This window comes from Labeo rohita, chromosome 7, assembly GCF_022985175.1.
Source record: "Labeo rohita strain BAU-BD-2019 chromosome 7, IGBB_LRoh.1.0, whole genome shotgun sequence".
Lineage (NCBI taxonomy): Eukaryota > Metazoa > Chordata > Actinopteri > Cypriniformes > Cyprinidae > Labeo > Labeo rohita.
Window position 1 is genome coordinate 6,967,374 of NC_066875.1, and position 222,568 is coordinate 7,189,941.

General features: G+C 36.0%; 4 protein-coding genes across 11 annotated transcripts; 2 read left to right on the top strand and 2 right to left on the bottom strand.

Annotated features, from left to right (window-relative positions):
- Positions 1-12,250: 12,250 nt before the first annotated feature.
- sbf2 (SET binding factor 2) lies at positions 12,251-181,824 on the bottom strand. Of its 6 annotated transcripts, XM_051114465.1 has the most exons (42): positions 181,660-181,824; positions 166,309-166,394; positions 133,698-133,835; positions 119,313-119,459; positions 117,220-117,330; positions 114,976-115,081; positions 106,644-106,776; positions 106,196-106,304; positions 105,971-106,084; positions 103,226-103,303; positions 102,827-102,940; positions 99,764-99,892; positions 95,382-95,480; positions 94,666-94,870; positions 90,702-90,811; positions 89,772-89,921; positions 72,017-72,085; positions 58,357-58,527; positions 57,077-57,348; positions 48,849-49,021; positions 47,773-47,846; positions 46,106-46,301; positions 43,510-43,637; positions 42,260-42,435; positions 38,700-38,827; positions 38,423-38,618; positions 38,138-38,334; positions 35,006-35,143; positions 33,892-33,975; positions 30,454-30,528; positions 27,104-27,282; positions 26,291-26,467; positions 25,787-25,888; positions 22,186-22,371; positions 20,892-21,018; positions 20,412-20,539; positions 19,170-19,394; positions 17,538-17,645; positions 16,873-17,063; positions 16,709-16,796; positions 16,493-16,624; positions 12,251-13,564 (listed from the first exon to the last, which is right to left on the bottom strand). In XM_051114465.1, exons 1-42 carry the CDS (start codon positions 181,712-181,714, stop codon positions 13,466-13,468), a joined length of 5,703 nt encoding a protein of 1,900 aa, XP_050970422.1. In that variant the 5' UTR covers positions 181,715-181,824; the 3' UTR covers positions 12,251-13,465. The 6 variants fall into 6 exon arrangements, with proteins under 6 accessions (XP_050970422.1, XP_050970423.1, XP_050970420.1 ...); XM_051114466.1 differs by lacking the exon at positions 30,454-30,528; XM_051114463.1 differs by having other exon boundaries at positions 38,423-38,827.
- Positions 181,825-184,636: 2,812 nt separating this feature from the next.
- On the top strand, positions 184,637-186,933 carry adma (adrenomedullin a). The gene is made up of 4 exons (XM_051114486.1): positions 184,637-184,746; positions 185,215-185,318; positions 185,416-185,529; positions 185,722-186,933. Exons 2-4 carry the CDS (start codon positions 185,227-185,229, stop codon positions 186,029-186,031), a joined length of 516 nt encoding a protein of 171 aa, XP_050970443.1. The 5' UTR covers positions 184,637-184,746; positions 185,215-185,226; the 3' UTR covers positions 186,032-186,933.
- Positions 186,934-188,653: 1,720 nt separating this feature from the next.
- On the top strand, positions 188,654-211,071 carry ampd3a (adenosine monophosphate deaminase 3a). Of its 3 annotated transcripts, XM_051114479.1 has the most exons (16): positions 188,654-188,715; positions 188,994-189,117; positions 199,609-199,831; positions 200,797-200,974; positions 201,061-201,226; positions 201,590-201,809; positions 201,900-202,029; positions 202,109-202,303; positions 202,397-202,528; positions 203,642-203,805; positions 203,887-204,013; positions 204,665-204,828; positions 206,382-206,502; positions 206,909-207,082; positions 209,878-209,988; positions 210,077-211,071. In XM_051114479.1, the coding sequence occupies exons 2-16, from the start codon at positions 189,057-189,059 to the stop codon at positions 210,245-210,247; spliced, it is 2,337 nt and encodes a 778-aa protein (XP_050970436.1). In that variant the 5' UTR covers positions 188,654-188,715; positions 188,994-189,056; the 3' UTR covers positions 210,248-211,071. The 3 variants fall into 3 exon arrangements, with proteins under 3 accessions (XP_050970436.1, XP_050970438.1, XP_050970437.1); XM_051114481.1 differs by lacking the exons at positions 188,654-188,715; positions 188,994-189,117 and adding an exon at positions 197,385-197,748; XM_051114480.1 differs by lacking the exons at positions 188,654-188,715; positions 188,994-189,117 and adding an exon at positions 197,760-198,639.
- Positions 211,072-213,171: 2,100 nt separating this feature from the next.
- lyve1a (lymphatic vessel endothelial hyaluronic receptor 1a) lies at positions 213,172-216,606 on the bottom strand. The gene is made up of 6 exons (XM_051114485.1): positions 216,469-216,606; positions 216,138-216,300; positions 215,908-216,047; positions 213,788-214,051; positions 213,604-213,682; positions 213,172-213,516 (listed from the first exon to the last, which is right to left on the bottom strand). The coding sequence occupies exons 1-6, from the start codon at positions 216,551-216,553 to the stop codon at positions 213,354-213,356; spliced, it is 894 nt and encodes a 297-aa protein (XP_050970442.1). The 5' UTR covers positions 216,554-216,606; the 3' UTR covers positions 213,172-213,353.
- Positions 216,607-222,568: the final 5,962 nt, after the last annotated feature.

Consider the following 222,568-nt stretch of genomic DNA (forward strand, 5'->3'; position numbering starts at 1 on the left):
AATGGCACTTTTGCTGCAGCTTCAGTTTTTCCTCTGCAGTGGAAAGATGGAGTTTGTTGATACTGATTTCATTTGAATGTAAATAACAATACAGAGTGTAATTATTCTAACTGAATGTATTGATAAAATGTAAGAATTTAACGCAAATGATGACACATACGTTTAGTGAGGTTAGGAAAATATTGCCCTTCATTAAGTTAAAAAGTATTTTAGAAATCAGTTTAAGGCAAATATCACAAATATGCTGATTAAAGTAAGACCTCATAGAGCAATGATGAGACTATTGCTTCAGAATGGATTACATTTATGCTACAAAAACAAACAAACAAACAAAAAAACACTAGTAAACAGGGACAAGTAACTTTTTTACTCTGACAAGTGAATGACTTGCCAAGGCTTAATGTCAAGCCCTTTATATATAAATTGTTTATATTATTTTAACAATACATAATAGTTTTGAACATTCAAACTAGTCCCATGCAACTTACAAAACTGTAGATTCAGGTCTAAGTTAATGAATCATGGCAATATGTTGAACTTCCTTTGAACTTTGTTGTTCCTGAAAAGAAACTGAAACTTATTCCACAAATGCTGACAAATTAGAAATTGAGACACCAGATTCCCGAAAACATGTCCGTACAGTGTAACATAAGACACGCAATAGACACTAGTCTTCACAAGTGAGTGTCAAAACAAACAGTACTGCGTTACGCTGTGTCTTTGTTTCTGGCACTGGGAGGGAAAAGAGAGCCCACGTGCAATTCCTAACGTGTAATACCTGCAGAGATTGTGGCATTAGCTGAGATCATCTGTGGGTTTTAACAAAACAAATGTTAGTCGTGACACCAAAGTCACACTCAGAACTGCAATGATGCAAATGAAAGGGAACAGTTCATTCTTAGGTCAGCGCTGGTATGGATAACAGGCCTTGACATGCCAGTTTTACTTACGCTGAGGTCATTGCCATTATAAAGGCTTTGGACAAACAACTGCAAAATACAAGCACACATTTCGATGCTTCTCAACTGGTTTTCTTGCATCAAAAATAAACTGAAATGTTCTTAAAATCAAATATATTAAAAAGGTTTTTGTAATTTTGTAAAACATGTAACCACTATAATAATAGAGAACTGGATTGCTCATGACGTCATAAAAAGTGCAGCCACCTCTCTGCCATATTGCTATTCCTAACTCAGTATCCCCAAACATTATATTGAAATAACTTTGGAAATCGTACAATTTTAATGAGAAAACATCATGTCAAGTGAGTCTCTTTGTACACTGTTACAACGGAAACATCCTAAGCATGTGAATGTTTTTTTTTTTTTTTTTTAATGTTGGGAGGTTTCCCCTGCTTATTGAAAAGTTACATTCATATTTGTTACAGTTACAGTATGATTTGTGGACAGACAAGACACTTCAGCAAATGCAAATGTCAAAGTGCTAATTCTGAAACCCAAATAGAGATTTATGCTTTGCCCACATACTTTAATTCACCTTATACAGCTATTCACTGTATATGTTGTGTTGCAATATTGTTTTTATTCATACAGTGGGCTAACTGTAAATGTTTCAACTATCTTTTTTGTTAACGTCATATATTTTGAAGTAGTTAATGATTTAAATGTTGGTTAAATTAATAATTAATTCAACAGTATACACACATAACACCTAACTCCTATGGAAACTGCAATTCTAGTACAACGGCATAGAATCTTGAAGAGTCTGAAATAAAAGACATGCATCAGAAAAGTATTCTGAAGATTCATTTCCAAGATGACGCATGGTAATCTTTGAATATTAATACAATATAGTGCAATATAGTAACAGAGGCTTGTATTGTTGTATTTATTGTATGTGGGCCATTCTACAGAATTGGTGCAAACTGCTGCCCCACAACGAAAAAACACATTTAAAAAGGATTTAAGTATTTAAATCTTAGATGCTTAATAACATCCTCATATTCAATTTTTAATATAATTTTTAGTACAGCTATGCACATTTTTAGTATTTTAGTATGTTTTAGTTGTGTTTTAGTATGTGAATTAAAATTCTGTAATGTGATGTGGTCGCTACCAAAGCATTACTGTCACTGCCGAAACATGGAATGTTTTGTCAAAAATAAAGTATTGAATTATCAGCTAAGATGCTATGTTAGTGTTTGGTTCAATGTATATTCAAACTAATAAATTCTGAACTTTGAAATCAGTATGATCAATTGGAAAGATTGGATTCTCTCATAAATCACAAATTAAATATTGTTAAAATTGTTATTGTTATTGATTTACCTCTATAAACCTTTTAATAAAATTGCAAAAAAAAAAAAAACATTTACAAGGTAGATCTAAACAAAATCTTAATAGAAAAATATAACCCTTCTTATTAAATTATATATTACTGTTTCGATAGTGACAAATTTGGGGAGAGGAAAAATATTCCAAAACTTTCTGAAAATACAGTATGAGAATTAACTGCACAATTACGAGAAATGTGTACCTTGAATATTATTCAATTTGCATACATACTGTACAAAATTTGTGGAAAAAGACATTTTTTTTTTGTAAATGTTTCCAACTTTGCACCAATTCTGTACAATGGCATATATATCAATTTCTGCTATTATCCAGATATATGTTAATGTATAACATTTTCTGCATAACTGCATACATAAAGAAATATATTTTGTGTTTGGTCAGTTACCTGTGTTGTCATTCAGCAGCAGATACACCTACAGTTTTATGCTTCCCTCCAAAAACATTTGAACTCTTGGAGGTGTGCCATAGTTGGAACTCTGGGTCGTATTGTTTTACCAAAATAGTTAATAATTTTCGCAGATGGAGGCATGTCACACAACCTGTCCATGCTGGCATCTGTCTAATTTGGCTGCTTAAAGTGACAGATGAATTTGCAGCAATATACAGTGGGTCTTATTCACTAGTAGTTGGATGGATTATTTTGTATTTGTATGGACAAGAACTTCTTATAAAAAATTCCATCTGCATGTGTAAGCACATGAGTTATTTCTTAACCTCCTAACAATCTTTTTCTTTATAGCCTTTCGTCACTCTCAGCAAACCAATGACACACCCTAAAGACATGCAGCAAGATCCTTAAGCAATGCCAGGTGTCACTGTCATACACAGTAAACTTCTTTTATACAGAGCCAGATTACACACCTCTAATTAACCAGCTGTACAAACACACACCTGTGGTGTTATCAGAGAAACCTTGCAGCTCAAGGTTACTACTTTAATGTATATGAATAACTATATTTACGATGAAATATATATGTATAAAATGTCTTACCATTATTAAAAGGCCACCCAGAATATGATTTTTTTTTTCTTCTATGCATACTTAGTGAATGAGGTCCATTGTTTGGACACCTTGGATGTCAAGAACAAAAGAAATGTCCTAAATTTTGAAGAAGCCTATTTATTTTGTCACTTTATGCACGAAACAAACTAAAACTCATTCAAGTACTTGTTCTCCAAGGGCATCAGAAAACATTGCGGCAATAGTTCCTTTAAAGGGCTTGTTTGTTTGCATGACTGGCTGTCATTCAAATGATATACCTCTAGGCCTCGTCTTACTCAATAACAGATGAATGAATCTGATAGCTTTGTCCTGGTGGTGCTTAAGTTTTCCATAAACTGTCTTTTTGTTTTTCTCCTCAGAAACGTGATGACTAATAGAAGCCATCACTGTAATTGGAAGCACACAGATAAACTGACAGACACGTGTGAAATTACCTCACATGTTGGGTTTTGAAAGCACACTTTGATTTATTTTTGTATCATGCAAAGTAGATTCATGAACAAGATTGGGTATTGTTTGAATTTTATTGATTCTGATTCCGATTTTGATTATTTCCTGCTTTTTTGCTTATTTTTCAGTTTCCGATTTGTAACAATTCCTACTATTGATTGCAATAAGGTTCCAAAAAAAAAAAAAAAGTCAAACAGGAATCGAAATGCACGTTTTTGGAAATTTGGAACTAGCCCTGAAATGGAACCGGTTCTTGATACCCAACCCTATTCATGAACATATCTTCAGGCAAATGGATGTTTTTTTTTTTGGATGTTTTCTTGATGACTTCATTGTTTAGTGCTCATCATGGTCTGGGTGGGTGGTAGATGTTACAGTCCACAGTCTTGCTGGCTAAATGATATCAACACATGGGCTTCACAGATGAATGACACTAAGTGGAATCCAAAAGTGTGTCTGCTCTAACTGCCTCTCACAGAGGGAATAGCTCTTCCACAGTATTGCAAATTAACCCCATTTTGGGACTCTATTAAGGCCCTTTCAAATGAATTTATCGTTTCCCAACTTTGGTTATTACAAGCTTTTCTAGTTTAGTTGGTGTGGCACAATCAAAGGTATGATTAAGCATTACCCAATATCCTTGATGAAGAACATAATGTTTTGTTTTTTTCTTTTTTGCTAATGCCTTTCTTGTAAGGCATGCACAGATTAAAACTAATATTATGTCATTCCTGTAACTATAGCAGTAAAGTTTATGTTGCTGCAGTGATGACGCATTTTTGTAGGCCAAAACTCAAAAAAGATTTGGCATTTTAGCATTTCCAGTTGCATCGTCCTGAAGTCAATTTTTGAATGGGTTTTTGGTAGAGTAAGGTAAATATATTAATGTTTTATTTACAACATAAAATACATCAGTAAACTTATGATTCCTTTAACCCTCTGGGTCGAAGACCGCACCGTACTGTCTTTTTTTTTCTTAATAACCGCAAAAAGGACTAAAAATACTCATACAAAAATACAATCATTTGTGCTCGTACAGATAAGAATAAGGTATCGTTTGAAACTTTTATTTGTGTATAGTCATAATAACAACAAAACAATGTGCTTTTGTGAAATAATGAAAATAAATAGGGTGCTCTCTCTGCCATCTGTCAAGTTTCATCACAGACACGTAAATAAAACAACCTGGATCTCAGTGAATTCTTGCCTCACAGACATGATAAATATATCTCTATTTCTATCTACATATCTAAGCTTGAAATGTCTAAATGCTCACATCACCTCCGTAAACAAACATAAAGAGTCAAGTTCATCTCGGCTACTTTTCGTTTCTGGCAGAAGACATGCTGTCAGAATTTACCTCAGAATTAGAGAGCGATACGATGCGCGGCTTGATACAGTGCAGCATATCATTTTGATGAGTAAGACTACTTGCGTTAGTTGTTATTGTGTTATTGTGATGTAACTTGTACACATTTAACTAGTTTTTTCCCAAACGATAATTCCTGACTACATGTATGAAATCAAGTGAAACATTTTGAAATGTCATTTTATTGCATCTAAATATCTCACAATGCCAGGATGTTTTTTAATGTTCTATAAAATATAAAACCACAAGATATAAAAATGATTCAGTGTTTACACTGAATGTTAGAGTCTAAATATGCTTGCCACAAAATGTTCAATCATGTTTCCTTGACTTTCCCTGTGTATATTTTGATTATACTGTGTTGTAAATAAAATACAAATGATCAAAGCCCCTATTATTTTACTCTTCTCACATTCTTTGTTACCTGCCTCACAAACACATTACTGACTGATGGCTCATTATGAGAGGCTCTTTGTCTCTCAGGTGTGAATCACTAAATATTCATGGTTATTGTCACTCCCTCACATATGGCCTTTCAAACACAAAACATGTCTTTCAAAAGTTAAATCAGTATATTATTTTCTGTAAATGAGTAAGCAGGGTGACATCATTTTGTAGCAAAACTAGAGTCTACTACATCCAGTTTTCCAAAAACTTGTGAACAAATGTTCTGTATGTGTTTTGTGGTATTATTTTGGTGACCTCAGTAAAAAATTGTATTTTTTCGTGAACCACGCATAAACGTTGTTTTCTCAAAAACACAAACATGTACATTCATGCTGCTCACATATGTGACCAGGGACCACAAAACCATTCATAAGGGTCAATTTTTCAAAATTGAGTTTTGTACATCATCTGAAAGATGAATAAATAAGTTTTCCATTGATGTATGGTTTGTTAGGATAGGCCGAGATACAGCTATTTGAATATCTGGAATCTGAGGGTGCAAAAAAATCTAAATATTGAGAAAATCTCTGCCTGTAAAGTTGTCCAAATGAAGTTCTTAGCAATACATAACATCCTAATGATTTTTGGCATAAAAGAAAAATGTAGAATTTTGACCAATACAATGTATTGTTGGCTATTGCTACAAATATACCTGTGCTACTTAGGACTGGTATTGTGGTAAAGGGTTACATATTATTGTAGCCCAGTTTGTCCTGAATACAGTGTAATCAGACTTCATCCATTAATATGTTTTTATAACACTGAAAAAAACACAAATATCAGGGCATGTCAAAACTTCTCCAGGGCCCCAAACCCCCTCAGACCCGGAGGGTTAAAGAAAAAAGTAAAGTAAAAAAGTAAAATTGATTTTAAAATGTAACATTTGCTGGCAAGTGGCTAAATAGGGGCAATGTGGGACAATAAATGTCATCATGCTGACCAGGTGAAGTCATTTACTTACTAGTCAGCTTTCACAGCCTCATTGTGTTATAACTGAGCTCTTGCTATCTATTCTAAATCAAATTTTCAGGAAAAATGTCTTTCAGATAAAAACAGAAAGAGTTCGTAAAAGTTGTGTTAATTTGTGAAGATAATCTTGATGAACGAAATGTGTAAAAATCACTTTTGTTGATCACAGAGTTTATTTTCTGCAATAATCCAAAACCAGTGAAAAAAAATCCTACTGGGTTTTTGTCGAGGGAACCAAGTTAAGCCTAACTTCAGGGTTGGCCTACAAAAATACATCATCACTGCAGCGCTCCCTAAGCCAGCGTTACCAAACCACATCTAGCTGCCAGCTAGTTAGACAGGGTGCTAACATGACGGCATCGAGCGTGTAGTGCGCTGTTGATTCTTTTTTGGGAACAGGAAGTGGAATGACGTGACCTATCTTTGGGACAGGTGTGTTCTGTACACCAGTGCCACCTGCATACGGCCTACATGTAATCCCCATTCTGCATGCTTTTGTCACACTTGCATTGTTCACATTGCTGATTTGTAAGCAGTCAAGCACTTCAGTGTTTAGACAAGAACATCTGCCATGTGTGGCGGCTGCCAACGAGAATGCAAAGTATGTCAGACAGTCGGATTCGCTCTCAAATTCAAGTTTAACTACGACCAGCCAGTATTAGTGCCCGGAATAAACAATGGCCACTTCCGTTAAATCTACATAAAACATCCGAGTAAACAGTTTAATGTGTAATCCTTGAAATAAAATGTTGATCTGATTTATTGAAAAGAATGGTTAATATTTATACAAGCCCGCAATTCTAAATCCGCATGGAAAGAGGTCACATTTAAACCATTTCTGAAGAAGAACGGTTATGAGTTGTCATCGAAACATCCAACAGATTCATAAGTCTCCTGTGACGACCAGTTAACCGCAATTTCTCCAGAGCATCCCATTTGTCCCATTCCAAGGATTCTGGAGGGATTCCCTCTTCCGCTGCTTCCCTCTCTAATCCTCCACTCCAGGAGGCATCTAAATTTGGAGGGAATTGTGAGAGAGCCCCAGTCCAGATGTTTTGCCAGGCCGACACCTGCTCTCAATATAAGTCAGCAGGGAACAACTAGCCCGCATCATGCACGTCCCCAACGCTCTCGCAAACCTCAGTCACATCAGCTTTTTTCTCGGAGCGGAGAGGCGCTGCAGTGTCTCGCCTCTAAGGCGCCATTACTGCAAATGAGACCACTTGGCCGTGATGGTTAGATGCGACCCGTTAGATGATTTGTAGACGTTTCATCTTACTGTTCATTAAGTGAGAGATCCTGCTGAGAACGCCGGAAGAAAGGCGAGACTTGTTGTTTCCCTGTTTTTCTTCAATGAAGGCACATATTACATATGAATTGGCTGAATCACGAAGTGTATCAAATTATACAAGCTGACATGCTGAAGGCATAGCCAACTGATGACAAACTTGGACTGTCCTGGCCTCTACAGTGACATATTTGTCTATTGAGGTCTGAAGAGAGAAGCAGTTGCCGACATTTAGCGTTCCTTTACTGTAACATCTGTTCCGTGGAACAAAAACTTTGAATTTATTTCAAAGTTAGGGATGTGCTGAATTAGTTTCGCACAGATCTTCTATTGAGTAGCGATGGTTTATTAATGATTAAAAGTGGTGTTTTTTGGAGAGCGCTGGTCTCTTCTGGGATGTCCGTTTGGCCTTATCAGTGAAACATGAGCAGAATGAATTTCTGCGCAAATTGTTCTTAAAATTATGTAATTTGTCTCATTTGATTCAATAAGAACGTAAGTATGATGCACACAGAATTTGATCTTGTTTTTTAATAAGAATTTTTTTTTACCCTCTGATGTACAGTGGAACTGACAAAAATCATAATTCTTAATTATTTACCTTGATTAGAATCACAGGTATTCATTTTGATGAATAGAATTTACTTTAAAATACTGTGTTTTTAGTGTAAAACTGTAGGGCATAAATGCTATATTCCTTATGTAGTCTTCCACATATCCAAAACAAACCAAGGAAATGTTTGTACGAATTATATAGCTTTATTGCTATACATCTTCATATTGACACAGTAGCTTGATAGCTAAGCTTCAAATTTCAAATTTGAGCACTTCATACAGAAAGCTAACCAGGAAAAGCAGAATTTTGATGTCAAATCTCTGCCACATGACACGAAATTGTTTTTCATCATTTGGCTGACTTTTGCTGACAAATAACATAAGAGAAAGACATGGAGAAAGAGTATACATTGTTTATTTACATACAGTGCCTTCTGAAAGTATTCAAACCCCTTCTTTAAACTGCTTTAAATAACATTTTTCGCACCAGTCTACGCTCCATACACCAAAATAACAGATCTGTGATAACTTTGCAAATATATTAAAATTAAAAAACTGTAATAAGTACATTGCATAAGTATTCATACCCTTAACTCAGTACTTACTTGAAGCACCTTTACAGCCTCAAATCTTTTTGGTTATGATGCGACAAGCTTTGCTCATCTGCATTTGGCAGTTATCTGCCATTTTTCGCCTCACCTCTTTACCTCTCAAGCTCTGCCAGCTTGGATAGGGGTTTCTCCAGAAATGTTTGGGTTCAATCCCAGGCTGTGGCTGGGCCATCCAAGGACATTCACAGAGTTGTGAAGCTACTCTTGTTGTGTGCTTAGAGTCACTGTCCTATTGGAAGGTGAACCTTTTGCCCAGTCTGAGGTTCTGAATGCTCTGTACTAGGTTTTCATTAAGGCTATTTCTATATTTAACTGCGTTGAGCCTTCCTTCTACTCTGACGAGTCCCTCAGTGCCCGCCGCTGAAAAACAGCCCCACAGCATGAGGCTGATACCTCCATACTTTACTTTTGGAATGGTACTGTGCAGGTAATGAGCAGTGCCTGGTTTCCTCCAAACATGATGAATTTTTTGAAGGTTCATCAGCAGTTTTGAGAGTTCTTAAGGTGCTTTGTTGCAAATTCCAAGTTGGTTTTCATGCATCTTCACTGAGGAGAGGATTGAGTTTGGCCACACTGCCATAAAGACTAGACTGGTGGAGTGTTGCAGTGATGTTTGTCCTTCTGTAAGTTTCTCCCATCTGCATATATGATCATGGAGCTTATGATGATGGAACTAGAGTGACCATCACCCTTTCGGTCACCAGTCTTTCCAGATCATACCCATTCATTTGGATTTGCCGCAGGTTAACTCCATTCAAAGTGTTGTAATATCTACAAGCGATATGAATGCTCTTAAATTTCAAGTGTTTTTAGAAAAGGGTGTGAATACTTATGCAATGGAATCATTATTTCTAGTAAATTGTTACAAGTCTGTTTTATGCTTTTAAAGCAGCTTAAAGGGGTCATCGGATGCCCATTTTCCACAAGCGGATATGATTCTTTAGGGTCTTAATGAAAAGTCTATAATATACTTTGGTTAAAAATTCTCAATGGTTTTGTAAAACAACACCTTTTTTACCTTGCCACAAACGAGCTCTGCAAAAATCATCTCATTCTGGTCGAGGCTGCTTTAAATGCAAATGAGCTCTGCTCGCCCCGCCCCTCTTTTCTCTCTGTGGAGAGACGAGCCTGTTTACTTTAGTCGCTAAACTTGCTAACTAGGAACACATTATTAGGAAAGGTGATTGCAAAGATTCATAAAAAAACCCTATACTCACTTCTGCTGTAGGTGATGCTGGATCATGAATGATTCGCGTGAACATAGACGATTATATGTAGATCGGGAGGTGCATTCCCTTTACAAACAAACGTAATCTACTGCATCTTCACCAGCTCAGATGTCGGGAGTAAATGACGACCACTATATTCATTATTACATCCAGCAACACAACACCTTAATCGCTCAATCAGAGATATTCTTGTCTAACTTACATCACTGCTCTGGCACTGAAACAAAGAGGGCGGACTGTTATAGCTGATCTGAGGTAAGACGCTCATGTCAATCAACTACCGTGGGAGCGGCCTCTGTGGGTTTTACGCCACACCGACAGGCATCTGAGAATGGCTCGATTTGAAAAAGGGAATATTATTTTTACAGATTAATTAAAAACCACTGCATGGATTTTTATAATTATAGGGTAGATTTGTACATATACTGCCAACACACATTAATGTTCAAACAGCATGTAAAAGTGAACTTCCAGCATCCGATGACCCCTTTAACATAAAGCAACATAAAAAGAATGAAGAGGATAGAATACTTTCGCAAGGCACTGTATACTGTAGACACTGTAACAATACAAAGCTTGTTGAAAACTGGCAAACTGATCTTTTAAGGTATCACTTATGGTTGTGAATGTAAAATCACAAAGAAATGGAAGTAGCGACAAATTCTTTCTTCCATATTGTGACGTACATCTGAGTGTAATGGATTGTAATGGACTAAAGTGCTTCAGTTGTTTATTGAATTTTGAGATGTGGGCATTGTGCTTAAAGCGGAGGCAGGTGAACATGAGCTTGCAGAAGCGGGTTTATGTGGACCAAATCGAGAAGTACTGGACACGTCACAACAGAAGTCTGTCATTTTATAGGACGATCCAGTTATAACATTTTGATTAAACATTACACGGTCAAAAAAGTTTTTTCATGCTGACTTCAGTGTCGCACCCTAAACACTAGTAGATATCTTTCATCAGAAGCTTTAGGTTGGACTCATGGATCTAGATGCGTATGCAACTTGCATGAGGATTATACAGCATTTCCTGGTGCTGATCTTTGCTTGATGACGATTGCTAATGAGAGCAACAGTGCTGAAATATCTGCAGAGGAGCTACATTTATGACTTCTAGTTTCAAGTCTATATATGGGGTCCTGGATGTAAAATGATTTTGACAAACTACACCAAAATTAGATTTTGGTACGTCAGGGCAAGCCAGATCAAACCCGCAGTTTAGTCAGCACATCACGTGCTGTCCTGTCTCATGGCACTTCTTGCATAACGGTGGCTGTGACAATCCACAGTACTCAAGGGGCTGATAGAGTTACTTCCACGTGTCAGTGCTGTGTGTAAGGTGGTGTTATTAAGGTAGTTAACCAAAAGCATACTGGCAGTTGGGGAGCATGTGCTGTTTTGATTGAACTGCTGCACTGCCATGACAGCTGTTGACCTGAAGAAAAAAAACAGTTTACTCTAATGGCCATTACAGAGCTTCTTATGGCAGTGCTAAGAATACAATAAGAGGAGGTTTGGCTAGTAAATGGAACAGACACTTGCCCACTATTGATGCATCTATATTGTCAGTCTGTATGAATAGACTTTGTTTCACTCCAAAATAATGGAATAGAATGCAAAACTAGAGTACAATTGAAAATGTTTATTTTAATAGTTTCACAATGCTCTTGCCACATGCAGTGTCCAAAGTATTGTATTGTTTTCTGTGGGAAAGACTGCAAAGCATACTTTCTATGCCTGTCAAGTCTGCTGTGTCATTTACAGATGGTTGTAAATGTATGCTGTTTCAAAATCGTAATGTTTATGAAACAATATAATTTTCTTCTGACACAATTTAAAACCTGATATTGCTGAAATGGTTCACGTTGCCTCGTGTCCAGTAAAAATGTTGTTTTGATTTTCACACATTACAATTCTGTGAAATGTAGCTTTTGCATTCTTAAACCTTTGAAAGCATACTTTCTAGGTCTTGTTGTTCATGCAAAATTTAGGAAATCACGTAGTCACAAAAAGTAATTCAACTTGTCTAGATTTATTTCAAATAAAAGCAAAACCCAAAATGTAACATAACCAAAAACAGTAAACAAACCAGAAACATTAGTGGCACCACAAGGTATTGTACATACAGTAACGTCATTTTAGGTTCAGTAACAGACATGTGGTCTGATATTTTTTAATGTTTCTTAAAACTTTACAGATACGCTACCAAAACAAATGGATAAAACCATAGTGTCTCGAAAAGCCATCAACATCACATGTAACCTCACAGAGAATGGAGAAATATAGTGTTCTTCCCTTCATTTCGAACAAAACGGCTTATTTATAACCATCTCAGGCAAGAAGTGCTTTTCTTGGTCCGTAAATTGTCTGTAATTAAGTATAAATATGAGTGTTTATTTCAAGTTAGACTAAAAGGTTAGAAAAACATATTTAACAGCATAGTCAGCAGAATATAAAAAGCTGGAATTGTAATATCTGTACATAAGACTCTCCATTGAACAAAAACACACAGGTGACACTTTTAATGTTTGAAAAATAATTTACAGAACAACAACTCTTGTTATGCATGAGTATAACATTCATACTGAAAAAAAAAAAGAAAACTTTTTTGCAAATATATATAAAAATACTTTGCACACTAGAGCATAATGTTGTCTGTTCCAAGCTTTTATATGCAGTTAAAACATAATGCCTTTAGCCTAGTTGTTCTAGTCATTAAAAATCTGTTTTGTACGGAGTGCATATCATTAAGTGCAAATCGTTCGCCTTTTACACATTGTGCATCTTTCTAAACAGTTGTCAGATTTTGGTGGTTGTTTTGCATTTTAACAGCAGCAACAGTATTTTTGTTTTTTATTGCAGAACACACCTCTCGTCACTACTATATTGACCCCCGAGTTTAAGATTAGTGCTATTGCTTTGTCTTAGTTGCATGTAGCAGTTTGTTCAGCGAATGTCAGTCAAGGGTAGTGCATTGCATCTTTTTCACCAGTCACCTGAACAGAAGCTCAGGATCAAGTTTTTGAGCGCAGGTAGTGGGGGATGCAGCTCCACAGACTAGCGAATAGGGCAGTGTTTTTGTACATCACTGCTCAGGTGCAGTGTTTCTCAGGAGTCTTTTGGATTTTTGACAGGCACTGAAGGTTTTACTACGGTCCTACTAATTGCACAGTGAGTCTCCCTGCAGTGAGAGGTGGTGCTGATGAGTCATGTTGAAGAAAAAGGCTTCATGCATCTGAGATGCAGCTCTGGATCTTATCAATCCAGAGCTGGGCATTCTGAGCATCTGCTGCACAGAAGTTGTACACCCGTTTAGTGGTCTTCAGCTGTGGGGACAAAGAAAAAGAGAGATTTTATGTACTTTTTTTAAGCAAGGATGCATTTAATTCATCAAAAGTTATAGTAAAAACTTATAATGATACAGTTTCAAATAAATCCTATTTATATCCAATTTATATACTTTTTAACCTCAAATGCTCATCTTGAACTCTGTGTATTCTGGCTCATGACAGTTTCTCATCTCATTTTCTTCTCCAGCTTCAAAATCGCTCTACATCACTGTTTTACCTTTTTATGTAAAGGGTGTCTGATCTTCTTTGCATGTTCACTTTGTAAACACTGGGTCGGTACTTCTGCAGCGATGTAGGATGATTTTAAAGTTGGAGGAGAAAATGAATTGGGAGTTTTTCAACATACCCTAATAGGGCTGAAACGATTCCATGAGTTAAAAAAATAATCGAGGCAAGTTATTTGCCTTGAGGCTTCGTTTAGTCCATTTATTGTAACTCCACACGGAACACTGTGTTTCCCCACGGACCATTATTACTGATGCACAAACCGATAAACGCTGGACATGTTTAAGACCGCAAATTAATGGTGATTAGTTATGATGTCCCTAAGTTAGCTATGTTTTGTGAAAGACTTTTGCATCTTTGAGCAACATGAGGTGTTTCGTTCTTGAATGAATCACCCGTTAAAGGATTCAGTTCAATTGCAATGACTCACTTACTTAACAGTGACTTGCTGCTGCCTACTGGTGGTTTTGATTTCACATTTAAACTATCTTCATTTTAAAAATACATGTACATTTCAGTATACAATGTTTTATTTAAAATAAAATATTATGCATTTGTAACCGCAAGTTAAACGCATTCATGACCCTCTGAGCTGAATTAAATAGTGTGTAAATAGGCCTACATCTAAATGCCTCAATATTCTTGAATATATATATATATTTTTTTATTGATATATTTGTATTTGCATTTTGAATGTAATTTGGCAAATAAATGCATTAATTGAGAGCTACAGCCCTATACCCTAACTGTCTTGAACCGGAATACACAGAGTTCACGCACAGCTAGACAAGATGAGCATTTGAGGTTAAAAAGTATATAAATTGTCACTGTTTTTTTTTTTTTTTTTTTTTTAGAAAATAACTGATCGTTTTGCTAGATAAGACCCTTATTTCTCAAGGGATCATTTAGAGCCCTTTGAAGCTGCATTTTGGAAGTTCAAATTCGGGGGGCACCATTGAAGTCCACTATATGCAGAGAAATCCTAAAATGTTTTCCTCAAAAAAACTATTTCTTTATGACTGAATAAAGAAAGACATGAGGGTGGATGACAAGAGGGTGAGTCAATTGTCTGTAAATTTTTGTTCTGGAAGTGAACTTCTCCTTTAAGGACAGGTTATAGGTACAACAGCCTTGTGCTATATTGTTAGTATAGTCACGGTTGAGGGAGTACAGCAAATTCCCTTTCAAACAAAGTCTGTTTACTCGCTGACCATGTTTACAACGCCTCCAGGCAGCTATTTCAGGCATCCAAGGCCATATCCTATCTATTTGAATGGGGAAATCCTTAAATCTCAAAACCTGCTTGCCATGCTTGCACATAAACAACACATTTCAAACCAGCAACAAAATCTGACATGGACTATCCCATAAATGTTGTTTCTTGTGCTCAAACAGCATTAACAAAAGCTTATAATTCAGGCTGGACCAGCCAGTGTGCATGTGTAGTCCTAAACAAGTGTTATTAGAAAGTGGGACTTATTCCACCATATTTTGTATTGCACTTCCTCCCACTTAGAGTAATATGGGTGGGCACTGTCTTGAAGTATCTTAGTCTCAGCCTCAGATGTCACGGCCACAAACCACTGGCAAAACGTCTGATGCATAAGGGCACACAAAATGGTAAAGTCTTCAGGAGTTTTGAAGTCATCACCTGATTAGTTGAATTCTACAGGAGTTTCTGAATTTTTGCCATTGTTGCAGTAAACTTGCACAACGCTCCTGAATGAATGATTTATTGGTTGCACAGTTGTCTATAACTGTTGGGACATTGACTTAACATTATGTCAGTACCGAAACAGTGTATGTTTTAGTCCATTGGCTGAGGCCGATTTTAACTAAACTCCTACATTTATGATCAGGAAACATTCATGTGTCACTCTCTCTCATAGCTACATGATGAGTAGATAGACCCCATAATTTTGAGGTAAATGTGTTCAAAAGTAGAAAAAAAAAATCTGTGTGTAACTTTAAGAAATGTCACAATTTTTCTATAATTAAAAACTTTTTGGGAATGATTCCACAGCATTTAGTTTTTATACGTGTACACCTGTTCAGAACTGTGCTAGCTAACCATGTGCTGATTAGCATCTTTGAGCTAAGTTCAAAAGTATCTAAAATTGTCACTACTGAAAGAGTCACGACCGTTTCGGTAGTGACATCTTTGTTTTTTTGGGTGTTATCCCATGTAATTGTCACTACTTTATGCAAATTTTTTGTATTTTGGTAAGTTTTAGTAGTATTTTAGTATGTGGGTTAATATTCTGTAATGTGATGTAGTTGCTACCAAAACATTGCTGTCACTACCAAAAATGTGCTGTCACAAGTGAAACATGGGATTTTTGTCAAAAATAAACTATACTGAATTATCAACTAAGATGTTATGATAGTGTTTGGTTCAGTGTATATTCAAACTAATGAATCCTTAAGTTTGAAATCAGTATGATCAACTTTTTGCTTTTTACAAAGAAAATTAGATTTAAAATACAAATCTCATAAATCACACTTGGAATATTGTTAAAATTGTAATTGTTATTCTGAAAACGTTTTAATAAAATCGAAAAAATATATATTTACAAGGAAGACAAGACCTTCTGCTGTCAATCTGAAGGTCTGGCAACATAAGACTAAAGGTCTTTGGTAAAGACCTGTAGTGTTTCAATAACTGGCTGGAATACTTACATCAAAGAAAGCCTTTTCACTGATGTGTTTGGGGGCTCCTATAGTTGGTGTGGCGATCAGGACAGATTCCACTTCAGCCAGGTCAATGAAGCCACGACAGCTTGTGTCCTCATCTGTCTCGTAATACCTCAGCTATAGAAAGAGTCAAAATGCATGACAAGTAAATGAATGAATGAACGTAAAGACCAAAATACAAACATGTAATGAAGCACTCACCTGATGTTTTGTTATGTCCAGAACAAACCACCTAGCTTTCCAAGCTTTAAGTAATGCCCCTCGCTTGTACAGGATTCCCTCAAATGATCTGTATGAAACAAAGAAATTATGACTTGTTTGCTTTGTCGACAAAGTTAGATTGATGTGTTGTTTGTCATTGTTACCTATTGTCTTCATTCTTTGGAGTAAACTGATTGTACAGCGTGGCTGCTCTGCGATTAACCCCATTGACTGCAGTGGGGCTGCTGTCCTCTCCGAGGCCGCTGTCAGGTAGATGTAACATGGAGTGTCGCTGATAGGCCTGTATGTTGGAGGTGGGGACCAAACCAGAGATGGACACTGACTGCTTGTGCAGCTATATGAGATTAAATGAACAAGAGATGTGGTCAGTATATCTGGAGAAGACAGTGTTTTTTTAGCGCTAACTAAGTGCCTCTGACTGGCCAGTGCATTCCCAAGTTCAACAGAAAAGCGTTTTATTGGTTGTAAGGCTCAACGCGGCACAAAACAGAGGTTAAAAGCAAGTAATTCCACAAAATGACACTTTTCATTCATTTTCACATTTCATTTCAATTGCGACAACCGTAATATATTGTTTATTTGTGCCACTTTGTCCTGAATCTAAGGGGTGTTTTCGTTCATTTTAGTGCCATTTTTGCCACAAGCCCTAATTTCCAACCCTGGTGTGTAAAGTCAAACAGGCCTAAAACTGTGTACACATTTACAATATACAATTTGGAAAACAAAACAGGTAAGTAAGAAAAGCCAGTTGAAGCTACATTTGTAAGCAAAGCAAATTAAAATAGGTGGAAACAGAAGCAGCACTCACATTGCCCTCTTGTTTGAGGTCTTCTTGGATGCTGTCTCGCACCTTCTCCAGCGTGGTGTGCCAGGGCTCAGACGGCTGTCCCAGTTCTCCCTCCAGCCTCTCAATTTCCTGAAAACAAACAAATCCATTTTTAAGGCCTTGCCTCTTAGTTGGGCCTTTGATCAAACCAGGAAATCTTAGGGTTCTGCTTCGGCACTTTTTAAATCCTGCTATTCACAGATGACATCAAACATCACACCTAAACATAAAGATTTTTTACTGGCATTGGTTCCACAAACAACTGTTAAAGGTGACCTATTATGCCCCTTTTTAGTAGATGTAAAATAAGTCTCTGATGTGTGTAGTTTTAGCTCAAAAATCCTACAGATAATTTTTTTAATAGCTTGTTAAAATGGCCTCTTTTAGGATATGAGCTAAAACGCACCATTTTTGTGTTTGTCCCTTTAAATGCAAAAGAGCTGGTGCTCCCAGAGAAGAGGGCGGAGCTTCAAGAGCTCATGCTCCGGCAATACCGGTGCTGTCCTTTGTAAATAAACGTTTCACTATTAGTACAAGTCATCCGATTGTACTATGCATAATAGATGCACGTGAATTAGACAGATGGGGAGCACGGCGTGATAAAAATAACGACATGGTCTTATGGTGCCAAAGCATGCTATCACAAACTTGTGATTATGAGCTCAAATAATTCAAGCGGTGGACTTGGTATTGATCCCTAAACACATAAGGGACGTTACCGATTTTTTTCAGGACATTTCCTTCAATAATGAAATTTACCACAGTGTCCTTAGCAGCTCTGATGGAGGGAGTCTATGGAGAGTCTTATGTTAGTTGGTGCATCAGAAGACACAACACTTGTAATGCCTCTTTGGCGCTGACACTGTATATATCCAGTAATGGCAGACCGCTGCTTCACACTCAGGGCTACGTTTATGATAATAGGGCTGAGACTGTCACAAATGGGTGGGACTTTTTCCCTATGATGACGTGTACATAGAGAGAATCTGAAATTGCTTGTTCTAACAGACTGTTAATGATTTATTGGAATTATAAAAAAATTAGTGGGTGGATTTTTAACTGTTCAAACACCTTTTAAAAGTGTTTTTTTGCATAATAGGCCTCCTTTAACATCTGTGTAACCCTTCTGTTGCTCAAACGGTTCTTTATAGTGAAAAAAGGGTTATTTCGAAGATTAAAATGTTCTGTACACAGGCAAAAACAGTTATTTCAAGAACTGTTCACTGAAAGATTTTTTAGGAGAGCCAAAATGGTTCTTCTGTGGCATCATTGTGGAAAAAAGCCCTGTTGGACTCTTTATTTTTAAGAGTGATGGATGAGGAGAGACAGATCGTGCTTTGAGAAGTTGAGAAACACTGAATTTTAGACAAATCGAGAAGGAAAACCATAAAAAGCATGGCAAAAATACAAGTTCATTTTTTTTTCCATCTGCGGTGCAAACAGAAAACTACTAGTCAGTCTTCTGACTGAAGCTTCCCTTCACTTGTCTGATTGTCTTTAATTTTACTGCTTCATGCAACATTTTTACTTTGATTGCAGGAGGAAAGGTTGCTTGTTGGGCTCTGAAAATGACTTGGTTAGAAACTAAAAAAAAGGACAAAGACATGGACTCACAGCCAAGAGTTTGGTGATGGCATCAGGCTGGGCACGGCTGACACTGCTGTAACATGGCCAGACGATCCTCCTCTTGGTGGTGGCGATGGTGTCTGACTCTTCCGTGCTCTGTGAGCGCACAGCCAGCATACACCAGTCATAAGAGGGGCCTGTGGACAGCGTCTCCCCTGTGTAGAACTCCCATGTCGTCAGATTGGGAATCGAAATCAGTGGTTTCAAAACGGCCTGAGGAGAAAACAAAGAAGCCATTACTTGTTGGATTTATTAGTTCTGACTTTATAAATAAATATTAGCCACTGAAGAGTCACCTTCCCTCTTTCTAAAAATCTTACCCAATGAAGGTACTGTTCTACCATTAAGCATGTTTACATGCACTCATTTTCGTCAAACAGAATGAATACAATCCAATTTTAGATTCTGAAAGGTCAGTTTATATGAATGTTGCCGGCGCTACTGGAAGCACAACTGCTATTTGTACTTTCATGTCAGATTTTTTTTTTAAAAAAGCTGATTTATTATCAAAAGAGTCTGTTTAGCAAATGTTTATTAAATATTCAGTCTCCTTTACTGCACAGTTTGTAAGATATAAATAAACATAAGCATGTTTTAAAGACTGAAAACGTATGCAAAACATAAAACGCGGATTTGAGTGTTTACTTGCGTAATTTTTTTCTCTTGACTAGATTATTTCAGGTCTAACACATTTACAGCTTGATGCTTGTTCTTTCCCAACCTTAAAATCTCACAGTCTCAAGATTACAGCGTGTGACCCTCTCTCCAGTGTTTGGTTGTAAAACAGGAATGGGGAAGAAAAAAAAACAGCCCACAGGGCCCTTTGCTCTCACTAAACTGCATAAAACATGTTTTTGTTGGGCTATGGGTGACTATCGCTGAACTGATTCACTCATTTTGAAACCATGTCAGGGGATGACTGCCAGTGAGAAGATACCCATGTTACAAACAACTTTCATTTGCACATTTGAGGACAAGGCACTTTCCCATTCTAGCTTTGTTTTTATAGACTGTCATCAGCTGATTCACATGTAACGAAACTTCTTTATAGGGTCAAAGAGACTGTTTTGCAACTGTGGGGAACTATTCTTCGCTGTGAATGCGATCTGGCAGAAGACGTCCACATGTTTGTCCACTGGTAGTCAACATAACCTCAAAAGCAGAGTGCTCTAGGGTAAAGGTCATTACAGCTGTCTGGTACCTATGCGCACACCCAGATAGACTCATTACCTCTGTCTCCGAGGGACTGTACAGGTAGTTGAAGAAGACAGGGCTCTTGCGGTGCATTCGATTGATAGACTCCCAGATGCAGATTCCTCTCTTGGACTGCTTTTCTCCTTTGTCTTCAAACAATGTGCCTTTGGTGAGGAGGCACAAAGAAGCACTTGTTAATCACACAATGCTCAGAGTAATGCGATAAGGCGTGAAACTAAATATCAGAAGCTAAGTCCGATAAGACTAGCAGCACTTAAAAGAAGCGCTTCCAAAGGTCATCAAGGCTGCTACAGGTAGGTAAAACTTTTCTGAGCAAGACTGCACGTGTACGTCGTAACACTATACAGGCATTCAAAGTCATGTTTATCTGAAGAACACAGCTGAAAAACATTTGCACAATAATATAATTACACCAGTACAAAAAGACAAACGCTGTATTGTGGAGGAATGTGTGTTTCTTCTTAAAGGACGACGTGAGGAGTCGTGCATACGCACCGTGCTCCAGGCGCTCGTAGTCCGAGTCCAGAAGGAAGTTTTTGAAGCGATTGGAGACGTAGTGGTATGCCAGAAACTTCAGATAGTATTGATTAAACTCAAACTCAAGGGGGTACTGGTTATGAACCTGGAATGAGAAAGTCAATACGTCACGCTGGAGAAGCTTTCTGGCCTCGTTTCACGGCCACAGCGATTTACCAAATATGAATAGGACACCACCGAGACTGCAATGATTAGTAAACGCCCAGGAAATGATTAGTTGAAGGGAATTTAAAAAATACAAAAATAACAGCAGCAGGAGGGACATAATGAGATAATGTACAGCCAACAGGATCTAGACAGAAGAGCTCGCAAAGTTCTCACACTCGGGGCCACCTGGACTTCCTGGCAAAAACAACAGCTGCCTCTAAGATGAGACACTTCTATTTTCAGATGCTTTCACTATATTTCTGAGGTCTGTGACATTGGAGGACCTCAGCTGGGTCATTCAAATGCTCTACGCCTTGATTTCATCACATATGGCTAAAAACAATACATGTCTGTAAACGCATTGGGAGTGTTGCACGAGATCTCCGGAGGGGGAAAAACTCTTTCTGCCTTTTACTTAAAGCAGCACAGACTGAACAGAAACCCTAAAATTGCACTTTTCTACCGGTTGGGCAAAACGTGCCGACATTGGGGGCTGATGGCGAAACGCTCCTGCAAGGACAATGCTGGCGGCAGGTTAAAACGGCATCTGTATACGATCATTTCAAAGGAGATAGATGTGGCGAACGAGCAGCTCCGTCTAAATTACTTGGCCACCATGGGGATTGCAAAAGGAAAGCTAGAGCATGCATTCTGACAGCTGAGTCTTTCTCGTCCTCCTCCTTCTGGCTGGACGCTGAAAGAATGCTGTGAGCTCATGGACTAAGCATTGTGGGAACAAGAGAGGGGTGGTGCGTGAGACAGAGATCAGGAGTTATGAAGCGATTCTGGGCAGTGTGTGAAAAAAAAGATGGAGCAATTGCTTATTTGTTATTTAGCAGACACTTCTCCAAAATTAACATGGACAGTCCCATTTGATGCAGCCTGGGGTTAAGGTGTCTTGCTCAAATGCGCAACGGTCATGGGGATCGTGAGTCATTCCATTTGTTGTTTGAACCTACAGCCTTGGCTACAGCCAAAATCTTTAACCAGTACAATTCCAACCCCCCCCCCCCGATAATGAAAAACATCAGAGGACTGCTGGTTGGAGAAGCCAGATCTCATCTTCAGTCATTATCGCCTTGAGCAAAGAATATACCCAACTTGCCTGGTGGACACAGTCAAGAAACTGGAGGAAGATGGGAGTGAAGCCACTGCCCTGGCTGCTGGGGGTCAGGTTGCCACGCTGGCTGAATTTGTGGCCAAAAGACAGCCACTCTTTCTCCAAAAGCACCTGAAACCCCTCTAAGGTCCTGTAGAATGGATCACTGAGCACCTGCGCAAGGGAAACCACCTACAGAAACAACAGAGAGGGAATGAGAGGAACGTAACCATGAGGTACAAACAGTAGCTGACGCTTGGTAAGTGCCCAGTCTAAATAAATGCTGGCACTACTGGAACTGACCCAATGCGTGTGACTGTTACTCACATCTAAAAAAAAAAAAAAAAAAAAAAAAAAATTACCATCAGAACGCCCAGGATTTTTTTTCCCCCAGAAGTCCATGTGGCAACCATGTGCAATATTCTGTACACTAAACTTTCAAAACAACGTGATGGGAAAAAATGTTTTCTTGTCATTTCATAGAGACTGACTCATCTATGCTGCTTGTCACGAGTATTTTAAGAGATTGTTCAACCAAAAATGAAAATTCTGCCATTAATTACTCACCATCAAGTGTTCCAAACCCATAAGACAGGGGTGCGGAATGTTGATCCTGGAGGGCCGGTGTCCCTGCAGAGTTTAGCTCCAACCCTGAAAAAAAAAAAAACCTACCTGTATCCTGAAGACCCTGACTTGGAGCTAAACTCTGCAGGGACACCGGCCCTCCAGGATCAGCATTCCCCACCTCTGCCGTAAGACCTTTGTACATCTTCGGAACACAAATTAAGATATTTTTGATTAAAATCCAAGAGTTTTCTGACCCTGCATAGACAGCAATGTCACTATCATGTTTAAGGCCCAGAAACGTAGTAAGAACATCAAGGATGTGTTCACGAAATGGAAACTGATATATTTGGTGTGTTTGACCCTATAATGATTCAAATCCACCCACTTTTTTAAAATTTCCCAATAATAATATCACTTTCTTAAACCAGGCCGTTCTGAGATTCCTGGCAGAAATACATAGTTCTGCACAGGCCCCTCTCACGATAGTTGATTGACACTAGTGTTTTACCTTAGACTCGCCCTGAGTGAGCTGTAAACAGTCCGCTGTTGTTTCGACGCTGGAGCAGGAGTAGACATGAATAGCTCCTAAGCGATTGAGGTGTTCTGTCATTGGATGTAATAATGAACATAGCAGTCATCATTTACTCTCGACAACTGAGCTGCTGAAGATGCAGTGGATTATGTTTGTTTTTAAAGGGAAAGCACCCCGATCTACCTAAATGCATCTATGTTTGTGCGAATCATTCGTTATCTAGCTTCACCTACAGAAAAAGTGAGGATAGGGTTTGTTTTATGAATCTTTGCAACTCGCCTTTCTTAATAATGTGCTATTTAGCCAGTTTCGTGGCTAAATGTGGCTAAAGTAAACAGTATGACCTGTCACCCCATGGAAGAGAGGAGCAGAGCTCATTAGCATTTAAAGAAACATGCACAGAAATGGTTTGATGCGAGTAGAGCTGTTTTTGACAAGGTAAAAGGGTGTTGTTTTACACTACCATTCAGAAGTTTTAACCCAAGTATGTTATAGACTTTTCATTAAGACCCTAAAGAATGATATCAGCTTGTGAAAAATGGGCATCCGATGACCCCTTTAAAGCAGCGCTGTGCAGACCGATTGGTGTATGACATCAAAGTATCCATTCACCAAAGTCGAATACAACTAATGCCGTCTGCTGCGCTAAGCATGCTCTATGTTGTGTGTACATGATTTCATTTTTTTTACCACCTGCGAACTCACAAAGAGCTAATAAAAGGCACTTTACCTCCTTGTTACTCTATGTCTGCACTCCGCTCATTCTGTTTTGGTTACATCACTCATTCAGCATCACGTCACATCTTGTCATTACTTCCTGTGGGTTCGTTTAGAAGTATTTGGTCCTTGTTGCATTCATATTTCATTCGAACCACACCAGAGTTCTTTTGGAAGCGGACCGAGACCCATCTTTTTAGCGGTCTCAGTCTGCTTGTTTGGGTTTGGATGGCAGCGCTCACACTCAACTGAACCGCATTGAACCGCACTAACAGAGCAATCGCACCAGAGTTTGTTTTAATCCAGGAGTCACCAAACTTGTTCCTGGAGGGCCGGTGTCCTGCAGAGTTTACCTCCAACTTTCCTCAACACACCTGCCTGAGTTTCAGGTATACCTAGTAAGACCTTGATTAGCTGGTTCAGGTGTGTTTGATTAGGGTTGGAGCTAAACTCTGCAGGGACACCGGCCCTCCAGGACCGGGTCTGGTGACCCCTGTTTTAATCGAACCAAACATGATGTGTGAACATACCCTAAAATAGTCCATGTGACATCAGTGGTTCAACCGCAATGTTAAGAAGCTAAGATAATACTTTCTGTGTGCAAAGAAAACAAATAAAGACTTTATTCAATAATTTCTTCAATGTCAGTCTCGCCGCACATTAACAAGGGTACACGACCTGACATGGAAGAGAAGAAATTGTTGAATAAAGTCATTACTTTGGTTTTCTTTGCACACCAAAAGTATTCTTGTAGCTTCGGAAAATTGCAGTTGAACCACTAATGTCACATGGACTATTTTATTGACGTCCTTTCAGAGCCTTGGTAGTTCCATTGCTGTCTATGCAGGGTCAGAAAGATTTCATCAGAAATCTTAACTGTGTTCCAAAGATGAACACAGATTTTGCGAGTTTGGAACAACATGAGGCTGAGTAATTAATGACAAAATTTTTATTTTTGGGTGAACTATTCCTCTATGGTCTTTCATACTCTTTAGCCAAAATCTGAAATCTGCTTTTTTTTCGCATTTCTTTTTTGATGACAACAGTTTGACAGCTTGGGCAGAACATTAATTAACCACTCCACACCAACCATCAGTCTGCTGGGAGCAACCTAAACTATTTCCAGGACTTATAGAAATATAATTATAGTAAGCATTATCGGAGCAATATCACAACACCTTCCAAGAATGAAAGCATGGCCATGTGACAACAATGTGATTCTGTTCTCTCCTACAGAGCCAGACATATGGAGCCTATTTAGACGAGTACATCAGAGCAGGCCTACAGAGAGAATGGCTGAATGGTCAAGAAGCAGGGAAACAAAAAGGAATGAGTCCAGTTTAGACACGTGCCTGATTCTGACCACAGGCTACATTTAACAACTTCACTTGACACTCAGAGAACACAATTCTATTTCTAATGACAGCTAACTGATGGGCATGGAAAATGTGAGCTGTGACAACAAAAATGTCTCTGCTGCAACAGCATAACTGAATTCACGTTTCAATTGAAAATAGACATTTGTGTGTTCTCCCAGCCAACTTTAAATGTGCAAAGACAACTATTTGGCATTTGTAGGTTGACACTGCCATTGTTTGCTGGTTTGGTTTAAGTAGACTGACATATTAAATTTTGGTTCAAACAACAAAGTTTGGCGTGCTGTTTCTTGTTTTTGTTTCTGTTTCTCAGGAAAATCAGATATATTTTTTTAACAGTGAAATATGATGGAAGATGCATTGGTAAATCCTGTTAGGAAACCTGTTGAGCACACGTGTGTAAGATGACGCTCACCTGAGTGGTAATGTCCCAGCCGTCCTCAAGACTAACTAGTACAGATGATCCGCTGTCCAGCAACTCCACCACAACCAGAGCCAGCTGCAGCAGCTTGTGTAGCTGTTACAGAGCACAAAACACAACACATCCTAACTTTAGCAATTCCTGTACATTTATTGTAAGACACATTGCTGACTAAGAGCTGTCTTGGCAGAGATCCTTACAGATAATATTGTTTTAGTGTCTGAGACACACTGGACCATAAGGCCAAAGGGGTTTATGAGTGCATGGCTTTTAGCGTAGTAAGCAGCTTTGTTTTGCTTTAATTGTGCCATGAAATTTTCCCATCTTTGTGTTTTAGTTTCCCATGGGTGACTAGTTTTAAGGAAAGACTTTTTTTTTTTTTTTAACAGGGTCAGCCACACAGGCCAGCCTATTTCTGGTTTTCTCAAGATATAGGCCAGTTTGAGTCACAATAAGGGGAAGGTGCACAGGGAGTATGTGCTAAGTGGTCACGCTAACCTGTAGCATCCATTCGCTCTCCTCTAGAGCCTTAAGGAACGAGTCTTCTGTGTCTGAGGACATGGAACTGGGTGCACATGCCCTCAGAAGCTTCTTGAAGGAGCCTTTCACCTGTCTTGTGTCTGCAAACTCTACTGGCACCAGTTCACAGTTCAGTGCTGAGTCTAGTCTTAAGCCCTGAGACATGGAAAACATTTTGTTTAGTTTAATTTCATGGATTATGACTCTGGGAAGAACATTGTGTAGACGTTTTGCATGCTTTCAGAACAGTCACAAATTTGTATCTCAAAAAAGTTTTTATTCTATTCTAGACCCACTATTTTACTAATATGGATTAAATTAAATGTCCACTTCACAGGCAACAACAAAAACTCAAAACAGAGAGTTATTGTAGTAAGGAGGACCAGCCAAATAACTTTGAGTTTACTTAACTGTCAACCATAGGGCTGATTTACTCCAACTATTAATTTCATTTTTTACACTGAATGTTAAAGAAACACATTATGATCAAGGTAAAAAGCAGCACAAAGTTCCTTCAGGCATCCAAATGTAATATCATTTCAGCCAAAACAGACAAATTGTGTCGATAAATCAGAACTTTCCTAAACGATTATTAAGAGGTCCTTATCTAGTCACAGATTTATTGTGCACAGGGGAGAACACTGTCCAAGTATATCAGGGTGATATGACCTGGTACATTTCAAATGGAAAAAAAGGTTATTTAGAAATAAACACTTCTTTTAAAAGAAGGTCAGCATCAAATCCTTAGCTGCTTCTTCTTTTGAAGAAGAATAGTAAGTGTACCATCTTTACCCTGAGGTGAGACTTTTCGCCAAAGATGTAGAGAGCGGCTTGATGTTTGAGGAGTTGGGCCTGGAGGTTCTCTATGCCTGTAGGGGGCGCCAGATCCTTGCCAGCCAATCGCGCGCCCACGTCGGCAGCAGCGGGATGCTGGATGAATCTGCTGCTGGAGCGCAGACTGGCCCACACGCCTTTCAGAGAGAGGAGATACAGCAGATGTGTGTGAACACAGGTTAGGCAGGACTATAAAAATTACTATGGAAAAACAAACCGACGTAACTAATATATCAAGGACGGACAGACTCAGCTGTGCTAAATGTGCTAAAAGGAGCTTAGAGTACTATACACTTATCGGTAGTTTAAAATCATAATCAAATTAGCCATATATGTGTTAAACATCTTAAACATTTAAGGGGTAGAGGACACTGCCGTTCAAAAGTTTGGCATCGGTACGATTTTTAATGTTACGTCAACAAGGCTACGTTTTGATTATTTGATTAAAAACAGTTTTTAAAATAGTGCTTTTCTATTTTAATATACTTTAAAATTAAATTTATTCCAGTGATGCAAAGCTGAATTTTCAGCATCATTACTTCAGTCTTCAGTGTCACATGATCCATTCTAATATGCTGATTTATTATCAATGTTGAAAGCAGTTGTGCTTAATATTTTTTTGGAACCTGTGATACTTTTTTTTTTAGGATTCCTTGATGAATAAAACATTAAAAAGAACAGAATTATTTAAAACAAATCTTTTGTAACAATATACATCACTGTTCAAAGTTTGGGGTCAGTCATTTTTTCTTTCTTTCTTTCTAAAAAATTATTCTTTCTAAGAAATTATTTCTTTCTAAGAAATTATTATTTTTATTCAGTAAGGATGTGTCAAATTGATAAAAAGTGATAGTACAGACTTAGACAAAAATTCTATTTTGAATAAATGCTGTTCTTTTAACCTTTTTATTCATCAAAGAATCCTGAAAAAAAGTATCCCAGGTTGCAAAAAATTATTAAGCATCACAACTGTTTCCAACACTGATAATCAATCAGCATATCAGAATGATTTCTGAAGGATTGTGTGACACTGAAGACTGGAATAATGATGCTAAAAATTCAGCTTTTTCATCACAGGAACAAATTGGATTTTAAAACATATTACAATAGAAAAATGTCATTTTAAACTGCAACAATATTTCACAGTATCACTGTTTTTTCAGTATTTTTGATCAAATAAATGCAGAAAATCTTATTTATTCCATACGTTTTGACCAGGAATATATATTGGCCAATGCCCAAAGTAATAGTAATCTCAAAAGTATGCAACATACTACCATGTTTCTTTGGAAGCACTTTATCATATATCAGATATCTCCTAATATTTGTCCTGGAGTGTTCAGTTTTGACAAACTGAAATTAAGTGAATATAGAGGATATGCACTGATGCCACCTTCCCGCGGGGACACACCCCCTCAGCCGGACTGAGCGGCAAAAGAGCCTTCAGCATGAATGGATTTAATAGGGAAGATGCGAAAACGCGAGTAAAACAAATGATAATCAGTTTAAAGGGGTCATTGGATGCCCATTTTTCACAAGTTGATATAATTCTTTAGGGTCTTAATGAAAGTCTAAAATTTACTTTGGTTAAAAATCCTCAATGGTTGTGTAAAAAACACCCTTTTTACCTTGTCAAAATGAGCTGTGCAAAAATCATCCCATTCTGAGGGATTGTTCCTTTAAATGCAAATGAGCTATGCTCGCCCCACCCCTCTCTTCTCTCTGTGGAGTGATGAGCTGTGCTCGGAGAGATTGTTTACTTTAGCCGCGAAACTTGCTAACTAGCATGTTATTAGGAAAGGTGATTGCAGAGATTCGTAAAAAAAAAAAAACCCCTTATACTCACTTCTGCTGTAAGTGAAGCTGGATCACGAATGATTTGCGCAAACACAGATGCATTTATGTAGATCGGGAGGCGCATTCCCTTCACAAACAAATGTAATCCACTGCATCTTCAGCGGCTCAGATGTCAGGAGTAAATGACGACCACTATATTGTTATTACATTCAGCAACACCTCAATCGCTCAATCGGAGATATTCCTGTCTAACTTACATCCCTGCTCCAGCATCGAAACAATGGCGGTCAGACTGTTACAGCTGATGTAAGGCGGGTCTGAGGTAAGACGCTCATGTCAATCAACTATCGTGGGAGCGGCCTCTGTTGGTGTGACGTCACACCGACAGGCATCTGAGAATGGCTCCATATGAAGAGGGGGATATTATTTTTACAGATGAATTGAAAACCACTGCATGGATTTTTAGCATTATAGGGTATTTGTACATACACACACATAAAGGCGAACTTTGCATCTGATGACCCCTTTAAACTAAAGGTTGCTGAACTTGATATAATGTTCCTAACAACTTAATAAAATATATAGTGGTCAATGCATATTGATGCAGCCAGAAATTGTGTTTTCTAACATTCACGTGTCTGATTTTGACGCCGGGGAAAATAAATAAAGCAAATTTGCCTGTGAACTCATTTTGTAAATATAAAATAGGTTGATCTAAACCCCGGTGATCACTTATATCAATGTTATATATATCATCATATCGTCCAGCTGAAAAACGTATATAGTTTTAGTCAGTGTTTATTTAAAAACATCCAGTTATGCAGAACTTAAGATGGTAAATATTTAGTCGATGACTTGTAAATACGATATACTACAATACAATATATAGGATAGGATTTTACTGCACAATTCAACACATTAACATGAAATGATAAGTGCAAATGTTTCGCTGCCTGGAGACCATTTGTTTCTTTGAATTGCAGCGATTAATTTGCTTCTCTTTTCAGTAGCTTTCAGCAGTCTGGTAAAAATATATCTCAGGTTACTTGTAAAATCTCGCAAAGCTCGTTCTGGTTCTAGAGGTGTTTCGTGTGCTCTGTCGCAGCATTCGCGTTGAAACCAATGCTGCCACTCAGTCTTTTTGCGACTCAGCGGGCGGAGCCGCAGCCACTCCAGCTGACGGTGACGTCACATGCATAACCTCTATTAGCTCACTTAGTAAACGGGGTCAATGCTGCCGTACATCAGTGATGATTCAGTGCTCTGTCAGCAGCTACTACAACACACTAACATACCGCTGAACCTCAAAACTGCCTTCACTACAGACCTGCCAGTACAAACTACAACAGAAGTGGTCTTGCCACACTAAAGTTTACTTGAGGAAACCAGAAAAGTCAGTGGTAACCTCATTGCGGTATAACTTTCAGACACTACAGAGGCATGGACAGAGGTCAAAGAGAGGCTGAGAACATGGATTAGGTTAGTAAGAATGAGTAAAACAGAAACTATACCTTGATTGTGAATTCTTCCCTTAGCTGAAGCTTTTTGGTTTGAGTGAGTGAATAGTTTATCCCTGTACCCGAGTACTGGTAGATTAAGGGTGCAGGAGTTGGTGGTGGCACAGAGAAACAGGAAATAAAAACAGAAAACAAAATTCACACACATGCAACAATCACCCCCTCTGAAGATAGACAGGACAGTCATTAGCAGCTCAGCTTACTGAGACAGACAAGAGAGAAATGCTGCAAGCCTGTATAACATTAGGATTTTAAGATTAGAGGTCGACCGATTTATTGCTTTTGCCAAATAATCACCATCAATACTTTTGAAACAGTTTGATATTAGAAAAAATGGCTGTTTCAATATTGACAATATTTATAGATATATTACGCAGATTTCAATAAATAGTAACAATTATCATTTAAGTAAATAATTTGTGTTTCTAAAAATTGAGTTCTGCTTATTCTGACTGCACACAGGATTTCATATACTGTATATTGAACGCTATTTGCGATTAATTAGGAAGTCAATTTTCCCTCCCATATACGTTATTATATTGGCAAGATCCAATATTGGTCGACCTCTATTTTTGGGTTACCTGAATCTTTCAGATTGACGTGAAGTATGCAAAGATGGGGCATCAATGAAGACAATAAGATGGTTTGGTAAACAATCAAAAGGTTTACATGAATGACAGGAACATTATGTCAATGACACGAGTATGAAGAACAGGAGATCAAAGAATGTGGAAAAATAGTAGTATATATGGAAAAACTAGACTTTTTATGTTATGTGATGAAAATGTGAGTGGTGCTTGACTGTACAAAATTTGCTTATACAAGGGTAAGGTGTTGTGGCCAGGGCATCACAATGTGGTTCACAGGGTTTTCTGGGTGGTTATTTATGGGCCCAAGTCAATAGATCTGACAGTCAAGTCTCTACACAGAAGCAGCTAGATTTGAGATATGATTTATGTAGCACTAGATACAAGGTGCGCAATGATTCAGACATTACTAGGGCTAGGGTATTGATTTGACGAATTGATTTGATTCTGATTCACAAGTTCATGGTTAGATCAGATTTGGATTTAATTATCAATTAGTTTGGATATATATCAGCTGCAGTATGGTCAGTTTTTCCTTAAGGCAGCTCCAGACTAACATTTGAAACAATAGCACCAGCACCGCTAAGTTGGGGTGGTGTGTGGGAGTAAAATTACTATTGCTTTGCGTAAGTACAGTTACTAATAATATTACCTGTTTATTTCTTGTTTATTTCATGTTTATACAGATTTGACAGTAAAGCACTAAGATTAAATTAAAAGAAACTCATCCTATTAAAAATAACATTCAAATTGGATCATTTTAGAGCTTTAAAATGATGGTAATAATTGTGTGAAATGCTTAAAGGTCATTGAAAATTGCTTGAACTTCTTTCTCAATAGGCAGTACAATCCAACAATCCATGAAATGAATAATGTAATAACATTAGACTATTTCTACCACAACACCATAGTTACAGTTAGCGTTAGTACTTCTGGTTTTCTGATGTACATCAGCGCTGTTTATAACAGACTTTTGTCAGACTTTTTGTTTCATTTGCCATTTGATGTTTCACATATGCAACAGAAACAGTAGCGCTTTTGAGTTGAACAACGTGGTGGTCATGCCAGTGCGACCGCTTACAAAATTTAGGCAGAAAACCGGCAGAAAAAATGGTCGCAAAACGCAACTGTTTGATCGCAGTCTGAAGCCCTGCCTTAAGGAAAGTAATCTTTCAACCTATGTAAATGAGAGCCTTGTTATTTGGTGCATTACTATAATATTAAAGGTCAAAATGAACAACTAAGTAACAAGTCCAAATCAAACACTGACTGAGTGATTACATGAGGCATTTCAGGAAGCTAAACCATTTCTTTCAACATAACTTCGGGCATTCATTCATGTTTATATTTTGTGCTATAACTAGTTGTAAAGAGCAAGAGACGATCGGTTTAAGTGCACTCCACACTGCCACCTGAAGTGAAGCGTCTGAATGCAGTGTCACAAAACATTAACAAGCATCAAATCTGTATTCACTGTTTGAATTATGTGATAAAAATGACAGAATTTAAAAGCTGAGACTTTGTTTGACATCAAAAGCACAAAACTTATTGTTCAGAAAACAGCATAGTAAAAAAGATTGATTTTGGAATTTAAGAACTGATATCCATTCATCAAAGTGAAGACAGATTAAAATCGATTCGTTGATTTTTCAAATCCCTTACAAGAAGTATGAGCAAGATGTGTTGATGCTTGACTTAGCAAACACAACAAATTACAAGAAAAAAGGTTACCAAAAATGAGGAAGTGAAAAATCAGTTCCACATTTCTGTGAAGAGCTCATGATGGGAAACGTCTTAGTCTGCACCTGCTGGATTATATTTGGCTGTGGTGAGACAGAGACCTGTCTAATTTCAGTGCACAACAGCAAAGAAATGAGTCTTCAGCAGCAGCTGCCATCTATAACCCAGATTTCGAGAAAAAATGACGAGAAGCATCACTGAATCATGACGTCAACTTAAACCCATCAACTGGGACTTGCATCTTTTAACCAATCACTGTTAAAACCATGAGCTCTTTTCCAAGAACTCAACGCATCATGACCTGACATAACATGTTTTACAGAAGACGTGATGTTCAAAACAAGACAAAACACACAAATACAAAAACAAGATTATATAATGGGGTTTAAATAATAAAAAAAGACTAGTTCATCCAACACTGCAAATTCTGTCTTCAATTACAAAATTATGTTGTTTCAAACCCTTGAGACTTTCTATTTTCTATGAGAGAATATCACGTAATATAAAATCCTGTCACGAATATACATTACCCTACATGTCTCTTTGATCTGAGGTGAGCATTTGGAAAAGTGGAAGCCTGAATTCAGAAGATGTGATTATCCGAGTCTAAATTGGATCTACGTAATACCCTTCCCATGGTGTACAATAAAGCACAAGCTGTGGTCACAGCAAAGACCGTCCAACTTCTTGTTTGCAATATCATATTCAAAGATAATGTGCAGATATTGACCTAACTGGGGAGGTGAATACTTCTGCACCGCTTCGAGATTAAAAAATCATTCGCAATGGGTGTTCTGAATGTATCTACATGGCTAGCTTTTTGGATTTTATGAAACACACTGTGTACTTTGGGAGAATTGTGGTGACAAATATCTGCAAGTTCAGCAGAACTATCACCGCAAAAAATGAAAGAGCGGGCCAGAGTCAAAACAGCATAAGCGTGTGTATGTGTGTGGGAAGAGTTGTGGTCTGTGATAGAACACAGATAATGAGATATCAAGACAGAAGACAGTCAACTAATGATATCAGATGAAAGATGGGGAATTGGTTTGACGCTAAATATCTCCTCGGAGTCAACGGAAATGAAGAATAGAGGCCCACTCACCTCCTCTGGTGAAGCTATTGGTGAAGGAAATGTCCAAATGGACAGGGGCCATCTTTGGTATTCTTGATGCCCTTCTTTCGCTTGCTAAACAGATAAAAACACACAATCACACACACCATGCATTGCATACAAACAAGCCAGCATAGCCCTTGTCCGAACCCTAGTGAGCTGCCAACTGCCTGATCTAAAATTCCCTTTGTGGGTCTGTTAAGTCAGTGATTCACCATTCCTCACCTTAATGGCTTAATTTGCAATTTTTATCTAAGAAGCATGATACGTAAATCAACAATGCAATGGCATCATCCAAGGATACATGTGAAGGCACGTTTGCTGACTTGCTGTTTGGAAAAGCTTTGCGTTTTGAGCATGACTATGATGCCACTAGATAGGCAGCTCGCTAGGTTTTGGAACCAAACACATTAGACATCAATGCTTGCAGTTAGTAAACATCTCAACTCAACTCTGAAACCCACTTTTGAAGGCCATAACAAACATGGATTAGTATGGATCAATCTAGCTTATGGATTCTGGCGTGGCCCACATGGAGCAAAGGATCCTTTTCACGGTCCAATTACACAGTACATTTTTGAGGACACAGCACCGCCCAAGTCAGATTCCGGTCTGGTCTCTTGTTGTAACCCATCTAGGGTATCAAGACCGAAGGTCTGTTTTGAATTGAGAGAACTTAAAGCTGCCATGCAGCACTATCATCAGAACTAAGATGAGCCATTTGCTGGTGAGAGGAGGCTGCTTTTTTTCCCCAGCAGGTGGGGATAAATGGAAGATTATGGTGGCGACTCTGCATAGCTGACGGGGCAGGATCTGTGTGGTCTGAGCCGCCATCTGCAATACGGCTGTGGAGAGCAGTGAGTGCAAGGAGAGAGATGGATGGGAGGTGACCTCGACATGTCCTTCTCTCCTTACATAACCACACAATTGTGCTCCAGTTCCTTTGGAAATCAGCCCAAAACATAAATAACATTTTGTGCAACCAAGAGGAAACCAGGAGGAGATAAGAGCCTTGAAGAACACAAAAAGGGCCAAAAACAAGTCTAAACAAGAAAGTGAAGAATCAGGCGTCAAGTGAAGGATGCACCTGATGTCGTTGCAGTACCTGGGGACAAGCCGATGAGGGAGCGATTGGTGAGGGTGTTGCTGCCGTTGGGTTTGAAGTAGATGGGGATGGAACTGAGGATGGCCTGCAAGTATTTCTCTTGTTCCAGACTGCTGGAGGTCTCTGAGGAAGCTGGAGCTGGTAACAGCAAGAGAGCATCATTAGAACATTAGAATAAATTCATTTTATTTTTAAATGAACTAAAACCTAAATAAAAACACATGCACACACAAAATTAGGGCTGTCACTAACAATCATTTTGGTAATCGAGTGATCTGCCGATTATTTTGACAATTATTAGAGTAATCAGATAATTATAATTAATTTTTTTTGTAGTTTAACCAGGGGGCAACAGAATGAATTTAATTATATTTTTTAAATAAATACAAACACACATGCACACACAAAATTAGGGCTGTCACTAACGATTATTTTGGTAATCGAGTAATCTGTTAATTATTCTGACAATTAATTGAATAATCAGATAATTATAATTAATTATTCTTTTGTAGTTTAACCAGGGGGCAGCAGGATGAATTTAATTATATTTTTAAAATAACTAAAACTCAAATAAAAACACACATGCACACACAAAATTAGGGCTCTCACTAACGATCATTTTGGTAATCAAGTAATCTGTTGATTATTCTGACAATTATTTGAGTAATCGGATAATTATAACAATTTTTTTTGTAGTTTACTCAGGGGGCAACAGAATGGATTTAATTAAGAAGAACAGAATTTCTGTCAAGAATTTTTAAAAATCAAATACTCAAATAAAATCGGGAAATCGTTGCAGCCCTATACAAAATCAAGATGTAAACAGAAAAGTGCTGTCAAAATTAGCGCTAGTCAAACAAACATGGAAACTGTACAGGTGATGAGGAGTTTCAGTAGAACAACCATGAACTGCGGTCAGGTGAGATGATGTCAGGCCATGTGTAAGTTAAAACGAATTTACCTGTCCTGTCAGTTGTTATACTTTGCTCGTAGCACGCACACTTCAACTGCATGCGCATATGCGGCAGTGCATGCTGTAACCTGTATTATTTCATATTAAAGCGTGAATGAAACTACGAGCGTTCAGGAGTGGCAGCTCTTAAAGTAATAGCAGCCAAATAAAATAACCCAGCTGCCGTGACGTCTGTTAACTAAAGAACAAAAGAAAAACGAGGAAATCAATAACTTTTGTAGTTTTAAGGATTCATCTATATTTAATTTAGTATTTGATAACTTCATTGGATTTCTGCACTTAACTGCCTATTTAAACAATGGTGAATAATGGGATTTTGTAAAGATTGTTTTAAGTTCACTTACATTAGAAGTTATTTTTTAATGTCTAATAAATGTTAAAACTGATAGCTGTTAATTATACTGTACTGTTGAATGGCTACGGTCAATGGTTAAATATTAGGAAAAAAAAAATTTCTGGAGACATCAGTAATATTGGTATCAGTGATACTGTACTTGCTTTCAGTCATAAACAATATTTAACAAATATAAAATATATACTATGTTTTTTCTACATTAAATTAAAGGCTGAATATGAAATTACTGCAATATAAAAGTATATTTAAACACTTTATTGTCAGGTGGGATTAATTATGATAAATTAAAAAAAAAAGTGTGATTAATTACGTTTTTTTTTTTTTAACAGAAATAATTTTTTCCCCTTCAATAACTATTATTTGGTTTGGAAAACATACAAAACGTACACTACCAGTCGAAAGTGTTTGGACAGTAAGCTTTTTATAGAAGTCTCTTCTGCTCACCAAGCCTGCATTTATTTGGTCCAAAGTGCAGCAAAAACAGTAAAATTTTGAAATATTTGTACTATTTAAAATAACTGTTTTCTATTTAAATATATTTTAAACCTGTGATTTTAAAGCTGAATTTTTAGCATCACTACTCCAGTCAAATGATCGTTCAGACATCAATTTAATATTCCGATTTGCTGCTCAAAAACATTTATTATTATGAAAATAGCTGAGAAGAAATTTTCAGGTTTCTTTGATTCTTTTGAAACAGAAATCTTTTGTAACATTATAAATGTCTTTATCATCATTTTTGATACATTTAAAGCAAAAAAAAAAAAATAATAATAATTCTTATCTTTAATTCTTTCTATTCATCCAAGAATTCTGAAAAAAAAATGTACTCAACTGTTCAGTTGAAATGAACAGCAAATCAGCATATCAGAATGATTTCTGAAGGATCATGTGACACTGAAGACTGGAGTAATGATGCTGAAAATTCAGCTTTGATCACAGACATAAATTACATCTTAAAATATATTCAAATAGAAAGCAGTTATTTTAACTAGTAAAAATACTTCACAATATTACTGCTTTTGCTGTATTTTGGATCAAATAAATGCAGAAGAGACTTCTTAAAAAAACTTTAAATATTTTACTGCCAAAAAACTTTTGACTGGTAGTGTATAGAATCACAAAGCGTTTTGTGTTTTATTAAATATATAAAAAAAAGTTTTGAAAACAAGCAGCCTTGTAATAAGCAGCAGAAATCTGAGAGGAAATATCTTAAGGCACCAATATTTAGAATATTGTGTTGAATCAGGGGCGTTGTGTCAAAAATGTTGAGAACAAGACTAAACGGCCAAAGGTCTGGTCCACATTGCAGCTTATTCTGGCCAAAAACCACCTACAACAGGAAGACTACGACACAGACACAGACGTTAAAAAAATGACCCACCGCAGTTTGTTTTCTCAATTCATTTAGCTGTGATTTTTTTCTGGAAATAATAGACAGCCACGAAAAATATTTAACTAATGTTGCGGTAGTTCCTAGCAAAATCTTTGTCGAATCCAGCGATTATTTCATCCTGAAAAGTGCCTGCTGTATGAAACTAGTACTTTCTAAACAAAAACCTCACATTCTCGTAAACACGTTCTCATATTCTCGAAAGAGGCATGAAGTCATCCAATGAAGATTAGCGCTTGCCAGATCAAGGAATCACTGTCCAGTGTTTCTGTAACATGCATTAAGTAGTCAGTGAACAGGCTGTGGGCATGTTGTCTAGGCCTGAGACTAACCGCGTAGTCTTAGTCAGAGCAAATATTTAAACCACACCCAAGATTCCTTGATGTAATATATTTAGCTGCACAAACAAACCTGCTGAAGAAGGGTTCTGAGACTTGAAAAGTCCAACCACGCTCTTGCTGTGAAAACCACCCGAACGGAGTAAAACCGCTTTGGAGCGAGGGTGTTTCCAACACACGACTGGCAGGCGGTTGTGCCGGTAGCAGCGGGACACCTTATGTAGACTGCTGTCTTGCACAGTGTGAGGCACCACCAGGAGACCAGGGTAACTGTAAACCATTTAGAAAATGATTCGTGATTCAGCCGTTCTAGCTAAGAGACTGCAAAACAAAGTCTAGGTGTTGGGTTGCTTCTTGCCTGCGACACAATGAGTAGAGCCTGTTGACTGCCGTGACACGGAATTGCTCTCCGCTTTTAGACCTTGTGGAACTAATGGTACCCAGGCCCATCCTCTGGTAGTCACGAAAACACGCTCGCTCCACTAACTGCTCCATAGTGGACTTCTCTGAGGCCTTCAGTGTGCTGCTGGCAGGGGGCTCACCATCATCTGAGACTAAAACATCAACATTACACAACTGAATGAGCCATGACTGCTGAGATAGAACATTTTTCCAGCTTTGTGACCTATACTTACTGGAGATGTCATCATCCTCGTGCCACGTCATGCGACTGCCCTTTTCGTTTTTCTTCAGAGTGGACTGGCGGCCCATTGTGATCTTGCCTGCCCTCTTAGCCCCCTTCACAATGGACTTCGATAGTGTTCTACAAGAAACAGATTTTCATTTAACTGAACAATACACCCAAAATTCTGTCATTACTTGCTCACCCTCATGTTGTTCCAAAGCTTTATGACTTTGTTCCATGGAACACAAAAGGAGAATTTAACAACATCTTGGCCACTCTTTTAAATATAATGAAAGTGAATGGGGTCAAGCTCCAAAAATGACAGAAAAATATCATTAAAGTAGTCCATATGACGTGTGTGTTGTATTCTGAGTCTGCTGAAGCCATACGAGAGCTTTGTGAGAAGAACAGACTGAAAATTACATTCAAATCTCAGAGTTCGTACAGATACTCTAAAATGAAATTCCAGGACTTTTAAGCACTTTATAAACACTACTTTTTAATTTTAAGGACTTCAATCAGAGATCTCATATCTTATTGAACAATGTCTTCTATTTCAAATTCTAAAGAGAAATATAAAAAGAAAAAAATATAAAAAAAAAAAAAAAAAGGACCACATGCAAAGTATTACAACCCCAATTCCATTCGATATATGTGATCTGACTGGAGCGCTGTAAAACAGTGAATCATTTTGGGACGTAATGGTTTAACTGATTTGGAGTTTCGAAACGCTCCGTTTCACCCATCACTACGTGCTTTTTAAAATCATTACAAGCGATGCTGAAATTCAAAAATTAATGAATTTTAATTTGACCTGGTTTTTGCTAGTGAACCGCTTGAAATGAATAATCAAAGTCACAAGTTTGAATCAATCGGAGTGGTTCTAGCGAAAGTCACTCAATTGATTTGGTTCATCAGCCATGTTTACACTACACTGTCAGTACTACTACTTGCTTAGCTTGATTGTTTTCTGACATTAACTGAAATAAGCAAAAAAGGTTTTATGTTTTTTGAACTGCGTGAATTTTGCGTGAAAATATGTGCTTATTGAGAAATGTAACACTTATTTCATAGATGCGTTGTCTTTCAATAATTCAAGCACTTTTTAAGTACCTCTTCTGGGTTTTCCAGGCCTTAAATTTCAACAAGTCACATTTTAAGCACTTAAAGCACCTTGTATGAACGCTTAAATCTTGAACTATATCTCCTTGGTGTGTTCAAGTAAGTTCACTAGAGAAGTAGTGGTGTCTGATTAATTAATGTGACATTCATTTGAGAGTGATTTTGAAATCAATGAATCTGTTTTTATACAGCTCGCAAAACTAGTCTGAATGATTTTTGAATTGGACTAATCCAGTTCTCAAATTCAGCTTGACTCAAGATATTGACTCAACAATCAAGTCATGGCCTTTAAAGCCCTCCTGGAAAGAAGATAATCAGTAAATAACTTCTGTGTTGTGTGGACTACGTTTATGGCGTGTCCTTTTTAAAGCTTGACAATCTTTTTCATTTCTGTTTCCACTGGAGAAAGAAACTCATATGGGTTTGGATTAATTACTCACCCTCATGTTCTATAAGACCTTCATTCTTCTTCAGAACACAAGTTGTTTTTGATGCAATCTGAGAGCTTTTTCACACAGCATAGACAGCAACAAACAGCAACGAATGCAATGTACTGACACATGTCCGATATTTTACCAACTGTTTACGTTCACCCAAGACGTAACCGAGTGTTGTTTATGTGAATACTCACCAAAACGGACAATTTGACATCATTTTGTTTGTATTTTTCCGAAAATGGGACCGAATTGAGTAGTGCTGCACGATATACCGGTACTTAAAAAAGTATTGCGATACCCTGCTTTTAAAAACGGTATGATTCCGCATTTTACTAGTACCGGTACTTTAAGAATGCATTTTAATAAGAGCCGTATTTCTGCGTGTCTGTGTTAGTGAATGGCGCAGACGCGCAGTTTTGTTTACTAATGTTACACACATATGCGTGAAGCTCGCGGTGTTCAGCCTCTGCCGCCTCAGTATATGACTACATGAACACATGAGCATAATCTCTAGAACTGCTCTGAGAGTCACTTCATGAGCATTTTACTGTTTCTTTTGCAGAAAACTATGGTCATATAATGAAGACCCTAAAGGTCTTCATAGCAACCTGTCAAAATAAAAGATCGGTTTAACTTAACAGTCAGAAATATATTAATATATTACTTAATGTAAAGATAGTACTACTACTAATAATAAAAATATTATTAAAACAATGTTTAAGGAATCGTTACCAGAAAAAAATATTAAAAAATATAATTCATTAAACATGCTTTTGATTATTAAAATGTAACGAAACGATTAAAATAGAATAGAAAATTAATGGAGAAAAGAGATTCACAAGCAAAACTTTTTGATATGTATTTTTTAAATGTAAATTTAGGAAAAAATAAAACAGATTTCATTGGGCCCTCTTTATTTCATTTGTGTCTTTGTTTTATTGTAGTTTTCCTTTAGTTTGTTACTTGCATCTAGGTTCTTATTATTAAAAAAGTTAAAAAATGTAAAAAATGACTGTCATGATATAAATTGCTGTTGTGAAATAAAATGACTATATCATGAAATAAGATTTGTCTTTATCATTTAAGCGAACTTACCAATATAGCAAAGATCTCTACATACCTGTAGGCTCGGTAGTTGTTCACCATAATTCTGTGTAGTGGCACTGGCATGTGATTATTTTTATTTTATTTATTTATTTATTTTTTTTAAAGGGGAGGATGAAATGCTTTGTTTTAATAGATAAAATAACTATGATCTCAATTTCGATCATCTATTATTCAGTTACTTTTCCTGTTGTTCTGTTTTTTTTTTCGTAGTATCGGTTCAGTAGTAGTATCATGATATTTTAGTCAGGTATCGTATCGAAGTCAAAATTTTGGTATCATGACAACACTAGAATTGAGTTCTCTATTGCGTGGTCAAATTTATGTGTCTGCTCTTCTTTTAATCCCAGATATTGACATTTCTGAACGTTTTATGAGACGTGCAGGAAATGTATGCGAGCTTATGTCCTGCCGAATAGATGAATACGCTCCTAATCACGCAGCAGATTAGTTCTGAATGCATCTCTTCTTCCAAAATTGTCCCTTCCTAACATATTCGTCTCGTTTTTATTCATAGTTTTTGTCATTTAAAACAAAAAATAGTTTCATTGTTCGTTTTCATCAGTGAAAAAATGTCGTTGACGAAAATTCTAACGAAAATTATTCGTTAACGAAATTAACACCGCTATGCAGGGTCAGAAAGCTCTCGGATTTCATCCAACATATCTTAATTTGTTATCCAAAGATGAACGAATGTCTTACGGGTTTGAAATGACATGAGGGTGAGTAATTAATGACAGTATTTTCATTTTTGGGGCAACTATTCCTTTAATTAAAAAACGATACAATCGGAACCATTGCTTGAATGTTGTTCTTCAGGTTAGGATATCAAAGAGTTTTGTTGCCTCAACTCAACACTGAATGCTAAATTTACATGTCTGCTCTATAAAACAAATATTGCACTAACCGTAAGCCCGTGTTTCTCTCTTTCTGCTTGGGTAATATGAGCTGCGGTGCTGTCTGTCCTGCTGCAAAGGCAAATGTGCTGAAGATGGATGGTGGGTAGCGTATCCGCTGCAGGTGTTTCCTGAAGATCTCTACCATCTCTGAGCTCACCTCCTCATCAAACGCCACCTTAATTAGCTAAAACAAAGCAGGACATACGGTCAGAGTGATTTACCTAACAGTTTAGTACAGAGCTGCCACACCTTCATGGAGCAAGAAAATCTGCAAATAATCATTAGAAATTTTTTGGGGGCAAGAGAAATGACTTGCAGAAGTGCTCTGAGCTGGATAGCAGCATGGAACAAGATCTTTTCCCACTTTTCTGGGGAGAACATTCCAAAATGAGGTTTGGCCGTGCAAATGCTTGTCTGCGTGACCCCATATCCCCTCTCCACCTCCCCAGCACTGCTCTATCTCTGCTCCTCAGGGGTCTGACCCGATCTCTCGCGTGGACTGCAGGTCTTAATGAGCGCCTGATAATGTACCCCAGACACCAACTGTTGGCAGCCACACGTGGGCAGACCAGCACAAATGACCCTCGCTTCCATACAGGGCCTGATTTTACAGCTTAAGTTAGTAAAACGATAGGAATGAGCCATAAAATCTTTATGGCCCTATAGTCCATGCATAGTGAAGAACACAACATGTGCTTCTCTTGCTCTGTCCTCATCCATGAAGAGACTTTGTTATAATGAGTCAAACAGAGAGAGACGTTTGAGACGTGCACATTCCTCTTCAGCAAACATAATTCCTAAAAGAATTTAATCAAGTTGTTCCTAAATAGGCTTTTTAACTTAGTCTAAATAAGTGCTCTAATAAAAAGTGCTTTACAACAGATTGCATCTGGTTCACTGAAATCTGAATGACTTTCTGATAAAAACCGAGATGGTAAGGCACAACAGAGAAGTTGTAGGTTCAAAGCAAAATACAAACAATAAGGAAAGATAAGCACTTAAAAGCAACCTCTTGAAACAACGCTGTGTCTGCTTCGGTCCAGCTTGCCCCACGTGTGATGTCAAGGGTTAACAAGAATGATTGGGGAATACGCAAACTATTTGTATTTCAAATCAAAACATATGAACAAAAAACACTATTTACTAATGCACAATCCCATCCCAATCCCAAAAAAAGTTAAACAACATATTCAACATATCTGGACAATAATATTCAGATTGAAGCCATTTACTGGCCGTGTATTCTGTGCGTCAGTACCTGGAAAGAGGCAGATCTCAGCTGAAGCCCCTCCTGCATGTTTTGCTGTAGCTGGTTCTGAATGGTGATCTTTTTCTCCTTAGTTAGAGTGGATACCGGAAAACTCCTGATCACGGCCTGTTCGCCAACTGTGCACACACAGACACAAACATAAACATAAACATAAACGGATGAATCCAGCAGGGTAATACTGTCTAAATATAGAACAGTAAACTCTCTAACTTCTTTCGAACAACATTCTTTCACAACTCACTCATGCTTTGTTGTTGCAAACAAAATTCAAATAAAGAGATTCAAATGCATTTAGAACAAACTTGGTTTGACGTCAAACCTGGTGTGATGCAGCTCGTGGCGGCAAGGGATATTTCATCAAAAATTATTTAAATATTTACTCATGCGCATGTTGTTCTGAACCCAACACATTTTGGTTCATCTAACACAAACTAAGATGTTTTTGAATGAAACCTGAGAGGACCTGTTGCTCCATTTAATTTCTAAGCAACCAAAACTTAGAAGATTCAAAAAGGTCATAAAGTTGGTTCGAAGTGATGAACATATAATTTAGGTTTTTTATTTTTTTTTTTTTCACATATACATAGAGCATCATGGTAAACACGTAAAAAAAAAAAAGTTATTGTCTGAAAAGGAAAAATAACATTTGGGTGGTGGGGGGGAGAGAGGCTCTTACCTACTTACTTATATAAGCATATGTTAATTGGCCAATTAAAATAATTTCTAGGACATTTTTTCCATTAATTCCTTATAAAACCCATGCAATCTTTCATGTCAAATTTTTACATTTTTTCAGTAAATTAAGTTATAATAGTAAGACACTATAGGGATGGAAAATGGAAACAAAGAAGCTGCATCTGAAGTGGCATTACACAGACTGTTCAATGGAGCTCAAAGCATGAATGCATTTACACTACAAAATTACTGCCTAAGCAATGTTATGATATTAATGTTTTCATTTTTTTAACATTTAGTTTATGAATGAATGAGTCATCGACTTATTTTTTCATTGATTCATTCAAACATTCTTTACGAATGAGTCATTGAATCATTGACTCAACTGATTAGTTAAAAAATGCTGAATCATTTACTGGGTTGCTCGTCTGTTTGGAACTATTTTCGGCAGTCAATATTGTGTCTAAAATGTCACTTAATAATAAAGGGATAGAAAAGAAATAGATAGAAAAGCATTAATATCTCTTCACTTTGTGCTTTAAAATTTTCTATGCTTCAAACTTTTCATGATTCTGCCACTTTGTATTAGAGCCTTTCGTATTATAATATTTGCGCAATAAAAGATTATTAATAGCCTTTCTTGTTCGTCTGATCTGTCATATGGTGCTGCCTCATTACTGTGCTATATGTTTAAAAGAAATGTCTTTTAATTTTACAGTATACATATTTATATTTAAATATATTACTTGCTTTTCATTAATGTATTTTACAATACAAAGAGCAATGTGTGTAATTTAACCAGATTCAGTCTTACACTTATTCATTTTTATTTGTTCCCCACTAAATTGTTTTTTTTTTTCACTAATTTGAGATTTTACAAAATTATTGTGCATTCATGATTTTTCTAGAGTAACTTTTGCTACTGATTTTTTTACTAACATAGTTTACAATGGTATTTTTGTCATAGATTATAATTACATATTCATTCATTTGTTGTTTTTCTTAACAGTAAAGTTGTCTATATTTAGTAGATTGTGTGTAACACAAAAGAGTGATGATTAGGTCAACATACACTGAGGTATAGAAATTCTACACTGATTTAAAAAAAAAAATTGGTATCAGTATCGGTATCGGCATCGGCAGATACTCAGAATTTTTAGTATTGGATCAGGATTGGTTCTGAAAAAGTGATATTGAGCCAGCCCTAATAAAAAGTGCACCACATGGCTCTGGGAGGTTAATAAAGGCTTTCTGAAGCAAATCGATGTGTTTGTGTAAGAAAAATATGCATATTTAAAACTTTATTAACTGTAAGCTCTAGCTTCCGCTAACTATCATGAGAGAGTGGCGTTCCAGTGGATGATGTAGGACGTAGGTGTAGCGTAGTGTCTCGTGAGAACCAAGTTTTGTGTACAACAAATGAAAAGCAGTCTCCTCTTGGCTTGAAATCCTCAGACATTTATCTATTTTTTTTTTTTTTTTTTTTTTTTTTTTTTACAAATCCTTGTTTTGTACTTCTAATTCATGACTGGAGTTTTGTTTTGCTCTCTTCTCTGCACTTCCACATTCATCACCATGTCTGAGCACTTGTGGATGTGGAGCTTGTGGAGCACTTTTTATGATGGATGGATGCACTTTATTTTGCTTTAGAACCTCAACAGCCATTTACTGCTAGTATAAAGCTTGGAACAGCCAGGACATTTTTCAGTATAACTCTGACTGTATTTGAAGAAAGTCATATACACCTAGGATGGTTGAGGGTGAGTAAATCATGAGGTAGTTTTCATTTTTGGGTGAACTATCTCTTTAACTACTTGACTGAACTGTTGAATAAAATCAACATTATTTGCAATTATTCTGATATTCGTAAAAACAGGTCATAAAATTCAAGAAGAAATTCCAGAATTACCTAGTGGGTCGTGAGGAGTGCCTTTGAAAACAATACGGTATGTGGTGATGAAAAGTGCTCCCTCTGCTGGCAGGATGTGCGGTCCCCCCAGAAGGCCCCCGGTGGCCTCCTCTCGACCATCAGGGTCTAAAACCACCCGTAGCCCCTCGGACACCAGCTCCTCTCCAGGCAGCAGGGCAGGCCGCAAGATCTTGGGCTGGAGAAAATCAATGATATTAATGTAGTCTGCTGACGACCAGGAGTAAATGCTTTGGTACGGAGATGAATATGTTCACTACCTTTCTCCTAAACAGAAATGTAAAAAAACAAAGTCTCTGTGGTCTGCTTTTTCACACAAAATAAACTATTTTCTTGATGATGGAGTACACACCATTTATTAGGTTTAGCTCCAGGCACAGTAATCACACTCAAGCCTCATCTGTTCACCACCAGAGACATAACCCATCAATTTTTACACTGTCCAGACAGTGTGTTCTTTCCTTGTGTCATAATCTAGCTCATTAGTTGGATACAGAAGGGTGACAAGAACTGAAACGGAGCCAACTTCAAAAAAAAAAAAAAAAGAAAAAGGGAACTACAGCAAGTATTTGTTATGTGGAAATCTGCGTTACAGAAGAACAGTCCACCTCACACTAGGGATGCCAGTTGGTAACTTCATCAGTTACTTCCCTAGAATTGCACACTAATAAACAATCTACCATGAATTATTTTCCTCCTGAAAATCAAACTTGGTCCTGTACAAAAAAAAACAAGATTTTATTCAGCCCGGAATTCCCTCTTCAACCAAAGCATCTCTGAAGTGTCTCATTTATCATCAGCTTTACTACACACAACATTTTGCATTGAAGTTAGGCAATATTTACTGCAGAGTTTTTAATAAAAATACAATATTGATTCAATGCATTTACATTTGATGCATTTTAGTGTTTGAAATAATTAATTTGTACTTAATAATACAAAAAACCATTGCAAAAATGTGTATCTTTAACTGCACATCGTCTCACATGTAGAACTGAAGTGTACACATCCCCTGTTGTGCATATTTTGTTAGAACTGTTTTGGACTGTTTGTGCTTGTAAACAGTGCTTGATCTGTGCATGTTTTTCTCCTGATTCAGACTAGATGACTTTTTCCCTGGAGAAAACAATGTTATGGATCAGGAACTCATATTTTAGCTGGAAGCAATGGTTTGAAGTAAAAAACATCTTAATGATGGACTGGTTTAATAAAAACATGTAGCTTTTCATTTCACAAGACATTACTGATGGACTAGATTATTGTGATGTTTTTATCAGCTGTTTGGACTTTCATTCTGATGGCACCCATTCACTGCAGAGGACATAGTGGTGAGCAAACAATGTAATGCTACATTTCTCGAAATCAGTTTTGATGAAGAAACAAGCTCATCTACATCTTAGACGGCCTGAGGGTGACAACTGCAGCAACTTTTCATTTTGGGTTAACTATTCCTTTCAGTTGAAGAGTCATTAGAATGATTTAATGATCTAAACAATGACTCTTGAGTCATTTTGACCAATTCATTAAAAGAACAAACTCCTACAAAGTGAGTGCAGCTACTTTAATAATTCCGCCAAAATGGTAGCACAACAAACCCAATGACATACAAGCTCTCAAACAGCTTTCACAAGTAGTGAACAAGTTCTTACCTTCTGAATGGGAGGCAGTCTTCTGCTTTCTCTATGAACAGCCTCTAAAGTCTCCATCTGCATTGCCACAAGACCTGTAGAAACATATAAATACCTTAATTCAGGAAACTTTGTGGACTTTGAGTCACAGTTCCATCCATTTCAGTTTCATTTTTCTATGAAAACCACTTAATATCTTGAACTGTCATTAAGAGTAAGACACTGAAGTCCATCTACTGTATAAGTACTTGGAATTGCATTTTTGAAATTGTACAATAATTATTTTCCATGCAGTTTTGACTAAAGAAAATATCTGTGAAGTAATAAATTCATTTGTCACAGGAGAGGACTACTGAAAATTAAAGAGACGGTTCACCCAAAAATGAAAATGTTGTTCCAAACCTGTAAGACGTTTGTTCATCTTCAAAACACAAATTAAGATATTTTGGATTAAATCCCAAGAGCTTTTTGACCCTGCATAGACAGCACCGCAACGTCCACGTTCATAGCCCAGAAATATAGTAAGGACATCGTTAAAATAGTCCATGTGAAATCACTGGTTTAACCGTAGTTTTATGAAGCTACGAGAATACTTTCTGTGTGCAAAGAAAACGTGAATGTGTGTCGAAGACTGACACGGTAGAGAAGAAATTGTTAAATAATGTCGTTATTTTTGTTTCTTTGTGCACAAAAGGTATTCTTGTAACTTCATAACATTACGGTTGAACCACTGATGTCACATGGACTATTTTAATGACGTCCTTACTACCTTTCTGGGCCTTGAACGTGTCAGTTGTGTTGTTTTCTATGCAGGGTCAGAAAGCTCTTGGATTTCAACAAAAAAAATATTATTAATTTGTGTTTTGAAGATGAACAAAGTTTTGGAACAAGGGTGAGTAATTAATGACAGAATTTTCATTTTTTGGGTCAGCTATCCCTTTAACTAGTAAAAATGGTGAGCACTTGTAACCTTTAAAAATATACACCTACCCTTATACAAATATATACATTTTAACCATGTGCATGTACAGCTGTCAGAGTGCTGAAATAAAAATAATTTTTTTCTTGGTTGTGTGAGTGCGCACACAGTGTTTTACCTGGAATCATACTATGCAGACTCTTGATATGATCCTGCGTCACTCCACTCTCTGTGCACACTTTGTCAATGAAACGAGAGATGAATCTCCCCACAGAGTTGGCAACATCACTGGTCTCAGAGTCTTCAAATCCGCTCTCAGTGTCAAAGCTCTCGGCCACACTCCCTGCAATACTGTTTATTGCACAACACTAATTATATTGCAGACTTTAACAAAACACAACCAACAACAGCAATGTTACTCTCAATATTCTTAAAATAACAAGCAGCTATTTAAAGAGGCTTTGGTGTAACTCTGCTACATTGGTTTACCGACCAATCACAATTCAATGTCTGTTTAGTCTGTCGCACACAATTGGTCTGAAATACCACTGTTAGGAAACGGACAGAAATCTCCTGGCCTTAGTGCACATTGTGCTGGTGGAAAAGTGATGTAATTCTCTAACTCTGTTTACAAATAGAGAGAGCAGTTCCTGACATTTCAGGCAGAAATAAAGCAAGTCTATAGTAAAATTAACCACTAAGGATTATCTCCAATGAATGCAACATGAGTGCCAGGGTACTGATATACAGTTGCAAAGGAGGTGTCTCATTGTGATGCTATTTTCATCGTCAGCACAGTGATGCCGAACATGTTCATACGTCACAATCAGTAGGGTATACATCAAAAGCATTACGCACATAATTGGGTAACACTTTATAATAACTTTCATTAATAAATCATTAACAAATATTATGCAATGCTTAACAGATCATTAGTTAATGTGTATTTACATAGCTAGAAATGTGAGATAATGTGCTTGTTAATGTTTACAAATGTACTTATTAAACAATCTAATGATTAACAGGTCATTATTTGAAGTAAATTGAAGTGCTTACAAATGTCATTCAACTCAATTCATATGATCACGCACTTAAAAAAAAAAAAAATCTTCAAAAGATTTTGACATGGTTTACAATAATTAAAAGCATCATTAATAAATTATTAACAAACATTATATAACGCTTAAGGGATCATTAGTTAATGTTTACAAATGTCAATAAACTTTTAATTAATTTGATTACGCACTTTTTAAAAATCTACAAATGTTTTTAACAGAAATTATACAATGATTACAAGTTTATTTGTAAATGTACTTTCAATGCTAACAAATGCCATTAAACTTCAGGGTAACAATTTAGCTTAGGGACCAATTCCTACTATTAACTAGTTGCCTATTAAAGGAGAAGTCCACTTCCAAAACAAAGATTCACATATAATGTACTCACCCCCTTGTCATCCAAGATGTTCATGTCTTGTCGACATACCCTAACTGTCTTGAGTCAGAATACACAGAGTTCAACGAGACCAAGGCAAGATGAGCATTCGAGAATTAAATGTATTTAAATTGCATTTTTGAAAATGAAAATAACTGATTGTTTCGCTAGATAAGACCCTTCTTCCTTGGCTGGGATCGTTTATAACCGCATCTGGGATCGTTTGAAGCCGCATTTAAACTGCATTTTGGAATTTCAAAATTAGGGCACTATACCAGTCCATTATATGGAGAAAAATGCTGAACTTTTTCCTCAAAAACATAATGTCTGTACGACTGAAGAAAGAAAGACAAGTCTTGGACGACAAGGGGGTGAGTACGTTATATGTGAATCTTTGTTTTAAAAGTGGACTTCTCCTTTAATAACATCTTGGCTGTTCATTAGCACATATAAAGCATTTATACTGCATGACCAAATTCTACATTCCTAACCTAGTACCTAAACTCAATAACTACCTTACTAACTATTAATTAGCAGCAAATTAGGAGTTTATTGAGGGAAAAGTCGCTGTTAAATATTTATTATGTTTAAAAAGTGTGACCAACTTCAGTTCATCTTTTTTTTTTTTTTTCCACAAATGTTGTGAAAAATAGTCATTTTAAGCACTTCACAAACTATTCATGTTCACTTTATTGATTAACTCATAATCACAGTCTGGAAAGGTAATATATTTAGTCTTCGTTTGTTGTAGACTTCTTTTATTTTCACATCTAATTAATCATTTATCAATTATTTGTTCATGTTTTTTTTTGCAGCACCCAAATTTTAAAGTGGAAACCATTCATCAGTTGTAAATGTTCAGAAACATTTACTAATCATGAACAGTCATCTTGATGCCAAAATGTTGCTCAACTGACCTGAATTCACCTTTTTTACACATCATCACATATAATTTATTAATCATTTGCTCATGTTTTTGCAATATCCAATTGCAAAACAATTACAATTTATAAACATCTACTAATCTTTTAGTATCTTTATGGGCATTGGACTTTTAGCTGCTGTAACAACTTTGGTGTGTAGAGTCGTTAGTTAAGTTGATCCAAATGCTTGCTAAAGACATAACACATTGTAATTTACTGTAGGTGCAAAACATATTTTTTATTGAGTATCATGAAACAAAATATTCCTTGAATCAGACATAAATAATCAAATTTTAAAGAAAATACCTCATTTATCATTTAGCAAAAAAAGTAATATAAATAGACTGAACTGTATTCCCTTATAGTAATAAAAAACTGACCTCTGTACTCTGTTGACTCCTTGACCAACCCTTAGACCTTCCCATACCACCAAACCTGTCCTTAACCTTACCCATATCACACCCCAATAGAAACAACTGTTGTGCATTAACAAAAGCTTGTAATCATTGTATAACATCTGATAAAATCATTTGTACATTTTCAAGATGTACAAGATCATATGCATTAAAAATTCAATGACTTTAGTAAGCATTTTAATATACATAAAATAATTATCTGTTAATTATGGAAGCCCATTTCCACCACTGAATACAAAACAAAAAAAGGTAATTGAGACTTTTTATCTCGCAGTTCAGACTTTTTTTTTCCTCAGAAATGTGAGATATAAACTCACAATTGCGAGTTATAAAGTCAGAATGACAAGATATACAGTCACAATTCTGACTTTTTTTCTTAGAATTGTGTGATATAAACTGTGAGAAATAAGGTCAGAATTGTGAGGAAAAAATTGCAATTCTGATTTTATTTTTCTTGCAAGTGCAAACTGATATCACAATTTTTTGTTGGAATTCTGACTTTTTCTCAGAATTGTGAGATATAAACTCACAATTGCAAGTTATAAAGTCCAACTTTGAGGTGAATTTTTTTTTCTTTCTCAGAATTGTAATTGTTAATTATTTATTAAGGAGTTATTATATACTAGTTATTACAAAGTGTTACCGTTAACTGTCTGTTTGATGGAGTGGATGCTGAAAATTAAATTCCAAAAAAACCCAAACAAACAAAAAAAAAAAAGTGAATGTATCAGGGCCTTAAAGATTGTTTTGGCAAACAGGAGTTAATAAGAAAACTGCAGGGGATTTGTGAGTTGGTAAAAATTATTCATTATGTTAAATGTAAACTTAAAATAAATAAATGGGGCTGAACAATAATCACAATATTATGTGTGACTGTTAAATCAAAGGCTGCATTTTAATTAAATAAGTGTATAGACTGAATTTCATTATTATAAACATCAAATGTTTGTTTTTATTTTACTGTACATTTGTAATTTACAACAGTAATACATTTCTGTCTTTATTTTTATAATTACAATAAAAAACTATTTCTATTACTTCTACTAATGATAAATAAGTAAATAATATTAATACAATTTTTTTTAGAGAGCAGTGAAAGAGAAACAGTGAACAGTGAGATATTAATACTATTTTTCAGAGAGCAGAGCCCATGTGTTGCTAAATTATTGAAATTTTAAATTCTAATCTCTGGGTACTTTAAAGTATTGTGTCTCAGCTGTTTGGCCGACAAAAATGTTTGGGAACCCCTGCCTTAAGTGATTTTTCCCCCTATTTTATTGTCTGGCAGGTGAAAATGATTAGTATGATTGCTTAGAAAAGTAATAGCATACTTTTCCTTAACAAAAGACATAATTTGAGGAATCAAATCCCCTAATCCTAGGAGTAAGCAAACGTAAGATAATTTGCCTGCCATATCAAACACCACCAATTAAAAATAAAGAGGAAAAAGAAAACATGTGACATCTGAGATGAGCACTTAAAACTCTCAGTGTGCAGTTATTGGCCTTGAAAAATTTCTGAGAGGAAGAGAAAAGGACAGGAGAAGGGAAAGATCAACTCTGGAGACGTGCATTTGGCTGAAGATCACCCATTTGGACTATGAAGCCTCCCAAAACTCACACATATTATTGTTATTACTACAAAGCTCTACGTCCTTATCCCTCCAACTTTTTTCGGTTATGGCTGAGCGCTCCCTCCACAAACGGCCAACTCATTTCATCGTTCTGCTGAAGCAGATCAGCACTCGGGCTACCGGAGGGGTTGAAAGGATGTGGTGTTTAACTGGATAGGACTCTTGAGGAACTGCACCAGGCTACTTCTGTCTACGCTTTTGCTCACTGACTGAATCAATTGTACAGTTGAAGACACTGAGAAACAATCAAGCTGATTTATATTGGAATGCGTTTCGTAACCAATGTGAAGGGATAACCGTCAGCCCCTGCTGTGTGTCTTTTCCATTTTAACCGATGTGATACACGCCAGATGTACTGCAGCACCGGTGACCTGCAAAAGAGTTTAGACCCATAACCAGTTCTCTCGCTTTACAGGGCTACAAATGACACATTGAAATTGTGCTTCTCTGTGACATTTTTATTTCAACGCAATGAAACGGATTTGAATAGTTTTCAAATTATTATGTAATGTTATAAAGCAAATTGTGCTTGAAATGTGCTGTTTTCATAGTTTAAAGAATCACCTTTGGCAGAATCATCTCTGATTTGCACACTTTGGCCAACTCTTCTGCTCAGATTAGCTTAAACGAAACTGGTTCAGCAGTTCTCAAACAGTGCCACAAAATGTTCTTTGTCACCGTTAAAAGATGCTGTAATTGAATTCAGTGGTTTAGCTCAGTTTCTCCAGGCATTGAATAAGTCAGCCACATCCAAACACACATAATGATTTATACTGTAGGCTAAGTTTTCTAATTGGCAAAAAAATAAAAAGGGTTTTTTTAAAACTGTTTACAAAAAGCCTAGTGGTTTAACTTTATATTATGCACTATAATTTTAAACAATACACATTCCCATCACATCGCATCGCATTATGCAACCAGCCCCATATTTCACAATATTTATTGTGTTTACAAGTTGGGGGCAGCATTAATTTGATTTAAGATCTTATTTGAGCACAAAATATTCTCCCACATCTCTACTATCATGAGTTACTATTAAGCATTTTGACAAACTCTAAATTTCTTTCACCTGTATCCTTTTGATCAATGACACCGTACTGAATCTCCTTCATACATGATCACTGACCTCTATTTGGGTTCTCCTTGATCGCACAGAGAATTTTAAGTGACGACCTTTATTAATCAGTGTCTGGGTGGTTTGTTTTAGTGATTTTGACTTTCTAATTTAGACATTGAAATATTTCCTAATTCATGCACTTTCTTCCTTTTGCTCTAACTTCAGATTCACAACTTGCACAATGATCCATTAAATTAGGGGATTTTATGTGGAGAAAATGCAGAAGATATTTTAATCATTTGCAGGTAGAGGTCAACTGTAAGGCAAATGAGTGTGCAGGGAGCATACTTTAAGGTTTAGTTCATTCGAGACATTCATGTCTTTATTTCTTCAATCGAACAGAAATTAAGGTTTTTGAGGAAATCATTCAAGGATTTTACTGCATATAGTGGACTTCAATGGGGACCAACGAATTGAAGGTCAAAATTGCAGTTTCAATGCAGCTTCAAAGGGCTCTACAGGATCCCAGCTGAGGAATAAGGGTCTTAAGGGGTAAAACGATCTGTCATTTTCTAAAAAAATAATAATAAATGATAATAATAATAATAATATATATATATATATATATATATATATATATATATATATATATATATATATATATATATATATATAATATATATTAGGGATGTCACAATACTCAATATAATATTGAACCGTTGCAATACGGTTCAATACGCGCTTGTGAATTGCGTTTTTTCGGTTCTGCATTTAAATAACTTCCTTGTTTTATTTCTCTCGGAATTTGCTGTATGTGTGCCCGCGATTTCACGTGCTGAAATGAGGAAACGCTTCCCCGCTTACATTTGAAAAAGCAACACACGCAGAGCATCTTCCATTCTAATGACATGCAATGACAAGCCTTTCTAAACCTGTTTTCCAACAAGTGTTGTAAAAACAAAAGTTATATAAAAAAAAAACATTATAACTTGTTTTTAATTCACAACATCAGTCGAGTGTTTGAAACAACTTCCTTATATGATCTGATGTGGATTCTTATATCAGAATGAGGCAGACAATAAATTCTATACTCATATTCTATGTAACCGTTAAATCGATTAGCAATGGCTTATGAAAATACACGAGAGGGCTTGAAGAACACAGATAAACCATATATTATTGCAGACAAGTGTTTATTGTCCTTACATTTCGTCATTCAAAACATTTAATGTTATTTTATCCATACTAGAGAAACTGGAACGGAACGTCATTAGTGCTGCTACTTTGATGCATTTGTGGGTTGTTTTTTTTTTGCACAAGGGCACCCTCTGGCGTCCAGTGAGAATGAAACCCATTCTATTTTGCGTAAAAATCGAAAAAATACCAGTTATGGTGGTGAAAAAAAATTCTGTGCTGGTGAAAACAACACAAGACTTCGCTTTCACTTTCGAGACCTGGGAAGGCGTTTAGTGTCAGCTGGAACAGATCCACGTTCAAGCGCACGTAATTGGCTAAAGCTTGCCGCAAAGCACCGGCAAAAGTTATTACCATGAATGTGTCGGGGGAAAATAGTAAAGAGATTTTTGAATAATTTATCAATAAACTAGTGTTTTCCGAGTCAGTGTCACAGGGATAAAGTTGCCGTTCCTGACTCGCCATGTCCTCTTTGGGCGTACCGTTAGAGAGAAATGCATCTTTACAGATTACATAATGAAAGAGTTTTTGTTTTTCGATTTGTTTTATTTCATTAAGTAATAATTTAAAGCTTTCTATAGATACATTTATCATGCCTATGAGGTATGTATTCGCTGAGTTTCGGTTCATTTTTGTGAAGCGCTCCTGTTGAGACGAAAAGCGCATCATGTTTGTCTCCTTTATTTTATAAAAGCACCATTTGCAACGTATTGTTGATACTGTGAATGCACACAAATAAAAGTAGACCCTTTACATTTCCAAATGATGTATTACTCTTACCTTTATGAGCAAAAATGACGGAATATTGTTTCCACTGAAAAAAATGCAGTGGGCTCGGATTGGACTCGGGCTGATAATTCTGATAAGCTGTCGGACAAGGGCTGGGCTAGGGCCTATATTTGAGGTCCATGCAGGGCTCTAGCACTGATATATTTTAGGATCAGTTAGTGCAAGTTTCTTTTAGTTGAAATGGCTCAGAATATTAAAAGTTCGTGGCACCAAATCTTTAAAACACGTTCAAGAGTTTTACACACCGGTCTGTTATTCTGTTATCCCCTAAACATGATGTGGCACAAAACGAAAAGTGATTGGCTGCTTTACCTATCAGTCATATGGCTTCTTGGGCAGGCCTTGGCCATTCAAAGCAGCCAAGGTTCCCAGGCCTTCTGCCGTCAATCTGAAGGTCTGGCTATGCAAGACTAGTGCAAGATGAGCATTTGTGGTCAAAAGGTATATACTTTTTTTTTTTTTTTTTAGAAAATGGCCGATCGTATTGCTAGATTAGACACTTATTCCTTGGCTGGGATCGTGTAGAGCACTTTGTAGCTGCACTGAAACTGCAATTTGGACCTTCAACCCTTTGATCCCCCCATTGAAGTTCACTATATGGAGAAAAATCCTGAGATCCCTTAAAAACATTAATTTCTTTTGGACTGAAGAAAGAAAGACATGAACATCTTGGATGACATAAGGGTGAATAAATTATCAGGACACAGTTAATTCTGGAGTGAACTAATCTTTTAACCTTTAAAATTAGATATTATTTTGTATTTTAAAAGCATTGTGCAGTAGGGCATGACATTAACAATGCCAAGATTATGGGTTTGAATCCCAAGGAAAGCAAAATTGACATAATGTGCACCTGAAATGAAATATAAGTTGCTTTTAATAAAAGCGTCTGCCAAACGCATGAATGTAAATGTAAATAAGACATTCTGCCAGGCACTGTTGAAAAAAAGAGTCTCTTGCCTGTTTGTGAGGATGCTGTTACTGCCGCTCTCCCAGTCAGCTGCAGGCGCGGAGCGCAGGAGTTTGTTTTTGCTTGTGTCCAGCGGTACAAGCAAGTAGACCATCAGACTGGCGTAGTGGATGGCCTGGCTGAACACTGTGCTCTCCTCGTTCTTCACCAGCTCCAGCTGCTTCTCTTTGCTCAGACCGGGCCAAGCACGCAGCTGCTCTGCTGCAAGGTCCATAGCAGTTCGTTCTGACTCACTGGATGCTGTGGACAATGTACTCTGCTCCTGATGAAGAGAGAGATATGGTAAGACGAAGAGATGAGAACCAGGATAAATATCCCTTTTTTCCCGAAATAATGCCAGAGTCAACGTTCACTGGAGTTTATGTGGATCTCTATCAAAACCAACCATGTTTCAACTGACTTGAACAAAAACCAAACTCACAATGTTGCGACATAATACACTCATAAACAAACAAGGCACATCAGTCTTAGTTTACAAGCCTTACTCCTAGTAATTCTTGTTTTTATTATCTTTTATTGCTTGTAAATATAACTGCAATCGCAAATCAGTCATAAACAAAACTGCAATGTTAAGTGGGTCAGTTATAAATATGATTGTCCAAGATAAAGGTAAGGAAATATCTAGTGTGAACTGAGTGTACCAAATTGTTGTAACATTGGGTTCTTGTTGGTTTTAATTTTTTTTTTTTAACAAAAGTTTCAATTCAACACTTGAAGTCATGTGACGTTACCATCAAATAGATTAAATTTTATTATTTTCCTTACACCTTGAATACTTGTGAGTGTATGCATCTTAATTGTTCATAATTAATTGTTTTTTTTTCCCATCAATATTTTTTAAGGTAATCCTAAACTAAACCTACAAATTATAATTCATAAATATCCATGTTTTTAGAGGGTTGCAACATTTGACAGTTAAAATCTGAACTAACCTTGTCTCGTCATAAAAGATCTAACTATTTTAAGAGATATACTGAACGATATATCAATGATAATGATAATTTGGTAATGATAATTTTTTCAGGAATTTCATTCTTTTAATTAGACTTTTTTTTTCGGCATAAAGACATGCGGATAGTTGTAACCACCCCCCAAAATGTATTTTAAATAATAATTTTAATTCAGAAATTAAAAACATTCTCATCACAGAATGTGTATGCACATCATTGCATGAATGAATTGCATTTCACATTTTTTTTTTTAATAAATCACATTTCAAAAACTGATGGATTCATCAAAAAGTTAAAAACAGTCGACCTCAAGACTTTACCTTGATCTTGGCAGTGATGAGTTGTTTTTCCTCAGGGGCGGTGAGGTAAAGCGCTCTGATCTGGTTTTGCACCTCAGAGTAGAAGGTGGCCTCCCAGAACTGCTGATTGGTCCAGATGGGATGGTCTTGTACGCAGGTGTAGGCGAACTGGTCCACGCCAGCTGCCAGTTTCTGTAAGCAAGAAAATAGATCATCAGGCAACACAATATGAACTAAAGCCTAGCAGCCTGCTAAGATAAACACAGTGCCTGCTACTGTCTATTTAAAAGGTCAAACCAGCCGAGCTGGGGTCCTCACAGCTCATGAAACCAACTGGGCTGTACGCCGCTTGTAAAGAAGTTCATTAAAAAGCATGGTGAAAACAGGAAAGTAACACACTGTTGCCAATGGTTTTAGAAGCAATCAGTCATTTTTAGTGGTCATAATGTTCTCAGCACATACAGTAGGCTTCATACAGAGAGAGACTGCAAGGCAAAACTTTGAAAACATGACCCTAGTGTTATTCTGTGCTTTTCGACACAAACCAGATCACCTGTGGGCTGCTTACTGACTCTTAAGGACATCTGCTAAAGCTATGAAAGCTGTATTTATTGCATTTGCACATACGGATGTAGAACTTAGTGGATTGCACACCATGCATGATGTCTTTCTCACCTTCCATTGGGCTGTACAGCTCACACCTCAGATTAAATTACCATCTAACCCCTGAACATACGTTATGACAAACTGTCTTTGATACTTAGTTTTTCTGCAGCGAACCAAACCACAATCACAAGTGAAACGGCAGATGGAAAGAAGGAAAGAGAAAAATCAGGAAATGGAATGGAAAGACGAAGGCAAACATCATAATAAGCAAGAACAGATTCTGGCAATTTACCAATTAGCATACTTGACTAAACACTAAAAGTATGTGCTTCACTGCTGATAGAAAGTACATATTTGAGTATGTAGAAAGACAATAGGCTAGTATTGGGACATACACCAGTCCAAAGTTATTGGACAGTAAGATTTTAATGTTTCTTTTTTGTTTTCTTTTGTAACATTATACACTATATCATTCAAAAAGCTTGCAGTCAGTATACTTTTTATTTGAAAGAAATTATAGAAATTAATACTTTTATTTAGCAAGGATGCTTTAAATTGATCAAAAGTGATGATAAAGACATTTATAACGTTACAAAAGATTTCTATTTCAGATAAATGCTGTTCTTCCTAACTTTCTATTCATCAAAGAAAACTAAAAAAAAAATCTACTCAGCTGTTCAACATAATAATAATAAATGTTTTCTGAACAGCGATAACAGTATAAGAATGATTTCTGAAGTATTGTGTGCCTGGAGTAATGATGCTAAAAATTCAGCTTTGAAATCACAGGAATAAATTTCATTTTAAAATATATTCAAATACTAAACAGTTATCTTAAATGGTACAAATATTTCAAAATGTTACTGTTTTTGCTGTAATTTGGATCAAATAAATGCAGGCTTGGTGAGCAAAAGAGACTTCTTTAAGAAACATTAAAAAAATCTTACTGTCCAAAAATGTTTGTCATAAGAGGTGGTAGTTAATGTTATATGAACAAAAATGCATGGGTCAATATAAAATAGTACACCATCTAAGCTTCTTAGCATTCAGTTTTTACATGAAACGCAAACTTATTGCATCCCTGTCCAGCATCCCTTGAGGTAAAAATGGCTCAGGAAGATGGGGGCTGGTTTGTTTATGGTGGTGGTGTATCAGTTCCAACCAATGCATACTACTGTATTTATGACAGACAGCATGCAAATTGGGACTTAGCCTTTGAAAGCGAACGGTTTCAAGATTTCAGCAGAGGAACTTGGGAAGCCCCTTTTACCGTTTCAGTAAATCCCAAACCAATCATGTATAATCCCTGTATATGTGAAAGTAGTTTCACTTTGACATATATGCATTTTTCCTTCAGTCTGACTTTCTATCATTGGGAAATTACCAGCAAAGACATTAATGTGAAGGTTTGTTTGGAAAGTTTATCTTTCCCTATGTAGTCTGGAATGTCTAATATGTATTTCAACACAAGGAGACCCTATAATACTGACTTGTCCATGTCAAGCTGCGCTGATAAATCTAGCTCATCCATAATTCTTGCAGAGATAGCTAAAGCTGGCCAGGTTGAAGCTTTGAGAGCTTACAGATATTCTGAGGCTGTCTAGACCCCGTTTCCTCATAGCTGACATACAGATGGAGCAGAGTGAAATAGTGGCAAGAAAATGAAGCAGGAGAAACAGTGCAGTTGTTATTGTAGGATGTGGACCAGGAACGCACAGCCAGAGTAGTATTATTTGTCTTCAACACGGTTGTGCACCATCTGACTGGCAGCAGATGGGGGGTGAATGTGTGCAGATTTGCTGGTTCTCCAACAACAGATGTGAGGGGGTCATTTTGACCTTTTCTAACTGTACAGTCTTGACAACAGAAGAAAGATAGAGACATAGCAAGCACATGTCAAGATGTTGCATTCCAGGGGGGATTTATTTGATCAGACTTTGTTAAAGTATTTAATGGAAGGCAGGGGTTGTCGAGGGAATAGCGACGCCCTTGAATGAGTAGAAGACATTTAGATGGTCGCTCTTCTAAATAATGGAGGTCTCAACTAGGGATGCACCAAAACTTCAGATGCTGAAAATTATTGTCTGAAAATTGCATTTTCAGTTTTTGGCCAAAAGAGAAAAACGGCTGAAAATATATGGCAGTGTTCAGAGCGTAGGTTTCACTCTACATCTAGCCGTCGTCATTGTGTGGTGTGACGCTGCGCTTAATATTCCGCTCTATGAATGTTCATTCTGTCAAGTTGCTCACGGCCCATGCAAATGCAGCACTTGTGTACCACTCATGCTCAACAAAAAAAAGCAAAGTCCAATCATATAACGTGACAACTAGGGCTGCAACGATTCGATTATATTTCAGTATTCGATTTTAAAAAATCCTCGCTTGCATTTTGCCCGTGTTGAGTAGTCAGCAAAATACCGCTAAGTCGTGCATTCCACATGTTAAACCCATTTAAAAATCATAATAAGAATTAAGAATTCACAAATGCTATGATTCAATTAAATATATGCGATGCATGCGTGTGTAGGTTAGGTACGTGCATCTCAGAGCGGCTCCGTTCATAGTTAATGCTGCTCCACAAACTGTTACCATTTACACGTGTACATCTCTGCATGTTATTGTGAGTTTGGGTTTACAATAACATTCATCTGGGAACATAACTTGCGCTATTTCATCAGATTAGTTAGGTAAATATTTTATAAACCTACGAAAACAGATGAATATATCATTATCTTTCTCAGTATGCTAACTGTTCATTGCAATAACAAAATAAAAGTTTACAGGTTTTGATGTCTATATATTCAAGAAGTTACAGTGGCTGTAGCTTTTCTATGATAAAGAAATGGCCAAATATTAAAGATAATGTTGACATTTGAATGAAATGTTTTTGTCAATATTAAACATGGATTAGATTGTGTAAAAACAATCATCAGGCCATTGGCGCCCTCTGCAGTCATTTGTTATAATGTTTAATGTACATTATCTCTATTGTTGATAATACATTAGCTTTGTTCAATAAAACTATATGATTACTTGCTGTTATATATGTACTTTAAGTCATTTTAAAGGCTATTGTTCACTTCACAGTCTATTTTTATTACTACAAAAAAAATTCATTATAATTATCCAATTACTCATCAGAATAATTGACAGATTACTCGATTACCAAGATAATTGTTAGTGACAACAGGAAAATTCTATCATTAACTCAATAGTTAAAATTATTGAGTTAAATTAAAAAGGCTTGCAAAATTATTTCATAATATTTATTAAAATAAAAAATAAGTATTAAACAGCATTTTTGGTTTCAGTTTTTGGCTAAGTGCATCCAGAATTTTTGGTTTCAGTTTTGGCCCAGAATTTTAATTTCGATGTATCCCTATTCTCAACTCCTGGTTGCCAGTATAAGTTTCTGCTCAACTTCTTCATCCCAATGTATCAAGTGGAGGATCATGTGACCTTGTATGTGCACTCCTATTGGTAGCTTCTGCAAATTTGCATGAACTCGCAACTGCTCAACTTGCACCACCATCATCTTGCATCATCTCTTTATTGCTCATGGCACACCAGATCAACAACCTTCTAAAAAGAGACTTTTTCATTGCGTATCACTGCCATTCTGAACCCTTGAAATATAGATGGTTTAAAAGGAATTAACTCAAAAATGAAAATTCTGTCATTGATTAAATTAATTAAAAATTAATTAAGCCTCATGTCATTCCAAACCCGGAAGACCTTCGTTTATCTTCAGAACACAAATGAAGGTATTTCTGATGAAATATGAAAGCTTTCTGACCCTGCATAGACAGCAATGCAACTACCACATTCAAGACCCGGAAAGGTAGTAAGAAAAACAGTCCATGTGACATCACTGGTTCAACCTGATGAACGAAGGTCTTACAGGTATGAAACAACATGAGGGTGAGTAATTAAGCACAGAATTTTCATTTTTGGGTGAACTATCCCTTTAAGAACATGTTGGCTAGTTTGTTTTTGTCCAACCAACTTGTGTTTTAGATCCAACTAACTTGCCTAAGAAGGTCTATCAGGCTGACCCTGGCCTCTTCTGCCAGTGCAGCTAGAAAACATGTAAAACAAGCTGTCATCAGCAACTGTTGTAGCAACAGGGATGAAATGCAAATGCTTAATTTGTGCCTGAAAATAAAAGAAGATCTCACTGTGATCTGTGACCAGCAGAGGGTAATGATTTACCAACATTATGGAACAAATCCCTGCTTGCTTAATACTAAGACAAATTCCATTTGCAGAGCCAGGAAGGAATCAAAACAGTCCAATTTAAATGCCTTGTCGTAAAATATTCACGTCTACGCGAGCTAAAAGACATCTAGGTTTAAACAGTGCATTTACAATTATGATTTATGTCAAACAAGAAGAGCAACAAAGAACATCAGGGCAAAATGTTAAATGGTTGAACAAACAGAGCCGTCTGGACCATCGGTATGCAGGACATGCTGTAATCATGTCCCACAATGCAAAGTAAACAGGAGAAGGTCAAGCTATGGTCAGCGAGAGCCATAGCAGGGTTATGCTAGCTCACGAATTGTCAAGAAATTAATGTAACGCCTCGTTGACAACAAACACCCCAAATCCATTCCTGCTGAACTGTAGCTGAAACACTTGCCTGCTGCAGACAGTGCCAGAGACATTTGTGGTCATTTCAAACCACAATTGTATGCGCAACTGACATTCATTTATTATTTCTAGACAGATACCCGACACTTTACATAACAAATACAGACATAACACTATTTACTGACAAACACAGCGGAAAATCTCTCCCTTTCCCACAATACAGTCACGTGGATCTATGCAGCGTGCGACAGACTACACTGCAAGTGGCGTGATGGTTAAAACTGGATTGTTCCTAGTATCATACGGCATATTTAGGCCTATATTTACATCTCACATAAAATTTCCATTCATTTGGATAACAAGGTTTTAAAATGAGACACTTTGGGCAAAAACACTTTTTTTCATGCATCTGTCAACTTCGAAATTTGGGCTTTTTTCAGACCAGTGGAAAGAAAAGATCCAAAATACACTGTAAAGTGGTTCTTTTGTAGGACTTTATATTGTGTCTGTAGATTTAAATTACTATACATATTTTTAAAGGGTGTTTTCTCAATATTCTCTTGCACTGAGCTAAACATCTTGACTTACACCAAACTTTGCAGTTTTATACCTATCTACATTGCTGTTCAAAAGTTTGGGATCGGTAAGATTGTTAATGTATTTTAAAGAATTCTCTTCTGCTCATCAAGGCTGCATTTGTTTGATCACAAATATAGAAAAAACAGTAATGTGAAATATTATTACAATTTAAAATAACGGTTTTGTATTTTAATATTTATATTTAATATTTTATACTTTACATTAAATACTTTAAAACATTATTTATTTCTGTGATGCAAAGCAGCAATTTCAGCATCATTACTCCAGTCTTCAGTGTCACATGAACAGTTGTGCTGTTTTTATTATTATTATTATTTTGGAACCTGTGAATTTTTTTTTTTTTTTTTTTTTCAGGATTCTTTGATGAATAAAAAGTTCAGCATTTATTTTAGATCTAAATCTTTTCTAACAATATAAGTATTTATTATCACTTTAACACATCATTGCTAAATAAAAGCTTTCATTTCTATAAAAAAATAAAAAAATAAATAGGAACGTGACACTGAAGACTGGAGTAATGACTGAAGAAAATTCAGCTTTTCATCTGAGAAATAAATTATTTTAAGTATATTAAAACAAAACCATTATTTTAAATTGCAACAATTTTTTCACAATATTACTGTTTTTTTTCCATAGTTTTGGTCAAATAAATGCAGCCTTGATGAGCATAAGAAACGTCTTTAAAAAAAAACAGTAAAAATCTTACTGATCCCAAACTTTTGAACTGCAGTGTATATTCTGAAGGTTTTTACAGAGGAGTTTGTTCATATATATTTTGCATTTTCTTTTTTTTTTTTTCTTCTGGCTGTTGACAGTATTTTCTGATTTATGAAGTGATAAAATAAGATATTCAAGATCCCCTCTGTAAAAGCCTGACTCTAACATGTTTAAAAAAAGAATTTTTAATCTGGCTTCATCCTATTTCAAGATTTTTGTTAAAAAAATGTATGCAAATTAGTGCATAGTTAATTAAATAACGCCTCATTTGCATATTTAAACGTAACATTTCAGAAATCTTGTACTCATACCTATCTCATACATTTTAACTAGGCAAATTGTGCTTATTTTACAGCAAATTTGAATCATATACATACTTTTTTAACAAATTACATTTCTTTTTACAATTAACAGATTCAGATTGAATATTTTGGAAAATTTGATGAAACCATATAGACCCAAATACTTAAAAATAAACTACATGCCACGATTGACAAACACAAAAATCTCTACAGAGGTGCAGCTGCAAACTGCAAACAAACTTTGTCGGGAAGGACAAATACTCTAATACTCAATACTTAATGTTTCAAAAATGAGAACCTGTGATGCAAAGATTACCAAAAAGTACAGTATCATCTTTAAAAACTGACTGATACTTATTATCTTACTTATTATATTATTACTTATTACTGACTGCAGCTTACTATATATATATATATATATATATATATTTTTACCAGTGATAAATGTAAAGTTGGCAACTGAAAATTTTCAGAGTCAGCAGTTGTAAATGCCAGAAATACTGAATTAGCAATATCGATTTGTCATTTTTAAATGATATTGATATTCTTAAATCACAAGATCTTTTAACCTAAGATGTTTTCAGTTGATGTGTGAACAAAACTTGACTGAACAATATTTGTAGAGAAACCTGCCATAAAATAATCACTTTAAGCTTCCTGCTCTGTTACTTTTGATATTTCTGTCCTTTTAAATTCTGTCAGATTTATCACAAAATATAAACAATAAATGTGGGTTTTGATGCTCTTTAATGTGGCGTGACAGTCGCTGTAGTTTAAGCAACATGCAAACTGATCATCTCTTTCTCTTTACTATTAGTTATAGAACAAAACATGAATGAACAACAAAAGAAAAACAATACTTAAAATCAATCATGTCACATGATTCATATTCATAAACTTGTGAGTTTATTTTAGGGAAAAAAAAGAATTTTGGTGCATCACTAATTTTTATGTTTAAATGTCAGATAACATCATGCAGAACAGATGGAACTGCCAATTATTGGTAAAAAAGATCAAAAGAATATATAACTGTGGTCTCTCTCTTGTAATTTTTCACTGAAAGTAACTACATGTAAAGTAATTAGCGACTTTTATTAGAAAAAAAAATTCTACACGCAACATATATAAAAAACAAAAACAGCATAATTTCTCAAATGAAACCAAACATGTGAATGAGCATGTGAATGAGGGGGACTTTGAACACTCCTATCAACATCTCATGATAGACTACACCAGTACAGGATGTAATACACTAAAATAATAAACTAATAAACATGCTACACGTGCACACACAGAACAAAATAGGCTCCTGAAAGATGTACAACCTTCCCCAGACGTCACAGCAGACATAACTTCACACCACAGCAACAATGACACCTGGCAATCTCGGTCAAGAGTGGGGTAATGTTTAAGGATTGAATATTCACCCAAATACAAACAGATCGCTAACTGAAAGAGAGCATGTTGAGTATGTTCCCATGTCCGATGGCATGCAGACCTTGACTACAGAACAGCACAGCCCTCTGGGAAAGACGACAATGTGCTGGAGGGGTGCCACAATGAGCCAGCTATCCAAGTGAAAGTGCAAAGCCCAACAACTTGTGGATGCTCTCTCATATTCTCACAAGAAGAAGAGGAACAGAGAAAAGATGATGTTTATAGGGTTCATCACATCACATACTTTCTAGGATTGAAGGTGGCATGAATGAACATAATTCATGCCTAAATATATGTAAGTATACCTAAATAATGGCACAGGTATAGGTTAGTGATTTGCTGCCTAAAAGCTTGTGTAATTATTCGAAATCATGAAACTTATACAATTTAACAACAACTTAAAAGTTTTAGTGCACTATAAAACTCATTTTATTTGTTTTATTGTTTTCTTTTTCTGTGCCACTCATTTATACAGAGACATGCAGAACACGCAGACTTCCTATTTCAATAACAGGTTTAATATTCACAGACCACATCATGATTTGATTAAGTGTACTGTACAACCCTACTTTTGATTTATTAGTCCAAAATTTGCCAAATTCATTCATGGCATTCCACATCATTCTGTAAATTCCTTTTTTTATGACTGGATTTATTGTGCACAAATGCAATAATGACAAGTGATGAGCAACAGGAACTTTTAACAGTTGCATTAATTGGACAACTGTGGGATATTTCAGGGTCCCGACCCACACTGAAATCTCACTGACCTAAAATTCTGTCCTAAATTGATGTTATTAAATGTAAAATATGTTTGAAACGGCTGTGATCGAGTCACGTGCCAAACAAACTATCTGATGCTCACAAATTGTTTATACAAAGATAAAACAAGCTTTAAATGCAATAACAAAAGCCAGACTCTGACCTAATTTTTTCCATATTTTATTTAATCCCCTACTATAACACTTGTAAATGGTCTTTATATGCCATCTTTAACGGTTCAACAAGCAGGAAGGCTCTATTTGAGTGCCGATCTATGAATGACAGCCCAGTATGTTGACGACCTTGCTTACTAAAGATCAATTAAATGCCTGGAGGCTCAGCATTTCCCAGAAGAAAGAGAAGGAATCAGAGCTCAAGGGCTAAATGAGATGCATGCCGATCACTTGCGAGAAACCTTTTGACCTGCTGCGGCAAACATGACCGTGTGTGAGAGCGCGTGATTTCTCACAAGGAAAGCAATGACGTCTCAGGTGTCACCAGAAGGCATAAGCTGTTTTTCGTCCTACAAACATCCATTTGAGGTGACTTTAAAGTATCCATGGCATAAAATCATTCTCAAGCAGAGGAACATTGAGTTATTCAGCTTACGTAAAAGCCCTCTTTTACAATGCTGAAAAAGGTTTAGGCTGTAAATCAAGGCAAAGAGGTGGTTGTAAATGGAGCGGATCTTTGTGGGAATTGTTTTGTTGACTTTGTGGTCGGGTCTCTTCGAGTTCCTTCGGCCTAGAGATTTAAAAAAAAAAAGGTGTTTGCTAAGACAAGCACTGCAGTTACTCACACTTAGAGTTAGGGATTCAAACAAAACTTTATGCATAACTTGTTGATTATTCACATTCAGCCATTTGTGCTATGAATGACACCTTGAATCATGCAGCTTTTGTTGTGCTACTATTAAGAGATCACACTTGCGCTTCAGGAATGCCAAGGCAACTTTGGCTCTAGTGTGTCTGTGGTAATGTCCATACTTCAGTTGGGTCATCCTTAAGTCGAGTGACGGGAAGCCTTTATCTCCTGCCAAGCCTACACTGAGAACCTCAATAACATGCAGTGTGGTTTAGTACAAGGCTACTGGGAGTGAAGGGGAGGCCATGTGGATCACAGACTCACGGAAAAATGCATGAGCATTTAATTGTGGAGCGACACAGGGATCAACTAAGGATAGCCCTGAATTCAGATTAAAGCCCCTGCACAGAATTGATTTCAGGTGATACGTGAAATATATTAGTTGAGTTGACCTTAATAATTTAGCTGTTGGTCTGCGTTATATCAATGGAATGGAGCGCCGCAAAACAAACAAGCTTTCACTTATCTCTTGTTGAACGTGCCGTTTATCACCATCATTAGGGCTTCACAAATCTGACTGTCAGCTCTTTTTAGTGTAATGCTTTAATCAGGATCGGCTCTTACATAAAAATGGCAAATGTGAAACAGCAAAACTGGAAAACAGGAAATTCAAGGTCAGAAGAAATAGCTTTCAGATGTTCTAATCAAAGAATTTGTTGCCTCAATGCACGAAAAAATTCAGCTCTGCAAAATGCTTTGTGGCAGGTGCATCTCATCGAACGACTGCGGAAACATATTGGATTACGTATTTCTATAACCAATTAATTTGGACTACCACCTCTGGTGTGCATTATGTTTCTAATAATTAAATTTATTCCTTGCATATGAACTGCGTGTTGCAGAGAGAAGCACAATGTTTTATTCTTTTACACACATGCAGCTTATGATTCAGTGTTTTTAGTGTCACACTTCACAGTAATGTGCACAATGTGCATTTGGAAGGCAAATAACATGCATTACAACATGCGCCAACCATCTTCCCAGACATGTAATGAGAAGCGTTTATAGCTGGTTGTTGTCAACGACAGAGAAGATTTAAGGGCAGCCTGTGGGTTCTGCCAAAATCAAAAGTATGGTGGTTGAACAAAGTATACAAAATAAAATAAAATAAAATACAGAAATGAAGACAGCCATTAACACACTGTAAAATTGTGATTTTAAATGTTTTAAAAAAAAAAGAACTTTGGAGTGCTGGAGTTGTTTTTTTAACTTAAAAATGTAATGTGTTATTTGCTGCTGCTTTGCAATTATTTGAGAAATCTGCTAGTAATTTCTGAGTGGAAATTGTTTCAAATAAATACTACCACTAATTATTATTATTGTACTATAAAAATACTGTACTGTAAAATAAATGTTATTATATAATTTTTCCTAAATACATTTTTTTCTACAGTAAAATATTACATTATACAGGTTTACAATTTTGTTTAATATTTAATAGTAATGACAACAACAATTATTATTAAAAAGTATTATTATTATAGTCATATTCAGTGTTGGGAGTAACGCATTACAAGTTACGAGAGTTACGTAATCAGTTTACTTTTTTCAAGTAACTAGTAAAGTAACGCATTACTTTTAAATCTTTTTAAATTACTTAAAAAATTACTTTATTTTTTTCAAGTAAGTAATGCCAGTTATTTCTTTTTCCCATTTATTGATTGAAAGCTCTCCTGTCCCCATGTTGAAAGAAATCGGGAGCAAGATGTTACTTTAGTTTTTAGAATAAATGTGAACATGCATTAATTTATTTCAAACAAAAAAACAAAACAAAAACAGATTCACTATTCCTCAAAATGAATAAAAACAGTGAAATGCAACTCAGAATGTGATGCAAACCTGCGATAATATATTAATAATACAAATATCCTTTATTTATTTCATCTCATTTTATTAACCAGGGTCTTTGCTGCTGACCTTCGATAATCCATCTCAACTATACTAATAAGCAAAAATGACTCAAGATAAATAACACTGGTTGTTCTTTTTTCGATGCTGAATTATTTCTCAATTCACGTTGCAACGATTTATTGTCCCATCCCTAATAACTTTTAAAAGCAACTTTCCCAACACTGGTCATATTGATATATAATCACAAAATTTGGCAGCCCTTCAAATAAGAACAGCAAACCTGGAACTTAAAGTGACAGTTCACCCAAAAATAAAAATTCTGTCATTAATTACTCACCCCCATGTCGTTCCAAAGGCCTTCGTTTATCTTTGGAACACAAATTAAGATATTTCTGATGAAATCTGAGAGCTTTTGTAGCTTCATAAAATTACGGTTGAACCAATGATGTACCATATACTGTACCGCTCTAGCAAGTGCATAGCAATGTGCTTGCAACTCCTGGGCAGCTACCTGCAATGTCCCGACCTTAAGGGTTCAGTTCAGTTCAGTTTTCAGTTAATGTCTTTCTGACAGTACTTTCTGATAAAATGCAAACGGTTATTTTCAGAGTGACAGTTTTCTGCAGATCATTCCAATTCCAAAGGAATTTAAACCTATTCCCGGACGGGAGAAACAATCTTATCTGTAAGAGTTTGGGTTACGTTTGGCAAGCAAATGTACAACGTAGTTTTGCCGTTAGGTGTGTAAGGCTTAAACGAGTGCTATCGTCACACAAGTGAACATGAGGGTCACCAACGTGATATCTGGTTACATCACATGTCTTCTGTGCATAGTGTGAGTCACAGCAGACGGATCGCAGAGCAGCCCACAAGTAAAAAGCAACACAGTCAGTTGTGTCTGTCCCTATGACAACAATAATGTGGGTACGTGATGGACTGGTGTTGAAAGCCAGACACTCTCAATATCCATGCAGCCCATACCCTCCCCCTTTTCCCACTGTGCCACAGCGAAACCGAACTAGGCTAGAATAACAGTCACACTTTTTAGTGGTTTCCTTCAGCGATGGGCTGAATGGTGTGGATCACAAAGCCTAAATATACTCACAGCGCAAATGTCTGAAATACCTAAGCAGTGATTTACTGTTAGTGAACATCTTGACCCTGCAATTACTTCCAAATATTTTTCAGTGCATTACTATTGTAATTTTACTCTGAAAATGAATGCATTTAATTATCTTTCCTAAATATTTATTATTTGGTTTAGTTTTTAATATTAACAGTCATTAGTAGTAGTACTACTATTATTATAGACATATTGACATAAAAATCACAAAACAAGCAATGCCACGCCTCTAAGAATGGCGTTTATATGAATATCTAAATGTGAGGTGTGTGCTTTCCTCTCATTCAGGAAATAAACATAACTAAAATGACTGTGGTGAGAAAACAACAGTTAAGAAAGCACCTGATCATAGCAAATGGTTGAACCAGTTATGCAGTTTTGCACACCAGTAAAGTCATGTCATGTTAGTTTACTGTATATAGCACTTTATACTTATACGTCAGTTTTGCTTTTAATTGGAATTACAATTTCGATCCCTAGCATAAAGTAGCTCTGCAGTGTGCTCATATTTTTACTCATGGATATCTAATCTTGACCGAACAGAAGAAACAAAGCAGAGAATCTGTAGCATAATAGCCATGGATCAATGATAGTTTGGAGGTGTTTTGGAAAGGTTGCACTGGCAAGTTGTTTTAAACTCTCGTAATGAACGCAATTCGTTCTTCAGCTTCACTTGAATCGGGCCTTAAGTGTTGAGCAGATGGAGACAGGTGGAAATATTTCCCCGCTTCCAGCTTTTAATGAACGATGGTGCCAGTGTTGATGTGCTGTGATTAGGATCCAGTAACTAGAGCTGCCAGTATGCCTGAGCTCAACTCTTACTTACCCGGTAGAAGGCCGTTGTCAGGGGCAGCAATGCAGTGGCTACAGTGTATTCCTCTGAGGTGGAGCAGTCCTGTGAGTAAACACAGACGAGGAGATGTTAGATGACATTACTGAAGTATATAAACTGATGATAAAAAGAGCTTCGGCCATTCGTGCACAAAACATGACATCACTTGCTATTTTCCTACGTTACATAAGTGTTATTACCAAAGCATGACAATATGTCATTGGTTGCATGTCCATGCATCACATTTTTGTTTTAACGAACATGGGTAAAAGTATTATATATGGAAAAACAAAAAAGTCATGCTTATTTTTGTCCTGGCTTCCATTCAATTGGTTTTCAATGCTTTTGAGTCATTTTCAAGCATATGCTTTTAATATTTTATGTAATCATGCAATTTGGAAAAGCCAGTTTTCAGGCTGTTTCAATTATCAATCGAGAAGTAATTTCATATTTCAAATTCTTAACTGACATGACACTGTTGTATTTAAACTGGACGAAGCTGTTAAATCAAAACTTGTTGCATAAAAGGATCAACTGGCGTGGGAGTGACATTATGTTTTATTAGATCTTGGAAAAAGTCAAATCCAGATGACTCTGTTTTTTAATAGGCTATTGGTTTCATAGCTGCATGAAAAGTCAATCATTCATGATCGGTTGCACTGTTAAAAGCTTTTTCTACAATGCAGGTGCATTTTTTATCAATGATTTTATACATTCAATATTGTCTTACATAGGAAAGAAGCTGCTGGAAGCAACACATTTCTATACAAAACCCAGTCACCATCTCTGTCCTCTATCCTCGCATTAACATCTGAACGTAAAGACAGCTGTAAATCTAAACCATCAGTTCCTGCACTGATCTCGCGTTCCTGACCCCCCCATGGATGGTGCAGCTTGCAGAATTTCTCTTTCAGTTCAGTTCTCCTTCAGCAGAACATCAGGTTTGGAATGAACCGTGCCGTTTTCCAGGGATGCTGGAACGTTCCTTCATTCTAACCTTCTGTACACAATTAAATCACTGGAAATAAACTTGAAGCAAAGTCTGTAATCTTTTACCATCCAATGATCCCAATTATTCCTCGGGGAGACCTTATCCTGCTCAGACTAGATTCTGCTGAATAAAATGTTATTGGTGTTTGTCTGTGCAAAACTCATCATGATGCTTAGCGGATGCCTGCTTGTTGGATGTCTACCAGGAATAAAAATTCCCGAAAATAAAACATTATAATGTTTGGCATAATCTTTCATTGTTATTTTTTTAGTAAACAGCTTTACTGCTTATTATTATTTAAAACTTTTGTTTGCCAAAAAATAATGTTGCACAACCAACACGCAGAAAGGAAAAACAAAATAGGAAATGGTATGATAGAGAGGTCACTATATCTCTTAAAATATAAGGTATGTTACATTACATCACTTGCTCACAAATGGATCCTCTGTAGTGAATGGGTGCCATCGGAATGAGAGTTCAAACAGCTGATAAAAACATCACAATAATCCACAACTAATCCAAGTCAAAAGCTGCATGTTTGCAAATCCATAATTAATAGGGCTGGGTTTTGACAAAAATTTCAATTCGATTCGATTTCAGGATTTTTCTCCATATAATGGACTGCTATGGAGCCCCGAGTTTGAACTTCCAAAATGCAGTTTAAATGAGGCTTCAAATGATCCCAAATGTGGTTGTAAATGATCCCAGCCGAGGAAGAAGGGTCTTATCTACCGAAACGATCGGTTATTTCCATTTAAAAATATACTATTTAAATATTTTTTAATCTCAAATGCTCATCTTGTCTCCTGAACTCTGTGCATTCTGGTTCAAGACAGTCAGGGTAAATCGAAAAACTCCAACCTTATTTTCTCCCTTAACTTCAAAAATCATTTCAAAATCATCCTATATCACTGCAGAAGTACCGACCCAGTCTATGCAAAGTGAACATGCAAAGAAGATCAAACACCCTTTACAAAAAAGGTCAAACAGCGATATAGGACGATTTTGAAGTTGAGGGAGAACATGAGATGGGAGTTTTTCGACTGTCATGAACTGGAAAAAAAGAGTCAACGCAGAGTAAGACAAGATGAAAGTTTGACATTAAAAAGTATATAAATTGTATTATTTTTATGAAAATAACCGACCGTTTCGCTAGATAAGACCCTTTTTCCTCAGCTGGGATTGTTCACAACCGCATTTGGGATGAAGCTGCATTTAAACTACATTTTGGAAGTTCAAACTTGGGGCACCATAGAAGTCCACTAAATTGGGAAAACTGCTAAAATGTGTTCCTCAAAAAACATAATTTCTTTATGACTGAAGAAAGAAAGACATGAACATCTTGGATGACAAGGGGGTGAGTACATTATCTCTAAATCTTTGATCTGGAAGTGGACTTCTCCTTTAAGGACAAAAAAATAAAATAAAATCTCTCACCTACTGCTGTAAAATACATATGAGAGCCAGTTGGTACAACATTAGGTATACTATAATACTGAAGGTTAAAATTAAAGGAGAGGTTCACTTCCAGAACAAGTACAATTTACATACTTTTTAACCTCAAATGCTCGTCTTGTCTAGCTCTGCAATGTGCATGTGTACTCTGTGTAATGTGGGTCAAAACACTTAGGGTAGGTTGGAAAAACTCCCATCTCATTTTCTTCTTCAACTTCAAAATCGTCCTGCATCACTGCAGAAGTACCGACCCAGTGTTTACAAAGTGGACGTGCCAAGAAGATCAAACATCCTTTACAAAAAAGGTAAAACAGCGATGTAGGACGCTTTTGAAGTTGGAGGAGAAAAGGAGATGGGAGTTTTTCAACATACCCTTATTGTACTGACCCGGATTACACAGAGTACGCATGCGCATCGCAGAGCTAGGCAAGACGAGCATTTGAGGTTCCTCAGATGGGATCGTTTTGAGCCCTTTGAAGCTGCATTTAAATGCCATTTTGGAAGTTCGAACTTGCAAGCACCATAGAAGTCCATTATATGGAGAAAAATCCTGAAATGCTTTTCCCCAGAAACACAATTTCTTTACGACTGAAGAAAGAAAGACATGAACATCTTGGATGTCAAGGGGGTGAGTAAATTATCCGTAAATCTTTGTTCTGAAAGTGAACTTCTCCTTTAACTGATTTGTATGCAAAGGCTTCAAATTACACTGAATTAAGTTTTTATAATAAAGTTACAATTACATACTTATATTCTTAATTCTCAAATTCGTTTTTTGAAATATAAACATTTAAATGGTGGCTGTCATAAAAACTTGACAGTTTTATTCAAACATAAATTAAACTCTGAAATACAGTAAAAAATATAATGAATATGTTAAATGGTGCATATATTTACCAAATGCTCCTCTCTAGTGTTAATTTTTCTAGCTGACTAATGAGTTTATGGTCACCGAATATGTTTTTTTCTGAGTGACGTTAATGTGACATTACATGACCACTTGAAAAACCAATTAAGCAATTACATGAGACAGCATACGGATTTCGTTAAGTTATACTCTTTCTTTTAACACACCTTGTGAAGTTCATTCATGTTTATTTCATGCTGAAACTGGCATTACAGTGGAAGTGGTGATCAGTTTATGTTCGTGTCGCACTGCTGCTTCTCATGAACTGAGTCACTACAGTATGCTAGACTAATCAATTCTTGGGATTTAAGAATTTATATTGTTTCGAAAAAATAAGAATAGATTAAAATTGCAAAATTGCTATTTTTTTCTAGCCCTAATTATTAAAATCTTTTAACCACTGCTTCTGGGGAAAATACCAGTCCATAATCCATTACAACTCACAGATTTTTACTTAACAAAACGTTAACTTATGGACTGGAGTCGTGTGGATTACTTGTGGATTACTGTAATGTTTTTATCAGCCATTTGAACCCTCATTCTGACAGCACCCATTGACTGCAGAGGATCCATTGCATTTCATTCGTCTGAGCCAAACAGGAACGACTGTTGATGCCACCCCATGCCCAGACTGGTTCAAACTGTCATCTATTCAACCAATAACCATAGGTTTTGGACTTTTGAACCACCATTTAGCATGTTTCTTTGGAAATTTGAGGAAACTCAAAGTGAAAGTACAGTGCGTCGTGCATAGATGAAAACAAACACAAAATAACACATTTGCATGACAGCACTCTCTGAAAAAGAAACAGAAAAACACACGACAGAGCACTCTGACATAAAACAAATCAAAAACAAGGATGAAACAGAAGTACATATCAGATAAAGCGCTGGAATTTATGTTTTCATGTTGCTATGCGATGTCCGGTAAAATGTGGAATATAGCCAGCGGATCAATCTATTTGGCATACATATTATGTAAATAATTATTATATAGTTTATAAAGATCATCTGCAATATTTTTTCTGTTGCACTCTGTATATTTTTCTCTCATTTTGTGTGTAGCTTGTGATTTATTTGTACTGTTTGTATATTTGTTGCACAAGACCATTTGTGCAATTGTTTTCACTACTTATTGCACTGTTTGCGTTTGTTGTTCATACTCTGATTGAAAATATATTTATCTGGAAAAAAACTTTTTTTTTTTTTAATGTAACACTGTTTCCATTTACTTTACTTCTTAAACATTTTTGAACACATCTGTATTGCCAGTAAACTAAATAGACCTGTTTTTCAACTTAATTTTTGTTGCTTGTCTGCGCTCATCTCCGACTCCGCAGCTCTCTCTCCATTAGCTTAGTGCTAGTGGCACCAGTCCAGGTGTTTCCAGGTGTTACTCATGCTATTTCTCCATGTTGACAGTTTGGTGTCGCACATTGATTGCACCTGTCTATGCATTCTTATCTTTTTCTCTGATTAACTGAAAATAACGGGAGTGTGTCCATCTCACAAATGTAGATTCTGTCTCTGCAGTCATCTCAACCACTGAATTCCAGCAACAGGAGATAGACAAACCCCGCAGATGTTCTGCGGTGTTGGTAAATTCACCACTTAATGTTGAGCTAAAATATGTTGTTGTAACTTGCGTTACTGAGAATGTAACAAGTAATAATATTACCCAAATTTTATTAGTGATGCGTTATATTATGCGTTATATAATGTGTTACAGCAAAAAGTAATATACTATTGTAATATTATTACTTTTGTACTGCATTACTCCCAACACTGTTTACCCGTTATTACATATTCATATCAGTATGTACAGCAATCACACACATGCCAGTAATGAGACATGTCAGTCATGGTGTAAATGATTACCAGGAGGTCAAGACTTCTGGTCAGTAGATTGTTGCTTGTCTGCTGCAGGACAGCACGTATGTAACTCTTCACTCATCCAGGAATGCGGGAGGATGTTGAATGACCGTGACTCATCACTAACTATACGTGCTGCTGCACAAGTGTGAGCGGTATGAATGGTGTCTCTGGAAGCGCACGTGGAATGACACACGTCGTTCCCTGAAGTTCAGTCTGCTGTGGGATGTGCAGTCATATGATGTGACTCATTAGCATCCTGTTTTACTCGAACAGTTGCACTCGCACAGTCAGCTGTGAGGCAGGAAGAGAAATGTGCCAACTTCCTCTAAAATAAAAGCTTTATTTTGATTGCTTTCTAGGAATGGCTTCACAATAAAATAGCTTTTCTGTAAAACCTAAATATATAAAAAGCATGGTATTACTGTTCTTCATAGTTAAGTTTAGGGTTTCAAACTTGAAGTATTTTTGAAATAAGTTAATGCTTTTGAAATAAGTCTGTTATACAATAGTACCACCCAGGAAGACTTTTGAACCACACAGCATCCATCAATAACACCCTAGCAGTGAGATTACTGTTACACTGACAAGCATTGCTCACATTTTCTTTAGAGAATTAAAAAATCTAGTTTCTTTCATTGCAGAAACGTATCTCAGCTGTTAAATGAGTAAATCTGAGTCAAACAGAAATCCTGTGGCCACCTATTGTTTACCTGGCCTTATGGGAAGGCATCCTGGGGAAGCTGCACTTGTTCAACATGGGAATGATGTACTTCACATCTTCCCAGCACATTTATTTCTGCAGCTTTCACAGGGCATTGCGTAAGTTCATCTGACCGCAAAAGTCAGATATCATTCATTGAATGCTCTTTCCCAAGAAAAAGAATTGAGCACAATGGGTCTCCTGCTCTAGAGTTCACAAGCAGCGGTGGCAAAACAACTGCAGACAAATGAGGAAAAGAAATGAAATCAGCAGGTGGTTCACCTAGACCTAGACTTTAAAAAAAAAAAAAGATTGTGTGAGAACAATTATTTTTCTGTCACAGAACAATCTGAATCTGCACATAACACGTTTAAAGAGATGTTTCAACCTGAAGTGAAAACAGGGTCATTGTGTATTCACCCTCATGTTATTTCTCCTATAATTTTATTTTATTAGATTTATAAAGTGGTTTAGTGTCATGCTGTTAAACCTGGCGCATTTGATGCACTAAGGCATGATTACTATTTTGACTGATGATTTTTTACACAAAAAACTATGATTAACAGCCAACTTAAACGGTCTGTTTAGTTCACCTTATGTCACCTAGGTTAAGCCTAATACACATACCCCTAATTTATTCATATTTAACTTGGAATCATATAGTAAAATACAGATATATGAATTCCTGAAAAGGACGTGAACTTATTTTAAATATCTTAATCACTAAAATTATTTTAAATTATTTCTTTAAAATATTAAGATTTCTGATAGACTGTTTGTGAATAATATAATATAATGTAATGTAATGTATTATATTATATTATATTATAATTTGTATTATATTAATATTTGTCTTTAATAATAATAACTGACTTTGGCATAATAACATTATAAATATTTTATATATCCAAAATAGAAGTTTGTTTACATACCATATATATTTATGACGTGTATATAAATACACACATACATGTATATACATACATGTATATAAATAAAAAAAAATGTTAATATGTATATATATTTATACTTGTAATTAATTTAGATTATATATAATTATTTCATATCTAAATCTAACATATTTTTACACATTAAATATACACAGCACACACACATATAGTATGTAAACATAAACTTTTATTTTGGATGCGATTAATCGTATAATTAATCGTGTGTGTATATATATATATATATATATATATATATATATATATATATATATATATATATATACACACACATATACATACACACACACACACACACACACACACACATTCACGCATCCAAAAGTTCGGTAACAGTAAGATTGTTAATGTTTTTAAAGAAGTCGTTTTTGCTCATCAAGGTTGCATTTAAAAATATTGTGGAATATTATTGCAATTTAAAATAGCAGTTATCTATTTTAATATAATTTAAAATAGAATTTATTCCTGTGATGCAATGCTGAATTTTCAGCATCACCAGTCTTTAGTGTCACATGATCCTTAAGAAATCAATCTAATATGCTGATTTATTACCAATGTTGGGAACAGCTGTGCTGCTTAATGTTTTTTTTTAAAACCTGTGATTTTTTTTTTTTTTTTTTTTAAGATTTTTTGATTAGTAAAAAAAAGGTTAAACAGAACAGCATTTATTTAAAATAGAAATCTTTTCTTGCAATATACACTACCATTTAAAAGTTTCATTTTGTATTCTTTCTTTTTTTTTGGAAGAAATTAATACTTTTATTCGCCAAGAATGTAGGATTTCTATTTTGAATAAATTCTGTTCTTTTTCACTTTTTATTTATCAAAAAATCCTGAAAAAAATATCAGAGGTTCCAAAAAATATTTGGCAGCGCAACTGTTGCCAACATAAATAATTCTAATAATAAATCAGCATATTAGAATGATTTCTGAAGGATCGTGTGACACTTAAGACTGCAGTAATGGCTGATGAAAATTTAGCTTTGCATCACAGGAATAAATTATATTTTAAAGTATATTAAAACAGAAACCATTATTTTATATTGTAATAACATTTCACAATATTACTATTATTTTCTGGTATTTTTAATCAAATAAATGCAGCCTTAATGAGCATAAGAGTCTGAAAAACATTACAACTCTCACTGATCACAAACTTTTGAATGCCAATACATATATAAATATATTATAGGCCCATAATAATGGACTTATTTCAACTATTAATAATGACATAATGACATTATTTAAGATATTTCCATTTTTAAAACTTTTAGCTGTAATATAACATAATATATTGTATCTTTAAAAATATATATTTATATATTAAAGAGTTACAATAATAAAGGGACTTTAATTTTCAGCTAAACTATTAATTTAAATGAATAACATTTGAGAAATCAGCAAACAGCTGCTATACTGTATTGTTCTTTCATTCTGCAGAATGGACGTGCAAAGCTCTGATCCGCTTCCCTTCACCCCTCAGCACAACATAAAACAAATGTGTGTGACTGACAGGCTGAGTAAGTGTTTGCAAGGGCCCCCCACCGACAAAGCAGGCCAGAGCTGGCCCATAACCCTGCGGCACAGGAAATGGCTGGGATGCCATAGTACATCTCCACTTCATCGCATGCCAGACCTCTGCTGCGCTTGCACAACATTAAGCTCCAGAACCCGCCGCAGCTGGACGAAAAGCGCAGCAGAAGAAAACAAGAATCTGTAAATTAGCTTTATTAATGGGCTTGTTATGAGATTGTTCTAAAAACGATAAGGTCTATCGTATTTATTGTCTGGCGAGATTAGCACAGTTCAAGAGCACTGACTCCGGCTCCATTCTTATGTCCGTATTCAAACCGGGAGGTGTCCTTCATGTCAACGGTCGTCAACAGCAAACACCCGAAGAATGCACAACACATATGTGTTAACAGCTCTCTGATTTTCCGAGAAGTTGCATAAAATTCAGGCTAGCTCCGCTGGGATCACAAGCTTTGCGAAGGAGGGATGTGGTACCATGGCTCTGTCTTATTCCACATCTGTCGCTTACTACGGTACGCAAAGCTGCCGACCTCAAACAGATGGAGCCGGAGTTCAGATGCCTAAGGTCACGTGCATGTTTGGATGACAATTATATTGTCTACATATTATAACAAACTCTAGGGAAAAAACAATAAATGTCATATAACTTTTAAACAAAAACAATGAACGGACATTCCTTTTTAATCTGACAAATAAATATTTGCTTATCCTAATGCTCTTCTTCATGATTCATCAAATTAATTATTCTTTATTTAGTATCTTTTGTGAATCAATTTGATTCATTTATAAAATAAATATTTGCTTTTTCTGATGCTCTCCTTCATGATTAATAGCTGATTAATTTGCCAAATAAATATTTGCAAATACTATTTTCATTCTTGATTATTAAAAAGGAAAGAGTTTATTTTGAAATAATTTACAAAATAAATGCATGGTTGTCTGGTATCGGTGTAGTTTTGTATACACAATTTATACTGTGAAAAATGACAAATGTTAACTAATATGTTAATTAACTTAGTTAACTAATTTTAATATTAAGTTGTGTAATTTTTCTATTTATTATAGTTAAATGTACTAATTAAATGTTTACTCATTTTAATCCATTTTTAATCTAATTTTTTATCTATTTTAATCACATTTTTAAATCAAATTTTGGTTTATTTTAAATGTATTTTTATTATTTATTTTTACATTTTTTACACTGTTTTTCTATAAACTTTTCCATGAACCCCCTTAGCACTCGCAGTTTGCATAAGAAAGTTTGAAAACCCCTGCTATGAAGGACATTAGAGAAACCTCCTTGTCACAAGGTCCAGGGACAATAATAGCCCAGATTAACTGCAACTAAATATAAATTTTACACCACATCTACACTACCAGTCAAAAGTTTTTTTAAGGTTTAAGTAATTATCTTCTGCTCACCAAGCCTGCATTTATTTGATCCAAAATACAGCAAAAGCAGTAATACTGTGAAATATTTTTTACTATTTAAAAAAACTGATTTGTATTTTAATATATTTTAAAATGGAATTTACTCCAGTGATCAAAGCTAAATCTTCACATGAGTCACATGATCCTTCAGAAATCATTCTAATATGCTGATTTGTTTTTATTATTATTATCAATATTTAAAACAGTTGAGTGCATTTTTTCAGGATTCTTTGATGAATAGAAAGATCCATCAAAAACTTCAGTATCATTTTTTTTTTAAGAAATAAAGAAAGGATGCTTTAAATTGTTCAAAAGATATTTATAATGTTACAAAAGATTTCTGTTTTAGATAAATGCTGTTAATCTGAACTTTATATTCATCAGAAACCTGAAAAATTATAGCTGTTTTCAGCATGATGATGATGGTAATAATAATAAATGTTTTTTAAATCAGAATATTAGAACGATTTCTGGAGGATCATGTGACTAAAAATTCAGCTTTGAAATCACAGGAATAAATTACATTTTAAAATATATTTAAATAGAGAACAGTTATTTTAAATAGTAAAACTATGTCAAAATGTTACTGTGTTTGCTGTACTTTGGATCAAATAAATGCAGGCTTGAGCACAAGAGACTTCTTAAAAAACAATAAAAAATCTTTGTAAGAAACACTGTAAGAAAGTGACGTGGCAAAGCAAAACTAGATTAAACTAGGTTGCGTAATACAGTGAACGTCTAGACAGTTTTATTATTGCTGTGTACACTTGCAGAGTAGAACATTTAGTTTATAAAGGTAACGTTCTAGTTTGTTGCATCACTTGCAGTTTACAGAAAAATTGAACACAGAAACTTCATAAAAAACAACGACGTGACAATTTCACTGAGTCAGAACCAAAAACAAGAACAGATTTATGTTAAAAATGTCCATGTGTCTGTGCAATTATATATTCACCCATTCTTAGTGTGGATGTAATAACGAAAAACACAACTCGAATAATCACTGGCGTCTCTGCTGTCTGTCGTAGCTCTTCGTCGAAGGCGATGAGAGCACCCACAAAGTAATATGAAAGCAATTAGGATGTCCATGCAATCTGCTATTTTTGTTTGTCTTACAGCTCATCTGAGACAAATCCATTGACCTCGGCGCCATACATGAGATCAAGTCATGACAAACTATCCTGAAAATGTGAAGAGTTTTTATAACACTTGTTGCTTTTGCACAATACAGCAGTGCTGCATTACCACAGGAAAATGGTTAAAAAATTCTTGCGATGCTTTCCCTGATCTTCTAAGCAAGATTATTCAATACTTAGTCTAAAAACTCACATTATTTGCTATGCAATTCAAGTTTCGTTCTTTGAAAACAGCGCATACCTATCAGGAACCTACAATTTATGTGAGCTCCCTGACAAATCTCAAATACCTAGCGCTCCAAGGAGAATTAATCTTTCCACTGACGGTACCTGAACGTCAGCGAAGATGAAGTACAACTCTGCAGCCACATCTGAGCAAGATTCCTACATAAAACAGAAAAAAGTTTCTGACAGGTACGGCAGTAACAGCGCCAGTCTGATGTGATAATGTCTGCTACATCCAATGAGGAGGAGAATATTCCTTCTAAAAACTATATTGAAAGCTGATTAATGCAATGTTGTAAAGGCATGTTCACACCAAGAACTGTAACTGTAAAAATAACTACATTAGTGTCCAGACCAATGGAGGTCAAAAGTTTACATACACCTTGCAGAATCTGCAAAATGTTAATTATTTTACCAACATAAGAGGGATCATACAAAATGCATGTTATTGTTTATTTAGTACAGACCTGAATATGATATTTCACATAAAAGACGTTTACATATAGTCCACAAGAGAAAATAATAGTTCAAAAGTTTACATCCCCTTGATTCTTAATACTGTGTTGTTACCTGAATGATTCACAGCTGTGTTTTTTTTGTTTAGTTGTTCATGAGTCCCTTGTTTGTCCTGAACAGTTAAACTGCCCACTGTTCTTCAGAAAATCCTTCAGGTCCCACAAATTCTTTGGTTTTCCAGCATTTTTTGTGCATTTCCAACAATGACTATATGATTTTGAAATCCATTTTTTCACACTGAGGACAACTGAGGCACTCATATGCAACTATTACAGATGGTTCAAACGCTCGATGCACCAGAAAGAAAAATGATGCATTAAGAGCCAGGGGTGAAAACTTTTTGAATTTGAAGATTTGGTCTTCTGGGAAACATGTAACATGTTCTGTAGCCTTTGAAGGACAGTACTAAATTAAAAAACAAAACAAAACAAAACAAAAAAAAAAAAAAAAAGACATTTAGGTAAAATAAGAAAAATGTATACGTCCTCATTCTGTTTAAAAGTTTAAATGCATGGTTTTTCCTTCTGAAGCATCAGTGAGCATTTGACCCTTCTGTAATAGCTGCATATGAGCAAAATTGTGAATCTCAAAATCATACAGTCACTGTTGGAAAAGGTTCAAACATGTGAAAGATGCTGGAAAACCAAAAAACTTGTGGGATCTGATGGATATATCTAAAGAACAGCAGGCATTTTAACTGTTCAGGACAAACAAGAGACTCGTGAAAAACCATCACTAAAAAAAAAAAAAAGCAAGGGGCCCTGCCATTTTGCAATACCACAGTATGTGATGTCACTGAGTTGGTTTGCTCTGTTGGCCTGAGAGGTAATATAAGTATTTCTTTACTTTTTGAACACGCATATGTTATTTTAACACAAATATTTTGGTTTTCACCATAATCAATACATCATAGTTTTGACTGTGGTATCCCAAACATTGCTTCATACAATATCGTTCCTGTCGCATCTTATTATGACAGACCTTTCAGATATATTTGCATTACACTGGCTCGTTCCCCAGTAGTGGTACAGTATGTAACATATTTTATGCTCACTTACGAATACAATTAACCTACCTGTTGTTAAGAGAATGCAGTGTTTAACTAATCACCTATCTAAACGATTGAGCTAGTGCTGCTTCCTCAAGAAAGTTTATCATTCTCACGTGTCAGTTTAAACATTAAAGCGTTTTAAGCCATTCAAGTGTGAGACAGTGCTTCTGTGTGCATGCATGCAAAAAGCCACAGTTTGGACAGCAAGCGAGTACCAAACTGAGTTCTCTTTCTTGTCTTCTTGTGCAAATGCACACACAATATAATGTCAGAATGACTGACAAGTATACCTGTAAACACATATTGTTTCCAAATCAGCAGGTTCACGACTTCTTCCACCCATAATGGTAGTACTGCTTGGTTCCCTCAGCAAATCGGCTCAAATGCATAAGCAGTTGGACTTCTTATGGGCTCAACAGTCTTTTTAAGTTCACCTTCTTCCATTTCAAAACAAGCATGTGTTCAAATAGTAAAGAAATGCCAACGGATTCAATGGAGCAAACCAACCCCGAGAACATCACACACTGTGGTATTGCAAGCTGTAACAATATTAATCACGTTTGCTTTTTTCTTTTTAATTAAAGTGGAAATTACTTTACTAAATAATAGAAACTTGACTGACCCCTACACTTACACTTAAACCTGTGTGTAGTGCTACAAATCCTTCACCTAATTTGAGTTCCCAATCAAACATGACTGCCTTTTGAAAATGGTCTGTAAACCTCTCCATATGCTATTTTATTTCTTAATCTTGCTTTCAATCTTTTTTTGTAAACTTTTCTTTGAATTAGCGCAGGGTTTTTATTACTTTTTGTAACTGTCTGGTCATAGGTCTCAATGATCTGAGCTTCTGCATGTCAGTTTTTGAGTGAAATTGTATGAAGCATTACTTCTGGATAATTCTGAATAATGTTTACCCAAAATCTCAGGTGCAAAAGCACAGATCAACGTGGCCTACACTGTAAAAAAATAAAAAAACACAATTTGTTGAGTCAGCTCAAAATAATTTGTTACCCTGCTGTCTAATAAGTTTAGTCAACTTGAAATGTTAAGTCGTACTAAGTAACAACTTAGCTATTTGTGTTTGCTAAACTTAACAGAAGTAACCCAGCTGCCTTAAAATTTTAAATTGATTCAGCTCAAATATCTAAGTTGTCACTTAGTATTATTTTAACATTTCAAGTTGAATAAACTTTTTTTTTGAGTTGACTGAACTTAAAATTTTAAGGCAAAATTATTTTAATTATTTTAATTTGACTCAACAAATTGTTTTATACAGTGTATGAACAATTTCAAAAAGAGATACAAAAACCATGATAATGATTTATACATCATTTATACAAGCTGAAAAATAAACTTTCCTTTGATGTATGGTTTGTTAAGACAGGACAATATTTGGCCAAGATACAACAATCTGGAATCTGAGTGTGCAAAAAAAAAAAAAAAAAAAAGGAAATCGCCTTTAAAGTTGTCCAAATGAAGTTTTTAGCAATGCATATTACTAATCAAAAATTAAGTTTTGATATATTTATGGTAGGAAATTTAAACAATATCTTCATGGAACATGATCTTTACTTAATATCCTAATGATTTTTGGCATAAAAGAAAAATCTAATTTTGACCCATACAATGTATTTTTGGCTATTGCTACAAATATACCCATGCTCCCGATGCGAAAAATGCAGACAGAATCGTGGAATCCAGTCATAAAAAACGGAATTTACTGAATAACGCAGAATGTCACGGAATTTGTCAAAGTTTGAATTAATTAATCAAAAGTAGGTCATTACACTTAAATCAAACTGCAATATAGACCATTTAAATGTGAATCCTGCATGTTCTGTGTGTCTCTGTTTTAATGAATGGAGCAGACGAGCGGTTTTGTTTACTACACACACTGAAGAGCGCCTGACGCTCACGGTGATTTCAGCGTCCGTCGTCTCACTAAATAAGGACATAAATACATGAACAATATCTGCTGAGAGTCACTTTATGAGCATTTGACTGTTCCATTCTAGAAAAACTAGCATCATAGCATATACACACAGAAATGTAAAGGTAGACACAGCAACCCGTCAAAATAAAAGTCCGGTTTAACTTGAAGACATTGTGCCACATATATATTACTACTATTACTACTACTATTACTAAAATGAAACAACCATTATTTTTTAGGGTATAATCACACAACAATTCTTCCATGTTCCAACGGAATCCAGAAAAATTAAAACGAAAAAACGGAATTTGGGAAAAAAATGAAACAGATTTCATAGGGCCCTACGTGCTACTTATGACTGGTTTTGTGGTCCAGGTCACATATTTGGTAATTACATAGCATAACAAGAAATTTACAAGCCAGTCATTTTTGACCGGCCTAGGTAGGGGAAAAAACACTCACTTTTTTTGGTGGGGGTAAAGTATGTACTTTAATGAAAAATGTACTTTCATGTACATATACTGCAATGTACTTTCATGAAAAAATATGAGGATCACAACATGAGGGTTAAATTTAGAATGATTTTTAAAACTGTATTTACTGTTGCTATATTGCTATATTTATGTCAGCGCTGTTAGATTTTAAAAACAGACAATTAGACTGTCCATATGCTCTTCATATAGCCTGTCATCTACATCGCTGTTCTATGTCATTTTCTTGCCTTTTTGTGCCAAAAAAAAAACCTTTGTCCTTGACATAGTCTCTGGAGATCTCAATGAAATCACTCTTGCTCGGGCTTGTTTCTGTCTCTCATCTTGATTAACAGACTCTGATAACTGATAGCACGTGCAGTTCATCTTTTCAAAGCTGCTCCATATGCGTCTCATCTCCCAAAGGAAAACAATACATTATAGACCTACATACAGCTTTAGCTATCAAATGACACAACTATACAAACCAGTGGTACATTGGTAAATGTAGATTTTGTTTTCAAAACTTTTTGGTCTAACAACCCTGCTCGGCTACAGATGTTGACATCCACGGCCCAAGCTGGTCTGTATTATTTTGACGAAAGTATGTTTGGAATGTCCAGTGACTCTATAAAAGTCGCTAGCTGTTTAAAACTGCACAGCATCATTAAAATCCCCCCAAGCACACCGATGTGAAGCCGTAAAACACAAGGAACTACCAGTGGGACCCTACTCTGCTCTGAGATTAATGGCAATGTGACCGTTTATAAAGGAATGTGATGGACTAACACAAAATAAGTCATGAAGTGCTATGACAAGAAAGACACGGTTACGCAAAACCTAAACAACCTAACATACATCAAAAGTTCCTTTAGACTTATAGATCAGCAAGCTGTACCAAACTGTCACAATAAATAATACTTTTGTGAATTAAAACAGTGTTATATCATATAATGTAATAAATCAGTAGTGCTGGCTCTATGCAGGCCCAGTGCTGGCTGAAAAATTCTGGAAAAATCTGGAACTTTGAAACTAAAAGGTTCATTTCTGTTTGCCTTGTCAGAGATGTTTGTTCAACACTAAATCTGCTTTTCCCTTTCTAAAAAGACTGCAGGCTTTGCTTTTAATTAATAACCTACTTTACGTCACAGATCCTATCAGGAGATCCCATCAGCAGTATTTTAAAAAGAGAACAAAGAGCTGCAGATTTCCCCTGAATGGCAATTTGTGGTTTACCCTTAATATACATTTAAAAGTCTCTTTCCACGACATGAAGAAATAACATTCTTCATCCCCCACTAACAAATGTTAAACTGTAACTCTTGAGTATGTTTTTGTAATCAAGCACTAAAACGTTTCCTGTACATATACAACAAATAAATGTTTGTGTGTGTGTACATAATGCATATAAATATTTTTAAATGCAATATATATTTTTTCAAAATAAAAATAAACTAAAAACAATTAATTAAAATAAATTATTTATTTATTTATGTATTTAAAATTAAAGTGTATTTAGTACTCTCATGTATTTAAAATTGTGTGTATAATGCATATAAATATTTTGAAAACAATACATTTTTTTCAAAATTAAAACAAAATAAACTAAAAACAATTAATTAAAATAAATTATTTATTATTATGCATTTAAAATTAAAGTGTATTTAGTATTATGTATTTAAAAATGTGTGTGTATGTGTGTGTATATAATGCCTATAGATATTTTTAAATGCAATATTTTTTTTCAAAATAAATTAAAATCAATTAAAATAAATAATTTATCATTTCTTATGCATTTAAAATTAAAGTGTATTTCATATTATTATGTATTTAAAAACGTGTGTATATAATGCATACAAATTTTTTTTAACGCAATATACATTCTTTCAAAATTAAAACAAAAATAAATAAAAAACAAATTAATTAAAATAAAAAACATTTATTTCTTATTTATTATGTATTTAAAATTAAAGTGTATTTAGTATTATGCATTTAAAAGTGTGTTTGTGTATACAGTATATAATGCATATAAATATTGTTAAATGCAATACTTTTTTTTCAAAATTAAAGCAAAAATGAATAAAAAAAATAATTATAATAAATTATTTATTATTTATTATGTATTTAAAATTAAAGTGTATTTAGTATTGTTGTGTATTTAAAAATGTATGTGTGTGTGCGTGTATATATAATGCATATAACTATTTTTAAATGCCATATATATATTTTTCAAAATTAAAACAAAAATAACTTAAAAAAAAAACAATTATTTATTTATTATGTATTTAACATGTATTTGGTATTGCTATGTATTTCAAAAAAATAAATTTATATTTTCTCTCCTATACATACACAATATTAACAAAAATGCATGGGCAACCACTCAATAGCACTGCAGGAAACACTTGCCTAGAAAATTGAATGTATTTAGTGTTGTAGCATTCCTTCATTTTGTGATCTGGAACTCTGGCAGGAGTTATCGCATTACTTGACTGCTCTGGTGCTTTTTCTTTTAGGTCGCTGTGGTAATAAATTCTTGTAATATAAATGCCCACCTGCAGAGCGCAGTTCATCATGCGAACGATATGATCAAACTGTTGGTGGTCCAGGATAGCACGGTTCTGCTGCACGTGGTGGCTGAGCTCTTCGGTCAGGCACTGGCGTGCTGCTTTGCCTTTAAGGGCCCGAAGAGCCGCAGGGAGTGTCTGAAAGAAACAGCAGTGTCAAGACATTACTAAAACATATGCATCTTAAGTGCTCACCATGCACCTAAACCAGACTGGGCCCCCTCATCTGGATGCAGAAGCAGTTCGCTTGTATGCATGCATGCAAGGGCGCAATCGCTCCAGCTAAATCCAGCCAGTTGCCCTCTGACCCATAGTTAAAATTCCAGAACGGTTGTTATTGATGAGATTGTACGTCTAGACGGAGGCAGCACCCTCCGCTCAGGTTTACTCGGGTTGTGTGGAGGTGATGTCTTTACTGGCTCGGAGAAGCCATTAAGCTGCAAGCACAACATTTTTACAACTGTAAAGGGATGCATGCTTGCATTGTATAACCTACAATTTAAACTCAAATATGTGCAGGTAGCTGGCTACCATTCCAATGCAAACACAGCGGGGAAAGATCACAAATGATGGCAGGCTCCAAACATCCTCTGTGAGTACGTTTCCTCTGCTACAGGTAATTTGCACAAAGTTATTTAGCCTAACAAAATGCTAAAATGCTTTAGACAAACACCAGTCACGCTTAATGTCAGAATAATATTAGTATTAGTGATAAGGGCAGGGAAATTAGAAGAATATGTGTGACTGTTTGTTCACCCCTTTCCTCCTACGTCTGTACGGCTTGCAGCTGGAGAGCTTTGCTTATCGTGCTGCGAATGCCATCACTAATGCATGCTAATCTGCATGCTGTCTTTTTCCAGATGTGCAAGTAAATGTGTGGGGTTAATCCTTCTGTCATCACAGAAATGATTGCATCACCTTCTCTGTCTCCAGAGTCTTGTTGTCGAAGATGAAACCGATGCACGTCCGGACCACCTCCAGTCTGCGAGCGCTGTTAAAAACCGAGGTGGGCTTGCCCATGATAGACACTGCATGAAAGACAAAAGCAAAAACAATGCATTACAGTGACCTAACTGTGGTTAAGTAGTATTGTTACGCACAACACAAAGAGGAGTGTTTATACTGTAAACCCCTTAAATGCATTTAAAAAATAAATAAATAAATCACTGTTACACATGATCTCATGTGGCTTATTGCTTTAAATTAAGTCAAAAGCAAATTAACAAGACACCAATGTAAGTCAGTAAGGAATTAAGGAAATAAACCTCTTTCAAAAAACAATCAAATAGCCCTCTTCAGGATAATACAAGACCTATCTGCTTCCCACCAAGATCCTGATCACCCTCTGCATTATTGACATTTTTTTAAATTACTTAACAAGTAAATCAGATGTTGTGGAACCTTTTTTTTATTCTAAACCCATATTTTATAATCATTTTCTGTCTTAATCAAAATGACATTTTTTTAATTACCTAACAAGTACGTAAATCAGAGGTTTAGAACCTTTTTCTGTCTGCTAAACCCATATTTTATATTAATGTATACATTTATATTAGATTAAACTAAACTTGCATATTTTATGCTGACCTTAACTAATGTTACCCTATCAGTTAAAAAAATTCACAATATCTTTAGCATATTATGTTATTTGGAAATGATTATAATAATCATGTGGAACAACTATAATAATTTAATAATAATTATTTGGAACAACTTATTTATTCATTTTGATAAGAATAAATTAATGTGTTCAGTGACATTATGATAGTTTTTTTTAATTTAGAAAAAATATCTAAATGTAATGTAAAAAATGTCACATGTAATAAAATACCAGTCAAAAGTTTGGAATATTAAGATTTTTTTTTTCATTTTTTGGTTAAAAAAAAAAAGTAATATTGTGAAATATTATTACAATTAAAAAAAAACAGGAATGCATTAAATTACTAAAAAATAAAAGTAAAGTGTTACAAAGATATCTATTTTAAATAAATGCTCTTCTTTTGAACATTCTAATTATCAAAGAATACTAAAAAAAAAAATAACAGTAAAAATAACAGTAAGAACCATTATTAATAACTGAGCGCCAATAATTGATAATTAATGAACACCAAATCAGCATATTAGAAAGATTTCTGAAGGATCATGTGACACTGAAGACTGGAGTAATGATGCTGAAAATTGAACAGGGTTGCCAGGTTTTCACAATAAAATCTGCCCAATTGCTATTCAAAATGAGTCCAAGACTAGCCCAAAAACTAGCCCGCTTTAGTGGGTTCTCTTCAACTCATGCGACAACAGTGAAAAAGTATCCTAATTCTGCTGGAAAACTGTGGACTTGGCAACATTTGCACAGCAAGCTGTCAAATGAAAATGAACACAGAGAACAAAGTAAGCGATTATGCGTTTATTGTGTGATCTGCTGCAGAAGCCAGCGAAATTATGCACAGGCAATATGAAAAATAAAGAGCAGAATTTTTTTACTTTTATGATATAATCTCTCATTTTGCTCGTATATAGAGTTGTCACTTATTAAACTTTTTAACATTTATTTATTTCGATAAGAATACATTCATTTGTTAAGGGACATTATGATAATACAATTTTGATGTTTAAAAAATACGAATGTAATTTAAAAAATGTCAAAATGTAAGAAAACACAACAAATGTTTGGAATATTAAGATTCTGAATGGGGTTTTTTTTGGTTAAAAAAGTAACATTGTTAAATAATTTAAAGAAACAGGAACTATTCAAAAGTAACAGTAAAGTGTTACAAAAGATTTATATTTTAAACTAGATAAAAAAGTTTGTCAAGACAAACTTTAAGTTGGCTTGAGAAAGCCGGACAAGAAAGTTTAAAAAAGTTTGAAAAGTTTAAGAAGTTTAAGAAATTTTAAAAAGTTTTAGGTTTGGATGGTTTTCAGTCTGAAATAGTTTGAAGTTTAAAGTAGTTTTAAAAGGTTAAAGTTTGAATGCAGTCTGTCAGATAGATAGATAGATAATTAACATGTTAGTATGATTCTAACATTAGCAACATTAACATTAGCAAGTTACTAGCATGTTGCTAACACGTTTTTAACATGATTAACAAGTTCTTAACATGTTGCTAGACCGTTTCTAGCATTATTAGCAAGTTGTTAGCATGTTGCTAGCATGTTTCTACCATGATTAACAAGTTGCTAGACTGTTTTTAGCATGATTAGCAAGTTAGCATGTTTCTAGCATGATTAGCAAGTTGCTAGCATGTTTCTAGCATTATTAGCAAGTTAGCATGTTTCTAGCATGATTAGCCAGCTGCTAGCATGTTTTTAGCATAATTAACAAGTTGTTAGCATGTTTCTAGCATGATTAGTAAGTTAGCATGTTTCTAGCTTGATCAGCCAGCTGCTAGCATGTTTTTAGCATAATTAACAAATTATTAACATGTTGTTAGCATTTTTCTAGCATAATTAACAAGTTGCTAACATGTTTCTAGCATGATTAGCATGTTTCTAACATGTTTCTAGCATGATTAGCATGTTTCTAACATGATTAGCAAGTTGTTAGCATGTTGCTAACATGTTTCTAGCATGATTAGCATGTTGCAAGCATGTTTCTAACATGATTAACATGTTATTAGCATGGTTAGCAAATTATTAGCATGTTGCTAACATGATTTTAACATAATTAACATGTTGTTAGGATGTTTCAAGCATGATTAGCATGTTGCTAGTCTGTTCCTAGCATGATTAGCATATTGTTAACATGTTTCTAACATGATTAGCATGTCGTTAGCATGTTACTAGCATGATTAGCCAGTTACTAGCATGTTGCTAACATGATTAACATTTCATTAGCACATTTCAAGCATAATTAGCCAGTTACCAGCATGTTTATAACATGATTAGCATGCTGTAAGCATGATTAACTTATTTAGATTATTGCAAACTTTCAACTAGTTAATTAACCAGTAGTATATATAAGACTAGGGTCACATTGTGAGCCATAGTGCTCAATTCCGATTTTCCATTTAAAACAAAAATGTGTGAATGTGTGACTTCCAGTGTGAACAGATCATGGTTCTGAACTGACCCGCATGCACAAGAGAAAAATACGAACAGGGTTGCCAGGTTTTCACAGTTAAAAATCTGCCCAATTGCTTCTCAAAACGAGTTCAAGACTATCCCAAAACCTAGCCCACGTTAGTGGGGTCGCTTACACCCATGGAGTTGAAAAACAACCCGCAGCAACGGTGAAAAAGTAGGCCAATTCTGCTGGAAAACTGTGGACTTGGCAACATTTGCACAGTGTGCTGTCAAATTGAAGTAAACTCAGAGGACATAAAGTAAGCGATTATGCGTTTATTGTGTGATCTGCTGCAGAAGCCAGTGAAATTATGCACAGGCAATATGAAAAATGAAGACAAGGATGTGACAGAAGAGAGCTGAGTTGTATATAGAGTTGTCACTGTGATACTAATGAGTTCTGACACATCACTGTACTTCCTCTGACTACCTTTCAAAACTGTTTTGATAACTTTGGGTATGTTAAATCTTTGAAGTGACTCCCATGAGCTCAGAATTGTGACGAATGTTGATCTAGAGTGACGTACAAGTCAAAAGGTATGAATTCCGATTTGACTGTTCACACTGTACACCGTCACACTGTCACATTGCAAAACATCTGACCTGTATCGGATTTAGTAGCACACATGGAAGAAGCATAAATCGGAATTGAAAAGATCAGATTCCACGTGGTTTGTGCTGTTCACACTGTCATGAGAAAAACAGATCTGAGTCACGTGTGAGCAAAAAAAAAGAAATCTGGATTTGGGCCCCGTTTGCCTGCAGTGTGAATGTAGCCTAATATTCTAGAAAGTCTTTCAAAAGAATTATTTTCACTCACCCACAGGGGGTCCAGCAGGCACCACACACTTCCTCTCTGGACGGGTACTGATAGGGGCGGTGTGCTGCTTGGCCAGGCCCTCTTGTATCAAGTCCTCCACCCTCTCCTCCTCCAACAATGGAAAGGGCACCACATGCACTCGCAGGTGCGAGCCCTCGGTGGGCCGAGGCACTTTCTGGAAGGCCATGTGGGGGTTTGGGTTCTCCTACAGAACGCATGATAAAACAACTGTCTGTATTCAGCATTAACAGATGTTTTCTGGAGCAGCGGCTTAATGTTTTTCCTTTTAAAAACTGGAAAACTTCACCATCACTCATCACTCATTCTGTGAGTACTACAACTTCAACTGTGAAAATGTGCTTTTCACAGTCTTTCATGCTTTTTGTATACTGTGAGTGAAACTTTCCAGTACCTGGGACAAACTGAGGAGTATCTCAACAGGGCAGTACCAAAAAGTGACCCACTCCCATGTGAGCGTACATCACTTACAAAATATTCACTAAAAGTACTATTCAGTCCTTAAGTATAAACCTTTTTAATGAGGAAAAAATTACAGAGTTCACATTTACAGAAGCCGCAGTTCTTAATAAAATCCATCAAATGTGACAAGGGAGAACTCTTGGCAAAAACAGAAGGTCAACCGCTGCATCAAGCAGCAGCCACTGCAGTTCAAGCACCTGAAAGGACTGACATTAGAGCTGGCGTCACGTGCTTACGTTTTTGTAAAGCTGCTCGGAGAGCTCTCTCAAGCGCTTCTGGAATTTGATCAGGTTCTCCTCTTCGTCCTTAAAGCAGTCTACATCTAAGGCCACCAGCTACAGGACAGAAAGAGAGTAGTTTAATATAGGAGCCCATGAATCTGTGGTTACAATGTGCACAAGAAATCAGTTTTTCCACCTGTAATTGATTTAACATTACCCAGAACAATAGCTGGAATTTCACTCAGCTGCACTGAGTCACGCATGTATTATCTTCCTCTTGTGGAATGATGTTACTTAGTAGGAGAGTAAATATTTGCTCTAACAATAATTCGATCCGATTACAGTTGTTTACTGAATCATGCCATACAGTACATGATGAAATAGTCACAAATTTTATTCTGATTCCATCATATAACTCATAATTATTTTTCAAAAATATTCTGAAGACAGTTTCAACACCTAACACGTTTCCTTGCTGTCCACTGGCTACACAGGCAGCATCCAAACGGAAAAGAATCATAAGTGACTGATCTGGATCACAGCAACATGAACAGAGAATGAATCACTAAGGATGTTTTGGTGCATCCCACTTTGCTTACTCATGCACTGTGTTATTTTGTGGTCAAATGGACTTCAAATACCTGGATGAAGTGAAGTGTGTGATATTGGAAACTTCATGCTACCTACGTATCAGAGAGGAATGGCACCAATGTTGGATGCCAAAATGACCTTATAAAATTCATATACTAGACCAGGGGTCTCCAACAAGTCACTCGCAAGCTACCAGTAGCTCGTTGCCTGATTTGAGGTAACTTAGCTCGCCAATCCAGTCAGAGTGAACTAATATAGGCTAGACAGGTTTCCCCTCTAACTCAAATACATTATTTGTTTTGACATATCAGCCGTGAGGTAATTTTAATTATCCCGTTTAGTATTTTAATTGTCATTATTGTGATTAACGCAGTTTGAAAAACTTGCGGTAAATATGCTACTACTGCTCACCGTTAGTAAGAGTCCCACGAAGGGGGGTTAGGTTTCGTTTTGTATGAAAATATGACAGAAGGCGGACTGCTGAGAGAAATTATATGAAAGAATGTATGATTTAATTAATTGTATGAATGCCTAGGAGGAACCAGCTGTCTTTAGCAAAGTTTTGTTGATATTTCTTTTCATCTTCCCGCCCAGTAATGCGCAATAAAGCAGTGCTCCTAAGTTCAGCGCTGCTTTGTTTACAGCGGTTACCGGAGAACCGGCTTTATTATATCTGTTCCATATGCTCCACCTTCTGTCAAACAGTGGATTTACAATTTTATATTATCCAAAGTGTTGAGATTTTTAGAAAGCATTTTAGCTCATGTAGCACCATTTGGAGCAGATAAAATATAATTTATCCTTCTGACATATAATTAATATTTTATCAATTCTCATTCTGTTTTTAATGTTTTTATTTCAATGTTTATGCAAACCAAAAACGCATAGTGCTGCTTTTGTTGGTTTTCAACGTAAAACTTGAAATGATTTAAGTACTGTTTGAACATTTCCAGCACATTTCAACATGTATTATATCATGTTATATTGTGCATAACAGTTTGGACTTGCACATTATGTCTATTTAAGAGATTTAAGTATTGTATAACAGGGGTAGCTCTCCGCCACTTTCATTTTTAAAAAGTAGCTCTCCAATGAAAAAGGTTGGAGACCCCTGTACTAAGACAGTAGAGTACATAGTGCATATTATATAGTGCGTCATTTGGGACACAACTTATTTTTAATAAATCACTACAATACTCAATAGGGTCCATCTGTTCAGTTTTAGGTCAGACAGTCTGGTTTTGAAATACAATGTCTGCCTACCAGTGCCGCCTTGAGCCACACAATCATTCGTCCTCCTCTTAAGATCATCACTATTTAATACTTTATCCACTGGTAAATGATAATAAATAAAAATACATTAAAATAAAGTTTAAGGTTAATATTAAGTGAAGTACATTTCAGACAAAATATTTTGCTCTCTTCCACCAACAAAATTAGTTCCAAACAGAGTCACAGCAGAACACGGTAGTGTTTTGTTACTGCATGATTCAGAGTCTATGATTCTGTGACCCATTCATAAAGACAGTCACTTGCTTTATTCCTGAATTAATCAGCTGTTTTGAACGAAATGATTGAATTAATGAATCAATATTTTCTCAATTAGTGCATCATTGATTCATTAATTCAATCATTTCGTTCAAAACAGCTGATTAATTCAGGAATAAAGCAAGCATTTTTTCAAACATTTCATGTTTCTATATTCAATGCTATATTTAAAACATTTAACAATGATTATACTCCCTATAAAGTGTTATGTAATGGATCACATTACTAACTACAATTTTTGTAATGTAATTTAGAATCAATAATGGACCACAGTTTGTAGCACTGCATAATTGCATGTCATTACATTCGGCAGTACACTTCAAGCATATTTCTTTGACAACATAATTGTGAAATTACATATAAAGAAGTATCTAAGACCTCATTAGTGGGTCAAAAATACTCTTAAAGGAGAACTCTACTTCCAGAACAAAAATTTACAGATAATGTACTCACCCCCTTGTCATCCAAGATATTCATGTCTTTCTTTCTTCACCCCTAAAGAAATTATGTTTTTTGAGGAAAACATTTCAGGATTTTTCTCCATATAATGGACTGGTATGGTGTCCCGATTTTGAACTTCCAAAATGCAGTTTAAATGCGGCTTCAAACGATCCCAAATGCAGTTGTAAACAATCCCAGCCGAGAAAGAAGGATCTTATCCACCGAAAACGATCGGTTATTTTCATAAAAATAATAAAATTTAAATACTTTTTAATATCAAACGCTTGTCTTCTCTTGCTCTGCCTGAACTCCGTGTATTCTGGCTCAAGACAGTTAGGGAATGTCGAAAATCGTATATTCTCCCTCAACTTCCAAAATTATTTCAAAATCATCCTACAGCACTGCAGAAGTACCGACCCAGTCTATGAAAAGTAAACATGCAAAGAAGATCAAACACCCGTAACAAAAAAGGTAAAACAGCGATATAAGATGATTTTAAAGTTGAGGGAGAACATGAGATGGGAGTTTTTCGACCCTGTCATGAACTGAAAAAAAAAAAAAAACAGAGTTCAGGCAGAGTAAGACAAGACAAGCGTTTGACATTAAAAAGTATATAAATTGTATTATTTTCACAAAAATAACCGATCGTTTCGCTAGATAAGACCCTTCTTCCTCGGCTGGGATCGTTCATAACCGCATTTTGGATTGTAAGCCGCATTTAAACTGCATTTTGAAAGTTCAAACCCGGGGCACCATAGAAGTCCACTATATGGAGAAAAATGCTGAAATGTTTTCCTCAAAAAACAATTTCTTTACGACTGAAGAAAGAAAGACATGAACATCTTGGATGACAATAGGGTGAGTACATTATCTGTAAATCTCTGGAAGTGGACTTCTCCTTTAAGTTAAACTAATTGGGTTTAATATAAATTTAAACAATAATACATTTTCATTTTGCACATAATTATATTTTTTAAAGGTATATTATATCTGTAATAAGTAGTCTTATTTAGCATTCTATTTTCTTCTTTTTTTTTTTTTAATAAGAGTTGTGCTTTTATGTGAACAGGACTCAATCTTTTTGAAAGAATTGTTACAACAATTATTTTTACAATTTGGATATATAGCCACTCACAGAAAAATGGAATGAACATATAATAATTTAAATCATTATAAAATATTAAATTATATATAATAATTTAAATTATTAGTATATCATCACACATTTAAAAGGGTTAGAAAAATCTGTTTAATTTGGAAAACAATTTAAGGGGCCAAATATTGTAGCTTAATGGAAGAGTTCATTTCTGTCACTGATTACTTTTTCTTTAACACGGAAGTAAGCCTATGGGTGAGGCTTCCAGTTCATTATCCACTATAGGGAAATAATGATAACTGTTTGCACTACAAACCAGTGTATTCATAATTCATAGTAAGATAATACATTTAAATAATATGGTAAAACACACCAATTTGCAATATTAAGCAGCAAAACAAGCTATTTTGTACAGCTAAAAATAGCTGGACGCAGATAGGACCGGAAGCCAGACCCATAACATTTACAAACAGCCCCACCCACTCTTATTATATATTTGATGCATTTTCCCACTTTCTACACCATCTTGGACAGTTTTTTTTTACAAGCTTGTGTCATTATAGTCTGGGACTGGCTTTTTCACTGCAAATAGCCAAATGAAAATTAAAACGTACCATTATCATTATAATTATCAAATAGCCCTCACATGTGGAAAGCGCCCATATATTATCTATTTCTACACCCCTGTTACTTAGTAGGCTCTGATAAAGAAGCACCACACCTCATCGAACAGATCGCAGGCTCTGTATGGAGGTCCCCGTTCAGACACGAATCCCGCAAAGGCCATGCCATCCAACACCTTGGTCAGGAAGTCATTTTCTATTAGGCCCCGCTGACCCAGGAAGGCAGCCTATCAAAGAAAAGAAGGTCAACAATCAAAAAAAATTTGTGGCATGTGCTAACCGTCCACGTCAAACCAGCAGCCAAGTTTAATTCTAATGTTGCAGAGAGACTTTTCTAAACAAGACAACTTCCAGAAGAAACAAAGTCAGACGTCTGTTATCTCCATCACCAGATACATCAAATAAGATGGGCATATGTATAATTTAAACAGATCCCCTGCAGCATTATCCAGCAAATTAAAGAGCATTTGGCAGGACAAGTCGCTCAGTTTCGAGATGTGAAGCATTCTTGTTCTATAATCTGAGACATGTGGGGTGCTTTATGAGGGTCGTATTGAGACGTTGCCACAGAGACATCGGCCGACACAAACAAAAACAGGTTGGGGGGTGAAATAACACTTGCGAATACGAGTTTGATACTTTTCATATGGCTCGTTGCAAGGACAATCCGACGGACCAAAGTGTTTTAAACAAACTAACCGCGATACCATCGGCATGAGCGCTTACGTTTGCACCGAGGCACTTCAAAGCAAAGTGTGGATGAGGCAAAGCTCAGTGCTTATCTAGCGAGTTCATTGAGATTATTCTTTCATTCTCTGGCTCTGACCCAAACCCACGGTGTTTATGAAAAGGCAGGTGTTTGTACAAGTGCAAGCTGCCTTGAGCTGAGGTAAGATAAGCAATGCTGTATTTTAAACCAGTCAGAGTTGTTTGTACCGTCTGGCAGTCTATTTAACATGATATGTCATCAGATTAATATTTTTTTAGTGCGTTTAGGTCCTCCTGGAAGTTTATATTTACGAGTTTGGTCGTCATAAGTATGAAGTCAGATGTGTTCAAATCATTCGGGGCAAGATGGCAAAAATGTAACTATAATTCAACTAAATGCACAAACAATGCACATCAGGTGTGTTATTGCTTTTTGTTTTTGTTCAATTTACTAAGGTGCTGTTCACTAAATCATTATATAGTTTATCACAATTGTACAATACTATCATTCTTAATGCATATTTCTGTCGTAACTTGAACGCACCAATTTTACCTTCAGAATGTAACACAATTATTTTCCTCCAAAGTAAAAACTGTTATAATTTACATCATACATATATCTTTCCTCTGTAGAACACACTAAATTCTGAAGATCTCTGGTCTCCATGCAATTATTAATGGGCACTGGAGCATTAAAGCTTCAAAAAAAGGCAACATATCACCAAGGTATCATAAAAGTGGTTAATATGACTTGTACACTACATTTGAAGTCTTCTGAATATATACGGTAGCTCTGTGTAAGAAAAATTTAAGTCGTTATTCACTGATATTGACATACACCCTGGATCTCCTAGGAATGTTAACAAGAGAAGAAATGATTGAAACAATTTATAAACAAATCCTTGTTTTGATATTTTAGTAGATCAGTAGATCCGGTTCTCAAAACTGGTCTAGACTCTGGTTGAATCAGAAAACTAAACAAAAAAACTACATGTAAATAGGGTAAAAAATAAATAAACAAGTAAATAATTAAATAATATCACCATCCTTCCCCAGTTGATTAATCACAGTACATTAGGACAATTGTTTTGTATTATTTCATGAAACGTTACATTAAAATACGCAAATTAAGCATTATCTAATTAAAATGCATCACTTCAACTTTAATTAATAAAATCTAATTCATTTGCATACTTTCCAGAAGAGACATCTGAACATTTGGATGAAGCCAGGTTTAAAATTTTAATTTTGTTTAAAATGGGGGTTTTGGATAAATTAGAAAATACTTTATATGAATATATATATATATATATATATATATATATATATATATATATATATATATATATATATATTATATACACACATACACACACACAGGTATGCATTATAGCTAAAATTTACAGGCGCAAATAGATAAAGTGTAATAAAATAACCACTTAAATATGTATTTTGGATGTTTTCTTATTGAAGCAAAATGGCCCAAAATCTCTAAATTGACCAGTGCCTATAAAAGAAAATAAAAACAATTTACCTGTAATGTCTTGCTTTAAATTTTGGCCATATGTGACCCAAAACCAGTTGTAGCAATAAAAAAAGTAGCATGGATATATTTTAGCAATAGCCAACAATACATTGTATGGGTCAATATTATAAATTTTTCTTTTATGCAAAAATCATTGGGATAATAAGCAAAGATCATGTTCCATTCAGATATTTTGTAAATTTCCTACCGTAGATGTATCAAAATTCAGTTTTTGATTAGTAATATGCATTGCTAAGTACTTAATTTGGACAACTTTAAAATTGATTTTCTCAATATTTTTATTTTTTATTTTTTTGCACCCTCAGATTCCAGATTTTCAAATAGTTGTATCTCGGCCAAATATTGTCCAAACAAACCATACATCAATGGAAAGCTTATTTATTCAGCTTTCATAAGACACTGTATGGTCTATGATTATGATACATTCATGGTATTTTTATGTTGTTTTGTCCATCCCTATAAGCTTAAAAGCGCTGATTCCAATTTATTGAGTCACTATCGCTTATCTCCTTTGTGTTCAACAGAATAAATTTATACAGGCCTTGAAACAACATGAGGATGAGTAAGCAATGAATAAACTGGCATTTTTTGAGAGTACAGGTCATTACGTAACAAATTTAGAAATACGTTTTCAAATACATAAAAGATTTGCATCATACTGTATATCTGTCCACAGACCCCTGCTAAACTGTTTCAGACCCCTCACTGAAAAGCCTGGACTTAATTAGCAAGAAGATCCTTCTCGAACAGTCATTATGCAAGCACTCGAGAAGTGTTTTGCCGGTTTACTGGACTGATCTGGCATGATGACAGTAATTGCTCCTAATCGCTTGTGGGCTGATGGGCCTGATTACTCTGCAAATGAGGTTCAACATCATAAAGTTGCAGATCAGCACCCTCCTCTCACCTTGTGAAAGTGAATCACTGGTTCGGAATGGATGCGAATGAGCTGCAGACAGGACCTGTAGCCCTGGAAGAGTTGTGCAAACAAGCGCAGGAAGACCGCCCTCACCTCCTTATCCTGTCAAAAACAAGAAAGCCAGAATAGAAGCGACGGAGAGACATTCCAGATGAACGCACAAGGATGGAATGAGTCAGAGTGAAAATTTTCTCGCCTCAAAATAAACTGTGTACGTGATGGGAGTTCAAACTGCTTTAATGAATAGATATTTCAGGCCCCTGAAGACCCAATAAGAGACTCCCTGAGTCCCATGTCGACCACATGAGTGTCAGCCACACATTCCGCAAAATTCACACGCAACTTTGTGTGATTGTAAAAGCCAAAATAGACAAACCACACTCTTACCAGCAGTTTGAGGTTGGATGGAGCAGAACGAGGGGGTGGGAAGGCATTATCTGCTCCTTCCAGATCTGGGTGCAAAACCTGAAGACAAAGAAGGTATTTACAGTGAGAAATATCCTGCTATCTGAGGGAATGAGACAAATGGTGCAAATATAGCTTATGGAATGTCTCCAGTTAGAATCATCTTTCAGTCCTGTGTAAAAAACACCACTTTATTTCAACGCAAGAGGTTACGTATATGTTGAAAGTGCAGATTAGCTACTGAAGAAAGATGATGAAGTATGACGGTTTAAAGGATTAGTTCACTCCAGAATTGAAATGTCCTGGTAATTTACTCACCCCCATGTCATCCGAGATGTTCATGTCTTTCTTTCTTCAGTTGAAAAGTAATTAAGGAGGAAAACATTCCAGGATTTTTCTCCATATAATGACTTCAATGGGAACCAACGGGTTGAAGGGTTTTAATGCAGATTCAAATGGGTTTACAAGATCCCAGCCGAGGAATAAGGGTCTTATCCAGTGAAACAATCTGCCATTTCCCCCCAAAATAAAAATGTATATACTTTTTAACCACAAACACTCGTCTTGCGCTAGCTCTGCATCCAAAACTTCACGTATTAGGTATTCACATTGGAAAGGTCACGAACATGCAAATGCCCTTTACAACAAAAAAGGTTAAACAACGATGTTGGACATTTTGAAGCTGACATTTTGACCCTGCCTTACCTTTTTGAACCAAAGTACACAGACGAAGAACTAACAGTGCATGACCTTTCCAACATGATTTGGTAATGCGTGAAAACATAGACAAGCATCGCAGACCTAGTGCAAGATGAGCATTTATGGTTAAAAAGTATATCAATTTTATTTATTCTTTTAAAGAAAATGACGGATCGTTTTGTTAGACAGGACCCTTATTCATCAGCTGGGAGCCCTTTGAAGCTGCACTGAAACTGCATTTTGGACCGTCAACCTGTTGGTTCCCATTGAAGTCCACTATATAGAGAAAAATCATGGAACGTTTTCCACAAAAACATTAATTTCTTTTCAACTGAAGAAAGAAAGACATAACCATCTTGGATGAAATGGGGATGAGTAAATTATCCAGAAACTTTAATTCAGGTATGAACTAAGGGAGTGTGAAGTGTGAAGAATTTACGCACCACTAGTGAAAGCAAACTAAAATAGCTAGTATTTTTCAAAGAAATTTAAATGGCAATTTCTCTGTAAACCCAGCCACCATGATATTAAGATGTTGTGGGTGGTTACCAGCACACTGCTATGTATTTCCTGTAGTTTAAGATGCTTTCTAGGTACTTGCTTATTCGTCCAAATCAAACGTGCACAGTCCCAAGTATGTATGACCTGGCTTGAGTCATATCTTATTTTCATATCACTGCTGTCAGATGAAAAACACATATCTCCAAACACATCATTTTTCAAGATCATGTATTTTTTCCCCCTTTCTTATAAACAATCTTGCAAAATTAATGGAAACAACATAATTAGTCACTTTTGGCACCATAAATAGAATTCTATCATTACAAATCTATTAGACATTTTAATTTGACTTTTTAAATTTGGCTTACAATGGCACTGTTCATGGTAATTACTGATTGTTAGAGAGTTTCTTTTTTTAATATAATCTGAGCTTTCACATAATATTTTAGCACGAAATGAGTCTGAGATGTGTTTTCTGGGTGCAATGCATGAACTGCAGGCTCTAGTTTTAAGTGACAGTTTGACAGCTAAGGAAAACCAAACCAGGCATGGTTTTGACACTCACTTTTCAAGGCCAATGGAGATGTTAGTTATACAGATAACTTGATTATAACTTGAATTTTGATGCACAGTAAAAGAGTGTGCATTCCATCTATTACCAAAAGTAGACATGAGTGTTTTCCATTGGACAGCAACTATATGATACAATATTAAAGTAGAAGCTCACTTCCAGAACAAAACTTTACAGATAAATTTACTCACTGCCTTGTCATCCAAGATGTTTGTGCCTCTCTTTCTTCAGGCTTAAAGAATTTATGTTTCAAATTCTCGTCTTGTCAAACTCTGTGTAATCGCCCTACATCACTGCAGAAGTACCGACCCAGTGTTTACAAAGAGAACATACAAGGAGGGTCAAACACCCTTTACAAAAAAAGAACAGCAATGTAGGACGATTTAGAAGTTAAAGGAGAAAATGGGATGAGAATTTTGTATTGACCATCGCAGAGCTAGACAAGACAAGCATTTAAGGTTAAAAAGTATAGAAATTGTGCATTTCTTTTTAGAAAATGACTAATCATTTTGCTAGATAAGATCCTTATTCTTTGGCTGGGATCGTTTAGAGCCCTTTGAAGCTGCATTTAAATTGCATTTTGGAAGTTCAAACTCACGGGCACCATTGAAGTCCACTATATGGGGAACATTCCTGAAATGTTTTTCTCAAGAAACAACTTCTTTACGACTGAAGAAAGAAAGACACAAACATCGGGGATGACGAGGGGGTGAGTAAATTGTCTGTAAATTTTTGTTCTGGAAGTGAATTTCTCCTTTAAAAAATAAAAGCTCCTCCTCAGTGTCTTTAGGAATAACTCTGATTCAAAGCACAGTGGTGCCGGACAAGTGAATCTTTTATATTTAGGGTTAGGGATTTCCTCAAATGTTTAAAAGCAACCCAAGCTGCACAGGATATAAATTATAAGATACCATTATGTGTGTGTGCAAATTGTATATATATATTTTTTTTTTTACCATGGATAGTGCTTTTTGAGTATTGTGCAACAGGGGTTCAGGGAGCTGGGAGAGGTGTATACACTCCGGTATTTTAATTGTTCCTCCGTCAAGGTCAGCAATGATCACATCGAGCTGAAAACAGAAACCAAAACGCAACCAGTAATTATCGAATGAGTCAGGGAGCGGCATTACCAGAATGTGACCACCTGTTTTAAGACAGATTAAAAAACGTCTTGAGCTCACCAACTCTTGGATCTCGCTCTGGAACATGGAGTGCACGCCGATGATAAAGGGCGTAGGCGAGCTCAACACCTCCAGCAGTCGAGATGGGAGGACGGGAATGTAGGGGTAGCTGTGGTCCAAATTAGAGTTAGGCAACCACCATCATCACGTCAAAAGCAATCAGCAGATGTTAACATCAGACTGTTCTCATTACATACCAAGCACGAAAATAGTACATACTATTGCAAAAGACTCTAAAAATAGAGTGATTTGCAAAATCACACGCTTATCATTTCTAAAGCCTTTTTGGAGGGCTTGATTTGATACAGCACTTGTCCTAGTTTTTATGCAATGCACTTACATTGAACTAGATTTGCTAATAATGTAGCTAATGAAATAAGACGCTGTTATCAAGGCAACTGAAGGTCAATTATTCTGGGTATATCAGTAACAGTTGATGCTGACCCACCTGTACTTAAGAGGAAACATGAGGGACTCTAAGGCACGGCAGGCCTCTCCTAGTCTCTGATAGCTGGAAGAGTGGAACAAAACCTTGTGCTCTGTCAGAACCGCACAGAAGAGACTAAGAACATTCTGGATTCCTGCAACATATAAAATCAACACAAATGCACAATTACTAATAATCTTCAAATCTATTCAAACACCCTTTCTGAAAACATAAGAGAGGTTATAATTAGGGCTAGGTATTGTGTGCAACGTCACAATATGATATTCATCACAATACACTATGCTGTCATACATCGCAAACCATGAAGTTTAAATTATAATAGATCTTTACTGTCACTGCTTAATTTTTTGTACTGTTTAAACTGACACCCACTCAAGCAAAAAATAAATAAATAAATACTAAACAAAATGTAAAATGTAATTTTATAATAAGTATAAAAATTTTGACTGTTACTATTTAATATATATATATAAATGTAATAATACAAATTTAATGAAACAATACGGAAACCTCACAAATCAAATCGTTTTCTTACTAAACTAATTTAAAGATTCATTTTATAGTGAGTATAAAGCAAAAAGTTGGATGAGAGACAACTCTGAAGAAAAACAGAGGAGAAAATAATTTAAATAAAATAAATGTTACACCATAGCATAGACATTCCTTCCAAACATATTAGCTAACTAGTCCATTAAAAAGGTTTTAGGTTAACAATAATAATAATAAATATACAGCAGCATAATAAATATATAATGCTGCACTCTTCCTATTGTTTTTTGGCCAACTGTTATAATGGACTCTTTTTTTATGAGGATTTCTGAACTAATCTACAAGGAAAATAATGAAACCAATATGTCAAGTTCATGATTTTATTTATTTATTTGACAAGTCGCTGTAAAATAAGCAAGATAACGCACAAGCCGCTGGTTGTTATCAGTGTGCTCAAACTGGGATCTGGAAAAATCTGGGCTTGTTTCCGTTCTCTCACGTCATTCCATCAGTGAATCTGGTGCTAAAACAACACCAAGAATGCATGCAAATAAACAATGCTATCAGCGGGTGCAATTCATTTGCATATCTATCTCTATCACGATGATGCAGAAAAGCCCCAAGAATGGCAAATATGTAATGGAGACAAATTATACAGCAAACTCCTCAACGGAAGTCGGAGAAGAGAGCGGGAGATAAAAGTTTACAGATCCTGTTTTTGTTTGTCATCAACATACCACTGAGGCTATTAATCATACGCTCGGCAGAAACAGAGACAGCCAGCTATTAACAGACGTATCCGCAGCGCTGCCGGGGTCAACGTTCCCATTATGTCTGTGTCAAACTCTGATACGCACCAATAAACAGGAACAAGATATGAAAATTCACACTGTCTGTCCTGTTGACCAAATACCTGAATCCAACAATGAGCAAAGAGAGGATGAAATGTTTAGTCAATTGCATACTTGTCATTCCATTCGACCTGTTTTAGAAATGCAATAAGTCATTGCCAATGTGTCACATGCTGAATCGTCACAGTCTGAGTGGTTTCCAACATGTTGCTATGTGGTTGCTAGGGTGCCTACAGGAATGACTGCATAGCTGCTCCTGAACGTTCCTTGGAATCTCATTGTCGTCTTCTGCCCCAAAATACAACAACACATTTCAGAACCTTGTTTGCGAGGCATCCAGCAAAGCTCTTCCTGACCTTGTGACACTCACTTATCTTTTGGAACGGCTACACATTTCTGACCCATGCACAGAAAGGGACAGAAAAAACTGCAAACAATAAACACTGAGCCTTATGATGGCAAACGTTCTTTTTCCTTGAGTTATCAGGGTGAGAGACAGGTAGAGTGGCTGTTTTTATGATATTAAAAATGCAAGACACTTTGCAGAATAAAAACATAAAAATAATCTCAAACCTATAAGCAGTGATAGAAACTTCTCCAGAACTTCTGCATTAAAGGGACAGTTCACCTAAAAATGAAAATTCTGTCATTAATTACTTATCCTTACGTTGCTCCAAACCCATAAGGCCATTGTTCATCCTCAGAACACAAATTCAGTTATTTTTTATGAGTTTTCTGATCCTCCATAGACAGAAATGAAGCTGAAATGTTCCCAGACCCAGAAATGTAGTAGAAATAATGTTAAAATAGTCCATGTGACATCAGTGGTTCAACCGTAAGTTTATGAAGCTATGAGAAAATCTTTATTTGCAAAGAAAACAAAAATAACAATTTTATTCAACAATTCTTCTCTTCCGTGTCACCATCCTTAGTCACTATTGAGAGTGCCACGTCTGAAGTCATGAATTTAGATAAAGGGGTGCAGAGCCAGTGGTTATTTTGTAGGCAAACATCAATGCCTTGAATTTTATGTGAGCAGCTATTGGTCGCCAATGCAAACTGATGAACAGAGGTGTGACGTGTTCTTTTCAGCTCGTTAAAGACTATTCTTGCTGCCGCATTCTGGATAAGCTAAAGAGGTTTGATAGAACTGGCTGGAAGACCTGCCAAGAGAGCTTTGCAATAGTCTAGCCTGGACAAAACAAGAGCTTAAACAAGGAGTTGTGTAGCATGTTCCAATAAAAAGGCCCTGACCTTTCTAATGTTGTGTAAATCTGCAGGACAGGGCAGTTTTAGCAATGTGGTCTTTGAAATTCAGCTGATCATCAATCACCACTCCAAGGATCCTGGCTGTCTTGGAAGGTGTTATGGTTGGTGTGTCTAGCTGGATGCAGAAATTGTGGCGAAGTGCTGGGCTGGCTGAAACCACAAGCAGTTCTGTCTAGGCATGGTTAAGTTGAAGGTGATTCCATCCAGCAAAAAATGTCTGTTAGACTTGCTGAGATGCGAGCAGCTATCGTCAGATCATCAGGATGGAATGAGAAGTAGAGTTGAGTGTCATCAGCATAGCAGTGATAAGAAAAGCCATATTTCTGAATGACAGAAACTAGTGATGCCATGTAGACAGAGAAGAGAAGTGGTCCAAGAACTGAGCCCTGAGGCAGCCCAGTAGCTAGATGCTGCGACTTGGATACCTCACCCCTCCGAGATACCTTGAAGGACCTATCTGAGTGGTAAGACTTAAACCACTGGAGTGCAGTTCCTGAGATGCACAGCAGTGATAAGAAAGCCATGTTTCTGAATGAAAGAACCTAGTGTTGCCATGTAGACAGAGAAGAGAAGTGGTCTAAGAACTGAGCTCTGAGGCAGCCCAGTAGCTAGATGCTGCGATTCGGATACCTCACCCCTCCGAGATACCTTGAAGGACCTATCTGAGAGGTAAGATTCAAACCACTGGAACGCAGTTCCTGAGATGCATAGCAGTGAAATGAAAAGCCATATTTCTGAATGACAGAAACTAGTGATGCCATGTAAACAGAGAAGAGAAGTCGTCCAAGAACTAAGCCCTGAGGCACCCCAGTAATTAGATGTTGCGACTTGGACGCCTCACCCCCCCCAAAGATACCATGAAGGACCTATCTGAGAGGTAAGACTCAAACCACTGGAGTGCAGTTCCTGAGATGCACAGCAGTGATAAGAAAGCCATGTTTCTGAATGAAAGAACCTAGTGTTGCCATGTAGACAGAGAAGAGAAGTGGTCCAAGAACTGAGCTCTGAGGCACCCCAGTAGCTAGATGTTGCGACTTGGATACCTCACCCCTCCGAGATACATTGAAGGACCTGTCTGAGAGGTAAGATTCAAACCACTGGAACGCAGTTCCTGAGATGCATAGCAGTGAAATGAAAAGCCATATTTCTGAATGACAGAAACTAGTGATGCCATGTAGACAGAGAAGAGAAGTGGTCCAAGAACTGAGCCCTTAGGCACCCCAGTAGTTAGATGTTGCGACTTGGACGCCTCACCCCCCCCCAAAAAATACCCTGAAGGTCCTATCTGAGAGGTAAGATTTAAACCACTGGAGTGCAGTTCCTGAGATGCACAGCAGCGATATGAAAAGCCATGTTTCTGAATGACAGAACCGTGTGATGCCATGTAGATGGAGGAGTGGTCCAAGAACTGAGCCCTGAGGCACCCCAGTAATTAGATGTTGCGACTTGGACACCTCACCCCCCCCCCAGAGACACCTTGAAGGACCTATCTGAGAGGCAAGACTTAAACCACTGCAGTGCAGATACTGAGATGCCCTTTGCCATGAGGGTTGACAGAAGGATCTGGTGGTCAAAACCGTGTCAAAAGCAGCAGACAAATCCAGCAAGATAAGTATTGAAAATCTGGATAATTTTTTTCTCCCATACTATGGAAGTCAGTGGCTACAGTCAACTGTTTGGTTACCAACATTTTTTTTGCAACAACTTTAGGGTGATTAAATGACTACAGAATTTTCATTTTGGGGTGAACTATCTCTTTGAATACCATATTCATATACTGCTGCAGCCATTTGTCTACTATTTAAGATCATTACTCTTTTATTCTTTATCCAATGGTATAAAAATAACAAATAAATGGATTAAAACAACACAAAATTTCACAGACGGCCACCCAGACAGGCCATTCTTCACACCTCACTCTGAGACAAAGGAAATGTGGATAAAGTCATTGGTGATGATGTCCTTTTATAGGCTGCGAGAGGAAACAGGCATCTAAATTTTGACAGACAAGTGTTCCTGTTTTCATTTTGACACTTTTAACTCTTCATGTGGCAAGCATCTGAAGCTGAGCATGGATGTTACTGCCACATAACGGATGAATCAAGTGCATGACTGCATGACTGCATGGTAAAGCGTAGATAAACGGCAAACAAGAACAGCATTTTTGAACACTGCTTTTTACAGGTCACTTATGTTGACATAACCTGAAAATATGCAGTCCAACCAAGGACGAGCTCTGAGCCAGATAGGCCTGATTGTCGATAAATCTGTTGTTGATTCACAGAGGAGAACAATAGAGATGAGGTAGAGCATTAATTATACAAAGGAGTTCAAGATGACATTTTTATTAGCTCATGTAGGTCGGCATGTTGCTGGGATATTACAGGCTTGGGTAACCTTAAGATCAATCCCAGAAGTACGGCGTATCTGGGAGGATGAGACACTGACATGATGCTCTTATCAGGGACCATGCACACAGAATGGTATTTGGGGTGGTGTTTTCTCATCTGTTGGGTCAAAGACTATGGCTGTTTTTCAAACCCACTCATGAACTTTCTATTGCAGGACAACGAGCAGGTACTAATAATCTTGACAGGCATCCAGGAAGGTTGGTTTGTTTCTCACAGAAATTCTTGAGACATCTCGGAAAGCAAGAGATAATGTTTTCGCTTGAATGTAGTCTGAGAAATAGCAGAATTTCCAGTAAAACTAATGATTATTTTTATATATAACATTATATATTAAACTACTAAACATACAGTATCATTCGAAAGTTTGAGATCATTACGGACATTTTTTTAAAGTAAATTAAAACTTTTGTTTAGCAAATACACATTAAAAGTGAAAGTAAACATTTATAATGTTATACAAATTTCTATTTTAAACAAATGAACGTATGGAACAATGCTGAAAAAATGCATCACAGTTTCTATAAAATATTAAACAGCACAACTGTTATCAACATTGATAATAATAACAAATGTTTCTTGAGCAGAAAATTAGCATATTAGATTAATTTCTGAAGGAAAAGACAGAAGTAATGATGCTAAAAACTCTTTGCCATATCAAGAATATATTGGATTTTAAAATATTATGTATGTATTTATTTTAAAATAAATGTATTTTTGGTATAAAAATGCAGACTTCTTCAAAAACATAGGAAAATCTTTACCAATCACAATTTTTTTAAAGGTAGTATATGTATTATATGTAATTATAATAATATTATTATTAGTATTATTATTATTATTAATTTATTTATTTACTGCATCAAGGCAATGAGAATTGGAAGACTGGAAGTTTTCTTAATTATCTCTCTAAAGAAAAAATGTTGCAATGCAAAAATAGCTTAAAGGTCCAAAAAATGAGCTTAATTTTTTTCATATAATTCCTTTTTCCTGTTTGGGGCAATTTTGGGGTGAAATATAATCCAGTGTTTGACAGGCTTAGTGAGATTCACCCTTTAAGATGGCAAGGCGACTGTTGTTCAAATCAAAGCGCTCAAAGAGACGGCCACGTGATCAAATAAGAAGCCCACGCTCTTTAGGGGTCATCAGGTTTATAAAGAGACTCCGAAGGGATTGTTTAGTAAGAGCATCATTAATCAGAGATCTAGATAAATCCGTAAAAAATGAAGAACCTCAGTGAACTGTAATGAAAAACTCCACATTAGCTCACTTGTAAGTTGAACAGTTCAAGTCAAATTCTGGCCAAAATAAATCATGTCCAATCTTAAAAATAGTACACAGTATAATTACAAAACAGACGATATTATATGAAATGAAACGGGTGAGACGGGAAAAAGGGTAAAAGTACTTTCTCTAGTTGCACAACACAAGGTGAAGAAAATACTGAATCAAATGCTCAGATTTTATTTGACAGATTTAGAACATGTGCTCTGTTTCTTCAATTTGGGAAGTCTAATCTTACATGCTGACAAAAGGTCTTAAGGATATTAATGTGGCATTAATTAGCACCTATGTGGCATTGATTTGCGGATGGACAGTAGTACGACATAATCCATCTGTTATAAAATGGTGCGTGCACATCTGTCCAAATGCTTTGTGTTGTGCTCCAGCTGAACATGGGACAGCACGCACACCATTAGTACATTCCTCTGCAGGTCACTACTTAAGATTGCCATGTAACACCATTCCTTCATAATTAGCAACTTATTTTCATCTTGCCAAACGAAAACCCTGTATATCTTAAAACTTATTTTTTGTCTGTGTTTCAAAATCCGACGCATCTGACTGATCACTGTACCCTTTCAAAATCATGTGTGAATTCATAGGTTGTGCAAGATCGTTGAGTGGAAAGAGTTGTTTTGGTGTACTTCTGCATACAGAACGAAAGGTGCAGCCAAAGTGACATAGCAGAGCTACATCAAGCAATATGTCCAAAGGAAAATTGACATTTTTCTTACAAGAGCAAAAAACAAATCTATCAACAGGTTTTCACGTACGCCATTCTTCGAACTGAATACAAACGTTTCCATTAGCAATTACATTATCAGCAATCAATTTGAGTGAAAACGTTGAACTGAGAAAGGAACATGAATGTCAGATTTTTTTTTATTATTTGGTGTGTGTCCCTTTTGAATTCATGACTGCAATTAACTGCACAAATTTGTGTAATCCTAGTGATCATGTTCTCCAGCATGATTTGAGAATGATCTAAAAAGCAGGTTGTTTTTCAATGGAAGCAAAAACATCTGACAGTCTGTACAAAAAGTTCACATGTCACAAAATTGCTTTTTTGATTGGTGACCTAGGAATTTTCAGAATTGTAAAACTATTTCAAAGTTTAAATTACATTCTGAATGTCAAGTTTTTGTAGTGTAGGTTTATGAAAACCCGTTTATGCCACAGAATAAGAAAGTAGTTGGGACCTTTAATGATTTAGTTCTCATTTTTTTTCTCTCAGAATTGAGATATGAACTCAATATAAGATATAAACTAAAACTGCAAGTAAACAAGCCTAAACTGTGAGATAAAAGTAAAAAAAAAAAAAAAAAATTATACATGAAACAATATATATATTTAACGCTCACTGATGCCCCAGAAGGAAAAACCATGCATTAAGAGCCGGGGGTGAAAACTTTTGAACAGAATGGAGACGTGTACATTTTTCTTATTTTGCCTAAATATCATATTTTTTCATTTAGTACTGCCCTGCAGAGGCTACAGAAGATAGTTTTGAATGGGGTCATTTTTATATATTCAACCATTATTTTCTCTTGTGAACTATATGTAAACATCTTGTAGGTGAAATATCCTATTCAAGTCATTGCTAAATAAAAAATAACATGCATTTTGCATGATCCCTCCTATAAATAATTAAAATTTTGGAGATTCCGCAAGGTGTGTGTAAACTTATGATATATATATACACACACACTAGATATATTTACTGTATACAGCATATATACAAAATCAGGTAGATTTATAGTTGTATTTGAGTTGAGCAGAAATGTTGCAAAAAAATGTTACAATTTGCTCCTGTTCTCTATTATTTTCATATGACTCCTCTCTACAAAAACATGTTTACAGGAAGGGATATTAAGCGGAACTATAAAGGACAGGAGATGTCTGCATAAATATGGAAAAGATAAAATGCATCAGAGACTAATTAAGAGCTAACATGGAAGACATATATTACACAATATTCACTGTATACAGTATATTACTGGCCTAGCCTTAATTAAAGTCAAAGACACCCACCTAATTGCTGGAAGAGGAGTGCTACACTTTTCCCGCTGACTGGCAGAGTGTCATTGAGTGGGGTCTGGATGAGCTGCCGGTCCCCCGCTCCCAGTGAAAAGAGCTTCTGAAAACATCAACACAAACATTCAGGTCTGGACAAATGACATAAATAGAATAAATAACAACAACCATCAAACAACATAAAAAGTACAACACAGACTGAAAAAATATGTATTCATGTTACACTTGCATAGGTTATACAAGCATGTTTGTACAGTAACAATTTATTTTAAGGAATAATTCTCATTATTAACTAGTTGCTTATTAGCATGTAAATTACTAGCAAATTTACTTTTTTTTTTTAATGAAATGCCTTATTCTGCATTAGGGCTGGGCGATATAATCTCAATAATGTCAAAATGTTTACGATATTCGATATATATCTCGATATGTTCGCATTTGCTTTTAAATAATAAATGCATGATTTTCTTTTGCCCCCATTAAAAAAGCAAACAAAAAAACAATTTTGAACAGCTATTGTTACAAAGTAAATACAAAATGTTTTGTGCAAATTTAAGCAGTTAACAAAATGTAGTGGTCACTTACTGCTTTTTATTAAATGAACACATGTATATGTAACTGAAGTAGTGCAAAACAAGTACAGAACGTGCATTCTGTCAACTTTTTTTCGTGCATGCAATTCATAATGTACACTGTGCAACTGGGGAAAATAATTAAAGTGGGATAAGTTTTTAGCTAAGAACACAAGTCTGTCAACTATCTCTGGTTTAAGAGAAGCTCTGTGGCATGAAACTGTGCTCCCACTGGCACTAAAAACCCTCTCAGATAGGGAGCTAGTTGCTGGAACACATTTTTCTTAGCTAATTTTCAATTTTCAATTTTTACATTGTCATCAAAATTATTGCAATATTCAATATATCACCCAGCCCTATTCTGCATGATCATACATTAGCTCTCTTAATCCCCATACCTAAAGCTAACAACAACAACCCTACTAACTAATAATAAGCAGCAAATTAGGAGTCTACTGAGGCAAAAGTGGGAATTAGTGAGAATTAGTTCCCAAACTAGAGTGTAAGTGTTTCTACAACTATATTTTTAAATGCACTCTACATAAATGATCTGTGTGACCTTGTTGCAAATGTTACTCAACAACGGCAAGTTGCTGAAAACAAAATAAGGTTTGATTTGTGAAATATGGGCACTTAAATCTTGATGAGCAGTTCTAAATAACCCGTTCTTACAGCTCAGTTTCCAAAATTGGCTGAACTGGGAAGTTCAAGCATCGGTCAAGTAAAAAATCTAATATTTTTAAATATTATCTATATACATTTGTATTTTATATCATATGATTTCAGGATATACATTATATACATAAACCCTCTAGAAGCAATAGAGCAGTGGACAGCTCTCTAGATTTTAGATTCTAGATTTTACATTTTCTTTTTTAGATCTTGGCTCTTGTATTGTCATAAACAGCGTACGTGCATTAAACAGAGCCAATAAGATGCACATGGACCGATTCATGAACAGATGCGCGCTGGAGTCTCATGACACATTCCAAGCGGATGGAGTTAAGACTTGCACTGAAAGACGAATATATACCTCTCCTGAGGTCTGTTCATAACTTACACCCTGTTTGATCACCACGATGCCTCAAACCAGCTGGGAAAAATAATGGTTTCTGGAGGACTTTTTAAATGTATTGGTGAATTACATCAAAAACAACATGATTTCAACACGAGAGCCTGCAAAACTCTGTGGTCTGTGTGTATATATTTCCCTTGAAACCAATTTCTAGAATGTTTAACAATATCTATTTGGTAATTTAGCTTGATTTATATGAGCGCAGTGTACAATAAAGAGTGGATTTACAAATTGTGTTTATAGAGAAAACATACATTTTAAGGACAAATCTGCTGTATTAGGAGAATCAGACACCGGAAAGAAAAATGAGACACGCAAAAGTGAAGAACTGCGGTGTTCAAACTAGAACATGAGAGCTACTTTTAGTAATATTTTAGCTCTAAACAAAACAACAGGCTTCTCTCACTGACCCCTAAAGCCCTTTGCACCTCTCGGGAGCCTCCAGTGAAAACAATATGCAACATGAGACACCCTGCTTTCCTCAAGGTACACAGGTACACAAATGAACCCTGGCTAACCCTGTGTGTGCTCGAGTATCCACAGGGGTCAGGGTTCGAGACAGATGAGGAATTCTTTGGTTAAGTAATGTCTGACCTGGGAACCTCCTGCCACCGGGACCAAGCATGTGAAGAGGTTTGCCACCAGCCCTTCCAAAGGGAAGCTCAGACTGTCGATGTACACGGTGTAGATCAGACCCAAGCAGCCCTAGGAGAAAAAATAAAAAAGAAAACATTCAGCTAGTCCCTGACTCAGAAACACATGTAAGACACTTCTGGACACAAAATCTGTAACAACTGGAGGGATAAAAAAAAATTGCTTCTACAATACACATTAACAACTTTTTTTTTTCCTGTTGCTACAGTTGCAAAGTTGTTCTTAATGAATGTTCTAGGTTATTTTTAAGATTTTCTTAGTGGTCTCTTTGGTGTTGCTAGTGTTATGAGTGGTTGCTATAGTGTTCTAGGTATTTTTTTTAGGTTTTCTGAGTGGTTTCTAAAGTGTTGCTAGTGTTATGGGTGGTTTCTAGGGTGTTGCTAATGTTATGAGTGGTTACTAGGGTGTTGCTATAGCATTCTGGTTGATTTTAAGATTTTTTCAGTTGTTTCTAGGGTGTAGCTAGTGTTATGGGTGGTTTCTAGGGTGTTGCTAGTGTTATGGGTGGTTTCTAGGGTGTTGCTAGTGTTACGGGTAGTGTCTAGGGTGTTGCTATAGCATTCTGGTTGATTTTAAGATTTTTTCAGTTGTTTCTAGGGTGTAGTTAGTGTTATGGGTGGTTTCGAGGGTGTTGCTAGTGTTACGGGTAGTGTCTAGGGTGTTGCTATAGCATTCTGGTTGATTTTAAGATTTTTTGAGTTGTTTCTAGGGTGTAGCTAGTGTTATGGGTGGTATCTAAGGTGTTGCTAGTGTTATGAGCGGTTACTAGGGTGTTGCTATAGCATTCTGGTTGATTTTAAGATTTTTTCAGTTGTTTCTAGGGTGTAGCTAGTGTTACGGGTAGTGTCTAGGGTGTTGCTATAGCATTCTGGTTGATTTTAAGATTTTCTGAGTGGTTTCTAGGGTGTAGCTAGTGTTATGGATGGTTACTAGGGTGTTGCTATAGCATTCTGGTTGATTTTAAGATTTTCTGAGTGGTTTTTAGGGTGTTGATATAGCATTCTGGGTGATTTTAAGGTTTTCTGAGTCGTTTCCAAAGTGTTGCTAGTGTTATGAGTGGTTACTAGGCCGTTGTTAGTGTTATAAGTGGTTGATTACAGGCTCAAGTAAAAAGAGTCTCTATGATATTGTGGTTCCTCCTATAATGAAAGTCTGGATTTTTTTTTTATTGTATGCTCAAGTGAAAGTCTGATCACTTAACAATTTGTGCACAAGATGCAAAATTTGAGGCATCACTCATGTTCATGTAGAACTAACGATTCAAATCCCCAACATTAAGTAAGACTGACAGTAATAATGATGCCTTCCTTAGCAAACATCACTTAACAATGACATTTGCTTTTCAGTGGTTCTTTAGAGCATAAATCTAGAGAATTATCTATATAAATAAGAGGAAATAGTGCCCTCCTAATTGGGTACATTGAGAAACTAAGGGATATGGTGTGTGACCATAAACATTTGATCCTTTACCAAGTAATACAACTCAGATAAGTTATTCCCAGGCACAGCTTATGCCAAATATATGAATGTAGGCCAAAAGTACAATAAAAACAAAAACAAAACCGAGACAGGCAGTCTGCATAAAACTTTGAATGAGTGGATTTCCTGCTTTTGAGCTCCTGTGATACTCCTCTTAGTCTCTGTAATCCCCATTCTTATTCCATCAGCAGACATAAATCTTTGACTTCAATGATTTAAGGACTGACGATCAATATCATTCTCAAACCAGTGATGGTTTTAATTATCCCAAATCCAACTAAAGCTCCAGATTGAAAATTCCTTGTTATGAACGGGTGATTCACATCGAAAATACAAGTAAAAATGGATTTTGCTTAATAACTAAAGTTACTGGTTACTTAGGAAATGGATGATATTGCATGATATGCGAGAGAACAGCTTAGTCAGTACTTCTGTATCTGCTTAGCTTTTTAACTACACATTTCTGGCATCACTAATATACAATAAAAAATTTTTTAGAGAGAGGTGGTGTTTCACGGATAATGGGATGGACAGACAGACAGATTTTTGATTACCCTAAATATTTCGGGGTAATCCAGCCTGGAGACGAGAATCAAACTTTTGGGTGCAAAGATTTGAGCTGGCTGGATCAAACCATCCTCCTCCTCTTCCTCATCCACATCCTCAGCTCCATCCCCATCTGCCTCCAGCGTCTTTGAGCCCTGAAACAAAAAACAACCAAAAATAATGAAGAAAGTCTGGAATAAATAAAATTCCATGTGGCTGAGGTACTCCTCGAGTTGGTGGACAAGTACAGTGCAATCATATGAGATAAAGCCTGGAAGAACAAACATCTGGGTCATATTCAACCATAATGTCTTTGAATTTAAACAGTCTCTAATCAGCTTATTATTAGCCTTTATAACAAATTCCTAAAAACAGTGATGTGTAGTGGGCTTCTGAAATTAGGAGTTGGCGATTTTTATACGTAAATACAAGTTATGATGTTTACACAGGCTTGGGGTTAAAGGCATTTACTTTGCATTATCAATTTTATAACATTAAAATGTATGCATTTATATTACAACTGATGATTTAACAAGTTAATTAGATGCGATTAATCAGGGAAAAAAACAACGTGTTAACATTATTAAGGTATTTAACACATCCCACCCTGGCCTAGGCCTGTATGTCATCTTCAATTGCATGCAGTTGCTGATGAACATGATGCAGCACGATGACTGACTGCATGATGTAGCCTATTATAATCCAGTTAAATGTCCCTAAAATCCAAGATATTAGGGCAACATCACCAAAAGAAGAGTGCTGTTTTTTCCCAAATCTTTGCAGTTGCAAATGTGATATTGATTTTATACAACAAAAAGGAAGAAGATACTGTTTTAGAGACAATATTGTCAGTTTTGTATGTTTTGCTCTATTTGTCCAATAAAAAGTTCCAAACACTGCAACAATAAAACTGTTATAAGACAGCCAGTTGATTCGCTTGCAGTTTGAACGAATCGGTTAAAAGAATGACTCACTCATTAAGACAACTGATGCATCCAAAGTTGCATACTGTCTAAATAGGTACTACATTTGAAGGTTCAAACGCTCACTGATGCTCCAAAAGGAAAAACAATGCATCTAGAGCCGGGGGGTGAAAACTTTTTCAATTTGAAGATCAGGGTAAATTTAACTTATTTTGCTTTCTGGGAAACATGTAACTATCTTCTGAAGCCTCTGAAGGGCAGTACTAAATGGGAAAAAAATATGATATTTAGGCAAAATAAAAATGTATCCAATCTCCATTCTGTTTAAAAGTTTTCAGCTGTGGATCATTCAGGTAAGAACACAGTATTACGAATCAAGGGTATGTAAACTTTTGAACCAGGTTATTTTTTTATAAATTCAACTGTTATTTTCTCTTGTGGACTATATGTAAACATATTTTATGTGAAATATCTTATTCAGGTCAGTACTAAATAAACAGTAACGTGCATTTTGTATGATTCCTCTTATTTTGGTAAAATAATTAACGTTTTTAATCATTCTAAAAGGGGGATGTAAATTTTTGACTTCAACTGTAATTTCATTTCATATAATTTAGAAAATACCATTTAAAAAAATAAACAGCGATAAGCATTTAATATGAATATTCATGAAATTCCGAATCAATTTAGTTTTTTCTTTTTGTCTAAAGCTACTTTTTGCAATGGCTATTCAATGCTCTTTTCATCTCACACAATAATAACTTTAAATTACCATTTGGGGAGTGATTTCTCAGCTAAAATTGATGTGTGATTCATTTGTAACTGATCTGATGAACTAATCGGCACATCATGTAATCAATTAGATTAAAATTGTTCATTCCTTGACAGCCCTAATTATTATTATAACTTATTAAATCGTCATTTATTAAAACCAAGCAACATTAGTAGACTCTAAAAGGCTTCACTCACAGAGCATCATTTTAAGTTCATTTAGATTTACGACCAAAAGTAGTGCTGTCCGAGCGGGCGGGTTGTTTACTGCCTGACAGTGGAAAAATGAACACTGAAAATCCTCTGTCCTCAGTGGAGATGGACAGAGTGTCTGATGGGGGATTGCAGGGCTCTATTTCTTAATTCTCTGTTATTCACCACTGATAAATATCTGAGTTGAGAGTGCGCTGGAAAATAACACATAAAGATCACACGATTACATGTTCTCAGAATCACTGATAAAGCCGAGCTTATGTAGACAAGCTTAGTCTGTATAAAGTGACTGTCGCTTGGTATTCAGGCTCAATCCGGTTTCCTCAATGAAACTAAAAACAGCACTGCACTTCAATACATCAGTTGTGATAATGGTCATGAGGTCAGCCGAACAGCGCTGCCTTTTTTCAACAAGCAAGAGAAAACGATAACAGGAGCAAATTAAGTTAAGGGGGTTCTGCATATCTATCAGAAGAAAGCGTGACAGTGCGCTGACAGAGTTGGTGTCGCAAAGGACGGAGAAAGTTAAGATAGGCTCGCATGATCAATAAGGCAGTGACCCATGCTGGCTGTTATGAAACCAGAAAGGGAACCTGGATTAAAACAGAGGTGCTGGTCTATTTATAGATTTTGCTTTTGGAAATTGGCTGGGTTTTGAGCTTGTTTTGTGCAGGGCTCTTGTCCCCAGGGCTGAGATGCTATTTGAACTAGTTTAGGCTCACATTACGAGTCCTGCTTTAGTATATGAGTTAAATTTGTGTAAATTGTCTCCATGTGAGTATTTGGAAAAATTCAATTTCCTAAATAATCGCAGCCAAAGATGCAATCAGCGAAAAAACAAATCACAGTAATTACACCATGTACAACTCAAACAGAGTTTATTGGACAACAGGAGAATAAAGTCAATGATAAACTATAAATTTAAGGCAAAAATGAAGTAGGTCATAGACTACACATCAAAATGAAATAATTTTAAGGGCTCTTAGAAATGTACTCTTTGTATTCATGGGGGTTTTATTTAGTTTAGAAAACCTTTTCCAACAAGATTACATAAAATGACAAGATATCAAGTGGTGTAACTATGAAGTGAAAAGAATTATTCAGTTTTTGGGGAGTCACATCACAATATTTTATAACTTAAACTAACTTTGCATAGTCGTAAAAAGGTCAAATTACCAGATACTTTAAAAGAGCTACTGCTCTTGACCGACAAAAGGGTTTGCAGGTTTTTCCTGCACGTTGATTGAACCAATAATACGTTAACAATACATAACATCACAATAATCCACAAGTAGTCTACACCGCTCCAGTACATCAACTGTTAAGTCTTGTGAAGTAAAAAGCTGCATCAACATCCAACGTATTTGTTTAGAACAGCTTTGGAATGTTTTTGTTTGTAAACTTTGCTTCATCTGTGCATATTTCTCTCCTGATTCAGACAAAAACAATTCTAAACAAATATGTCGGTGGAATTTGATTTGAGAGGACAACAGGGAATGGACTTTTCCACTGGAAGAACTGTTATTATGGCATTAAAATGCATATTTTTGCCTAAGGCGACAGTTTAAAGATAAAATGCTTTAATGATGGATCTGTTTTATACAAACACACAGCTTATCACTTCACAAGAAATTAATTGATGGACTGGAGTCGTGTGGATTACTGTGGTGTTTTTATCAGCTGTTTGAACTCTCATTCTGACGGCACCCATTTACTGTAAAGGATCCACTGGTGAGCAAATGATGAAATGCTAAATTTCTCTCCAAATCTGATGAAGAAACAAACTCCAGCTTGCATATGAGGGTGAGGAATTTTCTGGTTTTGCCCGAGTCATGTCCCGCTGCTCACAATCTGCTTCTAATTGTCTTGTTTGAGTCAGTGTCAGGCCGGCAAGCTCATAACGATGCCCACCTCTCTAACCCCCTGCGCTGGAGCCCATTTGATTTGCTCAGACAGTGAAAACATGCCACAAGATCCACCGCATCTTATCAGTGGGAGCGGGGATTAAAATACCCCCACAGATGGGAAACACATTTCAACCTTATTGGGGAGGATTTGGTTCAATTATGAAGAAAAATAAATTCCAGTGGTGCTGCCTCTTCCAATCTGATAAAAGAAAAATATCTTTTAGTGTGTCACGATTTTTACATTAAGTGGGTTAATAGTGTAGCTTCAGGCAAGTACACAACACCTGAAATGCTGGGTCCCTGCAGATGTGTTAAAAACAATGAACGTATAAAAACAAGCCCATTAAATAGTGTGAAATGGAATGGAGAGAACTTTGTACTTTCAGTGACTTTACTCCAGGACTAACACAGACAGTTCAGGATGCTTACGCAAATGCTAATTTTCTTCCTTGTGGTGTAACATTCCCATTGACATCAATGGATTTGTAGTGTCCTCTGACATAGCGTAACCACAGTCTGTAAAAAAAAAAAAAAGATGGACAACGCATCTCCACTTCCTTCCACTATGGCAGCAGTTCTCAATTCCAGTTCTGGCACCATTTTTCTGCATATTTTGCATGTGTCTCTTATTTAACACACCTAAATAAGGTCATCAGCTCGTTAGAAGAGAACTCCATGCATGATCTGTGTTCCGAATGACATTGGCTGCATCCGAAAACCTAGGCAGCTGACTTGTTGCCTCACTGCCTTATCCAGCAATGACTACGCAGGTAGCTTTTGCGTATGAAAGCACCTCATGAAACCGATTTCAGACATGCTTCTGAGGCAGCGTAATGGTTTAACAATAAAACAGAATGAGATTTAGTGATAACTAAGCAAATATTTAATTACTTTAATACTGATTTCTCACTAGAAATAACATCAAAAGTGCAAAAAGTTGGTCAGAAACATACATTTACCCACAAACTGACCACTAAATGCAACTTTAAAATGCCATCTTTATTTTTTTGCCCAACCATCAAAGAATGGAACGCACAGAATTGTGGGATATGCAAGGCAGTGAAGAATACATCTATGCTGCCTTCAAAAATCGACGAATGATGTGTGAAGGCAGGAACTGAAGCTAGCATTGATTCAAACGTGCCTTGAATCCTTCCTACCTTGAAATGTGTCCTCCAAAGGCAGTGTTTTCCAGTTTTCGGATACAGTCATGGTTCCTACATAGTGCTCAATGCTTCCTACTCCCTGAGCATGGGAAATCCGTTTAAGTTTACTTCACTTCGGAACATTTGTTCACAGATTTCACTATGCCACTGCCTGCAGCGTTGTCACACACAGACGAAACTTACTAGAGAAGTGTGAAATGTGACATAATATACCTATGTAAATAAACACAATTTAAATTCACTTCTTACACACTTTAATGCCCTTTGAATGGAACATATATGCATGCTTGATGTCCACTTACGGTTGAATACAGCAAACGTCTGAAGTGATAAGAGACACATAAAAAATATGCAGAGCGGAGGGGCGCAAGGACTGGAATTGAGAACCGCTGCACTATAGAAAAGTGAAGCCAAAACATCCCAGTATGCTGTCATCTTGTGTCAATGACGTCATTTGGAGCAAGGGTCTGCGCAGTAGTGATTCATTTGGAGCTCGAGACTGCGCAGTAGTGATTATGAGGTGGAGTCGCAGTATCAAAGTCCCGCCCAAAAGCTTACAATCATGACACCACTATCTATTTTATAGAATCAAAGAACTACCTGAAGTGATGGAAACCATCTTTGAGAAAAATGTATCTGAGGTGTGATTTTTCAGATTGGCTTACGTGCCATTTGTTTACATTGAGAGAGCAAGGTTTATGACCTGCACTGCAGCCAGCCACCAGATGGCAATCAAAATGTTTTGGCTTCACTTTTTAGGATGTGTGTGGCACACTTGAGCATAATAGCATGCAGAGCTGATGTGGAGCTGATTAACCCATTGCTAAGCGTCATTCGTTTTGGTTACTGTTGCTCACTCAGGGGGCGTTTACATAACACTGTTTACAACTGAAAATCCGATTATGAGCATCCGATTATGAGCATGATTTTTGCGTAGCTTGTCAGTGATTTTTGGCTCTGTGTATTAATTGCCGCTTCAGCTGAACGCACATGATGGAGATTTACTGTTAATCACAGAACCGGCTTTACTTGAGTGCATAAAAGATGTGATATGATATCACATCTTATAATTAAATAATTAATATTAAAAAAACATATAATTAAATATATGGAAACATATATCATGTTTCCATATGTACCAATATATCATTTGTGACCCTGGACCACAAAACCAGTCTGAAATTGCATGGGTATAGACCAATTCAGTGTTTGCAAACAGTGAAGATGTTTTTTTGTGGGCGGAGCTTATCTGGTTGCAGAAAATTACGGTTTTCAAGCAGCAGTCTACAAAGCCATGGAATAAAAGAATTAAAAAAAAAGAAGGTAAATTTGAGTTTATATATCAAAATTCTGACTTTATTCTCGCAATTCTGAGATTAAAACTCAATTCTGATACAAAAAAACAAGTCATCATTCCCCCTTTTCCCCTCGGCTTTGGCATTTTTACCCCCTGAGAATTGAGAAATGCACTATTGTTGAGTTATATGAAGTTATGAAGTCTGAACTAGGAGATATGAACTTGCATTTGCGAGAAAAAAGTCAGAATTGTGAGATAAAATAAATGAATGTTATGTAAAATGTTAATAGTAATAGGTTTAAATATTATGTCATGCTGTAACTGTAGGGCTAATACAATGCATCCCCTACAAATAGCATATGTGAATATGATGTAGACATACTGTTTAAATCCAATTTATGCTTTAAAAGTAATCATAGAAGTCTGTTTAAACATCTGTGTTTAACTTCAAATGGTATCTTAGACAATGGTATCCTATAACAATTATTTGCATTCCAATTCTGGCATCAAAAGGCACAATTTTTTATTTTTTTTTCTTCTTTCATGGCTTTTACCCATTTCCCTCCACTTTTAACCAGTGTTTTTCTGCCACGACTATGTGTGTGCAGCTGCAAGTGACATAACTGTGATGTCTACTACAAATTGGTCTATATTTGTAGCAACAGCCAAAAATACATGTATGGGTCAAAATGATCTATTTTTCTTTTATGCCAAAAATCATTAGGATATTAAGTTTATGTTCCATAAAGATATTTTGCAAATTTCCTACCATAATTACACCAAAACTTTTGATTAGTAATATGCATTACTAAGAACTTCATTTGAACAACTTTAAAGGCGATTTTCTTAATATTTATATGTTTTGGCACACTCACATTCCAGATTTTTAAATAGTTGTATCTCAGCCAAATACTGTTATATCTTAACAAACATACATCATGAAAAGCTCATTTATTCAGCTTTCAGATGATGTATGAATCTCAATTTAAAAAAACTGACCCTTATGACTGGTTTTGTGGTCCAGGGTCACATTTGTATTTTTTCGGGGTACCTTGTGTCACTATTATGTGACCCAACGACAACGTTTGACAGAATTTGTGTAAAACTATCCATTTTTTTTTTTGATAAATTTACTCTATAGACGAATTTTGGTGTTTGCAAACAGTAATGATGTTTTTTTGTGGGAAAAGCCTATCTGGTGGCAGAAAATTACAGTTTTATAGTAGCAGTCTATGGAGTCCATAGAATAAAAGAATAAAAAAGGTCATTTTGAGATTACATTTCCAAAATTCTGAGTTTTTCCTCACAATTCCGAGATTTTATATTTCACAATTCTGATAAGAAAAATCAACTTTTCCCCTCAGCTCAGAATCATGAGTTATATACCACAGTTTACAAACTCACAATTGTTGAGTTAAATCGAGTTACAAAGTCCGAGCTAGAACTTATAAACTTGCATTTGTGAGAAAAAAGTCAGAATTCTGAGGTAAAATAAGTAAATTTAATGTAAAATGATACTGGTTTAAATAGTTTTTCCTTCCTGAAATGAAGGGCTAATACAATATGTCTGAATATGTGAATATTATGTAAACCTATTGTTGATATCAAATTTATGCTTTAAAAATAGTGTAACCATAGGTTTCATCCATAGTCTGTCCATTTAAACATCTGCGTTTAGCTTCAAATGGCATTTTTGATGACAGTATTCTATAAAAATGTTTTGCATTTTGATTCCGACATCTAAAAGGCACTGCTCTATAGAAACTAGAGAAAGTCAATAACATCTGTAAGGCTGGGCTTAGCGAAGTGTCAGTTATACTAAACACAGACCCAGAGTAGTCTTTTTGTGATAATTGCATTATTAATGAACCACACACCATTCTATAGTTATGCGTTTGTAGATTTTACAAATATTAGCTTAAATGGATCTGCACTTCGAATTTCTAATGGAAATAGTAAACCATTTAGTTACCTTTGGGATACTAATTTCAGCATACTACAAGCTAGGACTCACTAACCGTTTAGGACAAATAATATAGGAATTTGGATGCAATTAGTTTGGTCAAAAGACTGTCTAGCATCTAGTCACTTTTTAAATAAATAGATGAAACAATGAGATAGGGGGCTATCAAGGTCATTTCATGAAAGAAGCCACAAGCAGACAAACTGGAAATACCTTTTTGGAGACATTAAGACACTGAGCCCCCGATTAAGAATAATGCTTCTGCCGTAATGTGACTGCTGACACTGTGAAGTACTCTTCATGGGTGGCCTTCTCTCTTAATCTCCCACGAGGCTCAGTAGTAAAGGACGCAATATAAATAAAGAAGATTAACAGTCTCACTGTGAAAAGGAGAGACCAAAAGCAATAGAGAGACAGTGGACACACAGTCGACTCTACAGAGGAGGACAGCACCAGCCGACAGCTGGGGGTCATCAAAGCTCAAAGACATGACGTGCTCAAGTTCCTGACAAACAGTTTTGTAACCTTCTGGAACCACCAGCCACTTAAGGCCAAAAATTCCTGCTTTTATTGACCATTTAATTACACATTCTTTATACTGTCATGAGTTGGTTTATTTGTACCCAGCCAGTAAAGAAACAGGAAGTTGACAGTAAGTTTACATGCTGGCATCCATGTAGATGCTTGTGGTAAATGGGCTGATTCATGGTGAATCTGCATAATTAACCTTCTAGGCATTTTAACAGTAAGTGGCCTGCTTAACAAATTAATGTGACTCACAGCATTGAAATGCTTCGTGTGGGTCATGATGACAAGCACATCCTGAATACTGAATTAAGTTAATGGCACGAAGTGCAACGTTGCCGGTACTAGGATGCCGCTCTCATTAGATGTGGAATGTCAGGATGTGATGCACTGGTTCTCTGCACGATTACTTAAAAATTTCCACAGGTAAAAAAATAAATAAATAAAAAAGTACATTCTAGGGCCTGAGTTTTAGAGCCCCAGGAAATCAGTTTTATTTTTCCCGAATTCCACTTGATTTCTTTCCATTTTTTTTTTTCATGAAAATTCAAATTTTCTGAATTCCGTTTTTTTTTCCTGTCTTAATTTTTCTAGGGTTTGTTTTAATGGCTAAATTAAATTAACAATCTTCAAAAAGCATGTCTAATTAATTGAAATCATGCAAAATACACAATTTAACAGCAATTAATTAAAAGCTTAACAAAAATTACATTTTAAGGCCCTATGAAATAGTTTTATTTTTTTCTTAAATTCAGTTTTATTTTTTACCAAATTCTGTTTTCGATTAATTTTTTGGGATTTCATTTGAATGATTTCATAAAATTTTAATAATAAAAGCATGTCTACTTAATTGATTTTATAAATAAAAAAATATTAAAAATTGTATTAGTAATACAATTACATTTCAGTAATTGTAGTACATATATTACATTAAGTAATATATTTCTGTCACAGTTTTTTTTTTCCAAGTTTCCGTTAGATTTAAATATACTGACCTATTTTTGATTTATTCGTCCAAAATTCCATAACATTCCGCGTTATACAGTAAATTCCATTTTTCTAACTGGATTCCACGATTCCGCCCGGGTTTTCCACATCATACGGCCCTAGCTTTAAATCTTTCTGACTGTAATTTCACAAACAAACAAGTGATTCAGCACCACTGCATTCTTTCTCTGTTTCTCTCAATATGCTGCACTAAATGGAGTCACAACACTACATGAGGAGGATAAGCAGGAATTCCCCCCATTTTCCAAAATGACATTCAGGTCCTGAATTCTCTAGAGCATTTTGGTGTTAATTAAAAGCCAAATGTCATTCAGTGGCCCCTCCAAGAGTGATGGTTCCCATCTGACCTCTTTCTGAGGAACAAGAGCCTGTTGCAACATTCTAAATGATTCAAAGCTGTGGAGCCACTTTCCTTAAGCATTCACTGCTCTTTTAAAGGGATCCCTGAATTCCTCTCCTTGAAAACAACAACAGCACTGCATTTGTATACAGTGGAATGAACTTGAACGGAGTAGCTTGACTAATGCACATCATGACTATGCTCGGAATCCCACCATCATCTTAAGAAAAACCTTTTAGGCACTTAGGCACAGTAAACACAAATACGGCAATGTTTATTGACATGACACACAAAAAACTAATGAAGTGCAAAGCATTAAGGAGAAATGTAGCTGGAGGCGGCAATACTGGAATGTACTGGAAGTATGATGCCAAGAGCCAAAGGACAACAGAGGTACAACCATAAGTGGGATTTGAACCTACAACCTTTGGAATACTAGACCAAACCTGTTCCACATCACTAAACCGCACTGGACAAACACTCTAACAGGAGTGGCAACAAAAATGATCAATATGAATATGCTGAAATTACAACTTTATTTCAAAAAGATCAGTAGGTGCTGCCACAGACTCCTAGCCAGAGGAAGCAGAATGTTGTAAACAACAGGGGCTATACACCTTCTACACTTGGCCCTTAATTAATCCAAAAGTGCTTTTGGCATTGAAATCTATGATGTACTGGCAATACTTAGATAAATATAGCCACAAGTGACAATAAAAAGGGTGCAAGGAGTTGGAACAGACCGCATTTGGCAAACCGGCAGAACAGATGCTGTTGATCCAGTTGCTGTCCAATAGTTTATCTCAAAAGATTCTAAAAAGTTTGACGCTTGTTATATTGATCTATACTGAAGCTTGAAAGAAATACACATGGCTGATAAAACTTAATTGGCTGCCGGCAATCGTTCTTGTTCATCTGTCCAACTGATATTGCAGTATATTAGCACTTGTAGCAAAGAAAATGCGTGTCAAATTTTAACTTCCTTACTCCAATGGTTTTTACGAGATTCTCCTTGTTACAGCCTCCCTCCAAGGGTGAAACTTGGCATGCGTTCTCCTGACAACCTGGTGTCCATGTGTAACTTATTTGGACATTCAGAAGATGTAGGTCAATTAGTCAATACTGGCCAAAATTTATTGGCTTGTTTCTGCCAAACAATCAATGAACTTGAGTAACCTAATTTACAGATAAATAGCACACTTGAGACCGCACTCTAATATTTATCCTAAAAATTGATACATCAGAAACAGCCAGTATTGTGCCTTCAACAGCCTGAGGCAGACTCCCCACTGTGCATCGGTTTGCCAGGTTAGACAGCACAGCCTTTGCGATTAAGCAGACTGGAGTTGTGCTACTATCTGCTTGGCCAAAAGTTGACTCTTGCCCTGATACTAGCGTCTGGGGGGGGGGAGAGGGGTCAATTCACATATGAATTGCGATTCAGTCTTCTAGTCTTCACATCAATTCACAATTTCAAAAATAGATTTTCTAATTATTATAATAACAAAAATAACATGATGTTGGCTTTGCAATGCTCATGATGACCCTTTGTTCTGTGTTCAATAAAAATAAAAGTAAAAAAAATAAAAAAATAACATGATGTTGTCAGAACAAAACAGCAACGGAGGAGGAAAAACAAATGCAGTTTACATACACCTCGCAGAATCTGCAAAATGTTAATTATTTTACCAAAACACGAGGGATTATACAAAACGCATGTTATTTTTTTATTTAGTACTGACCTGATATTGCACATAAAAGACGTTTACCCAAGAGAAAAAGACGTTTACACAAGAGTTTATAAAAATGACCCTGTTCAAAAGTTTACATACGCTTGATTCTTAACACTGTGTTGTTACCTGAATACTCCACAGCTGTGTTTTTTAGTAATAGTTGTCCTGAACAGTTGCCTGCTATTCTTCAGAAATATCCTTCAGGTCCCATGAGTTCTTTGGTTTTTCAGCATCTTTCAGATATTTGAACCCTTTCCTAAAATTACTGTATGATTATGAGATCCATCTTTTCATAGTGAGGACAACTGAGGGACTCATATGCAACTATTACAGAAGGTTTACGCTTTAGATTACGCTTTAGAAGGAAAAACAATGCATTAAATGCTAGGGGTGTAAACTTTTGAACAAAATGATGATGTGTACATTTTTCTTACTTTGCCTAAATATCTTTTTTTTCATTTAGTACTGCCCTTCAAAAGCTACAGAAGATCCTTACATGTTTTCCAGAAGACAAAGTAAGTTAAACATGCCCTGATCTTCAAATTAAAAAAGTTTTCACCCCCCTGGCTCTTAATGCATCGTTTTTCCTTCTGAAGTATTAGATCATATAGTCACAATCATATAGTCACTGTTGGAAATAAAAAATAATTTGTGGGACCTGAAGGATTTTTCTGAAGAACAGCGGGCAGTTTAACTACTCAGGACAAACAAGGAACTCACAAACAACTATTACTATAAAAAAAAAACAAAAAAACAAACAAAAAAAAAAAACACAGCTGTGTATCATTCAGCTTATTACTCATTCAACACAGTATTAAGAATCAAGTGTATGTAAACTTTTGAACAGGGTTATTTTTTTCAATTCAACTATTATTTTCTCTTCTGGACTATATGTTTATAATATTTTGCAGATTCTGCAAGGTGTACGTAAACTTTTGACTTCGGACTGATCTTTTGTTATTATGGGAAGTAGGGATGTGCCCAAATAGTGAATCCGTATTCGGAAAGCACGGAAAACAAACAACGCTTTCTACGGAGCCACTAAAGGGACATGGTTAGCCGTTTGCTAGCAGTTGCCTGTTACATTACAATACATAAAATTTTTTTACTTACCACATAAACGGTGTACGGAGACATTACTGATAGGATAGTGGCGAATGATTTGCAGATCCTGACCACCAATGACAAACATCTAAATCTTGTAAAATGTGTGGCAAGTACTGCCGCTCCGTTGTATGTCTTGCAAATCTCAAAAGTGAAAGTAAAAAGCCAGTCAAAAATTCCAATGCCCCGCATATTAATAACAGCTCCCTGATGCCCGCAATTTATATACAGTATAATTACCCAATGGTATAATTGCGAGAGAAAGCACTGAAACATTGTTTCCACCCATCTCGTATTTACTCCCTTTAGAGGCACACATAATTTCCTTTCTGAACATGGTATTTAGATTTGGGCACATCCCTAGTGTAAAATATTTTTTATGTATTAGGAAGTTAATAAGAAACACTGATTTCTTGAGTCAGGACTACCCATACTATAAACAGGTGTGTTTTTGTATTAAAACACTGGTGCGTTTGATGTCCAGTATGCACAAAAAAATTTGATGAAAAATTGTGAATCGATTTTTAATCGAAACGTGAGGTACCAAAAAATTCCCACGCCTACCTAATACAGTACCTATCTCAGTCAAGGACACTGGTGCACTGTTTCCTTGCACTCCAGGACTTCCACTTTGTGTTCAACTCACAACAGGGAAAAAAAAATTGTGGATGCTTAATGTTTTTCCTCTCACAAAAGTGGCATAACTGGAAATCTTTTACAGGAGCTGTTTCTCTAGCCTCATTATCATCGAAAGGGACCGAGGTTGGAACCCCGATGGGCGCTGAGCAATAGTCAGAAATTACAACTGCATTCCTTACATAGCTGTCCTCCAACCCCAGCCCCTTTCAGCTCCTCTTCTTTGTTTCTTCACTCTGGACTTTAAGATGCAGCAGTAAATTTTGTCCCATCCTAATCGCAGCTGCCACTACTGAACGGTTCTCAATATGGTTGACTGGTTGAAATACTTACTTTCTTGACCTAAATAGTTTATTTTATGTTAAAAGTACTCTGGTCTTTCTGAGGCCATGATGACCTGTGAAATGTTTTTGCTTTGCCTTGCCCCTGTGAGCATTTAATTCACAATTTAATGCCCCTCTGATTCACTACTGCCTTCAAGTATGCAATGGAAATATCTGTGATCGGTTACTGAGCAGCCTAAAAGTTTATTCGCCTATATCTGCTAAATGATGGTACATTTCAAATTTTGTGTGGTATGGACAAAGGAAAGTGCGAAACGTTTCTGGCAATACTAAATGTAGGTTCTAGCTCATACGGCTGCCGAATTATACAAGCATGGAGTAATGTGTTTATGGTCTCTGACACCTGGATTTTTTAGGTCAGAAAAATAATAAGGAAAAAAAAAGAAAGTCAGTACAAATACAACAGCAGAGATGCCTGGACCCCTAACTAGACCTTGTAATAAAAACATGACCTTAATCTCACCTGCAGGTTAACCTCTGCCTCAAAGAAGGTCAGACAGGAGCAGAAGTGTCGTTCCGAGTCTATGTCTGTCAGCACCACTGTGAAGAATGTCGGGGGCTTCCTCTCACGGGACAGTCTCCATCCACCAGGCTGGCAGAACTGTAAAAGCACAAAAAAAACAAAAACAAACAAACATTGTCAGACTTGATTCCACAAGAGCCTGACATTACCAGAACATTCAGTTGGCACAGAAGCAACCAGTAAATTCTGGTTACCATAAGAGGTGACATCATATGCACTAAGAAAATCACAGGAATTAAAATTGAGGTTGTTGAAATTCATTTCAATCACTTTCTAATGTTTTGACAGGGCTTACTGGAATGCAGTATGAGGCTGGTACGTCATTGTACAAATGGGTTAAGTATGTGATCATATGCCGGATGTGCCACTTCAGATAGTACATCCTCTCATCAGAAGGCAGGAAACGCCACTGACTGCCTCAATGCCCTTCGAAAAACCCCTCCACATCCATTCTGTTACATAGAAAATCCTAGTAAATAAACCACCTGGATAATATCTGTAGCTGGCTAACTGTCCTGCTTCTGAATCTGTGCAACCGCAAATTCAATGCCACAGCAAAAGAAATTATTTACAATCAGTTTCTAAGTCTGTAGTGTGTATCGAATGTGATGCAGTAACGTGATTTTTGAATTGGAAGTGAACTGAATCAAGTATTTGAATTAAATATATAAAAATATGCACTCCTGCATATCTAAGACATCAAGATTTCAAAAGCACAATGGTTTTCTTGTGAGCCCTCCTTTCTGTGAGCCTACTCTGCTGTGATTGGTCAGATGGCCAACCAATTACAGCAAAGTAGGCTTACAGAAAGAAGGGTTTAGAGCAGTATTAATTACGCTGACGCTGAATAACTTTTGTCATAATATTTGTCAACAACATTTTTTCACCACTGAAAATGAGATGATAATGAAACAAAAACTTGTTGTGAATGACAAAAACTATGAAGAATATCTATCGACATTTTTGTCAACGACTAAAAACAAGCCAAAAATGTTACGAAGGGACGATTTGGGAAGAGATTCATTAAGAACCAAACTGCTGCGTGGTTAGGAGGTTAGATGCGTACATATAACTGTATCACAGCCTATTGATCTATCCGGCGGGACATTAGCTAGCATACATTTGATGCACGTCCCATAAAACGTTCAAAAATGTCAATATCTAGTAAGAGAAGAGCAGAGAAAATGGATACATTGATGACCAAAAAAGAACTAAATTTGGTCCGGTTTTCTTAACGCACAGACAGCGGACGAGTACTCTTTCGCATCTCATGAACGGAGAAATGCACACAAAATGATGACGAATTGTCTATTTTGTCAAGCATTCACGTAAACACACTCGGTTACGTCTTAGTGAACGTAAACAGTTGGGAGAATATCGGACGTGTGCAGTATACTGCATCTGTGCATTTGGTTTTAAAGGGACAGCAGCCTAATTTAGCTGCATTGACGTTACAGTCATTGACATTAATCAAGGAACAAAAGAAAGACAGAAAATCACTCACCGCTCTTGACTGAATTACTTTAGTAGCCCTAATAAAGATTATCCTAAATTTATTTAAAACCTTAATATCAGACCTATACAATGAATTTGGTCATTTAAAAAAAATGCTTAATAAATCCATTACACTGTACATGAACCCATAACATTTTAGCCGGCTAAATCTACTGTAGACTAAAACTAGAAAAATTCTAATGACTAAAATTTTATCAATGTCCTTACCACCTTTCTGGGCCTTGAACTTCGTAGTTGCGTTGATATCTATGCAATGTGTGTTCAGAAGATGAATCTTACAGTTCTTAATTTTCATTTTTGGGGGTGAATTATCGCTTTAAAAGTGTCAATTACACTATTTAATTTAGGCTCAGTTGAAGGCTCCTATTATAATCAATAACTATCCCTTTAAGTAAACACTGCATTAAAAAGATCAAATGAAAAGTTGGCAAGACTTAATGCACTTGGCAAGACTTAATGCACAGATCTATTTTGACATATCAAATATTTCGTCCTGTCTGTTGCTACGGTTATCACTATGTCAAACTTCAATACTTTTGACAACAGTAACGCAAACAGCAGAGCATGGCGCTAGCAATGCCAAGGTCATGGGTTTGATTCCCAGGCAAAGTCAGAACTGATCAAATGTAAATGTGTACCTTGAATGCAATAAAAAAAAAAGTGGCTTTGGAAAAAAAAAAGTCTGTCAAATGCACAGATGTAAATGAAAATGAAAGTGCAGGCAATGAATAGACACTGCTAAAGTACTCTCCTGGCTGGCGGTAATGAAACAGGATGAGACATGAGGCTGTGAATAAATCTGCTGTATTGGTGCTCGAGTTCAAAGTGGCTTGGCAGGCACAGTGAGGTTGGATAACGAATGGTGGCCTGGCAGGAGATAGATGAGGAAGAGCAACAGAGGAAAGTCACAGACAGAGATAAAAGAAAGAGTTGGGAAACTACTGCATACTGCACAAAGACTAGCATTAGATAGCTTTTGACTTACGGCTAGGCAAAAGCGATAAGGTGAGTGGGTGGAAACAGACGATAAAGAGTGAAGGGAGAAGGAGTGAGTGCCAGAGGGACAGCGAGAATGAAAGACAGAGCTATACAGAGGGTGTTGGATTGACCTCCAGGCTTGAACCAGGATGTTAGCATCCCGCTGCAGCCACAATAGAAGGCAGGAAATCTGGAACGCTGGCAGGCGAAGACGGAAGAGTGGGATGCTCCTTTGCCTTGTCAGATTGGGACAGGTTCCAGGAAAATTACAGAAAAATATGAAAATATTCAAAGTATGCGATAAATTCCAAGCCAAATCTAGATAAACAAATAAAGAGAGTGTGTACGTGGAGTTGACGATGTGAGGTGGCAGTGCCACACAGTCCCAAAACGGACAGGAAAGACACGTAATTTGACACAAATGACAACCTACGCATAACCCATAGTGAACGTACTGTGCTTTTTATTCGCCTTGAATTTAACATGACTAGGTCTATAATTTTGGAAATGAGGTTGTGTATTATTGCACTTAAGCTACATCAATACCCTTCGTTCCTGAGGCTGTTATTATTCAAGTGGCCAGAGGCTCTTAGGTCTGGCATTCAGTCAAATACTACAAAAACCAAGCCTCAGTCTGAAGTGTTCTCCTTGTGCTTGGTTTAATTCACAAGACAGAATATCCAGACAGACAAGAATCACAGTCTCATTGGGGAAGGTTTTTTCTTTTATTTTTACAGAAAATATTAGCTTAAGTTTAATATTTAAAACCACTGAAATAGTTTAAGTAGAAGGCTAGGATTGGTGGATGAAGGTTCAGGACAAGATGTTTTATACGGCAAAAAAAGTAATGCTACAATGTGTTTCAATAAATGGTTATTGGATTCTGTTATCTAATGACAAACAGAAAAATGAAACATTATGGGCTCAAATAAGGGATCGAGGAGAGCAAGGCATCAATTGTTTAATCACAGCTGTGATAAGAGGTATTTGCTTCTGTACGCTCCGAATAGACCTTAAGTGCAATGTACAAAATTACCAAATTGGGACAATTAACAATTTGTGTTCATATTCCAAACATACTTTCTGTAATGTTAAGGAAAAGATATTTTAAGAAAGTAATGTGAATACACTGACAATTTCTATTTTGTTAATAAAAAGTAAAACAAAAATTCATGCAAAACATTAAATGCAATCTAATAATTGGTTCTAACCACTTATTTAACAATAATAATAAATTCAGTTCAGTTCTGTACATAAAATATGTGTCATATATGACACATTAGATCGCAACTGGAAGTTATTACAAACACTTGGTGGTGGTTTAAAGTGAGTTTTTTTAGTAGTAAAGCATAGTATAAATTAGGGCTGGGCGATATGGCAAAAAAATTAAAATCAAATTTTTTTTAGAAGGTTTGAACGATTCTCTGCAAAAATTCCCATTTTGAGGGATTGTTCCTATAAATGCAAATGAGCTCTGCTCGCCCCTCACCGCCGCTCTCTACTCTCTGTGGAGTGACGTGCTGCTTTACTGAGATTGTTTACTTTAGCCGCATTTAGCGTGTTTAGCCGCTAAACTTGCTAACTAGCACATTATTTGGAAAGGTGATTGCAGAGATTCATAAAAAAAAAACCTTATACTCACTTCTGCTGTAAGTGAAGCTGGATCACGAATGATTTGTGCGAACACAGATGCATTTCTGTAGATCGGGAGGCGCATTTCCTTCACAAACAAACGTAATCCACTGCATCTTCAGCGGCTCAGATGGCCTCAAAACAATGGAGGTCGGACTGTTACAGCTGGTCTGAGGTAAGACGCTCATGTCAATCAACTATCGTGGGAGCAGCCTCTGTCGGTGTGATGCCACACCGACAGGCATCTGAGAATGGCTCGATTTGAAAAAGGGGATATTATTAAAAAAAACAACAACAAAAAAAATATCTCAAAAACCAAAGTAATTCAAATTCAAAATGACTTAAGGTATAACACCAGTAGACTATTATTAACTATAAATGTTCTGTAAAAACAAAGAACAGCAGCTTTCAGCCTGCTATCATGATGATGCAAACATGAAATATCAGACATACAGTAGTAGTTTTTTACAGGTTTCTTATTCGATTGCGCTGCTTTTCCATTATTTTTTTCCATGTAAACATGGACACGTTTGGCTGTTGCACTCGCATCTCTTGCAGCATCTCATGCATGAAACAGCATTATAAAAATGTGGCGCTCAAGTTAAAATAAGTACACTCCCATCTCCCTGCATGTTTTTTGTACTCCACTGCCCACATCGCATCTTTGTCAACACAAAAGCGCATTCTGTGTGAACGCGCCTGATGTTATGAGCGTGTCACATGTGAGAGGTTAATCACGTGCCCTGACATGCGATTGGATCGTTCTGTTCTCCTTACTGTTATCATTAGCATATTGTCAAAGTGTCTAATTCTGATGTTTGGTAATATTTCTATTCCACGATTCCTCGATTTAAAAAAAAAAAAAAAAAAAATCATGGCAAAATATTAAATTCAAATGATTTAATAAAATAAAAAAATAAAAAATAATAATAATTGCCCAGCCCTAGTATAAATATTTTAAATTGTCATTGCTTACACACTACAGCTCGCATGTGAGCCACGTCTTTGGGCGTTACCGCCACAAAATAGTGTAATTATATAATGCCTCACCAGAGCCAATCACAAGCACTTGATTTAGGCACATCAAGCATGCTGCATACTCAGTGTTGCCAACTTATTTTCAGGGAAAGTTGCTAAAGGCAGGACAATTTGTTGCTAAAAGTTGTGACGTCATTGCGCTATGACATCATTACGTAATCAATGCAAAACTGCATAGAATAATAGAACATAGAATCACATTTTATGTATTTTCTTATTAACAATACATTCTGAACAATTATATTCTTATGCAGTGTATTGGTAGTCAGTATGCTACACTTTAAAAAAAAAAGTCTGTAAAATAGGGAACAATGCACTGTTAATTTGAAAAAGTTCACAGTTTTGCTTTGTTTTGTTTTTTTAAATGAATTTAAAATTACACATTGTATTCTCAAGTTACAAATTAGAAATTAACAGTGCTTTTTTCTATTTTCCTACATATTTTTTAACTGATCACCAAGTGCAGGTAGAAACTAATAACAAGGTGTTAACATAAATAAACAATTATTATTATGACAAGACATTTTTCGATATTTGATGGTATCGAGGCAATTCGGTCAGTGCCTAAAACATAATGTAATATGCTGACTATTCTATGATAATCAGCATAATGTATCTACATATCTTCCATCATTTGCATCTTCTGATATTCGCACTGGCACCAACAAGTTGGAATTTCCCACTTCCAATCTTACAGTGCTCCAGTAAACATGGAATTATTCTACCTCAACCTGAAGATAACCAATGTAACGCCACTTTATTCACGGCCAATTTGGAACTGACGTCAAACGATGCTTCTCACCCTATTCAAAGGGTGATCCAGTGATTCCAGGGGGTTATTATTTTTACATCAAAGTTGGAAGAGATCCAAGTCTGAAATGCAGCATTGATGATACATTTACAATAACAACCATGGCTGTACTTTGAAACGTCAGTGAAAACAGAGAGCTGAAACTTATCTGAACTTTGAGCTTCACAATACAATGCTTCACCTGCTGACAGCAAGTTAGCCTGCCGCTTCGCTCCAATGGAGGCACGAGTCATGTGAAAGGGTCTCAATAGCTCTCCAAGCTATGTGCACTCTTGCAACCATAAAACAGCTGAGTCATATCAGAGAAGACAGACCTTTTCCTTAAATTAGCTCTCAGTCAAGTGACAATGGCACTCCATAGTGTTCTAGCAGCCGTGATGTCAGAGGGCTTTCAGTTACACGGCTGGCATGTCAGCGAGAGTTCCCCATCATGTGAGAAATGAGTGGCACGTCCACTCTTCAAACAAGACACAAGATCTGCGGCTTGACCTGTTAAGAATCAGTTCAGCGGCTGAAAGCATGGAGGACAGAACAACCATATTAGATCCTCATCTGCCTTGTGCTGTGTTCCGTTACTTGCATCTCTGTTTAATGACGGCCATAAAAGGCAGAGGACCGCTGCCCCAGTTAGAGGACAAAGAAAGAGCCGCCGCTCTGATTGCTGTGGGTTGCGTAACAGTGTCAGACTGGTTCATAAGGTACAGTACATAAGCTGTCACAGCAGAAATGTATTCCTTGAGATTCAAACTGACCTGATTTCTATGGGCTACTTAGTAAGGCTATACAATTAATCAAATACTGAAGATTGTTTAGAGCTGCCTCAATTAAAGAGGTAGTTCAGCCAGAAAACACAAAGCTACTTAAAAATCATTATGGCTGCCACTGCTCTTCAGGGGCTTCACACTCCATTCCAGTAGGTGGCGGATTCTTCTTCCTCGTCTGGTGTTTTAAGGGCAATTGGCCAACCACCATTCTGGACTGGTGTGTGAAGCCCTGGATGGTGCACAGGAGAGCAATAGAGCCCTGCAGTGATGATGTATTCCAACCCAGAAATTCGCACCACCCTGGTTCCCTCAACAAAAACCCAACAGGCTTTTGGATGCTAGCTAAAACAGACATGACCAAAAAGTTTACATGTTAAATGCTGACATGTCAAACTATACCACAGTCACATGACTTCAGCATCACCAGTGTCAATGTTTGCTTGTAGTCCCACTTAACCACTTGTTTGTAACTGCCTTTTTCAAGAGAAGTAATCACAATAGGGTAAAAAATAACAAAGGGGGAATTTACTGATGTTTTTACTTATTTCACTTGTTTTATCTTATTTCACTCACTCTCATTTTACGACTGAACTAAACTGTTAAACTGTTTTCATGTTTTGGCCATACCAATTTTGAAAGCTAATTCAGAAAAGTACCATGTGTGAACGCGCGCGTTGAAGAGCAAAGACTGACATGGAAGAATTTTTTTTATTTATTTTATTTGCCTTTTTTATTATGATAGGACAGTGCAGAGCAGACAAAAAGCAAAATGGGAAAGAGATAGGAGGATGTTGAATAAAGTCATTGGGCCTCATTCATAAAACTTGGGTAAATATACTAGTAATTTCGGAGTAATTTGCGCATAAAACAGACCTTCCCCAAAACTCTCCTCTGTATTCACAAACGCTTCGTAAACGTCCGATTTGATCGTTAAACGTGTATGTTAATGAATTCCATGCACGCTCATCCACAATTTGCATAATATCTGGTCTACTTTCTCAGGGTTGGCTCCAATATTACACTGTGTGGGGGAAAAAAAAAAAAAATTAATAGACCATATGCCTAAGAATAAATGTTTCATTAACGTGTGTCGACCAAAGAGTTTTTAGCCAGATGCAAAATATGTCAGGTGCTCTTCTGAAAACTGCCAAATGAGAACGCTTTGGTGGCACAGCGTTTTTCCAGCTGAGGTGCTTAGGCTGCTATGATTTAGGATATCCACGGCGGCAACGTATTACTAGCATTTCATTTTTAAGAATTTTACTAAATATAAAAAGCACTAACCAGTATTGACTTTTCCTCTGTTTACGGCTGGGTAAATAGTGACAGTGACGAGCGCTGTGTTTTACAATTATCAACTCATTATAAAAAAATAAATAAATAAAAAAGAAGGCTAGGACAAATTAACTTGTATTTATTATGGCAGTGCATTAAAATTCAGTGTCACCAGATAGCTAAAAAAGAACAGAACATTTTACACACCATTTACATGTGGTAGGGAGCAGGTGTACATTTCTTTCGTACCAGCTAACATTTTGAAAATACAAACATTTTCATGAATTCGGAGGTTTACATCAGAACGGCTTTACGAACGGTTTATGCACAAATTCATTCTGCTTGTGTTTCATGAATGAGGCACGTTATTTTTGTTTTCTTTACAGTTGTGACATTTGAACTATTTTATTTGCATTTATTTGCATTGCTGTCTATGCAGGGTCTGAACACTCTCAGATTTCATCAAAAATGTCTTAATTTATGTTCTGAAGAAGTACAAAGTTTGGGTTTGGAACGACATGAGGGTAAGTAATTAATGACAGAATTTTAATTTTATGTGAACTATCCCTTTAAAAGTGTCAATTACAGTACAACATTTAATTTAGGCTCAGTAGAAGCCTTGCATTATAATCAATAAGGCAAACAATATGAATAAGATATGTATTCTTCAGCACAAGCAGCTGAAGCATAGGATTTTTTTTATGCAGTGCTGCCTTATAATTTAGCCAAAGCACAGTATTTTTAAGACATAATTGAGCCTTAGCACTAGGACTAAGCATATGATGCCTAAAAAAATCTGTCCAAGTTAAGCCGCTCACTAGGTTTTGGAATACGGCTATTAACAATGAATGAGGAAAAGAGATAGGCTGTATTTTCATAAGGTGTGAGAATATAGGTTATAAATGGAATAGAAACTTCTTGGCCCATCGTAACCTTGACATCTTGGTGGACAACAGCTGAAAATCACTCAGGAAGAAGAACAATAACACAGGGGAAGAGGTGTCAGCACTGGTCGTCCTCTGTCAACACTGTACAGTTTTATCAGAATGGACAGCAGCTAATGCGGAATCCAAATAGGGGACAGTCTATTTCTGTCAGCCACAGACGAAGGGTAGGAAATGCTCAGCTGGGCCAAGATGGAGACCCCATTCTTCTGAATGTGTTGAGCTGAAGGAAACCTGGAATAACCCGTGATGAAAACACTTCCTGAGAACATCTTCAGGGTCAAAGGAAATTTAAAAAAAGTGTTTTTATAGACCTAGCCCATTACATCAACTGCTGTCAGAACTAAATGATCCCCAAAACTGAGGTAACTCATTACCAATATGACATTGTTTCTAAAATCAGCGATGGTCAGGATATTTCATATGGTCAGTTATGCAATACCGCACATATGGTTCACTTTAGGGACAGATATTTTTAGTTGGTCAACAGGGATGCTTATAATTTACCAGAGTGGGTAGAGAGTGAGTAATGCGGAGATGTTAAAAATGCCAAACGAACAACATATTGACAGCGTCGCAATTTCAGGACCTGTAATTTATTGAGTCGATGACAATTCATGCATGTCAGAAATGCAGAGGAAAAGGCAAACGGCATGTCCTCGATCTGGTGCGAATATAACTTGTCAATTACTTCAGCCGCACATTTCCAGTTAATGGCTCATCCAGCTGGATCTGTCATGCTCTTCGCTAGTGCGCACCTCTAGGGAGATTTCCTCACTTGAGATGAATTTTTCCTGCTTTCTTTTTTAAAACAGTATAAATTAAAAACACACTGACATTTTAATGGGTGAGTTTTAGCCTGTAATATTTTGATCCTAACAACACAAACATGCAGCCATCCTCAGGGAGCTGAGTGATGTTTCACTCGAAACATTTTGCTTTCAGTTTGTTTTCCCAAACCAGAAATGGGGGAAACACTTTAGACACCCTTGGAACTTCCCAGCAGTGCTCGGAATACGGCAATGAATTTTACTCATGTGTAAAAAATGATAGGGCAGGTGGTAGCATGTGCTTTACAAATACAAAAGGTCAGCTAAGGCCTATTGGAATGTTTACTACTGATTCACATACATCAGTTTTGTCCTGTAGGTGGAGCTTAACCTGAACTTCCCTGTTTGGTAGCTGTGGTACTTGTACTATCATGATTTTAGGATGTTGCCAAGTGGTTCCTATGGCGTTCTGGGTGTTTTATGCATGTTGCTAACTGGTTGCTATGATATTCTCAGTATTTTTTTATTATGTTGCTGTGTGTTCTGGGCATTTTTTGCAAGTAGTTATCTGGTTGCTATGGTGTCCTGAGTGGTATTCTGTATTTTGAAATTTGGTTGCCATGGTGGTCTTTAGTGTTTTTAGCATGTTGCTATGTGGTTGCCAAATTGTTCTAAGTGTTTTTAACATGCGCCAAGTGATTCCTATGGTGTTCTGAATGTTTTTTTTCCATATGTTCATATGTGGTTGTTATGGTGTTCTGAGTGTTTTTAGCATGTTGCTATGTGGTTGCCATAGTGTTTTGAGTGTTTATAGCATGTTGCTAAGTGGTTCCTATGGTGCTCAGTGTTTTTAGGATGTTCATATGTGATTGTTATGATGCTCTGAGTACTTTTTTAACATGAAGCTTTGTTGGTGCTATGGGGTTCTGAGTGTTTTTAGCACGTTGCTATGTGGTTGCCATGGTGTTAGGAGTGTTTTTTTTTTTTTTTTTTTTTTTTTTTTTTAGTATATTGCTATGGTGTTCTAAAAGTGTGTTTTTAGCATGTTGCTATGTGGTTGCCATGGTGTTGGGAGTGTTTTTTTAATATACTGCTATGGTGTTCTAAAAGTGTTTTTAAAGGAGAAGTCCACTTCCAGAACAACAATTTACAAATAATGTACTCACCCCCTTGTCATCCACGATGTTCATGTCTTTCTTTCTTCAGTCGTAAAGAAATTATGTTTTTTGAGGAAAACATTTCTCCATATAATGGACTGGTATGGTGCCCTGATTTTGAACTTCCAAAATGCAGTTTAAATGCGGCTTCAAACGATCCCAAATGCGGTTGTAAACGATCCCAGCCGAGGAAGAAGGGTCTTATCTAGCGAAACAATTGGTTATCTACATTATAAAAATATACAATTTAAATACTTTTTATTCTCAAACGCTCGTCTCGCTTTGCAGTCCTTGAACTCTGTACTCTGGCTCAAGACATTTAGGGTATGTCGAAAAACTCCAATTGTATTTTCTCCCTCAACTTCAAAAATCATTTTAAAATCAACCTACATCACTGCAGAAGTTCCGACCCGGTCATTACAAAGTGAACGTGCAAAGAAGATCAAACACCCTTAACAAAAAATGTATGGCATTAAAAAGTATATAAATTGTATTATTTTTATGAAAATAATCAATCATTTCGCTAGATAAGACCCTTCTTCCTCGGCTGGGATCGTTTACAACCGCATTTGGGATCGTTTGAAGCCGCATTTAAACTGCATTTTGGAAGTTCAAAATCAGGACACCATAGCAGTCCATTATACAGGGAAAAATGCTGAAATGTTTTCCTCAAAAAACATAATTTCTTTACGACTGAAGAAAGAAAGACATGAACATCTTGGATGACAAGGGGGTGAGTAAATTATTTGTAAATTGTTGTTCTGGAAGCGGACTTCTCCTTTAACATATTGCTATGTTCTTGCCATGGTGTTAGGAGTGTTTTTTAGTATACTGCTATGGTGTTCTAAAAGTGTGTCTTTAGCATGTTGCTATGAGGTTTTCATGGTGTTAGGAGTGCGTTTTAGTATACTGCTATGGTGTTCTAAAAGTGTGTCTTTAGCATGTTGCTATGTGGTTGCCATGGTATTACGTGTGCTTTTTTAGTGTACTGCTATGGCGTTCTAAAAGTACATGTTAGGAGTGTTTTTTTATTTTATTTTTTTTTAAGTATATCGCTATGGTGTTCTGAGTGTGTTTTTAGCATGTTGCTATGTGGTTGTCATGGTGTTCTGAGTGTTTTAGTATGTACTAAGTGGTTTTTCTATGGTGTTCTTAGTGTTTTAGAGTGTTGCTATGGTTTAACATGTTGCTATGTGGTTGCTATGGTGTTTTGAGAATGTTAGACAATGCTGAATTTGCATGACCAACCTGAATATGAACAAAAGCTCTGTGAGCTCATTTCTCCCTCACACAAGCAACAGTTAAACAATATTTAAACAATTCAGCTAGTTAACAAAATGACACCTCCTTTTAAGGAACTGTGCTGATGATACACGGGGCAACTTATTGAGCAATGTTGCCCCGTTGAGTCTCCGGGAAACTGAAATGATTTCTCCATGGACTTGGCAGTCCATTCACTGTGAATAAACCTCTTTATGAATGACCACGTCACATGCAAACAACCAAACATCAACAACAACATCAGGACTGCTGAACTTCACAAGCTAAACAACAAACAGCAGTTCCATTACAGTGTGCTTTGACTAATCGAGTGTAAACACCTTTGTCCCAGGACTGGACTGAGGCACAATACAGGTCTACGTCACACTGCAGACCCCTGCCTGTGAGTGCAACGGTAGCGAAGTGGGCACAGGTGTTTCCTGTGGTTTTCAGAGAGTCCGTCACCGCCCACATTTCCCTCCTTCCAATCAGCTATCTGTCTTCTGTTTATGTTTTTCAGCTGACTAAACAACAGCTCCATGCAGCAGGTTTGGACAGTCACGTGAGTCGGCCACTCTTCACTCACAGCAGGAAGGAGAAAATGACCCTGCTTTTGAATGAAGGGAGGGTTTCCTTTATTCTTAACACAATAGTTTATTACACAGGACTTACACTTACTATAGGTGTCGCACTGATGCTGATGACAAGGATTTTTCAAGAAGCAACTGGTTGTACAAGAATATCTTGACATTGCACTGTGGCGCAAAGCTGTGTTATGTGTAGGGGTGCACCGATCCGATATTAGGATCGGATATCGGCCGCGATATTGAAAAAATAGCTGGATCGGGGATCGGAAAAATTAACAGATCCACGGGCCGATCCAGTTTTTTTCCTCTTTTTTTTTTTCTTCCTCCGTCGCAGCCAGTGACTTATAAATATAGGTCGCTATAGGGGTGTCTACATTTTAATATTAAAAACAATATTAATAGTATAGTTATTAGTTAAAAATGTTTTAACTTTATGAGTCAATTTATACAATGTCTAAAATGTTATAAATAAGTCCGGGCTTTTCAGGTCATAGTTCAGACATGGCTGGGCTTCGGGCCTGTTCTAGGCTTATCCTTATTTTTATATTTTATACATACACCAATTATGGTGATGAAAACAAATTTCTGGGCTGGTGGAAACAACACGAGACTTCACTTTCGCTTTCACTTTCGAGACCGGCTCCGGAAGCGTTTAGTGTCTCCGCCATCAGCAGCAAATCAGCGCATCTGGAAGAGATCCGCGTTCAAGCGCACGCAATGGGCTGAAACTTCCCACACAGCTCCGGCAATCATAATTACAGTGAATGTGTGGGGGAAATAGAAAGGAGATATTTTAATTATTTATGAACAAACCAGTGTTTTCCCAAGGATGAAGTTGCCGATCCTGACCATCTCCTCTCTGGACGCGCCTTTAGAGAAATGCATCTTTACAGATTACATATTGAAGAGTTTTTTTTTTTTTGGAAAGAGTATTAGTTTTGTTTCGTTAAGTACTAATTTCAGGCTTTCTATAGATATATGTATCATGTCTGTGAGGTATGTATTCGCTGAGTTTCCGTTAATTTTTGTGAAGCGTTGAGGCAACAGAAAGCGCATCATGTTTGTTTTCTTTATTTAATAAAAGCACCGTTTGCAACGTTTTGTTGATATTGTGAGTGCACACAAACAAAAGACCCTTAACAGTTCCGAATGATGTATTACTCTTACCTTTACGAGCAAAAATGACGGAACATTTTAAATTGTTTCCACTGAAAAAAAAAATGCAAGTAATGGCGCTGGTGCCTCCATTTCCTGCAATTCGGCTTTAGCTTCTACTCTCCGCAAAAAGGACTGGGTACGCGTCTAATAGCGCACGTTTATCTGTTTAACGTTGAAACTAACATTGTTTTATATTTGAACTCTTTTAGCCCTATATCTATAGATCTTATTTTAGGCAAGTCCTCATTTGAGAAGGCAAAATTGATCAAACAGACTGTGCGTGTTTGATCAATGTGTCGGATCAGTCTTTCGCTGACCACTTGGTCATTACTTTAAAAAACAAAAACTTAGCCTATATTTAATGAACAAAAATGCTCCAAATGTTTTTCTAAATGAAACGAAATATAATCACTTTGCCATTAAAACTGAGCTATTTCAATAGATGAAACAGTAGTATAAGGTGTTTTGGGTGAAGACGGGCTCGGACCGAGAATTCCAATAAGCTGTCTGACAAGGCCCGTGCTGGGCTATAATGAACATTTATCCCAATACTTAAGTTATTATTTAATGTTTGCAACAAAGAAATGTAGCCTATACCGTGTATCCTGCTCGTGAAGCTTGTTTAAACGTAAAGCTTAACTTACATGACCAGAGCTCTCTCTGGATCAGCGGTTGCGGGAAAGCAGGTTTAAATATTCCGATGTGATTGCGATTTCAAATGTTTTATAGACATGGCGAAGTCATAATCATAGCAATAAGATTGTGTGTGTTTGAATCGAGATCGCGAACTTTTAATAAATAATCCATATGCATCTATAGCCTATGTATGTCATAATTTGTACCAGACCTCAAAAGTTGATTTTGTTGCTTAGTTTTTGTCTGTTTGGTTTGGTTTTGTTCTGTGGTATTTTGTTTTGTTGTTTGGCTTCATTGTTTTCGGGTTTTTTTGTTTGCATTGTTGTACTGGTATAGACAGACATGTGATAGCTATCCCAGATTTATTTGGTTTGTTTTGCTGTTTGGCTTAAATGTATTTGTTTGTTTTGTTTGCATTGTAGTACAGGTATGAGTAGACATCTAATTGTTATCTTGGTTTCATTTTGTTCAATTCTGTTTTGTTCTTTGATTTAGTTTTGTTCTGTTTTGCCGTTTTTGTTTTGTGGGGTTTTGTTTATGTTGTAGCACAGGTTTCCGCAGACATCTGATGGATATTCGTTTTGTTTTGTTGTAGCTGTTTTGTTTCTTTTTCTTTTGTGGTGTTTTGATTTGTTGTTTGACCAAAATGTTTTTGTGTGTTTTGTTTGCACTGTAGTACTGGTATAGGCAGACATGTGATAGCTATATATATATATCCTGGATTTGTTTTGTTTGATTTTGTTGCTTAGTTTTTGTCTGTGTTTGGTTTGGTTTTGTTCTGTGGTATTTTGTTTTGTTTGGCTTAAATGTTTTTGTTTGTTTGTTTGCTTGCATTGTTGTACTGGTATAGGCAGACATGTGATAGCTATCCCAGATTTATTTGGTTTGTTTTGCTGTTTGGCTTGTTTTGTTTGCATTGTAATACAGGTATAAGTAGACATCTGATTGATATATTAGTTTCATTTTGTTCAGTTCTGTTTTGTTCTTTGATTTTGTTCTTATATTTTGTTCTGTTTCACTGTTTTTGTTTTGTTTTGTGGTATTTTACTTGTGTTGCAGCACAGGTATATGCAGACATCTAACTGATATCTTAGATTTGTTTTGTTCTGGCGGTTTTGTTTCTTTTTCTTTTGTGGTGTTTTGATGTGTTGCTTGGCTTAATTGTTGTTGTTTTTTATTCACCATCATGCATTAGGCCAAATTTATTTACAACACTGTTTTCCAGGTCTGCTCATAGGAATGGCGGAAAGTATAAAACAGCAGTGAGTGGGCCAACATAATTGGTGGTCACTTAACCACATGGCAGAGTCAATAATGTTCATGGAGGCACTTCAGTACTGAGTGCGGAGAGACCAACTCTCAAAGGGAATAAATTCAAAGGGAGCAAACATTTCTTCAGAAATGTACATAGACGGTAAAAGAGTGTGTCATGGTTGCCTGACTACTTGGTTTTAGCGGACGCTTTTTATCCAAAGCCACTCAAGGTTCCCAAATGACACTAAAAAAACAGTCCCATTAGGACAACTTGGGGTTCAGCATTCTCTCATGAAAAAAAAAAAAAGTTGATCTTGGAAGTTTCCTAGTGCACACGCTGTGAACTGTACATAGACCAAATCTCACGCAACCCAACAGTGCGACCATTTCAGTTGCATTTGCGACTAAAAACTACTGCGTGCGACTATGAAAAAATATTTACGAGCACCATGTGCGAGTGACCCAATCAGCATATTTGTGTTTGCGCTGAGGGGAGCTTCAAAGGTTTCTCTGTGTTTTTGCAACTTTGAGTAATGTATCACAGACATATCTCACAAATCCTTTCATAAACAAAGTGTAGAGAGAGTGTAAATAAGAGATTGTGCAGTGTAGAGAGCTTCGTTGATTATAATGGAACTTTGTGAGATCGCGATAAACTAAGATGAGTGACAGATTTTAATGATTTTTAAGGGAGTTTGAAAAATGAGATATTGATTTAATACAACAGTTAAATAAACAAGAAGTTAATATTAAGTGACTTATAATGTCTGACTACAACACTGTTGCCTGATCGCCTCGTCATCAAAAACAGTCTGAAACAAATCAGAACTGAGCCGTTGCACATCTCCATTCAAACACAGTGGTGTTTAGTTTATGAATGAACGTGTGTTTTTAAACGAATCTAGTGAGTCAGTTATTCAATTTCCCATTCATAAAGAGGGTCACTTACTTTATTCCTGAATGAATCAGCCGTTCGAATGAATCAAATGAAAGATTCAGTAATTAAATCAGTGACTTGCTGCCACCTACTGGCAGTTTTAGTTTCATTTTTAAAGCATCTTTTCAGTCATTTAAATAATTTAATATTTCTTTATTCAAAATTTTATATTTAAAACGTTAATCTCAATATGAGTTTATGAATCTGACCCTCGTTAAGCCACTTTTGTGTTCTTCTGTGCCACCTCTGTAGTACAAATTAATTTTATTAATATTGATTTCATTTGATTGGTAACTTATTCTTATTCTTCTTGTTCTTATTCTGTTGTTTTAATTAGAAATTTTAAAAAACTTAAAAATATAATTAAAAAAATGACATAAACAATGACATACTTTCAATAAACTTTACAAAGGTAAAAACAAAATTCCCCTGTATATCACCATAAGGAGTCAAATATCACCTCGTAATGGTAAGGATAATTTTTTGATAAGATTGTTTGTTATTATTGATTAGAAGGTGCTCTTGAAATTCTGACTGTGCTCCTAAAGAGAAAAGTAAGAGTAGAGCCCTGGTCAACGTACTGGTGTCCCTAGTGTCCCCCTGGTGTCCTAAGTTATTCAAAGCGTCCACTATCTAAAAGAATTTTTTAAAGAAAACACAAATGGACAGGCCAGTTGTCCAGAGTGTCTCCTTGCCAAGACCCAAAATGCTGGGACAGGCTTCATCATCTTCGCAACCCTACATAGATTTGGATAGTTGATGGACTGATGGATTAATGTGTTTGTGATGTACTTGCAATATCATTCTATAACAACGTAATAAAAACTGTACCAAAATTTTATAGACGTTTCACTCAACAGAAAGCACTACAAGCAGCCTACTAAGCTACTAAGGTAACCTTAGGTGACTTCAGCTGACAAGCATCTATGTGGCACTGGGCAAAAATGACTAAGTCTGACTAAGTAGTTGATGTAAACATGTGGTTACTGAAACATTTGACAATGTTGTTGAAACATTCCTTGCATACATATAATTAAACAGGTTTGGAAAAAGTATTTTTTGACCCCCAACCTCGTTTTGACTTCATTTGAGGGGACTTAATTAGTAGGGTAAGACCCCCCCAACTTCTTGTGATTTCCCACTAATCCACATGTGGTCCATACCTGGGATCTGTAACCTTTATATCTATCTCAGACCCTTAATTACCTGCCCTCAGCCAGAAACTTGAATAACCAGGAATTGTCTGGGTAGAAGTCAGCAATTTTTTCCTGTTCTGTCTGAATGATGTTAACTAAGTTGGTCTCCCAGTGAGAATGAGACATTACAGGCTCGCCAGACAATCCGGAGCACTCAAGCTGCAGAGCCAAAGCCCTTTTTTGTTTGTGTGCATCTTTATCTTGTTAAACGCTGGGATCCCATTGGCTGGTTTTGAATTTGTGGGACTGGTACGGGTCCTTTGTTAACAGGTTTTCCTTTGGTAGCCGAGATGAACAGAGACAGCAGGAAATAACAAAGCTCTCGGAGTATGGCTCAGCTCCCTGGTCCTTTGTTTCATTATGCTTTGCCTGCCCTCTGCCAGGAACTGCAGATACTCATCAATTCAAGGGGCCACGTAGCTCACAGAGGTCCTGTGTGCACTGTACCCTGTCATACATTTCCTTTTCATATTTATTAGTCAAAACAAGTCTAAATGTTTCCATTAAATCAGCATCTACATATTATGGCAACCTCACAAATTTTCTTTAAAAAAATACTACAAATTTTCTTTCTGGCTCCCACCTTCCTTCTAAACAAAGACTCACAGAAAAGATCTGGATAGTTCCAGACCCACTTTAGGGCAAAGATCAACCTCTCACTAGCTCTTGGTGATGCGCTTCCTATGACTTCCAAGCAGTCCACAAGGTGATTAGTCATGAAAAGACTGTCCAGACATCATTCTTTTTTCCAAAATCTGGACGCATGCTGGGATTCGGAATGTTTTGTTTTCTATTTTCCCCTCTTTGTTTTACAAACACTGACTAAAACAAAATAATGTGAGACGTGAGCTTCAGCCATTCGCGCATTTGCCCCTGGTGACACAACGGGAAACCAGCAGAGCAAACTGAGTAGGTGAAATCATTAAACACTTCAAATACTTAAATGACAGGTGACCCAAAAATGAAAATTACCCTGGAGTTGCTTTAATGATGTATGCCTTACTTTCTTTTTTGGGTCACAAAAGAAGAGTTTAAAAAAAAACAAAAAAAAAACAATGTCCTGCTCGTACTTGTCCATATAATTGCAGTTTCAGTGCAGCATCAAAGGGCTCTACTTGATCCCAGCCGAGGAATAAGGGTCTTATCTAGTGAAATGATTGGCCATTTTCAAAAAACAAAAAAAATCTGAAACTAGCTCTGCGATGCACATCCCCGACTTAATGCATTACGTAGTCACATTGGAAAGGTCACCAGTGTTTACAAAGTGAACCTACAAAGACCAAGTATAGCACCTTTTACAAAAAAAGGTAAAACAACGATGTCGGACGATTTTGAAATTGAAGGAGAAAATCAGAAGGAGTTTTTCACTGGGTCAGTACTTCCGTCTATGTCACGAGTGACCTTTCCAACGTGATTACGTAATGCATGAAGGAGCAAAAGGAGCATTTGTGGTTAAAAAGTATGTACATTTTTATTTATTTTTTGAAAATTCCTTGGCTCTGATCATGTACAGCCCTTTGAAGCTGCATTGAAACTGCAATTTGGACCTACAACCTGTTGATTTCCATTGATCACTATATGGAGAAAAATCCTCGATGGTTTTCCTCAGAAACATTATTTCTTTTGAGTAAATTAAAAGGAAATTTGAATTCTGGAGTAAAGTTAATCCTTAGTTTAAATCCTGACCTTGCCTGTTGGTTTCTTTGCATGACTGCACGTTTATAAGACTTTATTATCATTGCAGTTCACTCAGACTTACCCAGGAAAAACAAACATGTTATGAGACAACAAGATTAACAAAAATGAAACAAGAAATAAAAGTTGAGTATCTCCTGACTGGAACTCTAGTTGTTGCAAAAAACAACACAAAACAGATATATTCACCTCAGAGAAGAAAGGACGTTGACTGTATTTTGTGTTGCATTTTACTCATCTAGATTTTTCACAACTCATGTGCTTTTCTTGGGTGAGTCTGAGTGAACTGTGGCGCTAATAGTGTCGTGAACATGCAGCTGTGCACAGAAACCAATGACCATGACATAATATATATATTACATTCACTACATTTCAGTTTGTTCTTTACCAAACCGTATTGTAAACCTGTTTACAGTGGGACGCTTGTGATATTTTTGTCTTTTTTTTTAAAGCTTGATGTAGGTTGCTATTCATTGCAATTATATGGAAAAGCATGAGCAGATTTTTTCCCTCCTTCGTTATTAAAAAAAAGAAGGGCATACTACAATAGGAGGGTGAGTAAATCATGACTTCATTTTCATTTTTGGGTGAACTAACCCTTTAAACCTTACAACCTAATGCCACGTCACAATACACAATATGCATGCTCCAAAAGTGCCTCTGGTTAGATGGACAACGGACAACAGACAACAGATCAGCATGCAACTATTTACACATTTTCTGAATGCTTTATGCGTCCTTCCCGGAAGTACGAAGCACATTCCAGATTACAACAGGGATTTGGAGGAAAGGGAAGAGAAGTTCAAGAAGTCAGAGCAACAGATGAGATAGATGACACAAATGGTTACGACCCCCCCCCCATCGTGGGAGGTCACATTCCTTCATTATAGGATGTCGGGCTCCGATAAGGAATTTTTTTTATTATTTCATCAGTACATAACCCTCTCAAAATAAAGCAAACACACGCATGTTAAAACATTCTGTTAGTGGCCACAGTTTTGTGAAAAGGGGCATGTTTCATTCATCTCTCTCTCTCTCTATAGATATATCCATTATGTCCATTAAAAACTAAGTTAATTATAGTTTTAAATTGTTCAAAACTGACAGCAAAAACGTTTGCATTGTTACAAAAAATATTTCAAATAAATGCTACTACAATGACTACTTATCAAAGAAAAGAAGAAAAATAAATCACAGTTCCACAAAAACATCAAGCAACACAACTGTGTTCAACATAATAATAATAATAAATGTTGCTTGAGCATCAAATCAGCATATCAGATGTATTTTAAAACAAATTTAAACAGAAAAGTTATTTTAAATTGTAGTAATATTTAAAAAAAATACTCTTTTCAATTTTTGATCAAATAATTGCAGCCAAGAAAAGCCTAAAAGATGTCTTTCAAAATCATCAAATAATTTGAACAGTAGTGTGCATTAGGGATGTCACAATACTCAATATAATATCAAACCGTTTGGTACGACATCCACAGGTCAATACGTGCTTGTGAATTGTGGTTTTTCGGTTTTTCATTTAAATAATTCCGTTGTTTTATTTCTCTCGAAATTTGCTGTGTGTGTGCCCGCCGTTTATATTTAAAAAAAAAAAAAAAAAAAAAGCAACACTTGCAGAGCATCTTCCCTTTTAATGAAAGGCAATGATAAGCCTTTCTAAACTTGTTGTCCAACAAAAGAGAACATTAAAACTTCTTTTTACTTCACAGCATCAGTCGAGTGTTTGAAATAACTTCCTTTTGTGATCTTCTTATCATAGAATGAGGCAGACAATATATTCTATACTGTATGTCGATTAGCAATGGCTTACAAATATACTTATTTGTATATACTTATTATGAAAACAACCGAGATGGCTTGAAGAACACAGATAAACCATATATTATTGCAGACGAGTGTTTATTGTCCTTACATTTCATCATTCAAAACGTTTAACGTTATATCTTGTTTTTATTCAGTTACAGCGATAGCGATGCCTTTATCCATAATAGAGATTTCCTGGCTGGAACGTCATCAGTGTTATCTCTTTGATATGTGGATTTTCTGCACGAGGGCGCCCTCTGGCATCCAGTATGAATGAAACCCATTCTATTTTGCGTAAAAATCAGAAAAATAATACCTCTCTCAAAAGAAATATTAAGCAAACATATAATAATCCACGCTTAAAAAAAAATAAAAACACACTGATGTGGCAAGCTATCAGAACCGAACCGAACCGAAAACCATAAAAACCGAGGAACGTATTGAACCGTGGACTAACTGTATTGTTGCATCCCTAGTGTGCATATATATAAATAAATAACATTTCTGATCAAGTACTGCTAAATAAATCACGCTATTACAAGAAAAGATCTTATGCTGTATATCATTTCCTGCATATCACTGAAAACTTATAAAAGAACATTTTCTCCCACCCTCTCCACTATATTGAGGAGTAGAGGAAGTATGTTTTTCTTCAGGCTTACAAGATTACGAACCTAATCCATTTGATGCAGTCAGTAGAAATAAAGCAGAGGATTCTGGGTTTATTTGCTGGAGACATAAAACACGCATTACAGCCAGCAGCAATAAGGCCAACTGGTTTCAGGAGGTGCCAAGGGTCTATGTCCGCCTCAGTCCCAGCATGCTGGGGAAGGCAATGCTCATGCAGTCAGCCCTGGCAAGTGGCTCGTGCTTTCGTGGGAGGTTAGATGAATGGGCCTTGTTGTTAGTTTAACAGGAACATTTTAGTCCATCATTCTGGCCATAATGCAAAAGCCTCCATGTGTGCCAGAGAATGAAGATATCTGCAAGAGCAAATATCTCCAGAGACAGAGGTTAATGGCAAGTGATCATGGTGACAGTGACAAACAGGTAAAAGGGTAACGCTATCAGAAGAAGAAACCCATGCACAGCCTTGAAATGGTCAACTATTCCAACTAACATCAAATGTTTTTCAGACACTTGAAAAAGTGATAGCCAGCCTCAGCCAGCTCACGAGTCCAGCTAAAATACATCCTCTGGACACATGCTAAATGTTTGTATTCTCACCTTCTCATCTTTTTGTCATTTTTTTTCCCAACATTCCTCAAAAACAAGAAGATCCCAATATGCAAAAACAAAACTTGTATCTCTTGCATTTCAGCCTTTTGCCTTTTGCTATTATTCACTATATAACTTGGTATGTTTTGGCTTATTTTGTTGTGGAGAAAGCTGCCTACTGAATGAACTATATACAGGAGTAGAAACAGTGTATGCTTTACAAGATACTACATGTAAATATGATTTTTTAAAAAATCAACAGCTAGCTGTTGTTTGTGTAAATTAACTACATAATCTGACATTAATTGATTTAATTAGTCATTAATTGACTAATTAAGTTGAACTCTGTCATTTTTGGTCATACAGATAAAAGTAATACATCTTTCGAATTGTAAAAAACATTTGTGTGCACTCAGAATAACAACGAAATTTTGAGCTTTTGGAAAATAACCGTCAAAATAACCATCAATATCCGCCAACATACTTGTTAAGAACTGTTTTGGGGTGTTTTCTCATTGAAACGGTGCTTGATCTGTGCATATTTCTCCCCTTATTCAGATAAGATGACTTTTTCACTGAAATAAGCAATATTATAGAGGACTTTTATCAGGAAGCAACAGTTCGAAATTAACAACATCTTAATAAAGAATTTATTACAAACATGCAGCTTTTTCCATCAAACTTATAGAGTGTAGGTGCGTGGATTATTGTGATGTTTTTAATCAACTTTTTGGATTCTCACTCTGACGGCACCCATTCACTGCAGAGGATTCATTGGTGAGCAAGTGATGTAATGTAAAATTTCTCCAAATCTGTTCCAATAAAGAAACAAAATCATCTACATCTTGGACAGGCTGAGGGTAAGTAAATCTTCAGCAAATTTTCATTTTTGGCTGAAAAATTCCTTTAAATCAACAAGTTACATTGTTGGAAAAAGCACCCTAAAACAAAACAAAACAGAAAATGCATCACCTCACGGAAATGCAGCAAAATCCTAGCTATCATGGAGCAAATCCTTGTATATTTTTTTTACAGTATTTTTATTAAAATAACACAAGGATGACATCATGATATTTTAGTTACTTAGTATAAACCAACGTGTATACCATGAACAGTTTTTGTTTATAGAAACAAATTACTGTTTTAAACTGTTTTGCTGGACAGTTTAAAATAACTGCTTCGTTGAATCAGCCTTCCCCTCTCAACTGTTTTGGTAATTTATCATAAAACAGAGACACTGCTAAATATATCTGTCTTGGTGCTTTCATATTCACAAGTCATGACATGAGGAACAGGCAGGAAACCACCCTCAGGCACAGTCTTTAGAAAACAAATGGCTAAATAAAATGTCTATTAAAAGCAGTGTGATATTAACAAAACTAATACTGGATAAATCCTAAATATTTAACATACCCCTCAACTCTTGTTCAGTACTCTTCAATAAATCTCATTAATAGATATTTAAAACCAAGGGTTTGTTTTAAGCCCTCACTGCATCAAGAACAATAATGAAGCAAAAAATAAAATGAATGAACAAAAGGCTCCATATGACTACCGCAATAAATCATCTACCATTTATTCCAGCTGAATGACTATTAAAGGTCATCTCCGACATGGAACCTTTCTGGGATGCACCTGACCACACGCCATCGGCACTGGCACATATACAGTCATAAATTCGGCTTGTTTGTCAGAGGTCTCATCTAAAGCATCCTACGTGAGAAACCAGGACACTCAATCTGCTTTGACATTTTAAAACAAACAATAAACTCACAAAGCCTTTAGAAATCAATCAAATTGACCTATTACAGGCAAAATGCATCTTTTCTTGATCCCATAAGAAAATGCAGCTGTGCATAAGATCTTACGCTTTGAAAGTCTGGATCAAAGGATCTAGGTTTGAGTACAAGCTGTTCAGTCTACATTATTATTTCCTAAAAACTGGTAAAAAGTCTAAAAATAAACGAGGAAATCCAAACCAACATAATGTTCTACATCAATGCATTTTGAATTATATCAATGCTAAATGAGTCATTTTATGTGAGCGCACACTGCAGTCGAGCAACCCTGACATTCTTGAAGCACAACTTGAAGCACAGAGGAATGTACGGGACTCTTCAGTCCTTAAAATGTGACTAATATAGCTGCTGACTCTGAGTAAGTGCATGCTCGTGAGCAAGAAGAACATCTGTGACTCAACATACTATAGTTATGATTTTGACTGATTTATTAGTGCAACATTTTCGTAAGAATGTCGGTAAATAATCTAGAAACTCTAAAAGCATTCAGCTACTACATAATCTGCAGCCCACCGAGATCAAAGAGGGAAAACCATGAAATAATTCCAGTCATTCCTCTGCTATCTGTGAAGCATGTCAACTTTCCTCTGGTTGAGGCTTTGAGAGTACTTTCATGTTGCAACAATGATTTGTGACATTTAACCATCACATTCCAGAGAACTTATAAACAAAAATTACCATGATCACCGTCAAAACACAATATAATTGTGTAACACCTATTTATTTTCGTTATTTTACTTTTTCATCAAGCACAGAGCAGAATAACCCTAGGAGGATTAAAACAGACTCTTTTCATAAGTTGAATCCATGTTTCTTATAAAACTATCTGGATACTTAAAATGTATGATAGTAAGAAACATCACATGAGCAAGAGTGCTGGTGTGCTGAATATCATCCTGGCTGTGATTCGGGTTGCAGGTTATCACATTCCTTCTATGCTGCAACGTTGAATGTCAAGTACAGAACAAACAAACCACAGTGTGTCCTTGCGAAATTGCCTCATGTTAAACATGACAATGTTTCCCCCGCTCAAAGTGTTCTGTAATCACTTCATGTTTTCCAGCTCTGGGTTTCCATTTCCTGTCCACTAGCAAGAGAAACCCTGCTCTGAGCGAGAAAACACTTGCTGTGTTCGAAACGGCATACTTGTTTACTGCTTACTGCCCAGTACACAGTGCATACTGCCTACTATTTTTCTAAGAATAGTGTGTTAAACAGTATACAATAAGCAATTTTTTTTTTTTCAGAGTAGTATGCTTGTCACAAAAACTTAACATTAATTTAGCACAGCTGTCGAGGTTGTTACCTTACAAACAAATGTGCTAACTGTTCATTTTACAAAGGCTTGTTAATAAGACTTCATACTACAAAACAATGCTATATTGCCCAGTGGAATTCATTTCATAATTGACAAACTTTACATAGTGGACAGAACTGAATCAAAACTGAGCTGTCTTTTACTGAACAATGATATTTGGAAAAGTGGAAACAGTAATATATAGTTACACTAAGTAAAATAATAATAAATTCTGTTTACACTAAAATAGCAGCTTTTTCTTTAGACATGTAAATAGTAGTTAAGTGGAAGATATTTATACTTCAGTACTGTAGTACATTATAAAACAGTATGCAATAACATATTAAGAGTAAATAATTATATATACATAAAATGTATTAGATGAATGCCACTTGATTGGGACAAAAACCTCCCTAAACTTATAGCTAAGCATAGCTAATGACACTGTATTATTAATAAATAATCATTTTACATGATCGGAAAAGTGCCGTAGAGATGAAAGTACAATTTTTTTTTTATAGTTTGTAGTTTACATGTGTATGTACATGTGTACATATACATTTATAATTACTATTCCTGCCTCTAGTTTACTCACGCATTAGAAAATGAAACGTCACATGGAACGCATTGCATTTTGGGAAACAGCATACCATGCAGTGTCTTCAGATGCATACATCAAATGTAGCAAATAATCTGGGTTCAATCCAGGAAAATTCACATACCGTTTACAGTATACACGTCATACTGCAATATAGCAGGAGTTGTATGGTAGCATGCCATTCCGACCACAGCTTCTATACTGATTTCATACTTAAGTTATATTTAGCAGATTCTGGCCAATGTAGTAGGTCATCCGGGTATTCCATGCATGCAGAAAGTTTGCATACTATGCACAGAATACATACTGGGTACTGCAGAAATAGTGCAAGTAGTATGATAGTATGGCATTTCGAACACAGCCACTGACAATGTGGCATTTAAAACCATGTTCCTCGCTCAATACAATCGGATCACCTCAGATTAGAGGACTATTGTAACTATTGTATACTGTAATAGAATATGAAAGCAATAAGTATCTGCAAACAAATGATACCAGGGCAGTGCAAGAGAGTTTTAAGGCAGTTAAAGAATAAAGTAAAGTAAAATAAAATAAAATAAAATAAAAATAAAAAACTAAAATAAAATGAAATAAAATAAAATAGGTGGTCTTAAAAAACTAAATTAACTTTTGCAAATTTGTGACACTTAACTCCTAACAAATCAAGGACATTTTAAGTGGCTCTATGAAGTCACAAAATTTTGATAATAAGAAAGTATTAACTGTGTTTTCATTTTATACAACATATCTATCATTTTAGTATTTAAAACAAATTTTAATTTGTAAAACTGATGTAAATACAAATATCCCAATACTTCTCAATACCACAGCATATAATTAAAGGAACACTCCACTTTCTTGAAAATAGGCTAATTTTCCAACTTCCCTAGAGTTAAACAGTTGAGTTTTACCGTTTTCGAATCCATTCAGCTGATCGCCGAGATGCTATTGGTCTAATCACATTCAGTGATCTGTGCTAAGCTATGCTAAAAGTGCTACCGCCAGACCCAGAGATCGGCTGAATGGATTGAAAAACGGTAAAACTCAACTGTTTAACTCTAGGGGGTGTTCCTTTAAATCTGAAATATTCACAAACAAACTGGGTAAAACAGAAAATAAATCAAATTTGAGTAACTATAAGTGAACATATTACTGATTAATCCATCATGTTTTCAACCCAATGACACGCTTTGTGAGTCCTAATTCATTTTTCTTAACTGTGTCAAGACCTATAACTAACCCGGCCAGCCATTGTTATTTATGGGTTGCCTGACTCTTATTTGTTGATAGCACTGCTCTAGTTGTAGACCATCTTCAGACCAGCTGTTTAATGTCCCCTCCAACTGTTGTCCCTGTACTGTCTTTCCAGCATGATCTAAGCATTAAGCAACGGCTGAATTTGCATGAATCGAGCTGAACTTTCATGTGAGGCAGGGTTAAAAACAGCACGCAAGGAGAATAGCTGGCGAACTTCCTCCAAGATTGAAAACACCTTTGGAACGAGAGCTGTAAACACGATGGGGTGTTTTTCTATCCTTTTATACTTGGAACATTCCTCATCTGTGGCTATTTAGTTTGCTGGGGGTTGTTGTGGTCAAGAAGGAATTTCTGCTGTTCCGAAACTAAAAACAGAGCGAAATCTGTAGAAATCTGCAAATAATAACAATTTGCATACCAAGACAAAAATCCAAATTGCCCGGCTGGTATATTAAAAGCAATATTCAATAAAACTACAAAGATGGGACTGAGACCATTTCATTTTCGTGTTGGGGACGCTTAACCCCAGCAATGCGCTTTTATGAGTTTGTTATTTTCATTATTTAACAAGAGTCCAAAATAAACAGCTTTGTATAAAACCCACACAACTAGACTAAACGGATCTTCCACGCAATTTGACGGAAATTTTTTTCTGAAAATCTGTAACGCTGTAAAACACTAGAGTCAACATTTTTGTGCGCTCTGCTATTAACACTCACAGATGCTTGACAGCAACTGCACGTGGGAATCAAAAGACTATTTAAAAGTGTACGTGAGCACCGTAAAAGAAACTTAGACCGCATAAATCAGCCAAAAATTACACAAGGTCGGATCGCAGCATAAGAAACACATTGGATAGGGAGATCAGCAGGAACATGTGTGCATACTGATATGTTTGAGTAAACTGACAGAGCAGAAACTATGCTGATGGGGTCCTCCACATGTTGCTGAATGCTTCGGAGATGATGCTGTGCAGATGAACTCCAGCCATGCTTCCTGAAAACCAGCAAAATACTCTCCTGGTTCGATTCCGCTGGGAGTACTGGCACACCCAATGACTAACAAGAAATGACATACATACAGCTCTGGTCTATTTTTATACGACAAATCGCCCACCCTATGCACTGTGCTGTCCCCGCAGTGTTCAAAGAGATGTGAATGTGTTTGATGAATGTTGTTCTAGAGCGCTTACTCAAAAACACCATGTGATGAGATGAGAAAATGGAAAAACAGCATTGCAATTATTCTTACATAAAACCACTAATAACCTTTCAGTGTGAAAAATTTGCTACAATGCAAACTATAACAATAACAACATGCATAAGTGCTATAGACCAGTGGTTCTCAACGTTTTTTTCCCACTGGACCGCACTATGGTCTCGCTGGCCACATATCATTTACATAATACATCACCAATACAAACCAACCAGATTTATAATATTATAAATAGTATGATATCTAACAATTACATTTACTGATATAAATAAACAGTGGTATAGTGGTGCCTGAAGAAGTGGGTATACACATAATTTATCCCCTGGAATAAATTATTCATTGGTTTAAGAAGTTTCTGATCGTAAAAACCACTTAGGTATATGGGCATCCGATGACCCCTTTAAATGTGTAATTAGGCCTACGTGAATACATAGGCTAACGTCTAAAAATAATATATGAAAAACAAAATTATTTCATATAAAAACATTATATTTCTTTAGTACATTTTTAAATTAATGTGAAAACAAAAATGAATTGTAAAACTAAATTATTTTGTAACGTGTTCGGCGGGCCGCGTTTGGATTCGTGACGGGCCGCGGGTTGACCACTGCAATAGATGTTCAAAATATGTTTAATATGTAAAATAATAACAATAGTACTTCTTAACTAATGGAAATCGATACTCAAACCTGCCTTTTTATATTAAGCTCATTTAGAGACGCCCAAAAATAAACAGTCTAAGTTCAAGCAGATTCTGCTTTTGGTAAGAATACAGTATTATTCGGCTGGGTATTGACAAAGATTTTATGATTCAATTTGATTCCAATTCATAAGTTCTTGATTCAATTTGATTTAACATAATTTTTTAGGACACATACCATGTATTACCTGTCAGTTGGTGAATTACTATAAAACTATATGGTACTGCTGCACAATAAATCATACTTTAATTTTGATGATCAGGATAATCGTCTGCAATATTTGTTCGCTGGTTATTTATCCTGAAATCATTTAATTTTAATTTAGCATTTTGAAAGTTGCTTTCACTGTTGCAGTTGCCAGACGTCAAATATATTCTTTAAATTTTGTAATAAAACCAACATAATTTTGAAGGACTTTGTGTCATATTAAGTGAAAGAAAGCACAATGCTTATCTCAGTTATTGGATAGGAGATGTACTACAAGTAATAGTAAAGTTTTTCAGGCATGCACTGAAAAACAACATAGACTGAAAGATTGATCTTGGGATTTAAAATTGTTATCGGTTCATCAAAATTTTTAATAGTCAACCATCAGTCAATTAATCTATCAACCATAATGTATTCTACAGTTGACCAAAGAACCAACCAATATCTGTGTTAGTCACTAGTGATGAGGTAAGCTGATTAACCTAGAACATAAATCTAAGTAATGAGGGACACTTTGCTAACATGTGACTTTTAATAGCAAACTGTGGTTTGTGATTTCAATTTGAAATGTCACTCTGACCCTTTGACCATGAACATTGGTACCAGACTTGGTGGTTCCAACATCTACAACAATCACAAATGGTGCATCAAATAAACAGAAAAATCCAGTGAATGGCAATCCGTCCCAGTTGACACAAAGAACATTGATACTCAAAATAAACAATATACAACTGCTGAGGGACATTCCCTAAACTTGCAGGAACTTTATGAAGCCATTGAGTCTGTACTGCTTCTCAATACACGCCTTCAAACATAAGCAGTTCTTGAGGAAAGGACCTTCATTGTATTACACCAAATAATGTGACTGCTCAGTGTATTTCAAACCACAGAAATGGAGTAAAATCCAATTCCACTGTCTCTGATAGACGAAACAACCATCATTCCTAGAGCGGGAAACGGATAATGTCCTCTTGGAATCACAAAGATAAATCAGTAAGAATTCATAATGATAAAAACAACATCTGAGGCCCAGACCGACCCAGATTGTGTAACCTGTTGGCTGACCAGAGACTCAACCACCTGCTGGAGGATACTGAACCTGCGTTTCATTAGCCAATTTCTAGATGACTGTCTAGATTACAGTCTCTGCAGATTCAGAATCAGTGGGAGACGGTGCTCGTGGTCATGTCTCAGCAGGTGAGTGTTAACAGCCAGACTCAAAATCAGTCCTCGCCGTGAACAATGACCCTCTTCTTACACTGAATAGCCAGTGTCCTCCAATGCAAACTTTTACACAAATGCAAAGCCACATATCATAAATGCCACTGTTATCCAAGGAGATTGTGTAACCAAACATATTTCTTTGGTTCACTTAGATGACTAATAAAACAAGAAAGCAGAGGGAGAACAGTCTGTGTTTGGCTCAATGACAAATAAGAGTGTCTACAATGTGCCAAAACACATGTGCCAAGTTCTCAAAAATGTCCTCTTTGTATTCATGTTGGCGTATAAAGGGTTTTTAATGACTCATGTCATGTAGTGTAACCATCAATTAAAAGGTAATAACATATTGTCCCTACACCTTGAACACTTGTTATTTTGTTTTGAACGTTTTAAAGTATAAGGAATTATAATTCATAAACATCATTTTGGGAAGTCGACCTTGAAAAGGTCATGAAAAGGTCAAATTATATTATATTTTAAGAGACTTACTGACCTTGAAACACAGCCTTGAGATTCAGCATAGGTTCTCTGAATTACATCACATAATTTCCTCCATTTTTTTGCACATTTTTTTTACCTTTTTTGAAGTCAAAAGTTAAATAGCTAAATCAGATTAAAATAATAATGAAAGATCGACACATTACTTATTTTTTCGCTCTCCTTTTCTTCATTATGATACAATGACAGCTGCATCACCTTCTAACTTGCTGTCTCTCAAAATATGAAAATATCTAAATTAATCTTAATTCAGAAATTAAAAACATGCTAATCAGAAAAGGTGTATTTTACATTAGAGTCAAACTTTTAGTTCATATATAAATAAATTAATATATTCTTACAATGACGTTCGGATAATTAACAGGATGAAAGAAGTAGCATGCGTAGACCATCATCTCAGTCCCCACAATTTCACGCAAAGGTCAAGAATTACGCATTACGTGTTGATAAACAAGTAAACAAACAATTAACTAGGCCACAGCCCAACAGCTTGAGCTGCACTTTGGTAGCTTCTGAACTTAAGAACCAGGACAGTTTTAAAGCCACTGCCACTAAGGAGATACAGCATATCCTTCTCCAGCTCAGATAAGCAAATATTTGGTCCAGAGTTAAACTGATTTGTGTCTATTAATTGGGCCAGAGTGTGTAGAGCGATAGATCGGACAACTTCGGCATGCCATTTAAGAAATGGACAGGACATGGGCTTGGAATTCTCCAATTAGAGCAAATGGAGGCGACCGGGATAAACCTTTAAGTAAACACTAATTATGCGTTTGTTGACAAAAGGAAAGGCTGATATCAGAACCACATGAGTTTCCGAGGATGTGGGCAGATGTATTCACAGATTTCAGTAACTTCAAGGAAAACAAAAAAAGTTGAAAAAACCAACTCATATTCCCCAGCAATGTCACATTTATTCTATTTAGAATGATCATATAAATCAAGTGAGCACAGCTGACCAACGGCAAAACTGAAAATCCATCATAAAAAACAACTGGAAAAAACAAAGAGGTAGAACATACACAGTTTTTCCTTCCAGAAGGGAGGATAAATGACTTGGGTCTATTGCTGGGTTTCTGTTTTCAGAAAACAGAACAAAAATGATTCCTTACCATCTCCACACCCTGGGGAAATGCCGTGCCATCCCAGTCCTTTCTGGGGAAGCGTTGAATGATCTTGCCACATCCTTCACCGGATCCTAAAATTTCCAGAGAAAAAAAAAAGACAGTGCATTAACTGGGATGTGGAATTTCAGCACAGTTTTTTTTTTTTTTTTCAAAACAGCATGAGTAGTAGTATGGGGCATATCAGGACAATCCTGAACATTAAAAAAAACTGTTAAACGTGATCACAATTCCAGGTTTCCTAACTGGCAAAATCACTCCTCGTGCATTCTTTCTGGTCTTTTGGCTTCCAAAAACCATCTTTCCTGGCCCATTTTTTTTAACGACAAAGAAAGCATTGTGTGCACAAGTCCAAGAGGGTTTCGTCAATTAGCGTTTACTAGTGTAAACATTGTAATATGACAATACCGGTCCTTATGAATACAAATACCCCTGGCCGACAACCAAAAATAGAGAATGTACCACATTTTAATGGAACTAAGAGGTCAAAGGGACCTTTTAACAGCAAATTTTAAGGTTTCATATCTTAATGTGGATTTAAGACTTTATCAAATGAAGTAAGTACTACATATCATTCTTCATATGCTTATCTGGTGAATACATCACTGCCTGTGTTTCTGATAGTATCTGGAACAGAGGACGGGAACCTGGAGTAAATACTGGGTCAGGGAACGGTGGAGATCTTTACAGTTTATCATAATGTGAGTTTGAAAAGACTATTAACAAAATGTTATTACAGACAGACAAAACAGGGCAGATATGCTCTGGACAAAAGTACTGCTGGACTGTCACATTTTTGGACAGATCAGAATGACAAAAACTTCATCAAGATATTGCTTTTGGAAATAAGCTTTTAAAATTTGAGTGAATACATTTTGACTGTTTGGGAAAACCTTTGCCAAGATGTGTGAATGTGTGCATAATAGAAAAATTGAATTCTAATGCAAAATGACATTAAATGGAAAGTTCACCCAAAAATGAAAATTCAGTCATCATTCACTCACCCTCATCTCGTTCCAAACCTGTATGAATTTCATTCTGCGCAACACAAGAGATACTTTGGAAAACATCTCTGTTTTTTGTGTGTACAGCAATAGTCAATGGGGCCCAATGAGGGTGAGTAAATTATCACTTTTGTGTAAACTATTTGTTTTGCAATCTTCTCTCTGATACGATCATATATTTATTTGACACAGACTTGTTGCTTTTTTCTAGGAAAACAGTACAGTGCTGACAGTCAACCTGCATCTAGATTAAATCATAACTTTAAAAGTCAAAACATGGGCTTGAACTTGGGTTCATGTGGACTGTGCAGAAAGATAAAAGCTATGTTTTGAGTTGCAGGGTCTCTGATTCCCACTGTAATACCCTGTAATGTCATCAAACACTTCGGGCAAGACAGATTAGAGATCGAGGATATACAGATTATGGATTAGGGTTATTCTTTCATATGTGAATATAATATGAGTATAATACATCTAAGCATATTTATCTATATTAAAAAATAAGAAACTAATTACAACCAACAGGACAAAAAAACTACAGTACAACAAATAAGAAATGCTACATACTTTGCATAAAGTAATCAAATGTATAAAAACACTGCATATTCTACACTGTGTAAATTAACTATATATTCCTTCTTATTAAAATTAAAACAGTGACTTAGTCAGAAGCAATGAAAGATTTTCCCTTTTTTCAGTAGTTTGATTAATATGAATCAAAGATGGCAGGAATATTAGACTGCTGTCACTTTAAGAGCTGCCAGGATCCAATATACTGTTTTATACATGTGTTTTCTTTTATAGGTGTTTGCTTTCACTTAAGACTTAATTACTGTGTTTACAAGGATGCTTGCAAAAATGGGCATTTTGACACATACAAGTGTGTGTATTTAATTGTACAGGGCCTATAAAGCAGCAAAAATAACTCTGTTCATGTATCTAAATGATGCTGCCATTTGAACAACTTAAAATCTCTTTTTCTTTTTTCGCAATGCTTAAAAATGTGTGTAAATGATACATTTTTGTAGCACAGCAATGGCATGTGAGTGAGTAACAATAGTCCAAAATCTCTTACCAGTTGACAAATTTCTGATGGTAAATTTTGTCTACCGGTATATCGCTCACCTCTATCTGGAACATAAAATATATATATATATATATATATATATATATATATTTTTTTTTTTTCTTTTTTTCCTCCAATTAAAGTCAAAGGGGTGCAATGTTGTTTGGATGCCATTTCATTTATAAATCTCTTCTTTTGTTTTTGTGTTCTAAAACAACATGAGGGTGAGTAAATGATGACATTATGTTCATTTTTGGGTGAAATATCCCTATAACTGTTTGTAATTTGCATTTTATATTATGTTATACTAGTGCTGTAAGAAGATTAATCGCATCCAAAATAAAAGTTTTTGTTTTTGTTAATATGTGTGTGTACTATGTAGGCTATATTTATTATGTATATATAAATACACATACATGCATGTATATACTGAAGAAAAATATGTTATGTTATGCTTATATATTAAAATATATATATATATATATATAATATAAATTAGGGATGCTCGATATTAACGGAGTGATATCGGAATAAGCTAAAATTTTAGACTGTGTTTCTGATTAAATAAAGTAGTAATTCATATCATAAAATCATGATTTTGTTTTGATTCAAATGTCAGAAGTTATAGCTTACATGAATAAAAAAATGTAAAAAATAAAAACACACACACACAAACATGACATTTGTAAATTAATTAATTTTATATATACTTATTCATTAATGTGTAATATTTTTTAAACAATTTATGAGCTCTAAAAGAGCTCTAAAACTCTTTTGCTTTAGATGATCTCCAAAATTAAATCTTAAAATAAAATGGGTTACCAATGCATCTTTCTGAGAAAAAAAAATATGCAGAAATTATGTACTGTAGTTTTTTTATAGTTATATTCAAAGTTTCAAGGTACTGTCATTATAAAAGAACTTCAGTATTGTTTATTTTATTCTAACAAATAGGTTTTTGTTAAAAACTAAACAAAAGTAAAAATAATTTGTTTACAATTTCCCCACTGGAGAGACTTGGTGTTGTTTCCAAGCAAAAATAAATATTTCGGTATTGGCATGTATCGGCATATCAGATATTGTCAAAAATCCAATATCGTGCATCCTTAATGTAAATTATATGAATTATATGAATGAATTATATGGCATCCGACTGTTAAATACTTGAGTGTAATGATGTTAAACTGTATATTTGATAATTGCAATTTCAATCCAGCTTCAAAAGGCTCTACATGATCCCAGCTGAGGAATAAGGGTCTTATCTAGCTTTTTCTTAAAAAAAGAATATCGCGCATCCTTAATATAAATTATATGAATATACATATATCCATGTAAATGCATGTAAAAACATAAATATACATACTGTATGTGTGTATATTTATATATACATAATAAATATACACAGTACACAATATTATGTAAACAAAAACTTATTTTGGATGCGACTGACCATGATTAATCATTTGACAGCACTAATTTGCACACAGAAGCCTAGCAGTCACTCCTGAGGTAAATTCATTCAAATAAAATGCTGGTTTCTCAACTCCTTTTTATGTTTACGTAACCCAAACACACTCTATATAATTTGAATCTTACTGAATACTTTGTGAAGTCCACTATGCAGAGATCTATAGGGCAGAAAGGTAGCTTTGATGTTGTGTTGTCAGTGTTTACTGGTGAAGAGAAGCTCTGAGCCGGCAGGTTTTAGCCAATCAGCACTTGAGAAATCCTCACATTCCAGAACATTTTACTCAAATTAGTTCATATTTCCCTAACCATTCATCACTGCATGACGTTAACATTAAACGTAACTGCCGTGTCCTGATTCTGAACCCCACAACAGAACAGAAACACACGATAGTAAGTATCCTCTCTCAAAAACATCCTGTGAGAAACACTGTCAAACGGTATTTTTCACTCCATATCTCATGTTGTAAACTTGTTTAAAGAACATTTCAAACAACTGAAGTCTTAAGCAACAGTCATGACACAAACATCAAACTCAGCTAACGGAGTAAATTCTGGTCCTGACATGCGCATGTCTGCACTGTGACCTGAAAACACATCCTACAGCAGAGAATAACACATCCAAATCTTGTCGTGAGGTGTGGTTTGCGTTGGAGGAAAGACAAAACATCGATTCAGAGTCTGGAATTTATACAAACAAATACAACGTACTCAATTATATTTTACATTTTTCCGAACAAAACCTGAGTGGTGCTTGAACATGCAACACGCCGCCACAACCCTGAGGTACCGTAGACGGTCGCAAGGGCATTCCTATAGTTTCAACATAATGTGTAGCAATTTTTAGCATGACGTTATGTTATTGCCAGGGTGCTCTAGTTGTTGCCAAAGGGAAAGCAGACAAAGCATTCCAATATGTAGATATTTTATTGTTTCTTTGATTGTCACAAAACTTTATTCTAATTGGTCAATTATGGCATCCGACTGTAAAATACTTGAGTATAATGATGTTAAACTGTATATTTGATAATTGCAGTTTCAATCCAGCTTCAAAAGCCTCTACATGATCCCAGCTGAGGAATAAGGGTCTTATCTAGCTTTTTCTTTAAAAAAAAAACAACAACAACAAAAAAAAATGTATATACTTGCATTTGTATTGAGGATTTGTAATTAAAAATGTTTTTTCTTTAGAAAACGACCGTTTGTTTTACTAGATAAGACCCTTGTTCATAAGCTGCACTGAAACTCAATTTGGACCTTCAACCTGTTGGCTCCCATTGAAGTCCAGTATATGGAGAAAAATCCTGGAATGTTTGGAAGACCTGAACATGTTGGATGGCATAGGGCGAGCAAATCATCAGGAAATTTTAATTCTAAACTGATCTTAAAAGATTTAAACTAATCTCTTAGCACTTTAAGTAGGGGGTTTGTACAAATTCAACTAGAGAAAATTAGAGAAATGCAAAGACTTTGTCCAAATAGAAAACATTTTCAAATTCAAATATTTGTGTCATCGATATTCCTTATTTATTGCTACTTGTATTACTCCCTGGAAATTTAATTAATCTTCAGGCGTTCTGATCTAGATCGACAGTACAGACAGCTGAAAAGAAGGGAGCTGGTTTTTCTTTGCGTCACCACCGCGTTAAAATGTAACCTGAACTGGGTCATCACACAGGTGTGCAGGGGAGACAAAACGCATCCCATCTGTACTGGTCTTTGGAAAAATTCTGATGCCCGAGTTCTGCACTATATCAATTATGTAAAACAAATATTTTGCTTCACAAAACAAGTGAGTTTTTCCAGAAATCCCAGAGCCATCCCACAATCGGCCTTCACACTGCTGTCCAAAAAACAAGATATGCAAAGGAAAATGCTATCATTTGCATGGTAAAGGGTATGAAAGATTAGCAAATTTGTGATGTCAAAACATCCAGATTCCAGGAAGCGCGCCAGTAGACCAGAGCAGCTGCGTAACTGAAAAAATAAATGTCGGGAGCAAAATGTAACTCACAGGGTTTTCCAAAGGATTGATGCGCCAGAAACGAATACAACAAATAGCAAAATGACATAAGTGTAATTTATTTTGGCTGTCTGAAGTCAACCCCACAACCGGGTGATCTGAACAAAGGTGCAAAGCAGTTCAGCATCAAAGACCCTCAAGCTCTCGCTGATGATCGTATTGTGACTTCTTATTACAACTGGTTATAGAAAGAAATACGGTTAACACTGTTGGAGAGTTGGGGTATAGGTCATCCAATCCAAACCGCTTCAGATATTTCCATATTATCACTTATCAGAAAACTGAAAGTGATCAATCCAAGTTCATCAACAGTTCATCAGTGCAACCTTTCACCAGCTTCAGTGAGAAACAAAGAGACGTCTAAAGCAGGCAAATCATTGGACAAATTCAATCATCTTTGTTTTTCCACTTGCATTCGTTTTTTCTGTCAAGCACATTTTGTCCGCCACGATAAACATCTTAATAGTGAATCCGAATGATCTAGGCCAAAACTGCAATCTTCTGTTGCAAAACAGCCTTGCTGAAGAGACCAAAATAAAGTGTCACTTCCGTGACACAATTCCAGTCGATATCACCAGCTTATCTTTCCATGAAACAATCTGTCCTGAAATCAACATCCTATTATTCATAAAACGTTAATAGAGGTGTTAAAATAATACGTCGTAATAAACTTCAAAGATTTACATGGTCAGTTTTCCACTGTCCAGTGGCAGCAAAACATTTCCTCTGTACATTAGAAGTGTCATTTCTAACCACAAGGCACTCATTTATGCTAGTAATGTTAGCATAGACTTCACACATATGTGATTTTTCCAGGAACTGACTCTTTCATTTAAAAGGAATCAAAGCAGGAAGCAGACATCAATAACAAAACAGACATAAAAAGGATGACTGTCCCAGCAGGATGGTGCTTTTGATAAAAAGCTTCTTTTAATGACAAATAGTCATAAAGTCAGTTTAACAGCCTGCCCAATAAATACCTGTATCATTCCCTCTGATTTAAACTGTAGTAGCAATTCAGTTTTAATGCATCAAAACACTGATTCAACAAATCATCTGCATCATTAGTGTCCTTCTGCAGCATTTCTGATATATAATACAAACGTTTTAGTAAAAATATAAAGCCTTTACACAGTTAAAGGAATAGTTTACCCAAAAATAAAACTCCTACAATCGTTTAGTGAGTAAATGATGACAGGATTTTCATTTTTGGGTTATCCCTTTAAGACTACTCTTAATAGCCACGTCCAGCTATTTTTATCTGTACAAAACAGCTAATTTTGCTGCTTGATATTGCAAACTGGTGTGACTTACTATGTTATTTTATTGCATTATCTTGATTATGAACACACTGGTTTATAGTGTAAACAGTTTTACCGTTTACTGCACTTACTGCACTGTTATTTCTTTCATTACTTCCCTATAATGGATAACGAACCGGAAGCCTCACCCATAGGTTTACTTCTGTGTTAATGAACAAGGTGGATAAAAGCCAGACCAAATTATATATCAACGTATACAGTTGTGTCTGCTGGGTAAATGCATTTATTCCACCTTCTGAGATGCATTAAACAGTCTCTGTAAAGTAGGATTTAATTGTTTTTTAAATAACATTATTGAGTATATATCGCAGAAATCTTTCACTGTGTGATTTAGTCTATTAAAATGCATTTTGAATTACCCCAAAATTCAAGAAAAGGGGGCAAAAATGTCCCTGTATGACTTTTATATGTATATCATCTGATATAGTAATATCACACGGAGAGTGACGTTTTTCTCCAAGTATACTGATTTGATGAAGTTCAATAACCAAGAAAATAATAAGTGACATTTTAGACACAACAGTTCATGTTTTTGCTGTGTTTCAACAGCAAAAATAGTTTCAAACAAAGCCACAGCAGAACAGTTTTGCATCTCTGAGCAACACGATTGTGTTTCGTTACTGAATCAACCAGCTGTTTGAACGAATCGGTTGAATGAATGACTCAATGGCTCACTCATGCAGTGATTTTTGGTTCATATTTAAAGTATTTTTCCCCTTTTTCCCCCCCAAATTATCTCAAATGTCAGCATTCAACATTTTATTTTAAAACATTTTAATCAAAACATTATTTTTGCATTTGTAACTGCAGGTTAAATGAATTAATGTTCTGCATTAAACAGTCTGTGTGAATGCATCTAAATGCCAATTCTGTGACACCTCTGCATTGCAAAAACAAGTTCTGTTGATACTGATTTCATTTGATTGGTAAAAGCCCTATAATGTCTTAATATTTAAATTTATTGATTCCATTTAAAGTGGTCATCAGACGCCCATTTTCCACAAGCTGATATGATTCTTTAGGGTCTTAAAGGAACACTCCACTTTTTTTTTGAAAATAGGCTCATCGACTCCCCTAGAGTTAAACAGTTGAGTTTTACCGTTTTCGAATCCATTCAGCTGATCTCTGGATCTGGCGGTAGCACTTTTAGCACAGCTTAGCATAGATCATTGAATCTGATTAGACTGATAGCATCGCGCTCAAAAATGACCATATATAATGACGATATTTTTTCCTATTTAAAACTTGACTCTTCCGTAGTTACATCATGTACTAAGACTGACGGAAAATGAAAAGTTGTGATTTTCTAGGCTGATATGACCAGGAACTATACTCTCATTCCAGCATAATAATCAAGGAACTTTGCTGCCGTACCTACGTCAATGGTCTTATAAAAGGTTAAAATGCCCATAAAAGGTTAAAATCTATTTAAACTTATTGAAAGAGTTCATTTATCTTATTCCTGCAAACTAAACACAGCACAGAATATGAAGAATATCAAAAGCTTTTAGGAGTCAGCTGGCCATGGAAGTCCTAAACCTGCCAAAGTACCAGCACACTAAGACAGTACTGTATGCCTACTGAAATCCTGATTAGTTACAGCAATTAAGCACATATTTAATATTGCATATTTACAGAGTTTTAAACTGACAAATTGTAAACAAAAGACATATCATGTTGAATAACCAAACATTTCGAGCATTTCATAATTGAAACTGAATATGAGTCAGAGTCTTACAAATACATAGTAACATTTGTGTGGACTATTTCGGAAAGCATTCTACTTCTTAAAAACACTAATCTTTAGACATTACAGATGTTCATTAAAATAAACTGATGGAAAAAGCCAAGAAAACATTGCTCATCCACTAACACCAACGGCTAATTTGTTGCAGCACTCCAATACATGGACCAGCTCATCAGATACTGAAGAAATCTCAAATATTAAGCTCTATACTGCATGCCTCTATTCCCAGCAGTTCACAGCTGTCATGTATAAAAAGAGAGATCACACAAACATCTGCATATGGAAATGCTTAAAAACACTCTGTTTTGTTCATGATATGTTTAGTGTCCGGCACCAGGTTTTACTTACATTATGTAATACATATTTCAGCATGCAGGTTTAATCAATACAAGACCTTTTAAAGAAAAAACCCTGCAAAATACCACTCAGTTTATTCTGCAAAATAATAATGTATTCTGTTTTTTCTGTGCCAATGACTTGTCCTTTTGTCCTTTTGAGATGCATCATTTAGCGCCAATTGTGAGATGACACTCAAAAAATGATTTTTATGATTAAAAAACTGATAATTGTATGAAGTTTCTTGTATAATGTGTTCATTTTGGAAGAACATGTTTTTTATTAAGTAGCTTAAAATAAGTTTGACACTTCTCATCATGGTTTGCAAAGGGCTGGTTAAAGGGAGAAAAATTTTAAAATAAAGTGTTATTTAATGCATTTTTTTAGTGTGAAAGCCGCCAATCTGCGCAGCGCCGCTTCTAGTCGAACACACCTAGTGCTGCAGGCTTATTGGTATGCTGACACTGACGAGATTAACCTCTTAGGTATCGAAGTTTGGTACAGGACGACAACGAGGTTTTTCGATACTTGATGGTATCAAGGCATTTCGGTCGGTGCCTAAAAAGTATCGAACTCAAAATCCAGCCCTAATATCATTTGATATAGTAATATCACACGAAGAGTGACGTTTTTTTCCAAATATATTGATTCGATGAACAGTTTAATAAACAAGAATTTAATATTAAGTGACATTTTAGACACAACAGTTCATGTTTTTGCTGTGTTTCGACAGCAAAAATAGTTTCAAAGCCACAGCAGAACGTTTTTGCATCTCTGAGCAACACGATTGTGTTTCGTTACTGAATCAATCAGCTGTTTGAACGAATCGGTTGAATGAATGACTCAATGACTCACTCATGCAGTGGTTTTTGGTTTATATTTAAAGTATTTTCCCCCTTTTTTCCCCCAAAATTATCTCAAATATCAGCATTCAACATTTCATTTTAAAACATTTTTTATCAAAACATTATTTTTGCATTTGTAACTGCAGGTTAAATGAATTAATGTCCTGCATTAAACAGTCTGTGTGAAAAACCCTGCAAAATACCACTCAGCTTATGCTGCAAAATAATGATATATCCTGTTTTTTCTATGCCAATGACTTGTCCTTTTGTCCTTTTGAGATGCATCATTTCGAGCCAATAAAATGGTCACCCATTGTGAGAATACACTCAAAAAATGATTTTTATGATTAAAAAAAACTGATAATTGTATCAAGTTTCTTGTATAATGTGTTCATTTTGAATGAACATGTTTTTAATCAAGTAGCTTAAAATAAGTTTGACACTTCCCGAATTTTACCAGGGAAACCCCACCAAAAAATGTGTATTTTTTGAGCACACACTTCACCGCAATGGTAAGTTGCCCAAACACATCAACATAACAGAAAGTCTCTTAAAATAGCAACATAACAGAACATTAGACATTCACAAGTCTCCAGAATTGGCAGGTTTTCACAACTAAATCTGCGCAACTGATACTCAAACTGGGGGGAAAAAAAATACACTTTTTTTTAGTGGGGATTCCCTGGTAAAATTCACATTCCAGAGCTAAATATCAATTTCATTGGAGTCGCTTAAACCCATGGACATAAAAAAACAACCTGCAGCAACAGTGTTAAAGTAGCCCAATTCCACAGGAAAACCATGTGACATTGACGACTGGAGTAATGATGCTGAAAATTTAGCTTTGATCACAGGAATAAATTACATTTTTAAATATATTCAAATAGAAAACTGTTCTTTTAAATAATAAAAATAGTTTAAACTTTTACTGTTTTTGCTGTACTTGGATCAAATAAATGAAGGCTTGGTGAGCAGAAGAGACTTCATTAAAAATCTTACCATTCAAAAACTTTTGAGTAGTAGTGTCTGTGTAAAAAAAAGTTATATTTAACTTGCTAGTGTGTTTATAACACTTTGGCTAAACGTGCATGGAAAGTAATTCTACATGATGGAAACTCACGTGATTTAATCATGGAACCATTCAGTGGAACCATTGTCCAATGTCCTTCTGTTGAGTCATGTTCAATCAAAGAACACACTTACTCTCTCTAAACAACTTGGAACTTGGCCTTCTTCTGTGGAACACTGAAGAACATAACATGAAGGTGAGTAAATGTTGACAGGATTTTCATTTTGGGGTGAATTATACTTATAAATCCACATTAGGCATTAAAAAAAATTCTGCTGGCCTAGTCAGAACAGTCAGGTAGATTTTTACTTGTCCCACTTTAATTTCACTGGCCCAGAATAAAAAACATATTTTACTTTAATACACAACTGCATAATTTGCAACAGTTTCTACAACATGAGAAAAGTATCACTGAGCAGTTCTTCTAAATTAGGAATGCAATGCCTTCTCATTTATTATCTTTATCTAAAGGGGATAAAAATTCCAGCTGTTCCAGTAAGGATGATCCGTGAATTCACGCAACCCCACACAGACGTCAAGAACACTGAGTTCCCCGGCACAACACAGCCATTTATGCACTGGATATCTGTATTTGGACACTGCTTACCTATTCATATGCCACGAGTGACAGAGACGATTCAGCAAGCGCAGCCCTTAAAGACCGAAGCTTGGAGGAAAGCCAGCTTATCTGATGCCTTCAGTAGAGGCTAGTCAGTGTCTCTGAGCTACTGAAAGAAAGGCCTCACTCATTTGAACTCTATGGACCCTTATCATTGCAGAGAAAGACACTGCAACATCACCAAGACTCCTTCAAAACATAAACAGTTGTCTATTCAGAGAAGACACAGGCTACAAGAAAGCCTGTGGAAATGGATGGAGTTCAGCTCACAATTAAAGAATTTATGGGTGTGAGTGTTTTCATACTTGAGCCTTAGTCTTAAAAAAATTCAAACTTTTTAAAAGTGGATTTAAGTGGACTAAAAAGTTTTCATTAGTGATGCACCAAAATTATGCACTACTAAAACACTGAAAAATTTGAATATTGTCAACCCAGCCAATGCATCCATACAGCTGACATGTATGTAGTTTTATGAAATGACACTGACACAGTCAAAACGCGCCATCGGAGAAGCACTACCTAAAAGTAAGAGTTTCAATCAATGATTTCAGCTGCCCAAAACTGTTTCTAAAAAATACATTTAGTTAAAAATATTTTATGGCAAATTTTTTATGCCAAAATTTCGGTGCATCACAAGTTTTCAAGTCAATGTCTCTGGCCTTGAAGTTAGGCTATATATCAAAATAGGGCTGCACGATTAATCGCACGATATTGTGTGATTAATTGCCGCTCCAGCTGAACGCACGTGATGGAGCTTTACTACTAATCAAAGTACCGGCTTCATTGACTAAGAGCGCCTCACAATATTGTGCGATTAATTGTGCAGCCCTATATCAAAATATATAATACTGTATATAATACAGTAATATAATACAAAATATATAATATTTCTGTTGTAAGTTCATAGCTGGCATGCAAGTTTGCAAGGTCCTCAAGCCTTCATTTGTAATACTTAAGTCACCTAAGTTTGTTTGAATGTTTCATATATAATCTAAAATGAGGTTGAACCACTTTTAGAGTGTAAAAACACTCAAAGGGGTCATCGGATGCCCATTTTCCACAAGTTGATATGATTCTTTACGGTCTTAATGAAAAGTCTATAACATGCTTTGGTTCAGATTTCTTAATGGTAGTGTAAAAAATACCTTTTTTTACCTTGCCAAAATCAGCTCTGCAAAAATCATCCTGTTCTGGTCGATGTTGCTTTAAATGTTAATGAGCTGTGCTCACCCCACCCCTCTCTTCTCTCTGTGTAGAGCCTGTTTACTTCAGCCGCGTTTAGCCACGAAACTTGCTAACTAGCACGTTATTAGGAAAAGCAACTGCAAAGATTCCTTAAAAAAAACCCTTATACTCACTTCTGCTGTAAGTGAAGCTGGATCACAAATGATCTGCGCAAACATAGATGCATTTGTTTAGATCGGGAGGCACACTCCCTTCACAAACAAACGTAATCCACTATATCTTCAGTAGCTCAGATGTTGAGAGTAAATGACGACTACTATGTTCATTATTACATCCAACAATAGAACACCTCAATCGCTTAGGAGCCATTCTTGTCTACGTCCCTGTTCCGGCATCAAAACAATGGTGATTGGACTGTTACTGCTCATTTAAGGTGGGTCTAAGGTAAGACGGCCGTGTCAATCAACTATCGTGGAAACGGCCTCTGTCGGTGTGTCGTCACACAGACAAGATGCTAAGAATGGCTTGATTTAAAAAAGGGTAAATTATTTTTACAGATTAAATAAAAACAGAACTGTTCTCTGTTCCTCTGTGGCTTTAAACAAACCATGAGGGCAACTTCTTAAAGGAGACTGACTCAGCAATTAACCTTTTGTCACTTTGGATGGAAAGCATCAGGAATATAACAGCTTTCGATCTCAAATTATGGCTCAGGAAATAATACGGATAATAGCATGCTTAAATAATATCTCATTAGTGTTCCCTCCTGCTGAAGCACAGTACGAGCAGTCCATGACCTATTTTGCACAGCCACTTAACTCCGAAAACAAACGCAGTCAGTCAGGACCACAGTCTCAGCTGCAATGTAACGGCTACAGTCTGACACTATGACACTAAAGGACCTTAATGATGCAAAATCTGCCTCTGCTGCCTCATGCAACACCATACAATCTGACAAGCAACAATCATAAAAACGCAGGGAATCTCCATCCCACTGATGGAGATGAGATCATTCTTTGTCTGAATACAGAATATGAAGTTTACAATTGAGGAGGAAAGTTTCATAACTCAAATTTCAAATTCAACATTTAAAATTTCATAACTCAAAAACATACTTGGTAATAAAGCTCCTTCTGAATATAGTAAGATGGCACAATTCTGGTTGGTTGTTTTGCAAGAATGACATCTCTAACAATATATCAAACTACACTTACAGAAAATTCATATAAATATCAGTTACCACTCTTAACATCCCAATAATAAGTATAAGTAAGTTATTTAAATGCTTGGTTTCATGATCAAAGCTCTGTGATTTTAATTGTGGGGGACAAATAAATAATGTAATATAATGCAATGAGAGATGGACAAATAAATGTTTTTCTTTAAATATTATTATAACTACAAATGTTGGTTTATAGTGAATCAGTAAATATTTCACAAAGACATGTGTAATGTACCATGAAAAAGACAGGTGTACTGTACCATGACATGAAGGCAGATGTTTTTAGAATTACACTACAGTTCTTTTAATTGCTCAAAGGTATGAACGACCAATCAGAGGGCAGAAAGCATGTAGCAGACTGAGAAAAACCGGTTTTTCAGTAAAGTTTTGGTCATGTTGACAGAGGCCATAGAAAATAATGTATCAAATATCACACAGCAGGCTTTACAGGTAAGAAAAATACTTTCAATTTCTTTTCCAAAACTATAGCATTTTTCCTTAAAGCTGGGAATGAAAGGAAGTGCAATAAAGTGTTTTCCCAAATATTTGCATTGCTTTTGACAGTTAAAGAGTTAAATCAGCGTAACAAGGGATAGTAAACACTTCACAAGCATCGTTTTCGGGTGCAGACGTGCGCTTTCCAGATGACCTGCTGCTTCCTACAGCATTTGCGCATGTAAACATGATCATGTGCTGTAAATGAGAGCAAGCGTGGAGCACCTGTAGACTCCACACGATTACGCACAGTTCCAGACACGTAAAGTCCTGTTTCCTCTGCATCCGCTTTCCACAACACAGGAAGAGCTCTCCGGCAGATCCTCATGAACGCACACACACATACAGAAACAACCGGACCGCTCTCTACTGACCCAAACCTCACGGCTAAATGTGGAAATCAATCCTGCGTAGTGCGCTAAAATCGCCATTTAGAGATCAATGAGTGCGGCTTGGAAACAAATAGTAACAAGCAACCGCATGAGTCACGGCGCGCTTTATTTCACTGTTTACATGTACACGCGACAAATACAGTGGGTGTGTGCTGAGATTTACTTAGTGAATGGCGCTAAACACTCATATATCACATAAAAACATTTTACTGCACGTTATTATGAAAACATTAGCATACGCTGTGTTGTACATACATAATAAACATAGCAAAAGGACCACACCATCCTAGCCAGCTTTCCTCCCATTTAGACAAGCACGTACTAATTCATTCATAAACACAAACAGCAACAACCAGTGTTGTTCCCTGCTAAAGCCGACACATACTTCCTATCGATACCGATTATAAAACGTCAAAAAAAGTGAAATCCATCTGTTAATCTCTTAAACCACAGCAGCAGCAGTGTTGCAGTAGTTGTTGCTAACGGCCTAAATAAATCACAACACTCCTCCACACACACACACACACACACACACACCGCAACTTACCAGCCTTATCCTGGTCGTATCCCACCACTATGAAATAATCAGCCAGTCTAGCCATTGTTTCCTCTTTTGGCGAAATTCTGCAACACAATTCAGCATTTTTCTTTCTTCAAAAGCACAGCCATGTTTGACACAGAGGGAGCCAGTGCGCCTGCGTGGACTGGCGGTTGTCCGTGCATGGGCGTGGGTCCTGCATTCACTGACACCAGGGATAATAAACATACTGCTCTAGCATACTGTGAAATGATTTTCCCTAACGTGAATAATGTCATGTAATGTTTTGATAGTGCAAAATGAATTACTGTTTATTTAGTTAGTCTTAGTGTGGAATGTCTATGCAAACGTGAGTTGGTAGATTCGTGCTGGTGCACTGATAAGCGTCATGCCCTCAGAATTTCAATTTGTTTTGGTGATGCCACAATGTTTCAAATGTAAATGTAAAAGTTTCAAAGTAATATTTCATACAGTATGTGATGATAATAAACATTATTGAAGAAAGAAAAGTGGGTGGTAAAAGTAAGTTATTGTACTGTTAAAGTTACTTAAGTTGTAATTTTGTCGCATTATGTCATGGTCCTTACTGGAAACCACATGTCATATCAGCTTGCTTGTTGTGGTATACCAGCTCTAACCAGCCGCCAGGTCATTCTCAGCCCCACCAGCTGGTATTCCAGCTGATCCATAATCTAGATCCTTTGGGCCAGCTAATGACCACACATTACTCACATCATCCAGTTAGTAAAGATGTAATACCAGCTATCATTAGAAGGGTAACACAAGGACCGTATGTAATCTCATTTATACACAATAGAACAGCTATAGTTAGACTGTTAGGAAACATTCAAACTAACTGCTGACTGAAAAAAAAGGCTAAAACCAGCCTAAGATGGTTTGCTGGTTTTAGCTGGTCAGCAGGCTAGTTATAGAGGGGTTTTGAACACTTTTTGGCTGGTCAGGCTGGGAGACCAGCTGGAACAACCAACTAAAACCAGCTACTTCCATCTTAAACCAGCTAAGAACAGCCAACCATCTTAGGCTGGTTTTAGCTGTTTTTTTTTTTTTGTTTGTTTGCTTGTTTGTTTTTAGCAGGGTGGGTAATATTATCTTAAAATAGTATAATTAATGTTGATAATCCATCAGAAAAAAGACCATCACAAATAATGTAATTTCATTTTTAATTCAGTGTATGTTTCAAATCTACAGTTGTTTTAAAATGCATTACAAGGACTCACCACCCAGAATCACGTGACCATAAACAATATAATTACAATATAAAACTGTGTTTGTAATAAGCAAATTCATTATTAAGACATTTTTATCTTTAGACTGTAGCTTCTTGCTAAAATATGAATCCTCAAAACAAATGTGTTGATGGATTTTAATGTGAGAGGACAACAGCCAGTTCACATCTTTATTGGAGGACGCATTCTTATGGATTATAGACGTGTATTATGGCCGGTTTAAAGTTAAGTAAAGTATTAAAGTAGTTGATTTATTTATTCTCATTAAGAATAAAGTATTTTCTTTGTGAAGTACCTAAACCCAAATTCATGGCCTTGAGTGGCATTTTGCTTTCATAAAGTGATGGCAACGGCATCATGATAAAACTGACCACTTATAATTAAATAATAATGAGCATCAGAGTAAACTATTCAAATATAGTTATTTAGTGCTTATCTGTACAACAAAATAATGCTGCATAACCTTTACAAGAAGTACTGCTTTGCTATATAAACATACTTGGTTTGTTCAGACTATTTTTCGTTTGCCTGTTTACACATGATCACTCCAAAACTACAACAGTATGAATGTGCCAATATAGCGATGAAAACTCAATGACATCAGGGTGTTTACTGACTCATTGTAACTGTAACATTCCTGAGCATGTAACACAGAGGTAGACTGACTTCCTACCTGCATTTGTGGGTTCCCTTGTCATACATCATCAAATATCAACAAACCTTGTGATGGCTATGACATATTGATTTAACAAACAATATTTACCATATATGGGCTGAGAGGCAAACAACTGGATCGTGTCAGTGAACAGATGTTGTGCAATCTTTGTCTTCCCATATAAGGATAAATCAGGGTTGTACAGTAATTAACATGAGCTAATGAGCACATTCTTGTGAAATGCATGCTCTATGAAAAAAATAAATTACAAATTAATTTGAGAAATTATTTTATCAGAAGAATTTAATTTGATCTAGGCTAAAGTGAGGGGGAAAACATTTTCAAAGTAGGTGAAGGTCAGCGGGCATTCTCCCAAAATTGTAAATGTACCGTTATCTGTGTTTACAAATCTAGAAATAAAGATTCTTACCTCTTACATAGAAAATTTGACAGGTGTAAGTCAAAGGTACTTCAGTAGCCATAGAGCAACTGTTAATTAGAAAATAAACACTATCAGTATCAGCTTAATCAATATAAGCTTAATGGCTATTTTTAACAATGTTATAATCATTATATTTTTCTTTCAAAATCGATTAAAAAAATCTCTCATGCTAGTTTTATTTGATCTTTAGGGACTGTTAAAAATTATATTATATTATACTATGTTATATTATATTACATACTTTTGTGTAAATCCAAATTAATTGCATTGGCCATTATTTTTGTGCAGAATATTAATTTCTTGTCAAACAAGTGAAAGATTTATCTTTTTGTCTCCGTATAGTTTTACCCCCAACCAACACCCAGATTTTAAAATCATAATGTAATAGAAGAAACTAACTTCACTGTAACACTGGGATTTTTCAAATAATCAAAGAGTTCCCCAGTTGTTTATTATTCCCAGAAAAAATCATTAAGCAATTTTTGCATAATCCATCAATATCCCCAGTTTCATTTTCTTATTCTCTTTCATGCTCTAATTGAGGTTGTTATAGAGAGGAAGTGCCGGATGAGAGTGTGTCAGACATGCCCCTCCCACCCCTCCCGTGCAGTATAAATGTACTCACGCTTGCTGTAGAGAGTCAGACTATTAGCAGAGTATCACCGCTGCCACAGCATTAAGAGCAAGTGAAACGCCTCTGGATTACTTTCTACACAGACTTCTGAAGCAAACCCAAGAGTACTTCAACACAGGTAGGCACTCTTAAAGGAAGCTTCAACATTTCTATTAGTTGCTCAGTGTCTTTTATTTTAAGGTCAAGGCTCATATGCAGAGGTTATCTTTAGTTATATAAGAAACTGAGCCCCAGTTTTGCATCTGTAAGCTAGGGAACTTGCTTCTGTCTGTTAAAGGGAATTTGAGAGAGTTTTTCAATTAGGTGCTCATGTACTGTTTTATACATCATTGTCGATTTTACTGCTTATCAGGGACCTGAAGCATAGCTGCAAGTTTACTTATTCATAGAAAGTGCGACCTCAGCTTGACATTGTAAATAAATGCATGATGAGTGTAAATAGCTTGGATTTTGGACTCTTGTGCAAGCGTGAGCAAAGCATGGTTGGCACAGACTTAGGGGAGTTGCATGCAGGTGATTGGAGGTTTTAGCTATTTTCTTTTAAAGCTGATATCTAACAGATGATTCATTTGCTTTTTCCTTCAAGATTCCAGTCAAGATGCAACTGATTCTGCAGTCAATCTTCTGCTGCTGCCTGCTGGCCACCATCGCACCCGGTGTGGACAGTGCAAACCATGACCTGAAAAGAAGGTAAGCTGATGTGTTGATTCGATTTTTAGGTTTTTAGTCACATTTGGAATTGGTTTGGAAGTTTCTAACGAACACGTTTTCTCTTCTTGGAACTTAGTGTCCGGCTGCAGAGATCAAAAAGGGATTTGAGCCTTGCTGCACTGAGGACTTTAGACAACAGCCAGTTTGTCAGACCGGACGATGTCAAAGACAACCTAAGGCCACATTCGAGGTAAGAACTGCCAAGCATTACCAGCTGAAAATTATGTCATTGTTTTCTCTGAGATAAGTGTGGCTTCACACGATGAAGTTAGAGTACAAACTTGTCAAGCGAAGAATGTTTAACTAAGGCTGTGAGCCAAGAGTAATTGCTCAGGAACTCCGGGCAGGCATTAATATCCTCTTCCCTTGTCTGCCTTTCCAGCACTGACATCAGCATAAGGACAAAACGATCCAAGAACTCCATCAACCGGTCCAGGAGAGCAGGCTGCTCGCTTGGCACCTGCACGGTGCATGTGCTGGCACACCGTCTCCACGACCTCAACAACAAGCTCAAGATCGGGAACGCCCCCGCCGACAAGATCAATCCTTTCGGGTACGGCCGGCGGCGAAGGTCCGTCCCAGAGAGAGTCATGACACTGCGACAGGAGGGCAGCAGGCTGCGAACGGCGTGGAGCAGCTCGAGCTCTCAATCGCGGCTGCACAAACTGGAAGCGCTACTCAGGCGGACGTGAGCGCATGGGGCGGGAGCGCTCGGGGACGCGGCGACAGAGGCTCGCCGGCCAACTATGAAATTCTAGAAATGCCTCAGACTCCTGCCAAGAGTTCTCCAGCGCATTCTTTTCCAAGCACAGAGGCTGGAAGAGCAATCTTGCCCTCTGAAGGCTGTCCTCAGAAGAGAAATCAACAAAGAGAAGCGCAGAAACAACAGCGGCTGTTAAAAACGAGGGGGGATGCAAATGGAGAGACTGAATAAGTGTGCCTTGGATATGAGCAAGATATCATTGCACTGAAGTGGACTGGCCTCAGGGAAAAGCAGAAGCTCCTCTCCTGGAACAAACGGACTGCACTCCTGGTGAACCAGTCGGTGGGATTACGGCCCCTAGTTTAGCTGTTCCTGTGTCAGAAAGTCTTTGGACTTTAATGGGGAAAGAGACTTTTAAAATGCCAACGAAGGTGTTTCTAAGTTGAAATCACATTTTTGGACACTGTAAGCAGGATGAATGCCTTTGATTAATATGAACTGTCTGTGCCAGTCCACGAGGATTGTATTCTAACTTACTTGAACATTGTTGTTGTTGTTGTTATTATTTGTATAGAGATATGTGCAATCTATTTCATTTTTTATTGCAAGTATATGTATATTTGAAAAAATGGTCAAAGATATTACTATTTAATTGTTTTATATTACTTTATACTACTTACAGAGATAGAGCTATTTTTGTACAGGGAAAAAAATAAGGGCATTGAAGGTAGCGTTATATCTTTTATTCATTACGTCAAGGATGTCTCAAGCTGTGGTATAGGATAACTGTTTATGCAATTATATATTTGTAAATGGGATCTATTTTATTTGTGTGTTTGTGTGTGAAATGGATTAACGTTGTCATTCAATAAACTTTTGCATACAATTAAAGCTGACGTCTTCTGGACCTCGTCTGTTTGTTCCACAGGAAGTGAAGGTAGTAAAAGGAAAGTGTCTCTCCATTGTTTCTCGTCCGGATTGCCGAGTGGACAGACAGATGATCAGCACCTGGTCTGGGTTATTACATGTTAAAGACCCTGGGGTGCCTGGCAAATGGAGTGCCAAGTGCATTCCTTCTTTCCGTCTTCCATACGTCCTCACTTCATACAAAATGAGTTATCTGTATTTGGCCAGGACTGTGTTTAATGGGACCTCTGCAGGGGGTGGGTTTGCGGGATGTAGAGCAGAGGTGAGAGGCGCTCCATAGGACATTCCACTTAAACACATCATTTTCATTCCTGTCTTAATGAGACCGAACTTCCGAAATGCAGTTTTTACTGCTGCACTCATATAACCCTAATATACAAGCACCATATGATGCTAATCACAAATGAACTCATACAAGTGTCAGAAAAACATTGATAGTCTTCCTTAAGAATTACACACTGAAAAGTTTCTGCTGTAGCTTTCCATTAATAAACTGTTTCCTCCAAAGCTGCTTTGTTCTTTATGTTTAGGTGGCAAATAATCGTAATTATTTAGAGTGGTACTCAATAAGACTGGAAAGTTTGACACATTCCGAAAATTCCATAAAGTTTAAATCAGAGTCAATATCCACAACGGAAACTTACAGACAGAATGAGAAAAAAAGTGTACTGTTACTATAGTTACTACCAGGTAAAAATAGGCAACATAGGCTAAGTTTAGTGGCTACTTGAAATAACTGAAATATTTGAAATCCCAACCAAAGCATATATACTTGCATTTGAATAAGGTATTAAGCCTTTTTCACGGAGATCAGACTCTTCCTACCATAACTAACACCTTGAAGCTAAAAATAATGTATTCATTCAGCCAAGCAGTACTCTTCTTATCTTATTTTAATGCTATGGCTCCATCTTGTGGTAACAATTATTGGCATTACCATATTTTGCCAAGAATTTCCAAATGTGTTCTGGGACTGATGCCACCTGCCTCACTCATCAACACCTCATAAATCTTCACTCCTGTCAGTGAATATGGACCAGCAATCAACACAACAACTCATTTAATACCTCGCAGCCTACGTATATTCAGCTTAGCTGCCTTTTTTTTTGTTTTAGGTTTGACCAATTTAGTGAGCAAAACCATTACTCCCGAAGTCAGTTTTGGTGTGCCTTGTTTTAAATTAAATCAATATGATTAAAATAGTCACCTACCTCACACTAATGCAAATGCATTGCTATTTTGCTAGTCCTGACAAGATTTTCTTTCTTACTTTTTTTAATAATGTGTTGTTTAAAAAAACACCTTTGTTTGATATTATGCTACCCAATATAATGACATCTATACATTTTTGAGTTTCCAAATACTTTTTATGGCCACAGTATCTTTTTGTTCAAGAACACACGTACATCTCCACAAGGGGGCAATAATGAATAATAAAAGAAGAAGAAAAAATGTAGTATTTTTTAAATATCTTTAGACTAATGTCTATTTAAATAATGCTAAAAGACAAATGACTGTTTAATTTTATAGCCCCTGTGTTTTGACCCTAGGTGTGAGGTGGCAAAATAACTCTTTTATTAATTCTCTCTTTGCTAAGTGAATTCCTTGTGCCATATCTCATACATCACTGGGGGGCAGAATTGAGTGGGTTTTTTCTTTTCATTTCTTTCCTGTGAGAACTTCATGGGTTTATAATTGCAGTGCAGCTGCAGAGAGGACACAGAGTTCTGTAAGATCTGAGGCTGGGTAAGTGCTTCTATAAAAATACTAACTTTTATAAATAAATGCTTATTTTTCATTCTTTTGATGCAGTACTTACCACATTAATGTGCAATTTTTAAAGACCTTAACAGTTTTGTTTAATGTAAGACATTTAGTGTTTTTGTGTCTGTTTGATGCTACCATTCACTAATAATTCTAATGAATACTTACTAATAGTTGCCACTTATTAAACATGACATCAAATCTATTGCAATAATGCTAATGTAAGAAATACCCACCGATTGATTTCTCCTTTGCTCTAGTCTTATCCCGCTGCTGCACATGCTGCTGTGTATTCTCACTCTCCAGGCCTGAGCACACAGGAAATGATGCGAAGACTCCAGACGCCCATAGTGAAGCAGCTCTCCAGCCCATGTTTGGGAAAAGGTGAGCGCTTATGATCTGTCTCACCCTATCCTGCAGCAAGAAACAGTCTAATATCAGTATTTTAAAATGGATTTTTTATTGCACTACTTATTTATTCCATCACTGAATTGTTCAGTGCAGGATTTGTTTCTGATTCCTACCAGAGGGCGGCACCAGGAATGCTATCCTGGGCCATAAAAATGTAGACACTGCGGAAATATTTACATTTGTTAGTTTAGCAAACGGCTTTATCCAAAGGAATGCTAGGGGGTGCAATCCATCCTAAGGAGGCAGTAACATGACAACTGCTGCAATACAAATACCAATTCTAGTCAAAACAGAAGATGTAGGTATGATGCAGTAAATTACCATTAAATACAGTTTGTTTTGATTAGGAAAAGTTTAATTTTTTAATATAAAGAGGGATATAAACATGGGTCCTGCGATTCATATCTGCATCCCTGTCATACCATGTCTTTACAGTTATTATCTCATGCTCATTTCCTTAGGAAATGTGTGATTTGCACTTTAGTCTGAAACTCACAATGTTCTCACAGTGGTCTTGCAAGCTCAATCAAACAATAAGACATCTCAGAAAATATACATATATACAGCGTACAGCATAAACGAGTACCCTCTGTTAGGGTTAATCCTCTGTTAGCATTCTTTAGAGATAAAATGCTCCAGCAAGTCTACTTGATCAATTACCAAAGAAGCATGTCAAAAGTGATAAAATGTTGTGTTGCATAAATGAGTACACCCTCCTGATTTGAAGGTAATTTAAGTGACCTTTTTAATTAGGTACTGATGGAGTTAAGGTAACCCTGTTTTGTAAAAACCCACTGTTATATACATCATTGTCCCTCACTGTAGAAATTCCTATTTATAAAATGTTGGAAGGGCAAAAACATTGAAGTTAAACTAATTTTCTTGCTTTGGCTTAGTTGAGAAGACATATTATATTAAGTCTACAAAAAATATTATTATTATTTTTAAATCTAGTCAAAATTAAGAATGCTAATGTGGACTTAACTTAAAGCCAATCTAGCCAATATTTGATAAAAAAGTATTTAGGCCATATACTGTATGCTACACACCAATCCAGAATGCGAGTAAATCACTTGCATGTGTAACTAAATCTTCACTCTGGGCAACTAAATGACATCTAACATTAACCATTGGCTAATAAATTCTTTGATTTTACTCACCAGTGTGTGAGTTGGAGGCTAAGTATAAGTTTAGCACATAAATATTTTTACTAGGACTGCCCCCTAATAGTCAACTAACTGTTAGTCGACAAAAAGAGGCTTGGTTGACCAAAATTTTACTAGTCGCTTAGTGCACTATTGAAGTGTCTGTGCGGAGTGTGGAAGCTGAACAGTAGCGTGCTCCCTGCATGGAGGCACCGGTGCAGTCACTTGCTTTTAAAATACTCTGTCATTTTTTCTCATACAGATAAGAGTAATACATCTTTCAAATCTGTAAAGACTCAATGTTTATTTGTGTGCACTCACAATAACAACGAAATGTTGCGCTTTTGTAAAATAATGAAAGCAAACAGGATGCGCTTTCTGCCGTCTTGGTCTCTGTGAACTTGAGCGTGAAACGTCAAAACCCTGTGTATCCTTGCCTTACAGACATGAAAAATATATCTAGCGAAATGTCTACTTTTAAATGAACCAGTTCAAATGGAAAACAAATATTCTCAGATTGTGTAATCCATATGAAACATGCATACAGGCGCATCCTCTACTGCGGAAATGACAAGTCAGTGTCGCTGTCGCTGACTTCATCTCTTACGCCGAAAACAAAGAAAGCACTAGTTTATCAATACATTTTTAAAACGTCAATGCAGCCTCCTTACTGTCCCTACACTGGCTCCCTGTCAAGTATAGGATTGATTTTAAAATCTTATTATATGTTTACAAAGCCCTCAATAACCTGGCACCTCAATACTTAACCGATTTACTGCTTCCGTATACCCCTTTCCGTATTCCATGCCCCTTCTATTAGTATTTTTAAATCCTTTCTTAAGACATATTTTTTACTCTTGCTTATAACTTATTAGGCTATGTGGGCAATTAAAGTCTCATTAATATGATTTATATGGTGTATTAATAACGTGTGACTAATGTTCAACTAATGCTTAAAATGAACGACTACTAGTCACCCAGGAAAATCTTTAGTCGAAGGCAGCCCTAATTTTTACTCGCCAAACACTCCCCAGCAGGCACACAACGTCATAAGACGTTGATATTTGGTTAAATGTCAGTTGCAATGTCAGGTGACCAAAATTCAATGTAAATTCAACATCTAACGTCAACATTAAATTGATGTCAAATACTGATGTCAGCTGATGTTGTTGTGGTTTTTAGGTTGTGTAACCAAAATCCAATGTTGTCAATGTCAAATTTTCGTCAAATACTGACGTCAACAGGATTTTCATTCTCAACCAAAATGCAACGCCTGTCCAAAATCAACCTGACATTATACTGACATCCTTAGTCTGACCGAGCACTTGAGAATTTTACTCTCTGTCAAGCAATCTGTGCAATTTTTCAGTTCATCTCAGTGGATGCGCAGCGTACCTGTATTTGATGTACTGTAAACTCTAGTGTGAAGGTGCACATGCAAAGAAAGAGAAAGCAAGAGAGCCTAACATATCATGCAGAATTGACGCACTACATGTAAACAATATATTTTTTTATATTTTCCTGCCAAAATAACGAAGTTCATTTGGAATTCTTAAGCTTTTAAGAACCGTAAGATACTGTAGGTTTTTCTGGTAGTGGGCAGAACTTGCGTGCAAACGGCAATCTCATTGGCTGACGCTTACCTATTATAATCCCTGTTTCAATTTCAGCAAAACATTTTGAGTGAACGCAGAAAACGTGATTGATATTCACAAACCCAGCAGCTCTTTAATCCTTAGTGCATTTTATATTGTTAGTAGTAGTAGAATATGTGTTATTATTAATTATCAGTATTATTATAAGTTTTCCTTTTTTTTTTTTTACAGTCCAACGAGTAAACAAAAAATTTACTAGCCAATGGCGATTCTATTGCCAAGATATATGTAGAGGGTTGTACACACAGAATATTTTATTACATGAAACAGAGCATAACTGCGGTTTGTGCTGTTAGCAGTTATTTAAAACAATTTAAAAACAACATTTATTAAATAAGATTTGGATGGATCATTTACCATAGTTTCCACATTAGTGGAAGGATTCCACAACTGTATGTACCCTGTATTTATTTTTTAATTTGATTATTTATTTATTTATTCATTCATTCATTCTTGGAATTAAGCTGTCTTTTGTAATAAATACATAAAAAGAACAACACTACATTTAAACAGCTCTTTTTTTTAATTCCATAAATTTATGTTCAGATGTATTTGGATTACAGCACATTTGAGATCACTCCACACATGCGCTATCCTGAGTGATTCTGCAGGTTTAATGAGACAGCAGCTGCCATTTTGTCAAGTTTGCACATCAGGTAAGTGGCACTGAATCAACATTTGTATTTAGACTACATTTATTTAAATTATGAGGACACTACCAGTAAATAAATGCATGATGAGTATAAATAGCTTGGATTCTGGACTCTTGTGCAAGAGCTAGCAAAGCATGATTGGCGCAAAGTATGGCAGTTGCATGCAGGTGATTGGAGCTTTTAGCTGCTTTTTTTCAAAGCAGATATCTAACATATGATTCATTTGCTTTTTCCTTCAAGATTTCAGTCACGATGCAACTGATACTGCAGTCAGTCTTCTGCTGCTGCTTGCTGGCCACCGTTGCACCCGGTGTGGACAGTGCAAAACACGACCTGGAAAGAAGGTAAGCTGATTTGTTTATTTTAGGTTTTTAGTCATGTTTGGAATTGGTTGAGAAGTTTCTAACAAACAAAGTTTTCTATTCTTGACACTTAGTGTCCGGCTGCAGAGATCCAAAAGGGATTTGAGCCTTGCTGCACTGAGGACTCTAGACAACAGCCAGTCTGTCAGACCGGACGATGTCAAAGACAACTTAGGGCCACATTCCAGGTGAGAACTGCCAGGCATTACCACTTGAAAAATTATGTAACTGTTTTCTGTAAGTTAGGTGTTGTTTCACATTATGCAGTTGGAGTATGAGATTGTCAACCAAGGAACATTAAACCAAGGCAACTGGTTTAACTCCGGGCAGGCATTAACGTCCTCTTCCCTTGTCTGCTTTCCAGCACTGACATCAGCATAAGGACAAAACGCTGCAAACTTCAAGTCTGCTCGGTGCATGATCTGGCACAGCGTCTCCATTACATCAACAACAAGCTCAAGATCGGGAAATAACCCACCGACAAGATCAATTAGTTCCTGTGTGGCCAGCAGTGAAAATCCATTCCAGAGAAAGTGTTTCTGATTCCTATAAGAAGAGGGCACCAGGAATGCTATCCTGGGCCCCAAAAATATATCTAATACCAATGTCAGTAAAAGCAAGAAGATGTAGATACAATAAATGACAATGAAATAGTTTGCTTTGTTTAAAATAGCGTATTTGTTTTCATATAAAGAGGGGTATAAACCAGGTGTGCGCCAATCCGATATTCAGTATCGGTATTGCTCCGATACTGGCATTTTCTGCCAGATCGAAGTATTGGTCAGACGAGGCTGATCCAAATCCAAAATTGTGTGTATACTATTGTTATTGTTAAGCCCCACAAAAGCTACAAACACAATTATAAAGCATCATAAAGTTTTTGTGCACTATATTTTAAATGTTCTAAAGCCCTTCCATAGTTTAATGCGAGGTACAGATCAAGAACAGACCAAGCTCACGTAAACTCTTCTCTCTGTTTTAAAAAAGTAACTTTTGCTACTAAATTATCCACTATCCTAGTTTATAATAGTATTTTCGTCATAGATTATAATTATATATTCATTCATTTGTTGTTTTTCTCTACAATAAAGTTGTCTATATTTAGTAGATTGTGTGTAACACAAAAGAGGGATGATCAGATCAACACACAAAAAAAACTGTATCGGATCAATATCGGTATCGGCAGATACACTTTTTGGTATCGGATCAGGATCGGTTCTGAAAAAGTGGTATCGAGCCACCCTAATTTTAGATTAAATAAATGCAGGCTTGGTGAGCAGAAGCACGACAGCGGTTTAGTGCCATGTTAAAAAAAAATCTAAGATTACGAGATTAAAGGCGTAATATTTCGAGAATAAAGTCAAAATTACGAGAATAAAGCCAAAATGTTTCAAGAATAAAGTCAAAATATTTTAAGAAATATTTTAATATTGGGAGCACAGGGAGAAATTCCAAAGTCTCAGCTTTCAAAATCTGTCAGTTTTATAGCGAAACACAAACAATACGTCTTACACTAATGTGTTTTTTACATTCTTTAATGTGCCATGAGAGATCGCTGTAATAATAATAGAGCTGGCACCCCCCTAAGGAATGTTGATTGAGTGTGTAAGCTGAATAAAAAGTTGTTCCTGCTCAGTCTGTTAATAAATATCATATTCTTGATATTAAGCTGTTTCCACGTGTCCTTAAAGGAGAAGTCCACTTCCAGAACAACAATTTACAAATAATTAACTCAGCCCCTTGTCATCCAAGATGTTCATGTCTTTCTGTCTTCAGTACTAAGGAAATTATGGTTTCTGAGGAAAACATTTCAGGATTTTTCTTCATATAATGGACTTCAATTGTGCCCCCGATTTTGAATTTCCGAAAAGTAGTTTAAAAGCAGCTCCAAAGGGCTCTAAACAATCCCAGCCGAGAAAGAAGGGTCTTATCTAGCGAAATGTGAAATTTTTTTTTCGAAAAATAAAAATTTGTATACTTTTTAAGCACAAAAGCTTGTGTAGCACAGGCTCTGGAATGCGCGTCCATGGGTCGTTCTTGAACAATTCGTTCATATTGAACTAATCTTTAATGTGACTCGCAGAGAACGAGTCGTCTCGGGGAGTGATTCGTTCAGACGTTGAACGACTGGATTTAGTTCACCTATTTCGAGTCTTCGGGTTTTTCAAGTCGTCCGTTCATCTTATGGGGCTGTCACATGATGCTGATTTTGCTAAAATTAATGAAATAACTCGAAAAAAGATTTGTTCATTTTGCTGAACGAGACTCAAAGGTCCGAATCGGTAAAATGATCCGAACTTCCCATCACTACAACGAATCACGTCTAAATTCATCGTCTGTGTGCTCCGCCTAAAAAAGGTAGAGTATGGCGAAAAAAAACCACATCTTATTTTCTCCTACAACTTCAGAATCGTCCGACATGTTGTACCTTTTTGTTTGTAAACAGCGTTTGACTTACTTGCACTTTCTTAGTCTACAGTGCAGTGAACTACACTGCATCTGTAGTTCAGCCTACATTCGGCATGACCTTTCGACATGATTCAATACGTAGCGCCATGAACGCGCATACCAGAACCTGTGCTACACAAGCTTTTGTGCTTAAAAAGTATACACATTTTTATTTTCCAAAAAAAAGACTGATCATTTAGCTAGATAAGACCTTCTTCCTCAGCTGGGATCGTTTAGAGCCCTTTGAAGCTGCATTTAAACTACATTTTGGAAGTTCAAAATCCAGGGCACAACTGAAGTCCATTATCTGAAATGTTTTCCTAAAAAAACCATAATTTCTCTGCGATTGAAGACAGAAAGACATGAACATCTTGGATGACAAGGGGGTGAGTAAATTATTTGTGAATTGTTGTTCTGGAAGTGGACTTCTCCTTTAAAACTGACTCTTCCTCATCCCAGTAAGATGATGCGACTGCTCGGATGCAACAATATTCAAATAAATTCTGGTGGCCCAGCAACTTCTCCCAGTGCTCTCAATCCAGGCCATTTACACACACAATACAGGCTATACTCTCAAAAAATTATAACTACAATTTATCTAATTAAATTCTCGAAACATTTTAACTTTATTCTCAAAACATTTCAACTTAATTCTCAAAACATTTCAACTTAATTTCGAAACATTTCGACTTTATTCTTGTAATTTTGACCTTATTCTCGTAATATATCGACTTTATTTTCGCAATTTCGACTTTATTCTTAAAATATTATGTCTTTAATCTCGTAATCTTAGATTTTTTTTTACGTGACACCAAAATGCTGTCGTACAGAAGAGACTTCTTCAACCCTTTAACTGTCACTCAGATTTTTAAAAACAGACATAAAAATGCACTATCCAGATTTAAATTTTTAGAATTCATGAATGAAAACATTTTGCATTATGATTTTGATGTATATTTTCCATGGTAATGCAATGTCTGATTTTAAAATGCCTTTCAAAGGATGAATTTTGAGATTTTAAGTTTTGAACTGATATATAATTTCTTATGATTTCTAAACTGTGATAGGGAAAAAGGCAACATAAAAAGTCTTTTGTGACAAAGGTCAGAACTCATGTTATGATGTAGATTTTTTAAGTTGCACTCTTGACATATATTAATCTATTACTTTTCCTACATAATTTCTATTACAAAAATATGGTAAAATATCTATTTAGGAGTCTTAGACCTTTCCAACGATGTATAGTTTGTCATGATTAGATTAGGATTTATTTGTTTTATGGTGTAAGAAATTTTAGGCTTCCCACCTGGGGGACAGTGACAGTTTAAGGGTTAAAAAACATTAAAAAAATGTTACGGTCCAAAAACTTGATAAAATCTTGATAAAGTCTTGCAGAAAATGTGGTTTTGTGAGAATCACCCTCAAACTTAATCTTGAACTTGGTAAACAATTATCTTTATTTAAAATGTTTCAAGTCTTAATATTTTTCCTTTTATTATACTGGGATAAATCATACTAAGATATATCTAAAATTGTTGAACGTGGCACCCTACCTAGAAACTTATCAACCAGTCGCAAGAATATGGAGAGGAAATGCACCTGTGGAAAAGTAGTTTAAGTAATAAAGTTCTGTGATTAAAACTAAATGGCTTTTTTTTTCCTCGATATGCAAGTCTTTTCAATTACTATATTACTGAACCTTACAACCTGATTCATTGTTTGCAGTTACGTCATTCATTCACAAGGCCTCTTGATGGTGAAGCACCTCTGAGCCATCAAACAGACCCACAGGTGCAAGAAAACAGAGTAGTAGTCATTCATTATTTACACAAGCATTTACAGCCTCAATGCAGAAAGGCATTCAAAGAAACTTGCACAGTTTATATTACACATCGTGGCTCAGTAGCTTCGGGTTTAGCTTCTGTACTCATCAACCGTAAGCTGAAGCCATTAAGACCTGCCTGTGCTACATTAATCTCTTATAAACCTTTGCACCACACAGACCCTCAAATCCCTCAGTCACATGATCCAGAACTCCCTCTGATCGATGAGGGAAAGAGAATGAGATGGGGAGATATTCAAGCTGCACCTTAATTCCAGCCTGACAAATCCACTTCCAGTTCCTCCCCCAGCCCTGTCCAAGCAGCCTGTAATAATACCCAGCACATCACTAGGATTGTGAGGCGTCCACGTGACCTGTCTCCAAGTTTCAGGTCAGGCTGACAGGCACGCTTGGTCTGACAGAGAGAGTTGGGTAGGTTTTGCAGTTGGAGCTCCAATTGGATAAGGTATGAGATAAAAGCAGCTGTTACAGGAACATACAGGACAACAGTCAGATCAGGTAAACCTACTTCCCCTTTGTCCCCTCACACTGAGTTTTTATAGTCTGCTTTCCATATCTCAGTATGTGTGTATGTGTGCGTAAGCGGTTCATGCTGTGCGCTTCAAACAATCACTGCATCTAAGAAGACAAAGGGTGAGATGGTTTGTTTATTCTACGGTTTCAAATGGATGTGATACAAATAGATGCTGGGCATGCTCCCATGCTCTGGGACAACATGAACAGCACCCATTCTGTCAACACCGAGTTTAAGCTCTGAAGCAACCAAGAGGTATCAGTTTCAGGGGTGATTACCTCTGGACTTTTAGTGACATGATGCCCCATGCAAACCCTGATAATGACCAGCAGGACTGTGTATCTGGGAATGAAATGATACGTGCCTAAAGCAAGGTCGGAGCTGGGATTAGAGGCTGTTCTGGGGGGTGAAGGATAGCTGTAGCTGTCAAAGGAGATGCTCTTTTGGCCACAGATTCCGTTCACGTGGACAGTTGGGTTTTGGAGATCAGCTCTGGGATTTATGGGCTGGATTTTAGGGGGTAGTGAGGGAGTAAATCCCAAAGAGTTGGGAAACCTGCATGAGATGGGTTGGGAGGATTGAGCAAGGTCCTGTTCGTAAGCAGTTCTCGGTAGGATTCAGGGTCACTTTTTGTTGACAGGCGGCGGTGACATATTCAAAGGATTAGTAGCTCTGTGGACGTGAGGCTTTCGACCTCTTAAAATAGAGAGTGAGAGAGACACTCAAGAAAACAAAACGCTAGTCAGACAACAGCAGTTTCTCAGAGTGCGACTGGACTTGGCCCACATCAGACACATGCACACGCAAACGTAAACCCAGTTACACATTTGAAGTAACAACAGCCGAAGCCGAGATGGCGGTGACGGGGGCTGAAGGTAAGAATGGCAGCAGTCGCACAGCTGTGCATGTCAGGTCACCGCAGACATAAGTAGAGAGTGTACTTATTTCAGAACCAGTGAATATTTTCTGAGAGGTCTTGTAGATACAACAGCAGTGTAGAAGGACTTCCTTGTTGTCCTGAAAGTGTTCGAGTGCAGTGTCCTAAGCAAAGTTGGGGTGGAAATAGATGCATGATGGGAATAGATGGTCTATCAAAAGTAGAGAGATACTAAGGTTATAGCCCTGAGTCATCATTATTTTTTAGACAGATTTTGATTTGTGTGTTACGGAGAAGATCTTGTGGGAAGAGTGACTGTGATTAAATATTTATGGTAATTTTATTTCTTAATCAACAGAGCTATGCTCTAGTTTTGTACCCGATATCCTTTGGTTCATTCTCATATGTCTACAGTACCTATGGTTACAAAGTTGGCAACAGTCAGTATGATGGGCGCAAACTCTACTTGATATAGGAGTTTCTTAGAACAGCTTAAAAGAATGGAAACCTTGACAAAGGGATCTGGTTCTTGCCAAGGATAGCTTCTGATGTGGCCACTGTGGACCATGTTTCTAACTGTTCGGAGAGAAGTCACACCCAGGGCTCAGACACTTGATCTGTCCTCACACAGACATAACTGTTTTATAGGGCAGTGTGTCTGCAGCTGTGCACTGGCCTAGTGACTGACTTTACTGGCCAGAATCAACGGCCTGGGAATGCACATGGCATCCCAGGACTATTTACAGCAAGCGTGTTGATATGAGCCCTGAAACATACATCAAAGTAACCCTGTTGTTTTGAGCATTGACAGCGACTCAGTAACTTGTACAGCAGCTCTGTAAACACTTGTTTGACTTAAAAAGGAGACATTTTTATGGAATTGGTGGTTATAGGCTTTGAGAAGTGACTTACTTTGAATACAGCAACTTAATGTTACTGAGGTGTGTTTAAATCTGCCCCTGTACAGATATGCCACGCCAGTTCCCAAAGATTGCTCTGAGCGATGTGGATGAGGAAGTTCGTCTGCTGGCAGAGAAGGTGTATGCCTCGGCACTTAAGGAAGAGGATACAAAAGATGCTCTGTCCTTGTACACTGTCCCTGAGGACTGTCCCATAGGCTTGCAGGAGGCCAAACAGAGGGAGCTACTCCGAGAACTGGCTGAGCAACAGTCAGAGGAAAGTGCCAAACGGTCAGCATCAATTAGTTCTTCAGTGTAATTACTTTCAGTAGCTTCAACCCTGCTTGAAAAACCAGGTTGTACCAGTATATGGTGGACAAACTGGTTTTTGGAACATGGTAGATGGCTAGCTGCTGGTCCAAAGTGTTTTTTTACCAGCTTGTTCAATATGGTCTACATGGTTGAAACCAGATCCACCAACTAGTCAACCATGTAAACCAGGGGCTTCCAATCCTGCTTCTGGAGAGTCAACATTCTACAGAATTTTGCTCTAATGTGCCCCAGCATACCTGCCTGAAAGTTTCTACTGATCCTGAAGACCTTGATTAGCTGCTGGTCCAAAATGGTTCTTTACCAGCTTTATCGATGTGGTCTACATCAGGGGTTCTTAACTCTGGCCCAAGAAATCCATTTTCCTACAGAATTCAGCTCCAACTCTAATCAAACACATCTGAACCAATTAATAAAGGTCCACAGGATCACTAAAAAGTTACAGGGAGGTGAGTTTGACGAAGGTTGGAGCTAAACTCTGCAGGAAAATGGATCTCACGGGCAAGAGTTGGAGCCTTTGGTCTTCATGGTTGAAACCAGATCCACCATCAGATGGAGATGGAGACCAGGGGTTTCCAATCCTGCTTCTGGAGAGTCAACGTCCTGCAGAATTTGGCTCCAGCATCCAGCACCTGCCCCAGCATACCTGCCTAGATGTTTCTAGTAATCCTGAAGACCTTGATTAGCTGGTTCAGGCATGTTGAATTGAGTTCGGAACGGAATTCTGTAGAACAGGATAGGAAACCCCTGATCTAGACCACCTTGGACCAGTTAATGATCACTTTGGACCATCCTGAAAATGCCATCAGTAGCTGGATTTCACTGGATTTTCCAGCAGGGCAATTAATGATTTGATACATATGAAACACACGCTCAATGAATTTATTATTGAATCTTTAGCACCTATTTTCTTTAATCCTTTGTAGGAAGAAGAGTTTTAAGATGATTCGATCCCAATCTATGTCACTGCAAATCCCATTAAGTACAGAGAGTGTCCGGGGTGTGGTGACACCCCTCATTTCCCCTTCATCCACCTGTTCCTCAATCTCACAAATTTTCCCAGAGTATCAAAGAGTCACCATAAGTGGAGACTACTGTGCTGGGGTGTGTATTATTAGGATTTACAATCAACCAACTTTCTCTACTTTCTGCCATCATTTATTGAAAGTTCAACCACTGTGTACTTGCAGATTACAGTTGAAGACTATGAGCAAGCAGCTAAAAGTCTTCTAAAAGCTCTGTTTATTCGAGAAAAATACTCCAAACTGGCATATCACAGATTCCCACGGACCACTGCACAGTTTCTACGTAATGCGGCAAATGAAAGGTGGACAGAAGACGACGAAATCCTTCCAGGTAGATCTGTATTTGCTTAGGATTCATAACCAGACATGACATGGAGACCATGTCCCTCTTCTAGGTTTATTTTAGGCTCTATAAACATTTCAGTGGAATTTTGTTTACAAAAAAATCTGACTGTTTGCTTGATGTTTCTCTTTAGTCCCTGCTTAAAGTCCCTTCCCAAGACATCAACTTTGAGCTAATTTTAGAATACATAAGAGCTGATATGAGTTATTTGTAGCTCAACTAAGAACACTTGAAAATTCTGTGGTAGAATAGGAATGATTTTTTCTCTTTTCTGATGGGAAAAGCAGCATTTTTTATGCTGATCACCGGCAAGGGGTACTTTACTGTTTTTAATTCTTCTGCTCTCCGCAGATATCTGTCCCCGCCCTGGTGAGGGAGAGGACCCATACAGCATGGAGAATATTCCAGACAACCTCAATTATGAGATGAAGATGAAGGATGGTATTATTTACGTGTATGAAAACACTGAAGCTCTGAGCATGAACAAACCACGCTGTCTGCCTTATCCAGACCTGGAAACATTTGCCATTGACATGAGTCATGTGCTCGCCATGATCGCCGACGGGCCTACGTAAGTTTCCAACCAATATGACCACAGTCTTCAACAAATCTGCATATTTAAGAATTCTAAGATCTAAATTAGTGTTTCTTCTTTAAACAGTAAAACCTACTGTCATAGACGACTAAACTTCCTTGGGTCAAAGTTTTACCTACATGAAATGCTCAATGAAATGGCGGAACTAAAAGAACTCAAAGGTGTTTCTCACAGAGATTTCTACAATGTCAGAAAGGTATAATCTGAAACACACATTGGTATATGCAAATGTGATTTCCCCCACTGTCTAAATGTACACAAATGCTAACTTACAGGTAGACACGCATATCCATGCAGCAGCATGTATGAGCCAGAAACACCTACTTGATTTTATCCAAACCACCTATAAAACCGATGCAGAAAGAGTCGTCCTGGAGAAGGCGGGGCTTAAGCTAACTCTCAAACAGGTGTTTAACAACCTGAATATGGACCCTTATGATCTTACTGTAGACTCCTTAGACGTCCATGCCGTAAGTAACGTCTTATCTATATGCTGTATATGTTACAGCCCAAGTATATCCTGGTGGCTTGTACTGTATGCTTCATGTTAAGTGTGTTTACAGGGCAGACAAACCTTTCATCGCTTTGACAAATTCAACTCCAAGTACAATCCAGTAGGAGCAAGTGAGCTACGGGAAATCTACTTGAAAACTGACAATTACATTGAAGGGGAGTATTTTGCCCGTTTGATCAAGGTACAGTCATTTTGGTGTTACAAGTCTAAAGGTGTAGGTTTGGTTTGTAGGGACATTCAGTCAAACTACAGAGATGCACTATGTGTTCACCTACACATATTATTACTAATATTAATGCATTTTAATGTGTTAATTTAAAAAAAAAAAATCTCAGTGTAATAGTCAACATTGTGTGTGTCAAAAATGTAAACTTCAATTTTAAAGAGGTCCTATTATGCTCTTTTTCAAAGGATTTTGTTTTGGGGGTGTACTAGAACATGCTCTAATGCTTGGTGGTTCGAAAAACGCATTATTTTTCACATAATTTACATTATTACAATACCTTTCTCCCAGCCTGGCACAAATAGCTCAATTAGTTCTGGGTTTAATGAAGGCCAGCCTCCGAAGAAAGGAAATGTGTTATGATTGGTTAGCTATCCCAGTGCGTTGCGATTGGCGAACAGCTTAGACTGTGTTTTTTAGTACTGCCACGCCCCTATGTCAAAGCAGTTAGTGCAAGCTAGATTAATAGTGAATCTTACGTTTTAAATTTGGATATTTTTCTTACAAAAACACATCGATTCACTACAAGAGACCCTTGGGAGCTGTGTGAGGCACTTTTTATTATGGATGGATGCACTTTATTAGACTTTATTAGACTCTATGACTTCCTTCTTTCAGAAGAATGCAATCAAACACCTAGGATGCATGGAGGGTGAGTAAATAATATGCTACAGTAGTGTTGAGTCCTATCCTCAGCCTGCGAGATCGCAGATACATGATATTATCGTGCTAATTTATTTAATTATTTTACATACTTAGTTTCATTGCCCAAAACCAGCTCCAGCATAAGGCTAAAAGCAGCCTAACATTATCAAAAACATCATCACTGATCAGCCTAGCTTATTCTAGTGCAAGTTTATGCATTTTAAAAAAACACTCGCGTTATAAGTGAAGCTATCTACACTGTATGATGAATAAATCTCTTACCAAACACTGCACATGGCGCGTTAAAAGCATAATAGCACCCCTTTAAGTTCAGCTTTACATTTACATTTTTATACCATTTTTATGCCAAAATGTACCCATATATTTCTCATTTAAGAGTCCACTGTGTTTCTTCGTCTCTGTCAGGAAGTGGCACATGATCTGGAGGAGAGCAAGTATCAGCATGCTGAACCACGACTGTCCATCTATGGACGTTCCCCTGAGGAGTGGGAAAGTCTCTCCCATTGGTTTATTCAGCACAAAGTGTACTCTCCAAACATGCGCTGGATCATTCAGGTGCCCAGAATATAGTAAGTAGCTACATTAATCATACATTTTCCTAAAGTATTCATATCTTGTTTTACAATTGCTATTATGCTTATTTCTTTCAGTGACATTTTCAAGTCACGCAAGTTGATTCCTAACTTTGCCAAGATGCTTGAGAATATTTTCCTTCCATTGTTTGAGGCAACAGTGAATCCCCAGAAGCACAAAGAGCTCCATGTATTTCTAAAATATGTAAGTTCAAGGTTCATATGTAAAAAAAAAAAAAAAAAAAAAAAAAAAAAAATGTAATCAGTGTACTTATGATAAACTTAATGTAAAATTTGTGAAATCGTTTTAAATACCTAATGGCCAGATGTATATGAACACTCCCTTTTAATTAACAGGTTTGAATATTACAGTAATTCCAGGGGATTTAAATCTTAATGTTTACAGCATACAATAACATTATAGAGAACTGTGTGCTTTCAACATTTGAAAAAGTTTGGCTGGATCTTTTCTGCTCCCGCATGAAAAACGTGACTGGTCTGCACAAAGCCCTGATCTGAACCCCACTCAACATATTTAAGGATTAATTAAAATGACAACGGCAAGTCAGGCCCCATTAGCCAACGCCTGACCTCTGACCAATGCCTGACCTCAATGCTCTTGTGTCTGAATGGGAGCAAATCCCTGCATCCATGTTAATGTGGAAAACTTCCCAGAAGAGTGGAAGCTGGTGTCCACATTCTTTTGTCCATGTAGTATATTTCATATTTTTGTATTGATTAATTCACGATCATAGTTATTGCAATGTTAGAACATTGCTTGAAATCCCTGGCTGCAAAAACTTTTCGCTATTTTCCTAGACTCCTTTTTCCTAGATATTTCTCCACTCTTTCACAGGTGACCGGCTTTGACAGTGTGGATGATGAATCCAAACATAGCGATCACATGTTCTCTTATAAGAGCCCCAAGCCTGAACAATGGACAACAGATGACAACCCGCCCTACAGCTACTACCTCTTCCACATGTATGCCAACATCATGGTGCTCAACAACCTCAGGAAGTATGTGCTTCATTACATCTGTTCCACACACCAACTGGAAAATTCCATTAGGTGAAGGGAGAGACTACATTTCCCATAGCAACAGGAAAAATGTCTGCACCAAAGGAGGAAGTAAACAGAGATTAATTTAATATTTGCAATAAAGATCTTCCACTATACCCCTAGGCTTTGATAAACCTTGAATAAGCACTGGAAGGCATTCAGGAAGAAAAGGTTTCCAATTGCATGTGCGAGTGTTTCACTATGCACCAGGACATCTATAAATACCACTGTATCAGTAATACACACATATTGGGTTACAACTGAGATACTGTTAAAGCCTATGGAATACTGTCAAACCTGACATCATCTTTCCACTTTATAAAGAAAGGATTATGGACTAGACCAGTGGGGTCAGTATCCCGGGACCTCTGAATACATTGAAAAGTTATTAATATATTTACACAGGAATTACAGTAAATGCTAAACATAAAGTGTCAGATAGTCTAAATAGTGTGCTTTATTTGGTACCATCTAATTGAACTGGATTTATGTCAAAAAGAGTAACTGAATCTGACTAAGTCAACATGACAAATTACATACAAAAAAAGTAATTTAAGGGGTTTATCAAGCAGAAACAGAAGATCCTTGAAATAACAACTACAGGTTACCACTACACCCTATTGTAGTTCTAACAGAGAAACAAACAGCACTTGAACGTATGACAGTGAATTTTATGACAATGTGAATTAAAATTAAACCAGGAAATACCATCAGTTTTCCCATCCTAATCGCTAGAAGTCTAGGGAAGCCTGTTTCCGCAAATGGATAAAAAGGGTAATTGCCAGTTTTTATCTCGCAATTGCAAGTTTACATCTCGAATTTCTGATTTTTTTCTCAAAATTGTGATATATAAACTCACAATTGCAAGTTATAAATTCAGAATTGCAAGATATAAACTTTTTCCACGAGTTTATATCTAGCAATTCTGATTTTTTTCTCGCAGTTCTGAGTTCTTTTTTTTTTAGAATTGCGAGCAATTGCGAGTTATAAATTCTGAGGGGGAAAAAAGACTGGTATGTTCTCAGAGTTTTAAGTTTATGTCTCAGAATTCTGACTTAACTTGCAATTGCGTGTTATAAAGTCAGAACTGCAAAATATAAACTCGCAATTTGGAGAACAAAGTCACAATATAAACTCGCTATATACATAAATATAAATATATAAATATAAACAGAGAAAAAAGTTAGAATATATCTTGCAATTCTGACTTTATTTCTTAGAATTGTGACTTCATTTCTCAGAATTGCAAGTTTATATCTCCCAATTCTAACTATTTTCTCAGAATTGTGAGTACTGTACAGTATATAAATTGTTTCACTGATTGCATACAGTACTGAACTGATTCAGGGACAGTGTGCAAGATAGCTATCATATACAGTTCAGTATTTTTCATTGTTGTACTTGCAAGTTTATTTTTCTCATGTGCTCTATAATTTCTTATTGTTTGGACATTATATCTGCAACAAAAGGAGTTCTGTTGGCTGATTCAGTTTGTGTGTGTGTTTTCACAGGGAACGAGGTCTTAGTACCTTTCAGTTCCGTCCTCACTGTGGTGAAGCTGGTTCTATCACCCATCTGGTTTCAGCTTTCCTCACTGCAGACAACATCTCTCATGGCTTAAACCTGAAAAAGGTTAGAAGTTGAAGATCAATCCAAACCTCTGCACTTTAGGAAAACTGTGCAGTGCACTTTTGAATTTTACTTCAAAGTCTAATGCAATATTATTCGACATAAAGATAACTATTCATTCTTAAAGCTGATCAATCAAATTACCAAATATACTTTTATTGATTGTGGTGGAAAATGAATTCAGAATGAATCCATTTATGAAGCAAACAGAGATGAGATGCATGTTTGTTACTACTTCATTTGATTATGTACTTGTTAATGATGAGGCCAGAATCAATGGAGCCTTTGACGCTGTACAGAAACATGCAAATGGAAGCAAGCGGGCACAAGAGCCCAATCAGAGCATTTGATCTTATGATCTAATGGAACAAGCTATCATACGTAACACATATGAATGTGTTTTTTCCAGAGTCCAGTGCTGCAGTACCTGTATTATCTTGCCCAAGTGCCCATTGCCATGTCCCCACTGAGTAACAACAGTCTGTTCCTGGAATACTCCAAGAACCCACTGCGAGAGTTTCTACACAAAGGCCTGTGTGTGTCACTTTCCACTGATGATCCTATGCAGTTCCACTACACCAAGGTCAGACTCATACAACTGTCTTACAGCTGGACCGCCTGAAATGTTCTAACCTTTCAATATATAACCAAATAATTAATTTTAATCCTGTAAAGCCTGCTTGTTTAATAGTCAGATTTTTCAGGCTTTTAAGAGAATACAGAGCAGTAAAACCAGTAAGAGTTCACATTGAAATATTACTAATAAAAAAGTTAGTCCCAAGACCTATCAGTATGGTAATTGTTTCTCATGGTGACATTAGGTATTTTAATCATTAGTTGATCATTTTATTTATAATCCAGAATGTAGGTGTTTTTCTCCTGTTACCTGTGTAAAAAATCCAAGTTGAATTGCCTACTGTTTTTTGACAAACACCAAAAACACCAAAATTGTGTGGTAATTTCATTTAATTGCTGTCTGAATCCACACTTAAGTTTAAAAGAGGGGATTAATCCAAAAGTCATTTTATAAATTATACATGAATATAGGATATATGAGTAACAGGACTAAAAGTAACAGGATTAAGATTTTAGGATATTAGCAAATACATAAAATATAGCCACATGGAGTAAATACAAATATTATGAGGATACTCAGCAAACTATAGTAATTCACCAAAGATTTGTATTTTTAAAATAAACCTAAAATAAATCTAAGAAATAATTTATGTAACAGGACACTATATTTATATGGACGCTCCCAGCCACCTTTACAATATCATCAAATGTACAAAAAAGAAAATGAGACCACAGGCTTTCTATCATTTCATTGCCTTCAAAAGATCCAGAAGTTGTAATATTATGTTAAAATGTGTCTTGTGGAATTCTCCCAGTTTTTTAGAGGGGAGAATGTGTTAGGGTAACAGGACTGAGTGAAAACCTGGGGACATTTATACATTTATTTTGAAATAAATATATTTAAATCACAGATGGGATATGGAAGTACACAAAAATGCAAAATAAAAATGATTTCTGAGGGATTTTAAACATTATATTTCATGTTAAAATGTAGTGTTAGACACTGGGGACAAATGTACAAATATATTTAGGTAGTTTTTAATCATTTTTTTAATTAAATATTTTACATTTGCAGTTACATTAATGGACACTTAAAGATTAAAGGGCACTTTGCTTAATAATAAAATGTATTTTATGATTAATTTTTATGCATATTTGTACATTTTATGTCCTGGGGACAGAAATGGCACCCATTCGGTGGAATGCCCTAAATCCCTTTTCACCACTCATAACCACAGTAAACCACAGTAACTGTTGCACTTTGCGGTATTTAAAGACAGTTGGAAACCTTCGATACTGAAATGCTGGAAAGTATTTACAAGAACAATATTTCATCACTTCCCCTCCACAATATTAAAAACAAAATGAAGAAAGAGAGGAAAATCATGTAACTAAACATGTGAAATGCGCTATTATGGCAGCAACAGCTCTGCATATAAAGTATAAAAAATTAAAAAAAAAAAAAAAAATATATATATATATATATATATATATCTATATAAATAAAAAAAATAAAACATGCACACATTCACTTATTTGTATGCCCAATATGTCGAAAACGCTTAACGTTAAACGTTTTATGTCCGGTCACATTCAATGAGGTAATAAATCACGTAAATGATACATTTGGGGAAAAAGTCGGGTATAGTTTTCATCACTGAATGTTACTCTCGGTCGTTTAGCATTTCTATCATAAAACAGTTCTCAAATATGAAATATTTCGCTACTTTCATCTTACCTCGTTCTCTCTTGCAACGTTTAAACGGACGCTTCCCACTGAAATTCGCGCTCTGCTTTTTTGAACAATAAACCACGCCTACTTTGATTTGATTGGCCATCTCAATCACGTTCACATTGACAAGCCTGAGTGCAGTGCAAAAAATGCGTTTCTTACTTAGATTTTTTTGTCTTGTTTCCAGCAAAAATATCTAAAAATTCTAAGATGGATTTTCTAGACAAGCGAAAATTATTATCTTGTTTTTTTAAAAAAAAAAAAAAAAAAAAAAACACAAGTCATAATAAAGTGAATTTTTGCTTTGAAACAAGCAAAATAATCCGCCAGTGGTGTAAGCAAAACAATATTGTTTTCTGCTTGAAATAAGATTATTTTGCTTACCCCATTGGCAGATTATTTTGCTTGTTCTAAGCAAAAACTCACTTAAATTTGATGTCATTTTTTCTGAAAACAAGACAATAAGTTTTGCTTGTCTAGAAAATCCTTAACGGTTTAATAATTTTTTAGATATTTTGGCTGGAAACAAGACAAAAAAATCTAAGTAAGAAAAGCATTTTTTGCAGTGTGATATTAATAAACCAAATAGCCTGTTCAAATGTGTAACTTATTTCATTAAGAGGATGCCACTTATTTTTGCAAATTTGCACATTTTTAAAAGTGACATCCATCAATTTACAAACCAAGAAAAGCATTTAAACCAATAGTGTGTCTGTTTTCTAATTATTAAATAGGCTATTTAAATAAATAAATAAATATTACAGAAATATGATATTAATTGTCCAGTGTGACTAAAGTGGTGTTTTGTTTATGATTGAATCAGTTTTTTAGCAAATCCCTTGAGCTAATTCAATGACTCACACACACTTGTCGCCGCCTACTAGCATAGAAAGTACCTTGCAGAAATCTCTCTGAAAACTCCCTCAAAATGAATGCTGTTACTGTTACAGAACAAAATATATATATATTAGGGGTAGGCTACACAGTTGCCTCTGATAAAATGCAACTGTGTAGATTTAAATATACAGTAAACTGTGTATATACAGTACATTTATTTTTTACTACTGCAGGAGGCTTTAATGGAGGAGTACGCTATTGCAGCCCAACTGTGGAAGCTGAGCACATGTGACGTGTGTGAGATTGCCAGGAACAGCGTCCTGCAGAGTGGCCTTTCCCATGAGGTAGTGCACATCCTCAGTTTATAACATTATGTAAATACTAATTCACTAATTCAACACAGCACTGAATCCTCTTTTCCATTTTCCTCAGGAGAAAAAGCATTTCCTTGGAGTCAATTACCTGAAAGATGGACCAGAAGGGAATGACATCCGACGGACAAATGTAGCCCAGATCCGCATGGCCTATAGACACGAGACACTGTGCAATGAACTCAGCTTCCTCGTAGATGCAGTAAAGTCAGAGGTCACTGGGTCACAGTAGCTGTCCAATACATCTCTGTTAAGCCTTCTGTGCCCATATATGCATGATTGCTATTTTTATATACAGTAGGAATGGATGCACAGGGACCCAAATGTAATGCTGTTTATTATCTAGTCTGGCTCTGCTTCTCAGATTTCTAATAACCCAGCCTTCTAGTAAACACCACTGTCTGCCTATGCAATGGCTTGAAATGGGCGTTTCCAAAAGGGTTTGGCATGCTTGACATTGCATTAGATGGGCAGTGTCTCCCTCCTGTGGAGATTTGTGAACTATATCCTCAAAACAATCATGTGCAGCAAAAATAGGCTCAGAGATGCTTCTGTGGAAAAGAAAAATGTCTGGAACATTCCACCATTACTTTGCAAAACATACAAAGAGATAACCCTACAGGATTAGCTTAGGTATACATACAGCCTCAAAATTTTGGTTTAGGGTTGGAGCTGTGTTTTGCCATTATTTCCTGCTCATTCTTCCCTGTCTTGTCAGTGATAGAAAAGCTTTTAATGGATGCAGCACGTAATGTTATTTACACGCATTGTTTGAATTCATTTTTTTGAGAATATTTTAATGTGTGATCATTTATTTGATGAAGTGCCTGTATGTTTTTTTGAGGCCAGCATATTTATTCCTTGAAATAACTTGCTGCTTTATCATTTATTTTTCTTTGTTTATGTGGAAAACAATTTTGTAATTGGCTAAAAAGGTAATTTAGGAAATAATATCTCCCTGTATCTTGTGTGGTTTTCATTAATGTCCTACTTGTCATCGTATAAATGTATTCCGTACACATATTCTTTCCATCACAGGAATAAATTACATTAAAAAATGTATTAAAATGTTGTATTTTTCATAAAATAAATGCAGCATTGGTGGGAAAAAGAGGAAAAATCCTTTTTTAGAAAAATCATAATTCAATCAAAACTAGCAGTATATACAGTGCCCTCCACTAATATTGGCACCCTTGGTAAATATGAGCAAAGGCAGCTTGAAAATAAATCTGCATAGTTTATCCTTTTAGTTTTTCTTTCAGAAAAAAAACCTGAAAATTCTACCCTTTCAGTGAAGAAAAATAATTGAACTCTCATTGTGAAATAAGTGTTTTTCTCCAATGCATGCAGGCCACCATTATTGGCATCCCTAGAAAATTGTTATGAGTAAAATATCTCTGGATATTCCAATTCATATATACAGTTTTTTTTCTAGCACACCAGGGTGACTAGGAGCATGAAACTGTCCAGCCATGACTTCCTGTTAAACAGGATTATAAATATGATGAACAGGAATGCCAAATTCCCTTAATCATCCATCAAAAGGAGTAAAACCAAAGAATATAGTTCTGATGTGCAGAACAAGATTGTTGAGCTTCACAAAATACAATGTGGCTGTAAGAAATAGCTAGAGCACTGAAAATCCACATTTCCATTTGCCTGGAAGAGAACGTGTTTGTATACCATGTATAAATGCATGGTGTGGAGGAGAGTTTGAGTGGACAAAGACTCTCCAAGGATCACAGCTATAGAGAATTTAACTGAATTCTCTATAGAGAACTGAGTCTTGAGGTCAGAAAGTCTAAAATAATGATCAAACCGTCCCTATATCACCACATGTTGTTCAGGAGGTTTTCAAGAAAAATCCTCCTTGCTCATCCAAAATCAAACTCCAGCATATTCAGTTGTCAGACACAACAGGAACTTTAAACCGGACTGGTTTCCATGATCAGATGAAACAAAAAACGAGCTTTTTGGCAGAAAACCCACCAGTTGGGTTTGGTGCAAACAGGGATAAAAAAGTACCCCATGTCCATGGCTAAATATACAGCTGGATCTTTAATGCTGAGGGCCTGATTTTCTGCCAGAGGTCCTGGACATCTTGTTCAGATACATGGCATCATGGATTATATCAAATACCAACAGATAAAAAATCTATGGCCGTCCCAGTTCTCTGATCTGAACCCTAAAGAAAATGAGTGGGTTGAACAAAAGAAAGAAGCATCGACATGGAGCTGGGAATCTGAAGGATCTGAAGAGATTCTGTATGAAGGAATGGTCTCTGATCTCTTGTCAGGTGTTCTACAAACTCACCAGGCATTATAGGAGAAAACTCAGGGCTTTTACCTTGCGAAAAGGACTTTGCAATAATTGGGTGCCAATAATTATGGCCAGTATGAACTCCAGAAAAACATCTATTTCATAATGACAATTTCCACCCACTTTAGACCTTTTTACTTCGATGAAAAGTTAGAATTTTGTGAGTTTTTTGAATGAAAGAGCAAAAGGATAAACAATCCAGATTTATTTTCACAGCCATCTTACCCCTTATTTACCAGGGGTGCCAATATTATTGGAAAATAGAAAGTTTAGTCAATTTAATGGATCCTTAATGAATATATATATATATATATATATATATTAGGGGTGTAACGATATACGTATTTGCATCGAACCATCAACCGAAACGTGTCACACTGTTTTTTTTCTCTCCTTGTTTATCTGTTAACTAAATCAAATATATTTCAAGTATTTATTCCTTATATAAATAAAAGGATAAATGATGCAGATTTATTTTCACAGCCACATTTGCTCATATTTACTAAGGGTGCCAATATTTTTGGAGAGGACTGTGTATATGTACTGCAGATTATATATATAACATTATAATTTGATATTATATTTAGTATTTTCAAATCTAGGTGGAAACAAATTGTAATTTCTACTACTGTCTGTTCAAAATAAATGAAAAGAAACTTAGCATAGTAGATTTTCCTGTTGTACTAAAATCGTATTGAACCGTGAGCCCCGAACCAAGGTACGTACCGAACCGTGACATCTGTGTATTGTTACACCCCTAATGTATATATATATATATATATATATATTTTTTTTAATTATTTTTAGAACAATTCACTTGAATTAAATGTCTGCACATTTTGCAAAATCAGGAAAATATTTAATGCAATAAAATAGTTATCAAAAAAAGCATAAACAGAAGCCAGCTTACATATAAATAAATACATCTATGTCATTTTTTACTTAATTACAAAACTACAACATCGTGACACACACAAACACATCAGTCTCGGCTATCCCATGATGTCTTCATACACAAGTCAGTCCTGGTCTGTAGAACTGTTGTTGTTTTCTTCCTCATTCTCTTCCACATGCTCCTCCTGTGGTTTCTGCAGGTCTTTCTTGCTACAGTGCTCCCAAACCTCCGTCTCAATGTATTCCTTCTGCTGCTCGCTGTCGCACTGCGTCCTGCAGGGTCTGTTCCTGTAGTGCAGAAATTTCATTCATAATCAAGCTTAAATTTATATTTGAGAACATTTGGATAGAGTTAAACAGAAGAACATAACTTACGTTTTGAAATAGTAAAGAGCTAGAAAGACAGAAAGCATGACTGCGAAGGTGACAGTGATCAGTAAGGCAGCCGGAACAGCTGCAAATCAGAAAAGAGAAAACAGTTAATACAAACAAGCATTTTGGTTTACCTGAAGAATAATCACTGTCATATGCTCATGAAATTAAAATAGCACGATCATACCTTCAATTGAAGATCCACTCATGGCCAGATGTTTTCCTTCATCATCCAAGTCGTTAACAGAGGGACGGTGAGAGGTTGAAGAAGGAACAGAGGAAGAAAGGGAACTGAGCGAAGACGATGGGGAAGGTTGTTTAGAAAATGGGATTTTCCTCAGATGAACTCCAGCTTGAGCAGTGGGAAAAACAGATGAATGTGTTGTGATTGGCTTTCTTGTTGTTGTTGTTTGGTGTGCAGCCATGGAAGCCTGGTTTTGTGCCTCAAAATCTGCAAACAGAACCGGTTCAGGCTTGTTACATAACATATATGACAATCAAACAAATCTCAGTGGTTACGTTTGTCTTGATCAGACATTTGCCAATTCATCCCACTCACTTCCTTCCATTTTACCACATCCCTGGCCCTCATAGGAAACCAATCTGTGATGAAGTCACATCCAGAACTTCCTATTTCCTTGGCACACTAACAATTTGTGTTGATTTGATGCCAGGTGACGCAAAATCTTGGAAAGGACTTCATACCAAAATGTATATGAGGCTTGAATTAATTAGTATAAATTTGCAATCAATGAGACTCTTCCACTACACATATTTGTGCAGAAAATCTGTTAATGAACCTTAGTGATTCGCCATTAAGTTTGAAACTCAAACCATGTGAACACATTTTGTGGCCTTAGAAATTAGAAATTATAAAAAGTAATAACGAAGTTACTTTACAAAAGCAAAATTATTTTCTTAGTTTTGCCAAATGGCACACAAAAGACTATAAAACATGTATAAGAAGGTTTGCTTGTATTAATAAGGATCTGTGTATTTATTTACAATCAATGGGACTCATTTACTAACTACACATACGTTGCAATAATTGGGTGCCAATAACTGTGGCCTACTAGACAAAAACATTTATTTCATAATGAGATTTTCCCCCACTTTCCATTATTTTACTTTAATGAAAGGTTAGAATTGTGTGATTTTTTAAAAAAATAAAAGATCAAAAGGATAAACGATACAGATTTATTTTCACAGCCACATTTGCTCATATTTACCAAAGGTGCCAATATTTTTGGAGAGGACTGTGCATATATATATTTTTGTGATAATTTCTGGGACTTTGATGAATAGAAAGTTCAATCAATTTAATGCATACTTGATGAATAAAAGTAAATTTACATTTACTAACTACACATTTGCACGTATTTGTGTATAAAATCTGTGTATGAGCCTCAAGTTTGCATTAAAATTCAATATTCTTAAGCACTAACTAAAACTCCATTCATGTAAAAATCACATATTCAAGGGCTTTAAAAGCCAGTTTCTTTTACACATATTGTAAGCAATGGCATAACTAGTGACTTTACAACAATATTAATGATTTCCGAGCAATACTTAATACATGAAATAAAAATGACAGCCTGTCTGAAAGACCCATATGTGACCCTGGACCACAAAACCAGTCATAAGGGTCAATTTTTCGAAATTGAGATTTATACATCATCAGAAAGCTGAATATATAAGCTTTCCATTGATGTATGGTTTGTTAGGATAGAACAACTATTTTAATATATGGAATGTGAGGGTGCAAAAAAATCAAAATATTGAGAAAATCGCCTTTAAAGTTGTCCAAATGAAGTTCTTAGCAATGCATATTACTAATCAATAATTACGTTTTGATATATTTACAGTAGGAATTTTACGAAATATCTCCATGGTACATGACCTTTACTTAATATCCTAATGATTTTTTGGGACAATAAAGAAAAAATCAATAATTTTGACCCATACAATGTATTTTTGGCTATTGCTGCAAATATACCCCAGCGACTTAAGACTGGTTTTGTGGTCCAGGGTCACATATAAAAATTATGAATAGTGTTTTAATTGATTTTGAAAATGGCACACTTTGCTGTACTTGATGATCTAGATGCAAATGCATTTAAAAGTGAGGAAGTCCTTATTTGGAGATGATTAGGGCTTTTTATGCAAATTATTGTCACAGTCTGCAATCTCGCATACAGCACGACAAATCCATTGACTACAAAAAAAAGGTTAAGAACAAATTCATGTGCATTTGTGATTGCCAATCATAAATGCACAAATTATTCACGGTCAAATAAAATATTTTACCTGTTACATTGAAGCAAAAGACATCAAACTCTTTACTGGGATCTGCACGCCACACAACAACCCCGGTCCTGCCATTGCCACAGTTCGATTTGACCTGAACTCGGGGAATGACAGCTATTTGCTCGTCTATCCACCCGAACCTGAGATTTAAAAAGAAAAATGATTCTTTTTTAACTTAAAGTTGTATGTATTAATTTATTGGTCAATACAGCATTGTACATAGTTTTTACCTGCATGTCTCCAGACCGTGTTTCTGGGCCTCTGCTACCTGTGCTTTGCTTGCAATAGTCAAACCTAGATGCTCACAAAGATCTCTGGCTGCTGATGCAGTTAAGGCATATTTATCTCCAATGGAAGCTTGAAATACACCAGAGATGGCATGTTTAGGGTTCACTGTTCATCAGAGAAAGACAAAAGAAATAGAACGCAATTAGTTCACAAACTGTTAAAGGTGAGTAATTAATTTAGAAAGTCATTTCATATAATCTAGAAATCTGATGAAACAAATACTGTATACATCAGCAGATATTTAAAATCAGTAAATGCCCATAAAGGACCTACCTTTTACCAAATGGATGTCAAAAGTTAGGCTAGACATGAGTAAACTACTGAAAAGCATCAACGTCGTCATCCAGACTCTTGCCATGGTGGTGAAGTCTGCTTTCTCTGAGTCTCTGGGTCTCTGAGCAAAGTGCGATCGGTGATGTGCGCCTGAGTGCCAAGTGGAGAGGTTATAGGGAGGCTAAACTCCCCAGGGGTGCGGCCTGTGCGTAGAGGGGCGGTTATTGCATAAATGACCCGTACAAAGTGTCATGACCAAGCCGCCGCAGCGGGGAAGAGGAAACAGGAGGTGCGCTGGCATCTCTGATGAGGGACCGTGCTCTTCAGGAGTCTGATTCAGGCCAAGGCGAGAATGTTTTCACCGTGAAAACACTCAGCGATGACTGAAGCCCTGCTGACGCACTGCACCGCACAGTCAAACGTTTCCATCCTTTGTGTCATAGCAAGTATAGCAGAAATCCATAACCTATGGCAGGAAATCCAGAAGCCAGAGGAATGTTCCAGGAACTCGCTCTCTCTTTTCTATTTCATTTTCATTTTGTCTCAGATGTTTTTCTAAACTTCCCGAGGCAACAAATCAGTATGGAACCCCATTTCCATCACATAAGAAAAAGTTGACATAAAAGTCAAAATTATGAGATAAACATTATAAATAAATTATGAGAAAAACTGATGACTATAGAAGTCAGTTTCCACCACATAAGAAAAAAATCATGCTTTGATAAATGATGGCACAATCAAAATGATGAGATAAATGTGATACTGTCATAAGTATAACATAAAAAGTTAAAAGTATGAGATAAATTGATGACTATGGAAACAGTTCCACCACATAAGACAAAATTATGCTTTCATAAATCAAAAATACAATTATAACAAAAAGTAAAATTTTGAGATAAAATAATTAAAATAATAAAAGAAAAAAGACAAAATAATTAGATAACAGTCAAAATTATGGGATGAAAAGTCCAAATTGAGATGTTAAGTCATAATTATGAGATAGAAGGCCAAATGATGAGATACAATGACATAATTATTACATAAAATGTCATTATTATGAGATAATCACTGACAAAAATGTAACTTTTATGACATAATCATGAATTTTTATCTCAGAATTGTTACTTGTCATAATTATGATTTTATGACAGTCAAATTATAAGATAAAAAAGTCAAAATTACGAGATGTTAAGCCATAATTATGAGGTGAAATGTCATAATTAGGAGATAAAAATTCTGAGTTGTCTTCACTGTCCAACTTAAAATTTTGTTACAATTGTGAATTTTTATCTCATCATTTGTACTCATGTCATAATTACGATTTTGTGACAATGTGGAAACTATGAAAAGTCCAAATTATGAGATAAGTCATAATTATGAGGTAAAAGTCCAAATTATGAGATGAAATTTCATAATTATGATATACAATGATATAATCACAAGATAAAAATTCAAAATTCGGGGTTAAGTCATCACTGACAAAAATGTTAAATTTTTATCTCATAATTTTTTACTTATTTCATAATTATGATTGTATGACAAATGTTACAATTTGTCGAAATGATGTTATGAAAAGACCAAATTATAAGATGTTATGCCATAATTATGAGGTAAAAGTCCAAAATTCTGAGTTAAGTCATTGCTGATAAAAAAAAATCTATAACTTTTTTCATAACAACAAATTTTTATTTAATAATTTTCACTTATGTCATAATTATGATTTTATGACAGTCAAAATTATAAGATAAAAAAAGTCAACATTATGAGATGTTAAGCCATAATTATGGGGTAAAATGTCATAATTAAGAGATAAAAATTCTGAGTTGTCATCACTGTGAAAATGGAAATTTTGTCATAATTATGAATTTTTATCTCATAATTTGCACTTATTTCATAATTAGGACTTTGTGACAATGTGGAAACTATGTAAAGTCCAAATTATAAGATAAGTCATAATTATGAGGTAAAAGTCCAAATTATGAGATAAAATTTCATAATTATGAGATACAATGATATAATCACAAGATAAAAATTCTGGGTTAAGCCATCAATGATAAAAATGTTACATTTTTATCTCATAAGTTTTATTTATTTCGTAATTATGATTTTATGACAAATGTTAAAATTTATCAAGATTATGTCATGAAAAGACCAAATTATAAGATGTTATGCCATAATTATGAGGTAAAAGTCCAAATTATGAGATAAAATGTCATAATTATGATATAAAAATTCAAAATTTGGAGTTAAGTCATTGTTGATCAAAAAAATAGAACTTTTTTCGTAATTATGATTTTTTATTTCATACTTTTCACTAATGTCATAATTATGATTTTATGACAAAGTCACATGACATAAGTCAAAGTCAAATCATAAGATGAAAAGTCAGAATTATGAGATGTTAAGTCATAATTAAGGTCAAAATTATGAGCAATAATTTATGAACAAACATCATAATTATGTTATAATTATGAAAAAAATTCAAAATTCTGAGTTAAGTCATCAGTGACAAAAGTTGTACTTTTATGTCATAATTATGAATTTTTATCCAATAATTTTCACTAATGTCATAAGTATGATTTTATGACAAAGCCAAAATTGAGACAAAAAGTCTAAATGATATGTTATGTCATAATTATGAGGTAAAAGACCAAATTATGAGATAAAATGCCATAATTACGAGATAAAAATCTAAATTCTGAGTTGTCATCACTGAAAAAAATGTTAACTTTTATGTCATAATTATGAATTTTTATCTCATCATTTTCACTTTTGTCATAATTAAGATTTGATGACAAGGTCAACATTATAAAATGAATGGATTTTATTATTATAAAATGAATTTTATCATTATAAAAGATTTTATCATTATAAAATGAATGGTCAGAATTATGAGATGTTAGGTCATAATTATGAGGTAAACGTCCAACTTCTGACATAAAACGTCATAATGAGATAAAATGTTATAGTTGAGATAAAAATTCTGAGTTAAGTCATCACTGACAAAACATTTACTTTTTTGTCATAATTCTGATTTTTTATCTCATAATTTTTACTTGCGTCATAATTATGTTTTGCATGACATAAATATTGTCTTGTATGACAAAGTTAAAATTGAGACAAAAAGTCATAATGAGGTCATAATTAATAAATGTCATAATTATGAGATAATAATCCCAAATTCTGAGTAAAAAACTTTTATGTCAACATTTTTTTTCTCATTATTTAGACTTTCTATGTCAGAATTACGATGAGATATTGTTTACATTTCTTCTAAAACACTGGATGAGGAGATGTATGTGAAATTACTGTGGTCTTTTTCTTGATATATTAATTTAAGACAAAAACAAAAAAAAGCTGTCTATGAGGAATTATATTGACATATGGGGAGGAATTAAGCAAGTATTTGTGAACATTGCAAAAATTTGTTTATGTGAAAGTTTTATCTGTATAAACCATTCGACTCGTTCAGTAATATTACATAACTTCTTTGAATTTCTATGACACAACCAATTAAACATTATTTTCAGTGAAGTGATAAAATATACTGTATAAATATAGTCTCTAGTAGGCCTATTTTGAGCAATATATACATATTCATATACACTGTAAAAAACAATTTGTTGAGTCAGCTTAAAATAATTTGTTACCCTGCTGCCTTAAAATTTTAAGTTCAGTCAACTCAAATAAGTTTAGTCAACTTGAAATGTTAAGTTGTACTAAGTGACCACCATTTGTGTTTGTTTGTTGTATTTGCAAAGTAAGTAACCCAGCTGCCTTAAAATTTTAAGTCAACTCAAGTATTTAAGTTGTCACTTAGTACACCTTAACATTTTTTGAGTTGACTGAACTTAAAATTTTAAGGCAGCCAGGTAACAAATTATTTTAAGTTGACTCAACAAATTGTTTTTACAGTGTATGTGACATTGTAGTTTTTTTTTTTTTTTGTGGGAAAACAAGTCCATGATCACTATCAAGTAGCTTTGAACTGATTCTCTGTTGTTTATGAAGACAGCTACTAGACAGACGATGTGCTCAGATTTCAGTCACTTCTTGGGATGTTTGTTCGGCTTTGGTCTCTTAAATGGACAATTTCCTCCTCTTCCCTTGTGCTTGCTTATTAACGGGCTGATGTCCATCTAACTTCCTGTGATAGAACGCAGACACAGCTTTATCCCACTTCCGGCAAAACATCTCTCAAACACACACACACACGAGCAACATCATCATTTCACTGCCGGGAAGTGACTTGGAAAAAATGAGCAAAGATTTCTCTGGAAAGTACATTTTATGAGTATATTAGTTAATATTCTGTCAAGTGCAAGACTGTGATGACCATACTTTGAAATATATATGAAACTTGTCAAGAACATTTTATCCCAATAAACAGAATATATAAATATATATTGGGCAAACAAAGTAATACATATGTATTTTTTAAGTTTTTTTTTTGCACTGTGATATTTAAATACCAATTATTGACATTAATTATTTTAATAGATAGTAATTAGGTACTAATTTGTTAATATGAAATCAAAAAATGCATGTTGCAATGTTGGTTAAATTGTTGGATTCCCCAATAAAATATTTAAACTCAAAAAAATTTCTCATTACCATACCATGAAAAAAAAGTCATTACTTTTTTTAATATTATTTAATGTAATTGTAATTATTTAATTATTATTATTATTATTATTTAATATACATATTCATACTACATCATGGTACTATTTGTTGCACTTAACTTTCTGTTGCAGAAATATGAATCTGCAGGGAAAATGTACTTAAAAGTCATGAAAATAATGATATAATGGCAACCACCTTGACTGACAATGACAAGGTCAAATAAGATAAAAGTCAAAATGTAACATAAAAGTTGAAAATAAGATAAAAGGTTGATTATGACACATTTATGACATTAAAAGCCATAGTTTTGACATTTTTAAATTAGATAAGCCATAATTATGACATAAAAAATAAACACTTTAAATTATAATATAAACTAATCACTGTGAAAGCTTATTCCCACCATATAAGAAAAAAAACATTGCACTTTGGTAAATCACAATATAAAATATTAAAAATGTCAGACAAAAAACTAAAATTATGACATAAAAGTTCAACATAAGGAGACAAACTGATTATTATGTAGGGCTGCCATTAACAACTATTTTTATATTGATCAATCTATCGACTAATTTATCGATTAATCAATTAATCTAAATGATTAATTTCCCACAAAAAATCAACTAATTTATTTAGAAAAATGTAAATACAAAAAAAGGAAATAAAAAAATAATACATTCATTTTTTGTTTTACTAAAATTAATTAACTGGGGCTGCTTTTGATTATTAAAATGTAATGGAACCATTAAAATGGAATCCAGAAAAGTAATGGAAAACAGAATCTGGTAAAAATAATACTGTAAAGCTCAATTAATTAGACAGGCTTTTTGAATAATAAAATTTCAAAACATCAAAACGTGTAAACTCAGAGTGAAGGTTTGAGCTTTTATTTTGAAATCGCGATTAACAGTTAGCATATTGAGATATTGGTATATTCTCCTTTTTGCGAAGGTTAATAAATGATTTGCCTTACAAATTGGATGAAATGGCACGCGTTGTGTTCCCAGATAAACATATTAATAAAAACCCAAACTCACAGCAACATGCAGATATGGAGTTTGAGACGCTTGTGAACAGTGTTGCCAATCCGCGGTTTTCTACTTTAACACGGTTGCCCCGGGTTGTTTTTGATGTCCGTGGGATGAGTCGACCCCAATAATGTCATATTTAGTCCCTAAAATGCGAATTTACCAGGGGAACCCCGACAAAAAATGCGTATTTTATCCCCCAGATTTTTAATGAGGGACCTCTCCTCGAAACGCGATTGGGCTAGTTTTGAGTAGCAATTGGGCGGGTTTTGTTTTTTGGAAAACCTGGCAACCCTTCATGTGAAGCAGGATTTACTGAATTTTGAAAAGTCCACTAGACGACAGCTCTATTATTATGTAAGCCATATTACCACCAAATAGGAAAAAAAATGCTTTGGTAAAATTATTTAAGTAAATATAATAATGTTGAAATTATGAGATACTAA

Bases quoted from the DNA above. Each gene is read 5' to 3' on its own strand.
- ampd3a (XM_051114479.1), top strand. From the start codon at position 189,057: ATGATGCGAAGACTCCAGACGCCCATAGTGAAGCAGCTCTCCAGCCCA. The intron at 202,304-202,396 runs GTAAGTAACGTC...GTGTGTTTACAG, and splicing joins ACTCCTTAGACGTCCATGCC to GGCAGACAAACCTTTCATCG. The intron at 207,083-209,877 runs GTCAGACTCATA...TTACTACTGCAG, and splicing joins TGCAGTTCCACTACACCAAG to GAGGCTTTAATGGAGGAGTA.
- sbf2 (XM_051114463.1), bottom strand. From the start codon at position 181,714: ATGGCTAGACTGGCTGATTATTTCATAGTGGTGGGATACGACCAGGAT. The intron at 95,481-99,763 runs GTGTGGTGCTTC...TCTGTCCTGTAG, and splicing joins CCTGCGATCTGTTCGATGAG to CTGGTGGCCTTAGATGTAGA. The intron at 16,797-16,872 runs GTAACAATGACA...TGTTTCATACAG, and splicing joins CCAAAGAATGAAGACAATAG to ATCATTTGAGGGAATCCTGT.
- lyve1a (XM_051114485.1), bottom strand. From the start codon at position 216,553: ATGGCAAGAGTCTGGATGACGACGTTGATGCTTTTCAGTAGTTTACTC. The intron at 216,301-216,468 runs GTAGGTCCTTTA...TCTGATGAACAG, and splicing joins TGACATCCATTTGGTAAAAG to TGAACCCTAAACATGCCATC. The intron at 213,683-213,787 runs GTATGATCGTGC...TCTGATTTGCAG, and splicing joins GAGTGGATCTTCAATTGAAG to CTGTTCCGGCTGCCTTACTG.
- adma (XM_051114486.1), top strand. From the start codon at position 185,227: ATGCAACTGATTCTGCAGTCAATCTTCTGCTGCTGCCTGCTGGCCACC. The intron at 185,319-185,415 runs GTAAGCTGATGT...CTTGGAACTTAG, and splicing joins AACCATGACCTGAAAAGAAG to TGTCCGGCTGCAGAGATCAA. The intron at 185,530-185,721 runs GTAAGAACTGCC...CTGCCTTTCCAG, and splicing joins AACCTAAGGCCACATTCGAG to CACTGACATCAGCATAAGGA.